Genomic DNA, 288,358 nt, shown 5'->3' on the forward strand with positions numbered 1-288,358 from the left:
AATGTCAGCTAAGCCCTTTCCATGAGTGTCTGAAAGTATGTAAAGATTTTCTTTGTTTTAAATGTCTTTTGAAGGCCTACAGTGTCGGGAATTTTTCCATGCCTAATCTTATTCTTATTATTTGGCAGAAATGGTCCGATAGACGAAGATCTTTTACAACTACATCACACTTTTCCCTGTCCATATTGTGTGTACACAGTCAATTACTGATGCAGTCATTGTAGTAACCCTTACAGCCCTACTGACAAATAGGGACATCCCAAAAAGTTTGAAGGATATTTATGAATTTATGGTATTTGTGTTTATGTTTATGTTGCCACACAAAGGTATGTAAACTTTTGTACTTGAGACACTACCTAGAACTTCCATTAATTTACTGGAAAGGTTGTCCGCACAATCATTGAGAAATCAATACACACACAAAATTGGTGATATCAAATTTATTTATAATTTCAAGCCCTGTTAATTCAATGGATGACATTTCAAATTGTTTGCTTTTACTTCCTGTACTAAGGTCATGTCTTGATGAGACTGCATGTGTAAGGGACTTTGTGTCCCATGTCCCATGGGAGAGGAAAAGGTAGGTCACTAATCAAAAGTGTTGTTTTGTGATGAAACTGCGTAAAAAGGGTCACATTCTACTGCTAGTGTGAATGCTAAAATGTCACACACATGCTACAGGACATGGAATGAATTAAGATAATAAACTTCTGCTGCTGGAGATATCAGAGGAGACAAATTTATTATAGATATATGAAAGGGATTTTGTATTGTTAATAAGATTTTTGTTGAAATATGTGTAGAAATAAGAGTGACTTACGATTATGAAAGGAAGATTTAAACTGTAAACAACAGAGACAATATAACAAAGTTTATTTAAAGGAGAAAAGGTATGTTGGAGTTTCATTTCAGTGATCACTAAGTATGAAGTTCCTGAACTGGCATGACTTGCATAAACAAAGTGTATTGGAAAACCATGGAAAACCTGCAGTTTAGATGATCAAATTCATCTTCAGAAGTAAATTTCAAAGAATAATAATAAGAACAATAGCTTCTATCCTTATCAAAGATAAAGTTGAGATCATATGTCTATCGAAAACTGTAATGCTATCAGAATGGTTCTACATGTAATTTCTTGATCTCCAAAATTCTATGGACATTTGAGCTTCGATACTGCTCATAAAAATATGCTGTGATGTTTACGTGAAGATTAATCACAATTTTTGAGTCCTAACTAAATCATCAGACAAGTCAATCAACCAACGACAAATGAGCTCAACTTGCACTGACTGGGACAATGTAGTCAAAATGGCAACTGTGACAGAACCATGAATAGAGAGACGTGTAGGCTGAAGTAATAGTGAAAACAGCATTTTAAGATACAAGAAAGAGAGAAATAAAAAAAATAACTTACATGTAATTGAAATGAAAGTTAATGTTTTTCAATTTATTCTATGAATGTAATGTGTATGTACTAATCCAGGTGTACTGTTTTTCTTGTAACCATCTGTTGGATACAAAAAACAAGTCACTGAACAGGCAAGTCTGTCACAAATGATTTTCAGTCACAGTGATCATCAGAAAGGCAGAGTCATGCACAGGAATTTTTCTTCTGGACGATTTGAATCACTTGAACACTTAAGCTTTCAGCATTGAGTAGGGATAGTACACTCTGACTCTGTAGTTTCCATATAATTATGTTATAAATTTCATACTGCTTTCTGTGGATTAGTTTAAGTATTAATGTTAGATATTCGTGTCTTATGTGTGAAAATTTTACAGGATTATCTAGATACTAGTTATAACAGTGATTGTTATCTAGAAGTGTATTTCTGGATAAGTAAACAGCTTTGTGAGGGATTCTTATGGGTCATGGGGCACTAACTAGGCTACAGTATAAAATGGAGAATGAAAGACAAGATAATGTACAACCAACAGAAGAGATAGTTGTGCTGCACAACCTCTGACAACTAGTCAAGGAGAGCACTGTGCATTGATTGTGGTTCCTTGGTTGAGAAACTCAATGAGCAGAGGGCCCATGCAGTCGAAAAAGAAAGTTATCATGACCTTACTGGACCCCTTGTGTGAACAGCTTTGCATTTATTTGGCAGTGGAGATGTAGGATGTTTCAACCGTTGGCTTTGCCATTTAACCTCGGGCTGTTGGAATGCTGTCAGACAGAATCATTCTGTTGCATAATGACGCCCTCTCTCACACTGACAATTGGATGAAGCTACACTTGGGAAACCTGCAACAATCTTTGTACAGCACAGATCTTTCATTATGTGACTTTCACATCTTTGATGACCTGAAGAAAGACATGCATCAACATTAGTTTCAGTCAGACGAGGAAATGCCAGAGTGGTGTGGTCACGGATCCATCACCGGCCAAATGTGATCTGTTAGGCAGGAATTGAATGCCTTGTCTCCCAGTGGGATAAATGTCTTAACATGTATGGTGATTGTTTTTGAATGGAACCATTCCATGGTCCCGTTGTTCTCGGTGTATAGTTTTCATTGGACTGCCCCTCATAGTCCAAGAACTATAAATAAAAACTGGGTCCCACATAAGGATTTGACTGCATGATCCTCGGATTTTTTTCTTTCCACTGTGTCAACTGCTTTCTGTTAACATAGATGGATCATGCTTCATCTGGCCACACCAAAAATACTAGGCCTATTTCTTTTTAAACACTGGCTCATCTGGAGCTCCCACTCCAGTCACTTTCATTTTTGGCTAAGTCTTCCATATATCATAAATTTAGAAGAAATCGGTGATGATGGGTAGGCACAGTCCACTTGTCGGTCATAGCTAAGACGGGTGGTAGACAGGATAATGTGAAAATGGAGTTAGTTTACAAAAGAGACTGCTTACAAATCACTAATGCGCCCCATCTTAAGAACATTGCTTGAATGTGTGGGACCCATACAAAACAGGATTAACAGATTTCAGTGAAGGTATACAAAGAAGGGCAGCTCAAATGGTCACAGGTTTGTAAGACTCATGGAAGAGTGTCATGGAGATGTTGCAAAACCTGAGTTGGCTAGAAGATAGAGACCAATGATCCCACCTAATTACAAAGTTTCAAGAAGTAGTATTAACTGAAGTCTAGAGACATTCTTCAGACCGCAATGGACTGTTTCCACAGGTATCACAAAGACAAAATTGGAGGCATGTAAGCAGTCATCTTCTGCTGGAACTGGAAGAAACACTAACAATGTCAAGTATCATCTCCACACTCTTAGCAGTGGTTTGCAACCTATTTACGTAGTGGTAACATGCAAACAAAGGGATCTTGCTCTAAGGTGGGACAGATCAGGGCTTAATTTCGTTTGGAACTATAATTTACTGCTACACTGGCACCAGTGAACATGACAGTGATTGACAAATGATAGTGACATTCATGTTCAGATGTGTTGCTTACTTGTAGTGATGAATACGAACTTAGATCAGTTCCATTGTAAAACTACTCAATGAATAGAAATTAAATGATATTTAAAGAATTTATGAAACATCTAACTACATGTTCCATATCACATCATGTGTAAGTGTTTTGCCCCCCCCCCCTCCCCCCTCCAACTCCTCAGAAAGTCAGAATTGTATGTGACCACGTTGGAATAGGAATATCTCCATCATCATTTATAACTAAATGCCTTAATAGTTAATATTAGACCATAGGCACCTGCAGAAATTTTTCCAGAGGGGGCAGGAGACAAGACTCTAAAATTGACAATTTTGATTCAAATTAGATGGTTGGTTTCTTGTCATAATAACTAAATTTTGTAGGTGATTCAAAAAAAATTAATAACTAATGGCTGTTCATGCAGTATTTGTATTTTTTATAGATAGATTACTTTGATACTTAAAAAGATAGGCATGACTATGATTACCTTCAAAGTAAAGCTTTTTGTGTTACTGACATGATTATGGACGTGACACATTTTTTTTTAAGTTGACAATCTAACATTTTATCCTTTTACATGTTTCCAACAAAATGATCAATAAGCTAGGAGATAACGCAGAAAAAGTTTTGTTGTTGTTGTGGTTTTCAGTCAAGAGACTGGTTTGATGCAGCTCTCCATGCTACTCTATCCTGTGCAAACTTCTTCATCTCTGAATAACTACTACAACCTACATCCTTCTGAATCTGCTTACAGTGTTCATCTCTTGGTCTCCCTCTATGATTTTTATCCTCCATGCTTCCCTACAATACTAAATTGATGATCCCTTGATGCCTCAGAACATGTCCTACTAACCAATCCGTTCTTCTAGTCAAGTTGTGCCACAAACTCCTCTTCTCCCCAATTCTTTTCAGTACCTCCTCATTAGTTATGTGATCTACCCATCTAATCCTCAGCATTCTTCTGTAGCACAACATCTTGAAAGCTTCTATTGTCTTCTTGCCTAAACTATTTACCATCCATGTTTCACTTCCATACACGGCTACACTCCAAACAAATACCTTCAGAAAGGGTTCCTGACACTTGAATCTATTCTCAATGTTAACAAATTTCTCTTCTTCAGAAACGCTTTCCTTGCCATAGCCAGTCTATATTTCATATCCTCACTACCTCAACCATCATCAGTTATTTTGCTCCCCCAATAGCACAACTCAGCTACTACTTTAAGTGTCTCATTTCCTAATCTAATTCCTCAGCATCACCAGATTTAATTAGACTATGTTACATTATCCTCGTTTTGCTTTTGTTGATGTTCATCATCCTTTCAAGACACTGTCCATTCCGTTCAGCTTCTCTTCCAAGTCTTTTGCTGTCTCTGATAGAATTACAATGTCATCATTGGCAAACTTCAAAGTTTTTATTTCTTCTTCATGGATATTAATTCCTAGTCCAAATTTTTCTTTTGTTTCCTTTACTGCTTGCTCAATATACAGAATAAAATTGGGGATAGGTTACAACCCTGTCTCACTCCCTTCTCAATCACTGCTTCCCTTTCATGCCCCTCGACTCTTATAACTGTCATCTGGTTTCTGTACAAATTGTAAATGGCCTTTCGATCCCTGTATTTTTCGCCTGCCATCGTTAGAATTTGAAAGAGAATATTCCAGTCAACATTGTCAAAAGCTTTCTCTATGTCTACAAATACTAGAAACGTAGGTTTGCCTTTCCTTATCCTATCTCCTAAGATAGGTCATAAGGTCAGTACTGCCTCATGTGTTCCAACATTTCCATTAATTTTTAAAGAACTTGTGTTAGTATTTTGCAGCTGTGACTTATTAAACTGATAGTTTGATAATTTTTCACACATGTCAACACCTGTTTCCTTTGGGATTTGGATTATTATATTCTTCTTGAAGTATGGAGGCACCTCACCTGTCTCATACATCTTGTTCACCAGATGTAAGAGTTTTGTCGTGGCTGGGGCTCCCAAGGCTATCAGTAGTTCTAATGGAATGTTTTCTACTCCTGGGGCCTTGTTTTGACCTAGGTCTTTCGGTACTCTGTCCAATTCTTCATGCACTATGATGTCTCCCATATCTTCATCTACATTCTCTTCCATTTTCATAATACAGCCCTCAAGTACATCACCCTCTATATACTCCTTCCACCTTTCTGCTTTCCCTTCCTTGCTTAGGACCTGTTTTCCATCTGAGCCCTCTTTTGTCCGAAAATCTCTTTAATTTTCCTGTAGGCAGTATCTACCATACCCTTAGTGATATACGCTTCCACACCCTTACATTAGCCATTTTGCACTTTGATCTCATTTTTGAGATGATCTTCCTTTTCACCTACTTTATTTACTGAATTTTAATATTTTCTTCTCTCATCAATTAATTTTAATATCTCTTCTGTTACCCAAGGATTTCTACTAGCCCTAGTCTTTTTACCTATTTGCCCGGCAGAGGTTCGAATCCTCCCTCGGGCATGTGTGTGTGTGTTTGTCTTTAGGATAATTTAGGTTAAGTAGTGTGTAAGCTTAGGGATTGATGACCTTAGCAGTTAAGTCCCATAAGATTTCACGCACATTTGAACATTTTTTAGCCACTTGATCCTCTGCTGCCTTCACTATTTCATCTCTCAAAGTTACCCATTCTTCTTCTACTGTATTTCTTTCCCCTGTTCTTGTTAACCATTCCCTAACACTGTCTCTGAAGACAACCTCTGGTTCTTTCAGTTTATCCAGGCCCAATCTCCTTAAATTGCAACCTTTTTGCAGTTTCTTCAGTTTTAATCCACAATTGTGATCAGAGTCCACATCTGCCCCTGGAAATGTCTTACAATTTAAAACCTGGTTCCTAAATTTCTGTCTTATCATCATTATGTAACTTACCTTCCAGTGTCTCCACGCCTCTTCCACGTGTACAACCTTCTTTCATGATTCTTAAACCAAGTGTTAGCTATGATTAAGTTACGCTCTGTGCAAAATTCTACCAGGCAGATTACGCTTTCCTTCCTTATCTCCAGTCCACATTCGCCTACTACTTTTCCTTCTCTTCCTTTTCCCCCAGTTGAATTCGAGTCCCCCATGACTCTTAAATTTTCGTCTCCCTTAACTATCTGAATAATTTGTTTTATCACATCATACATTTTTTCAGTCTCTTCATAATCTGTGGAGCTAATTGGGGTATAAACTTGTACTACTGTGGTAGGCATGGGCTTCATGTATATTTTGGCTACAATAATATGTTCACTATGCCATTCACAGTATAGCTTATGTGCGTTCCTATTTTTTTTTATTAATTCTTAAACCTACTCCTGATTATCCCTATTTGATTTTGTATTTATAACCCTTGTTCCTCCTGCCTCCAAACTTCACTAATTCCCATTATATCTAACTTTAACCTATCCATTTCCCTTTTTAATTTTTTTTAACCTACCTGTCCAACTAAGGGATCTGACACTCTATGCTCAAATCCGTAGAATGCCAGTTTTGTTTCTCCTGATAGCGACATTTTCCTGGGTAGTCCTCGCCTGAAGATCCAGATGGGGGACTATTTTACCTCAGGAATACTTTATCCATGAGGACGCCACCATCATTTAGCCATACAGTAAGGCTGCATGCCCTCAGGAAAAATTACGTCTGTACTTTTCCCTTGCTTTCAGCCATTCACTGTACCAGCACAGCAAGGTCGTTTTGGTTGATGTTACAAGGCCAGATGAGTCAGCCATCCAGAGTGCTGCATCTGCAACAACTGAAAAAAGGTGCTGCTCCTCTTCGGGAACCACACGTTTGTCTGGCCTCTCAACAGATACCATTCAGTTGTGGTTGCACCTACTGTACGGCTATTTGTATCGCTGAGGCACACAAGCCTCCCCACCCTCAGCATGGTCCTTGGTTCATTGGGGGTGGGGGGGGGAATACTTGGTAAACAATTTTTTTTCATATACCAATAACTGATACCGAATGTCAAAAGTCTGAAGTAGGAAATGATCAGAAGTGAGAATATTGTGGTTGAAAACAAAAATAACCAGTCATACACAGATTTTACGTGTCTTCGGCAAAGGTGATTATACAGAAGACAAATTTTAATCCATAGTGGGATGCACACAGTATCGCACATGGCATTCTGCAAACTCAAATAACGCTACAGGAACCGCTGCGTTTAGCTATTGCTGATTACGTTAACCCTTAGCTTTCCAGTCATCATTTATCCACTCTCTGTCTCAGGTGCATTCAGAGAGACTGCTTTATTTACATACCTATAAAACTGCATTGACCAATTTAAGTGAAACAACTCAGCTTTTTTAAGTAAAAGGTTACATTAATATCAGGCAAAACTTATATTCAAATAAATTTTAATATTTAATTTTAGGACAACAACGCATTTAAAAAGGAGACTGCACAAAATGAACATAATATTTCAAGATAATGTTCATAATATAAAAACTCCAATACCCTACATTCTAAATTTTACCTTTTTCTATATTTTCATCGTTTTTATAGATATAGTAATAAAAAACAGAAGAAATTCCTACAAAACATTTCAAAAATTAGAAATTCCGCAACTACTTGTTAGGTTCCTGGGTTCCTTCTCAAAAGTTTTTTTTGACTCGCTGAAAATATTTGTCCAGAATTCAAGGCAGACGGGCTTCTTGCTAAAAAGCAAACAAAGCGCGGCTTCATGTTCCTTTTTGGGTCACAGATGCAGCATGTTTTGTATTTTTCCAGTCATTCTACAACGACTTCTGCTCTTCGATTTGTCACACCCAAAGCAAAGCGAATGGATGCACGAAGTTCATAGGGCATGTGAGAGTTGTTCACTCGCTTTTCCATCTGTGGTGTCACCAACAGGTCTGGGAACTTTCAAAAAGTTACAACTGCTGCCTTTAGTACTGCCTCTGTAGGAGTTGTGAAGAACAAACTCGTAGCTGAATAAAATAGTAAATCGAAAAATCCTTTTAGTTAACATAAATCAGCATCATACCAAACACTTCGAACATTTTCAGGCTTTTCTTTATTTCTTCATTAGTCCGTTTCAATATAACACTCAAAATATAGTCAGTCATAAGAAAATTTCAAATAATACGAGGATATGGATTATTACCTACTTGAGCAGGTGGTCGCCTTGTTGGAAAACGAATGATGATGTGTTGTCGAACACGATATCGCTTTGGAAGAGGCCTCCACGACCAGCGAGATTTGTTTCGACAAACTATGTTTCTAGAAGAACCTTTAGCCAAAGATTAAGTCTTCACACTTCTGCGTTGGTCACTTTGATCACTTTTGTAACCAAGGAATTCACAGGTATCAAAACAAATTCGTCTTTACTTTCACACTGTACGTTTCTGAACTATGTTCACTTTCAACTTCGTTGCCACTATCTACTCCAGCATCGCTTTCTAAATTGTCCTCAAACCATTTTAAAACAGTATCCTCAAAATCGGATTCTGTAACACAAACAACAGACAAAGACCCGGCCACTAAATCCATAAAGCAAAGTCCCACGTGCCGGTCTCAGAGACCACTAGCACGTAAGTAACAGTAATAATTTTGGCCCACGTCGTGTCTAAGTGGCCACTGACGAAGAAAACCTTGGCGGGTTCGGGAAAGAACAACCAGACAATGCTGTAATCTCTTACTCCACCTCTATGCATTAGCAACAGAGTAACAAGAGACGCTAGCGGTCTGAGAGATAGCCCTGGGACGTCAAGGGTTAAGAAGACTGAGACAGGGAATTTGATTCCGCAACAGTTCGGAAACGCCTCGTAGCCAATTTGACAACAATACTTCGACAAAGGTATCAAGCAAGGCGGCACAGCACACAAGAGCGACTTTTTTTCCACCTTCATATTTTCTTCCGCAGAACAGCAGTGTGCTCATTATTATGTGAAGCAAAGCGAATTACAAACAAATGAAGTCAGTGCTCCATAATCGAATGTCTGGTGTTACATTTCCTCAAGAGAACTTCGAAATTCCCTTGGACCTATCTCACTGCAATTAGCGAAGTAGTGCTTCAATTGGCTAAACGACAGGTTTTGCAGAATCACTGAAATTACTCCTACAAATATATGAGAATTCTGTGATGAATGAAAACTCGTAGGCCTGCTCCAGATTCTGGTAGGATAGAATGTTTGGTATTACATTTCCTAAAGAGAACATCGAAATTCCCAAAGAACTATCTCACAGCAATTAGAGAAGTAATGCTTCAATTGGCTAAACGACAGGTTTTGCAGAATCTCTGAAATTACTCCTACAAATATATGAGAAATCTGTGATGAATAAAAACTCGTAGGCCTGCTCCAGATTCTGGTAGGCTGGAGAGTTCAAGCGTCACTTCTAGCACCCCCCCCCCCCTCCCCCCGCCACACACACACACACTTCCACACACTTCCAGACTCCTATTTGGTCATAATTTCCCACGAACATCTACACCACGGCAGGGCAACAGGCAGTCCGCATCCGGGCAGCGATTGATTTCAATCCGCCCTGTGGACGATATCCGCGGGAGAGGACAACGTGCTCACACTGTACTCCACAGAGGACGCATTTTCGGGTATTCCTGCGAAGGCTCGGCACAGGTTTGCAACTCATTGATGCAGACCGGTGAAAGACTTGCATAAAGACTTGTCCAGACAGAACGTAACCTGGTGACACGTCCCAGGCAGTGCTGGATGCCCGGTGTTTACAAGGCAAGGGACGACACACAGGCAAGCGCTGGCCCCAGCGACTGGCTGTTGCTGCGTCAGCTGTCTCTCTAGAAGCGGCCGATACCTCATTAGCACCTTGCATGCGTATCGCGGTACGGAACTGCCTCTCACAGCTGCTACAGCACAGCAGTCAAATGCGGACGCTATTTACGGCCTGTGTATGTGCTACAGATTGACAGGTGATGTTTGGTTTATGGGGCGCTCAACTGTGTGGTCATCAGCACCCATGCAAAGTCTCAATTTTTACACAGTCCATTTTCTTTTCACAATCCCATCTAGTCTCTCTCACAAACGATGTTGATGATGAAAGGATGAGGACAACACAAACACCCAGTCCCCGGGCAGAGAAAATCCCCAACCCGGCCGGGACATTGACACAGCACAAACGCTTGCAGCAGGCAACAATGCCGCTAAAATTACCGACAGCCTGCGAAATGTGCCGACTTTAACAACGACAGCAGGTGCCGCTGAACGAACTAGTTCTCCGTTGTCAGTTCGCGCCTGATTTTCTGCGCTAGTTGTTCCTTAATTTCGTTCAAGTGTCTCTGTGCATCGAGTTTATGGACAAAATGTCTGGCGTCAAAAGGAGGAAAGTAGATGCTGAATGTCGTCAATTCCAGAAGAAATGGACTGAAGATTACTTATTCACGATGTACAACAGTAAACCTGTTTGCTTGTAACATGAAAAGGCACTTTTCTACGAAACACAGTGTTCAACAACAGCTTACAGGGCAACAGTGGAAAGACAAAATAAAGTTATTGATTTCCAAGTTGGACAAGCAACAGCAAATGTTTGTCAAACCGAGGACACAGTGCTATAATTTGGTTAAAGCTAGTTTTATAGTGAACAGAACCATTGCTAAGTCATTAAAGCCTTTTTCCGAAGGCGAATACGCGAAGGAGTGCCTCTTGGACATTGCAAATGTACTATATTCTGATAAAAAAGAAGTGTTTGAACAAAGAAGTTTGTCGGGACGAACAGTGGTTCGACGAGCTGAGATGATGGCTGGTAGCATTAAAAAAAAGTCTGTGTGATCTGCCATATTCGAAGCATTTTCCATTACTTCGGACGAGAGCACTGATTTGTCAGACACAGCTCAATTAGCGATTTTTGTTCGTGGTGCGGGTGCAGACTTCAAAATAACGGAAGAGTTATTAGCATTACAGCCATTAAAAGGAACCACTGCTGGTGAAGACGTTTTTCACGAAGTTGAAAAAATCATCTAAACCTTCAACCTGCAGTGGAGTCAAGTCGCTAGAGTTTGTTCTGACGGAGTACCTGCTATGATCGGTTCACAAAAAGGATTTGTCTCCATACTAAATAAAAAATCTCGTGCACTATATATTGACAAATAAAGTTTAACAATTCTTCACTGCATTATCCACCAACAAAATTTGGGTTACATCAGTTAAAATGAAACATGTCATGAACGTCGTTACCATGAGCATCGTCCGCCTCGCTAGCTGAGTGGTCAGCGTGACAGACTGTCAATCCTAAGGGCCCGGGTTGGCTGGCTGCCCGCCTGTGAACACGTGTGCCGCTCGCTATTGTGCGTCCCAGGTAGCAGAGGATTCCCCGGCCGCCCCGCCGTCGCCGGCCGGCCACGAGACCGACCCCGCACCGCGCCCGCCGCTGAGGTGGACGCCGAGCTGCAGCTACTTCGCCTTGGCGGGTGTAAAACTTTGTACATTTAACGTTTAAAAATCGGAAAATCATGACGACGCTCAATCGTGAAGACACGATCCAGTGCACGTTTGATAGGATTTTGGAGAAGCCGACTGCTTTCGACATCCACAATTGGATAACTGATGACGTAAAAGTGCCGATAGAGGACATTCTTGGAATTCAGTTGGACTTTATTCTGTACGCTCTGTTTATAAAAATAGGAAATCCCGCAGAAATTGACAGACTGGTGAATACAAATGGGGGAACTTGGAAATTTAGACACAGAGATGGGTCACTAAGCAACGTTCAGAGGCAGCCTTCTGGCTACGGGATCCGTAACGTCAAAATCTACAATTTACCGTTTGAAGTAGCGGACGAGGAAATCATTAAGAGCTGTAGGCTTTATGGGAATGTTTTTGGACTAACAAGAGAAAAATGGGGGAGCGCTTACCGAATACAGGTGGACTCGGGCGTCCGAGCGGTAAAAATGGACCTCAGAAAACATATCCCGTCTTTCATTAACGTTTGCGGGCACAGGGGTTTCGTTTCGTATACCGGACAGCCGCAGACCTGCTCCATCTGTCAAGCTACAGGACATATGAGAAATGAATGCCCGCGAAAAAGACCACTACAGCTGCCCCGAGAAGATACGTACGCTGGGAGAGCACAGAATCTCGCTGCCGAAATACCCCCGATTAGGGACGCGGACGCACCACAGCAGAGGCAGCCGCAGGAGAACGCGGGCAGCGGCAGCCCAGCCGGTGCGGAGACAACGGCGGTGGCCGCGCAGCCCTCCCCCTCGGGCGAGGGTGAACCGGTCCCTGTCCCCGCTACGGGCCAGCCGGCAGGAAACGCAGATAAAAGGCAGATTAGCGACGCCAGCTCGGACGGGAGGATGCTAAGTTCACCGGACTTGGATACGATGTGACGTCATTATGACGTATACACGCTACATCGAAAACGATAGAAACCGTATATCGACTATTCGACTTTAGTGAACTTTCGAGAGGTTGTGACAGGGTAGCGCTGTGCTCTGCACCATTCGTTGACATGTGTTTTGCGTTCCTTGCGTTTAAATCGTGTATTGTACTGTGTTTATGTCCTGTGCGTTGTTTTTCGTTTGCTCGTCTCTAATTATGTGTTCAGCATTCGAGAGACTAACGAGAGAAAATCTGAAAGAGTTCAGCATCGATGACGACAGGCAATTGCGTGGTTATTGTGAATCTCAAGCAGAAATTGATGTACTTCTGACCCAGCTGAAGTGCGTCGGTTATTTGTACTCGGAGAGAAGAAGCACTCAGCAGCCAAAATCTTTAGATGCGTCAAGACACTAACCTTTCGTTAAGATTACATTGAGAAATCCACTTCCCCTCGTATTTCATCTCCGGTCGACAACTTTTCTTCAACAACGCCTCATATTTTTCTTTTTAAGTTCGAAATTCAATCATTCTACACACCAGTCATTACTGGACACTAAGGTACCTGTCTCTGCGGTCCGAGTGTAAAATTACTTGGAATTATGGTTGATAAAAGACTATCTTGGGATGGACATATAAATTACTTAGCTAACAAACTTGCACGAGTTCTCTTTCAGCTATATAAATTAAGAAAAAAAGTCAGCAAGAGTATGCTGCTACAATCTAATATGTACTGACAAGACCAATTGTATGAAACCATATTAAAATATTGATAATAAATAAATATTATTTTCGGCGTAAGCGTTCAATACAATAATCACACAATCTAATCTGGTCAGGACACAAGAAGACTTCACTTTTTTACGAAACGTGTTGTCCGTGGTGTTTTCAAGGCCACGGTCAGGAATATTTCTATTAATATCCAGCTCTTTTACTTTTATTTTTGCGAAATACATATACGCTGCCACACTGAGCTCTTATCAGAATCGCACGTGTCAAAACAAACCACTAGCTGACGACAGTTTAGAATCTCGAACGTTCGTAAAAGTCGATAGGTGTGTTAATCGACTAAAGCGTGTTACGTCATAATGACGTCACATCATATCCAGGTTGGGTGAACTTAGCATCCTCCGCTCGGACGAGGCGGAGCAGCAAGGTCAGCCGATGACCGAGCGCGCGCCGCAACAACAGGTGCAGGAGGAACTACGAGAGGAGCAGGCCACCGAAAATATGCAAATCGACGCGACGACGCCCGCGGGCGGCAGCGCCGTCCCGACCGTGGAGCAGACGCGCGAGCAGTGGATAAAGGAGAAGAGTAACCACCTGAGAAAAGTTTTAAAGCTCAACCAAAACGACGATGTCACCGCAAAGTCCTCCACCAGGGGAAGCAGTGACAAACCGAAAAAACAACAAAATACAGACGACGAACAGACACAAAAGACGAAAATGGTAAACAAACCCGCAAAGAAAAACAAGAAAAGACGCAGCTCCAACTCGTCACAGGACCGAAGAGAAAACAGCCAGAGAGATGTCCGCATGAACACAGACTACAGCACCGACTGATAAACTAAATGAGCAGGCAGGCAAATACAATCTATAAAGTTGTCACAGTTAACATAAATAAAATGAGCACATCTTTAAAAATTCGAGCCCTCGCGGACTTCCTACGCCATAGAAGAACAGACGTTGCACTATTGCAAGAAGTGGTTACGACTAAAATAAACCAGATACCAGGATATGCGGCAATCACAAATATAGACCCAGAATCCCAGTGCGGTACGGCAATAATGGTACGGAACGGGATCGACTTTGGCGGGACTAAAATGTTGTCAAGCGGCCGAGGGATAGCACTAAACATAGAAAAGACGCTCTTTATCAACATATACGCACCTTCTGGCACAGACAACAAGCGAGCAAGAAGCACCTTCTATAATGAAGAAGTAGCCGAACTGCTGATGCAGAACATAACAACATCATCATTGGAGGAGATTTTAACTGTGTCGCCGCAGCTGAAGACCAAATACCTGTAGCAAACATGTGCCCAGAACTGCAAGAACTGATCCGACGACTGAAAATAGAAGATTCGTGGCGCCTTCTCCATCCAACACACTGTATTTACATACCACCACAAAAATGGCAAAAGCAGACTGGACCGTATATATATCAGCAGAGCAACAACTAAAAATGTTGCGCACGTCGAAGTATATCCTGTCATCTTTTCGGACCACTGCAGCTACGAATGCAGCCTGCATCTGCAAAAAGGAAAGAATGTCAGCACAAGAAGCACGTGGAAGCTAAATACGGAACACCTGCAGGACGCGGAACTGCGCAAGCAAATAGTGGAAACGTGGCAAGAATGCCTGGCACAGCACGCACGCTACAGCAGCACGACCGAGTGGTGGCTGGCACGAGCGAAGCCGACAATGCGCAGCCTGTTGATAAGATACAGCGCGGAAAAGTCATTCTGGAGGCGAACCACGGCCGAGTTCTACCAGCAGTGCCTGAAAGACGCACTCGACGCACCAGCAGACGACCAGCAATACCTGCCGCGAGTGAGGAGAATCAAGGCAAAACTCCTTCAAATAAAGAAACAGCAAATAAGAGGCGTCCTCACCAGAAGTAAAACATATGGCGAGGTGGATGAAGAACCACTCACCATGCACCACCTAAATAGGGAAAGGGAGAGAGGCGCAGGAAAGTGCGTAAGTGAGCTTCGGGACAAGCAAGGAAAGACGCTCACGACGTAAACGGAGTTAACAAAACACATCGAGGACTATTTCCGAGACATGTTCCGTCGAGAAGCGACAGACGACGCAGCAACTGCTGAAATCCTCCAGCGGACGAGGAGCGTGCTCACAGACGCAGACAGGGCGTTGCTGACAGAAAATGTCGACGTGGATGACATCAAAGAAACGATGAGGACCAACGCAAGAGGAAGAGCACCTGGCGCCGACGGCATCCCGCTCGAGTTCTACCTCGCATATTGGGACGTGCTAGGAGGGCAATTCACGGAAATGGTGAGCGAGATACTCGATGGGGCGGAAATTCCACCTGGGCTGACCGAAGGGACCATAACACTCATCCCTAAGAAGAGAGCCGCCCGCCGCATTGAAGAGTTTCGTCCGATTACGCTCCTCAACGCCGACTATAAAATAATAGCGAAATGCATCGCAAACAACCTGAAATCGGCGATGAGGAAAGTCATCAGTCCGTGGCAAACATGTGCGGTACCAGGGAAAAATATATTTGACGCCACATGCACCTACAGGGACATAATAGCACAGGCAGCCACCACCAGAAGCGCAGGTGCCATAATTTCGGTGGACTTCAACAAAGTCTTCGACAGGATCGACCACAAATATCTCGTAGAGACACTAAACAGACTCGGGTTTGGGCAAAAATTCATCGCAATCATCCAGAAGATACTAAGTACTGCGAGATCGACAGTAATAATCAATAGTTGGGAAACAAAACTGATAAAACTGGACAGATCCGTGAGGCAAGGCTGTCCATTGTCAATGGCTCTATTCGCTATAGCACTGGACCCGCTGCTGCGGAAACTCACAAACGACATCAGAGGCTTCTCCGTAGGAGGCAAAGCAGTAGCATGTATAGCCTACGCTGACGACCTAGGCATCTTTATTGAAGACCAGGAAGATATTGGGAGAGTAGAAACCATCATGAATACATTCCAAAAAGCCTCAGGCGCCCAAACCAACCCCAGAAAAACAGTGCTACTGCCGATAGGGAATCAACGACTCAAACCAGACAGCCAGTGGTATAAAATAGCAGAAAGCCATAAAGTTCTTGGAATATATATACAGTCTTGTCCACTTAGAATGGCCGCATACAACTGGAGGGACGTGCTACACACCATAAGAGGTCTCTCCAGACAGCACGCGAAACGGAAGCTAACAATCCACCAGAAAACAGAACTGATAAACACGACGATCCTGTCGAAAGCTTGGTACATGGCGCAAATCTTAAGCATCCCGACAGAAATTGCGCAAGCACTAACGAGCGCAGTGCACTACCTGTTGTGGCGTCGAAATATATTCAAAGTGGCGCAAGCAACGTGCTCGCTGCCAACAAAAGAAGGGGGACTAGATCTAGTTGATATAAAGACCAAATGTGCAGCCCTTCTACTGAAACGAACGCTCGCCATCCAGGACAAAAACCCTGACAGCGTCACAGCCAAGATAATTGGAAGATACAAGCCCGCATCACAAGAAGCGCCGGTCGACGCGAGACATTCCCTTCAGAATGCGACACGTCAGGCTGCACTACGCCAACAAAAGTTACGTTCTGGACACCGTGGCGAACCCCAGCCACAGAACAGCCAAGAGAATATACTGGGCCCTCAGGGGGAAGTCGGCAAAAAACAAAATTGAACAAAAACTCCCGCAATACAATTGGAAACAAATATGGGGGAACGTCTCGGAAAACGTGTTGCCTAAACATGCGAAGGAGACATGGTACCAACCAACCAAAGACTGGCGGAGATAAAACTCGTCGCAAGTGACAAGTGTGACGTATGTGGCATGACCGACACCCTCGGGCACCGATTCACGTGCGGGAATGCCATCAACATCTGGGAAGCGTGCCAGCAGATGGTGGCCCACATCAACAGAACGGCGCCGGGAAGCATCACAGTGGAAGCAATCACCGCCCCAGACTGCAACCCATTTCCACGGCCCAAGCGACTGGCGACTCTCTGGATCCTCGCCATGATGGCACACGCCATCGTAGCGCGGAGGCAGACCGACCAGCTGGCCTTCCTGATGGACCTCTGGGAGGAGAACAAGACAGCCCAGCAGCACAGGCGATACCACGAGAACTTCAAAAACTTCCTGCAGATTCCACTGCAGACAGCAATCGCCAGAGTCCTTCCCAGCCTGTGACCCTCAGCACCGCCACCAGCCACCTCACCACACTCACCACAAGAAGAACGTGTGCAGTGATAGTGAACAAGTGCAACACAAAAGATAAAGAGCTTTCTCTTCTCGCATCAAATAGTGAAGTTTAGTAGTATAAAGTGTTTCTTCTTAGTGAAATCAGTGACACAAAGTGCTTCTTAGTGGAAAGTGCCAACTACTCATTATTATTATTAGATATTTTTGATTTCCTTTACTTTGTGCCTATAAAATTCTATTGATTACTCACACTATCCTTTCTGCTTCTCTTATGTAATATGACAAAATTTTCTCTCTTCTTCAATTTAGGTATATTCTGTAGTATATGTAAAAAAAGTTTCTTCCACTTCTGCTCCACCTATCATGGTGACGTTTCCCTCATACTGTCCCACTTAACAGTGTAACTAGAGAAAGAGATCAAACCAGAATACACAATGTGCCTGTGGCATCACAAGTGCATCACATACAGAAACATAAACTCAAAATCAATGCATCGATGCCAAATATAAACTGTTATGCCTGTCCTGCAATGTCTACCCCCCTCAAAAAAAAAAGACGACAAATGGCCATGTAAAAGGGTTTAAGGAACAAACAATAAGAGAAAAACGAAAAAGGAAAATATAAGAACGAAAACATATAAAATGACAGTAATATTAACCATCACTAGGAATATAATAGATTAATAGAATAAAATGTCTTTTTTTTAAATGTATCGTTGTTAATATATTTAAATAAATATATATGGTAACAAAAAAAAAAAGGTTCGATTCCCGGCTGCATCGACGCGCAGGTCGCCGAAGTGGCGTCAAATTGGAAGACCTGCACCAGGCGAACGGTCTACCCGACGGGAGGCTCTAGCCACACATTTCCATTTTTACCATGAGCATCAATTTCATTAAGTCCCACGCACTAAATCACCGCCAGTTCAAACAGTATTTGGACGACCTGTGCTCCTAACTTGAAGATTCAGCGAACTGAGATGGCTGAGTAGGGGCAAAATGCTGACACATATTTATGATCTTTGACAAGAAATAGCAGATTTTATCGTTATCAAAGGGAAACCGTTGGCTGAAATAAATGATCCCCAATGGATTTGTGATTTAGCATTTCTGGCTGACATCAAAGCTCATTTAAATGACTTAAATTACGAACTCCAGAAACAATGGCAGTTAATTCAAGAATTATACAGCCATGTGAAAGCTTTACAGATAATAAAGATGCGCCTATGGGAAATGCAGGTGAGAGCTGGAAACTGTTACCACTATCCTACAGTTTCAACTCATGAAAATGTTGATTATGTTACTTATGCTGCTGAGCTGTAATCATTATTAGTGCTTTTTGCCACAATGTTTTATGATTTCAGGAACGCAGACAGCATGTTTGCTATATTTGCTAACCTAATAACATGTGATGTAGAAAAGACCCCAGAAAACCTTCAAATGGAACTTATTGAACTTCAGGAAGATTGGTCTTTAAAATCTAAATTTGAAGAAGTAAACCCGGTTGAATTTTTTATAAGACTTATTTGACCATAGAGAAATATCCACAGCTGATATCATCCGCAATAAGGAAAATCTGTCTTTTTGGAAGCACATACACAGTGTGATCAAAAGTACCTACTGCAAGGTACTCCATATCAGCGACCTCAGTAGTCACTAGACATTGTGAGAGAGCAGAATGGGGAGCTCCGTGGAACCCACGAACTTCGAACGTGGTCAGGTGATTGGGTGTCACTTGTGTCATACGTCTGTATGCGAGATTTCCACACTCCTAAACATCCCTAGGACCATTGTTTCCGATGTGATAGTGAAGTGGAAACGTGAAGGGACACGTGCAGCACAAAAGCGTACATGCCGACCACGTCTGTTGACTGACAGAGACTGCCGACAGTTAAAGGGGGTCGTAATGTGTAGTAATTGGCAGACATCTATCAAGACCATCACACACCAATTCCAAACTATATCAGGATCCACTGCAAGTACTATGATTGTTAAGCGGGAAATGAGAAAACTTGGATTTCATGGTCAAGCGGCTGCTCATAAGCACACATCACGCCAGGAAATGCCAAACCACGCCTGGCTTAGTGTAAGGAGCGTAAACATTGGACGATTGAACAGTGGAAAAACGTTGAGTGGAGCAACGAGTCCCGGTGCACGATGTGGCGATCTGATGGCAGGGTGTGGGTATGGTGAATTTCCAGTGAACGTCGTCTGCCTGCGTATGTAGTGCCAACATAAAATTCGGAGGCGGTGGTGTTATGGTGTGGTCATGTTTTTCATGGAGGGGGCTTACACACCTTGTTGTTTTGCGTGGCACTATCACAGCACAGGCCTGCACTGATGATTTTAATACCTTCTTGCTCCCCACTGTTGAAGAGAAAGTCGGGGAAGGTGATTGCATCTTTCAACACGATCGAGCACCTGTTCATAATGCACGGCCTGTGGCGGAGTGGTTACGCGACAATAATATCCCTGTAATGGACTGGCCTGCACAGAGTCCTGACCTGAATCCAACAGAACACCTTTGGAATGTTTTGGAACGCCGACTTCGTGCCAGGCCTTACCGACCGTCATCGATACCTCTCGTCAGTGCAGCACTCCGTGAAGAATGGGCTGCCATTTCCCAAGAAAACTCCCAGCATCTGATTTAACGTATACCTGTGAGAGTGGGAGCTGTCATCAAGGCTAAGAGTGGGCCAACACCTTACTAAATTCCAGCATTACCAATGGGGGGCGCCACTAACTTGTAAGTCATTTTCAGCCATGTGAGCGGATACTTTTGATCAAATAGTGTTTTTTCTCTTATGTGAAACAAATAAATGTAACACACATACAAGATTAACAAACGACAACATCGAAAATACCTTAAGACTCAGTATCAGTGACATAAAACCAGATATCTTGTGTTACAAATTCAAACTGTTGAATATTATTTAAAACCAATAAACCATTGTAAATACATTTATTAAATCTAACTTTTCAGCTTTCCTAATGGTTGATGGCAAAATTTGTGGGTTCGGCATACAGGATTTACACAAAGTCTCCATGTTTCACATGGGTTTCTGTGCAATCACATGATCTTGAAAAGTATTATTTTTGGGTGTGAGTTATTATGATGAATTGTAAGGAGCCGAAATGCCGGGCCAAAGTATGGCACGAAAATAAATACACACATCTGAAGATAGGGTGTCATGTATTGTCAGTCACGCGCAGCAAAATTCCACCTTATTCGCTAGGCAAGCTGCTGGCAAACCAGGTCAGTTTCCTGTTGGGTGTATGGCCAAGTTTTTGTATTTCACTACGTATAATAATATCCATGTTCTCTTGAAAAGTTTCGGGGTGAGTCCAAACATATTATCTGCAAACTTGCATGTCACAGATGTCTTCGAATTTATGCATTACAGGCGCTGCTATCGCGTCGCATGAGTACTGTCTTCTTATTGTCTGTATAGTCTGTAAAATCTCTCCTGTCATTGGTGTGAGCAGTTTTGGCCTTTCTGTGCAGTGTAAACAACATACGATGTGAACATACTGTTAGCAATGATACAGATTTCACACGGATGTCATGAATCTCTCTCACGTCCAATACTATTGTCAATACAATGACCGTCTGAGAGTGAATATTATCTTACTGTTAATATCTGAAATATCGAGGAACAGTACTGATGCCATCCAAAATATTCTCAGTATAACGGACATGTACTGTGCGTATGAGGACAAGTATTATCGTCATTTTGTTCACATGTTTACAGTTCTTTCTCGTATAAACATTAGCAACTAATTCTTGTCTGTTGTGGACACTGCAGCTGTGGAAGTTGTCGGTAATATACAACGAATTAGCTGCAGCCAGTTACTTTATAAGAATTTATTTCTCCACGGTGACATTTGAAGATGCGTGGCATCCCATCTTCACGTAATTTCATTTATTTATATGTCATGAGCATAGTTTCTTAACTAACGATGTTGCAGAATCTTCCAATGGATTTTTAAGCCAGCTATTGCAAAAAGTCATAGATAAGACATGTTGTTTACGACGCGCAAATAAATGAAAACGTGAAGATTGGATGTAACCTACATTCAACAATGCTACTTTCATGTCATAATTTGTTGCCATAGGTTGTTGGGAAAGGGGTATCAATCGTATCGGTCTGTTACCTTGTAAACATTAACGTCACAGACTCGTTAGTTTTGACTTCATGTGTTAGGAGCACTGCTGTCACGTCATGTGACAATGGGGCCCATGAGCTGAAATAAGTATGTGAATCCGGCCCGCAGGTCACCAAAGGTTGTCCATGCCTGATCTGCACCAATACTCCGCAAGCGACCTGACTGACGGTGTGTGGCGCAGGGTAAAACTAACTCATCCACCCTTCCCTGTTCCGCTCGCGAATGGCGTGTGGGAAGAATGACTGTAGCTAAGCTGTCTTAGATCTAATTTCTCAAGTTTTCTCATCTCACAGAGTTACAAACAAAAAATTCAATATATATATATATATATATATATATATATATATATATATATATATATATATATAGTAATGGCTAAAGTAACAATACTTCCCGTTGGGCTAGCAGTGCTAAACCTACAGTTTAGTAGAGTCGCTGATAACCATTGCTAGAAAGTGAGATAATTCTGTAATGAGTATAAAGCGTCTTGCCAGATCCCAGGAGAGGCGCCTACATTCTAGACACAGATTCACCGAGCAGCTACAATGCTGCTATAGCGGCTGGCAGCAGTTGAAAACATGACGTCATAGTCAGGAAGGTCATCCATTTGCGTCGATATGTGTCGAGTAGAACCAGAGAACAAAGTGACACTGCTACGGAGACAGACGATACAGGTCACTCAGGATACGGTGGGCAAAGCGCAGTGACTATAATCCGTTCATCATAAGAATAAATCTGATTGCACGATGTATTTTTCGCATTTGATGGAACCTCATTGGATTTCCGTTTCACGTGGGATTGCAGCCAAGCTGCCTCGAGTAGTCAACTACGATAATGAGGGTACGTTTTGTGCTGCGTGTTACGCGCACGGCGACTGGGTGGTAATATGGGACAACATCTTTGCGGCGCATTTAACTTGGACATCACTGGCCCAACAGCTGGTACAGCTAGCCTGCAGTGACGTGTCCAGGCAGTTCACACGTAAAAAGGACAAGCAGAGGAGCTATAGAGCTTCGAATGTCATTTAATTTTCAAGCAGAATGAAATTATACACTGCAAATCTCCCGCAATACGCTCCTTAGGCGACTAGACGAAAACCGCAACACGTTATCGTTTTTAGCTAACGTACTATTGTACACTCCTGGAAATGGAAAAAAAGAACACATTGACACCGGTGTGTCAGACCCACCATACTTGCTCCGGACACTGCGAGAGGGCTGTACAAGCAATGATCACACGCACGGCACAGCGGACACACCAGGAACCGCGGTGTTGGCCGTCGAATGGCGCTAGCTGCGCAGCATTTGTGCACCGCCGCCGTCAGTGTCAGCCAGTTTGCCGTGGCATACGGAGCTCCATCGCAGTCTTTAACACTGGTAGCATGCCACGACAGTGTGGACGTGAACCGTATGTGCAGTTGACGGACTTTGAGCGAGGGCGTATAGTGGGCATGCGGGAGGCCGGGTGGACGTACCGCCGAATTGCTCAACACGTGGGGCGTGAGGTCTCCACAGTACATCGATGTTGTCGCCAGTGGTCGGCGGAAGGTGCACGTGCCCGTCGACCTGGGACCGGACCGCAGCGACGCACGGATGCACGCCAAGACCGTAGGATCCTACGCAGTGCCGTAGGGGACCGCACCGCCACTTCCCAGCAAATTAGGGACACTGTTGCTCCTGGGGTATCGGCGAGGACCATTCGCAACCGTCTCCATGAAGCTGGGCTACGGTCCCGCACACCGTTAGGCCGTCTTCAGCTCACGACCCAACATCGTGCAGCCCGCCTCCAGTGGTGTCGCGACAGGCGTGAATGGAGGGACGAATGGAGACGTGTCGTCTTCAGCGATGAGAGTCGCTTCTGCCTTGGTGCCAATGATGGTCGTATGCGTGTTTGGCGTTGTGCAGGTGAGCGCCACAATCAGGACTGCATACGACCGAGGCACACAGGGCCAACACCTGGCATCATGCTGTGGGGAGCGATCTCCTACACTGGCCGTACACCACTGGTGATCGTCGAGGGGACACTGAATAGTGCACGGTACATCCAAACCGTCATCGAACCCATCGTTCTACCATTCCTAGACCGGCAAGGGAACTTGCTGTTCCAACAGGACAATGCACGTCCGCATGTATCCCGTGCCACCCAACGTGCTCTAGAAGGTGTAAGTCAACTACCCTGGCCAGCAAGATCTCCGGATCTGTCCCCCATTGAGCATGTTTGGGACTGGATGAAGCGTCGTCTCACGCGGTCTGCACGTCCAGCACGAACGCTGGTCCAACTGAGGCGCCAGGTGGAAATGGCATGGCAAGCCGTTCCACAGGACTACATCCAGCATCTCTACGATCGTCTCCATGGGAGAATAGCAGCCTGCATTGCTGCGAAAGGTGGATATACACTGTACTAGTGCCGACATTGTGCATGCTCTGTTGCCTGTGTCTATGTGCCTGTATTTCTGTCAGTGTGATCATGTGATGTATCTGACCCCAGGAATGTGTCAATAAAGTTCCCCTTCCTGGGACAATGAATTCACGGTGTTCTTATTTCAATTTCCAGGAGTGTACTTAAAAACAAGAATGATGAAAATTCCTGACTTAACCACAGGTTAATTTTTCTGCATAACCTGTGTGTAACATAAGGAAGAATTTAAACGTATAGTTACATATTGACGCCACTGAAGGTATTACTTACAGTCAGTCGTCTGGTAATCTCTTAGCTCCTTCCTTATCCGAATCCGAGAAATACATTTCAATTCTGGAAGTGTCACCTGCTACGTTGATAACGAGTGTATCAACAACAGAATCCATGAAGCCAGCCAGGCGCAGCATTTTCTCTTTTTCTTTTATGATGAGCCGTTCTACATCCCGCCAGCGTTCGGCAAAGACGTGTGAAAAATCTGTATGCGTTACTTCCAGTACCTCTGGCAGCTTAACAGTCATGTTACTTCTCGGGTCAAATCCCGCAGCTTGTCTCCAGATCTGTTCCGTTGGGTTCATGTTGTAATGAAACAGTAGCAAATATAAAAATGCAGCATTTGTATAATGTGCTCGTTGCTGTGAAAATGATTGTTTTTCATGTTTCTACGATACTTATCTACCTCTGTGTTATAAAATGATGGACACAGTCCAAATAAAGAGGATCTGGTTTTTCGCTTTCCCCTTAAAAAATAAATTGTTATGTTTTCTTAATTTAAACAACTTTTATGAACACTCCTTCAAAAAACATCTATAATTAAGAATTTGTATTTGAAATGGAAACAGGAATTTCGTGTTAAAAACGTAATTAGAAACAAGAAGACGTGCACTATTCATAAAAAAAGGATGATGAGTTTTATATTTACGAATGTAGGTATTTCACATTGAACGAGAAAAAAATAATAACGGGGAGATTTGACCTAATGCACTATTAACTACATTTGATTCAGGTTCCAGTAGAACCATGTGTAAACTTCAAAGCCGATTAACTCCGTAAATTTATGAAAAAACTTAAGAACAGCCTATTTCTCGGCACTTTTTAACTATGTTCAATGCGCTTGGTTCATTACAGAACAGAAAGCAGTCTCAGCCATTTTCATACCGTGCATTAACAATGCGACAATCAGAGCACAATGCTACGGAGGCTGTGACTGTACACGATTTTTGAAATAAAAACTACATAGCTAAAGCGTGACTAAGAAAAACGTTAATACATTTGAATATCTTGAAGTATCGTTTAACATAACTTAGCAATAAGATATCTAACACATAAGTAGGACCTACTTACAAGAGCGTAACAACACCAGTGTACGTGTACTGCGGCTTCTGACCAATAATCGCGTTTGTGTTTGTTTACATCAGATTTCTTCTTAGGACGAAAGGACTATAGTTTTCGTCCAAACAGCTGTGCGACTTCATTCATTGGTTCAGAAGGGGAGGCCGACTAGCATGTGCCACCTTCCGGCAGATCGGCGATGACAGAATCGACGCGCACGCCCTGCAACCTTTCTCAAATTATTTACAGAAACTATTCGGTAAAACAATTTCATTTTTGCTTAGCTTGTAGCCTTATGCGTCAGGTTCATTATGATGTACTGTGTTAGTTCTGTTGGTCGATTTTGGAGTATCCGTGCCGGGAGGCAGTCCAACAACTAACACAAAGAGTGTGAATCGGCATGAAATTTATGTAATGAGAGATAATTAATGCTTGCAGTATTGGAATTAAAGCATGAATTCTTGTTGAAACTAAACTTGGTGCCATGAACAGTCTTCCTTGCAACATAAGAAAAATATGCAACATATCAACACTGAAGTCACACTAACTGTATTTTGCAGCAACTTGGAGATTAACAAAAAGTCAATTGTTCTTATTGTTACACACACACACACACAAACATATATATATATATATATACACATACACTCCTGGAAATGGAAAAAAGAACACATTGACACCGGTGTGTCAGACCCACCATACTTGCTCCGGACACTGCGAGAGGGCTGTACAAGCAATGATCACACGCACGGCACAGCGGACACACCAGGAACCGCGGTGTTGGCCGTCGAATGGCGCTAGCTGTGCAGCATTTGTGCACCGCCGCCGTCAGTGTCAGCCAGTTTGCCGTGGCATACGGAGCTCCATCGCAGTCTTTAACACTGGTAGCATGCCGCGACAGCGTGGACGTGAACCGTATGTGCAGTTGACGGACTTTGAGCGAGGGTGTATAGTGGGCATGCGGGAGGCCGGGTGGACGTACCGCCGAATTGCTCAACACGTGGGGCGTGAGGTCTCCACAGTACATCGATGTTGTCGAGAGTGGTCGGCGGAAGGTGCACGTGCCCGTCGACCTGGGACCGGACCGTAGCGACGCACGGATGCACGCCAAGACCGTAGGATCCTACGCAGTGCCATAGGGGACCGCACCGCCACTTCCCAGCAAATTAGGGACACTGTTGCTCCTGGGGTATCGGCGAGGACCATTCGCAACCGTCTTCATGAAGCTGGGCTACGGTCCCGTGCACCGTTAGGCCGTCTTCCGCTCACGCCCCAACATCGTGCAGCCCGCCTCCAGTGGTGTCGCGACAGGTGTGAATGGAGGGACGAATGGAGACGTGTCGTCTTCAGCGATGAGAGTCGCTTCTGCCTTGGTGCCAATGATGGTCGTATGCGTGTTTGGCGCCGTGCAGGTGAGCGCCACAATCAGGACTGCATACGACCAAGGCACACAGGGCCAACACCCGGCATCATGGTGTGGGGAGCGATCTCCTACACTGGCCGTACACCACTGGTGATCGTCGAGGGGACACTGAATAGTGCATGGTACATCCAAACCGTCATCGAACCCATCGTTCTACCATTCCTAGACCGGCAAGGGAACTTGCTGTTCCAACAGGACAATGCACGTCCGCATGTATCCCGTGCCACCCAACGTGCTCTAGAAGGTGTAAGTCAACTACCCTGGCCAGCAAGATCTCCGGATCTGTCCCCCATTGAGCATGTTTGGGACTGGATGAAGCGTCGTCTCACGCGGTCTGCACGTCCAGCACGAACGCTGGTCCAACTGAGGCGCCAGGTGGAAATGGCATGGCAAGCCGTTCCACAGGACTACATCCAGCATCTCTACGATCGTCTCCATGGGAGAATAGCAGCCTGCATTGCTGCAAAAGGTGGATATACACTGTACTAGTGCCGACATTGTGCATGCTCTGTTGCCTGTGTCTATGTGCCTGTGGTTCTGTCAGTATGATCATGTGATGTATCTGACCCCAGGAATGTGTCAATAAAGTTTCCCCTTCCTGGGACAATGAATTCACGGTGTTCTTATTTCAATTTCCAGGAGTGTATATATATGGAGGTCACTATTAAATTATGCTGGCTTTACCTCAAATTTTCTGTGGTTGCCGATCATACAGTCCACCCACTAAATCTTGATGATTAGCGTGTATATATATTTTAAGATGTCTTGTCAGATGAGAGAAATTACTGCTTCTTCTTATGATTGCACGTAAAAGTCATGTCATTTATTATACATATAGTTCATGCACAAGTAAAAATTACACATCCTTTTTGTATGAGATCTAAAACATAAGTATTCTCAAGTGGTACTGAAACAAAAGTTGTTAAAAAAATTGAATATTCTTCTGACATTGTTCTTTTGTTACAAAGACTATTTTAAAAACTGTCTTCTGCAGTGATGCACCAATTATTTATTACTGATGAGAAAAAAAGAAAACATTCATATAAATCAAGAAAATTACACAATTGGCCCCCACTGTATACTTACATGGTATGGAGTGTACAACGTTAGGCAGTATCATATGATTGATCGGTTTCTATCTATATATTACCGATGTGCGGCGGGGGTGGGGGGGGGGGAGGGGGGAGAGGGGTCAAAGACCTTTATTTCTCGGTCTTTTAGATAGACTTATGTCATGTTAAGTGGAGATTGTCAGCTTTACCTCTACGTATATTAGTTCAAACAACCAAAAAAAGGGGTACATATAACAAATACTGAGCCTATTCAACAACGCATGGTTTAGTGAAGTCTCTTTCACTGTTGTGCCCACGCCCATGGCAAGTAGTTGGCGGCCTGGCACAGGGACTTCAACAGTTGTGTCCTCGCTGAATATAAGTACTTTTAACTTGAGCACGTCAATTTCACGTGCAGTGAAACAGCGATGTCGTCATGTGTTGCACTGTGGATTCCTCCATAAATATTTGTTCATTTCAAGGAAACGGTTTGCTTGCTTGTGGTAATTTCGATGCTGTTACGGAAGACCTCCAATTTTACAGCCTGGGACCCATTGTCAACCCGTCGTAACATGTTTATTCAGTGGAGAGGAAATTCATCGATCAGCTGCCGACAATGAGATAAGTTCCTTATAAAACACTACTCCATTTGTTCAGAGTTGAGTGTAGTTTAGTAAAAAATTTTGTAGATTTGCACACGCATAGTAATCATCAACTCATTTCACTTTTGAAAAAAAAAGTCACTTATACACAGGTTCCTTTCTGAATTGCCGTCCACCTCTAATAATCACTCATTTTGCATGAAGTGTCTGCTTTCGTATGTTGTTACTCTTAAAAGAAATTGTTATTTACATAGTTACCATTTTAATACATTCATATATTACATATTATTGCTGACATTCCACTCACACTTACTTCATAAACAGTCACTTTGATTATTTTCGTAAACAGTCATATCACTTTAGTTTGTAAATAATAGGCTCATTTACATTCATATCATAGAATAAATATGCATAACCTCAGTTACATCGATCATCCTTATGTACATACATACATCTGTATGTTTGTGTATCACAAATCTTGACATAAGAAACATTATACACACATCGAAAAAAGTTTTGCATCACCTTGGTTCCGAGAGTTCCGGAACCTGTACAGAAAACTGGTATAGAGATCAACATAAACATCATTTCCGCCCTTTTTATTGCTCATGAAAACCAAACAGTGCATGTTGTACGACATACAGCGAAACCTTCAGAGGTGTGATCCAGATTGCTGTACACACCGGTACCTTTAGTACCTAATAGCACATCCTCTTGCATTGTTGTGTGCCTGTATTCATCATGGCATACTATCCACAAGTTCATCAAGGCACTGTTGGTCCAGATCGCCCCACTCCTCAATGGCGATTCAGCGTAGATCCCTCAGAGTGGTTGGCGGGTTACATCGGCCATAAACAGCCCTGACATAAACAGATTACAATCTGTCCCAGGCATGTTCGATAGGGTACGTGTCTGGAGAACTTGCTGGCCACTGTAGTCGAGCGATGTCGTTATCCTCAAGGAAGTCATTCACAAGATGCGCACGATGGGGGCGTGAATTGTCGTCCATGAAGATGAATGCCTCGCCAATATGCTGCCGATATGGTTGCACATATTTTGTCGGAGGATGGCATTCACATATCGCACAGCCGTTATGGCACCTTCCATGGCCAACAGCGACCTACGTCGGCTCCACATAATGCCACCCCAAAACAGCAGGGAACCTCCACCTTGCTGCACCCACTGGACAGTGTGTCGAAGGCGTTCACCATGACTGGGTTGCCTCTAAACATGTCTCCGACAATTGTCTGGTTGAAGACATATGCGACACTCATCTGTGAAGAGAACGTGATGCCAATACTGAGTGGTCCATTCAGCATATTGCTGGGTCCATCTGTGCCGCACTGCATGGTGTCATAGTTGCAAAGATGGACCTCGCCATGGACATCAGGAGTGAAGTTGCACATCATGCACCCTATTGTACACATTTTGAGTCGTAACACGACGTCCTGTGGCTGCACGAAAAGCATTATTCAACATGGTGGCGTTGCTGTCAGGGTTCCTCCAAGCCATAATCCGTAGGTAGTGGTCATCCACTGCAGTAGTAGCCCTTGGGAAGCCTCAGCGAGGCATGTCATCGACAGTTCGCGTCTCTCTGTGTCTCCTCCATGTCCAAACAACATTGCAGTGCCTGGACACTTCACTTGTTGAGAGGCCTTCCCAGCACAAAGTAACAATGGGGAAGTGATTGAACCCGGTATTGACCGTCTAGGCATAGTTAAACTACAGACAACATGAGCTGTGTACCTCCTTCCTGGTGGAATGACTGGAACTGATCAGCTGTCGGGTCCCCTCCGTCTAATAGGCACTGATCATGCATGGTTGTTTACATATTTGGGCAGGTTTAGTGAAATCTCTGAACAGTCAAAGGGACTGTGTCTGTTTTACAACATCCACAGTCAACGTCTATCTTTAGGAGTTCTGGGAACTGGGTTGATGCAAAAGTTTATTTGATGTGTGTACATAATTCCTTTCACATTATTCATGGGAGCTTGTTATTTATTTATGGAGCAGGCGGAAAAGCATCGGCAATTACTTCAAATACACTATGCGCTCTTTGTCTAACTATGCTTAGCATTGCCTCTAGGAATGAAGGAAGGAATCTATTTGACTACCGGCTCATCGGATTACTAAGGAAAGGACGTAAAACTCATATATTGTGTTACAAGAAGACTCTCAATCACCATTGTTCATGGTAGATTCTTGTTATGTTCCTACTATATGAAATATACATTGTTTACTTTAGACAATGTGTAACTTAAGTACTCATGACGTGTTTAATTGCCATAAATGATGTTGTCATTCAACATATAGAAATAGTAATCCTGTTTATAATGATCATGTACATATACATATATAAATATTGTAAACAGAAAATGGGCGTTGGGTGTTTCTGAAGCAGTGACTGTACCCTGTGTGTAGGTCGGCCCCTTACTTGTTTGGTAGCATCAAGCCTATATCATTATGACGTCACTTACTGGACTGCTACTGTGTACCAGTATATTTTGAATCATTCATTCATATCACTTATATGTATAATATTTCTTACAATCAAATTTTTTTCGCTTGAGATGCGGCCCATTAAATGTGTATGGTACCATGCTACTCTTGAAGCTTATAATATCTTCTTTGATGCTGTGTCGATGCACTGGTCGCTGAAAAGAAAAACTTAAAACTAAATCTGTAGTAGCTCAGTAGCCATTGATTCAGTCATTCTTTTACTATGCAGCCATTTTATTCGCCTGTTCCGACCAGTACATCAACAGCTTCACTTACCTTTACCCTGTAAAGAAATGTATCTACAAAATCCCATAAAATGTGAGATACTTGTGCTCCTCATCCCTGTATCCTGCTTTCATCTTAGCTGTCATAGTTCATATGTATGTCGTAGTTCACTTTTTGTAGACGCCTGTAGATATCTGTATGTAGTAGGTTAACATTGTCATTTTATGTAGATATTACTCATAGTCTTTTGTACATTCCCTTATTTCAACATTGCATATATTTGTTAGATTTAGCCCACCTTAAGTACCAAGGTACTTTTTCAGCTCAGTGTTATGTAAAAATCAACACCTATTTCTTTCAGGCACTGTTTATAATGTATATGTTTTACAGATTTTTGTTGATATCAGGTAATGCAGCACACTTTCTAAATAAATTTGAAGTATATTGAATATTTTTGAACCTGCTTAGGGTTATTAAAAAGTTACAAAGTAATTGATGCAATTTTTTTCCAAAATGCGTCCTTAAATTGAGGTACCATTTAATCCAATTTTATACATTTGAAGGAGACCATATTTTTACCAGATATGCATGACATGATAGCTGAGGTACTAGACTCATTTAATTCCAACTATTATGTATATTACAAGGATAAAAAACATCACATCTTACATTTTAATTTTTATAATTTTTTACCTATTAAAAATATTTTTTCTATAATTTAGTTGATTCTGCAACAAAGCTTAGGTCTACTACATGACTATGAACTATTGCAAGTCACAGAAAAATTAGAGCAATTCTTTATAAATTTTAGGAAATATTTAAATCTGAATTTAAAAAATACAATTTGCGGGAAATAGCAAATGAAGATGTGAGTCCAATTAAACTGTGCCTCAGAACATTACTGAAGCAAAGTCTTCATCCTGCAGCATTTCTTCATCTTCAAGCTTCCTCTTGGCATCTCTTTTGGCACTTCTTGCTTCTTTGGTGACTTGAAGAGCGAATCTTTCAGCTTCATGCACCCATTGTCCGTCACACGCAAGCAATTGATCTTCCATATTAGAACCACATTTTATGCTAAATTTCTCAGGACTTCCAACCTTTCTATCACTCCATCATTGAAACAGATCACTGCATCTAATGCACCAACTTCTGATGTATTTAGTCCTATAAAATCATTCTTGGGTAATATTTCCCATATGCAAGGATTGAAACTTTCATTTGTATTCTGAGTGCCCCCATGAAGACATTTACTAAGCCAAACAGGTCTACAAAAATTGGTTTTATTTCATTCATAACAGGCTCAGGAAGAGAATGCTTACGATCATGAATTTGACCACTTTCTTTTGCTTTTTGGTAACCACACCAAGAATCTTCTCCTATAGGGCAAAGTCCATGAACAGGACGGTCATCTGTGGACAAATTATGAACGTAGATGGCAAATACAGCTTTTCCATCAGATAGCAACTTTCCTTTCATTTCTCTTCGTAGCTTCCTCAATCTAGCACTCATCCTCTTTTGCACATGTCCACAACACTCCAGTTTTGTTACCAAGGTATCACCATAAACAATGAACTCATTAATTTTATTCAAAGCTTTAAAGTCCCCATCGCCTAGGTACTTCGTATATCTAACGTTATAAACGGGTACTGACCTCTGAAATATTTGTAGAACTCCATCACACTCCATACCTCCATTTAACCATCTTAATTCTTAGAGCACTGATGTTCAATATGTCCTTCAGTGTTACCATGGCAGGTCTGGCAGTACTTAGATAAGCACTCAACATCAACAACTTTTCCGTTCTCCAGAGAAGTAGCACTTACAACACCGTTCAAGGAAAGACAACCTAGACGTCGCCATGTCCCATCAAGGGCAACACCAATGTATTTGGTTCCACTAATATTTACAGTTTCTTCAACAGCAAATTTCATACATGTTTCAGAAACAACAGAAATTGGTTCAAATGGCTCTGAGCACTATGGGACTTAACTTCTGAGGTCATCAGTCCCCTAGAACTTAGAACTACTTAAACCTAACTAATCTAAGGACATCACACACATCCATGACCAAGGGAGGATTCGAACCTGCGACCGTAGCGGTCACGCGGTTCCAGACTGTAGCGCCTAGAACCGCACGGCCACCCCGGCCAGCTTTTAGACACAACAGTCAAGGCACCTAAAAGTATTTTTATGTACTTACTGAGCCTACCGGGAGGAGGAGGAAGGTCTATCAAACCGCAAAATGTTTGAGCAGCCTTTTTTCCTTTTCCTGTTGCACACATTGCATACACTAACTTCAAATTCACATCATATGAATTATGCACAATGTTCTAAGTCATTTTCGAGGTAGATTTATTGCAGGCTCTACACAGAACAAATAATTTTGACGCTAAACCCTTCCTGCTACTTTGTTGTTCTGTTAATTCCAGACAGCCTATACCATCAAATTGTTTACTTTTCGCCACTTCCTTTGTCAAAGAAGATAAGATGCCCACATCAACAACAACAAATCCACTACAAACAGCGTCATTGTTAACACAAAAATTAGAGTCACCAGGAGGCGTGCCATGTGGGAGTTTCTTCCCTGAAGAACTGATACTTAGGTTACTTTCAACAGTGTGGCTCGCTTTGCTTGTGAACTGGTTAACACGGAATTTACTTTTACTGAATTTCTTGATGCGTGGCATAGTTCGTATTTACTGCGCACAAAAGGATATGTACTTCCACAAACATATGTAGTACTTGTGCAACAAACATTCAGTAACATATGAACAAACTGCCTCCGCGAAGCAAAAGTAAATACTAGAAAAGATAATCATTTACAGACACTAGAAACCTGCACCATTGCCAACATATACAATGTATCATTCGTATCATAGCTGTAAGCAGAACGTTCACAAGCCTATAATGTATATATCAATGTAATCAGTAAAGACTACAGAATTTAATAAAGTCATAAAAAATTTCGATTTTTCCACCATTTATAAGTACCCTGTATCCTTAAGAAACTTACCTCGCTGTAGTTCTTAACGCAGCTTGATTGCAATACAATCTGCTATACAGGGAACGACTTTCACATTGACCACCTGCTCTACCACAAATGTTATACCTTGTAAATCTCATTAACGAATTTCAGAACTTTCTAATTCCGACCAAATCACTGTCCCAGTAGTGACACCAGATTTAGCATCTACACCATAGATGTCTGCCCTACGTAATACGTGCGATTTCATATACATTTTGAAAGTCATATACTGACAATGGTAACATACTCACCATTAGTATATCTATCTGTCCATAAATCCACTTCCAAATCAAATGCGTTGGTCACTAAACAACCTTTAGTTTCCTGATGGATATGTAGGCCTACTCCGATTTTTTCAGCGACCATCGAAATATTATGTGAAATGGTTTACGGATTAAGGAGCCAGATTTTGCTTGCTGTGCAGCTGTGGCTAAAATCTCCTGACAGAGGTTCCTGAAACGTCTATCTGTATCATTACCTTGGGAACATAGGACTTGGCGAAAGGCTGAACGCCACTACTGCGTTTTGTTGTTGACAAAATTAATGGAATGTCTCTTGAAGGAATAAACAGAATCATACAAGTTATGCTTCTCGAAAGCTATTTAATCGTTCGAGCGCGTAGAGTTACTTCTGTTTTTTTTCTTTTCCTTCTTCTTCTTGTCCCTTTCACAGAGTGAAGTATAAATTTGTTCTGGACTTAACGCCAACTTTTAGCTGTTCATCCTATGTTCCCCTTTCATTGGGGTTTGTATCAGAAGGTCGCCTTTGAATTTTTTCTTTCTTTCATTCGATCCCAAAGTTTCTTCGACTGCAGTTTGCAGCCAAAATCTACTTCCATGCTGCCAATAAATCATTCGTGTTTGAAAGTACAAAACAAGTTATTTTTAAACTAACTCTGCCTTCATTGTCTCCTTGGTAAAAACACCCTGTGGTGATGGTAACCTTGACACAGATGACGAAAATGCGGGTAGCAGCTGCGGTTTACCTCCCACATATGAAGTTTTCGAAAGCTCTATGTAACAAAGATATGTCATCACTTACTCTCACATAAAGTTTCACTCTTCCCTAACAACATATGAAGTAGCAGAGTCAGAACTAAACAGCACGGCATTTGTGCTAGGTTAAAATACTCACCATGCTAATTTTAGATTATTGGTTAAAATTATTCCGAGTACTTCTTCTGTTACTCGCTATCAAATTATGAAGTGCAAATAAATATTCAGCGAACTTCATCGCTTAGCTGATATCCATTTCTCTCACAAACATTAATATGCTGGTATGTTAAAAGTTATACCGGGATAAAATGTGCACTGATACAACAGAACTACTATGTTTCATATATTTCTTTATTTTACTTATTTGGTCGCACAGAGCAAAGCCGGCCCATTGCCTCAGTCCTCAGCGTCTTTGACTTCCCTCTTACGCTGGCCATGTACATCTAGGTTGCCATGGTCTCCAGGTCATTTTTGATCATCGTCCACCTTAATCTTGTTCTACTTTTAAAGTTCCCTTCACAGTCAGCCTTCATCAACGTTTTTCTTTTCCTCAATTCATGTCCCAACCATTAAATTTCTCTGCTGTTTATTACAGCAGTCACATTTGGTTCATTAAACAGCGTGTTCATTTATGTTCTCCTCTGTTCTTCTTCTTCTTCTTCACACAATTCCCCTTCCTCCTCCACTACAACCACAATATCATCCACCTATATTTAAACCTGTGGTGTGCGTACTGTAAGACCTTCAGTACACACACCATAAGATTATTTGACTTGTCACTCTAACGAAGTGGGCGAGTGTCAGCAATATGTCTCATGGTCTTAACGTGGCGTGTTTATCCTCTGCCGTTAGGTCAGACGATAGAAATGCCACTTGCACGCTTAGAGTAGCAGATTGACGGTGACCACCTTTAAACAGAACTTGATTAATTTTCACACACATTTATTAAAATAATAACAAGTATAAAAATTACTTAACTTGGTTCTGGATGCTATTTACAATTGACAATCTGAAGTTCCTTTGGTATTGGTACGTTAATCTTATTCTCACTTATATCTCTGATACTTGACAAAAGTATCTATACATCTATCTTCATGGCTATGTACAGGAATATGGTAATCTTATTGGGTGCAGACTGAAACTTGACTATAGACTGGTACAGACAAATGTAGAACTCGTACAGACTGGTACAGACTAATGCAGACTGGTGCAGACAAGTGCAGACAAATGCAGACAGGTGCAGACTGACTAATCGGAGGTCTGTACACTCGTTATAATATCTCGCACGTTCATGTATCACTGCGCGAGTGTGATCCGCGAGGAGAAAAGGTTCTATGTAAGCAGCAATCTGATTGGCTGCGTTACATATTAATACGCGGATCGGCGGAAGCAGAATTTGGTCCATCTCTATGGCAGTGCCATCTCGTAGTGCGGAGACGGACGAGGACTGTGCCTGCGCTGTTGTGCTTAGCGGGGGAAAGTTGTGTATGTGCTGACTACGCGGAACTATGTACACAACAACACCTCTAACAATCTACGACGGTCTTTTTTGGAACTTAATTATTTGTTACTTTAATGAATGTTAGACTCGCTTAATCTTAAAACATGAGCATATAAGTTGAACAATGGAATATAAAGTTTTCATATTAATTTCCTCGGCTAGTCAGTTCACTTTAAAGCAAAAAATCTTTAGTTATTAATTACAATTGCGGCCAACACACGCGCGAGAGTATTTTTTCTTACCTCCGTTAACCATTGCATTGTAGTCGGGGTCCTGGCTCTGGGCTGTTGTACTGAAAATAAGATCAAGCGGCATATTACTCCAGGCAGTTACATCCATATAGCCTTACAATCTGCAGAGGTGGGTCAAAATCTCCTCAGAACAAAGTAAAGGTTACGATCTATAACTGGCTCGAACATGAAAGCCCCAAAGGGTGCAATGAAATTGTTTCCGCTTTGCACTAGCAGCTGAACTACTGTAATCCACGGAAGGTTACAACTGTTGAACTGTATGCAGACGGATGCCCTGGCCAAAATAAGAAATCTGCAACGGTTGGAAGTACATCTAACGTTTGCTGTTGTTGGACATTGTTTCCTGCATCCAGACCATGTATTTCGAAGAATAGAGAAGAAGATGCGGAGAAGAAATGTCATTGTGGAACCTGCAGAATACGTTGAACTGTTTGAGGAAGAAGGTACTCTTCTAAAGCTCGGAAGTGATCTCCCCATACAAAACTGCAAACATGGTGTATCTCAAATAAATAAACCTCCAAGTGGATTGCATTTCCGACTTCACCCTGGGTAAAAGAATTATCTTCAAGAAAGGCAAGTCTGCAGTCTTGGTTAGAGGTGTGTCCATTTATAGATGTGAGATTGGGTTTTCCGTTCTCCCTTGAGGAAACATCAGAAAATTAACAATATTACCTTAAGTACTCTACCGAAAAGTGTGTTACTAAAACCGGAAAAACTAAAGGGTATCGATAAACTGCACCCGCAACGGTTTGGCAAAGCTTGGAAAAGTAATGAGAACCTCATCTCGTATTCCAGCCTGATGAAAGAGAAACATGCAGAGAATGAAAATTTCGCAGAACAGCTATATGAAGGGGAAAATGAATGTGGTAATGAAGAAGACACTGACTTCAGAAAATGAATGATTTTCTGTTAAATCAGCACTTAAATTGTTTTCTGGATACACATTATTACACTTTTAAAAATATGTAGGATAGTAATGTGTATCGTGCCACATTTACTTGTCATTTTTGGAAAATTTTGTTACATTATGATTGATATTGAGTTTAATTATTGGCATTTAATATTTTTATGTACTATGAAATATTTTGTGATTTCAAATTACATAAATGATAAAAGAAGGTCGATAATAATTCCAATTAATGACGAAAATTACCATTATTAAGTTTTAGCTACATTTGCAAAACCCGCCCTTATCTATGATGACAGTTCCAAACTCCTTATCCAATGCTGAGGCCGGCTGTTGTAGCTGAGCGGTTCTAGGTGCTACAGTCCGGAACCGCGCGACTGCTACGGTCGCAGGTTCGATTCCTGCCTCGGGCATGGATGTGTGTGATGTCCCTAGGTTAGTTAGATTTAAGTAGTTCTAAGTTCTAGGGGACTGATGACCTCGGATGTTAAGTCCTATAGCGCTCAGAGCCATTTGAACCAATGTTGAGTTCTAAAACAAGCCTTAACCAATCATAATTTGTAAATATCTTCCTTACATGTCACAAATTACATCCAGCACTCAGATATAACAACATATGTAAGTACCTCGATATAATAAACATGAATAAACACATTTGATTTACTGAAGGCGAGCAAGACACATTTTTTTCGTTTCCTGAAAAATTTGCAAAAATGGATAATGAGGATTTTTCAACTGTGCTCCTCAAATGTGGTTGCAGATGACAGACCTTCATACCACATAATGGACTAATGGTATAATGGAGTTAAACACACAAACTATTACACAATCCGTACTGCAGTCAGGGAAATAGATTCAGCATGATATTGGGACTGAAGTTGTATTACAACCACACAAGTTATATGGCAGTTGTGATGTCGGTGGCATTTGTTACGTCATATGCAAAAGAAATTACTTATATATTTTATATATTTTTATTTTTAATTTATCAGCATGATAATTTCTCTCAGGGATAATGTCTTTTCTTATCACTTTTACTTACGTGCATAAGTAAACATGAAACGGGTTCTGGAAGGGCCTCAGTTATTCATGTACCAACTTTAAATTTTGAGCATGATGACTAAAATATAGTTGCCGTTAACTGAATTGATGTAATTTTGTTAATTTCTATTTATTGATTGCAAAGCAAAGATTGACAGAATTTCCATTGTTGCCGTGGAGCGCCCAAGATAAAACTTACTGAACTCATGGAATCTGTATAACTTAAAAAACATGAACTTTAACGTAAATTAATTATCTTTTGCAATTCAAAAAGATTCTTATAACGAAATCTCTCATATTTACAGTTACTGTTAACACTTTGAAAAATAAATTAATACTTCGGCGCGTAATGGCCGACCAGAGGCTGCATCGGAAGATGAGCTTCTCACAGCCCAAATTACTGAAAAAATGCTTATTCAAAATAATTAGCCACTGCGAGCGTTTGAGGTGACAACTATTACAAAGAAATTCATTTTGTGATAATAATAACAATTTTATTTTAGCAATCAATACGAATAACTTATATAAAATATGTGTAGCTGCTCAATGGCTGCCTTCCATACCACGAAACAAAACAGTGTGAGTACCACAAAATACGTCCTTCCTCCTCGGCCGTACATACGAGTCTCTTTCGATCCTTTTTTTATTTTCATAGACATTAAATAAATATGCTACTCTTAAATTATGGCTGCATATCAGTTGTTTCAAGGACATTAACTATACTTTTTACACTAATTATATTCATAAAATACTTAAACTACCGTTTACAACCGATAAAAATGTCAATATTTATGTGACGAAAAGAACGTCGATAATAATTCCAATTAATGACGAAAATGACCATTATTAAGTTTTAGCTACATTTGCAAAACCCGCCCTTATCCATGATGACAGTTCCAAACTCCTTATCCAATGTTGAGTTCCAAAACAAGCCTTATCCAATCATAATTTGTAAATATCTTCCTTACATGTCACGAATTATATCCAGCACTCAGGTATAACAATATGTGTAAGTACCTCGATATAATAAACATGAATAAACTCATTTGCTTTACTGAAGGCGAGCAAGAAACGTTTTTTTCGTTTCCTGAAAAATCTGCAAAAATGGATAAGGAGGATTTTGGAACTGTGCGCCTCAAATGTGGTTGCAGATGACAGATCTTCACAACATATAATGGACTAATGGTATAATGGAGTTAAAGACACAAACTATTACACAATCCGTACTGCAGTCAGGGAAGTAGATTCAGCATGAGATTGGGACTGAAGTTGTATTATAACCACACAGGTTATACGGCAGTGATCTGGGTATAGTGAAATTCACACTAGTTTAAGATAGCACATGACTTTTCAGTAATCAAATAACGCAGAGGATTAGTTCACTCAACTTATGAGCGTGCAACAGTGTCACATCTTCAACAATCGCCGATATTTCGCAATTTGTGACTTTAAAATGGTTAGGTGATCACTATCGAAGTATTGGCGGTTGTCAAGGACTTTATCTGACTACAATTCTGTAATTTTTTGAACATTTTATGGGCTAGAAGAATCCCTGGCTATCTCAAGTTGCAAAGTATCAAAGCAAATGTTTTCCAAATGTTGTTCAGTTTTGTAGAGATTGCTTGAGAAATGTTTCTTCAGACCATTTACTCGAAAGAAAGATTACTTGCAAAGTACTTTCATTGTCATGCTTGTTGAAGTGTCGCTGAAGAGTTATATCTACTACACAATGATGGTTACAAGTGAATGATATAATTAATTTTTTGCAGTTTTTGTTTATAAATAACGGAAAGCTATGCAGTGAATATTATTCCTTTTCCCAACGTATGTTCTCAGGACTGTAAATGTTACGTCAGCATCTCTATCAGCTCCTGGTGATTGTTCTGCCTGGCCAGTTCCAGGGGGCTTTTCCCATCGCTATCCCTTGCACTCCTGTCAGCTCCTGCGTCCAACAGCGCAGCAGCCGCCTCTACACGACCGTGGAGTGCCGCCCTGTGCAGCGGCGTCTTCCCAAATGTGTTCCTGGCATTCAGGTCAGCGGAAGAGGTCAGCAGGACCCGCACCACAGCCACACGGCCTTTCCATGCAGCCAGGTGTAAAGGCGTGTTCTGCAAGTTGCTCCTGGTGTGTACCTGGGCGCCACCATCCAGCAGACATCTCACCGCCTGCACATGCCCCTCCCTTGCTGCACAGTGCAGTGAAGTCAGCATCTCATCATCGCCAGCCCCAACATCCACCCCTGCTGCGAGGAGTGCCCGCAGCTTCTCCACTGCCCCATCAGTAGCAGCCTCTCTCAACCTTCTGGCTCTCTCCTCTTCCGAAAGGCTCCTGTAAAAAACAAAGATTATTACATTTTGTGATAAACATACGCACAAAATGAAGAAAACTATCATACGAGCTAAACTGTGAGCCATTCTGAATATTCATCTGCCCAGTGACAATCTAGAAATCTCCTTTCTATGATAAAGAATAGTCCAAAAGTCAGCGTATAAGGTACAGATGTATAGTAGTATCCTATCATCAAAGTCTTCATACAGCTTTCATCAAAAATTCCCTTGTGTTGTGCACATAGTTCCATGTAGTCAGCGCCTACACAACTTTCCCACTAGAGCGCGCCCCGCTAAGCACAACAGCGCAGGCGCAGCGCTCGTCCGTCTCCACTCTACTAGATGGCGCTGCCATAAAGTCGGACCAAATTCTGCTTCCGCCGATCCGCGTATTAATATGTCACTCAGCCAATGAGATTGCTGCTAATGTAGAACCTTTTCTCCTCGCGGATCACACTCGCGCAGTGATACCTGAACGCAAGAGGAATTATAACGAGTGTACAGACCTCAGATTAGTCAGGCGATCATTGTAGGCAAAACCACCATCTATGGCCGTCCTATCGCCCTCACCCCCACACTTAAGTACCTTGGCGTCACCCTCTACCGTCGCCTCTCATGGACCCCCCTTCTCCAGACAATCCAAGCCAAGGCATGCTCCCGACTCCGTCTCCTCAAGCTCATTTCCAGCTGTACGTGGGGTCTGGACCCCTCCACCATACTCCACCCCTATAAATCCCTCATCCACCCTATCCTTTGTTACGCCCATCCAGCCTGGATCTCCGCCCCCCCCCCCTACCTTTTATATATCCCTTCAAATCCTTGAACGCCATGCTCTCCACCTCGCCTATCGCATCCGTCTCCCCTCCCCCACACAGATCCTGTACGATCTCATTCCATTCCCCCACCTCCTCTTTTTCCATGAAAGGATACGGATCCTGTACACCTCCCACAAACTCGATCTTCCTCACCCGCTTGTCTCGCCCATCCTCTCCCGCTCCCGCCCATTGCCGCGCCTGTATTCCCACGTCCCACCCAGTCTCCATCTCTCCACCCTCCTTACCCTCTCCCAAGGTGGCTTCCGCCAGCTCCCTCTCCCTGATGTTGGCCTCCTCCCCTCCCTCTACCCCTCCTACCAACTTTGATCCTCCATCCCTCTTCCTGTGTTTGCTCCCTTCTCTCCCTCCCTCCTCCATTTCTCCCCACTCCTCCCCCAAGCTTCCCTTCCCCTGTTCCTCTCCTCCTCCCCCATCTCCTCAGCCACTGGCATCCTTGTTCTCCCCTCTCGCCCACCTCACCCTACTTCCCCTCTTGGCAGGTCCCCGGACTCGCACACGCTACGTGGACATTCGCGCGCCGGAGATCATTGCCATCAGTGTCTCGTGTGTGCCGTCGTGTTTAGTGTGTTCACCGTCGCACTCCATCGTTCACCTGAGCCATCGCCATCTTCAGTGTTCTTGCGTCGTGTCAACAGTTTGTAGTGTGGTTTATCGTCGAGTGTGAACGGCTCTGTGTTTGTCTTTATGTGTCTACTATTTTATCACCCACCGCTACGTCACTTATGTGTATTCTTTCTGTTTTTTATTGATCTATTCTATGGCTGAAGAGCGGCGTAACATGCTGCTGACAGCCTGCCTGTTTGTACGGGTTTGAAAATAACAATAAAGAAAAAAAAAACTCCGATTAGTCAGTCTGCATTAGTCTGTACCAGTCTGCATTAGTCTGTAGTCAAGTTTCAGTCTGCGCCTAATAAGATTATCATATTCCCGTACATAGCCATGAAGAGAAATGTATAGACACTTTGTCAAGTATCAGAGATATGTGAGAATATGATTAAAGTACCAAGACCAAAGGAACTTCAGATTGTCAATTGTAAACAGCATCCAGAATCAAGTTACGTACTATCTATGCTTTTTATTATTGTAATAAATGTGTGTGAAAATTAATCAAGTTCTGTTTAAAGTTGGTCACCGTCAATCTGCTACTCTAAGCGTGCAAGTGGCATTTCTATCGTCTGACCTAACGGCAGAAGATAAACACGCCACGATAAGACCACGAGACATATTGCTGACACTCGCCTACTTCGATAGAGCGACAAGTCAAATAATCTGATGGTGTGTGTACCGAAGGTCTTACTGTACGCACACCACACCTTGTCACATTTTTCATAATCCATTTATCACAGTGACTTACTTTGAGCTCAGGATATTACTGTTAAGTTCTCATTGCCCTCCACTGACAGGAATTCACAACAGTGATTATACTAGTCATCTGTGTGCAGCTATCCCTTCTGACACTTGCTAATGTAACACGCAAATCAAATCATGTCTTGAGACATGTCCATGTCCATCTCCATCTCCATAATGTTATGTTGTCTCCTATGGTAGAAAGAACGCCATGTCCATAATATTATGGGCACAACATCTTTATCTAAACAGCCACACCTGTGATATTATGGGCAGCACTCTCCATTCAACTGTTAGCTCTTGTCATTAATATTAATGGTCCAGAAGACAAGAGAAGTCACGTAAATATGTCTAGTATAGCCAGTGTGGTTAACGACAATGTAGTTTGTCAGTCGAAACAGTCGAACTCGTCAGCTTAGTATAAGACCAGTGTGTCCCATTTACGGCTGCTCCCCTCAAACACTGCACCAAATGTCTGCTTGATTTTCGTGGAAATTTGCACGTTGTTTACTCTAAGCAATAAGTCTGGCAATAGTCCACTCCATGACACATATTTTTCGCATTATGAAATGGTTCAAATGGCTCTAAGCACTATGGGACTTAACATCTGAGGTCATCAGTCCCCTAGAACTTAGAACTACTTAAACCTAACTAACCTAAGGACATCACACACATCCATGCCCGAGGCAGGATTTGAACCTGCGACTGTAGCGGTCGCGCGGTTCCAGACTGAAGCGCCTAGAACCTCTCGGCCACAAAGGCCGACGCATTATCAAACAATCTGATTTTAGAGATCATTTTGTTGTTGATGACATTTTTCTAAAGTGGCAGCAAAAACTTTCGGTCTAGTCATTCGTAAATTTCATGAAACACTCTTTTTGAACATAGAAAATTAGTGTTTTCAAAGAAGCTATTTGGTCCAAATATTTCTGATGTAACTATGACCTAATTTTCCTCCTGTCCTCTATACATGAAGCACTTGTTGGCGGATGTAGACTTCACCGATCAATGTATCTGCGTGATAATGAGCACACGTCTCTCCCCCCTCCCCCACCACACACACACACACACACACACACACACACAGACAGACACCCTTTTTAGCTAAGTTCTTGTGATGGCCATGTGTCTCAAGGCCAGAGGAAAACTCGTAGACTGTGATATAAATTGGATTTTCAGGCACTTGTCTAGAATATCATTCGAAAGTAAATTTTCGATTCCTGGACGCATTGTATACCTCCAACTGCTTACACATGTACTAAGGAACAACACGTCGTCACTGGTACATGACAGCATTACTACGGTCCTAGTAGGCAATACCTTCATTCTCACACCTCAAACTGCAAGTTCAATGTTGTGTTGCCTAAAGTGGAGCAAATGCTTTATAGTCGAAAGGCAGTTAAGGGGGGAAACCACATTATAGAGGTTCCAAAAATCCGATTTTTTTTATTACATACACCTTTGGCTTAACTATTCAAGAACACGCTGTCGAAATTTCAAAGCGAAATTCGCATTCTTTTAGATTTTATGAGCATAGAACAGAGTGCACATTATTCCAATATATGAAGATTTATCAAGGGATGAATTACTGGAGAGATCTTTAGGTCCCCACACACAAAATACTAATGGAAGTTTTAATTCCACTATTTGGCGATTAACTCCTAATCACTTGCACTCCGGAATAAAAGTCGTTGAATTGGCATCGTATTTAGCAGCGGGCTTATTGAATGAAGGAAATTAGTCCCTTCTGATTGTCATAAACGAGGCAGCAATTGTAGTTGGCACGCAAAGCTTCAATTATGCCGAATAAATGGATAACCAGCACGTGAGCCGACAGAATCGACGTAGTTCATTGGAATCGAAAGAAGCTCGGAAAGCACTGCTGCAAGCGCAAAACGAAGCTTATGAGGAAGAAGAAGGATTACTATTCAGTGTTGGAATCGCAGATTAATCGGTAAGCAGTTTACATTATAGTTAACTTCCTAGAATTTCTAATTTCCGAGAATTTATTTTTCAAACGCGTTTATCTCGAAATGACTTTTCACATTTGCATGCAGTCTAATTCAAAAAATGTAGAACCGATCATTATGAAAATTAATAGTATGATTCCTTAAAAAATTACAAATTATATGAATTAACTTGCGAGATGATACCACGATTTTATTAATTTTCATTATTTTCACCTGCACTGAGGTTCATATTCTTAGATAATAAGTTATTAATGTAAAATCAATACTTTTTGATTTCAGGTGAAAATTGGGATAGCAAGCAATTGGAGAACTATACTCACAACCTTCAGCGAACATCACAGCGTAATTTTGTTATTTTTGGCTGAAATTATTCAAGAAGTTTACAAAAACTGTTCGAAATACGAATGAAACGATGTCAAAATTTGATTAAATTCTAATTAATTCTTCCTAACCAAAAAAAATCCCAAAAAAACAGTGTCAAACAGCCTCCTAATGTGGTTTCCCCCCTTAAGAACAAAGTCATTTCTTATTTTGCCAAGGGAGATATTACAGTTGATAAATCCAGTGTCCAGCTACATTTTCTACAAATATTTTATGCACATGACTCTGATTTGTACTGAAAATGATTCTGTACAAACAAACAAAATTACTAAGATCTCATACAGTTTGTGAATTAAAAATAGTTGTTACTCTTGTGACAATTATGCACGCAGCTTCATGATTTTTCCTATTGAATAGTGAGATAGAAAATTATAATTTCTAATGACTGTACAGTGGCCAACAGTCTGAAAATCATTTTGATCCCGATATTGCTTTTCTAGGTGTGCACATGGTGGAATTAGTGCACATTTGTAAGCCCCTGGTATATGCGACAGTTCACTTGGACTCACAGTTTAACATGGAATACTATCAATGGTGCTACATCCTTTTAAAGCTTAGAGCTCTGGTACAGGTGAAAGTCAGATGTGCAAATGAGGGTCAAATCCTGAAATGCAGGATCAGCCACTCTGGTATGGAGCAACCAAGGTGGTTCGTATACATGGTGTCTACCACCGGTGCTGTTGTAATAGTAATCAGCAGTAATCTTATTTGAATCACTAATGTTGTATGCCACTTAGCCTATCACACGCTCTCATTATTATTGTGCATTTTCTTAGATCAGTAGTAATTAGCAGCTGGTTGTCCCATGATCACTTCCATTGCAAAAAACCACCTGCTCCAGTCCTACATGTACTGGAAGGCTGAGTTACATATATTTGCAATCCATTTGGTTTGTGTACGGGAGACACGTCAAAAATCTACAGTACCTTAAAAGCATTTTTTACTCTAATAAATAACAATACACACATCAAAAAATGTTTTTCATCACCTAGTTCCGAGAGCTCCGGAACCTGTACAGAAAATTGGAATAAAGATCAAAATAAACATCATTTCCACCACTTTTATTGCTCATGAAAACCACACATTACATGTTGTACCACCATACAGCGAGACCTTCAGAACTGCTGGACCAGATTTCTGTACACACCGGTACCTCGAATACCCAGTAGCACGTCCTCTTGCATTGATGCATGCCTGTATTCGTCGTGGCACACCATCCATAAGTTCATCAAGGCACTGTTGGTCCAGATTGTCCCACTCCTCAACGGCGATTCGGAGTCGATCCCTCTGAGTCACGTCGTCCATAAACAGCCCATTTAAATCTATCCCAGGGATGTTCGATAGGGTTCATGTCTGCAGAACATGATGGCCACTCTAGTCGAGCGATGTCGTTATCCTGAAGGAAGTCATTCACAAGATGTGCACGATGGAGGTGCGAATTGTCGTACATGAAGACGAATGCCTCGCCAATGTGCTGCCGATATGGTTGCACTATCAGTCGGAGGATGGCATTCACTTATCGTACAGCCATTATGGTGCCTTCCATGACCACCAGCGGCGTACGTAGGACCCACATAATGCCACCCCAAAACAGCAGGGAATCTCCACCTCGCTGGACAATGCGTATAAGGCGTTCAGCCTGACCGGTTTGCCATCCAAAAACGTCTCCAACGATTGTCCGGCTGAAGGCATATGCGACACTCATCAGTGAAGAGAACGTGATGCCAATCCTGAGCGGTCCATTCGGCATGTTGTTGGGCCCATCTGTACCGCGCTGCATGGTGTCGTGGTTACAAAGGTGGACCTCGCCATGGACGTCGGGAATGAAGTTGCGCATCATGCAGCATATTGCGCACAGTTTGAGTCGTAACACGACGTCCTGTGGCTGCACGAAAAGCATTATTCAATATGGTGGCTTGATGTCACAGTTCCTCCGAGCCATAATCCGTAGGTAGAGGTCATCCACTGCAGTAGTAGCCCTTGAGCGGCCTGTGCGAGGCGTATCATCGACAGATCCTGTCTCTCCGTATCTCCTCCATCTCCGAACATCATCACTTTGGTTCACTCCGAGACGCCTGGATACTTCCCTTGCTGAGAGCCCTTCCTGACACAAGTAACAATGCAGACGCGATCAAATCGCGGTATTGACCGTCTAAGCATGGTTGAACCACAGACAACATGAGCCGTGTACCTCCTTCCAGGTGGAATGACTGGAACTGATAGCTGTCGGACCCCCTCCGTCTACCAGGCGCTGCTCGTGCGTGATTGTTTACATCTTTGGGCGGGTTTAGTGACACCACTGAATAGTCAAAGGGACTGTGTCTGTGATACAATATCAGCAGTCAACGTCTATCTTCAGGAGTTCTGGGAATCGGTGTGATCTAAAACTTTTTTGATGTGTGTATAACATTAAAATAATGTACAGTTGTTAGCACATTGGACTCATATTCACGAGGGCGATGGTTCAAATCTGCGTCCGGCCATCCTGATTTAACTTTTACGTGATTTCCCTTAAGCGCTTCAGGCAAATGCTGGGGTGGTTCCTCTGAAAGGGCACAACCGACTTTCTTCCACATCTTTCGCTAATCTTATGGGACGGATGACCTCACTGTTTGGTCCCCTCCCTCAAATCAACCAGCCAACCAACCAACTAAAATGATATGCTTGAGATATGGAACACATTGCACCCAGCTCAAATTTCCAGTTTGTCCTGCAGGAATTCATACGTACGTCCGAGTAATCACTGTCAGCCTCGTAACTTCCTGTTAAGTGAACCTACATTCACCACTATTAATTTGTTCCCTTGTAATTTATTATAAATTTATTGAGGTTCTTAAGTGTACAGCTTGAAACGGTGGGTGGGAAGTGTAAAATTTTCGTTGTTTCTTTCGTCATGCAAATGACCAAAATATTTTCCTTCGAATAATTCATGTGGCGCACAAAAAGACAATAATCTCATAAATATATAGGGATGGCAATGTCAATGTAAATAATATAAATAACTTATGACATGGTTGTTAATGATTTACAGTGACATATATTTCAAGCAGTTCTTTCTGTATTTTTAGTTTTTGCACTATGTTCGCCAAATTACCGAAAAAAGTAAACCATACCTAATAATGGATTTAAAGTAGCTTATATACTCTACTTCTCGTATTTCTGTGTAAGGTATTTTCCATATCAGTGCTGTTCACCTTGCAGATTTCGGTAGGCCCTTAACACAAAGTTTTTTTTTTTTTTCTTTGTTCGTCTCAATATGGTGTTCGGGATTTGCTTTAATTTGGTAATTACCTCCAGGTACGAAGGGTTGGGTCTCTGTTGTTTGTAGTGTCAAGTACAAGTTGTTCTTGCAACTATGTCAGCATGACGTGCCTACTTTAATGGTGATCAGTCCAGTTTGGTGGAAAGGTGTGCTGCAGTTCAATGTGCCTGTCGTTTACTATGCTGATTGATGTTATTTTCATTGTCATCCAGTTTCATATGGCATTCTGTAGACTACATGATGTTACAGGCATTGTGAACCTGCGCTTAATAGAATCCTGTATAGCTTCCCTCTGGCAGGGGAGTATTATCTCGTGCCTGCTGACTTTGATTAATGCAGTCTGTAAGGAAATATTAATTTTTTCTTGGAAGTAACTGGCTTCCATGTGTTGCTGATGAATAAACCTAGTTGTGGATTTATCTGTCCTCTGTTCATTGGGATATCTTTCTCAGGGGCCATGGTGTCATAAGATATTTGAATATACGGTAGTGTTTGTTTTGAATTGTTTCCTTGCTTCTTCTGATGTTCAGTGATATTGATTGAGTTCCACCCAGTAGTACATGAGCGTGCTGCAGTGTTCAGGCTGAGGAGATAGTGTTGAGGATGTTGGCACTCTCTATAGTCTAAAATACCTTTGACTGTCTCTTTTTTTAACAAATGTGATAGGTATTAGAAGAACTGCTTATAAATAATTTATTTTGATGATATATTTTGGAGTATACCGTAGTTTTCATGCAATACTCCTTTATTGGTGCACAAATTTCATTAAGTAGATGCTCTTAATTAAACAATGCATTTCGCGCCAGGTACGATATATATCCCAGTTACATCTCTCTTCAGTTATGTGAATATAAGTTATGTTAGGTTGTTAGTAGACACATCTAGTTCTGAGAGTTAGGAACTCCTACACCTCCTTTTCACTCCTGTCATTTGGACATATGTTGTTAATCTTTGTTTGACTCCCTCCAACTCAACCACCTTGTTTATCACCAGACTTACTGCATATTCCAGAAGCATCATCTTGCTGTTAATAACCTTGGGTCCTTGAAGCATTTCAATGAGTGGTTCCACGTCAGTTGCATATATTGTTGCTGCCTGCAAGCATTCCTGTCGAATCCCCATTTTATTGATAATGGTGCTGTAAGTCGGCCTGCTAAAATTTTATAACCTCTCTGAGTTATGTAATTGATTGGCAGGTTTCTTTAGTTATTTATACTTGACTCCATCAGCCCCTTAGTAGACTGTCTAAGACACATCAGTTTAGCTAAAAGTTCATGAGACAAACACGTGACGTAGGTGTTAGTTAATGACCATAGCTTCTCATAAAATTGCAAAGGCACTCTTTTTTCTTTTTTTTTTAAAAAAAAGAGCTCATTATCACTCAGCATTCTTGTTTAATTAAAGAGAGTACTCCGCTGTCAGCTTTCGCGGTTATTACGCCTGTAATGACAGCGTGCAACTGTTCCAGCCATCTATGGAAAGTGTGGTAAACCGCCTAAAAATGTGTTGGATAATTGCTTCCTGCGTCCTTCGCTGCATTCACCCGTTAACTGTCCCGTTGGTGAACGCTTTGTCCTTTTATTTTCTTGTGTAGTGTGGGAAGCCGAAGTTTACTCTTCACTGTAACAATTTCATGCTGATATCGGTCTCGATTAATCCTAAAAAAGCTACATAATCTGTTCACATTTTTTGTAGAGGAGGTCGATTCAGTTTAGATGAGCCAGAGGTCTGTATAGAATCTAGTTCATCCGAAGTGTTGTCAGGGGGATTTCCCCTAGTGATTCTGCAGTCCTTTTGCATTATGAAATTAGAGTTATCCAATACAAATACTGTTCACCACTTTTTTCGTGTTACCCCCAGTGCCGACAGGAAATGATTTTAAATGCAGAATTTTAGGTGCCCATTCGACACAGCTCTCACAGATGGTTTTGTGCGACACTCTTTTTATCGATACTTATGAACAGGGACAGTAAAACACGAAGCACAACCGGTACTGCAGCAGTGACAGAACGTCACTTGCCTGCGCTGGCTGCTGCTGCCGTGCAGCGGCGCTCCTCGGTTGCTGCTGGAGTACTCGTCACTCTTCGCGCTTTACTAACCATTCTAGCGAATCGGCATATGTAATTCCGATTTAAAAATAATTTTATTTTACAGGAAACACACTGATTGTTTCCGTCGACATGCGCGCCACATGAAAGGAGCGATGAGCCATGTTTGCTTGGTCTTATCTCAGTTACACAGCGCAAAAACTAAACTGCAGACATCTGCCGAAACACCAGATAATTTGTCTGACTCTTATATATATATATAGGGTGGTCCGTTAATGGTGACCAGGCCAAATATCTCACGAAATAAGCGTCAAACGAAAAAACTACAAAGATCGAAAGTTGTCTAGCTCGAAGGGGGAAACCATATGGCGCTATGGTTGCCCCGCTAGATGGCGCTGCCATAGGACAAACGGATACCAACTGCGTTTTTTTAAATACGAACCCCCATTTTTTATTACATATTCGTGTGGTACGTAAAGAAATATGAATGTTTTAGTTGGACCACTTTTTTCGCTTTGTGATAAATGGCGCTGTAATAGTCACAAACGTATAAGTACGTGGTATTACGTATCATTCTGCCAGTGTGGACGGTATTTGCTTCGTGATACATTACCCGTGTTAAAATGGACCGTTTACCAATTGGAGAAAAAGGTCGATATCGTGTTGATGTATGGCTATTGTGATCAAAATGCCCAACGGGCATGTGCTATGTATGCTGCTCGGTGTCCTGGACGACATCATCCAAGTGTCCGGACGGTCCGCCGGATAGTTACGTTATTTAGGGAAACAGGAAGTGTTCAGCCACATGTGAAACGCCAACCACGACCTGCAACAAAGATGATGTCCAAGTAGGTGTTTTAGCTGCTGTCGCGGCTAATCCGCACATCAGTAGCAGACAAATTGCGCGAGATTCGGGAATCTCAAAAACGTCGGTGTTGGGAATGCTACATCAACATCGATTGCACCCGTACCGTATTTCTAAGCACCAGGAATTGCATGGCGACGACTTTGAACGTCGTGTACAGTTCTGCCACTGAGCACAAGAGAAATTACGGGACGATGACAAATGTTTTGCACGCGTTCTATCTAGCGACGAAGCGTCATTCGCCAACAGCGGTAACGTAAACCGGCATAATATGCACTATTGGGCAACGGAAAATCCTCAATGGCTGCGACAAGTGGAACATCAGCGACCTTGGCGGGTTAATGTATGGTGCCGCATTACGAGAGGAAGGATAATTGGCCCCCATTTTATCGATGGCATCTAAATGGTGCAATTTATGCTGATTTCCTACATAATGTTCTACCGATGTTACTACAAGATTTTTCACGGCATGACAGAATGGCGATGTGCTTCCAGCATGATGGATGTCCGGCACATAGCTCGCGTGCGGTTGAAGCGGTATTGAATAGCATATTTCATGACAGGTGGATTGGTCGTCGAAGCATCATGCCATGGCCCGCACGTTCACCGGATCTGACGTCCCCGGATTTCTTTCTGTGGGGAAAGTTGAAGGATATTTGCTATCGTGATCCACCGACAACGCCTGACAACATGCGTCAGCGCATTGTCAATGCATGTGAGAATATTACGGAAGGCGAATTACTCGTTGTTGAGAGGAATGTCGTTACACGTATTGCCAAATGTATTGAGGTTGACGGACATCATTTTGAGCATTTATTGCATTAATGTGGTATTTACAGGTAATCACGCTGCAACAGCATGCGTTCTCAGAAATGATAAGTTCACAACGGTACATGTATCACATTGGAATAACAGTCCGTCCCTGGTAGCTGAATGGTTAGCGCGACGAAATGTCATACCTAACGGCCCGGGTTCGATTCCCGGCTGGGTCGGAGATTTTTCTCCACTTAGGGACTGGGTGTTGTGTTGTCCTTATCATCATCATTTCATCCCCATCGACACGCAAGTCGCCGCAGTGGCGTCAACTCGACAGACTTGCACCAGGCGAATGATCTACCCAACGGGAGGCCATAGCCACACGGGATTTATTTATTTTTATTGGAATAACCGAAATAAAATGTTCAAACGTACCTACGTCCTGGTTTTTAATTTAGAAGACCTGCCTGTTACCAACTGTTCGTCTAAAATTGTGAGCCGTATGTTTGTGACTATTACAGCGCCATCTATCACAAAACGAAAAAAGTGGTCCAACTAAAACATTCATATCTATTTACGTACTATAAGAATATGTAATAAAAAATGAGGGTTCCTATTTTAAAAAACGCAGTTGATATCCGTTTGACCTATGGCAGCGCCATCTAGCGGGCCAACCATATATATATATTGTAAGTATAATGAGTTGCAAGTACCTTGCACGTCCAATCCATCAATTACATTTTTTTTTCTCTATACAAAATTTTAACTTTGGTATTTCTCCCTCTCTGCCAATCACCTCAACAAGAGGACTGGAGCAGACAAATTAACGATATATTGTCTAAAGTAATGGTTCTCCCTTTGTCAGTTTTCTCTCCTGGAGGGTGCAAAAATATTCATTAATTACAGATCTTCCAAGCGTGCCATACTCCTTTTTCACATTTTGTAGCTGACATGTTTTACTGTTTACTCGATCTGTAAAACTGCTATTCCACCTGCATTACACACTGTGTATCACTGAGTATTTAGTTTCATTTATTTGTTTTTACTTCTTCTGAAAAAATTATATCCAATTCTGAAGCGAAATGACACTTTTTCATGATTCGTATGTTTTATCTATGATTGTATGCAATTCACGTCTATAGTACTTATTGTATAGTCTTCCATAGCTTCTAACATTTTACTTAACATGTCTTACTTGTCTACATTAATAACAACTGCTAAAATGAGAGGAAAGTCTTCACATATTTCCTCCTGCACATCCTTATTCTTGCCCCTTACTAACAACGTGTTTAATTATACTATCTCAACACAATGTCTGCTATTAAACTTCGTTTATTTTTTTCTCTTCACCAACAAACTTTTCGCTACCCTTTGTTAACAATTATCTAGGTTCGTTTTATTTTCTGATCTTTCTCTTATTTCCTCTTCTGACCATATCCATAAAGGTTTTTCCGCCTTTTGAGATCTGTCGACAAGTTTTCTTCGCTCTTTATTTTCTTATTTTCATACTGTGAAGTCCTTCCGTTTTTAAACCGGAATCTTTTCTCATTCCAGTCCGCTTGTTTCTTTCCCTGTCTTCTGTTATATTCTCTACTGAAGCTGTATTAATTTCGATTTTAGTATCTGCTACATAATTACAAGGCTTATGCTGGACAGTACATACACTCCCTTTAACACTAAAGTTTGTGTTTCGGTGTGTAAATGTCACTGTGTCATCTTACACTGAAAAGTTTCTCTTAATCACAGACTGATCTTTAGTGTGTTCTTGCGCTGTTCCTGATATTTTCTTCTCTTTGGTTGTTTTCTTGTACCTCTTGTTGTCTCACATGGCCCATGTTATTTGTATGCACCACATCTGGCAAATTTCTGTTGGGTTCCATTCCTGTCCTATGTCTCCTAGCGTTATTCCTCAAGGTGCTTGAGTTTGTGTTGGACACCTACGCTGCATCAGGGTTCTAAAAGTACAGTGGGTTCACAGGTCATAGACATCCGCAACATCCTAGGTAATATATGCGTCGTTCGAATGTGGTTTGAAATCTCAGCAAGGAACTTCTGAACAAGAAGCAGAAATTCGTGCTAGCTTCCGCGTGGTTCACTCGGTGGCAAAACGTGGAAAACCAGTTACTGAAAATGAATTGCTGCAGTTGAACAAATGCGTACAAAAAAGCTAATGTATTTAAAAATATCAATCTGTCAGTAAACACTGTGGCTCAAAGACTAAATGAAGTAAATGATATTGCTGAAATATAATAACTCAATTGTTTGAGAAAACTCAACACATAATAGTGGTTCTGTTCGGCTCCTGATGAGTCAACATATGTTTCAGATACTACAAAGTGGTTAATTTGTATTCGGCAGATCAATAAAAATTATGACGTGTATGAAGAGCTTCATAGCATTCATGGTGACGCCACTGGAGAAGAAATTTTTACAGGAGTAAAAAGTACTGTTCAGGAAAACAATCTTTAATGAAAAAACTTATGGTGTATCACAGCTGATGGTGGCAAAAAATACGTGTGAAAAAAATAAAGATGTCATTAGCCTCGTGTCAGAGGAGGTAGAAAACGGTGGGGGATAGACACCATCATTCATACATTACATCATTCATCAACAATGTTTGTGAGGAAAATACTTGGATACGTCAGAAGTTTTAAAACCCGTTAACTATTTACGATCACACACTCTCAACCGTCGTCAATTCCGCTAGTTTAAAGAAGAGAGTGAAGAAAATGACTTGAAATATTATATAGCAGTAGGGAGGCTTAGCTGTGGAAAAGGTGTGAAACGATGTTTTGAGCTACGAATAACAATCTAAATTTTGTTGAATGAAAAGAATCATTGTCTAGTTGAGTTACAAAGCAGTGAGTGGTCACGGAAGTTTTCATTTCATGCAGATTTAAACAAACATTTGAACAACTTTAATTTAAAATCAGAAGTAGAAGACTAGTTAATGGCTGATTTGTATGCTCATATTACGTCCTTTCGATAAAACAAGTTTTGTTTCAGTCTCAGTTGAAGAAAACATGTTTCACGCGTTTTAATAGATGCCAAACTTCCTGTCAGCAATCAGAGACCCTATTACTGGTAGATTTCGCAGCAGAAATATTGACTACTTTTAAGAATAAAATTTGTGTGGTTTTTCAGATTTTGATGCAATTGCAAACGATATCAAGATTTTTCAAGTCCTTTAACGCCGGTATAGAATGTCTTACCCCAGACTCCAAATGGAAATGTTTAATTTGCAACATAACGACTTTTATAAATAGCCATATTTAATTCATCATTGCTGGAATTTTATAAGTCCTGATCAGCTGTTCGTAGCTCTATTGCCACTTTCGGTACTACTTATATCCGTGAAAAAAATTCTCCACAGTGTACTATACAAAAAATAGTTACAGATCCAAACTAACTGATGATCATTTGAAGTCGCTGTTGATAGTTTCCACAATTAACTTGATCCACACCTGCAAACAACTGCAAGTGGAAATTGCAGCTATATAAATCTCAATTAAAAATTACAATGCTTCATTTCATTATGAAAATTGCCTATGAATGTCTCTTAGGTATGATAAATTTTCAGGAAATATGATTTGTATGTCATTAGTCATACATTAAAAACAACTGACAATCATATGTATTTTGTATAATTCATTTGCATTGTGAATTTTAATCTGTAGACTCTCATTTCGCTCAATGAACATGATTGGTTGCTCAATTTTACTCACAATTAATACTCGTTATGTGAAACACTTTTTACCACAGGAATCCGTGAAGAATAGTCAATACGTTCCATTTCGCACTCAAAGCGTGTTTGCAATGCAGTAGGCCCTATTGTAATTTTTTTATTTATAGTACAGTACATCCTGTTATACACGTAAGCTGTCTAAAGATGTTTTTTATGCCTATTGCACTATTAGTAATTTTCGCCTCACAAACATTAATATACGCTCAATAGTAAACGCCTGATGGCCTAAAGTTATCGAACAATTGTAAAGTAAAAGAAATGAACCATCGCATAGCAGCGACAGAATCTATTATTCTTTATCTTTGCCGTTCTTGCGCGGTGCCTGTAAATCTCTATGTACACGTATCGATTAATGGTATAAAAAAGAATTCTGTTGTTTCAAGACAAATGAGGCTTTTGGCGCCTCACCTTTTTACTGTTTGTATTCTATGAAAGGCGGACGCGGAGTTGCTGCGTTCCGCAACTGTATTTTATATTCTATGTGAAAATATTGAGTGAATATGCTAAATGCTATTTTTTTTAATCAGAAAAACATATAGTTTCTTGTAACTGATTACGAACAGACAGCATCAAGAAGACATTTTGACTGTTATGTATAAAGTATTTAACCACAATGGTCATCTATTGTAATTTAATATGAAAAGGTACGTAGCATTTAAAAAAACGTGTGTTAAAGATAAGTGTGCTTATTTTCGTAAATTAACCTTTTTGATTCCATCTCCTTATTTACCTGAATTATAATTATTTTGTGTTACTTCATCACCAGAAATTACGATCACGCTGATGGGCCGAACGCAGCATGAGGCAGAAGGAACATTATCGTTTTCCTATTGTTTCTGAACCAACTTTTTTGTGTAGTGTTGCATTTCTTTTAAAGTCTATAAATCTTCTGGTCGCTTAGTGTTGATACAGGTATGACTACATCGCGACTATAAAAATGCACAGAAATGATAATGTTTCTTCCGAACGATCTCAAATATATATATCAATATGCTGCTCTTATTCAGGTATTTAATGGTCAACGTATGTTATCATAATAGCGTAATCAATCCCTGATTCTGTTGCCAAGTGGCTCACCAACATATTCACTTTTTCGACATTAAAAAAAAGTAACAATTCTTTTTATTTTCGTCCCCCAAGAGCAACGCTACACTATGCTTCAAAGTTCGTCGAAAAAGAGGGCCATAGCATTATTATTAATGAAGTGTCACGCATAACTACTGCCTTATGGGCATTTTTCATCAGTTCGTGTTAGTTAACGACGACAGGTCAAAATTCGAATTCATACACGGATACTGTAAGGAAAAGGGTTACCATGCGCCGGCGGAGAAAAGATCTTGCAGTACCGTTGCAGAGAACTTGAATCGTCGCGGAAGCCCGAGCAGAAGTACGGGTGACAGAAATTACGGCGCGAGGCCCGGTGCGGCTGACTGAATAGATAGAGCTTTGCTTTACGGAGCGGTAGTGTATAGGAGGACGTGTTCACTTATAGTGGCCAAAGAGACTGATTCAGGCCAAATGATGGTTCTTGAAATGGTTATTGAGGACTGAAAAAATAACAATAAACAGACGCTTTATGAGAAACACCGTTGGTTGGTTGGTTAGTTTGTGGGTTTAAAGGGACCAGACTGCTACGGTCATCGGTCCCTTTTTCCAAATACTAAAAACACCCACAGGAAACACCGTTGGTTAGGTGAGTAAATTTCTTACATTTTTCTTCCATTCGTTATGCGAATTACTCGTAATGGGAGGAGCACGATAAGCAAGGATCGACTGTAACAGTAAAAAATTGCGGCGGACACGGGTCCTAGTATTTGTTGTGTTGCAGTCCCGCCTGCTGGGCGCACAGTGACTCCAAGCAGCGAGCAGCGCGAGCGTAAGTCCTTATCTCTACTGATAAGAACAGGATGTAATTCTCCGCTCTGCAGCAATCTCAGAGCGCTAATTCTCCATAAGAATAACATGTACTAATTCAGCTACTGAAGCATCTTTTTCTTCTATGGGTTGCAGGGGTCACGACCCCTGGGGAGGTGGGTGGGAGTTTTCAATGGCTGTGTGCGTTCACCGTATGCCGCCGTGTAAGGCGGGTGACCTTGAGCGGGACTTAGCCGCAGAACGAGGCGGTTGCGCAACGCGGTCCCTAGTTTTACTAGGACCGTGTTGCAGAAAAACTCAATTCCGGTTGCGCAACGGCGCTGATAACTGGCGCGGTGACGTCTTATCAGTAGCAGCATCCGGTACTGAGGCAGCTGCAGGCTTATTCGACTCGAGGCAGCCGCACGCTACGCATCGCCATGCCGTACAGGAGGAGAATGTATAGAAGAAGGAGCAGACTTCCAGTGTACAAGACAGTGGACACGCTTTCAATTACACCAAATGAGACTGGTCAACAGGAGTTACTACAAGGACCTATTACTTTTGTTGGTTGCAAAATTCAATTTTCTTGTACTACAACAGAAGTAGTTAGTGGCAATTCATGGTTAACAATTGCTATTTTGAGAGGTACTGACAAACCTCTTCAAGGATTGGAGGCCTACAGTGAGAGAGACATTATTTTTATCGCACTTTTGCAGTTGGAGTTGTACCCAACAGGGATTATGGAACATGTGTTGTTACAACAGACAAACCATTTTCACTCTACACAAGGAATCGCAGGAGGATTAATGCAGATGATAAGTTAAATGTTTGGTGCAAAATGTCTGGTGTGTTAACTAAATATCCCATATTGCTATCAGCAATAAACTGTGTAGTGGTGAATGGGGTAGAATTGAGAGACAATTGCACTATATTATTAGGAAGCGTATATTGGCAACGCCTAATAGACAGAAGGAGGAATTTGACAATTTGCAACCTACTCAGACAATCCACCACATAGACGCTTCCCACATGGTTATCAATTTTCCGAACGTTTGGTATCAGACGACGAGAGATCTGTGGTTACCAAGGGCGGACATTTTTCCAATAGTTCGTGAGTTGTGCCCACGGAGGAAATAACAGTGTAGGAGCACACATTCGTAGTGTGGACTCGGTTGCAGCTGAAAAATCCGTATAGAAGCTGTAAGAGTATTGTCTCGTGCAAAGCCACAAAAAAAAAATCACTTAACCGTGTGTGAGGAATGCTATAAAACGCCTTAATGAGGATGAGAGCATTATCATTCTTCACGCTGACAAGAGAAATGCGACGGTAGTTTTGAACGTGACCGACTATCATAGTAAGATTAGCGACTTATTAGATCCATACGCACACAGCAAACTGAGTAAAGACCCCACTGACGAAGTTCCTAGAACTGTTACTCGGATGATAAAAATGTCCTCTGCTGAACAGAGCGTTCAAAATTCTGTTCAGTTTAGTTGAACTACCACCAAGACTTTATGAGTTGCCGAAGGTTCATAAAGAACATGTTCCTCTAAGGCCTATATTTAGCCCTAGTGGTTCGCCCACTTATTCGATAGCCAAGTTCTTGACAACATTATTACGGCCTATGAGGGCTGATCAGACTTCTATATGAAGAATTCAGCATACATTATCAGTAAATTAAATGTCATAGTGGTCCATCCAGAGGACATTAGTTAGCTTTGATTTGGTACAGCTACCCGCTATGGTTCCGCTGAATGAAGTGTTGAAACAGCTGAATCAGATTTTTCCTCCTGATATTGCTGTTCACATATTGCCACACAACCATGTATTTCAAATGGAACGATGAGCTCTGTAAACAGAAGTATGGCGTGGCTATGGGGAGAAGTTATATCGAAAGTCTGTATGGGAAAATTCGAGGAGCAGGCCTTGGAAACTGCCAACAAAAGACTGAATACTTGGTTCGACTACGTAGACGATACGTTTCTTTTGTGGAGACTTCTCAGAGAGGAAATAGGTCGTTTTCCCAAGCATCTCAACGAGATTAATCCGAAGTCTCAAGTTTACAAAGGAGGTGGAGGCAATCAGGAGACCAAATTTTCTTGATGCGCTATGTTTCAAGAAAGAAGATGGTAGTTTAGGCCACACAGTTTATAGAAAAACAACACATACAGACCGTTTCCTACACCAGGATTCGAACCACCGTCCAGAAAAAAAGCGAGGCATCATAGAAACGCAGGCGGACAGAGCAAGGAATATCTGCGAACCAGAGCCGCTTGACGTGGAATTAAAACATCTCGTCAATGCGTTGCTGAAGAATGGTTATTCGTCCGATGTGGTAGGTTCGTTGGTTGGTTGTTTGGGGGAAGAGACCAAACTACAAGGTCATCGGTCTCATCGGATTAGGGAAGGATGGGGAAGGAAGTCGGCCGTGCCCTTTCAAAGGAACCATCCCGGCATTTGCCTGGAGCGATTTAGGGAAATCACGGAAAACCTAAATCAGGATGGCCGGACGCGGGATTGAACCGACGTCCTCCCGAATGCGAGTCCAGTGTACTAACCACTGCGCCACCTCGCTCGGTCACCGATGTGGTAGAAAGAGCATTATACCGACATGTAAAAATCATAGCAATGCACATGCCTCTGTGAAATCGAAAGTTTTCGTACCTTTCGTTCAGGAAGTTACTGACCCCATAGGAAAACTGAAAAAAAGTAACATCGCGGTAATCTACAAACCCACCTGGAAGATTGGATCACCTAAAATTGGCCAAGAGTGCTCGAAACCGCTGGAAACTGCAAGAATTGGTAGGGTTCCGTGTAGGGAGGTGTACGTGGGTATTACAAAAAGAACGATAAAAAAATACTACAAGACCACAGACTAGCTGTTGCGGAACATGCTTTGCAAATGGTTCAAATGGCTCTGAGCACTATGGGACTTCACTTCTGTGGTCATCAGTCTCCTAGAATTTAGAACTACTTAAATCTAACTAACCTAAGGACATCATACACATCCATGCCCGAGGCAGGATTCGAACCTGCGACCGTAGCAGTCGCGCAACATGCTTTGCAGCCAGGAGACCACGACACTCATTTTGATAGGAGTCAGGTGGCAGCCACAAGCACATAGAGTCTGTAAAACACGCCAGGAGTTTCAGTGGAAAGGAGGACGGCATGAAATTGAACGACATCTGCATCTTGATGATGAAGACAATGTGTACCAGTCTTTCACCATGGGGTGACAGCAACAGCGGACGACGGCAGTCGACAACGGCCAATTGCACCCCTGTATTCAAAGCATGTCACGTCATGCCATTGCGTGGAAGCATGCCAACCGGAATTTTGATGCAGTCGTTAGCCATCCGACCACAGCTTAATCGTCCGGAATATTTTATTGTTTGTGACCAACTACAGTGTCTCTTATTTTAACATGAACTGCATCGGAAATGAAAGCATGTTGTGAACTTATCAATCCACCGTCAGCTGACGAGATTATTCGCAAAGCCAAATATCGACGTCCACTCCAAACATTGATGTCCAAAAAACACAAATGGATTTAGGATTGATTTGTGATGAATCTGAAAGCTGTAATCAAGACACCAAGGAAACGCCGCGAGCTGCAACGAAGCACATGTCGTCACTCAGTCACGGCCACAACAGGACTGGCAGGGTTACCGGTTTACGGTGATTGGTTCAAATGGCTCTGAGCACTATGGGACTCAACTGCTGAGGTCATTAGTCCCCTAGAACTTAGAACTAGTTAAACCTAACTAACCTAAGGACATCACAAACATCCAAGCCCGAGGCAGGATTCGAACCTGCGACCGTAGAGGTCTTGCGGTTCCAGACTGCAGCGCCTTTAACCGCACGGCCACTTCGGCCGGCTGTTTACGGTGACCGGGTGCCTTAATCATTAGACCAGCTGAGCATGCCTATAGACCTCACACCATAATCCATTACTGCCGGTGATTCCAGGAATTCGCGACAGAAGGAAGCGCAGCACCGGTCGTAAATTTTAATCCGTTTATTGCAGGTCGATTTCAGCTACTGTGTACCTATCTCAGTGCACTATATCCAAGTCAGTTTAACTGATATTTTTTATCTGTAATGTCAAGTGGTATCATGTGTTATTATATTTATGATGAGTGGTCATGACTTTGATATAAAGCACTGAAGATAGCTCCACAGTAGCGGAAATCGATCTGCAATAACCACATTAAATTTTACGACCGACGCTGTTCTTCCTGTTATCGTAAATCTCATTAATACATTCGTGAAGACAGTGTTTCTGATGGGGAAAAACAACCTGACTGCAGGAATGTTTTCTGAACACAATCACCAAGCGTTTCTCATACAGGGTGTTACAAAAAGGTACGGCCAAACTTTCAGGAAACATTCCTTACACACACAAATAAAGAAAAGATGTTATGTGGACATGTGTCCGGAAAGGCTTAATTTCCATGTCAGAGCTCATTTTAGTTTCATCAGTATGTACTGTACTTCCTCGATTCACCGCCATGATTTCATACGGGATACTCTACCTGTGCTGCTAGAACATGTGCCTTTACAAGTACGACATAACATGTGGTTCATGCACGATGGAGCTCCTGCACATTTTAGTCGAAGTGTTCGGACGCTTTTCAACAACAGATTCGGTGACCGATGGATTGGTAGAGGCGGACCAATTCCATGGCCTCCACGCTCTCCTGACCTCAACCCTCTTGACTTTCATTTTTGGGGGCATTTGAAAGCTCTTGTTTACGCAACCCCCGTACCAAATGTAGAGACTCTTCATGCTCGCATTGTGGACGGCTGTGATACAATACGCCATTCTCCAGGGCTGCATCAGCGCATCAGGGATTCCATGCGACGGAGGGTGGATGCATGTATCCTCGCTAACGGAGGACATTTTGAACATTTCCTGTAACAAAGTGTTTGGAGTCACGCTGGTACGTTCTGTTGCTGAGTGTTTCCATTCCATGATTAATGTGATTTGAAGAGAAGTAATAAAATGAGCTCTAACATGGAAAGTAAGCGTTTCCGGACACATGTCCACATAACATATTTTCTTTCTTTGTGTGTTAGGAATGTTTCCTGAAAGTTTGGCCGTACCTTTTTGTAACACCCTGTATATGTCGCTCATAGCAGATAAGCAATATCTTACACCGACTGCTTCCGCAGTGATGTTGTTAAGACGTCTCCTGTGCCAGAACGTATGTTCCTATTGTTTAGAACGCAAAGGTGGAAATATCATCGACAATAGGAGTTTGAGATAGGTCTGGACATGTGATGCAGTAGCTTAATGTTCAGGCAACTGCATTTCATAAACAAGAAATCTGCATTCGAGTCACAGTTGGTCGCATATTTTCTATGGTTATTACACGTGGAAGTGTCCAAAAAAAGCCATTTAAAGAAAAATTTAGAAAATTCGCCATATTTACACACACACACACACACACACACACACACACACACACACACACATACATCAAGACGTGTCATATTCTTATTCGACTGCTGAGTATTATTTAGTTAGTCTTATCCTAATTATAATTCCTTCATTTCGCCATCATTTATTCTCACGACAAAGGCATTGTAGAGATGCAGTGGATCGCAGTAACTTTCCACGTCCGTTCGTTCCATGATCAATTTGCAAGATATAAAACCATCACTGAAAGCAGAAATCGCACACAGCAGACCAGTACATTTACTGTGCATAGAAAAGAATTTTGTTTTTAGCACCTTTGTGTTCTGAACAGAAAATAACATCGACTGAACGCAAGGAAGGCTGTAGAAAATCACTCTGATCCACGTCGGCTGTTACGTCAAAATTTGGCACACCAAAAATTTATGAAAGTAATTGCTTTTTTCTGGCAACTAAAACCGCTGCTTCATCATAACATATGATAGTGTGTTTCAATTTTTTGTATAAACTTTGTTAATGCCAATATAAGTGGTACTATAAATGTGGGAACCGAGCACGTCTGCTGACACAACTCACCGATAGTAGGAGACGGCAACGTCAAACAGTGGAGGAGTGTCGCAGGCAGCTGTGGGCGGCTGGCGGCGAGCGGCGTGGGTGGCTGGCGCGCTGCACACACAAACCCCAGGGGGCTGCTTACTGAACACTGCACTGCTGAAGCACTGTCTGCGATCAGGCAACACAACACACACTGACAACAAGAACAGTCCGTCAATTAACATGAATGACTTACCAGTGAACCTGTCAGATTTTACACTGCTTCTGCTTCATTCTTCATAGGCGTGTCTTAGCGTACCACTCGACAGACAGCACAAAACCAAGTATAACAATTGTAAGCATAAGGGATAAAAGACTTAATTGGACCACATTCCATTATCCTCGTTTTGCTTTTGTTGATGTTCATCTTATATCCTCCTTTCAAGACACTGTCCATTCCGTTCAACTGCTCTTCCAAGTCCTTTGCTGTCTCCGACAGAATTACAATATTACTGGCGAACCTAAAAGACTCACTGGAGAATTATTGGACATGACAGCTTAAATACATCGCTATAGCAATAACCGGACAGAAATGAGAAGTGCACTAATCAGACTGTCTCTGACCTTCAGTTATACTATTTCGATCAGATGGTTTTGAAAGTGTTTGCTGCTTGTGTCTGAGAACTTCGCTATAAGGTGCATAGCTGCATCTACATCTAAATACTCGCAAGCCAACCAACGATGTGTGGCGGAGGGCACTTTACGTGCCACTGTCATTACCTCCCTTTCCTGTTCCAGTCGCGTATGGTTCGCGGGAAGAGTGACTGCCGGAAAGCCTCCGTGCGCGCTCGAATCTCTCTAATTTTACATTCGTGATCGCCTCGGGAGGTAGAAGTAGGGGGAAGCAATATATTCGATACCTCATCCAGAAACGCACCCTCTCGAAACCTGGACAGCAAGCTACACCGCGATGCAGAGCGCCTCTCTTGCAGAGTCTGCCACTTGAGTTTGCTAAACGTCTCCGTAACGCTATCACGCTTACCAAATAACCCTGTGACGAAACGCGCCGCTCTTCTTTGGATCTTCTCTATCTCCTCCGTCAACCCGATCTGGTACGGATCCCACACTGATGAGCAACACTCAAGTATAGGTCGAAAGAGTGTTTTGTAAGCAACCTCCTTTGTTGATGGACTACATTTTCTAAGGACTCTCCCAATGAATCTCAACCTGGTACCCGCCTTACCAACAATTAATTTTATATGATCATTCCACTTCAAATCGTTCCCGCCCGCATACTCCCAGATATTTTAAAGAAGTAACTGCTACCAGTGTTTGTTCCGCTATCATATAATCATACAATAAAGGATCCTTCTTTCTATGTATTCGCAATACATTACATTTGTCTATGTTAAGGGTCAGTTGCCACTCTCTGCACCAAGTGCCTATCCGCTGCAGATCTTCCTACATTTCGCTACAATGTTCTAATGCTGCAACTTCTCTGTAAACTACAGCATCATCCGCGAAAAGCCGCATGGGACTTCCGACACTATCTACTAGGTCATTTATATATATTGTGAAAAGCAATGGTCCCATAACACTCCCCTGTGGCTTGCCAGAGGTTACTTTAACGTCTGTAGACGTCTCTCCATTGAGAACAACATGCTGTGTTCTGTTTGCTAAAAACTCTTCGAACCAGCCACACAGCTGGTCTGATGTTCCGTACGCTCTTACTTTGTTTATCAGGCGACAGTGCGGAACTGTATCGAACGCCTTCCGGATGTCAAGGAAAATAGCATCTACCTGGGAGCCTGTATCTAATATTTTCTGGGTCTCATGAACAAATAAAGAGAGTTGGGTCTCACACGATCGCTATTTCCGGAATCCATGTTGATTCCTACAGAGTAGATTCTGGGTTTCCAGAAACGACATGATACGCGAGCAAAAAACATGTTCTAAAATTCTACAACAGATCGACGTCAGAGATATAGGTCTATAGTTTTGCGCATCTGTTCGACGACCCTAATACGCGTGGTCGAAGGTTTCCAACTTAGCAGGGAAGGTAATTCAGGAAAGGTAGCAGTGCAGAAAGGCGATGATTCGTACAAGAACCGAGCTAAGACTGTGGGAAATTTAACTGTCCTTATAAATATTACTACACATATTTAAATCTTATCGACGAAGTAGCGCCGATACACATGCGCATACAACTACTCTCACTCAACAGGTGAACATCACACAACTTCTTGCTGTAACGTTGAATGAGTGTGTGCGGAATATCAGCGTAGAGAAACACCGTAAATATATTAAAACCTGACACATGCTGAGAGGTTGACACTCCAGCAAAATTAAAAATTTCATTTTATTAGTGTATTCAGTGTAATTATAATACCAGATTCGGAAATGGAATAGCAGCTGCGGAATGGAGCAGTGGTTGTTAATTATAATAATGACAAAGAGTGCATAGGGCATTGGGCAAAGAGCATTTGTATAAACACTCATGAAATTATTATTCCATAAAGGAAGTAATTAGAGTCAGCTGGCTGTGACTTTTGCCAGAAAAAAAAAAATGGTTCAAATGGCTCTGAGCACTATGGGACTTAACTTCTGAGGTCATCAGTCCCCTAGAACTTAGAACTACTTAAACCTAACTAACCTAAGGACATCACACACATCCATGCCCGAGGCAGGATTCGAACCTGCGACCGTAGCGGTCACGCGGTTCCAGACTGTGGCGCCTAGAACCACTCGGCCACCCCGGCCGGCGCCAGGCAAAAGATTTGGAATTTAATATTTAGCAGCCGAACGACATTCAGTGAGCTCTCTCTCTCTCTCTCTCTCTCTCTCTCTTTCTCTCTCTCTCTCTGTGTGTGTGTGTGTGTGTGTGTGTGTGTGTGTGTGTGTGTGTGTGTTTTGTAAGGGTAAAAATCCACATGGTGGTGAAAGGGTGTTGATGATATGCACCTTTACTGCTGAATTCAGATTGCGAGACAGTGTGCGTTTGTGTTTACAGAAATCTATACAAGGCTGACAACTGAGAACTGAACTGCAAGACTGTGTAAGTCCATCCTTACAGAGATGGTTACGGGACTCAGCTGTTCGGCACAGTATGTCCTATCAACCACCTTTCAGCCGTCTAGTTTCCAAGCTTATTTTATTTTGACTACCAGTTTCGGCGATATGGTATGCCATCTTCAGGCCCCTGACCGACGTGTAGGAAGATTCCACCTCGGTTCTGGTCAAAACAGCGATTAAGAGATCAATGTTGATGGTGTTAGGACAGCAACCAGCCACAAATTTACTTTCAGATCCTTTGTTCAAAGGGCACCGTTACCGGTTTCGAATCATTGTGATTCATCTTCAGACGTTTTACACGCTTTTTTTTATGACATGTTGTGTGTTTTTACGGATTAATTTTCCTAAAATATAAATAATACATAATCATAAACACGCCACACACAGATGGTTGCGTTACAGATTTTCGTTGCATGTGACTTACGTCAAGCGTCGGTTTGGAGTGATTGTTTCCATAAAATGCCCAAAATTCTACATTGGACAGACAGTCAGAAGTTTTGAAATTAGATACAAAGAATATATTGATGCTTTAAGACTTGGTGATTTGAACAAATCAGCATTTGCAGCCCATATTGCTGAAGAAAACCATTCAGTGGGAAACATTGAGGACAACTTAAAAACTTTACATCTAGCAGAAAAAGGAGCCACTATGAATATATTAGAAGAATTAGAAATACACACACACAAAAACAGCACCCCAGACTATATCCTTAACGAACAAACAGAGTTAGCTAACAGCCCTTTCCTGAAAAATTTCAAAAAATTACTTTCCAGCCTCAAAAGCAAATAACATTAGTACACCTATCTGCAGATCAAGTAGCAAATTTATATGTTACTATAATTCTCATGATGCTAGATGTAATTAAATAATATACTATTTTACCTATACAGTCCTATAAAAAAGCTTTATAATTAATTTAAAAATATCAAATCAAAAATTCAATGTCTCTTCACTAGTGTAAAAGGCATTACGGTTGCGTAAATGAATATATGATCATTTCCAAACATAGGACATCATCGTCAAATGTTACGACATATCATAGCATCTGTGATACTCATATGTTTGTAAGCTCTTCGTATGTATCAAAAATGTGGTGCGTGGCAGATATCCTCTCAGTGACAAATCTGAAGTGTTCAGTGAGAACAATTTACGTCTGCAACAGTAAGAATGCAGTGGGAATGCATTTACATGTGTTGGACGCATTTTATGGAAACAAATACTCCAAACCGACGTTTCACGTAAGTCACATGCAACGAAAATCTGTAACGCAACCATCTGTGTGTGGTGTGTTTATAATTATGTATTATTTATATTTTAGGAAAATTAATCTGTAAAAACACACAACATGTCATAAAAAAGCATGTAAACCGTCTGAAGACGAATCACAACGATTCGAAACCGGTAACGGTGTCCTTTGAATAAAGGATCTGAAAGTAAATTTGTGGCTGGTTGTTGTCCTAACACCATCAACATTTGTCTTCAAACAGCAGCCACGGTCTCCATCATGTCATCATATGACAAAATTGGATTAAGAGATCGCTATAGCAAGCAGAAATCTAATGATACGAGTATTTATGGCCCCTATTTTGACCAGAACCGAGGTGGAATCTTCCTACACGTCGGTCAGAGGCCTGAAGATGGCATAGTAAATCGTCGAAACTCGCAGCTAAATTAAATAAGTTTGGAAACTATACAACTGAAAGGTGGTTCATCTACATCTACATCTACATTTATACTCCGCAAGCAACCCAACGGTGTGTGGCGGAGGGCACTTTACGTGCCACTGTCATTACCTCCCTTTCCTGTAACAGTCGCGTATGGTTCGCGGGAAGAACGACTGTCTGAAAGCCTCCGTGCGCGCTCGAATCTCTCTAATTTTACATTCGTGATCTCCTCGGGAGGTATAAGTAGGGGGAAGCAATATATTCGATACCTCATCCAGAAACACACCCTCTCGAAACCTGGACAGCAAGCTACACCGCGATGCAGAGCGCCTCTCTTGCAGAGTCTGCCACTTGAGTTTATTAAACATCTCCGTAACGCTATCACGGTTACCAAATAACCCTGTGACGAAACGCGCCGCTCTTCTTTGGATCTTCTCTATCTCCTCCGTCAGACCGATCTGGTACGGATCCACACTGATGAGCAATACTCAAGTATAGGTCGAACGAGTGTTTTGTAAGCCACCTCCTTTGTTGATGGACTACATTTTCTAAGCACTCTCCCAATGAATCTCAACCTGGTACCCGCCTTACCAACAATTAATTTTATATGATCATTCCACTTCAAATCGTTCCGCACGCATACTCCCAGATATTTTACAGAAGTAACTGCTACCAGTGTTTGTTCCGCTATCATATAATCATACAATAAAGGATCCTTCTTTCTATGTATTCGCAATACATTACATTTGTCTATGTTAAGGGTCAGTTGCCACTCCCTGCACCAAGTGCCTATCCGTTGCAGATCTTCCTGCATTTCGCTACAATTTTCTAATGCTGCAACTTCTCTGTATGCTACAGCATCATCCGCGAAAAGCCGCATGGAACTTCCGACACTATCTACTAGGTCATTTATATATATATTGTGAAAAGCAATGGTCCCATAACACTCCCCTGTGGCACGCCAGAGGTTACTTTAACGTCTGTAGACCTCTCTCCATTGATAACAACATGCTGTGTTCTGTTTGCTAAAAACTCTTCAATCCAGCCACACAGCTGGTCTGATATTCCGTAGGCTCTTACTTTGTTTATCAGGCGACAGTGCGGAACTGTATCGAACGCCTTCCGGAAGTCAAGAAAAATAGCATCTACCTGGGAGCCTGTATCTAATATTTTCTGGGTCTCATGAACAAATAAAGCGAGTTGGGTCTCACACGATCGCTGCTTCCGGAATCCATGTTGATTCCTACATAGTAGATTCTGGGTTTCCAAAAACGACATGATACTCGAGCAAAAGACATGTTCTAAAATTCTACAACAGATCGACGTCAGAGATATAGGTCTATAGTTTTGCGCATCTGCTCGACGACCCTTCTTGAAGACTGGGACTATCTGTGCTCTTTTCCAATCATTTGGAACCCTCCGTTCCTCTAGAGATTTGCGGTACACGGCTGTTAGAAGGGGGGCAAGTTCTTTCGCGTACTCTGTGTAGAATCGAATTGGTATCCCGTCAGGTCCAGTGGACCTTAATTTGACATCCTGAATTGCAAGACACTAGGTTTAAGTAATACAAGTTATTAGTAAAAGTAGATTAGATTCTGCTCGGATTGGTGTGCTGCTCGATGGTGGAAATATTCTGGTACCGCCAGACGGCTGCTCGTGACGTCATACGTAGCAGGCGGGGCGCGGAGTCTTCACAACGGTGTGGCGTGCCACGGAGCTCCATCCACGGCGGAGTTCCGTGATGGTCGGACTTGGTAACTAGGGAGATCTAACTCACAACCGAATTTTGACACACAAGCATAATGACATGATTTGTGATTGGGAGATTACGAACCTACCAGCGCCTGTAACTACGTAATAGTAGTCATTTCACAAGAAAAGGATGGTGGAAGGCGGGCTCCCTCCGAAACGAGTGAAAGGATAGCGTCAAGAAGAAGAAACTCTCGCACGCGGCGGTCGTGGATTTGTGAACCTACGAACATTAACACAGACGAAATCTGACACAGGAAAAAAAAATACAAACACGTGGGCAACGTGCGACATTTCACACAAGTAAACAAGATGAAATAATTAGTCACACGATATCCGCTGACCCGTGTATGGAAAATTCAAGGAAAAAACCTGTGCATAAATACTTGGTGCTAATCCACAAACTTCAATTAAAATTGCAGTGATAAAAACGGTCATCCATAAGTAGATACAGTGAGTTCAGTTAGGATACAAGAAACAGTAAGAATCACACTAAAGTTTCAGCTGAATCCGTTGTTGTTGTTGTTGTGGTCTTCAGTCCTGAGACTGGTTTGATGCAGCTCTCCATGCTACTCTATCCTTCTTCATCTCCCAGTACTTACTGCAACCTACATCCTTCTGAATCCGTTTAGTGTATTCATCTCTTGGTCGCCCTCTACGATTTTTACCCTCCACGCTGTCCTCCAATGCTAAATTTGTGATCCCTTGATGCCTCACAACATGTCCTACCAACTGGACCCTTCTTCTTGTCAAGTTGTGCCACAAACTCCTCTTCTCCCCAATCCTATTCAATACCTCCTCATTAGTTATGTGATCTACCCATCTAACCTTCAGCATTCTTCTGTAGCACCACATTTCAAAAGCTTCTATTCTCTTCTTGTCCAAACTAGTTATCGTCCATGTTTCACTTCCATACATGGCTACATTCTATACAAATACTTTAAGAAACGACTTCCTGACACTTATATCAATACTCGATGTTAACCAATTTCTCTTCTTCAGAAACGCTTTCCTTTTCTTTGCCAGTCTACATTGTATATCCTCTCTACTTTGACCATCATCAGTTATTTTGCTCCCCAAATAGCAAAACTCCTTTACTACTTTAAGTGTCTCATTTCCTAATCTAATTCCCTAAGCATCACCCGACTTAATTGGACCACATTCCATTATCCTCGTTTATGTTCATCTTATATCCTCCTTTCAAGACACTGTCCATTCCGTTCAACTGCTCTTCCAAGTCCTTTGCTGTCTCTGACAGAATTACAACGTCATCGGCGAACCTCAAAGTTTTTATTTCTTCTCCAAGGATTTTAATACCTACTCTGAATTTTTCATTTGTTTCCTTTACTGCTTGCTCAATATACAGATTGAATAACATCGGGGGACAGGCTACAACCCTGTCTCACTCCCTTCCCAACCGCTGCTTCCCCTTCATGTCCCTCGACTCTTATAACTGCCATATGCTTTCTGTACAAATTGTAAATAGCCTTTCGCTCCCTGTATTTTATCCCTGCCATCTTTAGAATTTGAAAGAGAGTATTCCAGTCAACATTGTCAAAAGCTTTCTCTAAGTCTACAATTGCTAGAAACGTAGGTTTGCCTTTCCTTAATCTATTTTCTAAGATAAGTCGTAGGGTCAGTATTGCCTCACGTGTTCCAACATTTCTACGGAATCCAAACTGATCTTCCCCGAGGTCGGCTTCTACCAGTTTTTCCATTCGTGTGTAAAGAATTCGCGTTAGTATTTTGCAGCTGTGACTTATTAAACTGATAGTTTGGTAATTTTCACGTCTGTCAACAACTTCTTTCTTTGGGATTGGAATTATTATATTCTTCTTGAAGTCTGAGGGTATTTCACCTGTCCCATACATCTTGCTCAACAGATGATAGAGTTTTGTCAGGACTGCCTCTCCCAAGGCCGTCAGTAGTTCTAATGGAATGTTGTCTACTTAGTAACAAGAATCAGTGACGCGTTTCCCCCTATAAAAAGCAACCGGTAACGAGTAACCGGCTCGCATCAACGGATTTCTAAATATGAATCAAGCAATAGTTCACTACATTTTGAGCACGCCAATTTAAAGCTACGAAGAGTGGCTGAGTACGGGCACATCAGCTGTCCGCTTCAGCAAGCAGCATCGCGACCACGTGGCAGTGGGCACGCATTCCAGCCCTCCACGTCCACAACCCGCGGCAGCGCGGCGCGTCGTTTAAGGGTGTACATCTCCAGCTAGCAGTATCCGCCAGGTCCAAAACGAGATATGTTTATTTGTTTGTATAGTTATAAATGTTGCGCTGAACATATTCGGTGTATAACTGGCAATCAGTTACACTTCTGATCTCTAAAGTTCTTTTAAAGTCAAGGTCATACTTGTTTAATACGATAGTATAGTGCAGTCTCGATGTACAGAATAGTCAGGATACAAGTTTAAGAACCATGGCTTTCACACAGTCGAAGCATTACTGCATGCATTCATGTAACAGATCAACGAAAAGTTTTCACATATGGAATCGGGATTTGCACGGATGGAACCGCCATTTCCACCGGTGAAATCCCGTTGTCATCACGTTACAGAAACATTGGTAGATCCAATGAATAACAGTTTTACCAATTTCATTCAAGGTTAATCAGCTACCAGGGCGGACCAGGTTAAAGCAAACCGATACTAGATTGCAACGGATGGAGTTAAATGTCAATAATCTTACGATGCAGAACAATGGGAGGATCGGTACGCTGGAAACTAAATTCGACCTAATGTTCAGACACTTAGAAGAAATAGACATACAGTTGGAATTATTAAGCGACAAGGCACAGGGTCAGTAACAACACATACACTTCGTTCAGACAACCCAAGATACGATAATTAAACGGCACCAGACAGTGTAAGACAGTGGAAACCGGGTTACTAGAGACTACAACGAATGTGGAAAACTTGACGAATAGATACACAGAAACAGCATCCTTCTTAATTAATGAAAATGACGATCGTTTACAAAAGTTGTAACGCCGTAATGAGCACTAAGAGACTGCATTACATTCACATCCGAATAATATCTCAAAAACACAAGACGTTCCATATTCAGACATTGTAGTCAGACAAGCAGATATGAGGTCGATGACTTGTAACAATAAGAATAGATTCCTTCATTTATTGTCCAATACTAATGATATATCTGGTCAATACTGCCCACAACCAGAAACAATTATTAGGGATGATAGCAATCAACACAGTACTGTGTGTGATGATTTTACGTCAACACTTAGGGAAGGAATCAACTATAAATATAAATATAAATTTACACCAGGCGGAGATATACATTCTTCGTTATTGCTTAAGGCATGTTACCCAGTACGTGGTTGGGCACAACAAAAATAGATTTGTAATCACCCATTTACCAGGAAACGCAGTACAATGGGGTATGCGAAGAGTAGATGATTTCAAGTCTTTTATTGATTTTGAAAGAGAATTCAATGCTAAATACTAGAGTGCGGAAGCACAAAAGGAACGTCGCTTGAAATTACTAGGGTAGAAACCATATAATAGCAATGAATGGACGGGATGCGGAGATTTCGCTGAATGTCAGCTAATTCAAGCCAAATACGTCGAAAATCCAATTCCTGAGGAGCACTTGTTAGAAGTTATTATCAGCCGCCTATCATGGATAGCACGAGATAAATTTTCAGGGACAGACTGGAGAAAAGTTAATAGCGTTTCATCCTTTCAAAATATTTGGAACAGCTAGATACAATAGAAAGGCAATCACAGCGTTGCGACAATAATCGAACAAACACGATTAGGGACAGCAGACAAGTCCAAACTAACGGGACAAGCATAATAGAGAAATGAATATAATAACTAACAATAGAGCAAGATGCTGGTGCAGAGACGGTAATCGAGAATTTCAAAACAACACGCAGATGGAAAACTGATACGCTTCGGAAGAGAGGCTTGATCTTCTGAAGCTGTCTGCAAGCTAGCCAGTATCACAGGACTCCCATTTGATTAGATGTGATGAAGATAATATGATGATGAATGATTCATTAGCTGAGAATCCGTGTCTAATTAAAAATTACATCTGACCGAAGCTACGTGGCACAACAGATGAGGTACCAGTAGATATCATTATGGATTCAGGCAGTGAAATTTGTTTTGTGGACCAGGTGTTTTAATGATCTATACAGTGATGAGCCATAACATTATGACCACCTGCTTACTAGCTTGTTTGCCCGTCTTTGGAACGAAATACATCACTGATTCTGCGTATCAGAGATCCGACAGTAAGTTCGCAGGTTTATGGAGGTATGTGGCATTAGATGTCTACGTACAGGTCATATAATTCGTGTAAATAACGCGCCGCTGATTTTTGTACGCTGTGATGGCGACTCAGATGGGTTCCATAGAATTTACATCAGGCCAATTTGGTCGCCAAGGCTTCAACGTGAGCTCACTAAATGCTCCTCACATCACTGTAGCACGGATGTACCTCTGAGATGCGGACTCTTATACTCCTTAAAGATGACGTCACTGTCGAGAAAGACATCAAGCATGAAGGGATGCAGGTGGTTGACAGCTGTCAGTGTGTTTTCGATTACTGCCATAAATCCGAGGTAAGCGCAGGAGAATGTCTCCCATAGCATAATACTGTAATACTGCTCCCCCCAGCCTGTGTCCGTAGTGCGCTGCACGTTTTGAGCCGCCGTTCACCTCGATGATGCCCTTTTCGGATCCGACCATCGAACTAGTGTAGCAAAATTGTGATTCACCAAAAGAGCCGACACGTTTCCAATGATCGACGGTGGAATACCGACAGTCTCGTGCCCACTGCAATCGTAACTGACCATGTCATCGGGTCAATATGTGGACATGTAGGAGTGGCCTGCTGTGGAGCTCCATTTTCAACAACGTACGACGAACGCTGTGCTCTGAAAAATTTCTGCTTGCTCCAGCATTGCGCTCTTTGAACAGAGCTGCTACAGATCACCGTCTATCCTACTTTACAGAATAGACAAGCCCCTTAACCCCACCTTCCGTGAAGAGTGGTGAACGACCAACCATTTGGCGCCTAATCACTGTCCTTCTACCCGTTCCTGTAGGTGCTCACGACAGTAGTACGTGGACATTCGACCAGCTTCGCCATTTTCGAGATACTCATTTACAGGCTCAGTGTAATAACAATCTGCTCTTTGTCAAAGTCGCTTATCTCAATGAATTTCCCAATTTGTAGCTCATATCTTAAATACGGTGATCCCCCGTTTGTGTCTGCTCCGCTTACATACTTTTGTTATCGCGTCACGTTCGCAACGCCATCAGACACCATCCAGCGTCGCGGTGAGCAGTGGACATAATGTTTTGGCTTATCAGTATTATTTGGTACATGTATTCCCGAAGTTGCCGGTAACCAGACTGAGGTTAATGCGAATTAAAGGAAAATACAGAAAATCGTTAACGTCAGAAATATTAATTAATTTTCCTACTGGCACATGTGAGCTTAGTTACCCACTGATCCTTTATCTGATTTAAATCTCTGACCTTCTGAGAACAGACTGGCTATTAGATTCAAAAGATATTTTAGACTTTTATACAGGATCTGTAACTTTTCCATGGTCACAATCAGCAACTAGTATCGAAACTTCCTGGCAGATTAAAACTGTGTGCCGGGCCGAGACTCGAACTCGGGACCTGGTAGAGCACTTGCCCGCGAAAGGCAAAGGTCCCGAGTTCAAGTCTCGACCCGGCACACAGTTTTAATCTGCCAGGAAATTTCATATCAGCGCACACTCCGCTGCAGAGTGAAAATCTCATTCTAGCAACTAGTATCGTTACGTTTCGATTTCACACTAACTAGTCACACGAGTGTAATACTTACAATAGAAACTGCACTAGATCAAACGGAAATACATAGGGGCCCTACATATATGTCAAACAATAACAGTGGAAGATACTTACCAGTAATAAATAGATATTTTGGTTGAAACCGCGAACAATTAAAGATTTCAGGTGCACACTACAGATAGAACCTCATGATCTGTTCTTTGTGAGACCATACAAGATGCAACTAACATTAAAGGTCATGGTACGCCATGAAATTAATAGGATGATAAATTAGGATATAATAGAAATATTTAATTGTTGTTATCCACTGGTTGCTGTTAAGGAACAATATGGAACAGTCAATCTTGTGCTTAAGCAAGCACACTAAACAGGATGATAAAACCAGAAAGAGACAGACCGTTCATAACCAAAGAGCTGTTGACAGCATTTGCAGGGGTGAAGTACATTAGTACTATGGATTTAACATTGGGATGCTGGCAAATTAAACTACATGCGAGGTCACGCAAATATACAACATTTCTGTGAGAGTGTAGAGCTTATCAATTCTGGGTTCTGCCAATAGGATTGAACGTCTCAGCATTGGTCTTCATAATTGCTCTTGATAAGGTAATTGGAGATGAACTGAAATACAAGATCATGGTATACACAGACGATAAAGTAATAACATCACAAACCTGGGACTATCGCATATACACATTGGATAAACTAATATCTCAATTACATTTCCAGGGAATTACTTTGAAACTGCTTAAATCTCAGTTTAGTAGGACTGAAGTTAAATTTTTAGGACATGTGATTGGTATGGCCACATAAGTAGACACAATTAGAAATGTTTGCAACAATCAAACAAAAAAGAATATGAACATAATTAGGGATGGAAAGATCTTACAGAAAGATTTTGAAAAAAATCAGTCTTAAATGCATTGCATATGACAAAATTACTGAAACAACATTCAGTGTCGCGATGGACACAAGAATGCACAACCGAGATCGTAGTTATGAGCGACAGTTCAGTTTCAGCACCAGTATTGGTGCTTCCCGATTTCAGCCAACCATTTCATCTCATAACGGATGATTCAGACAGGTATTAGTAAAGAAGCATAACAGAAGCTAAAAGAGTGAAGAACTAACATCCAAGTTTCAAATCTGTATGGAGGACAATTTGTAATAACACACATACCTCATCGGAAAGCAACTGTGCTAACTGACCCAATCACAATGAAAGAAAAAGTGATGTTTAACATCCAGAATTTAAAACCCTTTGCAGTCAATGAGTGACAAATTCTGCAAGACATTATGTTCAAATATCAAGCAAAGTGGGATTCACCGAAAAATGACAATAATTTTTTAGGTTAGAGAGTGTGATGCCGAAGGTAAGGGAGTACTCAGTGATAGTCCATATGTAATCAGTGAAGAGATGCATTATGGAAATTAAATAATAATCAAGTGCTGAAGTCCGCAGCTCGTGGTCGTGCGGTAGCGTTCTCGCTTCCCGCGTCCGGGTTCGATTCCCGGCGGGGTCAGGGATTTTCTCTGCCTCGTGATGACTGGGTGTTGTGTGATGTCCTTAGGTTAGTTAGGTTTAAGTAGTTCTAAGTTCTAGGGGACTGATGACCATAGCTGTTAAGTCCCATAGTGCTCAGAGCCATTTTTTCAAGTGCTGAACTGTAATATGAGCTGAATGTGGTGGCAATTATGAAAGTCTTGGATCATATCAGTCTCTGAGGTACCTGGTAAAGGATAATTAAGTATTAACATTACAGGTACTAATAATAATACTTATTAAGTGTCCATTGGGTTGCTCTTCTAAGATCTCAAATTTCTGGTTTTTTTTTTTTTTTTTTTTTTTTTTTTTTTTTTTTTTTTTTTTTTTTTTTGCATGAAGAGACATATTATATAAGATTATATTGTCTATTCAGTCAATGTTTATTAAGCAGACATGGTATTGGTATCAAATGTTACACGTGAAGGAACGCTTAGTGGGTAAGAAGGCATAATCCAAGTCAGACAATCAGAAATGATATCTCGTGGTTTCTACCTGGAAGAGAATGTAGGCCTCTATGGCATGGTTAAAACTTGATGGACAGAAATTTTTTGATTAGAACAATAATGGTAATAAATGTTATTAACTTAAGGGACCCAATGATTGTGGACTGAGGACTGAATTGCGAAAGAACAGGTTTAAGTAATAATGAGTAGAAGTAAATTAGGTTCTGTTTGGATTGGTGTGGTGATTTATGCTGGAGATGTTCAAGGGGCGCATGGTGGCTGCTTGTGTCATCAGAGCAGGCAGGGGCTCGGAGTCTGCAGAACAGCGTGGCGTGCCGTGGAGTTCCATCCATTGCAGAGTTCTGTGATGTAGTACTTGCTAACTAGGGAGACATATGGATAACTCAGAACCGAATTTTGACTCAGAACGATAGTGGGAGTCTGTTCTAGTTATTGACTGAAAGAAGTTATTGTTGATCAGAAGTTAAACTGATTTGTAATTGTGGACCTACCAGCACCTGTTACTATGTAATAGTAGTCATTTCACAGGAAAAGTCTGGTGGAAGGAGGGGTCCCTCTGAAACTAGTAAGAAGATAGCACCAAGAAGGACAGAACCCTTGCAGTGTACACTCCTGGAAATGGAAAAAAGAACACATTGACACCGGTGTGTCAGACCCACCATACTTGCTCCGGACACTGCGAGAGGGCTGTACAAGCAATGATCACACGCACGGCACAGCGGACACACCAGGAACCGCGGTGTTGGCCGTCGAATGGCGCTAGCTGCGCAGCATTTGTGCACCGCCGCCGTCAGTGTCAGCCAGTTTGCCGTGGCATACGGAGCTCCATCGCAGTCTTTAACACTGGTAGCATGCCGCGACAGCGTGGACGTGAACCGTATGTGCAGTTGACGGACTTTGAGCGAGGGCGTATAGTGGGCATGCGGGAGGCCGGGTGGACGTACCGCCGAATTGCTCAACACGTGGGGCGTGAGGTCCCCACAGTACATCGATGTTGTCGCCAGTGGTCGGCGGAAGGTGCACGTGCCCGTCGACCTGGGACCGGACTGCAGCGACGCACGGATGCACGCCAAGACCGTAGGATCCTACGCAGTGCCGTAGGGGACCGCACCACCACTTCCCAGCAAATTAGGGACACTGTTGCTCCTGTGGTATCGGCGAGGACCATTCGCAACCGTCTCCATGAAGCTGGGCTACGGTCCCGCACACCGTTAGGCCGTCTTCCGCTCACGCCCCAACATTGTGCAGCCCGCCTCCAGTGGTGTCGCGACAGGCGTGAATGGAGGGACGAATGGAGACGTGTCGTCTTCAGCGATGAGAGTCGCTTCTGCCTTGGTGCCAATGATGGTCGTATGCGTGTTTGGCGCCGTGCAGGTGAGCGCCACAATCAGGACTGCATACGACCGAGGCACACAGGGCCAACACCCGGCATCATGGTGTGGGGAGCGATCTCCTACACTGGCCGTACACCACTGGTGATCGTCGAGGGGACACTGAATAGTGCACGGTACATTCAAACCGTCATCGAACCCATCGTTCTACCATTCCTAGACCGGCAAGGGAACTTGCTGTTCCAACAGGACAATGCACGTCCGCATGTGTCCCGTGCCACCCAACGTGCTCTAGAAGGTGTAAGTCAACTACCCTGGCCAGCAAGATCTCCGGATCTGTCCCCCATTGAGCATGTTTGGGACTGGATGAAGCGTCGTCTCACGCGGTCTGCACGTCCAGCACGAACGCTGGTCCAACTGAGGCGCCAGGTGGAAATGGCATGGCAAGCCGTTCCACAGGACTACATCCAGCATCTCTACGATCGTCTCCATGGGAGAATAGCAGCCTGCATTGCTGCGAAAGGTGGATATACACTGTACTAGTGCCGACATTGTGCATGCTCTGTTGCCTGTGTCTATGTGCCTGTGGTTCTGTCAGTGTGATCATGTGATGTATCTGACCCCAGGAATGTGTCAATAAAGTTTCCCCTTCCTGGGACAATGAATTCATGGTGTTCTTATTTCAATTTCCAGGAGTGTATGTGTACAGAGAGAGAAAGAGAGACAGCGAAAGCTTACCATACAGACAATCTAAAGCTTGTCGTGGTCATGCTGGAGACACGAACGACAAGTTTCACGATAGAATGATGCTATGATATGCTGATGGACAGCTACCACACAACAGTGTGGGAAGCCTGAGGGGATGAAGAAGATGATGTCGGGAACTACAATGACAGTAGTGGCGCCATGTTTCTTCTTCAAACATTTCTCAGGTTAATTTACACCAAACAAGAGGAACTGCGATTAAGGAGCTTACAATACAGGCTAGAACGAAAAGAAAAAATGTTCTAACAAGTGTAGGAAATATATTACATTGTTTATAATCTGTCATGTAACAGATGACATATTGTTTTTACATGTAATAATATTCCAGAAATAGAGCAACAGCTTCAGGAACTTTTTCATGATGCGTAACTGCCAAGCAACATATCTCGATTAAATGAGCGACTGGAAAAAAAGTGCTGGTGACTCATGTATAAAAGATTGGACCTGCAAAATTACAGAGCAAGATCCTTAACTTCAGTTCGCTGCAGAATTCTTGAACGAATTCTCAGTTCGAATATGATATATTTCCTTGAGACAGTTCGAATATGATATATTTCCTTGAGATGAAAAAGCTTCTGTCCACAAATGCACAATTTTGGAAAGCACCATTCACGTGAAACTCAGCTTGGCCTTTTCTCGCATATTACCCTCCGAAATGCGGATGAAGGGCAACAAGCAGAGTGCATATTCCTATATTTTCAAAAGGCATGTGACATGGTGCCCCTCGGCTGATTGTTAATTGTATGAACATACGGAGTAGGTTCCCACGTATGTGATTCGCTCGAAGACTTCTTAAGTAACAGAACCCAGCATCTTGTCCTCCATGACGACTGTTCATCAGGGACAAGCGTATCGTCAGGAGTGCCCCAGGAATGTGAGATAGATCTGTTGTAATTCTCTACATACTTAAATCATCCGCTAGACTGGGCATGGAAGGATTGCAGTGTGTGGGCGTTTGCTCCTGATACTGTGGTGTGTGGAAAGGTGTCATCGTTAACTGACTATAGTAGGATACAAGATGACTTAGATAGAATTTCTAGCTGGTGTGGTGAATAGCAACTTGCTCTAAATGTAGAAAAATGTTAAAACATACCTGTAATGTTTCAATATGGCATTAGTAGTGTCCTGCTTTATACATTCATGTAATTTAAATATCTGTGCGTGACGTTGCAAAGCGATATGAAATGGAACGTGCATGGAAGGATTGCAGTAAGAATGGCGAATGGTCGACTTCGGTTTATTGGGAGAATTTTAGGAAAGTGTGTTAAGGAGACCACAAACTGGACACTGGTGTGACCCATTGTTGAGAACTGTTGGAATGTTTTGGATCCACATCAGGTCGGATTAAAGGAAGACATCAAAGCAATTTAGAGGTGGGCTACTAGATTTTTTATCAGCATGTTCAAACAACATGCAAGCATTATGGAGATGCTCTGGAAATTGAAATGGGAATCCCTGAGGAAAGGCGACTTTCTTTCCAAGGAACACTACTGGGAAAATTTAGAGAGGCAGAATTTTAAGCTGACTGTTGAATGATTCTACTGCCGCCAACGTACAATTCGCATAAGGACCACAAAGATAAGAGAAATTAGGGTTCATACAGAGGCACATAAACAGTCGTTGTACCCCATACTCTATTCGCAAGTGGAGCAGGAAACGAAATGACTAATAGTGGTATAGGGCACCATCCACCATGCATTGTTCGGTTGCCTGCGGATTATGCATGTAGATGTAGACCAGAACTAGGACCATCCACAGAAGAACTTGTTACAGTGCACTAAACAAGGTGACAAAGAAAAATGCAATGAGGTGAATATGATTGATAGTTCTATTCAAAGAAAATAACCATATTGAAGTACCCATTCGATTTACAATGGCGCTCTACACTCTCCCTACGTGCGCCTCTTCAGGGGTGCACTGGCCATGACTCAATGTTTCTGGATGACATTGCATGACTGCATCGAATAGCACAAATCAAGGAGAACTTGTAATGTGGGGATATTTGGCAAATGGACTCCTCTGCCTGTCTCCTTACTTTTATCCCATCGATCGTGTGCGGGAAGTATCCAGAAGACATATTGCAGCACCTCCACGTGCAGCGACGAACATCCAGCAGATGTCAACTTTAGGAGCAATGTAAAGCCTTACCATAACAACTCTTTACCAGTTCTGAGGGCAGCATAGAAGCATGTTGCATAGCATGCATTGCTGTCCGTGGTGGTCAGATAGCCCATTAACAACCATGTTCCGGCCTTTGTAATGTCTACAGGACATTAAAATCACTGTAATTTCATTGTAATTATCGTCTTTGAATAAAAGTGTCATTACTGTTCGCCTCAATACATGCTTCTTTCAGTTACCTTTTGTACAACACTGTAGCAGTTCTCTCAATGAATCGTCACAATTTCACCAAGATATGTCACTTGTGAGTGACACATGCAAAACTTACTTTCATCCTTAAGTTCTGCACACTTGTGTACTTACCATATGTACGGTGAGACAGCATATAACACGATGTGGCATAATGAAAGGAATGCCAGTACTGGGGCACTGGGGCTTTTGAGGACACTTTTGATATGAAATTGATATTAAATTAATTATACAAATTGCTCAATTAATAACTCCCACCCCCTGATAAAGTCATGAGTTTCCCCAGCAGGAATGTGGATCCCATTGGTTCAAATGGCTCTGAGCACTATGGGACTCAACTGCTGTGGTCATAAGTCCCCTAGAACTTAGAACTACTTAAACCTAACTAACCTAAGGACATCACTCACATCCATGCCCGAGGCAGGATTCGAACCTGCGACCGTTGCGGTTGTGCGGTTCCAGACTGTAGCGCCTTTAACCGCTCGGCCACTCCGGCTGGCATGGATCCCATTACCCTCCCCTCCCCTCCACTTCCCACCTCCCTCCACATCCACACCTGGAAATGGTGATAAATTCAAGAAATGGAGGTAACTTCAAATTTATTGGCAGGAATATCAAATTTTGTGTGTTCACTTTGAGGTTTGAAGACCAACTGTCTAGTTCACAACACCACCACCACCAGAGGGTGTTCTTGGCCCTCCCCACTCTCCTTTCCAATCAGCTTTCTTCCCCACTCCATCCATCTGGTAATGGTCGGGGAAAGAACTCAGTCTGTGTTGGGCTGCTGTACAGGACAGATGCAAGTTTGAACACTGTGTGATATATTGTTTGTTTAAACGATATGAGTTGCCATTGATCCAGCACTACAGAACTGCTCCAGCCAGTCTAGCCAATAATCCTATATGGGAAGGATGGGAGGTAACAAGATGAGAGGTATCAATAACAGGACAGCTAGCTATCACTGAAGTACAAGGGAGTAGCAACCTGCCGATCTATAGCTGACTACTGATGCTGGGAGGGTAATAATAATACTGGAACAGTGACCCACTGTGCCATTGCTCCTGTAATATCCTCCTCCTGTATACAGAATTACTATAACAACATCAATGGGAATGAAACACAGTTATACCTATTTACAAGTTGCATCCTAGCTAACAGAAACACAGGAGATACAGAGTACACGTACGACATTTTTTATGTATGTAGTGCTCATTATCTTACCTGAACATGGCATCTCAAGACGGAACAGAAAAACGACCAGTCACCTCTAGTCTAGTCCTGCGCCATCTACTGAGTATATTGTGTACCTGAAAAGCTGGGAAGCTGCCGCACGTCACACGCCAAGATAATTTGCGAGCTGCTTTTGTCTGGCATCCTCATGACCACTTACAAAAGATCCAACCAGTTCCACCTCAATATAGACCCCACACTTTAAAAAATCCGAGACAGGGATGTTGTTGACTATACACCTCGAGGTTCTCGTTACTTTTTGTGAAAATCCTGTACAACACTATGACATAGGCTATATTTTCTCTAAGTATTCCTCATCATCATCATCATCATTTAAGACTGATTATGCCTTTCAGCATTCAGTCTGGAGCATAGTCCCCTTTATAAAATTCCTCCATGATCCCCTATTCCATTGGTGCCTCTTCTGATGTTAAGCTGAGAGGTGGCATGAGCCCCCTCTCATATTTCTATCTTACGATTTTCCTCTCTAATTGCATGCGGTGAAAAGTTGCTATTCCTTCACACGCGGACTTCCCGCGCAGCGTCTCTCGTCACCCGGGTGATCCGGTGACAGGCGGGCACTGCTGATCTTGAAAGGGTAAGCTGACGGGTGTGAGGGAGTCGAGTGAATGCTTTCCAGAGCCGACATTGTAGAATAGCGGCGGAGACACCCTCGCTGGGGCCCGAAGTAGCGGCTGGGATAGAGGTTCCGTTACTTCGCAGAAACTTAGCGAAAACACTTTCTGGCGGGCTACTAGCGAGGCGTGGGAATGACTTGTGTACCCAGGCAGTTGTGGCGGGCAAATTCCCGCGCTTTCTGCAAAATCGTAACTGTGATTGGCTTGCTCAGGGCATAGCTCCGCGACGTAGCAAAATCAGCGCAGAATTGGCGCCAAGAATCTCCATTGGTGGACTGGTAGTGCTCCGGCAATAGAGTGGAATTTTCCGCCGGTTTTCGAGTTGCTGATTGGAACGGTTAACCACGGCCACTGTCGTGGGGGCGGGAATGTTCTGTGTTCGGTTTGTATGGGTGCTCTTGTGGGGTAGTCGGCTCTCGGCTTTCGGTCGGGGTAGGTTACAAGACTGAGCTCTCGCTGCTCTGGACAGCCTGCCTTCCGTTGGCTGTCTAATATACTTTTATTTTATTGTAACTGTTTAACGAAGTTGCTGAAGTTTCGACTTCAACGTAACTTTCCGAGTACAGTTGGCAATTGAGCGTTCTGCGTACAAGCGGCCTATGTTGTCTGTCTTGAGCAGTTTTGGCTAAAGTTGACTGTATCGGAGTTACTGTGTGACTTCGCTTGTTAAAATCAATCACTGTACCGTCAGTGATGTGTGGCGAGCCTTCTTCGTCTCCCTCAGAGGTGCATTTGTATTGCTAGGAAGTCTTTAGTCTGGAACAACCAGACCAGGATAATTTGTTTCGGACTATACTCGCGACATTATCATCACCACGACGGGACGTCGAAGCATCCAGCCATCGCCTCCAGTACGACAGATCGTGTCCGTGCAGTTAAGAAGACAGCTTGGTAATGTACGTCTGCAGCACCGGCAAAGCAGGCAATTCTGATAATCAGAGCTCAGCAGGGCGCGCCTGTTTGTCTTTTCTAACTTTGTTCTGTCTTGGGTGTTCATTGTCTGAGTTCTCACTAATGTAGCAGCAATTAATGTTGGGTTAGCTGTGTGTCTCCCTTAAGATTTGAGTTGCAAGGAATTGGCTCCACATACCACTTCGTCATAAACGTCACAATCTAGTTTAGGGACAACTTCACCTTCACAGCATTTATTTGAGTATCCAATTTGAGCCAATTTGATGTATTGTAAATGTTTCATGTGTTTTTGTTTATTATTTTGTGTTTAGTCTTAATAAATCATATTGTTATTTTGGACAGAACTTTCATTCTGTTAATCAGCAGAGCAATCCTACCATTTCTCACTACGTTAATGAAACCTGCCTTTATTTAACTTATTTATCAAATTAAATTATTGCAGGTGCCAAACTCTTTTTCTACTCCACTTGCAGGGTTTGTTACAGTCAGTTCGCGATCTTTTTAATCCATGTGCAACTGCAAAAGTCGGAGCTATAATAGGGGCGGGGGGAGGGGGGGGGAGGCCTAGAGCATCATTTACACGTGTAGATTCTAGAAGAATTTAGTGTTAAATACACTGCTAGCCCCGGCACCTCGCAAAGCCTATTACTTCAAAATCATTCTTAACCGAATCCAGGTACCTTCTCCTTGGTCTGTCCAGACTCCTCCTACCCTCTACTGCTGAACCCATGAGTCTCTTGGGTCACCTTGCTTCTCCCATGCGTGTAACATGACCCCACCATCTAAGCCTGTTCGCCCTGACTGCTTCATCTATAGAGTTCATTCCCAGTTTTTCTTTGATTTCCTCATTGTGGACACCCTCCTGCCATTGTTCCCATCTACTAGTACCTGCAATCATCCTAGCTACTTTCATATCCGTAACCTCAACCTTGTTGATAAGGTAACCTGAATCCACCCAGCTTTCGCTCCCATACAACAAAGTTGGTCGAAAGATTGAACGGTGCACAGATAACTTAGTCTTGGTACTGACTTCCTTCTTGCAGAAGAGAGTAGATCGTAGCTGAGCACTTACTGCATTAGCTTTGCTACACCTCGCTTCCAGTTCTTTCACTATGTTGCCATCCTGTGAGAATATGCATCCTAAGTACTTGAAACTGTCCACCTGTTCTAACTTTGTTACTCCTATTCGGCACTCAATCCGTTTATATCTCTTTCCCACTGACATTACTTTCGTTTTGGAGATGCTAATCTTCATACCATAGTCCTTACATTTCTGATCTAGCTCTGAAATATTACTTTGCAACCTTTCAATCGAATCTGCCATCACAACTAAGTATTTCTCATCAGGTAGAAAAATCTGTTCTTATCTGTTACGCCATGCATCACAGGACTAGAATATTTCACTCATTTCTGGCTCATGACGGAGTGCTCAGATCTACTCTGTCATATGACGCCTTGTCACTTTTGAACCCTCTTAAAGCAACCAATTGCTTCGCCAGATACGAACTCTCTTAAGGTAACAGCACAGAGAAGTTGTAAATATCAGGTTTATACCACGCATCACTTTATAAATTCGGTAATACATCTGATTCTATTATGAGTGTCATCTCTTCCAGAGTAGGTGAGAGACCGAAATTTCGTTACAAGATCTCGCCGCAACGAAATAACTTCTGATTACTGCTCCACCTCTAGAATCATATCTGTGGTACTCTCACCCTGGCTTCCACACATCCGACAGCACGTCATTGATATGAAATTGATACACGAATTAATTAAATTGATCATGATAGTCCCTTTGCATGGTGAGTAATTTTTTCCCGCAGTAGGATTACACTCACCAGGTGACCTTTAAAGACACTTCTATGACACGTCCGTAGGCTTCCCACAGGCTAGGTAGTCACTTCCTCCGATACCAAAATGGGTCGTAATCATCGTCAGATACCTGAAGACAACCAACGCTAATTGTGTTCTGTCTCTCGGTTGTCTTGTCATGCTAGTGGAAGTAAGTTACTTAGACCTCTGATACATTGCTCCCGAACCAATCCTGCTGAGACCTGTCCATCTGTGGAGGCAGTAGGATGTTTCACTATCTTCTTTACCCTCGTGATACCTCTGCCACCCTATTGCATGTGAACAGCTAAAGTTGTCCTGTCTGTCTCAGAAGGACTGTGCGCTTAAATGTCGCTGCGGTAACTGCAAGGATGTTGAACAATATACATCCCGTCATCCCCCCTGCAAACAGAAATGATCTGAGATGTGTTTTCGAAATATCCTGGAAAGTCTAACACAGTGAGCAATAACAAAATACCTGTCTACTGACCGCCACGTCTCAAGCGTTTACACGTCTGCACACCTCAGTTTCTCTGAGCATACGTCAATACTGATACCCACCAAATTAGTAGACGAATGATTCGAGAACTCAGATGGGAATCCCTGGAGAATAGGCAATGTTCTTTTAGAGGGACACTATTCAGAACCGACATTTAAAGCTGACTGCCGACAATGTCCATTTTGCACAAGGGCCACGAAGATAAGATACGAGAAATTAGCGTTCATAGGAAGGCATATAGGTAATCTTTTTCACTCGCTCTATTTGCGAGCGCAATAGAAAAGGGAATGACTAGTAGCGGTACAGGATATCCTCCACCACACATCACACGAAGGCTTGCGAAGCAACCACATACACTGTTACGGCAGTGGCCGGTCTTTCTGAGAGGTTCGGACAAGCGCAGAGGGTGGGATTGCTTGTCATTGGGAGCTCCAACGTTAGGCTGGTGATGGAGCCCCTTAGGGATATAGCAGCTAACGACGCGAAGAAAGCCAATGTGCACTCTGTGTGCATGCCGGGGGCAGCCATCCAAGATATGGAAAGGGTCCTTCCGGATGCCATGAAGGGTACAGGGTGCAGCCAACAGCAGGTGGTGGCTCATGTCGGCACTAATGACGTGTGTCGCTATGGATCGGAAGAGATTCTCTCTGGTTTCCGGCGGCTGTCTGAGTTGGTGAAGACTCCCAGTCTTGCTAGCGAGATGAAGGCAGAGCTCACCATCTGCAGCATCGTCGACACGACTGATTGCGGGTCTTTGGTACAGAACCGAGTGGATGGTCTGAATCAGAGGCTCAGACGATTCTGCGACCGTGTAGGCTGCAGATTACTCGACTTGCGCCATAGGGTGTTGAGGTTTCGGGTTCCGCTAAATAGGTCAGGTGTCCACTACACACAAGAGGCGGCTACACGGGTAGCATGTGCTGTGTGGCATGGACTGGGCGGTTTTTTAGTTTAGACAGTCTCGGGAAAGATCAAAAAGGGCTCCAGTCTAAAAGGGTACAGGGCAAAGAAACGACGAGAATCGACCAAGCAACAGTCGGTATTGTAATTGTAAATTGTCGTAAAAGTACCAGAGCTTCAAGTGCTGATAGAAAGCACTGAAGCTGAAATCGTTATAGGAACAGAAAGCTTGCTAAAGCTGGAGATTCTGCCGAAATGTTTACAGAGGCGCAAACCGTGTTCAGAAAGGATAGATTAAATACAGTAGGTGGTGGTGTGTTTGTGTCTGTTGGTAGTAGTTTATCTTGTAGTGAAGTTGAAACAGATAGTTCCTGCGAATTACTATGGGTAGAGGTTATAAACAACAGCCGTACCAAAATAATAATTGGCTCCTTCTGCCGACCCCCCCGACTCAGATATATGATAGCTGAACAGTTCAAACAAAACTTGAATCTCATTACAAATAAGTACCCCACGCATACAGTTATAATTGGCGGAGACTTCAATCTACCCTCGATTTGTTGGCGAAAATACATGTTCAAAGCCGGTGGTAGACAGAAAACATCTTCCGAAATTGTACTATGTGCTTTCTCTGAGAATTACTTTCAACACTTAGTTTATGAGCCCAAACGAATTGTAAATGGTTCAGAAAACACACTTGACCTCTTAGCCACAAATAATCCTGATCTAATAGAGAGCGTCATGACGGATACAGGGATTAGTGAACACAAGGTCACTGTAGCGAGGCTCAAAACCATATCAACCAAAACCACTAAAAATAAACACAAAATATATCTATTTAAAACAGCAGATAAAAATTCGCTTGATGCCTTCCTAAGAGAGAGTCTCCATTCCTTCCAATCTAATTATGTAAGTGTAGACCAGATATGACTCGAATTCAAAGATACAGTATCGACAGCAATACATAGATTCATACCGCATAAGTTAATACGAGACGGAACTGATCCACCATGGTACATAAAACAAGTCAGAACACTGTTGCAGAAGCAACGAAAAAAGCATGTCAAATTCAGAAGAACGCAAAATCCTCAATACTGACTAAGTTTCACGAAAACTCGAAATTTAGTGTTAACGTCAATGCGAGATGCTTTTAGTAGTATCCACAATGAAACATTGTCTCAAAATATGGTAGAAAACCGAAAGAAATTCTGGTCATACGTAAAGTACACCAGTGGCAAAAAACAGTCAATACCGTCACTGCGCGATAGCGACGGAAATGTTACCGATGATGGTGCCACTAAAGCGGAGTTACTAAATACGGTTTTCCGTAATTCCTTCACGAAAGAAGACGAAGTAAATATTCCAGAATTCGAAACCAGAACAGCTGTTAGCATGAGTGACATAAAAGTAGATGTCTTTGGTGTTGCGAAACATCTCAAATCACTTAAGAAAGTCAAGTCTTCTGCAGACACAATAGCGCCTTTCTTAGCAATCATATACAACCGCTCCCTTGACAAAAGGTCTGTTCCTAAAGACTGGAAAGTAGCACAGGTCACACCAATATTCAAGAAAGGAAATAGGAGTAACCCATTGAATTACAGACTCATATCACTGACCTCAATTTGCAATGGGATTTTGGAGCATATACTGTACTCGAACATTATGAATCACTTTGATGAAAATGACTTATTGATACGTAACCAACACGGACTCAGAAAATATCGTTCTTGTGCAACGCAGCTAGGTCTTTATTCGCATGAAGTAATGAGTGCTGTCGACAAGGGATCTCAGATCGATTCCATATTCCAAGAGTTCCAGAAGGCTTTTGATACCGTCCCTCACAAGCGACTATTAATCAAATTGCGTGCATATGGAGTATCGTTGTGTGACTGGATTCGTGATTTCCTCTCAGAAAGGTCACAGTTCGTAGTGATAGACGGTAAATCATCGAGTAGAACAGAAGTGATATCTGTCGTTCCGCAAGGTAGTGTCATAGGCCCTCTGCTGTTCCTGATTTACATAAATGATCTAGGTGATAATCTGAGCAGCCCTCTTAGACTGTTTGCAGGTGACGCTGTAATTTACCGTCTAGTAAAATCATCAGACGATCAACTCCAATTACAAAATGATCTAGAGAGAATTTCTGTATGGTGCGAAAAGTGGCAATTGGCACTAAACAAAGAAAAGTGCGAGGTACTGGGTACTGAAAGAAATCCGATAAATTTTGAGTATACGATAAATCTCACAAATCTAAGAGCTGTCAATTCGACTAAATACCTAGAAATTACAATTACGAGCAACTTAAATTGGAAGGACCACATACATAATACTGTGGGAAAGGCGAGACAAAGACTGCGCTTTGTTGGCATAACACTTAGAAGATGCGACAAACGCACTAGACAGCCTACATTACACTTGTCCATCCTCTGCTGGAATATTGCTGCGCGGTATGGAGTCCTTACCAGGTAGGATTGAAGGAGGACATCGAAAAAGTGCAAAGAATGGCAACTCGTCTCGTATTATCGCGCAATAGGGGTGAGAGTGTCACTGATATGATACGCGAGTTGAGGTGGCAGTCACTGAAACAAAGGCGGTTTTCTTTGCGGCGAGATCTATTTACGAAATTTCAATCACCAACTTTCTCTTCCGAATGCGAAAATATTTTTTGACACCCATCTACGTAGGGAGAAATGATCATCATAAGAAAATAAGACAAAACAAAGCTCGAACGGAAAGATTCAGGTGTTCCTTTTTCCCACGAGCCATTCGAGAGTGGAATGATAGAGAAGTAGTATGAAAATAGTTCGATGAACCCTCTGCCAGGCACTTACGTGTGAATTGCAGAGTAACCATGTAGATGTAGATGTAGATGTAGGCGGCACTGAAACTGGTATAGGCATGCATATTCAAATAAGAGACACGTAAACATGCAGAATACGGCGCTGAGGTCGGCAACGCCTATATAAAGACAAGTGTCTGCCGCAGTTGTTAGATCGGTTATTGCTGCTACAATGGCAGGTTATCAAGAATTAAGAGAGTTTGAACGTGGCGTTATAGTCGGCCCACGAGCGATGGGACACAGCATCTCCGAGGTAGTAATGAAGTAGGGATTTTGCCATACGACCATTTCACGAGTGTATCATGAATACCAGGAATCTGGTAAAACATAAAATCTATGACATCGCCGTGGCGGGAAAAAGATCCTGCAAAACGGGACCAACGACGACTGAAGAAAATCGTTCAACGTGGCACAAGTGCAACCTTGCCACAAATTGCTGCAGATTTGAATGCAGGGCCATCAACAAGTGTCAGTGTGCAAACCATTCAACGAAACATCATCGACGCGAGCATTTGGAGCCGAAGGCACACTCGTGTACCCTCGATGACTCCACGACACCGCCAATGGACTGTTCATGACTGCAAACATGTTGCCTGGTCGGACGAGTCTCGTTTCAAATTGTATCGAGCGGATGGACGTCTACGGGTATGGAGACAACCTCATGAATCCATGGACCCTGCATGTCAGCACTGGACTGTTCAAGCTGGTGGAGGCTCTATAATGGTGTGGTGCGCGTACAGTTGGAGTGGTATGTGACCCCCGATACGTCTAGATACGAGTATGACAGGTGACACGTACGTAAGCTTCCTGTCTGATCAACTGCGTCGAATCATGTCTGTCGTGCGTTCCGACGGACGTGGGCAATTCCAGCAGGATAATTGGACACCCCACACGTCCAGAACTGCTACAGAGTGGCTCCAGGAACACTCTTCCGGTGGCCACCAGACTCCCCAGACATGAACATTATTGAGCATATCTGGGATGCCTTGCAACGTGGTGTTCTGAAGAGATCTGTATCCCCTCATACTGTTACGGATTTATGGACAGCCCTGCAGGATTCATGGTGTCAGTTCCCTCCAGCACTACTTCAGACATTTAGTCGAGTCCATGCCACTTCGTGTTGCGGCACTTCTGCGTGCTCGCAGGGGGCCCTACACGATATTAGGCAGGTGTACCAGTTTCTTTGGCTCTTCAGAGTAGATGTAAATGTAAATTTACTTTACCCATTAAGATTTCAAACCATCCATGTATAGGGACACAAAACTCATGGAACGGTGTTGTCTCTTATTTATCGAGAAAACAAAAGACGGAACTTCTGCTGCTGATTGTCTCTCTGTAGAAAACTTTCGCATTAGTCCCCAAGTTTCACACTGCAGTCACCGCACAAGACTTGTGTGAGAGGTTTTAACAGGTTTGTTCACAATGCTTAGAGGAAACCGTATAGAGCTCACATCTAAACTCTCCTTTCATCAGAGTATCGCTTATCTGCCGTATTCTCAGGAATCTTTGAGTCTTCGATGTAAAGCATTTGAATCCACCTCATTTTGACGAGTAAGAGATGTCTCATGCCAAGTTACAGACTTACGCTAATTTCCTCGAAATCCCAGAACGTTCCAACAGCACTATTCCATCAGTTAGAAGTCTGACAGGTAGAGAGCTTTCCTAACGAGAAAAATAGCACGTTAACGTACAGGAGGAAATTAACAACCATGAGAGTATACAGAGACTGCACGAAGAAATTCACAAGCATGACACCTACAATTCATTGATATCGAGTTACAGTTACAGATATCAGTCTGTACATCTCCTAATCTCCTTTATCGAATTCCTATGATTACGATGCTAGAAATACGATAGTGTAAGGGTGACCGAGTCTTCGCTGACAGCACAGTGTGTCTCTGTCTATCTCTCTATCTCTCTCTGTCTCTTATCGTTATTTTTTGAAACATCCAATGGAGTAAACTTCGCTAACATCACCTGGTAGAGAACTCAATTAGATTTTACCCCATCTCTCTCTTCTGATATGTCGGGGACAAACACTTTCTGTGCATTGACATCGACCATATGTGACAATCCCATTAAATATACATGTATTGGGGTACTGGAGGAGACGGCCAGTGATCGAAATCACTTTCACGGACCTGTATACAGTTATGCCGCCTTTACTGGAGGAAGACCATATCGACTATGAGTCACAAGGAGAGGGTTCTTGTGATGTTATTTCATATGCAGTTTGTTACATTATTTTTTGCTGTAACAGATCGAAGCAGTGTATGATGACAGCTGTGTACACAATCATACATTTCTTTCTTCTGCCATGATTTTGGGTGTGTGTCAGGTGCCAAACCGACCTTAACATGTTCCAATCCATTGGCTCTCACAAGGAGTTGGACATTGCATCATGCAACCTATGCTGCTCCCACAACACACAGGGTGGTTGAAATAAAAGACGTAGGCAGTGTTATTATTAACAGAACTGTGGAAGAGCAACATATGCAAATTGGAAAAGGTTGTGGAGTATTTCTGAACAGCTGCTCGAACCTGATGACCTCTACATTTAATCACACCTTCCACACTGACTGTGTAGCAGATGTCTCAGTGTTCTGTTTTGAAGGGACCAAGAGCATTGATTCCTCATATTGTAGCCATGCACTCCATCCCTCTTTCAGTGCTGGCCGTCCCCAAAACGTATTGCTCCCACCAAGACACCCTCCATCTCAAACATGTGGTATCAGTCGATCATTATGTGGTAATCAACAGTGCACCAGTGGGTGGATGGGATGGAAAAACAGTGTCGATATGGGTGGATGTGCTGTAATAAGCACCACAGTTGATAATGGAATCAATTTTAGCAATTTTGCCAGTTTTTCCGGAATTTCAACGCCAACCAGTGACACGGCTGAATTATTCCCAATTTCTGTATCATCGCTAAACCATCTGTCCACTACTTTGCGAGTACTGTATACTAGATTGAGAATGTAGATAGATGACTGCAGTATGTCCATTCATGGTTAATTCCCAGACATACACAACAAAGTATACCAGAGAGCGTTTTATACTGATGCAATTAGGTTGTCTACATATTTCAAGCATTTGGATCATAGTGCGGAATTCACGATTACGATTGACCATCTTATCCTACGTGGATGGGAGTCGCTGAGTGTTCCCGAATTCACAGGATAAACTTGGAGATTGAAAGATCTTCCTGGACTGTGTTTGACCAAGCCTCCCTGCAACACTGTTGTCGATTAAATTTACAACTGACTGGAAGTAGAAGGGTACTATAACCACTACACTCCAAGTCTCGTGAAGGTACAGAGCGATTTGAGCCCATAACTGCTGTTAACACCAATCCTACTCATGGCACCCATCCTATTGCACAGTATCTCTCCAGATCCTGCATGTTTTGGAGTTTAACACCTCTTTCGGTATACAATGTATATGAGACTGTTATGGTGTTATAACAGAGGGTTAAGAAGAAATGTATGGTTTATTTGTGATGGAGCTCCAGATGGATGGAGTTTGAAGTATTTTATGTAAGTCGACTGTATGATCAATTCTAAGGTATTGTTATAGTTTCTGGGATCAGTACTAAGAATGTATTGGCAAGAGAGATATAATCTTAAAACATAAAAATATGCTCCCTTAAGGCCACATGCCTTTGCACTAACACGCTATAATGCTTAAGCCATGTGGTTTCCGAAATAATAATCATGCAGGTGGAATCGTCTTTGGACATAGAACACATATCTGGATGTAAGGCACGTTGGACCACCTTCGAACCCAATCCCACACGTAAAGCGTTGTTGGTCCACTGTTCGAGATACAACGTGTGTTGGATGTAGCACATTGTGGATCTGGCTCTGAAGATCGCCCCAGATATAACACGTGGTGGATCCACACTTGACGCTAACTTGGGTCTACTCTGGGTCGTTTGAGCCATCTGCGATACAGACATACAGAAAACAGAGCAAATTTACTGCAGCTGTAGAATATGAGATCGAAGTGACTGGATGCATTCGAGTGTAGTGCCATACTATACCGTGTGACTAATGTGCTGTTCTATATCGTACATAAGGATGATACACCGACTAACTCCCTCCGTCTACTGGACATCAAGCACACAAAATAGCGTCATTGAGGATCTGTAGAGTAAGGAAGGGCGTGTGATAGGTGCAGTGGGATGTCTTGGATGGTTGTTATTACTGGATGATCTAGACAATTTTGTTACAAATATTAGTAATATAAATTATATCGAAGATACACTCCTGGAAATTGAAATAAGAACACCGTGAATTCATTGTCCCAGGAAGGGGAAACTTTATTGACACATTCCTGGGGTCAGATACATCACATGATCACACTGACAGAACCACACACACATAGACACAGGCAACAGAGCATGCACAATGTCGGCACTAGTACAGTGTATATCACCCTTTCGCAGCAATGCAGGCTGCTATTCTCCCATGGAGACGATCGTAGAGATGCTGGATGTAGTCCTGTGGAACGGCTTGCCGTGCCATTTCCACCTGGCGCCTCAGCTGGACCAGCGTTCGTGCTGGACGTGCAGACTGCGTGAGACGACGCTTCATCCAGTCCCAAACATGCTCAATGGGGGACAGATCCGGAGATCTTGCTGGCCAGGGTAGTTGACTTACACCTTCCAGAGCACGTTGGGTGGCACGGGATACATGCGGACGTGCATTGTCCTGTTGGAACAGCAAGTTCCCTTGCCGGTCTAGGAATGGTAGAACGATGGGTTCGATGACGGTTTGGATGTACCATGCACTATTCAGTGTCCCCTCGACGATCACCAGTGGTGTACGGCAGTGTAGGAGATCGCTCCCCACACCATGATGCCGGGTGTTGGCCCTGTGTGCCTCGGTCGTATGCAGTCCTGATTGTGGCGCTCACCTGCACGGCGCCAAACACGCATACGACCATCATTGGCACCAAGGCAGAAGCGACTCTCATCGCTGAAGACGACACGTCTCCATTCGTCCCTCCATTCACGCCTGTCGCGACACCACTGGAGGCGGGCTGCACGATGTTGGGGCGTGAGCGGAAGACGGCCTAACGGTGTGCGGGACCGTAGCCCAGCTTCATGGAGACGGTTGCGAATGGTCCTCGCCGATACCCCAGGAGCAACAGTGTCCCTAATTTGCTGGGAAGTGGCGGTGCGGTCCCCTACGGCACTGCGTAGGATCCTACGGTCTTGGCGTGCATCCGTGCGTCGCTGCAGTCCGGTCCCAGGTCGACGGGCACGTGCACCTTCCGCCGACCACTGGCGACAACATCGATGTACTGTGGAGACCTCACGCCTCACGTGTTGAGCAATTCGGCGGTACGTCCACCCGGCCTCCCGCATGCCCACTATACGCCCTCGCTCAAAGTCCGTCAACTGCACATACGGTTCATGTCCACGCTGTCGCGGCATGCTACCAGTGTTAAAGACTGCGATGGAGCTCCGTATGCCACGGCAAACTGGCTGACACTGACGGCGGCGGTGCACAAATGCTGCGCAGCTAGCGCCATTCGACGGCCAACACCGCGGTTCCTGGTGTGTCCGCTGTGTCGTGCGTGTGATCATTGCTTGTACAGCCCTCTCGCAGTGTCCGGAGCAAGTATGGTGGGTCTGACACACCGGTGTCAATGTGTTCTTTTTTCCATTTCCAGGAGTGTATTATGCTCTGTAGCATAATGAATTTAAATGTGCTTTCACCCACTGGAGAACCATTTTGCAAAGAGTATTTCGCTATTTGCAGAGCTTTAGCGCTGTTGAAAATAACGTACCAATGGTTGAAATCGGGACTTCGCGATTTGTAATATGCATGCAGAGTCTCTCTATGTGTATGTGTGTAAAGTTGTCAGTGGTGGATGGTTGCTGTTCGGACTAATAACTGGCTAACTGTTCATCTATAAATGACGCCGCTCGGGAGATGCACTCTGTAGTTACAGAGAGAGGAGGGAAACTCCTATGGCCCAGGATGCAAGCTGCAGTCGACTCACTGTCAACTACCGAATAACCTATTACTGGGGTAATAAAATTAAATACCCAAAAGATATAGTCTGTAGATGCACTGACAGTGAGTTGGAAGGTATAAACAGAAATAACCAAGCATGTCAGATAAGTAATAAAGACATACACTTACTGAAAAAAAATCTGAGCATCACAAGAAATCAACTCTGTACACATATCAACTCACTGTTGCAGACCCCTACACGATGGAGTGGAAGTCGAACGAACATGTAAAACTGTTTCCAGACTTTGAGTTTCCATCAGGTGCAGCACTACGTGACTATTCAGATAGGCTCTCTGATGTGTCAGAGTATTACACGACATTGTTTCTGGATTTCGAGTTACCAACACGTCCATCATCTGCACCACTTGTTGAGACTCATATAGGTAAGAAGCAACTGTTACTATACATTTTATGACCGTCCTATCCAAAATGCATGCATGTGGATCATCAGGGAGAGGGAATTCCGGATTTTTTAGTAGGTTGGTGTGTAAGACGCGCAAATATTCCCATAAGCATCAAATCACACATAGGTATGTCAGCAATATGACCACATACATATGGAAAACTGTCGAAGGAATATGAAAAATGTCATAAAATCAGTAAAATTCATGGAAAAACTGGTATAATCACGAAAAATTGACGTGAAATATGCAAAAATTGAAGGAAATATGATGAAATATATAAATCCGCCAAAACCTAGTAAAATTACTGAAACTCGCTGAGATTATATGAAATCAGAGAAAAAATACCATGAAATGAGTACTGATGGAAATCAATAGAATTGTGTGTTCTGGAGAAGAATGGATTGATGCTACATACACACCTTAATATTGCGAAGAGGAGGCACTCTGGAGGTGTGGTGTCAAGGCGAAACAGGCATATTATCTGCACGTGAGGACTGCAACCTAACATCGGACCATGGCTTTTGTGTACAAGAGGAAGATTACTTGGCTAGGTGGTAAACTGTGGTAAGACTGTTTCATCTCCTCTGGCTATTGATTGTGGCGTTTATTTCCTCGTAAGATGTCGCAGATTCTTTGTATGCATTTTCAGCTTCTGACGATCATATTATAGGATGGTTGTGAACATATCATAATTTCCGAACCGTAATCCAGCTTGAATTTCTTGGTGTGGCCACTGACAGAGGTTTATGAGGTACAGCAAACGCTTTGTGTGTAAATTTTATTGACAGTTCCGTGTTTACAGAGCTAGTGCACCATGGTGGGATATTTTACATGTCAAACACTGCTGCTATGGATTTGTCTGTTTCTTCATAAGTTATATTTTCCGTTGCTGGCGGTCATTTTGTAGGAATGATGCGAGTATAGCATAATTTCTGAACCGTAATCGGATGTAATCACTGGGCGCTTTACGCCTTCAGAAAGTATATTGTGCATGTATCACAACGAACCTATACAGGGTGTTACAAAAAGGTACGGCCAAACTTTCAGGAAACATTCCTCACACACAAAGAAAGAAAATATGTTATGTGGACATGTGTCCGGAAACGCTTACTTTCCATGTTAGAGCTCATTTTATAACTTCTCTTCAAATCACATTAATCATGGTTTGGAAACACACAGCAACAGAACGTACCAGCGTGACTTCAAATACTTTGTTACAGGAAATGTTCAAAATATCCTCCGTTAGCGAGGATACATGCATCCACCCTCCGTCGCATGGAATCCCTGATGCGCTGATGAACCCCTTGAGAATGGCGTATTGTATCACAGCCGTCCACAGTACGAGCACGAAGAGCCTCTACATTTGGTACCGGGGTTGCGTAGACAAGAGCTTTCAAATGCCCCCATAAATGAAAGTCAAGAGTGTTGAGGTCAGGAGAGCGTGGAGGCCATGGAATTGGTCCGCCTCTACTAATCCATCGGTCACCGAATCTGTTGTTGAGAAGCGTACCGACACTTCGACTGAAATGTGCAGGAGCTCCATCGTGCAGGAACCACATGTTGTGTCGTACTTGTAAAGGCACATGTTCTAGCAGCACAGGTAGAGTATACCGTATGAAATCATGGCGGTGAACCGAGGAAGTGCAGTACATACTGGCGAAACTAAAATGAGCTCTAACATGGAAATTAAGCGCTTCCGGACACATGTCCACATAACATCTTTTCTTTATTTGTGAGTGAGGAATGTTTCCTGAAAGTTTGGCCGTACCTTTTTGTAACACCCTGTATATTTCTTGGTGTAGAAGGGAGTAGTTTTATCATCTTAAAGTTTGTCACCGTAGTGAGTGGGATAGAAACATATACGTCCTGCATTAGAGTATTAAGAGCGTTGCATTCCGCATGACTAATATTTTGGAAACCACATGGCTTTAAAATTCTAGCGTGTTTAAGAACAGAACTGAGTAGCCTCAGAAGTGCATGTGTCTATGTTCTATCATCATTTCTCTCTTGCGAATACGTTCTTGGTACCGATCCCAGAAACTAAAACAATACTTTAGACTTCATAGCACAGTTTATTTACATAAAATTCTTCAAACTCCATCCGTCTGGAGCTCCGTCATAAATAAACCACACATTTCTTCCTAAAAGTCTGTTATATCGCCATAACAATCTCGTATATAATCTCGATAAGGGGTGCTACCCTCGTCAACATGCACGGTCTGGAGAGGCCTTGTACGCTTGGATGGGTGCCATGAGTAGGACTGGTGTGGAGCAGTCTTTGCTGAACTGCAGTTATGGGCTCAAATCAGCCTTCACGATGCCTCGAATCTATTGGTTATAGTACCCTGCTGCTTCTGGTCAGTTCCAAATTAAATTGGCAACAGTGTTGCAGGGAGGACTGGCCAAAGACAGTGCGGGACGATCCTTCAGTCTCCAACTTAAGACTAAGAATGCATGAATACTCTGTGACGTCCATCCACACTGCAAAGGATGACCATTTGTAATCGTAAATTCCACATTGTGATCGAAGTGCTAGAAATGTATAGATAACCTAACTGCATCAGTGTAGGATCCTGTCTGGTATACTTTGGTGTATATGTCCAAGAATTAACCTTGAATTAACGTACTGCTCACTCATCTATCTCCATTCGCGATCTAGCAAACGGTATTCGCAAGGTAGTGGACGGTTGCTTTAGTGATGATACAGGAATTGGGAATCATGCTTCCATGTCACTAACAGGTTTTGAAATTACGGAAAAACTGGTAAAATTGCTAAAACTGATCCCACTATCATATTTGGTTCTTATTACAGTCTCCACCCATATCTAAACTGTCTTTCCACGCCAACCGCCCAGTGGATCGCTGTTGGTTAGCACATAATAATTGACTGACATCACTTCTTTGAGATGGAGACAGTCTTGGTGGGACCGACATTTTCCGAGGATGCCAGCACTGAAACAGTGATTGTGTATATGGCTGAAAATGAGAAATCAATACTCTTCGTCTCTTTGAAACGGAATACCGAGACATCTGCTACCTTGCCACTGTGGAGAATGAGATTGAATGTCGAGGTCATCACCTTTGGACAGCTGTTTGGAAACGCTCCATACTGCTGCAAACTCTTCATTTCCTTATGTGGCGACGTTTTCCACATTTTTCTCAATAAGGAACACCGCCTGTATCTTTTATTTCAAACAGTATTTATGTTGTGGGAGCAGCATAGTTAACACTATGTGATGTCCAGCTTTCTGTGAGAGAGAATGGATCAAAACATGTTGTAAGACATCGTGGTCTCCTGACCTTCATTGCTTACATATTCCGCCCTCACAATCATATTCTGCACATCAAGACGTTCATTCGAACCCAAACTCGATAAGATAAAGTCAATGTTGTATGAATTCATGTAAATGATAGGCAAATAACAAGTGCACACCGGGGTTGAGATACTCGAGGCTGGCATACACACACACATTCAAGACATGAAGGTCACAAGAGCTTTTAGCTTGGGAGAGGCGGACCGCACACCAAGAGGCTGGTCCCTTCAGAGGACGGTTAAGTCCCATAGTGCTCAGAGCCAGCCTTCAGAGGACGATTCAGCCTATCTACGTCGGACGGCGACCGCCCATGGAGCAGACAGCGTTTGCCCGAGTAAAAGGAAGAATGACCCCGTGTTTGGCTTAAAAGCAAATTCCGCTACATTCTGTGGGAGCGCCCAGCCTACGCATTCTTTACAAACATAGCACGCAGTTTCAGAGGTTTCCACAGGAAGACAGCAAACGCCAAACGCCGATGCTACAGATTTCCAGATTGATCGCCTTAAACGAAACGCCATTCTCCCGTTTTAGAAGAGCAATGCTGATTGGCAGACGATATTCCTGACGCCTTGAGCTGAAGGAGTAATGGAAGAGACTGAAAGATATACCCCTTCACGTCTGGCATGGAGAGAGGCCATTTCGTTGTCGCTCTTGGAGCGAGAACACGTAACGAGAGCGTGTGCGCTTCTACCTGTACTCAAAGAGCGAGGAACAAGTCTCTCCTCAGTACTTCACTGGGAGAGCACCTCTGCCGAGAGCAAATCGGAGTGCAACTCTATATTGAGTCCTTGTGATTAAGTGTTGTTCACTGTGTTGGCCGCCACACTTATTGTGCGGTGTGAACGGACAGAGTTATAGTTAAAAGCCTGCGAGCGAATTTTTAGTGGCATCGCTGTGGACTGGTTATCTGACCAGTGTACCACGCCAATAGTTGACTTCATCAAGGCGTAGGGAGAGCTTGATTGGCCAAGGTCAATCCAGACTGAATCAGAGTTATCTTACTTGTCAGCAGCGAGCGGCGCAGACAGCAGTCATCGCAGCTTACGGTATTGTGCGCTACAGCTCTTGCGAGCCCCATATTTCCTCCACAACAATACACTTCATTGCATTTCACACGCGACAGCCTCGACCGTACCTAGCAACATTCTAATGGATAATTATTCAAGTTGTGTAGGCGCGGCTCTCAGCCATTCTGCCAAGTCAATAACAATCTTAATCTTTGTACAGAAATTTCACTAGCGAATCCTATCCTTAAGACGTAAGTACACATTCCGAAAAGAACCCAGAAATAACTTGTTCAGTTCATAACTAAAAGTGCCATTGTGATTTCTCAGAATTTTTGCAAAATAATTAACAATTTTCGTTTGTTTCATGTTTTTCTTACACTAACTAGCACTACTCCAGTACCCAAGTATCCCACTAGTTACGTAAGAAATTTTGTGAATTTTTGTGTCATTTCTTTACAGCAGACGACTTCAGAAGATATTTATTTCTGAAAGTTTTTCAGGCATTTCTCTTTAGAACGTTAGGAGCGTCTGTAGTAGTGTGGGGGTGGAAATTGCATCTTGCAGGAGCCACAGGGTAAAGGGTACATCTCAGATTAATCCGTTGCGCAGGATGACAGAATAGTACCCACACGACAGAAAATGGCGACTCTGCCAGGATAGGTAAAATAGGTAAGCTACCAGGATAGGAAAGTGTCAGGATAGTTAGGTATGGCAGGTCGCAGCAGTAGCACTTTGAAGAACTTTCTTTCATGTATTAAATAGCTATTTGCAAAGATTGGGATCAGAATACACTCCTGGAAATTGAAATAAGAACACCGTGAATTCATTGTCCCAGGAAGGGGAAACTTTATTGATACATTCCTGGGGTCAGATACATCACATGATCACACTGACGGAACCATAGGCACATAGACACAGGCAACAGAGCATGCACAATGTCGGCACTAGTACAGTGTATATCCACCTTTCGCAGCAATGCAGGCTGCTATTCTCCCATGGAGACGATCGTAGAGATGCTGGATGTAGTCCTGTGGAACGGCTTGCCATGCCATTTCCACCTGGCGCCTCAGTTGGACCAGCGTTCGTGCTGGACGTGCAGACCGCGTGAGACGACGCTTCATCCAGTCCCAAACATGCTCAATGGGGGACAGATCCGGAGATCTTGCAGGCCAGGGTAGTTGACTTACACCTTCTAGAGCACGTTGGGCGGCACGGGATACATGCGGACGTGCATTGTCCTGTTGGAACAGCAAGTTCCCTTGCTGGTCTAGGAATGGTAGAACGATGGGTTCGATGACGGTTTGGATGTACCGTGCACTATTCAGTGTCCCCTCGACGATCACCAGTGGTGTACGGCCAGTGTAGGAGATCGCTCCCCACACCATGATGCCGGGTGTTGGCCCTGTGTGCCTCGGTCGTATGCAGTCCTGATTGTGGCGCTCACCTGCACAGCGCCAAACACGCATACGACCATCATTGGCACCAAGGCAGAAGTCTAGGATTGGTAGAACGATGGAATCGATGACGGTTTGGATGTACCGTACACTATTCAGTGTCCCCTCGACGATCACCAGTGGTGTACGGCCAGTGTAGGAGATCGCTCCCCACACCATGATGCCGGGTGTTGGCCCTGTGTGCCTCGGTCGTATGCAGTCCTGATTGTGGCGCTCACCTGCACGGCGCCAAACACGCATACGACCATCATTGGCACCAAGGCAGAAGCGACTCTCATCGCTGAAGACGACACGTCTCCATTCGTCCCTCCATTCACGCCTGTCGCGACACCACTGGAGGCGGGCTGCACGATGTTGGGGCGTGAGCGGAAGACGGCCTAACGGTGTGCGGGACCGTAGCCCAGCTTCATGCAGACGGTTGCGAATGGTCCTCGCCGATACCCCAGGAGCAACAGTGTCCCTAATTTGCTGGGAAGTGGCGGTGCGGTCCCCTACGGCACTGCGTAGGATCCTACGGTCTTGGCGTGCATCCGTGCGTCGCTGCGGTCCGGTCCCAGGTCGACGGGCACGTGCACCTTCCGCCGACCACTGGCGACAACATCGATGTACTGTGGAGACCTCACGCCTCACGTGTTGAGCAATTCGGCGGTACGTCCACCCGGCCTCCCGCATGCCCACTATACGCCCTCGCTCAAAGTCCGTCAACTGCACATACGGTTCACGTCCACGCTGTCGCGGCATGCTAGCAGTGTTAAAGACTGCGATGGAGCTCCGTATGCCACGGCAAACTGGCTGACACTGACGGCGGCGGTGCACAAATGCTGCGCAGCTAGCGCCATTCGACCGCCAACACCGCGGTTCCTGGTGTGTCCTGTACCGTGCGTGTGATCATTGCTTGTACAGCCCTCTCGCAGTGTCCGGAGCAAGTATGGTGGGTCTGACACACCGGTGTCAATGTGTTCTTTTTTCCATTTCCAGGAGTGTAGATACAGGTAGTGAAGAAAGCAGAATTGTAGGGAAAAGAGCGTGTGTTATTGTGTCGGAAAATTTTGCATTTTTATACGATTTTTGTGTAGCTGTTACGGCATACGATGTTCAGGTGATAGGCACAGACGCAGAGTGACGCAGAGACGCAGCATCATATAAGTTAGAATTAAGAAATAACATTTTTCTCCCTTTGCAAGCGCACAGGTGGAGATTGGAGACTGTAGCAGAGCAGACAGAACATTAGCCGAGTAGTCACGACGTTATTGTTGTTGTTGGTTCAACCAACTGGTAAGTGGTCATACAGTTGTGTAGATAGGGTTGTGGTGTGTTGAAAGAATTTCCATGTTAACGAGAGCACAAGCCGAAAGGTTACGTGAGAGACAGCAAGTAGACGAGATGGGGGAGAATCAACCAGATAGACAGCAAGTAAACGAGCTTATTGAGAATAGGTCAGAAGGTGAACCTGAGAGTAGGACAGACGGTGAATCAGAGAATAGGACAGTCGGGGAGCTGCAGAATCAGCAGGCTCAGTTAGACTGGGATAAAATTGACACAGATCAGACAGATGGGAATCGAAGGGACGAGAACATCGAATTTCCAAAATATGAAACTCCAGCTAGGGCACATTCTGAGCCAGAAATAGACAGCCGACGTAGGAAATGGCAAAGATTAGAAGCGAAACGAGCACAGGAAACGTGTTTGTTTGCCGCATATTCAGGGACAGAATACGCGTCAATACAGTCAATGAGCCGGCAGTTAGCTAACGTTCAAAGAGAAGTAGACAGTAAGGAAGAGGGGGAACATTTAGAATACGTCTAACCTATCGTACACATTCTAAATATGCCCCAACAGCAGACACAGAATTTTGCGGAGTTACGAGCGCCACGAAAAGGTTCCGCAACAGACGCAACTGTACCTGCAAACACAAGACATAAACATCAGAGAGGGCAGAATGCGGAGTTGTTTGCGCCATGTAATGGCTCAATGACAAACGCAACTAGTCCTCAACACAGACAGCACGGGTTACTGCAGTTATCAAACTTAGAAACGCCACAGCATAGCCCAGTAAACGACGTAACTGACCGAATGGATAACAATAGATCGAGAATACATAGTTCAGCAGAAGCTAGTGTTACAGGACAGGACGCGATCATGGAGATGTTACAAAAAATGAATGCTAGTATGACGAAACAGAATCAGGATATTAATAATATTAATACACAGATGGCAAAACAGTATCAAGAATTGAAACAGGATAATCAGGAATTGAAACAGGATAATCAGGAATTGAAACAGGATAATCAGGCTGTTAAGACACAGATCGAACAGGATAATCAGAACTTGAGACAAGAGATTAAGACACAGATCCAACAGGTTAAAATCCAAATGGATCGCCAGAATTGATAGTCAGATCACACAGATAAACAAAGACGCGAAAGAATCTAGAGAAAGAATTCAGGTACTAACACAAGGTCAGCAGCAATTAGCCATTGACGTGGACAAAGTCCAATTGGACATCGTAAACGTTGACAAAAAGGTGGAACGTTTTACGAAAAAAGCCACTCGAACAGCAATACAAATTTTGGAAGAACAAGCAATTCAAAGCAAGGTCGCAAAGGTTGCACTAAAAAAATATGATCAGCGGATCAATAAAATAGAACTTAAAAACAAAGATCAGTTTGAAAAGCTTCGAACAGAGTTGATACAAACTACCGAAGAAAAGATCGAGACTGATTACACCCGTAGTGAAACAACTGACGCATCAAGCATTAATTCAGTACACGAACACGCGCCGTCTAAGAAAGTTCAAGTAGAACCAAGGGTAGACGTAACACTCGCGCAGAAATCGACACACAAAACCCCGATTAAAGAAATACATGACATGCCATAGGACCAGGCACAGTACCTAGAAAAACGTAACACATACATTCAGCAGATACCAATCGAAAGACGGGCAACTGAACCAATAAATCCAATGACACAACATAATAGCAGCACAGGTACTACATCATGAACGACGAGAGTAGAAACACACGAACAACACTTTTGTTTACCAATGATACGATATGACGCGGATATGAGTCAGGAAATTGAGAATAGGCAGACAGGCAGTAGATTACCAGAGAATAAACACGACGACACAAGCAGTGGCAGATTATTTGAGTCCATGAATCAGCCACAAACCGGAGTAGATATGATACAGACCACTTCCTTACAGTTAGAAAATTTCAACATTTCACGGAAGAAAGCGGTAGCTTGCATGCACGCACATTCATCGATCAGTTTCAAGTAGGCTTACCAAACCACTGGAGCGTAGCTCACAAACTTGACTTCATTTGTGCACACATGTCAGGGACAATAGCACAGGTGATGCAAAAGATTGCGGCTACCTGTACGTCTTACCTACAGTTCAGAACAGCGTTTCTCCAAAGATATTGGACCAAGGACGCGCAAAACAAAATTAAATACGAGTTACTTCAGATGACACCATATGAGAACCCAGAAGAGAAAAGCGTGGTAAAATTCTTTGATACCACGGACAAAAAGAGTCAATGCCTAGACAAACCATACAGTAACGGAGAGCTGATACGTCTGTGTAGAATGAAATTACCGGTAAAGTATCAACAGGCGACAGTAGGAAAAAATGAAAATACCGAAGAATTCAAAGAGGTTTTAAGGGAACTTGAATTTATGTTTAAAGAAGACGAGGTGAAAGAAAAAAGAAAGGAAAGGGAACAGCAAAAGGAGAGTACTAGGAACGAATATTCCAATAATAATAATCGTAACCCTAACACCAATAATTTCAGCCAATTTAACAGACAAGGACAGTGGCACAATGGAGACAATTGGCATAAAAACGATAACCAGAATTAATGGTACCAAAATAGGAACGGTAATGGAAACTCACACAGTGGCGGATATGGATTTAGGTATCAAAATGCCAACGGTCAAGGGTACTTTGAAAGAGGTCACGATGTTAGAAACAGCAACTGGCGAGACTAGGGCGCGAATAATTACCGAGGAAATTATGGTCCACAGAGACAAGAACAACACAGTAAATGGAAACCAGAAGTAAAAATTAGGCCACCAAATCCTGAAAAACGTAAAGATTGACGGGAAAATCCGGAAGAGGTTAGGCAAACTGACGTCCATTCATTAAAACAATCAAAAAGGACATTCATGTTTGAAAGTAGCTAGATCAAAATTAGAAAAAACTGAAAAAAGCCAAAATTCAGACAAACAGGGACTTAGGAAAATTTCTGATAAAGTCAGCACCAGATACACTTGAATTACGCTACATAGCCTGGGAAAGCAGCATAGAATGGGAAAACTCTGAAAGCGAGGATGAACTACCACCACTTCCGTGTATTAAAGAATTAAGCGATGAAGAATTGTTAACCGGGCTTAGCAATATATTTGATGAGAAGCAAATATATGAACGCGATAAAACAGGGCAGAGTATCCTAGATAGAAACAAAACACAGACGCCACGAACACAAAAGACGTATAATGTATACAACATGGGTGACTATGAGGAGATAGAGTACATTCGGAATGTTTGGAAATGAAGGAAAAGGAGAGACAGGAGCTGGAAAACAGACGAAAAGAGGTAGATAGGTCGCAAACGGTTTTGCTCACGGAGTTAACACCAAAGCAAACACAAACACAAAGGGAAGGTACAATTATCCACAGGTTAAGCTATGAATCTATAGCAGAGGATTTGATGCAAGAAAAGGAAATCGTAACATCCACAATTATACAACCCATATAAAAGACAAACATTGGTGAAATCACGACACAAGCAATCATAGATAGTGGGAGTCAAGTGACGGCTATATTAGAAAGCCTATTTGAAACGTGCAATAGAGAGAAATAATTACCGATTTTAAGGACAAAAAGAATAAGAGTTTTTGAAGGCGTAGGAAAAAATGCAACAGAGGTGAAATACGAAACACATCTTTCATTCAATTGCCAAGGGTACGAATTTGAAAACAATTTTATAATCGTACCAAAACTTACGGCTGATGTGATAATCGGTGTAGATTTCATTAATGAGCGCAAGGTTCACATTGGCATACCACAAGGCTTCGTAACAGTAGATGATGTAATACTATATTTTATTCAAACTTTGAACGATGAAAAAGAACTGGGAAAAGTAAAGCAATTACATTTAAGTGAAGAAGGGAATGAAATAGAGGAGGAGAGACACCCTAGATATAAGTTCGAGGAAAACCTTGACCCACTCCCACCAGAAATAATAGAAGAAATTCATCAAGAAATTAGTAAGAAGATAGAGGAAATAGATGATATTTCGCTCCACGATAAAAAAAAATTAGAAGGCATATTGAGATCACATGCAGAGGTATTTGCACCAAAGACAGGTAGCATTAAAGATTGTCAATACAAATTTGAAGTCAAAGATCATAAACCCTTTTGTGTTCCACCTTATTCCATACCATATAGTTATCGAGAGCAAGTATTTCTTGAAATCAGAAAAATGTTGAATGATGACATAATTGAACCCGCCAAGTCAACATATAATTCACCCTTACACGTTGTAAGTAAGAAGGATGGGAGCAGACGTTTGGTACTCGATTCAAGATATATAAATACAATTATAATTTCGGAAACAGATAGACCAGAGAAATTGGATGAGTTGATTCAGAAGTTTCATGGAGTACAGATTTTTTCATCCATTGATTTGCGTTCAAGTTTTTGGCAAATAGAATTGGAGCCTTCATGTCGAAAATACACAGTCTTTATTGTCTTTGGCGTTGCTACGAATTCAAACGTTTACCGTTTGGCCTCAAAATTTCGTCAGCTGCCTTTATTCTATACTAAATCTCGACATACTTCAGAAAATTACTTGCTATGTGGACGAAGTTCTTGTGGCCGAGGCAACTTGGGCAGAACATAATTATATACTGGATAATTTCCTACAAATTATGAAAAAACATGGGGTCACCGTCAACATCACTAAATCGCATTTTGGAAAATCAGAAATTATAATTTTAGGACATAACAAAGGGTACAACGCCAGACGAGAGGAAGATAGACGCTATTCGTAATCCGCGCGACCGCTACGGTCGCAGGTTCGAATCCTGCCTCGGGCATGGATGTGTGTGATATCCTTAGGTTAGTTAGGTTTAAGTAGTTCTACGTTCTAGGGGACTTATGACCACAGATGTTGAGTCCCATAGTGCTCAGAGCCATTTGAACCATTTTTTTTTTTTTTTTTTTTTTTTTTTTTTTTGCTATTCGTAATATTCCTACTCCCTACAACAAGAAAAGTCTGAGGGGATTCTTGGGATTGATAAATTTTTATAAAAAATTTATATGGATAGACACACTTGAAGCACCGAGACTGTGTGCACTGACAGGAAAAAAACACACCCTGGATATGGGATAAACAAGCAGATGAAGAATTTCATAAGTTGAAGGAGGGATTGAATAATGCTCCAATTTTATCACACCCAGATTTAAGCCAGGAGTTCTGTCTAGTAACTGATAGTGCAAAGACCGGGCTAGGGGCGGTACTATTTCAACAAATTGAGGAAAATGGTAAGAAAATACATAAAACAATAGCCTTTGCAAGTAGAGTACTATCGAAAGCAGAAAAGAATTATTCCATAACAGAATTAGAAGCTCTAGCCATAGTATGGGCATTTCAAAAATTTCGACATTTTCTGTTTGGCAGAAAAACACAAGTATATACAGACCGTAAAGCATTAGAGTCTTTAATCTCCTCCAAATTAACCCACGGACGTTTGGCAAGATGGATGCAAATACTGCAGGAGTATTACTTTTCAATCACATACATACCAGAACCTGAAAATATTCTGGCCGATGCATTGTCTCGTTCACCAGAGAGAATGGCAGAGGACCAGAAAATCGACATTGAAGATGAAGAACGGACTATCTATTATCTAAAAAACGTACCATTCGAAAATTTTATCACAAATTCTTCAAAAAATTTATCTGATGAACAAAACAAAGATCAGATCCTCCTCAAGATCAAACACCAATTTACCGATAAAACCAACACAGAAATTAGAAAAAATTACATAGTAAAAGATAATATCCTATTTTTCAAACGTAATAATGATACTGCACAATGGTTAGCATGCATCCCGGACGAACTTATTCATAAATACATTTGGTACACCCACTTTAGCAGTGGACATTTTGGACCCAAGAAATGGTATCTAAAAATGAAACAAACAGTACACTTCCCAAATATGGAGCGACCTATGCGACGCGTTCTTGAAAGTTGTAAACAATGCATACAGTCAAAACATGTGACATATCAGACCAGACCCCCAATGTTTCCTATTATTCCTGATAAATTAAGACAGATTGATGCAACCGATATTTATGGTCCAATTCCACGAACAAGGAAAGGCTTCACCTACATATTAGTTGTAATTGAACTAGCATCAAAATACACTACACTTACACCCTTAAAAAAAGCCACTGAATTTACGATTACTAAAGCACTTCAAAAGGACTTTATACAACAAGTTGGGAGAGTGAAAAGAATCATCTGAGATAATGGACCCCAATACAGATCAGTGCATTGGAAAAACACAATATACAAATTAAAAATCAAACCCACCTTTATTTCCAAATATAAACCAAGAGGAAATCCGGCAGTACGTACCATGAAAGTTTTGGGAACACTTTGTAGACTGTTTTGTAGAAAGAACCATTGTACTTGGTACCTATATCTACGAGACTCCCAAGAGGTAATTAATGAGACACCACTACGACTTATTCACCAATTACAGTATTAAAGAACATAGTTCCACCAGAAAAAATAAAAGAAATCATTAAATTTCCAGTTATTCCCCGAAAGCAACATAGACGAATCGTCGCTTCTGCCCTACAAAACATTCGCTCAGCAGCAATGAGACGTAAAATCACTCAAGACAAATCTACCACAAAGAAACGCTTCACACTGGGCCAAGGGTTTTCGTAAAAAATTATTACCTTTCACATAAGAGTCAAAATAAATGCAGGAAAATTTTTTGCAATCTATAAAGGGCCAATGATAATTTCCAGGCTCACTCACGAAAATCCCGTAGAGCTAACGAATCCAAAAACAGGTAAAAGTATTGGCATCTACCACGTGAGCCACCTAAAAGAATGTGAATTAAAGAAATGGTAAAAGAGAAGAATGGGAAACAGACAGAGGGGCAATCGCAAATCGTGTACTAACCACTAAATCAAAAAAATTAATTAAGAATCAACAAAATAACACATTAATTAAAAGAAAAAGAGACACAATACACACTAACAATTTCTTGTAGTATCAAGTACACTACAACATGCACACAAACAATAAATGGTACACAACAATTAAAAGAATTAAGAAGTGGTAGGACATAATTAGAATAAAAAAAGAAATCATATATATACAATAATTTTTGCCACTATCAGAAAATTTTTGCATTATATAAAATTAGAGTTTTTTTGTAAATAACAAATATATGTAAAACAAAAATTGTAAATATTTCAATGCATCAGAGGGACATCGGCATCAACACCAATCACCAGCTCCCTTAACAACAGATGCTTCGAGATAGCGACGGAGAGGGTACAGACATGTTGAGAAAGCACTTAGGCGAATAAAAACAACATGAAGACCAACGCCACACTGGAAGTGCAGGTTCAAGCAGGTTGGACTTCAGGAGGACAACGCGCAGCACGGACATTTCATATGTCACGACACGGCTATACAACAGAAGAGCGTGGGGAGAATCATAATATGACGAGACGGCAATGAAGGTACAAAAAATTACTAAGATCTACAAACTCATCAAGTAACAGTTGGAAAGGCAGTCAGATCCTACAAATCCTATATCACTCCTACACTAAAATTCACATATTCCTAGCCCAAGAACAACAGAAGAATGCAAGAAAGAAGAGAAGAACAGAAGATGCAAGATGAAGAAGGGCAGAAGACAGCAAGGTACCTTTCTCTCCTATCCTACAAAGCAAATTGCTACAAACGTCTTTCCATGAACTTTGAGGCACGGCAACTACTACAACCACCTCTCCAAAAATAAACCTTGAATCGTCAAACAAATACACTCCTGGAAATTGAAATAAGAACACCGTGAATTCATTGTCCCAGGAAGGGGAAACTTTATTGACACATTCCTGGGGTCAGATACATCACATGATCACACTAACAGAAACACAGGCACATAGACACAGGCAACAGAGCATGCACAATGTCGGCACTAGTACAGTGTATATCCACCTTTCGCAGCAATGCAGGCTGCTATTCTCCCATGGAGACGATCGTAGAGATGCTGGATGTAGTCCTGTGGAACGGCTTGCCATGCCATTTCCATCTGGCGCCTCAGTTGGACCAGCGTTCGTGCTGGACGTGCAGACCGCGTGAGACGACGCTTCATCCAGTCCCAAACATGCTCAATGGGGGACAGATCCGGAGATCTTGCTGGCCAGGGTAGTTGACTTACACCTTCTAGAGCACGTTGGGTGGCACGGGATACATGCGGACGTGCATTGTCCTGTTGGAACAGCAAGTTCCCTTGCCGGTCTAGGAATGGTAGAACGATGGGTTCGATGACGGTTTGGATGTACCGTGCACTGTTCAGTGTCCCCTCGACGATCACCAGTGGTGTACGGCCAGTGTAGGAGATCGCTCCCCACACCATGATGCCGGGTGTTGGCCCTGTGTGCCTCGGTCGTATGCAGTCCTGACTGTGGCGCTCACCTGCACGGCGCCAAACACGCATACGACCATCATTGGCACCAAGGCAGAAGCGACTCTCATCGCTGAAGACGACACGTCTCCATTCGTCCCTCCATTCACGCCTGTCGCGACACCACTGGAGGCGGGCTGCTCGATGTTGGGGCGTGAGCGGAAGACGGCCTAACGGTGTGCGGGACCGTAGCCCAGCTTCATGGAGACGGTTGCGAATGGTCCTCGCCGATACCCCAGGAGCAACAGTGTCTCTAATTTGCTGGGAAGTGGCGGTGCGGTCCCCTACGGCACTGCGTAGGATCCTACGGTCTTGGCGTGCATCCGTGCGTCGCTGCGGTCCGGTCCCAGGTCGACGGGCACGTGCACCTTCCGCCGACCACTGGCGACAACATCGATGTACTGTGGAGACCTCACGCCCCACGTGTTGAGCAATTCGGCGGTACGTCCACCCGGCCTCCCGCATGCCCACTATACGCCCTCGCTCAAAGTCCGTCAACTGCACATACGGTTCACGTCCACGCTGTCGCGGCATGCTACCAGTGTTAAAGACTGCGATGGAGCTCCGTATGCCACGGAAAACTGGCTGACACTGACGGCGGCGGTGCACAAATGCTGCGCAGCTAGCGCCATTCGACGGCCAACACCGCGGTTCCTGGTGTGTCCGCTGTGCCGTGCGTGTGATCATTGCTTGTACAGCCCTCTCGCAGTGTCCGGAGCAAGTATGGTGGGTCTGACACACCGGTGTCAATGTGTTCTTTTCTCCATTTCCAGGAGTGTACAAGCGAATGGCAAAGAGAATATTAAGTAGTATCAACCAACATTATCTAGAATCTAGATTCAGCAAAATGAACAGCATTCTCCCTACCACATCATCAAATTGCTATACCGAACTAGGTGTGAAGTACCAAGACGTCACAACACCATATTGGGTGACGATCATCGGTAGTCAGCTACAATCATCGAACTGCCGTACCGTCCCAGGTGTGACAGCAAAGGAGTACCAAGACATCACTGTTTATGCAGTAAACCACAGTCATCATCATCGGTTAAAAGTACCACTCCATGATGACAATGTCAACAAGTGAGACCCGGCATCGCATGCTAGGGTGCTTCTCTCATGATTAGTGACACCAATATAAATGAGTCGACGCCTTCCAGTATTTCAGTGGGGATCGTCGAGCACAGAAACTGACGCAGCAAAAAAAAAAAAGAAAAAAAAAAGGACTGATATAACACAAATGTAGAGTTAAGGAAATGACATATTTGTAAAAGTACCTTTTTCCTTTCTTGTAACAGTAATTATTTTTATTATGTATGTAAAGTCCACAATTTATAGATACCTTAAACCTTTTGTAAAGAACCTTAGTTAGTATAGTTATATAATCTCACAAACTCATGGAAAGTCTATTTATTTCTTTTATATGTAAAATTAGAAAAGGATTTGTGCAGGATTTTTCTTCTTTAAGTAACATTCAAAAACACATTTTTGGGGTAATAATATCAATACTGAGGATAGAATTAAAAGGAAACGCTTCTTCATTCTTACAAAAAAAAAGCAGTGACGCATAAAGAAAAAGATAATGCCTAAATAAATAAAACAAAGTAACACAACAAAGCTTTTGCGAACATTTACACAAGCTTAACTAAAGAAAATACATAAGCACACTAAAACATGATACACTGTACACTTACGAGTTTAGAAAAATTAATATTGTAAAAACAAATTTTTGGAAATGAAAAAGAAAGTCAGTGTTGTATGAATTCATGTAAACGATATCAAATAACAAGTAAGCGCACCGTGGTTGAAATACTCGAAGCTGGCGTACACACATACATTCCGGACACGACAGTCACAGGAGCTTTTAGTTGGAGAGAGGTAGACCACACACCGGAAGGCCGGTCCCTTCAGAGGACGACCCAGCCTTTGTCGGCCAGTGGCCGCCCGTGGAGCGGATGGAGCGGACAGCGTGGGCCCGAGTGAAAAGGGGGAACGACCCCGTGTTTGGCTTAAAAGCAAATTCCGCTACATTGTGTCGGAGCGGCCAGCCTATTCATTCTTTACACATAGCACGTAGTTTCAGAGATTTTCACAGGGAGGCAGCAAACGCCAAACGCCAATGCTACAGGTTTCCGGAATGGTCGCCCTAAACGAAACTTCATTCTCCCGTTTTAGAAGAGCAATGCCGATTGGCAGACGATATTTCTGACACCTTGAGCTGAAGGAGTAATGGAAGAGACCGAAAGATATACGCTGTTAGGATAAACGGCTGTTCCCCAATTTGGGTCTCAGATACTCAGCGTAAGTGTCTCAATGCAGGGTCGTACGCTGCTTGAAAAACTCTTTTACAAGAACAGTGACTGTGCACCAGTAGTTCTGCAGAAGTTCTGGGCATTCGAGGGTACGAAAAAGGCTGTTGGTCCGATGGTCTGCCAAGGGTCTAGAGTAAATGATAAGATATTCGTGAAGAAATTTTCTGCATTGCTTGGGGACTCGAGTACTGGTGTGCAAACATCGAGTGCACGGGGAATTACCCGAAAATTGCACATATCTGTGAGACCAATGCATAAAATTCTACGAAACATCCTGCATTCCTATCCACATAAAGTTACCCATGTTCAAGAGTTGCTTCATGCTGGCCTGGAGTTAGACTATCGTTTGCTCTAGAATTCCTCACTCGCATGGCAGTGTACAATGAGCGACCATGGAACAGTCTGTAGACGAAGCTCATTTCCATTTCCAAGTATCTGTCAACCGGTGGTACAAAGCTCCTATAGGAGTACAAAAAATTCAAATATGTTCCTGTTTATTTAAGGGACTCTAACTGAAAAGCAGGATACCAACTGTCTCATTTTACTTTCCTCAGTACCTTTAAAAGTTTTCCTAAAAATTGTGTCATGCGAACATACGCCGGCTTTTACTAACATGCAGCTTACTTCAGACTGCCACAAGCTCCCCTAACTGTTACTCACTCACACACACCAGACCATCGCTGTAAGTCGCTCATACCCATCCATTCCCAGTTGCCCTTTCTCACTCGCTCATTCAGCCCAACTCACTATCAGTATATCTTTGTGTCCCTCTGTCATTGTCTCCTGTGTCACAGCCACAGTCCCCTCACTGTCTCTCCCCTACTCTCGATTACTGCTAATATCGCGTTCCTTCCTTCCCACTGCTGTTCTATCTTCTCACTGTCATTATCTCTCTCTTCCTCGATGTGAATGTGATATAATCTGGCTTGCACCCAATTCCACATTCTCTTTCCCTTTATTCCTCCCCCATGGCATTGTCTCCTTCACTCTTTTTCTTACGCAGTTCTGTCACTGTCAACTATGTTCCACTGCCATTTTGTCTCTCTCTATTTTCCTCACACTGTTATTCCCTCCTTCCCTGTCTCTGTAACACAACTACTGTCTACTATCTTCCATTACTTATTAAATTTTCGTCTCTTTGCTTCTACCACTTTCTTCTTCTCTTTCAGCATAAATACAGGGCGGGTCAAAAGTCCTTTGACACCTTAATAAGTTGGAAAATTAAAGGGAAAATTGAAATGTGATGATGGGAACATAGGTTTGATGTGGGGCCGCAACTTTTGGAGTGAATGTCATTCATGGCCGCCATCTTCAAATCCGCCATTTTGGATTCAAGTCATTGTTTTTAAATAGAAAGGGGGGTGTATGGCACATCAAATAACACTCGCTTGAGCTCTGGAATTTAGTGGTGTAATTTATTTTTGTTGATCTTGTACAGTTTAGAAATTATTAATGTTCAAAGTTGGGAAATTACCTTCATACCGACTGCTACAACACATGGTCTACGTGTTGTCCATCCCAAGACAAGAGTCGGTATCAAGGTAACTTTGAACATTATTAACTTCTAAACTGTACAAGATAGAGTAAAACAGATAACACCACTCAATTCCAGAGCTCAAGCGAGTGTTATTTGATGTGTCATACATCCCCCTTCCCATTAAAAAAAAAAACAAAAAAAACCTTGAATCCAAAATGGCGGATTTCAAGATGGCAGCCATGAATGACATTCACTCGAAAAGTTGCAGCCCCACGTCAAACCTACATTCCCAACATCACATTTCAATTTTCCTTTTAATCTTCCAATTTATGAAAGTGTTCAAGGACTTTTGACTCGCCTTATATTGCAACTACGTTCGCGTATTTCTCCTTGCTACGTCCATTTATAAGCTACGTTTTCGCCTCACACGTGATATTAGATGAGTATTTTACGTGTAAAAGTATGGTAACTTTGAACGTCCGAAACTTCGAATCAGATAAAGATATGAGGAAAATTTTCAATGGTGTTCGAGATCGGCATCGTAGGAATACATCGTATAAGTTATAGTCATTGACGTACACACCTGTCTCTGAGTCCTCGATTGAGTTTTGGTCCTCTGGTGTCGGCGAAAACATAGCAAAAAGCTATTTTCGTGGGGTTCTCGCAGGAACCGCCCCTGAACTAATGGTGCCTCCATGAGTCCCTTCAGGCTCACAGCAGACCACATTAAATGCAAAAAGAATCAACCGATTTGCTCCATTTGTCCAAGCAGGAAGAAATATGTAACATTCACACTGTGACGCTGTACTGTAAGATAGTGACACGGAGACGCTAATCCTGTTGGATATTCAAATGGTCCGTAGCGCAACGGCTATCCAAAGCACTTGACCCTACCTTTTTACACTAATGGCCATTAAAATTGCTACACCAAAAAGAAACGCAGATGATAAACGGGTATTCATTGGACAAATATATTATACTAAAACTGACATTTGATTACATTTTCAAGCAATTTGGGTGCACAGATCCTGAGAAAAAAATGTTCAAATGTGTGTGAAATCTTATGGGACTTAACTGCTATGGTCATCAGTCCCTAAGCTTACCCACTACTTAACCTAAATTATCCTAAGGACAAACACACACACCATTTCCCGAGGGAGGACTCGAACCTCCGCCAGGGCAGCCGCACAGTCTATGACTGCATCGCCTTAGACCGCTCGGCTAATCACGCGCGGAGATGCTTAGAAATCAGTACCCAGAATAACCACCTCTGGCAATAATAACGGCCTTGATACGCCAGGGCATTGAGTCAAACAGAGCTTGGATGGCGTGTACAGATACAGCTGCCCATGCAGCTTCAACACGATACCACAGTTCATCAAGAGTAGTGACTGGCGTATTGTGACGAGCCAGTTGCTCGACCACCATTGACGAGACGTTTTCAATTGGTGAGAGATCTAGAGAATGTGCTGGCCAGGGCAGCAGTCGAACATTTTCTGTATCCAGAAAGGCCCGTACAGGACTTGCAACATGCGTTCTGCATTATCCTACTGAAATGTAGGGTTTCGCAGGGATCGAATGAAGGATGGGGCTACGGATCGTAACACATCTGAAATGTAACGTCCACTGTTCAAAGTGCCGTCAATGCGAACAAGAGGTGACCGAGACGTGTAACCAATGGCGCCCCATACCATCACGCTGGGTTATACGCCAGTATGGCGATGACGAATACACGCTTCCAATGTGTGTTCACCGCGATGTCGCCAAACACGGATGCGCCCATCATGATGCTGTAAACAGAACCTTGATTCATCCGAAAAAACGACGTTTTGCCATTCGTGCACACAGTTTCGTCGTTGAGTACACCATCGCAGGCGCTCCTGTCTGTGATGCAGCGTCAAGGGTAACTGCAGTCACGGTCTCCGAGCTGATAGTCCATGGTGCTGCAAACGTCGTCGAACTGTCCGTGCAGATGGTTGTTGTCTTGCAAACGTCCCCATCTGTTGACTCAGGGATCGAGACGTGGCTGCACGATCCGTTACGGCCATGCGGATAAGATGCCTGTCATCTCGACTGCTAGTGGTACAAGGCCGTTGGGATCCAGCACAGCATTCCGTATTACCCTTCTGAACCCACCGATTCCATATTCTGCTAACAGTCTGTGGATCTCGACGAATGCGAGCAGCAATGTAGCGATACGATAAACCGCAATCGCGATAGGCTACAATCTGACCTTTATCCAAGTCGGGAACTTGATGGTACGCATTTCTCCTCCTTACACGAGGCATCACAACAACGTTTGACCTGGCAACGCCGGTGAACTGCTGTTTGTGTATGAGAAATCGGTTGGAAACTTTTCTCATGTCAGCACGTTGTAGGTGTCGCCACCGCCGCCTACCTTGTGTGAATGCCTGAAAAGCTGATCATTTGCATATCACAGCGTATTCTTCCTGTCGGTTAAATTTCGCTTCTGTAGCACGTCATCTTCGTGGTGTAGCAATTTTAATGGCCAGTAGTGTATGACCAATAGACCTCGATGTATGAGTACCGGAAAATCCCGATTTCATGCGTAGCGTTTTAGAACATTTTAGGTACGCATGCTTTCTCATGCATACTGATACAAAAAACTGCAGAATATGGGCAACGGAAAAAAGAAGGTCCTTAGCCGTGTGGTTTAGCTGACAGTATTGAAATACACCCATTGCAATAACATCTGTTTGATTCTTAACACAATATTAACGAAGTATTGCTTCTGAGGACGAATGTTCGTCGAACTGGCAAGGAGAAATGAGCATAAGGAACGACACGGTCCCACGAGGCTGCGAGGTCGTGAGCAGTCACTGTTGAGCAGCATGGATCTGTGACGACACGGTCCCGCTACGACTGAGCGGTGTGGTCGTGGGCAGCCACATGTAGATCATGCGATGCAGTGCCCTCGGGAGTGGCTGACGGAAGTCATACGTCGAGCGGAGCTCACGGCGACGGTGAGCAGTCACAGTGCGATGCGTCGCAGCTGCGGCCCGTTTCGGATAAAAAACGATGACTCGTGTTGGCTGAAGCCAGGAGCGTAACCAACCCTATGAGGACGGACGCGCGGCCTATCATGCGCGACGTATCGTGCGGGACGCATCTGCGGAAGGCTACATGCGCGGTGTCACGTGGACACGTGACCACCCAGATATGAATAGATACCTGCGACTGCAGCGCCTGTACTACGAGTATACAGCGATCTGCACGCCCTCTGACGATGTGGAGGTTGCAGGAGGCTTCTACATCTACATCCATAATCCGCAAGCCACATGACGGTGTGTGGCGGAGGCTACTTTGAGTACCTCTATCGGTTCTCCCTTCTATTCCAGTCTCGTATTGTTCGTGAAAAGAAAGATTGTCGGTATGCCTCTGTGTGGGCTCTAATCTCTCTGATTTTATCCTCATGATCTCTTCGCGAGATATACGTAGGAGGGAGCAATATACTGCTTGACTCCTCGCTGAAGGTATTTTCTCGAAATTTCAACAAAAGCCCGTACCGAGCTACTGAGCGTCTCTCTTGCAAAGTCTTCCACTGGAGTTTATCTATCATCTCCGTGATGCTTTCGTGATTACTAAATGATCCTGCAACGAAACGCGCTGCTCTCCGTTGGATCTTCTCTATCTCTTCTATCAACCGTATCTGGTTCGGATCCCACAGTGCTGAGCAGTATTCAAGCAGTGGGCGAACAAGTGTGCTGTAACCTACTTCCTTTGTTTTCGGACTGCATTTCCTTAGGATTCTTCCAATGAATCTCAGTCTGGTACCTGCTTTACCGACGATTAATTTTATATGGTCATTCCATTTCCCCCCCCCCCCCCCCCATGAACCATGGACCTTGCCGTTGGTGGAGAGGCTTGCGTGCCTCAGCGATACAAATGGCCGTACCGTAGGTGCAACCACAACGGAGGGGTATCTGTTGAGAGGCCAGACAAACATGTGGTTCCTGAAGAGGGGCAGCAGCCTTTTCAGTAGTTGCAGGGGCAACAGTCTGGATGATTGACTGATCTGGCCTTGTAACATTAACCAAAACGGCCTTGCTGTGCTGGTACTGCGAACGGCTGAAAGCAAGGGGAAACTACAGCCGTAATTTTTCCCGAGGACATGCAGCTTTACTGTATGATTAAATGATGATGGCGTCCTCTTGGGTAAAATATTCCGGAGGTAAAATAGTCCCCCATTCGGATCTCCGGGTGGGGACTACTCAAGAGGACGTCGTTATCAGGAGAAAGAAAACTGGCGTTCTACGGATCGGAGCGTGGAATGTCAGATCCCTTAATCGGGCAGGTAGGTTAGAAAATTTAAAAAGGGAAATGGATAGGTTAAAGTTAGATATAGTGGGAATTAGTGAAGTTCGGTGGCAGGAGGAACAAGACTTTTGGTCAGGTGATTACAGGGTTATAAATACAAAATCAAATAGGGGTAATGCAGGAGTAGGTTTAATAACGAATAAAAAAAAATAGGAGTGCGGGTTAGCTACTACAAACAGCATAGTGAACGCATTATTGTGGCCAAGATAGACACAAAGCCCATGCCTACTACAGTAGTACAAGTTTATATGCCAACTAGCTCTGCAGATGATGAAGAAATTGATGAAATGTATGACGAGATAAAAGAAATTATTCAGGTAGTGAAGGGAGATGAAAATTTAATAGTCATGGGTGACTGGAATTCGTCAGTAGAAAAAGGGAGAGAAGGAAACATAGTAGGTGAATATGGATTGGGGGGAAGAAATGAAAGAGGAAGCCGCCTTGTAGAATTTTGCACAGAGCATAACTTAATCATAGCTAACACCTGGTTCAAGAATCATAAAAGAAGGTTGTATACCTGGAAGAATCCTGGAGATAGTAAAAGGTATCAGATAGATTATATAATGGTAAGACAGAGATTTAGGAACCAGGTTTTAAACTGTAAGACATTTCCAGGGGCAGATGTGGATTCTGACCACAATCTATTGGTTATGAACTGCAGATTGAAACTGAAGAAACTGCAAAAAGGTGGGAATTTAAGGAGATGGGACCTGGATAAACTGAAAGAACCAGAGGTTGTACAGAGTTTCAGGGAGAGCATAAGGGAACAATTGACAGGAATGGGGGAAAGAAACACAGTAGAAGAGGAATGGGTATGTCTGAGGGATGAAGTAGTGAAGGCAGCAGAGGATCAAGTAGGTAAAAAGACGAGGGCTAATAGAAATCCTTGGGTAACAGAAGAAATATTGAATTTAATTGATGAAAGGAGAAAATATAAAAATGCAGTAAATGAAACAGGCAAAAAGGAATACAAACGTCTCAAAAATGAGATCGACATGAAGTGCAAAATGGCTAAGCAGGGATGGCTAGAGGACGAATGTAAGGATGTAGAGGCTTGTCTCACTAGAGGTAAGATAGATACTGCCTACAGGAAAATTAAAGAGACCTTTGGAGAGAAGAGAACCACTTGTATGAATATCAAGAGCTCAGATGGAAACCCAGTTCTAAGCAAAGAAGGGAAGGCAGAAAGGTGGATGGAGTATATCGAGGGTTTTGTACAGGGGCGATGTACTTGAGGACAATATTATGGAAATGGAAGAGGATGTAGATGAAGATGAAATGGGAGATAAGATACTGCGTGAAGAGTTTGACAGAGCACTGAATGACCTGAGTCGAAACAAGGCCCCGGGAGTAGACAACATTCCATTAGAACTACTGATGGCCTTGGGAGAGCCAGTCATGACAAAACTCTACCATCTGGTGAGCAAGATGTATGAGACAGGCGAAATACCCACAGACTTCAAGAAGAATATAATAATTCCAATCCCAAAGAAAGCAGGTGTTGACAGATGTGAAAATTACCGAACTACCAGTTTAATAAGTCACAGCTGCAAAATACTAACGCGAATTCTTTACAGACGAATGGAAAAACTAGTAGAAGCGGACCTCGGGGAAGATCAGTTTGGATTCCGTAGAAATGTTGGAACACGTGAGGCAATACTAACCTTACGACTTATCTTAGAAGAAAGATTAAGAAAAGGCAAACCTACGTTTCTAGCATTTGTAGACTTAGAGAAAGCTTTTGACAACGTTAACTGGAATACTCTCTTTCAAATTCTGAAGGTGGCAGGGGTAAAATACAGGGAGCGAAAGGCTATTTACAATTTGTACAGAAACCAGATGGCAGTTATAAGAGTCGAGGGGCATGAAAGGGAAGCAGTGGTTGGGAAAGGAGTGAGACAGGGTTGTAGCCTCTCCCCGATGTTATTCAATCTGTATATTGAGCAAGCAGTAAAGGAAACAAAAGAAAAATTCGGAGTAGGTATTAAAATTCATGGAGAAGAAGTAAAAACTTTGAGGTTCGCCGATGACATTGTAATTCTGTCAGAGACAGCAGAGGACTTGGAAGAGCAGTTGAACGGAATGGACAGTGTCTTGAAAGGAGGATATAAGATGAACATCAACAAAAGCAAAACGAGGATAATGGAATGTAGTCAAATTAAATCGGGTGATGCTGAGGGGATTAGATTAGGTGATGAGACACTTAAAGTAGTAAAGGAGTTTTGCTATTTAGGGAGTAAAATAACTGATGATGGTCGATGTAGAGAGGATAGAAAATGTAGACTAGCAATGGCAAGGAAATCGTTTCTGAAGAAGAGAAGTTTGTTAACATCGAGTACAGATTTAATTGTCAGGAAGTCGTTTCTGAAAGTATTTGTATGGAGTGTAGCCATGTATGGAAGTGAAACATGGACGATAACCAGTTTGGACAAGAAGAGAATAGAAGCTTTCGAAATGTGGTGCTACAGAAGAATGCTGAAGATAAGGTGGGTAGATCACGTAACTAATGAGGAGGTATTGAATAGGATTGGGGAGAAGAGAAGTTTGTGGCACAACTTGACTAGAAGAAGGGATCGGTTGGTAGGACATGTTTTGAGGCATCAAGGGATCACAAATTTAGCATTGGAGGGCAGCGTGGAGGGTAAAAATCGTAGAGGGAGACCAAGAGATCAATACACTAAGCAGATTCAGAAGGATGTAGGTTGCAGTAGGTACTGGGAGATGAAGAAGCTTGCACAGGATAGAGTAGCATGGAGAGCTGCATCAAACCAGTCTCAGGACTGAAGACCACAACAACAACAACATTCCATTTTAAATCACTCCTAATGCCTACTCCCAAGTAATTTATTGAATTAACAGCTTCCAGTTGCTGACCTGCTATATTGTAGCTAAATAATACAGTATCTTTCTTTCTTTGAATGCGCAGCACATTACACTTGTCTACATTGAGATTCAATTGCCATTCCCTGCACCATACGTCAATTCGCTGCAGATCCTCCTGCATTTCAGTACAATTTTCCATTGTAACAACCTCTCGATATACCACAGCATCATTCACAAAAGCCTCAGTGAACTTCCGATGTCATCCACAAGGTCATTTATGTATATTGTGAATAGCAACGGTCCTGCGACACTCCCTTGCGGTACACTTGAAATCACTCTTACTTCGGAAGACGTCTGTCCGTAGAGAATGACATGCTGCATTCTGTTATCTAGGAATTCTCAATCCAATCACACAATTGGTCTGATAGTCCATATGCTCTTACTTTGTTCATTAAACGACTGTGGGGAACTGTATCAAGAAACACGGCATCTACCTGGGAAACCGCGTCTATGGCCCTCTGAGTCTCGTGGACGAATAGCGTGAGCTGTGTTTCACACGATCGTCTTTTTCGAAACCCATGCTGATTCCTACAGAGTAGATTTCTAGTCTCCAGAAAAGTCATTATGCTCGAACATAATACGTGTTCCAAAATTCTACAACTGATCGACGTTAGAGATATAGATCTATAGTTCTGCACATCTGTTCGACGGTAAACAGCTCAATGACCATTCAACTGACAGACAACCTCCGAGGTGAGGCAGGGGCTGTAACTGGACCGCGAAGCTTATATGTAAGTGTGGCCGAATATACAGGTGTGCAGCCCTGAATACACGGCAGAAAATCCGCTCGCGCTTCAACCGATACCGCTTCATAATGCTAAGATAACTGTCTGCTGTGGGCTGTCGGCATCGCTTACAGTAGGGCCTTATGTTTTCGAGGATTTGGGTCCACTTACAACCAATGTCCTCAGTTATTTGCTGAACGTATTCCAATCTCAGTCTTTCTCTACTAGGTGCGCAGGATTCCTTAACTTCATCGTGATCCCATAATTCTGGTGTTAAATTTCTCACGGTTCTCCTTTCTGCCACTTCTCATTACTTTCATCTTTCTTCGATTAATACTCAATCCTTATTCTGTACTCATTAGACATTTCATTCATTCAACACACCCTGCAATTCTTCTTCAATTTCACTGATGGTAGCAATGTCATCAGTCAATCTTATCACTGACAGTTTTTCAACTTGAATTTTAACCTCACTCTTCAAACTTTCTTTTATTTCCGTCGTTGCTTCTTCGATGTATAGATTAAATATTAGGGGCGAAAGACAGTATCTCTGTCTTACACCATTTACTTCTTCATCTTCCAGTCTTATTGGTCCCTCTTTGTTCTTGTACATATTATATATTATCCGTCTTTTCCTACTCCTGTTGCTGTTTCCATAACGTCATCAGAGAAGTCCTCCCTCTTACAGAGGCCTTCGATGTAATCTTTCCACCTATCTGTTCTCACCTTTTCACTTAACAGTCGGATTTCCATTGCGCTCTTAATGTTAACGCCCTTGCTTTTAATTTCATCGAAGGCTGTTTTTACTTTTCTATATTCTGAGTCAGGCCGTTCGATAATAATTCATTTTCCGATTTTTCTTGAAGTCATTTCACCTTTGCTTTCCCGCTTTTACTATTTATTTTGTTCCTAAATCGTTTGTATTTCTGTACTCCTGAATTTGCCTGAACATTTTTGTCCTTCCTACTGCCGCCCATCAGCTAATGTATTTCTTTTGTTACCCATGGTTTCTTCGCAGCTACCTTTCTTGTACCTAAGTTTCTCTTTGCAGTGTCTATGACTGCCATTTTTAGAGACTGCCATTCTGCTTCAGCTGAACTGCCTACTAGGCGATTCATGATAGTAGTATCTTTAGCCTCAGAAAACTTCAAGTCTATATCTTCATTCGTTAGTACTTTCGTATCCCACTATCTTGCGCACTGATTCTTCCTGTATAGCCTTTTAAATATTAGCCAACTCTGCATCATTACTAAATTTCAATTGTCCTGAGCCCAAGAATCGCATAAAAAGCAACAAAGAAATTGGTTTTTAACTGTAGAGCGACTGGCGCCAAGACATGTTCAAAATGCTGCCCACCGTTTTCTGCACAAGTTGAGTCTGAGAGACAGCATGTTCCACAACAGACCGGAGTATCACAGGGGTCACGTTCAGAAAGTGTTGCGCAATTTGTGCCTTCAGTTCAGATAATTTCGTAATGGGAGCACTGAACACAACATCTTTCAGATACCTCCGCAACCAGATGTCCACCAAGAAAACTAGTTTTGGTTCTCTTGTGTTTATATTGTTTATTTTTGGCGACTGCACTTTAAACGTGACTTAACTCAGAATCATCAAGTCTTTACATGCATGGCGTCAAAAAACTACTTGCGCATTATCACTTTCGTTTTCAATAACGAGGTAAAATATATTGTTGACAATTTCTCTTATATTTGTGTCAATTTTGTTCAATAACCTAATAGGAAACATTGTTAATATTCACTACGCTAATACAACTGGTATCTCATCATAGTACCATCCAATCAGTGTCTATCTTAATTCGGTGTGAAGTCTTTTGTCATACGTAGCTTTATCGGACTAGGGCGTAAATACAAAAATGGCTGTGAGAGTAGTTGCTGAATGAAACATAGTTAACAGAGTATTCAGTGATACGATTTCGTTAAGAGATTTTATATTTTCCAGTATTTTACGTTTCTTGCCCATAGCTCGACTGGTCACTGAACGTAGTGAGACTTCTTATGATGACAAAAGTTCTAAAGTTGTCGTTCTGAATTTGATATAGCTGTTCATATCTCAGTCACAGAGGAGATAAAATGTTTCTCTCGTTCCAGTTTGGAACTGAGACCTACTGCCTCTTACTCTGTACAGTGCGTCGACATTTTTATGGAGCAGGCGACTAACTGAAGCGTAGACAACGAAATTAATTTCAGTTGGTGCATGAAAGTAATCTCTCCTGTCTGTAAATATTTATTTGATAAGTCGATGAGACACTAAAGTGGATTCATTCAGAATGTTTGATTGGTATACCACAAATACACTACTGGTCATTAAAATTGCTACACCACGAAGGTGTGCTACAGACGCGAAATTTAACCGACAGGAAGAAGATGCTGTGATACGCAAATTATTAGCTTTTCAGAGCATTCACACAAGGTTGGCGCTGGTGACGACACCTACAACATGCTGACATAGGAAAGTTTCCAACCGATTTCTCATACACAAACAGCAGTTGACCGGCGTTGAGTGGTGAAACGTTGTTGTGATGCCTCGTGTAAGGAGGAGAAATGCGTACCATCACGTTTCCGACTTTGATAAAGGTCGGATTGTAGCCTATCGCGACTGCGGTTTATCGTATCGCGCTCGACATTGCTGCTCGCGTTGGTCGAGATCCAATGACTGTTAGCAGAATATGGTATCGGTGGGTTCAGGAGGGTAATACGGAAAGCCGTGGTGGATCCCAACGGCCTCTTATCACTAGCAGTCAAGATAACAGGCATCTTACCCGTATGGCTGTAACGGATCGTGCAGCCACGTCTCGATCCCTGAGTCAACAGACGGGGACGTTTGCAACACAACAACCATCTGCACGAACAGTTCTACGACGTTTACAGCAGCATGGACTATCAGCTCAGAGACCATGGCTGCGGTTACCCTTGACGCTGCATCACAGACAGGAGCGCCTGCGACGGTGTACTCAACCACGAACCTGGGTGCACGAATGGCAAAACGTCATTTTTTCGGATGAATCCAGGTTCTGTTTACAGCATCATGATGGGCGCATCCGTGTTTGGCGACATCGCGGTGAACGCACATTGGAAGCGTGTATTCGTCATCGCCATACTGGCGTATAACCCGGCGTGATGGTATGGGGCGCCATTGGTTACACGTCTCGGTCACCTCTTGTTCGCATTAACGGCACTTTGAACAGTGGACGTTACATTTCAGATGTGTTACGACCCGTGGCTGTACCCTTCATTCGATCCCTGCGAAACCCTACATTTCAGCAGGATGATGCAGACCGCATGTTCCAAGTCCTGTACGGGCCTTTCTGGATACAGAAAATGTTCGACTGCTGCCCTGGCCAGCACATTCTCCAGACCTCTCACCAACTGAAAACGTCTGGTCAATGGTGGTCGAGCAACTGGCTCGTCACAATACGCCAGTCACTACTCTTGATGAACTGTGGTATCCTGTTGAAGCTCCATGGGCAGCTGTACCTGTACACGCCATCCAAGCTCTGTTTGACTTGTAAGTAGGCTGTTTAGGTTTTTTTTTTTTTTTTGGTAACGCCACCTCTGTATGAAAATCACTGGCTGTGCTGTGTGCAGTCTGTGGCTGCTTTGTATTGTTGTAATACTCGCCATTGTAGTGTTAGGCAGCTGGCTGTGAACAGCGCGTAGCGTTGCGCAATTGGAGGTGAGCCGCCAGCAGTGGTGGATGTGGGGAGAGAGATGGCGGAGTTTTGAAATTTGTCATGAACTGCTATATTTATATATGATGATATCAAGGTAAATACATTGTTTGTTCTCTACTAATATCTTTCATTTGCTAACTATCCCTATCAGTAGTTAGTACCTTCCATAGTTTGAATCTTTTATTTAGCTGGCAGTAGTGGCGCTCGCTGTATTGCAGTAGCTTGAGCAGCGAAGATTTTTGTGAGGTAAGTGATTTGTGAAAGGTATAGTTTAATGTTAGTCAGGGCCATTCTTTTGTAGGGAATTTTGAAAGTCAAATTGCGTTGCGCTAACAAAATATTGAGTGTCAGGTTAAGCACAGTCCTGTATAAATTTTTCTAAGGGGACGATACAGACTCAATGCCCAGGCGTATGAAGGCCGTTATTACGGCCAGAGGTGGTTGTTCTGGGTACTGATTTCTCAGGATCTATGCACCCAAATTGCGTGAAAATGTAATCACATGTCAGTTGTAGTATAATATATTTGTCCATTGAATACCCGTTTACCATCTGCGTTTCTTCTTGGTGTAGCAATTTTAATGGCCAGTAGTGTGTGTATATCAAGCGAAACTTGCAAGATAACACTATCATTCCAGGAAGTAACAAAACCATTACAGTATCACCAGATATGGTGCACTGTGTTGTCCTGTGTCTATCATAGCTGTACCAGGATGGATATGTTTCTACAGGCAAGAGGTCAAGTCTGTTTTCGTAACCATTTACAATTTGAATGGCCTCGTCAACTAATTGTTTAAAATAATTTTTAAAAAAGCATTTAGAACAATTACGGAAGTTGTTTTCTGTTTACAATAGCGCCTGAAAATGTATTTTTGTCAACATATGGAAGATAGATTGAAGGCACTGCCCACTATAATTCTATGAGTAGTGTACCTATTTGTGATGAGACTCAAGTTTTCTTTGAACTGTTCAGCAACTGTTTCATCTGAGACAGGGGGTCGGTAAAAGGAGCCAATTATTAATTTATTCCGGTTCTCGAATATAACCTCTGCTCATACTAAGTCACAGGAACTATCTGCTTCAAAGTCGCTTGAGGGCTGGAACACACGTTACATTATTTTTCCTTAAGTTGTGCTTCTTGTTTCTGTTGTAGTGCATATCATTACAATTACGGCTTTTCCTTCCAAAACCCAGGATGTTCTCTCTGTGACCCAGTAAATACCAGAGCTAAACAATGAAGAACAACAACGTACGTTACAAGCATAGCATTCTGTATTACTTCATTTCCTTATTTCTAACATTTTAAAATTGTACGTCGACTTTAGATGACATGTCAAGTATAGATGTTCTTATCTCTATTTAGTGAACGTATTTTCAGTCATGTTTTGAACATTGTCCTGCTACACTTTAGTTAATAATGTTTCACCACAAGGGCTATCTGATTTTAGAGAGTAAATTAATATGGAGTATGTCGTTCTTCTTTTCAAACATTCACATACCCATTTCTTCTTTCCTTATTGTCTTTTGGGCATGCAGTTGTAGTAATTAAAGTAGGCACAAGTGCAGTGATCAAAAAGAAATGATTAGCGTACATTCTCATTCTCTTCACATCGTTCCTTTCTTGTTGCTCCCACGGCAATGGACTGTTTCTATCGCAATCAGTAAGCGTGAAAGGAAGCTACCGTACAGACAGAGAGACCTATATTTATACTTGGCAGAACTAATTACATACTGACATAATCGTCGGTATTGCTTTCGTTTCCCAAAAGTTATAAGTATTTCGATTTCGGAAAAGAAGCTCTGTATTTCGCCAAGATGTCGAAAAAGAAGGTCCCATACGTACTGGTATCGAGTAAGATGTGGAGACGGCGGTTTGAAAGCGGAGAGAAGAAGTGCGAGGAAGGGCGTCCCTTACCTGAGGGATCCCTACCTGGTGAAGGGGCAAGTGTGGCAAATGTCCGGCGTGGCAAATGTCCGGCGTGGCAAATGTCAGGCATTCATCATCAAATATCCCATTCCTTGGACGAGAAAAGAGTCATTGCTGAATGCAAATATGCACAGTCACACAAAAAGTCTCATGTGGGCAAACATCCATCTTGTATTGCTAATCCTTCATAATTCCGGTTTGTTTTCCAAATACATGTGCATACTTAAATAACAGATCTGGAAGTTCCTGTTGTTCCTGTTCATTTAGGGTGCTGGACTCACTTACCTTTTGCTCTACCATTTCATAGCCTACATCTGATTCTGGCACTTGTTCAGTGTAGTGAGTGTTTACAAATAATACAGTAGGAAATACAAATTGATTTGTCACATCAGACTCCTTCTGCCTGACGTTCTTGTCTGACGTTTTTATTAAATCGACAGAAAATACCTGTTCGTTTACACTGATGTAGCAATTACCACTTCCTATGTCAATTTGCGTATTTTAAGCTCTAAATGTGCCTATCCCAATCAAAAATTTTACTATTAATTTGCCAATGATGAGGAAATTACATTTGACAGTAAAGTGTCCTATTTTCTATGGAATAAGTGCTTGTAACCTAACTACTTTTGATTTGCTTCCAGTGTCCGTCTGTATTCTACAATTCTGCCCTGGAGACTTGGCAATTTTACCTCTTTTTCTTTAACTCTTGGAAAAATTCAGTTGACATTAAGTTAGTCGTTGCACCTGTATCTAGAACTAAGTGTACTTCCATGTCAAATATGGTTGTTTTTATAACTGCTTGTACCTGCTCTTCGTACAAGTTTTCTTGGACTTCCTCCTCATGCCGGTATAAATTTTCTTTCATGTCACCTTATTCATCGTATCTCATAAAACTTGTGTTTATAAGTATATTGCCCCCACTCCCTATCTGGTCAGCAGTGTGAGGCCTGTGACCGGTTGGAGTTTTCCCCCGGTGCAGGAACATTGAACTCAGTGACCTGAATAATTGCAGCGTGCTGTACAGCGTGTGCTATGTTACGCCAATTCGTGTCATTGGCTGCGCTTGAATTATAGTTCGCGCTATTGTGTTGTCCAAAGATTGGCTGCAACATAGCACGCGGCATTCGATTGTTGCCAACCGCTTGCCACTGCACCAACTGGCTGTTACCACTTACGGGAGGCGGATAGCTTTGTACTGGCGGACAGTAGTTCGCTTGCCCGCTGTAATTGTTCCTGTTGTTTTGAAAACCTCTCTTAAATCGTTTGTTTGTCCCATTTCCATTCCCTTTTTGTATGTACTGTGTCGGATGTGGTTGCCATACTTGTTGCGTAGTAACATTATCATTTAAGGTTAGTTTCCGAAGACGGGTTGAGGTGTTTGCTTATCTGCTGCTTTATGTCGCCGTGGTGCCTCTTTATACATCAGGTCTATGGAATTCAAAACTGACAAAAAGTACTCATTGTCGTGTTCTGGTGTGGTTATTGATTTTTCCTTTGTGTGGCGGAAGACGGCTCTTTAATATCTTCAGTACATCTATCTGTGATACAGGATTGGTCGATTATCTGGTCTTATTTATATACTTTTCGAAATAACTCCGCAAACTGCCATGCTTGCTATTTAATGGATGTGGGTTAAAGATTCACGTCTTTTCTCTCTTGAACAGCTTCCGACCAGTATTGTCTAAGAGAGCACGTTCAAATTACTCGTAACTGTGACAACGTTCTGCCATTACAGTGGCCCACGAAAGAACGTCACCTTGGGTGTAACCAACAACGAATCTTATCTTTCGAGCCTCTGACTAGTTACGCGGAAATACGTTGTGGAACGCACTGATAAAAACTGTCGGGTTCATCCACTTCCCATCTGTCGAATACGTGGGAAACTGCCTATGTCTAACCAACCCTTCATCAGCGAATATGAATGATAAACGAGCGGCGTTTTCTGACATCGGTTTATTGTTTCGAAGTGTGCTTAGCACTGTGTGACAATTGCGCATGTGTTGTAGGTACTGCTGCAGGTAAATTACGAATTTTACAACCTTCCCTTGCGCTCCCATCGGACTTGTGACAAGATGTGGATAACTACTACACGCATCCATCTCGGGCACAGGTAGTTGAATATTAGCAAACTGACTTAATTCATTTGATGATTCGGTTTCCCTTTTCTTCGTGGCCTCTTCTACCGCGTCTACATACACTACGTGATCATTTTTATTTTATTTATTCGTTCGGCATATACAAGGCAAATATTACAGTGTCATTACAATCCACCAGGAAATTACAACACTACACAATGCTACTTATAGTTTTGAGCCAATCTATGGCTAGGTCAGGCAGGTAATGTATGTCCTTCAGTTCACCACTATATCCTACCACTTCACACACCAATAGGTGGTCCATTGTCTGGATTTCACCACATTCACACACGGGACTCTCCGCAAGTCCCCACTTATTCATTAGATGTTTGCATCTTCCCACGTTTGTTCTAAGGCGATTTAAGGCAACCCAGAGCTTCCGAGGGAGATCAAAACCATTTATCTTCTTGATGGGGTCATCGATAAGCTTTTGGTTCTTGTGTGTCCCTTTGCGCCATGATTCCCCCCCAGGATAGCTTTGGGTCGAAGTCCTGTAATTCCCTGCCAATCTTCCAAAAGGGGGACCTAGATTTTAGCGTGTTGGTGGGTGATAAGTCCTGGTGTATAGAGAGTTCTGTATTGTGTACGATCTTCCTATATATTCTTGAGGTCGCCATGGAGCGCCTTATATCAGGGGTTCTATGTTGGCAAGGACTGGGAGCTCTTCCTATATATTCTTGAGGTCGCCATGGGGCGCCTTATATCAGGGGGTTCTATGTTGGCAAGGGCTGGGTCACATGGGGTAGACCTAAGTGTGCCTGAGATAATTCTCATCGTCTCTTTCAATTGGGTGTCTACTTTGTTTACATGCGCACTTTTCGCCCAGACTGGTGAACAATATTCAGCCACGCTGTACACGAGGGCTAATGCTGACGTCCTTAGTGTATTAGCTCCGCACCCCCATGATGATCCGGCCAGTTTAGACATAATGGCATTTCGAGATTTTAATTTCTGTTGGTGTCTTCCAGATGGGAGCTAAACATTAGTGTGCGGTCTAATTTTACTCCCAGATATTTGGGCTTATCTTCATGTCTGATATGCCGGTCATTCAGGGAAAGCTGTAGTTTCCTGCTTGAAGCTCTGTTATTAAGGTGTTTTATGGTACTGGTCATTTTATTGGGGTTGGGATGCAAATGCCACTTAAGGTAGTAGGTGTTCAGCGCTTCAAGGTCCGCATTCAATGTTTTTTCAAGATCTTCGAAATTTTTGCTTTGGTATGCGATGGCCAGATCATCCGCATACGCAAATTTACGCGACCTGGTGCTCGGCATATCAGATATGTATAAATTAAAAAGGGCCGGCGCCAGGGCTGATCCTTGCGGCAGGCCATTGTTTATGACCATGCTTTTGTTGCTCTTTCCATGGAGATAGACCTTGATCTTCCTGCCTGTCAGCATATTTTTTAGTAATGTGTACGTCTGATTGCATTTGATAATTCGAGTAAGCTTGAGCAGTAGTCCTTCGGTCCAGACAGTGTCATAGGCTGATGTAAGATCTATTAATACCAGGCCCGTTTTCAGCTTGTTCTGATAGCCTTTCTCTATATATGTTGTAAGGGACAAAATTTGTTCACAGCAGTTCCTTCCCACACGGAACCCTGCTTGATAGTCCGGGAGGTTCGCCTCAATGTATGGTGCTAGTCTGGCCAGTAATATTCTCTCAAATAGTTTGTAAGAGGTACAAAGCAGTGAGATCGGTCTATAGTTCTTTGGATTATCTCCATCCTTCCCTGGTTTCAGTACCGCTATTACCTTAGCTTCTTTCCATAACTTCGGGAGTGCACCCGATTTAATGCATTCCGTGAAGAGCTTGGCCATCCATTTCCTCCCAGTGGGTCCCAGCTCCCCCAGAAATTCTGGGAGGATTTCGTCGGGTCCGGCTGCTTTCCCTGTTTTCATTAGTGTTAGGTCTGGGTAATCTCCTCCACGTCTACTGCTTTGACAATATCTAGATTAGTTGGATTATTGGCTAATTCCTTGGATAGGTTCCTGGAGATTCTTTTCTTCTCCTCAGTCTTCAGGCGTATTTTGGAGGTCTGTTTCATGGCAGTCGCTATTTCGGATGGGCCCACACCCGCGGCCGATCTTCGTGGTGTTGTGGCACCACCCAGTTTCTGTAGTAGACCCCAGCTCTTCCTGCTAGAATGGGTAAAGTCTAGATTCTCCATTGCCATCTTCCACCTGTTCCTACGTTCCTCGTTCATAGTGTTGATCAGTCGTTCTGCAGTCTCGTCCTCCCCACTCCTCTCATACTCCTCGCACTCCTCTAACCAGCAAGGAATGTATTCCCTCCGGGCCCCTCGGGGGATAGCCTTTAGGGCCCCTTTATATATCAGGTTTACAAACCTTTGGTAGTTCTCTGGACTTGGTGGTATTCGATTTATTGTCTTGTCAATAAAAGATTTATATTTCCCCCAGTCTGATTTTCTCAGATTCCACCGTGGAATCGGGGGGCTCTTTATGATCGGGATGGAAAGGCCGATCTCCACAATAATCGGGAGGTGTTGGCTCCGTGGGAAAGCTTCGAGGACTCTTCTTGTAGCTTGCATTGGTACGCCCGTTGCGCCGCGTGTGACAAAGGTCAGGTCAGGTGTCGTCTTTGTGCCCCATACTTTTGAATTGAAGGACGCTCTGTCCTTGGGATCAAACAGGAGGGGTAGGTCCCGGTTGTCAGCCCAGTCACTTAGTCCAATGCCTTCCGGAATGGATCTCTGATATCCCCATCTGGTGTGCTGGGAATTAAAGTCGCCGGCATAGATTGCTGGATGATTAGCCTGCGGTAAGATTACTATAGACCATTGCTGCGAAGGTGGTTTGTAGACATTGTAGATTGTCATCTCTCCCAGTTTAATGCCTATTGCGTGTGGAACCGATTCCACATTGTTCTCGAGGTTTCCTAGAAGCTCATTTTTCACCAGGGTCGCCGTACCATGTTTGTCGTGTCCTGAGTATCCCACATTGGTGAATCCTGGTATGCATAATCGTTCGACGTTTTCATCCGTCAGGTGTGTCTCCTGCAAGAGTACGATACTTACTCTTTCTCTTATTACAATTTTTTCAAGGATTTCCCCTTTCGTCCTTGTGTAGCCTTCTATATTGAAGTGGCACACTCTCACCATCTTCGTGGAGTAATTCCGCTTCTGAATCGTTTGCCTTCTTGTGGGCCGGGAGGCATTTGAGCGTCCGGTCGCCAGAATTGTGTAGACTTTTTGCCGTTGCATTTTACTGCAGCGTTGCCCGGGGAGCACCATCTTGGAGGTTGTCTACACGTCGCTCCCCCACGTGATCAAAAGCATTAGAACACCTGGCTGAAAATGACTCACAAGTTCGTGGCGCCCTCCATCGGTAATGCTGGAATTCAATACGGTGTTGGCCCACCCTCAGCCTTTATGACAGCTTCCACTCTCGCAGACATACGTTCAGTCAGGTGCTGGAAGGTCTCTTGGGGAACGACAGCCCATTCTTCACGGAGCGCTACACTGAGGAGAGGTATTGATGTCGGTCGGTGAGGCCTGGCACGAAGTCTGCGTTCCAAAAAATCCAAAAGTGTTCTATAGGACTCAGGCCAGGACTCTGTGCAGGCCAGTCCATTACAAGGATGTTACTGTCGTGCAACCACTTCGCCACAGGCCGTGCATTATGAACAGGTGCTCGATCGCGATCCCCGAAATGCTCTTCAACAGTGTGAAGCAAGAAGGTGCTTAAAACATCAATGTAGGCCTGTGCTGTGATAGTGCCACGCAAAGCAACAAGAGGTGCGAGCCCCCTCCATGAAAAATACGACCACACCATAACACCACCGCCTCCGAATTTTGCTGTTTGCACTACTCACGCTGGCAGATGACGTTCACTGGGCATTCGCCATACCCACATCCTGCCATCGGATCGCCAAATTGTGTCCCGTGATTCGTCGCTCCACACAACGTTTTTCCACTGTTCGATCGCTCAATGTTTACGCTCCTTACACCAAGCGAGGCGGCGTTTGGCATTTACCGGCGTAATTTGTAGCTTATGAGCAGCCGTTCGACGATGAAATCCAAGTTTTCTCACCTCCTGCCTAACAGTCATAGTACTTGCAGTGGATCCTGATGCAGTTTGGAATTCCTTTGTGATGGTCTGGATAGATGTCTGCCTATTACACAATATGACCCTCTTCAACCGTCGTGCCAGACAACAGACGAGGTCGGCCTCTATGCTTTTGTTCTGTACGTGTCATTTCAGGTTTCCACTTCACTATCACATCGGAAACAGTGGACCTAGTGACGTTTAGGAGCGTGGAAATCTCGCGTACAAACGTGTGCCACAAGTGACAATCAATCATCTGACCACATTCGAAGTCCGTGGGTTCCGCGAAGCGCCCCATTCTGCTCTCTCGCGATGTCTAATGACTACTGATGTCACTGATATGGAGTACCTGGCAGTAGGTGGCAGCGCAATGCACCTAATATGTCAAACGTATGTTTTTGGGGATGTCCAGATACTTTTGATCGCATAGCTTATACTTTGCGTTCAGATACTATCTTCTGCGCTAATGTACTACTTTGATCTAAGGTGCCTGCTTCTGCTCTTTTGGTTATGTCGTCTAAATTTTACCCTATCTCAGTTCGCCTGCTTAGCTCGGTGGTAACATGCTTGCCTCCTACGCACTGGGTCCTGGTTCGATTTTCGACCGGGTTGGACAGGGTGTTGTGTTGTTCTCATCATCATTTCATCCTCATCATCGGCCACAAGTCGCCCAATGTGGCGTCGACTGAAATAAGACTTGCACTTGGGACATCCCAGCCAATAATATCATACGATCATTTCATTTCCCTATCTTTCTCCTTTGGCACATTCAGACTCTTAATTCCAAGCTTTCTGCTCATAATGTTAGCTCCTATACTGCCAATGGTAAACCTTCATAGTCCTTGTGTAGCCTGTTAACAGTAGTGGTTACTTTCTTTATAGTACTACCCATTTGGTTTTGATTTGCTCTTATACTATTATTTGTGTCAGTGATTTTCTTTAATTCACCTTCTACGTGTTCTTGATTTTCACTAACTGAACCTACTTTTCGTTCAAAACATCAATACTTTCTCTAAAATCAGAAATAACCTCCCATTTTAATTGCTTTTTCATTTCTTTTAAATTTTCAGATATCTCCGTGTGTAAATTTTTTGTCAGGTCATTGAATTTTTGTGTGACACTGTTTTGAAAATCTTCCAATTCCTGTTTTTGTTCTGTTTTGAAATCTGAAAACCCTTGTGACAAATCGTAACGTTTTGTATTCGAGTTACTAAGCTGTAGTGTAACTGTATTGAAATTCGTGTTCATATCGTGGAATTTAGTGTTCATATCGTTCACAGTTGTCAGTAGTTGCTGTAACAGCGCGTTGGTGGTACTGTTATCATTGCTATTAGCTGTACTTCGCATGTTAATATTCGGATTACCGATAATCGGTGTACGTCCCATGTTGTCAAAATACACTGCTGTTTTGCATTCCCCTGTTCCGTTTAGCAGCGATACATCGCTTCGGGAGATGTGTGAAACAGTCTCATCGATAGTCATCATGGTATCATCGTAGTTTTTTTGTGTATCTGTGCTTTCGTTTGTTACATCTGTGATACCTATCTCTGATGTATTTCGGCTTTCTTCTAGCTGCGCGGTTGGCGCTTCGTTTTCATTTATCTGTCCGTGCTGATCACCACCATCTTGTTTACTATTAAAAACAGTCTTGATCACGATTTATTTATCAAGGTGACCGGTTTCGACCACTACTGTGGTCATCTTCAGACCATTGAGTAGGAACCTCTTTCTGTTGGAGAATCACTACAGAAAGAGGTTCCTACTCAATGGTCTGAAGATGACCACAGTAGTGGTCGAAACCGGTTACCTTGATAAATAAATCGTGATCAAGACTGTTTTTAATAGTAAATATTTATAAGACATTAATCACTGCTGTTCCCGTAATGCATTCAAAAGTAAACCACCATCTTGGCCTATTGCACCTTCTGTATTACGATCAACAATGGATAATTTTTGGTCAGCCATTTCTATCGTGCCAGCAATTACCAAAAAAAATTAATAAAAATCAGTAGAAAAGATTTTTATGCAAATAAATCTTACACCTGAAACCTGCAATTTCCTAGGAAATCGCGTTTCGATAAAATTCCTGTCAATTTGTCGAAAAGTGTTACGACACAAATAATTTAAATTTTCGTAATAATTTACACCAGGGGTCTCCAAACTACGGCCCGCGGGCCGAACCCGGCCCGCGAGGGCCGGCAAACCGGCCCGGGCCGGACAACCCCGATATCCGGACAGCCAAATATTTGAGGAGGTACCTATACTGCGGAGGAATGGGTGTCCCTATAGACGACGAGATCTTGTTCACTCTATTTTTTGCTGACGACCAAGTGTTAGTAGCTGGAGATGAGGAAGATGTAAATTACATGCTCCGCAATTTAAAAGAAGAATATGAAAAATGGAGTCTTGTCATAAACGTATCTAAAACAGAATATCTGAGTTTTGCGGTTTCATCTTTCCTTTAGCCTTACATTACGGTGATCATGGAGTGCTAGGGTGCTTTAATCCCACTAGGTAGATCTTGGCCCTTATGACTTCGTGGAGGATTCAATGTGGCCCGCGGACTAAAAAGTTTGGAGACCCCTGATTTACACCATACTGATGAGCCAAAGTTTGGTATAATTTTTGAGTCCTTTCGATTAATAAATTTCCTACTAGGGAAACGGTGAGAAAAAATGAAAGAAAGCTAACTACGACTAGACTACGCGTAATCGTGCAAGCTATTGCGCAAAATTCCTCCTACCTTCTCTGCGTAGTCAAGCAGCTCACTTACGTCTCCTACCGTTGGATACGCTGGTATTCTTTATTCTCTGCTCCTCGTTTTGTGTATTATGCTCCTCGTTTTCATATAATATGGCTTTGTTGCACTCGTATCCATCCAATAAGAAAATAGACAGAGTTAGATTTTCTTTTACATAATAATGACAAAATTTTTGCGTATGTTCATTTAACATTCGTTAGAAAAAGTCTGTTCATGTTTAGCTATGACTTTGTCCTGGAAAATCAGTCGCCAGTTGCGTTAGTTCTGTTCGTCGATTTTGGAATAACTGTGCTGGGAGGCAGCCCAACAGCTAGCACAAAGAGAATGAATGGGCATGAAATTTACGTAATAAGAGATGCAATGCAACGTACCAATACTGAAACAATTTGGTGCCTGACAAAAAGTCGCCGGCCGCAGTGGCCTTGCGGTTCTAGGCGCTACAGTCTGGAACCACGCGACCGCTACGGTCGCAGGTTCGAACCCTGCCTCGGGCATGGATGTGTGTGATGTCCTTAGGTTAGTTAGGTTTAAGTAGTTCTAAGTTCTAGGGGACTGATGACCAAAGAAGTGAAGTCCCATAGTGCTCAGAGCCACTTGAACCATTTTTTGGCAAAAGTCAATTGTTCTGATTATTACACACACACACACACACACACACACACACAGAGAGAGAGAGAGAGAGAGAGAGAGAGAGAGAGAGAGAGAGAGAGGGAGAGGGAGAGGGGTCACTATTAGGTTATGGTGGCTTTACCTCTAATTTTCTGTGGTTGCCAATCATTCAGTCCATCCACTCAATCTTGATGATTAGCGCATATACATGTATTTTAAGACGTCTTGCCGAATGGCAGAAATCACTGCCTCTTCTTATGACTGCATGCAAAAGTCATGATTTTTTTATCACACACATCATTGATTATACATATTGTCGACGCACAAGTAAAAATTACACATGATTTTTCTATAAAATCTAAAACGTAAGTACTCTCAAGCGAGACTGAAACAAAAGTTGTTATAAAAATGAATATTCTTCTGACATTATTCTTTTGTTACAAAGATTATTTTAAAAGCTTATCTTTGCCGTCTTCTGTGGTGATGTACCAATTTCTTATTACTAATGAGAAAATGAGAAAACATTCATATAAACTGATATTGCAAGAAAAAATTAAAAGGTAGTAAACAGTGCCCATCATTTCGTTAATGGTCATACTTATTGGGATATTTACAAGGAACTAAGACATTGCGCGAAATTCAAAAAATTTTGCATTAAAAAACAGGGGTAGCTAGGATTTTGCGTCTGGTGCATATTACATAATATGATGCTCCACGTGGAATGTAGCTCACATACTGAATTTTTCTTAGACTTCGTTACAGATCTCTACCTATCACCAATCTCGAGAAAGTTGATTTGACATGGCTCACTCATTTGCGATCGCACCGCGCCAGCTATAAAGCCAGAGCAAAATATTCACTACATTTCTCATATTTTATAAGCAGTTTGAGATATCGAAAAGAGATTTTGGCAAATAATAGCACACAAAGAGGAGAGTATTTTGCAGTATGGTTATTATGCAAAACTTAATTATCTACCATGTTATTCCACTACCTACAGAAAATGGTTGAAATGGCTCTGAGCACTATGGGGCTCAACTTCTGAGGTCATCAGTCCCCTAGAACTTAGAACTACTTAAACCTAACTAACCTAAGGTCATCACACACATCCATGCCCGAGGCAGGATTCGAACCTGCGACCGTAGCGGTCGCGCAGTTCCAGACTGAAGCGCCTACCTACAGACGTTTCTGATGAAAGAATATAATCTTTTAAGTGTCATCGATAGCCGGTGAAATGAGAAATGCTATGAGTTTTGGAACAACACAAGTGAAGTCATTACACGTTCATTTTGTACCGGGGATGTGCTTTTTCATAAGATGCTGACTTTAATTTTCCTCAGTCCCTCACTTAATAAATCGCTGTTCCAGAATTCTCTCACAATTGCGCCTGCACAACATGTTAGTGAGGTGAGATGTGTAAACTCCGCTGTGTTTCGGCGAAGGAAGCAAATAATACCATGGTAACAAGAGAAGTGTGTAGGTGCTACTCAAAATTCCCCGCTCATGACTCTTCTCTGGAAGTTACAAATGGTGAACAAACAAGGCGAAAATAAATCACTGCATTTCTGGCGGAATTCTTTTTAGATACTAACCAAAGAAGACGCGCTAGATCTTTTAAAATGGTCTCCATTCAGTTTTGGGCGTGGAGGGGCTCCACTTAATATTTACCAAAAATGTAGGTATAGGCTTGAGTTTAGAACGACACTTCTCCTCTAGCACGTCCGCAGCTCGTGGTCTAGTGGCTAGCATTGCTACCTCTGGATCATGGGGTCTCGGCTTCGATTCCCGGCCGGATTAGGGGTTTTCTCTGCCCGGGGACTGGGTGTTTGTCTTCTCCTCATCATTTCTTCATCATCATTCGTGACAGTGAGTGGATTGGACTATGAAAAGAAAATTGGACTATGTAAAAATTGGGACTTTGTACGGGTGATGATCGCGCAGTTGAGCGCCGTACAAACCAAACATCACCATCATCATCATCATCATCATCATCATCCCCTCCAGCGCTCGGCATTTCCGTATGGCGCTCTGAGTGACCCCCCCCATCATTGCCGCTCTCCCCTCGCTTCCCCAGCCGACTGCTCATCTAGCGGTCATGGCGTTTTGCACGCACTCTAGCCCCTGCTGTTTATATTAAATCTTGTATTTTTATTGTTTTGATTACAAAAAATAATGCTGCACAAACCTCAATTTCAAACAGTATTTGTTAAAAAAAAAGATTTTGCAATTTAAATTTTATCACAAGTTTACTAAAATCGCAACTTGTGATTTTTATGGCTGGTGGGATGGGGGAGAGAAACGAGGCTTGTATGGTTAAAGATGCTACATAAGAATGCTGAAGATTAGATGGGTAGATTACATAACTAATGAGGAGGTATTGAATGGAATTGGGGAGAAGAGGAGTTTGTGGCACAACTTGACGAGAAGAAGGGACCGGTTGGTAGGACATGTTCTTCGGCATCAAGGGATCACAAATTTAGCATTGGAGGGCAGCGTGGAGGGTAAAAATCGTAGAGGGAGACCAAGAGATGAATACACTAAGCAGATTCAGAAGGATGTAGGTTGCAGTAGGTATTGGGAGATGAAGAAACTTGCACAGGATAGGGTAGCATGGAGAGCTGCATCAAGCCAGTCTCAGGACTGAAGACCACAACAACAACATGTTAAAGAGGTGCATTCTATCACCTAAAAGTGTATATATTAAGTACTGAGACAGATGCTGAGAATAAATGGAGACTGAAGAGTAATACATTATATTTTTGTTTACTTAAAGATATGGTTAACATTACAATATTTTTTAGCTTTCTTTGGGAGGAGGGCACACGGTTTTTGCTGTGCACAGGTCCGTGACAGACCTAAATTTTTCAACTGTCTTCTATAAAACGTTGTCGTTCATCAACAACGGCCACGCGTTTCTCTTCGTTTGCTTTAACCTCCAAGCATTAATAGTGCAGCACTATGTATCATATCGTATATCGTCCTCACTACTAGATATAATGTAGCAATTGATGCGATTACCCTACAACAAAAATTTTCAGTTCGAAACTCTCAGTACATGATGCTGTTCTCTCTTTGGCTCATTTTTTCTTCTTCGCTCCGTCGTTACTGTTTAGTGTTAAGTATATTATGTGGCCCAAAACTTCTCATCGTCTTCCAATGTGGCACAGCTAAGCTAAAAGGTTGGAAACTCTATTGCAGACGATGCAGATTGCTAAGAGAAATATCTGCCACCAGTGGGAGCAGAGGCTAAAATCATAGTCCAAACCTTGTATCTGTTCAGGGACAGCCCCGCAACGAAGAGTCGCGTCCACACTACGAGGGGCTGTCCCGCTGGAAACGTCTCGGGAACTAAGTCTGTGTCATATAGGAAGGTGGCTCAATTTTCAGCCGTTCTGCGCATCCCCCTCTATTAATCACTGGCAACCAATAAGATTCGTTCTCTTTCCGAGCGGATAGCACCGAGTTACAGCTAAAGCCCGCGTCACCTATGACGGTGCTTCCACGTAGAGACGCGGAGCGGAAAGGAAGCGTAGGGGGGATGAGAACTGCACATGCGCGGCAGCAGAGAGCGGGCAAGTCCACATTGCCGAACTGCATTGCTGCAAATAACTGCCAGGCTCGTTTGCATACAGTACATTGTATTACCCGTTCAAATCAATGACGGGAATAATAAATACTGAAACCAATTTCGATCGATTGTCATGAGAGAAATATTAATTCACTTCATTAATTTACGACCACTGCTCCACAGGTTTACTCTGCATGACGCTGGGAGGCGAGAATAACTGACACAACTTTCTGAAGAAATGAAGCACAATTTTTCTCAAAACGACGTTGAAACTGCTTGCAATAATTACCATTTATTGTGATCTGAACTGTATTATAAGTAAAAATTTGATACACTAAAAAATTAATTTCAATCACAAACCAAAATCATTATATTTGCTTGACAATTGCTTCTGCTCAATAGAATTTTTAAATATGTGTAAGGTGTGTGTGTGTGTGTGTGTGTGTGTGTGTGTGTGTGTGTGTGTGTGTGTTTGACGATAGTTAAGTGTAATCATTGGATGTAAAAAAGAATTTGTGGTTCAAAAGACTAATGTAAAAGACTATCATAAAAATGATCAGTAAATTGTCATATTTTTCGTTGTTAAAGGCCATTATGAGTGTAAACTAACATGTTCGATATTACAGTGAGAGGCCGCATTTATAATCCATTGAACAAGCAAACAATTAACCGTTATCTGTGAATAACTCCAGAGAATCTGACAGATAACATCGAAAACCACCGATATCTCGACAAGTAACAGTTACTGTCATTTTAGGGCCTTATCCAGTTCATGCCTTAAAAATGACAGAGGTTTACAACATGGTGGGAGAAGCTTAACTTCTCTTTGGGCAATATGTTGAACATTATAGAAATTCTTCCAATCCGTACGTGGCATACAGCAAACCAGTGCTTAACAGTATTGGTTAAAAACAGTCATGGTTGCAATTTTTTATTTTTTTTTATATTTTTCAACGGCGCACTTCGCCTTATTTAGGCATTTTCAGGTTATCTTTTCTGGATGGACGCGAGAGGCACCAAGATCTGAATAACGCGTTCCCGTTCACAGGAGCGAGTTACAGTAAGATGGGATGCTCAGGTAATAACCATAATGCGCCACAGCGTCGTTAAACACGTTATGCAGATCTTGATGCCTCTCGCGTCCATCTAGAAAAGATAACCTGAAGATGCCTAAATAACGTGAAACACGTCGTTGAAAAATAAAGAAACTAAAATTTCAACTAAGACTGTTTTTAACCAAATTGAACATTATAGTCTGCATAATTAAAAGGATCAAAAAGGCTAGGAAGTTCTCATCATTATGTATGCAACTGATAAGTTGAGAAAAACATCTTTAAACCACGAGTCTTTAAAACTAAGAAATATTATTACTTTGTTACTAAGACTACATCGTAATACCATCGTCACTTCTGTTTGAGTCTGTTTCCGAACAATCTGAATTTAAATTTAAGATGATAGGTTCAAGGCTTATATCCGTCATCACTTCCCTGTCATTCTTCTTTCTGAAGCTTTTCAGCATGCCACACAGTCTGTGCCCACGCTACAGGTGGGATGTTGTCTGTTGCCTCATTGTCTATTGCCTCATACACAAGGGATTCACTGAACATTATCTTGAATGGTCTTTTTTTCCTCCCACGTAGCCTTAAAACCCTTTGCCCAAATTAATTCCATGGGGCTACACTGACAGTGACACGTGGGTAAATGCAAAATTGTGTGATCCCATTCATGTGCGAGGAAGTCAAGTTTGTACGTTCTGTCACGTGACTTGTACAGTATAAATAAACGAGCTGCAAGAGATCGGCACGAATCTGGTTTATACAGTGTTTAAAACTATTATTTTTGAGCCGGGGAAAAATATCCGCTTACCTGGTGTTAGTACTTGATTTTTTATCTATAAGAGTTGAATTATAACTGGCAATGACCAAATTCGAAGCAACGTATGACAAGAATCGTGAATTACGTCACGAAACTGAGAGCGTTCATTGCCAAATGGTAATCACTGCTGTTTTTCTTGCATGTAAATACAAATCTATTCTCAGAAATCAAACCAGACGAAGTCAGCATGCAGAATAATTATCCAAGAACCTATCCCTTTGAGAACTTTAAAACCGCCAGTACCATCACTCATTTTCCAGCAGATCTTCTTGGAATGATTCTAATTGACCCATGTTCATCAAGTTAATACACTTTTGAACTACCTCCTTCTCTTCTATCGTTAATCTTTATATGGGATGTAGTTCATGCTGCGCCTAGGTCACTTCTTTGAACTAAAAACTCTCTTCGTAACGTATCTGTAACCAACGTCTTTTAAAATTCTTTACCTTGGCGAAGCGCTTACCGTTGAAGCCTGCATAACTGTAATACGTTTTTGTTATGTCAGGCATTCATCATTCACATGGAATACTTTAAAATACCCCTGTTAAAACTATACATTTGTGTTACAGGTTCCTTGCGATTTCGACGCTTCCCAGGTGCCACGAAACCAACTGTTTCTACGGTTCCTACAGCTCTGACACTTTAGAAAATAAACAATTTTTTTTCAGCCTTCAGTTGCAAGGTAATTTTTACTCGTTTACCTAGGTTTCGATTCCAGTAATGGAATCTTCTTCAGAACAAAAAATTAAATTATTTTGAGAGCCAAACACTGGCCATGTCACAGATTAAAAATTAAAACAATAAAGACGCATAATCATAAGATTATGTCTGTCAAGATTAAAACCGTTAAGGCGAACGTAATCAAAATAATTTAATTTTTTGTTCTGAAGAAGATTCCATTACTGGAATCGAAACCTAGGTAAACGAGTAAAAATTACCTTGCAACTGAAGGCTGAAAAAAATTGTTTATTTTCCATACATATAGGGTTGCTGACGCGCTGCATGATGTTAAAGATTTGTAAACTCTGACATTTTCCTTTACAATTCTCTTTACAGTTGTCTTGGCCGACACCACATGGTTCTGGAGTCCGTTCTTGTGCTTTACAATGTCAACAGTAGTAGACCTGTTTTTAAATTCATGTTTGAAAAAAGTTATAAATGAGGTCAATAATCCGCCTCACCTGCTTGTGAAGTACTTCACATTTATTGCCATCACCTGACTTTTTTTTAAATCGCACTTAAACATTTACAAGATACACATTCACAGCTATACTGCTGCAAGAAAAAAAAGGAAACAAAAAAATTAATAGCAGCAGAAATTAATGCAACAGAGTGGTGGTCAGAGGAAATAGAGGTCCTCGTTAGAGAAAAATGAAATGCCTTCCTTCAGTGGTTGAATGATAAATCAGAAGAAACAAGATTAATATACAAGGAAAAGAAGAATGAAGTGATGAAAAAAATAAGGATGGCAAAAAATGAAGCATGGGAAAGAACATGTACCAAGGTGAATAGCAAATTAGGATTTGGGAGAGCAAAAGAAGCACGGTCAGTATTAAAAGGGCTTCGACAGGATACGAAAAGCAAACCCAATATCCAACTGATAACACAAAAGGAATGGGAAGAGTATTTCCAAAAATTATTAAATGAGGACAGAGCAGAATATCGAGAAGAAGGAACAGTGGAAGAAAAAGGACATGAAGATGATGAGATCCAGGTTTTGGAAAGTGAAGTACTTCAGGCTTGAGAACAGGACGAATGGTAAATCACCTGGACCAGGCAATATCAATCTGGAGTGTCTGAAATTTGGTGGTGACAAAATTGTGAAACTGATAACACAACTCTTCAACAAAATGACACAGGGAGATTCAATACCCAACGAGGTGAAGCTAGGTTACATTAATACGATATTCAAGAAAGGGTATCGCAAAATTTGTTCAAACTATAGAGGAATTTGTGTTACAAACACATTAATGACAATTTTTGCGAAGGTAATTAAAAACAAACTGGAAAAAAATTTTAGAACTCAAGAAGAACAATGTGGATTCACGGCTGGGAGATCGCATGTAGACCATATTTTCACATTACGACAGATTTTGGAGAAACATAGGGAAAAATCAAAAAATATACGATTAATTTCCATAAATCTAGAAAAAGCGTATGATACTGTTCCAAGGAAATTACTTCGGAGAGCACTACATATGGCAAACATAAACCCTTCCTTGATTAAAATAATACAACAGATGTATAAAGATAACATTTGCCAAGTGAAAGTAGGTAATAAACTTCCACAGAAATTTAGAACAACCAAAGGCCTTTTACAGGGCTGCTCATGTCACCATCATTATTTAAAACCTATTCAGATATTAGCCTTAGAACATGGTCTCGTAAATGTAATAGTATGAGATTAGAAATTAGAAATGGAGTTTACCTACATCATTTATTGTTTGCTGATGATCAAATAGTCGTAGCACAAGATGGAGAGGATGCTAACTATATGTGCAATCAACTAGCAGTAGCATAGAAACTTGGCGTTTGAAGATTAATTGCCAAAAAACCAAATACTTGACTAATGATTCAGATGAGCTGTACATTGAAGGAAAGAAAATCAAAAAGATAAACACTTTCTGTTATTTGGGATCCATTTTAGAAATCGAGGGAAAATCAGAGTCAGAAATCAATAAAAGAATTAATAGCGGATGGAAGGTCATTGGGATGCTTAACTCAGTCTTATGGAGTAGGAATGTAATGAGCAGAACTAAAAAATTAATATACAAATCCATATTAGAGAGTGTGATCTGTATAGAACGGAGACCTGGACAATTAACCTAAAGCACATTAAAAAATTACAAGCTCCAGAGATGGACTTCTGGAGAAGATCAGTAAGAATCTCCAGGAAAGAAAAGATAAGGAACACCGAAATAATAAGGAGAATGGAAATAAAAGAAAGAATATATGACGTAATGGATAGGAAGAAATTAACAGTGGTATGGGCATGTAAAACGAATGAAGAAAGCCAGAACACCAAAATTGATACTGGAGTGGGAACCGGAGAGGAGAAGAAGAAGGGGACGACCTATGACCACGTGGCTCCAAAATGTACAGCACACAATGAGCAGAATGGGCGCAGAGGAAGAGGATACACAAGATCGAAACACCTGGAGGAATATTTTGAAAATATAGTTTAAGAGCGTTTATTCTTTGTATCGTAATTTCCGAGTAAATTATTATGTTGTAGATAAACCACTTGGTTTAAATCTTCATGGAGTCCATCCCTCCAACGCTTCTCGGGTCTCCCTGGCGGTCTCTTTCCTGTAGGTGTGAAGTCCAGGAGCTTCCGAGGCCATCTGTGATCCTCCATCCGGACCACATGGCCGGCCCACTGCATTCGTTTGGCTTTGACAGTTCCTGCTATGTTGGACTGCTGGTATAGTTCCTCAAGTTCTTGGTTGTATCTGATCCTCCATTCCCCTGTATCTGCATCCAGAACCGGACCGAAGATCTTCCGAAGCACTTTTCTCTCAAAAACAAGGAGCTTATGGAAGTCCTGTTTCCGGATACTCCATGTCTCACAGCCATACAGAACAACAGGCTGGATCAGGGTTTTGTACGGTCGAATCTTGAACTGTCTGGAGAGATATTTGGACCGAAGCAGTTGTGCTAGGCTGTGGTAAGATCTGTTTCCTGCTTGAATTCTGGCATTGATCTCTGCTTCACATGACGAGTTCTCAGTGAAAAGTGCCCATTGGTATTTGAATTCTTGCACTCTCTTGTAGGAATGGTCCCCAACCTGCAGTGATTGTAGATGATCAGCAGTCTGACAATGACCACGTGTCATAACGAGGTACTCTGTTTTGGCTTCGTTTATGGTTAGCCCAAATTTGCTGGCTGCCTCTTTTAGTGCTTTGGTCATTTGCTCCAACTCCTCTTCCGACCTAGGGAGTTAACAGATGTCGTCTGCATAGGCTAAGTATGCCAGTCTCTTTCCTTCGATTTCAATCCCTTCGTTCTCTTGGAAGGCCTCGCTTACGATCTTCTCGAGGGCAAAGTTGAACAGGATAGGGGACAACCCATCTCCTTGCCTGAGTCCTGTCTCAATTTCAAACTCCTCAGTTACGCGATTTCCCATCTTAACCTTTGCACGTGTTTCGTTCAGACAGATCTTTATCAGATTGATGAGTTTCTCTGCTATGCCAAACTCCCTTAAACAGTTGAGCAGGCTCTTGTGATGTATGCAATCATAGGCCTTCTTAAAATCAACGAATAAAATATGCAAATCTTTACCATATTCACCCAGTTTCTCAGTGAGCTGCCGGAGACTGAAGATGTGATCTACTGTTGACTGTCCTGGCCGGAAACCTCCCTCGTACTCCCCAATCACCGATTCTGCCACTGGCTGAATTCTATGTATGAGGCAACTGGACAGGATCTTATAGCAGACGTTAAGCAGGGCGATTCCTCGATAGTTGTCACATTTCAGTTTGTCGCCCTTCTTATGTATTGGACAAATCAGAGCTGTTTTCCATTCTCCTGGTAGTTCTTCTTTGGTCCATATTGCCTGTATCAGTCGGTGTATTTTTTCTGCAAGTCTCTCTCCTCCTGCAAGGATCATCTCAGCCTGTATTCCATCTTCACCTGGACTCTTATTCTGTTTAAGGTGTCTGATTCTGGTTTTTATCTCATCCAGGGTAGGTGGGGGATAGTCTGCATCGGCTGTAATTGGGTACTGGAAATCAAACTGCAGTTCAGGTTCATCACAATTTAGCAGCTGTCGAAAGTACTCTTTTCATCTCTCAGCTATGTCCCTATCGTTCGTCAGGATCTTATCATGGGAATCTTTGACAAATTTCTGCTTGGCCTGGTGACCTTTGCAGAGGTACTTCACCCTCAGAAACACTTCCCTAGTCTTTTGTCCTCTGAAGTCTGTTTCTGCTTCAGTGATGATATTCCTTATGTATTTCCTCTTTGCTCTTCTCAGAATTGCTTGTGTAGTCTTTCGGACCTCCTCAAATTGTGCTTTGGCCTGTGCCAGATTTGTCCCCTTCTGCCATTTGTTCCTGGCTTCCTTCGCCTTTCCAGGGCATCTGCACATTCCTTTCCAAACCAGATCTTCTTGCCCACTGGGTTTCCCATGAGTGTTTCCTTTGCTGTATCCCTAACTGAGCTCTGGAATTTTCTCCACATTAGTTCGAGGTCCTGATTCGCGTCCATTTCACTGAGTGCTTCAAAGCGGTTACTAAGTTGCAACTGGTATATCTGGTCTTCGTTGCCTCATCTTACAGTTTCTCCACATGGTACCTTTCCACTCTTTGTAACTTAGGCCCCGTTCTTCCTTTACACTGTATGTTTAAACGGCCTCTGACCAAGAAATGATCACTCCCACCTTCGGCACCCCGCACTGTCTTAACGTCTAACACCCATCTCTTGGCTCTGAGATCAATGGCAACATGGTCTATTTGATTTACAGTTCTCCCATCTGGTGATACCCAGATCCTTTACGTATGTTTTTCCGCTGGAAGTTTGTGCTGGAGATGAACAACCCTAGTGACGTAGCGAAGCTGATGAACCTAACTCCATTGTCATTGCTTAGGTTATGTAGACTGTGCCTACCTGTTGTGTCTTGGAATGTTTGTTCTTTCCCAACCTTGGCATTCATATCACCAAGGAGGATCCTCAGGTGTCCATTTGGTATAGCGTCCATCACTGCCTCTAGCTGTGCATAGAACTCGTCTTTCACTTCACATTCGCTCTCCTCCGTGGGAGCATGACAGTTCACAAAAGTCGCCTTAATATGCTTTACGTCCAGTGTTAGAACAGATATTCTTGGGTTGACTGAAACGGATTCTGAAACATTACTGGCCAACGTCTTACTGACGCAGAAACCAGTGCCTAACGCAAAACCTCTTAATTTATTTGTAATATGCCAAAACAACTATGCGTACAATTTCAGAACCTTTGGATGTTGGCAACCTGTGCCAACTTGCATTGAAACATTTCAGGTTGGTTGTACTTGGTAAGAAAGGCGAAAGCGCGCGCCTTCGTGTCGGAGTGTCTCTAACGTTGTTAGTCTAAATTGTTATCAGTAAGTGAAAATGTCAGTGGAATTACTTAGTAGTTCTAAAACGCGTATATTTTTAATAGGTGTGGTAAAACATCAGATAAAAGGTTCAAAACTGCCATCTAATGGACAAGTTCTAGCAGTTTTATTTTGTAATATCCGGGAAGTGAATTTAACTGTCAGTGAAACTGCAAAAAAATGGTTCAAATGCCTCTGAGAACTATGGGACTTAATTTCTGTGGTCATCAGTCCCCTAGAACTTAGAACTACTTAAACCTAACCAACCTAAGGACATCACACACACCCATGCCCGAGTCCGGATTCGAACCTGCGACCGTAGTGGTCGCGCGGTTCCGGACTGTAGCGCCTAGAACCGCTCGGCCAGCCAGGCCGGCAGTGAAACCGCAGATCTCACTGTTCGAGAATGTATGATATTTTGGGAAAAGGCGCGTATACCTACCAAATCTGTACCTAATTGTGTGAAGAAATAATGAACCTATATCAAGCTGCAAAACAAATGCACAAAAACCCAAAAGGTATTTGAGCAGCGCCGACAAGAGTTGTCAACAAGTTGGATGATTTGTTCGACATTGCATACGCCGATGCACTTCAGTTAATGAAAATAAATGAAGATAAAATCTTTTTACAGCGACAGAGAGCCAGATCGGCCTGGTCACTTAGCTGGAGTGGACAAGAAACTGGCTAATAAAGAGGAAAGGTCGCGCATCAGAACTATTGAGGAAGAAAACCGACGTGCTAAATACTTTTCCACGTCAGCTCCTTCGACAGAATCTTATGAAGCATTACGAAAGACTCAATTTCAGATTGTAATGAAAATGAGATGTGTTTGCAAGAAAATTTCCCAACTGTGATTGAGAACATAAAATCTGGAACCAGTAAAACAACTATGCGGATAAATTTCATTACTCCAAAATTAGTAGCAGCGCTAGATAGGTGGTCAGTTGAATGTGAGAGATTCAGTGTATATTCTTGAAGCTACTATTGAGGCACCTGGATATAATACTGACGAATTTCCTATGATTAAGTCCTCGATTCAAAGAATTCGTACAGAGAAACGGAAAGAGCGTGCGGAAGCTATAAAAGTTAATTTTCAAAACGAGGTACCAGATGTTGTGACTGTTCATTGGGATGGCAAACTGTTGCCTGCTACACATGATCGGGAATCAAAAGAAGAACACCTTCCGTTAGATATTTCATATAGAAATAAAGAGCAACTTATTGCTGTGCCAAGGTTGGAAAACTCTTCAGTATGTGAACAGGCGAAAGCCGTTTAGAACGCGATTGTGGACTGGAATCTCGAAGACAAAGTGCAGTTTCTTTGTTGTGATACTACGGCTTCAAATACAGTTTCATATCAGTGGTGCCTCTGTGCTACTTGAGCAAAAACTTAACAGAAGTGTCATTCTCTTTCCTTGCCGCCACCACGTGTATGAACTAGTGTTGAAAAACGTGTTCCAGGAAAAAATCAGTTCAGTGACAACAAGTCCTGATATTCCACTCTTCAGAAAGTTCCGAGATAACTGGAAAAGTGTAGATCCTGATAACATACAGTGCTATAAAGAAAATGTGCAATGCACCTGACTGTTTCAGAAATGGACAATCTGCTTGAATTTTACCGCTGTGAACTGACAAAAGAAATAATCAGAGATGATTTCCGAGAGTTGATAGAGCTTTCTGTTATATTTTTAGGTGGAGATACAGACAGAAAATTCAAGATACGGCCTCCAGGTGCCATACACCAAGCTCGGTGGATGGCGAGAGCTATATATTCCCTAAAAATATCATTACTTTGTGCTCAGTTAAAAATATCGAGCAAGGAGAAGGTAGCGCTGTTTGACGTTTGCCCGTTCATCGTGACATCCTACGTCAAGCCATAGCTCCAGTGTATTTTGACAGTAAAGGCAAGACTTGTGCTTTTTAAAGTCGATACCGGCCGGTGTGGCCGAGCCGTTCTAGGCGCTTCAGTCTGGAACCGAGCGACCGCTACGGTCGCAGGTTCGAATTCTGTCTCGGGCATGGATGTGTGTGATGTCCTTAGGTTAGTTAGGTTTAAGTAGTTCTAAGCTCTAGGGGACGGATGACCTCAGAAGTTAAGTTCCATAGTGCTCAGAGCCATTTGAACCATTTAAAGTCAATGAAGACGTACGAAAAAATAGATAAAGACGTCTCAAAAACAGCTCTACAGAAGATAAGCCAGCATTTATGGTACTTGACTGATGAAGTTTCTGTCTTGTCACTGTTTGACGATGATGTGGATCTAGAAACAAAAGTAAAAACGGTTGAAAATTTGCTGTTTGAGGCTTTCCCGGCGCTGCATCTGCATTTTTACAATATTATCCGGCGTAATTCCTGGGAATCTATCAAAAAGGGAAGTAGGAGTAATCCGCTGAATTACAGGCCTATATCACTAACGTCGATTTGCATAAGGGTTTTAGAACATATACTGTATTCGAACATTATGAAGTACCTCGAAGAAAACGATTTATTGACATATAGTCAGCACGGATTCAGAAAATATCGTTCTTGTGAAACACAACTAGCTCTTTATACTCATGAAGTAATAAGTGCTATCGACAGGGGATGTCAAATTGATTCCATATTTTTAGATTTCCAGAAGGCTTTCGACACCGTTCCTCACAAGCGTCTCCTAATCAAACTGCGTGCCTACGGATTATCGCCTCATTTGTGCGACTGGATTCGTGATTTCCTGTCAGAAAGGTTACAGTTCGTAGTAATAGACGGAAAGTCATCGAGTAAAACAGAAGAAATATCCGGCTTTCCCCAAGGAAGTGTTATAGGCCCTCTATTGTTCCTGATCTATATTAACGACATAGGAGACAATCTGAGTAGCCGTCTTAGATTGTTTGCAGATGATGCTGTCATTTACTGTCTTGTAAAGTCATCAGGTGATCAAAACGACTAGCAAAATGATTTAGATAAGATATCTGTATGGTGCGAAAAGTGGCAATTGACTGTGAATGAAGAAAAGTGCGAAGTTATTTGCATGAGCACTAAAAGAAATCAGCTAAATTTCGATTACGCGATAAGTCACTGCTGTATATTCAACTAAATAAGGTACTTAGGGATTAAAATTACAAATAACCTAAACTGGAACGATCACATAGATAATATTGTGGGTAGAGCAAACCAAAAACTGCGATTCATTTGCAAACACTTTGAAAGTGCAACAGGTCTACCAAAGAGACTGCTTATACTACGCTTGTCCGCCCTATTCTGGAGTACTGCTGTGCGGTGTGGGATCCGCATCAGGTGGGACTGACGGATGACATCGAAAAAGTACAAAGAAGGGCAGCTCGTTTTGTATTATCGCGAAATGCATGAGCACCAAAAGAAATCAGCTAAATTTCGATTACGCGATAAGTCACTGCTGTAAATTCAACTAAATAAGGTACTTAGGGATTAAAATTACAAATAACCTAAATTGGAACGATCACATAGATAATATTGTGGGTAGAGCAAACCAAAAACTTCGATTCATTGGCAAACACTTAGAAAGTGCAACAGGTCTACCAAAGAGACTGCTTATACTACGCTTGTCCACCCTATTCTGGAGTACTGCTGTGCGGTGTGGGATCCGCATCAGGTGGGACTGACGGATGACATCGAAAAAGTACATAGAAGGGCAGCTCGTTTTGTATTATCGCGAAATAGGGGAGATAGTGTCACGGACATGATACATGAATTGAAGTGGCAATCATTAAAACAAAGGCGTTTTTCGTTGCGACGGGATCTTCTCATGAAATTTCAATCCACCCACCTACATAGGGAGAAATGATCATGACGATAAAATATGAGAAATCAGGGCTCGCACCGAAAAATTTAAGTGCTTATTTTTCCCGCGTGCCGTTCGAGAGTGGAACGGTAGAGAGACAGCATGAAGGTGGTTCATTGAACCCTCTGCCAGGCACTTTATTGTGAATAGCAGAGTAATCACGTAGATGTAGATGTAGAAGCGGTTGAAAATTTAACCAAAGATAATTTATCAGCTCATGCTAACCGTTACATCCCTTCGAAGGAAGACCTTCGCAGTCCATTGTATGGTGACTTACATAAATGAATAGAGACGTTGTTTCTTTAGTTTTCTGTTTACATCACAACTTTGTTAACTGGTTTTCACTCTCTTAATTACAGAGAAAAACATCTACTTCATTTCAGTCAGAAGCAAGTCGTTGTTCCAACGTCTTAAAACTAATTTTGCTCCACCACGAATGTCCTGCCATGTGGTCAAACAATGCTTCCTTTCAAGAACCCAGAAAGAAGGTTTCAGCACAGAGCAGTGAGTGATACAGCTGAAAGAGCGGTCAAGTTGATGCAAGTCTTTCATGGTTTAATCTCGGTTGGGGAGGAACAAAAACAATTTTTGTTACATTGCGTACAAGAACACCGAAAGATTTACCCTGACTGCAGAGAACAAACTTTGAAACGAAAATTTAGAGACTAATGTTTTTACATGTTAAATAGTGAATAAACACGATTTGGGCAATTTGGTGTTTTCTTTACCAAACAATCATTAAGTTCCAGAATCCCTCCATTCCCACATAGTAAAAATTATCAAGTCTCATGTATAGCGTCAAGTCGGTACGTGTTATAGTAATTTAATTGTAATAATATTTAGTATGTGAGTTATTAAGGCCAAATAGAAAAAAATAGAGGGTATGCGTTTTCGATTTCACGAAAAAATATCCCCATTATATCTTGGGACACCCTAATCTGTATATGTTTTAGTGCGATTAAGGAAAAAATCAGGTAATAACAAAAAGCATGAATTGTTTCACAAGCAGGTGGGGGGATTATTTATCGCATTTATAACTTTTTCAAACGTGTATTGGAAAGCAGGACTCATACTGCTGACATTTGAAGACTCAAGAATGGACTGCAAAAGCATGCGGTGCCAACAAGGGGACTGTAGAGAGAACTGTAAACGAAAGTGTCAAAGCTGTAGAAACTTTAGGAAAAGCTGGTTTTGTGTCACTTGGAAAACATCGAAATCGCAAGAAACCAGTACCGCAAATGGATGGTTTGAACAACGATTTTTTTTAAAGTGCCCTTTGTAAACGGTGAATCCCTGACATCACAAAAACTTATTACAATTATGCATGAGAATATTGGCTTCGGAGTTAGCGCTTCGTCAGTGTAAGAATTTTAAAATATATTGGTTTCAAACTTGTTAAATAGAGAAGTTTTAGTTGAAAGAAGTGATATAGGTGCGGAAGAACCACATCCCTTATAAAGACGCACGATACAAAAGAAGGAAGTAGTACAACATTGTATTTACTTGATGAAACATGGGGTGAATCAGTATCATTCCAGCAAGACCTGCTGGAAAATGATTGTGCTACTGGCGGTTTTAAAATTCCAGTAGGAAAAGGTTCTTGGATAATTGTTCTGCGTTCTGGTTCTCCTTCTAGTTTTGTTCCTGTGAGTAATCATATATTTAGGTGTAACAAAAACGGCAGTGACTACCATTTGGAAATGAACACCGTCAGTTTTGAAACGTCCCCTTATAACAATTATACACGACTGTGCTTAAACTGACACACAATATTTTGTTAGCGCAACGCAATCTGACTTTCAAAATTCCCTAGAAAAGAATGGCCCTGACTAACATTAAACTATACCTTTCACAAATCACTTACCTCACAAAAATCTTCGCTGCTCAAGCTACTGCAATACAGCGAGCGCCACTACTGCCAGCTAAATAAAAGATTCAAACTATGGAAGGCACTAACTACTGATAGGGATAGTTAGCAAATGAAAGATATTAGTAGAGAACAAACAATGTATTTACCTTGATATCATCATATATAAATATAGCAGTTCATGACAAATTACAAATCTCCGCCATCTCTCTCCCCACATCCACCACTGCTGGCGGCTCACCTCCAACTGCGCAACGTTACGCGCTGTTCACAGCCAGCTGCCTAACACTACAATGGCGAGTATTACAACAATGCAAAGCAGCCACAGACTGCACACAGCACAGCCAGTGATTTCATTTTCATACAGAGAGCGCTACGTGGCGGTGGCGTTACCAATATAAGAACCTAAACAGCCTACTTACATAAAGAAAACATAAACAGCCTACTTACATAGCCCCCATGCTCCCCACAAAAAATTTTTACAAATGGTGTTGGGCACTGGCCAATACAGATTTGACAAAAATTTTTCACAATTACAGTAACAAAGATATAAAATGCACACACTTATTGATACAATGTTGGTCAAAAGCTAAAATTTTCTCACAGTCCATAAAGATAGTCCTGATCATTCATCATAGTAAAATTGCAGTGTTTTTCTCAAAGTCTGAGCAGTAAAGGAAAATGCACACAGAAGTAGTGGATTTCCATGCAATCTTGAAGAAGTAGTGTTGTCCTTCCAACGGAACGACAGTGCTGACTCTTGACATGCATACGGGTAATGGGCCACATCAAAGCAAACCCACAGCAGAGTCAGTCGAAATTTTGAAGAGTATTGGTAGGTAGGTCATCACAGAGCAGACCCACGGTAGTCCTGGTAGAGACTACGGTATTGGTGAGTCACCAGAGGTGTAGACCCACTGCAGTCCTTGTAGAGATTATGGTATTGGTGAGTCAGCAAAGGTGTAGACCCACTGTAGTCCTTGTAGAGATGGCCAGCAGCCATCTGTTGTGACTGTGCGGGTGCACAATCACCATTGAAGAGTCTTGCAGTTAATATAGCAAGTCCATAACCACCACCTGTGCACTCACAAACTTTTTGGAATTGTCCTTAGAACCAGCAATGCTGTTATCCAGTCCCTTGCTGAATTATTAACACACGTGCAAACACTAACAGTCCCGACTTCTCACATATTGTCCATATACTATGACCAACAGAAATGTGTGCAGTGAAATGAATGCTTACAAGTTACTTAATTTGATTAACTGGCGTCAATTACAATTATATAACATAAGAATACAATTACAAAGATACAAAATACATCATTAAACACATAACAATACAGATAACATTTGTAGTACAGGCTTTACAAAAGAATCTAAATAACATATACATCAGGGTTACAGGAATTATGACATGAGTACAAAAATAAAAGATCAGAATCACTTTCGAAACATCAACTTCACACATGAGCATTAAAACAAAACAGAATAAATAATGTGTAAGCATATTTATAAGGTAAATAACATATTATTAATGCCAATTATATTTGAGGATAACAGTATTCCTCATCATAGTGAATGTAGCTTAATATTAAAAGAAGAAAAAATTCTATGAAACTACACAGAGACAGGAAGAAAACAAATACACAAGGGTACACAAACACATAGTGGGATAACACAAAAGGAAAGGACAGGGTTTGTTTTCAGTGTAACATTTTGTACTGCAGTCCACCCCACAACTTCATTCGATAGATCTTTCGTATTATTTCAACATTTGTTTCCACCAAAACAATCCTATCCAAGCATGCTTTCTGTATTCTGTTCACATCCTCTTTCAAAAATAGTTTTTCTCCACTGTGCTCTACTTTTTTTTTGGCCAAACTATTTTCTTATAGCTTCTTAATGCATTTCTTCCAATTCATCATAGTTAGTTTCTTATATAGTCTACCCCACTTAAGTTAACTTAAATCTACTGAGCTCAGATATATACACCAAGGGACGAGGCAATGCAGCATCACATAAAACAGTTAATATAAACAGCAATGAAAAAAAAACGCAGATTTGCGAAGCAAGCAGCATTAAGAAATTAGCAAAAGTCAAATTCAATAACACTATGCCTGGCAAACAGCAGCAACTTATACCTAAACATTACATAGCGCAAGCAGAAAAAATATTACACTAAAGACGATAATGCAGACAAGGGAAATGTATATTCACATCTTAGTGTCTATTTAATTAAAGTGGTGCACCATAACAACTTATTGTACAAAAAATATTACCATGTACTTGAAAAGAAAATTATGTGTTACTGTTACTAGTTCCTTCTTATTGTTCTTTCCTTTCCAAGTGCTCCTTTTTTAAAGAATGTGGATAATAAAATAATTATTTAATAGATCTGTTGACAGAAAGTGTTCACATTAGCAAATGCATTTCATTTTATAAAAGCAATGCTGCAACACAGCTGGAAACCAGACATCAAATGAAATAAGCAACTATGAAAAGCAAAGCATAAAAATATCATTCAATAGTCATGTGGCATTTCCTAAGTCAGTAGCACTCAACTCTCAGAGAAAGACATTTGTCATAATCAGGTGTGCAGATGTACGAATATTTCCCATCAATTCATAAGCATTTCAGTAATTAGCACAAAGTGCGAGTAATCATATGTTTTCAAGTAACGAGGGTGTCGCATTAGCGATGAAAGGCACACCCTAATGGCTTGTTCTCCAGGTGTTTGACACAGCTGTGTGCCGACGACGCACGTGCAGGTGGTCACTTAACTTTCTTACGGAAATATTTACGACAGCAGTTTCCGCTTCAGTGACAGTCTCATATAAAAATTTCACAGGTCGAGAATTTACGTTGCAAATGTGTAGAAACAAAATCCTATGAATATAACATTGTCCAAAAAAATTTTCGCCGCCATTGTGATACATTCACGCATTTACACGCACATTTCATAACTCTTAAAGTACGATTCTCGGTTTCCAACATCCTTTTTCACAAGTCAAGAGTCCTTAACTTCTTTCATTATTCATATACATATAAACACGTAATCACATTCCTCATATATGGTAGCATCATCTTATTGACATAAACATACCTCAACAGCATAATACACATCGTCGTCGTAAAAATAACATCATAACACCTCAGTCAAATCTCAAAATCGTCGTAGCTTTCTGCAATAATTTCAAAACCTAAAGAAAATTCTCTGCTCATGTCAAAAGTGTCATCTGCCTCAAACGCACTTTAAAAATCATAATCCCATACCAAATACATCATTCAAAGCTCTCATAGTATCACAATGGTACCAAAAAAATATGAACAGTTCACACAGTACAGACAAAATACAGTTTCGTAAGTGTGAAGTTATCCAAGTCTGTAATTGCGTAAACATGTGTCACTGACGTAATAAAAAAGTTTGTTTCTCTGTTAAATGATCAGATAGCTGTGTAATTTATGTGTTAGAGAAATATGGTACCGATGTGTTAAATTGTATAAGCAAATACCATATTAGCTAGGACTCCTTGTGCTTGCCAAACACATGGTACACAAAGTAGGCGTGTACCCCCCTGAGATTTATTGTAATTATACCCTCAGGTGTTACAGATTACAAGAATGGAATGAAATATATTACGGAAAACCTTTGTATCATTGTATTTCAAATATCTTTGAAAATAAATGTTTTTAGAACAAAATTGATCACTCAAATACGTGCCCTGTAGCGCTAAACATGCGTCTTGCTGTAAGATAATCTCTGTGGAAGTGTCGTAGTTATCGTCCCCCAAAGCTAAGTTCTGCAGAAGTCAATGTACTGACCTCATGATAAACAAAGTGAAATGCTTTGCGTATAGATATCATACTTATTACGCTTATTGCCGTGATGAAGAAAGTACTGTGCTGTAACGTATTGTTGTGTTACAGAAAAGGCTGTCTCCTTGTAGCTGTACCATAAAAGTTACTACTAAAACATGTTTTACTTTCCAGAATAATACAGAAAAACTGTGCAGATATAAAACAGAAACACCGCAAAATCAACATTGTAAATTGTCACTCATTAGTAGCGTCGTGATAAAATCGTGTAGCTGTCACATAAACTAACTATTGTCACATCTGGTATCTCACAGAAAGTACTTTAAATCCGGAATGTATTTTCAAGTAAACCAAAATGTTGCATTAAAATCTCATTAGCAGTACTGGTAAATGTTCTAATCGTGCAACTAACAAGCAAGAATGTACACACACAATTACACTGTGTCGTCTGTTCGCAATAACAATGCATTCGTAATTTCTGTTTAAATAATTTCTCTTGGTTCTTGGCTGGATATTTAACTTCAAACATTGTTCCATGGTAACAGTTTCTAAAGCATACCAGTAACGTGAAGTGAAACGTTTTATGGCAAAGACAAAGTTAAAAGGCAGATTATCTGTCTATAAATGGTTTTACATGAGAAATGTGGTGTAAACCTTTACTCTTCCTAGTACGCAGAGTTTCAACTTCAACGCAATTATCATGTGGTATACGTCGGATTCTGTAAGGTCCATTGTAAACTAGAAAGAATTTGTGACTCAAGTGTTTCTTCTTATGTGAAAATGAATGAGCTTTAATGAGAACTTTCTAACCAATACATAATTTCTTTGCATTTGCTTTACCGTTTAGTTTTCTCCGTTTGTCTGCTGCAGATTTTATATTTTTAAGAGCCAAATCAATTATGTCTTTGTGTCGAAGTTTACGTGTATTCGGGAAAGGTACAAGCTCTCTGATTCTGTTCGGAGGTTCCACATTCTTCAGTACAAGAGTAGGTGGTAAAGCAGTGGAATCATGAGGCATTTCATTCAGCACATTTTGAAATAAGTGTAAATATCTGTCCCAATGCTGATGCTTTCTGTGACAATAAAGTCTGCAAAGCTTATTGATTTCTTTCATAATCCGTTCAGACGGGTTACAATGTGGTGAATACAATGAAATAAAAACAGGTTTGATTTTATGATTCCGAAGCATGCGTGACCAAACAGCAGATCTGAATTGCGGTCCGTTATCTGAAATGACTTTACTAACGTGTCCAACTTCACGTAAGAAATTTTTAACAAAGGCGTTGGATACAGACCGTCCAGTGGCTTTACGTAACGGAGTGAAAGAAACAAATTTTGAAGTGAGTTCAACAGCGACTAGAGCGTACGAAAATCCATTCGATGTTCTGACAAGGGGTCCCAAAAGATCAACAGCAGCAAATTCTTTTAATTTAGAAGGAATAATTGGAAACAACGGAGCACGATGTGAGATAGTAGACGGTTTCGCCTTTTGACAAAGTTTACAAATAGACAAGACTCTTCGAATTCGCTTTTCCATATTGTTAAAATAACAAGTCGTTCGAAGAATATGATAACATTTTCGTGGGCCAAAATGTGCGTAGCTGAAATGAATGTACCAAATGAGCTTATTAACAAAATCGTCTGGAATGCAAAGTACCCATAGCTTGTCATCAACAGTGCAGCGTTTGAAGAGTATGTTGTTTCTAACCAGGTAATAATGCCGAATCTGAGTGTGTGTCTTTTCATGCCATTTACTTTTGACGTCTTTCCAAATCGGATCTTTATCTTGTTCATGAGCAATGTCCTTTAAAGATGTGGAGATGAAGTTTTCAAAGGCGACTTTCTGAATGTAAAGAATACTGAAATTTTTCTCGAGGTTGCCTTCTGTGTCACTTTTCTCAAGCCCAGCCGGCGCGCGTGACAGTGCGTCCGCAACAATGTTCTCCTTGCCGGGAATGTAGACTATTGTGAAGCGGAATTCTTGCAGAAACAATGCCCAACGTTTTAACCTATCATGATTTAATTTTGAAGACATAAGAAATTGTAATGCACGATGATCACTGTATACTTTTACGTGCTTACCAGAAAGAAAGAAACGGAATTTGTTAAATGCCCAAACGATAGCTAAAGCTTCTAATTCAGTAACGGAATAATTTTTTTCAGATTTTGTTAGCACTCGGCTAGCAAAAGCAATGGTTTTCTGAACAGTAGTGTCATTTTCTGTGGCTTCTTGAAATAAATGAGCACCAAGACCGACTTTAGAAGAATCCGTGCTAAGGCAGAAATCTTGTGACAGATCAGGATGAGCTAGTATTGGCGCGTGAAGTAACGCTTCTTTCAAAGAATTGAATTCCAACTGTGCTTGTTCGTCCCAGTTCCAAATAGTATTTTTTCCAGTGAGAGAACAAAGCTTTGGTGTAACTAGAATTTGCATATTCAGAAAACGACGGTAAAAATTTACGAGACCTAGAAAACTGCGGACTTGTCTTTTTGTGGATGGAACTGGAATGGCTCTGATTGCTTCTAACTTTTCAGGATCCGGCTGAATGCCTTCAGAAGAAATAATATGTCCCAAAAACTTCACCTTTGACCCACCGAATTCAGACTTTTCCAAGTTAACTGTAATTCCAGATTCTGCAAAAATACGTAACAAACTGTTGAGGATGCGGTTGTGTTGTTCCCATGAAGCTTCTGCTATTAGAATATCGTCCACATATAAGGTGATGTGACTCAGGTAATATGGAATTTAACCCACGAATGAATGCTGCCGAAGAAATGTTCAAACCAAAAGGAAGTTTCCGAAACTGATAACAAACGCCGAAACAAAGGAAAGCTGTGTATTTTCTGCATTCTGGATGAAGTTCGATCTGATAAAAGCTGGATCTGAGATCAATGGAAGACAACACTTTTACACCATTAAAATTTTGAAGAAGTTCTTCCATCGTCTGCGGCCTGTCTGTTTCAGGAATAATGATAGTATTGATTTGTCTCGAATCTAAGACAAGTCTGATAGATCCATTTTTCTTCTCAACAACATGTAACGGATTTTTGTATGAGCTTACTGCAGGCTCAATAATGCCCTCGTCAAGCATAGATTGTATTTCTGTTCTAACACGGTCCCTATAATGTGCTGGAATTACGTATGGTCTAACACAAAATTTTGTATGCTCACGAACACGAAATTGGTATTGAAATCCCTTGATTGTTCCTGTTTTGTGAGTAAAAACTGTGGAATGTGCTTGTAAAATCTCAAAAAGGTCCTGCCTATCAGTGTCATTACAATTCTCAATTGTTTGAATTTTATTCTGAATTAACTCATTAATTTCAAATATGCCGTCGATGTCATCCCTGTCAGTACTTGCAGAGTGATTGTTAGTGTCTAGTTCCGTAGAAAATTCCGAACTGTTATCTAACAGAAGGTAAAGCCGATTAATTTCCTCATCATGGTTTGAGAGCCAGTCTTCAAATTTCAAAGCTATTGACTTACCTTCTTTCTCTAAACTTATTTCAGCATCGTGAAAGCTTAAGACTGCTTTGTATTCATTCAAAAAGTCTACTCCCAGTATAATTTCCGTCGACAATAGTGGAACAATAAGAAAGTTCATAGAGAAGCTGTGGCTTTGACAAAAGAATTCTAAGTTGGTTTGTTGGCGTACATCTACACTTTTTCCAAAGATTGCACCTTGTAATTTAATCTTACGTAACGGAAGTGTGGGGCAATCGTTCGATTTGTTGCACTTGCTAAAAGCTGTTTCACTAATTACTGAAATGGGACTGCCAGAGTCAAGTACTGCCGTAAATTTTACGTCATTTACAGTAATGTGAATCACAGGATATGCAATGTTGTTATGTTTTACGTCGTGTTCCTGGAGTAAGATGTCCCTAATGTCTTCCATTTTTACGTAATTACTAGCTACGGCAGCTGCGTCGTCAGTTTGATAAGTACGTATTGTGGCTGCCAGCTGAGTGAGTCATTGCCTATTGTCTCTTTGTTGGCGCGCGTCATTATTGGCATTTGGAGACCTAACTTCTACAAATTCACCGTGACGAGAGGGCCCTGCCCTGTTTAAATCCCGCCAGTTCTGATGCAGTTCAGGTCTGTCGTTACGATCATACTGTCTGTCGTCATGTCGGTAGATTCCATAGTTTCTTTCTTGTCGGTCAGGTGGTGGAGAATTTCTCCCTGAGTCGTAACTGCGCGCTGGACCGTTGCGTCTAAAGTTTTTCTGTCTCCCTTGATAATAATTATTTTGGTTCCCATATTGTCTGTTTCTCTGATTGTCTCTGTGATAGTCATTACTGCGGAGAGGTGATCTTTCCCTGTAATTATTACTACTCTGCCAACGGTTGTCATACGGGTGGTGTCTATTTTGGTCACGATTTGTGTGGTGAGAATAGCCTTGTCGCGTCCAGTTATCGTTTCTGTCGTCACGGAATTGTGACGGATGTGACCTGTAGTGATTGTTTTCCTGTTTTCGCATCCCGCGACTGTCTGTGTCAATTTCTAATTCTTGTAACAGTCCCTGAAAAGCTTCAATGTCGTCTTTGCAATGTCCTGCTAAAATAATATGTCGTAAATGTTTAGGCAGTTTGATTAAGCAAATGCGGATGAGTTCTGAGGGGCTGTATGGGTTTGACAGGTATTGATTCTTGTGCAACATGTCTTCAAAATATTTCACAAGACTGGAAAATTCAGATTGTTCGAAGTGTTTCATCATTATGATGTTATGTTTTACACGGTCTTGTGTAGCTTGAGACCAATACGCTGAGAGGAAGGCATGATAAAAATCTCCTTCACTGTGACAATCGTGAATGACCGATCGCATTCTTACACCTGGTTCATTCTCTAAGTAGCCACACATAAATTCTAACCTGTGCTCCAATGACCAGTTGGGAGGGAAACAATGAGAGAATTGATGGAGCCACGCTTGTGGATGAATGTCGTTGGCAGTATTCTTAAACGTTTTGAATTTACGTGTAGTAATGAACAGCTTATAGTCAAAATCATCGTGTCGGCGAGTAGCATCTCGGTCATTGTTACGCCGTGTCGGCGGTTCCATCTCAAAATTCGGTGTACCTTGCCAATTTCTTTCATAATTACCGAAATGCCCTGTGTTATTATTTTGTGGCTTTTGCGTATTTCTAAGTTCCTCTTCCCGTGTTGGAGCGCGAGTGTCTTCTGAAATACGTAATTCTTGTATTACCTGTGCCAGCTGATCTTGTACTTCCCGGATTTCTCTTTGGTGTTGCGTATCAATTTGATTCAGATTTTGTTTCAGTTTCCTAATTTGTTCGCTCTGTTCTGTGTCATTAAAGACTACCGGTTTTGCGTCATTCAGATTATCATCTACCTTCGTAGATAAATTATTTAGCTGATCCGAAAGTTCAACTACTTTCTCTGATAATGAACACATTTCCTCAGTGTGTTTTTCTGAACCAAGCTTCAGAGTGTCCATTTGTGTTGAAATCGAATCTACTGTGTCCTTTAAGTTTTCCTGAGTTTTTGCAAGTTGCGTAACCGAATCGGTAGATGCAACTGAGTCAATTTTAGCCCACAAGGTCTCATGATTTTCATGAACAATGGTTTGCAGTTCTTTTATGGCTGCTTCGTGATTCTGTAATGCATTTTCATGCCGCGAAAAAATAGGTTGAAAATGCTCACAAATTTGTGTTTTTACGTCATTACACACTTTCTGACATTTCGATTCAATGTTATGTAACTCAGCAGTTAAATCCTCACGTGTTTGTTCGAGAGTTTGTTCCAATGAGTCTAACTTTTGAAGCTTTTGCTGTGTTTGTCTCTGATTTTGTTCCATTGTGTGTAACTGTTGCTGTGTTTGTTTCTGATTTTGTTCAAGCGTTGTTTCTAACTTTTGTAGCCTTTGTCCCATTTGTTGCATTAACTGTAATAACAATGCACTGGTGTCTGAAACATGTTCCTCAGTGCTTTTCGACAGTGAATTTGCACCGGCAACATTCACATTTTGACAAGCGGAAAACGTGTCTTGACTCATTTGAGAAAACGATGAGGACGCAAAACCTGAATCTACAGTGTTTGCAAAATTGTGTCCTATCATTTCGGATTCCTGAGGCGAGCTGTTGCCGACCGATCGATCGATAATGCTTCCCTGTTCACTACCTGTTTCACTGCCTACGCCATTGTTTGACGCCCGCTCCATTTCCCTATGCACAGTTACCAAATTACTACTTTGAATATTAGTTAATTCATTACATGGTGGGGCCAACGCACTGCTTTCGTCTTCACTGTCATTTCTCAGTTTGCTTTGGAGCCGAGTGTTACGTTTTTCACACGCCATTATTGTCACAATATTTCACACGATAACACAGAAAAGCACAATTTGAAGAGCAAAGATAGGGGAATACATTAACATAGCACTGAAAATAATATCTAGTTAATTACCAGCGCAGCTGCGAAATACTTGGTGCAAATCTACATGCATGCCACAACTGTTTTACAGTACAACAATGAAAGACTGCAACTACAAAGGAGATTCTCTCTACAATTACGCGCTAGCAATAAACAAAAGCTACACTAAATACACAAACTACAAGAAAAAATCAGAAGATTCCAGTGAGGTATCCAAGGCTAAGGGTCGACATATGAAACGTCCCCTTATAACAATTATACACGACTGTGCTTAAACTGACACACAATATTTTGTTAGCGCAACGCAATCTGACTTTCAAAATTCCCTAGAAAAGAATGGCCCTGACTAACATTAAACTATACCTTTCACAAATCACTTACCTATACACGACTGTGCTTAAACTGACACACAATATTTTGTTAGCGCAACGCAATCTGACTTTCAAAATTCCCTAGAAAAGAATGGCCCTGACTAACATTAAACTATACCTTTCACAAATCACTTACCTCACAAAAATCTTCGCTGCTCAAGCTACTGCAATACAGCGAGCGCCACTACTGCCAGCTAAATAAAAGATTCAAACTATGGAAGGCACTAACTACTGATAGGGATAGTTCGCAAATGAAAGATATTAGTAGAGAACAAACAATGTATTTACCTTGATATCATCATATATAAATATAGCAGTTCATGACAAATTACAAATCTCCGCCATCTCTCTCCCCACATCCACCACTGCTGGCGGCTCACCTCCAACTGCGCAACGTTACGCGCTGTTCACAGCCAGCTGCCTAACACTACAATGGCGAGTATTACAACAATGCAAAGCAGCCACAGACTGCACACAGCACAGCCAGTGATTTCATTTTCATACAGAGAGCGCTACGTGGCGGCGGCGTTACCAATATAAGAACCTAAACAGCCTACTTACATAAAGAAAACATAAACAGCCTACTTGCAGTTTCATGAAGTGGTTCACTGAATAATCTTGCCATATCACGCTAGTTATCACACAACTGTTACCGATAAAACACCAGGAAACCGGATATTTTGTCCTGGCTTAAAAATCAAAGTACTTCATACAGTATGGACCAGACTCGTGTCAACGCCTGCAGTTTGTTAATTTATATAAGTTACACAACAGAACGTACAGACCTGATTTTCTTGCACATGGATGTGGTCATACAGCTTTGCGTTTACCCACATATCACGGTCAATATATGGGCGCTGATGACCACGCAGTTGAGCGCCCCATAAACCAAACATCATCATCATCAATGTCAGTATAATTCCGTGGAATTCATTTCGGCGAAGGTTAAAAGCTATGGTGGGGGAAATCCACAAATCATTCATGATAATAGACAATGAATCGCTTGTGCATGAAGCAATAGACGACATCCCCCTTCAGCGTGGGCACAGTCTGTACGGTATGCCGAAAAGCTTCAGGAAGAAGGCTTTGCTAGTGAGGTGAAGATGGATAATAAGCCCTTAACCTATCATCGTAAATTTACAGTCAGCTGGTTTAGATATAGACTTAGCAGACAGCAGTGACTGTGATATTATGACGTACTCTATGGAACAAAGTAAAATAATAATATTTCGTGGTTTTAAAGACTCATGGTTTAAAAATGTGTTTGTCAACATATCAGTTGCAAACGTAGTGTATGAGAACTTCCTAGCCTTTATTGATTACGAGTCTGTATCCTATGTAATATGCAGACTATGTGTCCAACATATTGTCCAAGGAGAAGTTAAGGTTTTCGAAGCGTGTTATACGCTCTAATAACTTGCAAGAATGTGGTCGGATAAATTCGTCATTTTCAAAGCATGAATTGGAAAACGCCTTAAAATGACAGGGACGGTTAGCTGTTGAGAAATCGGTGGTTTTCAATGTTATTGGTCAGTATTCCCTCGAATTATTAGCAGAAGATGGTTAATTGTTCGCTTTTTCAGTGTATTATAAATGCAATCTCTCACTGAAACATCGAACGAGTTAGTTTACACTCAGAACGCTATTGGCAGTGAAAAATATTACAGCACATTGACAATTTTTACAATAGTTTTTTATATTAGTCTTTTCTAATAGTAATTCTTTTTTACACACAGTGATTACTCTTAATTACAGTCAAACACATTCACAATCACGCCTTATACACATTTTTAAAAATTCTGTGGACTAGAAGCAGGGGATTTTTGCTTGAAGTTTATTTTGTCGTGTATTACATTTTTACTTACAACACAGTCCAAATCGCAATAAATGACTATTATTGCAACCAGTTTCAATGACCTTGTGTTTAGACAGTTGTACTTTCGAGAAAAATTGTATTTGACGTCTTCACAAAGCAGGGTCAGCTGTTATTGCCTTCCGACACTATGTGGACCAAAGCTGTGGAGCTGTGGACGCAAGACGTGAAGTAAGATTTCTCTAAAGACGATTGATTGAAATCGGTTTGAAAATTTATTATTCTGGTTATAGACTTGAACGTGTAATACTATGTACTGTAGGCGAATGGACCTGATTTTTGTGTGCAACAACACAGTCCGGCAACGTGGGCTTTTGTCTGTCCATTCTCTGCTACCGCGCACACTCAGATTTCATTCCCTCCACGCTTTCCTAGCACACTGCCTCTATGCGCAGAAGTGCCATCCTACCTGACGCGAGCTGTAGCTTATGCAGGTGTCTCTGTTTCACGTTTATTTCTGATTGAAAATCGAAATAAACAAAAACGGAAAAGATGGTGGATACGGAAGCTATTCAGTTCTACCAGTGAACCATGCCATGATCTCCTGCATACATTAAGACTGGAAGATGTCAATAGATTGATCAGTTTTTAAGGATGATACCAAGTGATTTTGAACACCTTCTATAGATGGCTAGATATCAGTTCAGTAATCAAACTGTCATCTGAAGGTTCCGTGCCTTGGCAGGATGAAAAGATTTGAAAAAAATATACACGCACTACCTTTTCCTAATTCCTGTTCTGCATTTCTAAAAATAAGATATGTCGTCTTAAGTTCATAACAGGTATTAATTTTGGAAACCCTATATTCTTTTACGTCAATGTTAACGACTTCCTCTTGATTGATTGGCAGGTAGGAGAAACTTGAGAGGTTTGAACTACGAATATGTTTTTTAGAACAGGTCCCTCTGTGGTGTCACCGCCAGACACCACACTTGCTAGGTGGTAGCCTTTAAATCGGCCGCGGTCCGTTAGTATACGTCGGATCCGCGTGTCGCCACTATCAGTGATTGCAGACCGAGCGCCGCCACACGGCAGGTCTAGAACACCTCCTAGCACTCGCCGCAGTTGTACAGCCGACTTTGCTAGCGATGGTTCACTGACAAATTACGCTCTCATTTGCCGAGACGATAGTTAGCATAGCCTTCAGCTACGTCATTTGCTACGACCTAGCAAGGCGCCATTATCCTTTGCTATTTATCTTGTGATGCATGTACCGTCAGACCGATGTTCACCAATTATGGATTAAAGTTAAGTATTCCAACAGCTACGTACTTTATTTGCTAGACTCAAATCCTTTAACTGTTCCAGACCTCAAGCCAGCCTGCGTGAGCTTAAACGCGTGCCTTTCGGCTTCACCTCCTAGTGGCTTGGCTGTCTTGCCAAGTCACAGCACCCTCTACTCCTGCTTTCTTCTAATTTCTTGTGCTCCCATCGGAACTGCATGTTCAAAGTGTGATTCTCTTTTTTTTCTGCTGCTGAAACGCCGAAAAATTTAGTGCCTGTCCTCGTTTGTCGCGGTTCCTGTACTCGAATATATGTGATATCCCACTTCATTTGAAGATGTTTATTTAGTTTCAAAATAGCTTCAGTCAACCACATATTTGAAAACATTTAATACAGCCACGTCAGACGAAGGCAGTAACACTGACGACTATATACCACATTTAGCCAAATTTCCTCTGAACACGTCTACACTTTCAGTGTTGAACAATATTTTTTCAGAGAATCCCATTACGTTGAGATTCAATTCTTGTATCACTTTAGACCCCCAGTACTCTTCGGGAACATGAGAGTACGTTTGTAGTCGGAATCAGGCTCGATTCAGCCGCGCATCAAACACGCGCAGTGGCTTCACCCTGAAGTGGTATCATGGCGTGCGTCAGACTCCAGAAGTTTACTATTCATTTATGCAATACTGTCCTAACTTATTAATTGTTTATTGGCCTCAGCTAGTTACAACATGTCTCTCCAAACATATGAAAGCGAAATATCACAAGAAAATTAACAATCAAGAAGAAAATGCAGAAAAAAGGCAAGAGATGTTCCGAAAAAGTGGACTTCCCTGAGTTTCTCAAAAATCAAGAAATAAAACCTTTGCTAGTAATCCAGTGCTATGCCAGTTTTTCTTACACGGCCAAGAATCATAAACAGAAACAAAACTGCTGGAAATTTTGAAGAATAAATTTACGTTACGATGTTAACTTTAAAATTTTTTAGAGGACACCGTGCAAGCGCTGTATAAGTACTGGGTCCTGGTGTCTGTTATACATACAATCTTTAGCGTATATTTCGCCAGTTTTCCAGACAGGTACATCCGAAATCTACACCGAACACCGAAAGGCAACAGCATTTCATCAGTACACATAACACAGCCTGGGGAGCAACACTGCAGACAGTTCACAACAAATCCGTTAAAAATGATTGACACTGCACCACTCACATCTTCTTCTTTCCTTTCTGTCCTGTCATTTGGATTCTCAAATAGAAGAGCTATCGATATGAACAAACGCTTTTTCTTACAGTGCTATGAAAAATAATACGTCCGGTTCCACCCACTGAGATAAAATTATCTACGGATTCATTGCCAGATTTAGAGACTGCTGTGAATACAAGTAGGCCAAAAGCTTTCAGTTCAGTAACATCAGTATCGTGTTGCAAAGATATGTTCTTTTGAGAATACCTTTGATTCACCGATTTTATTCTTCGATCACTATAAAATCTCATCTAAAATATTATATGTTGAAAGTACACCGCATAATTGTTCAGCATCTGGATTCCTACCCGAGGCATTAACTTTAAGTCTCAGAATAAGAATCTGCAACACTGTTATGTTGTCTTGTTCCGGTATTGGTGGGGAGTTGTGTTTTCTGTATTTGAAGCAGTTTCCCCTACCGTAAAAGTAGAAATCACAGCGATATTTGTGTTTTTTAATCAGATGACATTCACCTGTTTGTACGTTCCCTGTTCCATAATCATCACCATCCTCATCCACTTCCTGTTTTGAACTCGTATCGTCATCATTTTCTATCTCGTAATCTGGATCAATATTACTGTCTTCCAAAACTTCATTAATCATTTCTTCCATATGCATTTCGATGGACCTGATACAGGCTCCATACCATGTTCATTAATTACAAGACACAGTGAGTAATAACCATAACATGTTACACCAGATTTGTCACAATGAATGCGGAACGTTGTTAAACACGTCTGGCGAATAATAATCACGCAGTTGGTATCATTCGTCTGTGAGACGTCACGGCAACTTTACTTTGAATCAAGTGAAGCTCAAATAGCGCGATCGGCACCCCACCTTCACAGGAAGAAGCCAGTACTGAAACTGAGAGGTACACGGAGGGAAAAGGCGAAGCGACCCAAAAAGTGGAAGGAACGTCCACCAGAAAGTCCGACAAGCGTCTCACAGACGTACAGCATCAGCTCAGGATCAAATATGTTGCAAATACAGAGAGAGTTATGTCTCGCGGTAAATGGAAATTAGCGTACGGCATTGTGGGCCGGGAGTCCCCCATTCGGGGACGTTCGCCGAGAGCAAGTACTTATTGCATTCGACGCCACATTGGGCGACTTGCGCGTCGGAGATGGGAATGAAATGATGATGAGGGCAACACAACACTCAGTCCCAGAGCGGAGAAAAATCTCCTGCCTCAGCAGGGAATCGAACCCGAGCCCCTTGGCGTGGCATTCCGCCACGTTGACCACTCAGTTAACGGGGGCGGACTATGTCTGGCGGTGTCGGTGCTGTTCAAAGTAGGGTTACCAGACGTCCGCATTTACGCGGATATGTCATTTTCGACGTGAAATGTAGCGTCCGCATACATTTTTGCGATTTCTGTTAAGGTCCGCATTTTTCGATATACACTGTCCGTGTAGAGTCACTAAAGAATTTTTGTCATTTTGTCGAAATAGAGTACCAACAACTTCTCAGCCATAGCAAGACTCGATGGCTGTCACTATTTCCAGCCATTCAGAGGCTTACAGAGATGTTTCCCGCTCTGAAATCCTTCTTTCTGTCACAAAACAAACCTCCAACAGTCCTAAAGATTTTTTTATGGACGCTATCAATGAGCTATATCTGTGGAATATCCAATCTTTAGTTGGCTTTTTTCATACGAGGACTGTCCAGAAAGTAAGTTACGATCGGTCGCGAAATGGAAACGACTGTGAAAATCCAATAAAGCTTTGCAAAGATGTGTTGGGCAGTGTCTCTACTATGACTCTAGGTAGAATTATGTCGCTCTTTTCATTCCTGAGCTCTTAGTGAGCGCGTAAAGATGTTATAGAAAATAGTGTCTCCCGCCAAGTACGAGGGCCTGGTGAGAATTTTCCCCTGAAGCTATGCAACCAACATTACATAACTGTCGTGCGGTTTCTTCTTCAAGACCATTCTCAGCCTCATTCTGCAGGGGCAATGAAGATGTTTCAATTGCAAATGTTTGGTTACCCACAATACAGCCCGTAATTGTCTCCCACTGAGTTTCATCTCTGCTCAAACGAACCGCTGGCTATGAAGACAACATTTTGGCACAGACAACGAGCTTTAGGCCAGCGTAGAGAATTGGCAGAAAGCACTGGCGGCTGCCTTCTATGATGAGGGTATTGGAAAGTTGGTACAACTCTACGACGAATGTCTGAGTCAGAACGGCGACTACGTAGAAAAGTAGCTGAAAGGTCTAGCTAACTGTTACAAATGAAACATTTCTGATTTTCACTGTGATTTTCATTTCGCGACCAATCGTAACTTACCTCGTAATTATGTTAGTATCTTAGAAAAGGAAGAAAACTCCCTTATCGATGTCATGAATGTACTGTATTCCCTTCGTGGTGTTCTTCAGCACAGAAAAGATGAAAATTTTATATGTTTGAGTGTGAAAGAAAGATTGTTTCAAATGGAAAATGATGGCTATGCTTTGAAAGTGAAGGATTTTGGTGCCATGTTTGGAGTACCTGAATATGTCGATCGAACCATTTTGTGAATTTTCTTGTTTTAAGTGGCTCGATTTTTCAGATATATCGTGGTCTTACGTGGAAGAATCAATCAAATTTTTGTTGAATAAATATGTTAAAATTGACGATGAAAAGTGCTTTGATCAGTTTTCGAATTTACAAAAATTCATTGCTACATATGATGGAAAATCAGAACCGGCGCATAAGAAGTGGTGCAAGTATGTTCAGTCGTGTAGCAGTGAGGAACAGTTTAGCGAGTTAATTAAAATTGCACAATTCTTCTTCGCGTTGCCAGCCCATAATGCTTGTGTGGAGAGGTTGTTCTCCTTAATAGAGGTACAGTGGACAAAGGAGAGAAATAGACTCACTATTGACACTGTAAAGGGGATTGCAATGGTGAAATTTAATTTTAGAAATTTGAATTGCAAGAACTTTTTTAAATATTTGTGCCAAGAAAAGGAACTTTTAAAAAAGATTCAGTCAAATGAAAAATACGTAGGTGTGTGAGATGTGTGTAATGTTTTATTTTTTTCTTATGTAATAAATTTAAGAAATAGAAAGTGTCCTCTTTTTTTCATCCTAAAATATGGAAAATGTCCTCTTTTTGGCATTCCGAAATTTGGTAACCCAAAGTTCAAAGTAAACAATGTTTCTGACCAGCTACCACATATCGTCGCTACCCGCTCGGCACTATACTGGGTGATCATTAATAAAACCTACAAACTGCGGGGATTCCTGACTGGATATGGAAAACAAAAGATCCTATCAACGGGTGTCCGGAAATGCACCGTTGCCACTGTAAATGGCGCTGACAAATGGATGTTCGTCTGTTCACATGTCGTGCGTTCCTTGCGTGCTGCCGGCCGCAGTGCCCGAGCGGTTGTAGGCGCTTCAGCTCGGAACCGCGTGACTGCTACGGTCGCAGGTTCGAATCCTGCCTCGGGCATGGATGCGTGTGATGTCCTTAGGTTAGTTAGGTTTAAGTAGTTCTAAGTTCTAGGGGACTGATGACCTCAGATGTTAAGTCCAATAGTGTTCAGAGCCATTTGAGCATTGTGTGTTGCAGACCGTGTGATCGACGCAGCGTACTGTAAGCCACTGGACCAGTATTTACGTCGGAAACAAGCCGAGATGGTGTTTGTGTATGGCCAAGCAGTTGGAAACGGTCGAAAGGCAGCACTCCTTTACCACAACAACAGACCCTAACAACATCATACAACATTTCAAGCCCTACTTGGGCGTTTGATCATGGGTCCTTTGAGACAGGCGAACGTGTGGGGGGGGGGGGGGGAGGAGGGGGGGGGGCTTGCTTATACCAGATTTGGAGGACCAGGTTCTACAGGGTATTGAGACGAACTCTAGTAGCAGCTACTCTCCCTATCACTTGCAATCCAATGGAGGCCACTTTGAACATCTGTAATGTCATGGATGCGATGCAGCTCTGTATGTGTTTCGGGACGATTTGTTTCGTTTCACGCACTGTCCATTTCCGGTCACAAGTTCATAGGACCTTTTTACTCCATTTCCAGTCAGGTATCTGACCCTGCCGTTTGTCAGTTTTATCCATGTTCAGTCTGTGTAAGTCACGCAAAGGCATACCCACCTGCAAGGGGGGGAAGGGGGGCGGAAGGGGGGGGGGGGTACAAAGAACGTAGAGATCAGCCTAAAGTGCCCCTACGATTGTCTGTAGGGGGAGGGGGTGTAGACGTGGGGGTACAGAGTATTTTTAATATTTTGGAAGACGAATGGCGTCTTTTAAGTATAGCTGTAAAAGAGTTCCAGTCCCGACCCTGTTAAAAATCTGCGTAATACCGACTTTTAAATCATTTTATTGAAAGAAAAACACCTGACTACACTCTATTTTTTCCTTTCCCTGAGATCTAGGATGAGCGCCCTTGGACCAGGCCCCCTTTTCCTCAGGAAAAAAATAATCTTCACGAAATGAGCTCGCATTACTTACAGAGGGACAGGTCAGTTGAATATCAATTTGAAGAAAGACGGAACATATAATGGACACTGGACTAGCAAGTGTGCACAAGGCATTTGTGGTGGTACCTCGAAGGGTACTTCTCCATGCATCGCGAGTCTAATACGAGTTGCTCTGTAGGTAGAATCTAGGGTGACCAGATGCAATTGTTTAAAAAAGGAGGACAAAATGCTTCAAAAAGGACAAAGGAAGAAAAAAGAGGACACATCAGACAGGTCAACTGCAGATGAGGATACCACCCGTCAGCTTTGGACAAGTCACGTGACTGCCGGGAATTACCGGTAAAACTAGTAGTTAATTGTTAGTGGTGGTCAGCTGGTGATTACCAGAACAATATTTTTTACGAAAATTTTAAATAATTGATATTTGTATTCGCTTATAGGTTGATCAACGATAACATTGACGATCCTGGTGCCACCTAGTAACACCACATTCGTGCGTGTTTATCACGAAGGCTGTGCCAATACTATTTAAGAAAAGAGCAATAGAACGGGGCGAATTGTGAATTTAACTGTATTACGCTCAACTTTGCGAAAAAGCTGGATACTGTAAAAATCCGCCCGGACCCCGGACAAGGAGCTAAAAAGGAAGACATGTCCGGATTAATCCGGACGTCTGGTCACCCTGGGTAGAATCCAAAATGTTATAGTAAATGGAATTACTTGTGAGATGCAAGATGCGTTGCGCATATTGTACACAAGCCATTTACATTTCTATTAGGTTTGTTATGTTTCTTCTTATACAGATTTAACAGTGACTACAAAGTGAAGATGCAAGGGAGACAAACTCGGGAAGAAAGCAGTTATAACACTGAAGAGCAGACCACAGCGTCTGGAGGCTTTGTGAATTTTGCAGAACAGCACAGGGAAGTGAAACAATCCCAGGAAGGATGAAGTGTGTTATCAATAGTCACATTACTGTCGCAATCGTAACGGGAAGGGAAAAGATGAGTTCCTGCCCACACGCATGTTAGGAGCAGGGCATGAGGCAATCAAGACTCATACTGTCGTCGTTTTCATCCAACTTCCGCTTACCCAATGGTTAGGCATAAATACGGGCTTTCAACTGCCACCCAAAACAGTCGGTCGTCAGGAAGATGGGGTTAAGCGGTGCCTTACTTGTACTAGCTGTGTTCGGTGCCCTAACCCTGGCTTTGCCACTAGATCATGTTAATAACAATGACCATAACGACAATGATGAATCGAACCAGACACACGGGTACGTACAGTTTTCTTTCGTTCTTTTTTCCTTTTTTTGCACATAAAATAAGTTGTCTAGATGAAAGCCTGCCCAAGTCAACCAAAATATGCGTTTACCAAAAGAAGGGAATTTAACAGTCACGAGTTGCGGAATCGTCTGGAAAACATATTTTAATGCAAAGTTCTTATGGATGATGGCACAGACGAACAAGTTTCTGTCGCTTAATTTTGTTTGTATTACTTCTTTCATATCGTTAACCTTCCAGTTTAGCAGATAATAAGAACGTGATGTATGCATTTTCTGCACAGATCAACTGGTCAGAAATTGTCAGCAGCACAGATCCCGTATGAAACAATAGAGGTCAGTTGGTCTCTACGGAAGGTAATGGCTCGGCCATTTCCTATTGATTGCTACCAACCACAACAAATTGGCCACTGTAAGCCTGGTTATCAGGCAATAGGCGACAAGTGCTGCCACTTTGACGAACTATGAAGTACGGAGCCAATGATTTTGAGGAGTGCTGTATTGTTTTTGGCCCTTGGATTTGACCTTGGATTTGACTTACTGAAACAGAGGATTTACTTAAGAAAACTGTGTGAAAGCAGGTTTTACGGACTAGTATCATATTTCGCAAAATATTGATAACTTGTTGAAGGTAATTAGATTTCAAGATCTCTTATTGTAAAAACAGGACTGTAAAATCTTTTGCAACTATTTTTGTAAAGTTTAATAAAGAATGAATCGAAGTGCACCAAATAACTAAAAATTGCACTTTCGTTCAAGATAATTTACCTGCAGTGAAGAATTAACAGAAAGGTTCGTGCATGACATACTATTTACTGAGTCAATTACAGCACAGTACCATGAATGTTGCCTCCACATATGATGTTCTTATTACTGCTTAGAGAATACTATTAATTTCTTTATAATACTGTGTGAAACAAGAAATAATGGTAGACACTTTGAAATAAGATCTTTAAGCAGCCAAATTAATGCCTGATAATTTCATACCCATAATATTTAATAGTAACAGGAAATACTGCACTTTGACTCAGAAATTGATACAATATGTCGATCCTATAATATTTAGTAGTAACAGGAAATATTGTACTTTGACTCAGGAATTGATACAATATGTCGACTGTACCACAGTCGTAACAGCAAACAACATAGCAACCCACGCTGAATGTATAATGCATTCCCCAACCTTCAGCATTCACAATTTGTGTGTGTCACATAGCTTACACAAATGAAAGGTAAGGGCAAACAGAACTGTATGTAAGATCACAACTCCACTATATGGTCCCAACAGTTATATTTACTTAAGAAAATTAAGCAGCATGTAGTGTGGACTTGCATGTGCATGTTGTAGAGTGAAAATAACTGCAGAAAACTGAAAATATATACTTTTGATGCATTACAAAATGCAAAAAATTAAAGCCATAGTAATGCTAGTGACACATTTCCCCACTTCCTTTACAAGTATTATTATCATTGTTGTTGTTGTTTGTTATTCGCCTAAGTTGTTGATGAAATATAAAAAAAAATATGTAACACAGTTCCTCATTTTATCGCTTCACAAAAATAGCCCTAATTTGTTCTTGTATCCATTCTGGTTCAGTGGGCAAGTGTCACTGTACGATCTGATCACTAGTTAGTCCTGTGACTTTCTACAACAATTAACTTGATTTTCACCTCTGGCTGTTTTATCACTACCCTGTCGAAGTATGTGCAAAATTAATAATTTTAGATATAATTAACACAGCATGGTGATTCACAGCACAGAATCTATAAATGATGAAGATAGAAATGCTAGAGATAAAATTAAATTGAAATATTTATTTTTTGTAGCAAGATGTAATGGTCTGGGATCTTTTGCAAAATAAAGTGACGAGAAATGTTTTCATTTTCTGTTTATGGCACAGGCAAAAATATACAATCAGTCATCACCATTTCAGCCCTAAGTCACAAAAAAGTCTTTTAGAACGTGCTGGTGTTCACGATGGGGTCGATAAATAACAATTACGTCGTCCATACTACATCTGTTCACACAATAGCATTATGACATACACGCAGGATTACAAGAGAACAACAACAAAGATAACCCACTGCCTTGTAGACAGTTTCAGCAAATATGACGTAAGGTGCCAGATTACCAACATACTAACACTATCACTCATTCTGTCAACAGTTTCAGCTTATGGGTAAGATATATGTGTTGCTTTCTAGCAAGTGGTTTAGTTAATACAAAAGCAGGCATTTCCTTTGACTGCAAGTACTTAACAACAGTCTCACTTCTTGTAACACACTGTGTAATAAAATGTCTTTTAGCACAAGTATGTTTAAATCTAAAATGCAGCACAGGATTTTGTGACAATCTAACAGAATTTGTTGTGAGGAATTATAATAGGAATTTGATGCATATTATTTAACAATTCTCCTGTCAGCCTCCTTGGTTGCAGAATTTAAACGTGCATATTCAGCTTTAGTAATTGATGTGGCAACATCCGTCAGTCTTTTGCTTTCACAGGAATTATATTTTCCCCCTTCATAAGTTTAATACACCCAGTAGTTAAATCATATACAAATATTGAGTTAACAAAACCAGTTACATACATTTATTTAAAATCCCCTTTGTAAAACAGAATGCCATGGTTCATAGTACACTTGAGATACTGAAGGACTCTTTGTGCTGTCCTACGCACAGCTGTAAACTTACAGTTATACTGACTTAAAATACTTGCTTTTTAAGATACGTTAGATCTTCTATTAGTACTGATTTACAACTAACTTCTCACACTTCCATGTGTTGTAATTATCCCTGTCTTTCAGTTTCTCTACCACTAGAGTGGTGGATTTCATCAAACTTAAATTTGAGTTTTTTTTAAAATGTTAATTCTCAGGAATCACGTAACTGATTTCTTCAAGGGAAAAAAAATCAAATCAAAAGCTGATGAGTCTGATGATCCAATAAACCATTACAAGTGTCACAAGCAAGTTGCTTGTTCAGTTATTTACATTTCTTAATTAATAACCAAAAGTTCCCATTGCCTACCAAAAATCATATAACAATGCCAAAAACCCAAAAATACAATCCACAGATCGAGAAATTCACATGTATTGGATCCTTTATTACATCCTAGTATCGAGTGTGTCATTGTGGCTTGACTGAGATGATTACATTTCAGAGTGTACTAATGTGATGAATGCTGAACTGAACAGTTGTTTTGATTCTGATTTAGAGCTCTTAGTCAGAGACATTCTAGTAGCATTTGAGGACCATGCGCACACACAGGTAACCTTATGTGATCTGAGCAAAGCTTTTGACTGTGTTGACCACTCACTTCTGCTCTCTAAACTTGAGTACTATGGAATATGTGATAAAAGTTTAAAACTCATCAAATCATACCTCAATAAAAGGAAACAGGTGGTGAGTTCAGGAAGTCATCTGTCAAACATACTCGAGGTTCAACACGGAGTGCCCCAGGGATCTAAATTGGGACCACTTCTTTTCCTTGTACACATAAATGACTTACCAGGAAATATAGATGTAAAGACATATATGTATGCAGATGACACAACTTTTCTATCTGTAAACCATGTACTTGATAACCTTGTAAATGATATGAAATTGGCAAAAGAAAATGCAACATCATGGTTTAATGCCAATGGTCTGCTATTAAATGAGGAAAAGACCTAGAATATGTGGTTCAGTCTATCAAAGACTACAAAAATAGAAAAACAAAAGGCAAAGTTTTTAGGTATTGTACTAGACGACAGTCTAACATGGAACTCTCATGTTGATCACATAGTGGTTAGGCTGTCAAGAGTTATATATTTGTTGAAGAGACTGATGTGTTGTGTGACATTTGAGTACGTAAGGACAGCGTACTTTGCCTTTTTTCAATCTGTTTTAAGGTATGGGATAATACTCTGGGGAAACAGCAGAAAAATAAATGAAATTATGGTGATCCAGAAGAAAGCAATCAGAGTAATGGCTAAGGTAGATAATAGAACACATTGTAAACCATTGTTCATTAAATACAGAATTTTAACAGTAATTAATTTATATATTCTTGACAATGTTAACTACATATTTGCTGAACTACCTAATTTAAGTGTAACAAATGAAAGGCATGGCTACTATACAAGATCATGTACTTCTCTGCTGTTGCCACAAAATAGATTAGCTAAAACTAACAATAGTCATAAGTATATTGCAATTAAAATATGTAACAAATTGTCTAAAAATGGGTTAATCAAGCCTGACAAATTATTTAAAGACAATGTTCATAACTCCTTGTTAACTAATCCATTCCATTCATTAGAAGAATTTTTAGAAATGCCCAATATCAACTTAAATATGTAAAAATTTATTTTGTAAAATTAATAGGTTAAGTGAACTGACGAAGTCTATTGTATGTAATAATGCTGAATGACTAATAAAGAATCTGAATTATTTGTTTACCTTTGCCATGAGGTAGGTGAGCTGGTTCTGGAGCTGTAGGAAGGCAACAGCACACTATTTCCAATGTCAATGAAAGCAATGTGGTGTTCAAACTTACTTTTAGGTTGATGCAGCATTACCTTTTTTGATATTTTCTGATACCCTATGCAGTACTTCACATCAATGTTATGCAACATAAACTGATATTGGCTTTCAATGAGCAAAAACCCTTTAGCAAATAGTGTGAAATATAAATAAAGGAGTGAGAAATGTGCGCATTATAATTACACATAAATAAATGATAACCCATTAAAAGCAAAGATAACTGTTAATAAAATGATCAGATTTAATACTAAGTACCGACTTTAATATTTCAGGAACTATTTGTTACATCTACATACATACTCTGCAAACAGCTGTTTTTTGTGTGACAGAGAGTACTTAGCATTGTACAACATGTTTGGGTTTCGTCTCATTCCTAATACAAATGGAGTACAGCATGAATGGCATGTTGCAATTAGTTTAATCTTGTCTACTCAGTCCTTATGAGAGCAGTATGTAGGGGGATGAAGAATATCTGTAGATACTTTGTAACTAGGCTTTTGCTAGTTAATTGGTGCCTATCATCAAGCATCTGCCTGTTAAGGTTTTCCAAAATTTTTGTACTTTCAACATTGCAGCCCAGTGAGCAATCATGATAATCTAATATATAAGAAACTGTCAGCCTCGATTGCAGTAATGAAACCAACCCTTACCTAGGTTTCTCCCCAAATAATTGAGCCTTCTTCAGAATTATGCCTGAATCTATAATTTGTCTAAGAGGGCATGGTCTAGAAATAAAACTAAAACAGCCTGAATAGGCGTAGTCACATTTTAAAAATGCGGTACGTAAGTACTAAGTCAACACCAAGCTGTAACTTAAGCTCTGGCGTGCGCCTTGTCTCCATGGACGCCGTGCTGTGGGCCTCGAGAGTTCACATGAAACTAAGTAGGACTAGATAACACACTGCAAAACAACATGGCGGGGAACATTGTGCATGTCTAACTGAGACCATGTCTGTCAAAGATAATTTCCCTGAGACTCTCTTAAGAACCAAACAAATCTGGCACCATGTGTGCCAGCCCCCTTTGTATATTTTCAGTATCCCATGTTAGTCCTTTAAGGTAAGCATTCAGTATACTTCAGAAATATTCAAAGATTGGATGCACAAGTGATTTGTAAGTAGTCTCCTTCTTAGACTGATTGCTATATCCTTCCAATGGATCAAAATTTGTCACTTGCCTTACCTAGGTATTCAATTTCATATTCCCAAAAATTGTTACACCTAGATATCTGCACAAGTTGACTGATTGAAAAGTGGTAGTCATCGGGTACCATTTTTCCGCATTTTGTGAAGTGCACATTTTTCCATTTCTCAACATTTATAGTAAGTTGTCAATCTTTGCAGCACTTTGAAATCTTACCAATATCTGACTGGATATTTCTGCAGTTTGTTTTAGATAGTATTTCATTACAGATGAGTGTCACATCAGCAAAATGTCTGTAGTTTGTATTAATATTATTTTCAAGGGTCTCTACACACTTCCCTGGACATGGCAGATGTTACTTTTTCTTCTGTTGATGATTCTGTTGCTACTGGAAGTTGAAATCGGGGGGCGGGGGGGGGGGGGGGGGGGGGAATGTCTGGGACAAGTTATTGGGTCACAGTGCAGCAAATGAGTCGCCAGTTTAATGCATGGCAACCACAGAGAGCACCACACTATCTAATGCGGAACAGTCTCCTTACTAATGGTACAGAAGCCTCAGCCCCAGATGAGATCATTGTCTTTGGATATTGGAAGCATGAAAAAAGGTTACCTGGAGTGATGAGTTGAGTTACACATTGGTACACACAAACAGCAGAGTACAAGAACATCAGAGACCACTTGGGCAACACATTCTGTATGGTAGCAGTGTACTGTTCAGGTAGGTGGTAGCTGTGTTCTTTTGTGCAGCATGGGTGTCCACTGAAATTTATCTATGATAGGGAAAGTATCTAAAATTGCTATTTCCGATATAGCTTATTAGGTGAATTTGAAGACATCATTTCCTAAGATCTAAATTTTACCAGAGATACACTTAACATATCATATCTCAGAAAAGTGATGGCACACTCACATTACTACTGTACCTAAAAGGTAAGTGTATTTCATTAGGGTAAGCTATTTTAATTTTAACAATATTGTTATAGATGCACTCTTTTTGTTGAGTTAATGATCCTAAATTACATCTGCACATGCTTAAATTCAATGTAATCAGTGATATAGGAAATAAAGCTAGAAAATATTTGCAAAAGGTTTGTAATGCACATACCAATAATGTTAAGTCAATTCTGAAAATTAAAAATCAGAAATAGGAATGTAAATAGAACTACTAAAATACTGTTAGGTATGAACAAAAATAAATAATGACTAACACTATTCATTAATATTCTTCAAACTGGAGATAAAGGAAATGAATTGGAAAAATCCCTTAGAACTGTAAACTGTATGGTGTTCTCAGACAATGGACGAGTTAGTTGCAGTTTGTAAGCAGCTGGATATCACCCTGACTATTGTCAAGTGATTGGAAACTGCTAAGGATGGGTGCATTGGGAAGAATAACAAGAGTCATGTACCAGAGATACCAAGTTACTTTGAGTGCTGTTGTCTCCTGCGAATACAGGACATAAAAGATCTATTACTACTCCCCCTCTTGATTGTAAGTAGCATGTCAGTGGTAGGTCTAGGTGCTTTGTATTGGGGAGACATGAATCAGGGAGAATTCAGGATGCTACATCCATTGTCCTGAAAAACAAGTTTGAGGTGCTATCTTCCACTGAAACAGAAACAGTGAGACTCACTTTACCTGTTGGAACATGGGCAGTGTCCCATGTCAACTGGAGGCAAATGCAGCATAGTAGAAGCCTATTAATTGTAGCAATTCAAACAAATGGCAAATAATGGGATCACATAGGGAAATGGTGGAACGGAACAGGAAGGAACATTAGGTGCACTCTGTGTGTATGCCTGTAAGCCTCTTCAGCATGTTGAAGAGGTTACTCTGGCTCGCATTGAGGGAAGAGCATGCAACCAACTGCAGTTTGTAGTGGGTGCTCATTGGGAAAAGTGATGCCTGTCATCTGGGCTTTGAGGTTGTACTTGAATCACTGGTCGATAATAGCAGCATTACTCATGGAGCTTCAACAAAGTTCATTATCTGCAACATTGTCCCCAGAATAGATCATGGCCCCCTGGTTCTGACTTGAGTGAAAGGCTTGAAGCAGACTTCAAGAGTTCTGCTATAAGCTAGGTTGCAACTTCCTAGACTTGTGCCATAGGGTTTTGAATTGAGCTAGATGTGCAGTACTCATCAAAAGCTGCTACCCATGTAATGACTGTGTGTAGAGTGCACACTCTCCATCCAGTCCAGATAACGATAGCTATAGGAGACCTGGAAGTATCAGTGTAAATTGAAAGAATGCCACCCCCAGGTGAGAGTATTAAAATCCTGGTGGTTATCTACTGAAGCATTCGAGCAAAGTGTCATAGTTTGAAGCACCCCTAAAAAGTAGTGAAGCTCACATGATACTAGGTAAGCTGGTTAAAACCCACATTTGACAACAATGAAATTTTTGGATAAAATGTAAGCGCATATAAAGAATAGGTTAATGGAAAATGGAGTTGGTGTATTTGTTGCAGTAAACAAGAAACTTGCATCTGCCAATAGAAACTGAAGCTGTGTGAGAGATTGTTTGGGCTAGACTATGAGGGGTGGGCATAATTCATAATTGGGTCCTTCTATCAACCATCAGATTCACCTCCCGATGTGACCACAAACTGGGGAGTAAACTTCATTCCCCAGCCATACCGTAATCATCTGAGGAGACTTTAATTATTGAGCAGTCAATTAGGATAATTATAGTTTTGTTAGTGATGGGTGTGACACAACATCCTGTAAAACATTAATAAATGCCTTCACTGAAAGCTATTTATAACTGACAGTCCAAAACTCCATTCGTGATGGACATATATAATGGCAACAAATAGACCGACATATTAAAGGATGTTCACATGGAAGCTGGTACCAGTGACAATTAAGCAGTTGCAATCACAATTATTACCGAAATACAGAGGGCAACTAAAACAAGTAGAAAGATTTATAAACTGGATAAAGAAGCAGCAAGGAAATTGAAACTTTTAGTTATATGGAACAGATTATGAAGGGTAGGACAAATGGTCACAGGTTTGTTTGACCCATGGGAGACGCTGAAGAAACTGAACTTGCAGACACTTGAAGATAGACGCAAACTATTTTGTGAAAGTCTTCTTACAAAATTTCAAGAACCAGCTTTAAATGGTGATTCTAGGAATATACTATGACCCCTTACATTTTGCTACCATAGGGATTACAAAGACAAGATTAGACTAATTATAGTGCACACAGAGGTGTTTAAGGAATCACTCACTGTGCACTCCTTAAGTAAATGGAGTGAGAAAAAGCCCTAATAACTCGTACAATGGTATGTACCTTTTTGCCATGCACTTCACAGTGGTTTTCAGGCTATAGATATACAGGGCATTCAGAAATTCCCATTACAAACTTGTAGAGGACTTGAAATAGGAACCCATGCCTGGAAATGTTATCCAATGATGCTACAGAGCATCAAAGTTATAGACATTGGCACTTGTAAATGTTTGTATATACAGGACAATTCTGTGATGATGTTACAAACTTTCAAGGCTGATGGAGACAAGAAATGTATCAATTTGAGATAAGGCTCTCTAGTTTGGAAATGAATGAGTCAAAAGTTACAAGTGAATTTTCTTTATGTTACCTCTTGACAGTGGAATACATGTACCAGTACTGCTAAGATTGTAGGTTATGCAACTTTCAGAGATATAATATGGACCAAAACAAGAAAAAGTATATAATAAACAGGGACTCTAAAAGGCGTACCCAAGGATCTATGAGCACTTGTTTATCTTCACTAGTGTTTATCTTCACTAGTGTGAAACACACCTCCTCTATTGAAGAAATGCTCACAGTTTTTAAGGTATACATTTTAGAGCCTATGTTTACTAGACATTTTGTCTTCTTTGGTTCACACTACCACATCTGAAAGTTTCCTACCCTACAATCTTAACAACAACAGTACTGATACATGTATTCCACTGCCAAAGGTATCAGAATGTTTTTTTAAAAAGGCTGTTCTCATCTTATAAAATTTGGTTCTTGAATTGTTTACTGTCCTGTTTCTTGGCACTGGACTTTGAATATTTAGACAGCATTGGTGTAAATTTTCTAACCATGTGCCTAAGTGACACATGCCCAATCAAACCCCTATTCTTGTCACTTCTCAATTACCCATAAAAGGGAATAAAGAAGACTGTCTACTTTTATTAAAAAGCAGGTTGTAATTCATGCTGAATTTATCATGCTTTCACTTCAGAGAAACTCTTGCTATTATGTCTTAATTTCATTTTCACAGTTACAGTTGATTTCGCCACTGCATTCAGATTTAAGGAGGTCGCCATAGGGAGTAGACTGTTCTTTCTACAAAATTTGAAACTAATGTTAATCCACAATTATTACACTTTTGTCTGGTGATTGCATACATTGCGTTCGCCACCCAACCCACTTGGTAAGCTCACCCAGACACAATTCTAGCAGCTGCCCACTATAGACGGACTGAATTTTTAATTTTGTTTGAACTAATATAGAACAGATATTAATCCACAAATATTAATTTCCTCACAAAATGTTGCTCACTTCAATGCATGATTACACGCACCCGTGATCGACGCTGCAGGCTCACTCGTAGTAGAATGACTCATTTGCGTCTGCCTAATCATACATTAAACTGGGATAATAGAGCATCCCCACACCATCTCTGCTGCTCTGGTTTGGCACAGATAAGTAAGGGCCAGAATTGAAATATAGGACAGTACCAGTTTTTCAACCTTTACATGGTTCAAAAAATAATACATTTTTGCTGTTAATATACAGCTACTCATTTACTTAAGTAGCTTGCATTTTGGCTGAATCTACATTTTTTTGTTAACTCAAGCATATATCTACAGAAATATATTACCTAGAGCAATACATCAACAAAAATAATCAGTTTTTGAAAATATAGCTTAATTGGACACACAAAAAATCTACTTCCCAAGTGGCAGCAGGAGAACACACATACAAAGGTGTTAAAGTTTGCAAGCTTTTGGAATCATTGGCTCCTTATAGCAGAAGGGTTGAAGGGGAAGGAAAAGGACTGGTGAGGTTTGGGAAAAGTGTAGAGTTTAGAGAAGTCACCCAGAACCCTGGATCAGAGGAGACTTACCAGATAGGATGAGAAGGAAAGACTGATTCAAAGCAAGTTATATGTGATGGGACAGTCTGGAATGTTAAAGATGGTGGGAGTGGCGAAAAGGAAAAGCAGAGGGTGGTAAAAGATAGAAAAAAAACAGAAGAAAAGCAAGGAAAAAGACGGGAAAATTGGAAAACTTCCTAAAAAAATAAAGAGAACAGTCAAAGGGTTAACAAAAGGTAATGAGTGGATGAGAATTTCTCACAAGAAAAGTTGCCTTTGTGACACAAAAAGTTATGATCGGGAAAAAAATTCAATCGGGAAGGCGTGAAAATGGACAAAATTTTAAAAACTGGGCAGACAGAAAGATGAAGTAATTTGGAGAAAATGTAATCTACTGTGTTTAGCAAATAAAGTAATGTAGCAAATGGCAGTGAAAGTTGATCGGGGTGGTTTGGTGAAAAACAAATGCTCAAAAAGAGAAAGAATCACATTTAAGCAAAGTAAGTGGAGGATGGGAAAGAAAATGGCTGTCAAATATGCAAATAAATTGGCAAACGACGATCTGCAGAATGCCCTCCATTGTAGTGAACCATAAACAGATTGTTAGGTGCAAATTCGTAAATAACAACAGATCCATCTACATGCACAGAAATCAGTACTAGAAAAGATGTAGGAGTAAGATGTTACTTAATATAGGTGGTACAGATAGATAAACAAGTGAACTAGCACACTTGGTAGAAAACATATGACAGTTTGAAAAAGATAGACAACAAAGACTGACAAAAGGGTTACACAAGAAGGATGCATCCGGTAATACATCTATGAGAATAATCAATTTTTTTAAAATATAATGTAATTGGATGGACAAAAAATCTATTCACCACGTGGTGGCAGGAGAACAAACATACAAAGGTATTAAAGTTTGCAAGCTTTTGGAGCCAGTGGCTCTTTCTTCTAGCAAATGGGTTGAAGGAAAAGGACTGGTGAGGTTTAGGAAAAGGGGTAGAGCTCAGAAAAGTCTCCCAGAACGCAGAGTCAGGGGAGAGTTATGAATGGGATGAGAAGGAAGGATTGAAAAGTAAATTCCTTTCTAATGGCCACATTTAAGTCATCAACACATCAATATCTGCAGTGCAAAGATGTGTGGATCCGAGATTGATTGCCATTATCTGTACTTGTATCTGAAGATAGAACTAGTTGTGGCTTTTGGCTGGAGGCAACACATGTACAGCTATGGGTTGATTAACCAGGCACAAGACAAATTTTCCTTCAGAGTATCTACCAGTGAGTTCTCCTCCATCAAGAAACAACACCTAGTACACAGTCAGCTACGAGGCTGTCAACAGTAAAGAAGATGTTTCACAGCATGTTCCTTAAATTTTCTAAAAGCCTGCAGCTTAACAGCCTTGCTTTATGCACCTAAAATTCTACATGCATTAACAGGCGATGTACCTTTTTGTGTTTAGAAGTCCTTCTGACCAAAGAAGTCAAAATTAAAGCCATTTCAGTTTCACAGTCAGGTCATCCTTTGTCTGTCTTTAATTCAGGACAGTCTTCAGGATTCCACTGCAGATTGTCAAATGTATATGCCATCATTATACTGCTGCATATTTACATCAAAATCTATGCACCCACTGGAGCAAACCTGTGTGGTCGCAGTTAGTTTTCCTGTGTATTCAGTTCACTGGCCTCATTGGACTGATGATCCTTGATTCCTGATTGTGTGCCCTACTTTGGTAACCTGGTGGTAGTGCCTGTTTATGGAGTTCTTCCAACACCCAGTATTATTGTGAAGCAAATTGCTTTCATTGTTGTTAGACTTGCCGAACTTTCTCACTCGGCACATTTTCACAAGAAGGCAGCATTTGGCAATCACAAGAGCTTTTCTCGCAAACTTTGCCTGTTCTGCTTCGTCTTTCTACAGTAGCTTTTTTTGTTGTAGTTATTCTGGGTTTGAGAATTATTTTTGGCAGAATGCCCAACTTTAGGAAACCTATTGTGTCAGTTGCAGATAAAGTTCATCTACATCACTATCAAGAACAGTTTTTAACTTTTCCTGTATACTGATTGGATGTTTTACTTTCAGTACATTTTGTATGTCGGTGGGAGACATTTCCTGTTCCTAGTATTTGGTGTTATTGAGGTATTTCTCAAAGTAAGGATGCAAACTGCCTTGCTTACTGTTATATGTAGCTTGATTGAACAGTTCTTTGTGTATGCATTTGTGAAAAGGTGGAATCACATTTCCAGCTGTATGGCTTGGTAACAAAGCACCCACTACCATACTTCCTGCCCTTACCCTGCCTAAGGCATCAGCTTCATTCTTACTGCAGGTGTGATTTGACTTTTTTCTGCATGATGACAAGGAAGTAGTTCTGAAATGATGATAGATTAAGGGTAGGAGGGGGTAGCACAGCTCTATTGAAATAAGTCAACTACAGATTATATGAAACAGGTGTAATTTGAAAAAGGAAAGACAGCAATTACATCAGCAATGGAATTCATACTAGAAAAATATACACTGAAATCTGTGGCAAAGGTGCCATGATGCAAGACAGAATACAGGATTGAGAAATAATGCTAGATCAGTCAAAACAAGCTGTACACATAAATTATTAAAGAACACTTAACAAAAGGTAGAAATAGAAGACATAATTGAGGGCAAGCAATAGAGAGTGAGACTAATGATGGCACATGGCAGCAGCACAATGTTGTATATCTTTTTGACGGCATGGAGGCATTGATGATCCACTGGCAGTTACCAGTAACCATTGTAATTCCAGATAGCCAGTTTGTCACAACTAGTAATTAACTAGCCTATGGATTGATTATCAGAATAGTTGGTAACATCACAATGACCCCTGGTGCCACTAGCATTCAGTTATCTATGGCCACATGGCACCTAAATAGGAGCGTGTGGTTTGGAGATTGATTGTGCCAGCCATAGAACACATCTAGACTGCAGAAGAAATTGGCTCCAAATAAGGCTGAGCTCTTACTTAACACCTTGGTTTCAGTGAAAAATCGTTGACTATGCCAAGATTCTACTTTTTATAGCCAACATAACAGTGCTCATTTTCACAGGACGGCACAGGCTACAAAGTTAAGTTAGATTCACTAGCAATGACTTCCTCATGCTTCTCTGGCACCATCAATGCATCCATGGGCAAAGGGCCATTCAGACTACACACAATGAAAAACACCATCTTGGTGAACATTAAAGGGTTCCCTTGGAACAGAAAACACTATCATGGCGAAAATTATCAACTCTTTAATTTATAGGAAACACAAGCCGTAAAACTTGACAATACTACTGTAAGGTGGTATCATCCATGTCTGTTTAGTATCACTCATCCAAACCCAGCAAAACGCACACACACAAGCTAGATTTGGCAATAGTTTGCCACTACAGAGAGGGGGCAGGGAGATTGTTAAGAAAGCAATCTCAGAGTCATCGCATGGGGTACATTTTTCTTATGTTCTAGCGACCAAAAGTGTAAAATCGCCTTGTATATCTCCTTCTGCAATCTTGACATTTCACATGTCATTCCAACTACTGCAAATGAAGTCACTAAATGGCTTTCTGAAGACAACAGGTTGGATATGCAGTCATCCTGGTGTGAATGTAAAAAAATTTCCTTTGCCTAAGCGTGTTTACTTCCATTGTGTGGGCAGGGAAAGAAGGATCTGTCCAATGGGATAATACATTTTATGTATTTCACTATTTCTCAGCATATTAGCACTGCTTGGACTATGATTTATTGTATTGCAGTTTTGTCTACTTACGATAGACGCACTGTCCTCATTGAAGACAGATGTGCCTGCATCTAATAACTAAGTTGTTCCTTACTTCTGTTTTTTCTTGATACATAGTACTAATTTCTTTTTGGAAAAAGTCAGCACATTCATTGTGATTAACTCAAATTTTATTCATTTGTTTATCCATTACTTCAGACACATACAATGAGTACTTACTTACATGTCTGTTCAGGAGGAGGTGGTCCATCTAACCTTAACAATAAAGAATGCTTTCCCCACACATGAGGAGTTGTTGAGTTCTCAGTTTGTGTGTGTTATTTATAGTTTTGTTTACATGCCTTACACTATTGTGTGGTCTACTCTAGCTGTAATTTTTTATTTCATTTCATTATCAACCAACAGACCATAAATAGAAGAAAATTTAACTAAAACATGACTGGAAATGACCATTACAGTAAAGGCATGGTTGTATATTGCCTCTGTAAATACAATTCACAAGAAAATGGGGAAAAAAATTGAAACTTTGATTTTCTGGGGTACATTTTACAACCCTGCATTGGAAATACTGAACATTTAAAAAAATTGTTTCATTTAATAGTAAGGGCATGACAGTTTAGAGAAACTTGTGCTGGAACGCTGTATCCAAATGGCCCATGTAGTGAAGCAGTTGTTAAAGTCATCAGTATTGTGGTGCACATTATTTTTGGTAACTGGACGGTAAAGTTTGCAGTTTCTCACAGTTTGGCAATGGCTACTCATGCAAGGCAGCAGTTGGTGTTCTATAACATGTTTCTGTATGCCACATGCCAACCCCTCTACAGATAATTGGTTGCCTTTCCTTTATTTTACCCATTTTTCCATCCAGGAATTTCCATTATTGTTATACGTTGCTGATTTGGCTGCCTTCCAACCCATTCGCCTTTACCTTTTTTTTTTACTGTATTTCTTTACTTTCCTATAACCCAGTTGTCCATTCTTCATCCCTTACTATGTCTATACTTTCCTTTTCCTCTACCACCCTCCGTTTTATAACCTGAATGCCCACTGATGTGATGGCTCCCCAGGTTAATAAGTGCTACAATTACTCATTCTCACAACTACTGCCGCTTCTTGAAATTTAATTCCAGGGCTTTCTCCACTACCACTTCAGGCTGCCCACCTTGACTGTTAGCTGATCATGCACGATTTGTTACTGTTGCACTTGTCAATTTTCCATCGAGCATATCTATTTATGAATGCCGCTGTTACTTCCTGCTTCTTCAAAACATTTTCTGACCTTACACTTCCTACATAGCTTTATATACTGTGCCTATTATTTATTTCTGTTATAACACTTCAGCCATACGTTTTCAGTCATATTTCAGCTTTTCCCAAGTCACACTTAGCCCCCAACTATGGTACCATGAACCCCTTCTTATTCTACCAATGCCAATTCCTAAAACTCTCCTTTTCCCTAGTGAAACTGAGCACACACCCCCTTTTTGAAATCTGGTCTGGCACATGTTATCACACACAATGGGCTTAAATTGGCATCTCTGGCTGTCACTTATCCTACTGCAGGAATACATTTCTCCAATTCCATCAGTCTGTCACCCTCATCAATCTGGTCCTTCATAATCATACACTTGAAGCTTAAACTGTGCTTGACAGTCTTACTCATTTCACAAAATCATTTTACTCTGTGACTATAACTTCATAATTTTTATTACTGCAACAGACTCTTGCCCTTCTACATTTGGAACAGTATTCTCATCATCATCTGAGGAAGCTGTCCCAGCTACTCTTGTCCTGTGCCCTCATGGGATTATCTACAGCCAAGAAATAGCCTACCCCTCTGATGCAACCTCCATCAATCCCTTACTGAACCGACCATGCCTGCTGACTTTAATCTGCCTTCCATATTCCCAAAACTTCCTTCCACCCTCCATGAAACACACTGCTCCTACACATACAACCTGTATCACTGTTGTCAGCCTTTCTGCCACACCTCTGACCCCTTCAGACGTCTCGGTATATTCTCAAGACCTCATCTTCAGTATAAAACAATTCAATTATGTTGGGTTAATAAATGACGTTTCCTTTATTTGTTCCTCACAATGGAAACACACATTCGCCACACATCACACTAACAGCAGCCAACCGAAACCTCACATAGAACCTTGTTTAAAGCACTTTTATCGTACCCCCAACTATGATCCTCCTCCTGTTCAACCCAGCCATCCCTTGGTTATCTTTCAGGAGTTCCTCTCTTCTAACCTGGCCTCATCTTTCTTTCCTAAATCTCTCCCCAGTGAGTTCAACAGCACTCCTAATGAAACATACAGCCATCCATAACTCTAAAACCAATCCAGACATTGTCATCCTTCCTGCACACAAAGACTCCAACACAGTGGTCATGAATCATACAGACTAGTGGCTGAGAGTCTCCACCAACTTTCAGACACCTCTGCATACATACCTTACCACCATAATCCCTTCTCAGAAGTCTTGACAGTGTTGTGCAACACTTCAAGGCCCCAGGTCGATTTCAAAATCTGACACCTAAACCCATCTCCTTCCTTGCACCAGCAACCCCCTCACACCACCACCTTTTCCCTACTCCCCAAACCCAACCCTACAGGTCTCCGCACTGCTTGTACCATTGTGACTAGGTACAATGCTGCCACTTTGTTGACAAAGGCCTCCAAACCATTGTCCCTAACATCTGATCCTACATTCTGGACTCTGCTCACTTCCTTCAATGCCCTTCCACACTTCTTGTCGCATTACCACGAGACTCCTTGTTGGTCACTGTGGATGTGATATGCTTATACACCAACATTCCCCATGCCACTATCTTATCCAATATCATCCCAATACCAAACCTACCACCTCTTTCGTAATCCTCCTAGCCAACCATATCCTGACCTCCAATTATTTCACTTCTGAGGCCAATTTTATATACAAATTATTGTACTGCCATGGGTACTCCCAAGGCACCACCCTATGTCAACTTATTTATGGGCCATACAGACGAATCCTTCCGATCCAGTCAACACCAAAACCTCTTGCCTGGTTCAGATTCTTTTATAACATTTTCATGATCCAGTTTCAGGCAGACACAACCTTTGCTCTTTCCTCCATAACCTGAACACCTACTCACAAATCTGCTTCAATGGCTCCACAAATGTGTGTATTCATATCAAGCATACCTACCACCAACAGTAACTCTACTCTTGACAGCTGTCACCCATTCCATGTCAAAAAGTCTCTTCCAAGCAGCCTCACCAACAGTGGATACCGCATGTGCAGTGGAGAGCAGGAGATGTCAAAATATAACGATAACTTTACCAGAGCTTTCACCGACAGGCAATATCCTATCCAGCTCATCCATAAATATATCTTCCATGCCACCACCTCCTGCCACTAGTAAGACTATTAAACAGCCACTGACCAACACTCCTCTAACCATACTGTCCAACGTTGGCCTTCAACAACGTTCTTCAACAGGGCTTTGACTACCACTTGTCTTGGCCTGAGGTGGGAGATATCATACCCACATCACCCAAAATAGTGTTCCCAATGCCCACCCAACCTACAGAATATCCTCGTCCATTCCTACTCCAACACTGCACCCCATGGGCCACCCCTGTGGTCAATCCAGGTGAAAGACCTATCCCATATCCAAACAGGACCTCCTACCACAGTCCAGTCGTGTATCTCCTACACAATAAAAGGCTGGTTCACATGTGACAAGAGCCATGTTGTAAATCAGCTGTGCTGCAATTACTACACAGCATACCATACAAGCTTGACAAGTAACCAACGTCCACTTGAATGAATGGCCACCAGCAGATTGTGGCACAACTGCAAACTTGACCATCTGGTTGAACATGCTGTGGACCACAACATTAACGACAAACTGCTATCACACAAGTCATTTTTACACTCCCTTACAACCAAGTATCTCTGAACTACACAGGGGGGGAATGGTCTTTCCAGCATATCCTACACTCTCACAATGCTCCTGGACTAAAGCACTGCTAACTTGTTTGCTCCTTACCTTTCCTGTACCACCTCCTGTCACACCACTCCTTCCCCATCTACATTGTATACTGCCTACTGTCCCCACTCTCGCGATGTCGCCGCCCCTCCCCCCTTTTTCTTCCACTACTCTCCCCACATTCTGAATTTTCGTCTTGTTGTGTAACTGCCAAGTCATCTGGCAAAAGACCTGCCTCATATGACCCTGCAACCCCCTCCCCATCTTCAGACGCTCAGAAAACTGCTTTCAATAATTGATATTCAACAATCAATCTCACCGTCACTGCAAGCATGTACATTTGGTCATTTGATTGTGTGTACTCCTACTAGAAAAAGAGCAAAAGCTAGAGTTAATTGTTTTTTATTACGTGTGTGTGCACCACACACCAGTCCTATATAGGTAAGTATTTGCCTTTCCCTTATTTTATGTACTATTTTTATTTTATTTATTACAGTAATTTGGTTGTTCTGCCTTGTTACACTTCCAGTACACATGCATAATATTTTAACAAATTGTAGTTATTAGATCCTGGTCTAGGGGTATCGTCTTTGATTCATAATAAAAACGTCTTCGGTCCCGGGTTCGATCCCCGCCACTGCCTAAATTTTGATAAATAATCAGCATTGGCGGCCGAAGACTTCCGGCATAAGAAGTCAGCCTCATTCTGCCAACGGCCTTGTCAAAGAGGGCGGAGGAGCGGATAGAGGTTCTTGTCCTAGGGGTGGGAAATTGAGCCTAAAGGTGGAAGAATCAGCAATGATCAACGACGTGAGGATGCAGAAGGCAATGGAAACCACTGCATTAAAGATACATAACGTGTATCCACAGGACATGTGGCCTGCAATTGAAGTGTCATTATGATCTCTCCATTGGCAAAAGATTCCGGAATAGTCCCCCATTCGGATCTCCGGGAGGGGACTGCCAAGGGGGAGGTTACCATGAGAAAAAGATTGAATAATCAACGAAAGGATAACGTTCTACGAGTCGGGGCGTGGAATGTCAGAAGCTTGAACGTGGTATGGAAACTAGAAATCTGAAAAGGGAAATGCAAAGGCTCAATCTAGATACAGTAGGGGTCAGTGAAGTGAAGTGGAAGGAAGACAAGGATTTCAGGTCAGATGAGTATCGGGTAATATCAACAGCAGCAGAAAATGGTATAACAGGTGTAGGATTCGTTATGAATAGGAAGGTAGGGCAGAGGGTGTGTTTCTGTGAACAGTTCAGTGACCGGGTTGTTCTAATCAGAATCGACAGCAGACCAACACCGACAACGATAGTTCAGGTATACATGCCAACGTCGCAAGCTGAAGATGAACAGATAGAGAAAGTGTATGAGGATATTGAAAGGGTAATGCAGTATGTAAAGGGGGACGAAAATCTAATAGTCATGGGCGACTGGAATGCAGTTGTAGGGGAAGGAGTAGAGGAAAATGTTACAGGAGAATATGGGCTTGGGACAAGGAATGAAAGAGGAGAAAGACTAATTGAGTTCTGTAACAAGTTTCAGCTAGTAATAGCGAATACCCTGTTCAAGAATTACAAGAGGAGGAGTTATACTTGGAAAAGGCCGGGAGATACGGGAAGATTTCAATTAGATTACATCATGGTCAGACAGAGATTCCGAAATCAGATACTGGATTGTAAGGCGTACCCAGGAGCAGATATAGACTCAGATCACAATATAGTAGTGATGATGAGTAGGCTGAAGTTCAAGACATTAGTCAGGTAGAATCAATACGCAAAGAAGTGGGATACGGAAGTACTAAGGAATGACGAGATACGTTTGAAGTTCTCTAACGCTATAGATACAGCAATAAGGAATAGCGCAGTAGGCAGTACAGTTGAAGGAGGAGGATATTGGTGTTTAACGTCCCGTCGACAACGAGGTCATTAGAGACGGAGCGCAAGCACGGGCGAGGGAAGGATGGGGAAGGAAATCGGCTGTGCCCTTTCAAAGGAACCATCCCGGCATTTGCCTGTAGCGATTTAGGGAAATCACGGAAAACCTAAATCAGGATGGCCGGAGACGGGATTGAACCGTCGTCCTCCCTAATGCGAGTCCAGTGTGCTAACCACTGCGCCACCTCGCTCGGTAGTACAGTTGAAGAGGAATGGACATCTCTAAAAAGAGCCATCACAGAAGTTGGGAAAGAAAACATAGGTACAAAGAAGGTAGCTGCGAAGAAACCATGGGTATCAGAAGAAATACTTCAGTTGATTGATGAAAGGAGGAAGTACAAACATGTTCCGGGAAAATCAGGAATACAGAAATACAAGTCACTGAGGAATGAAATAAATAGGAAGTGCAGGGAAGCTAAGATGAAATGGCTGCAGGAAAAATGTGAAGACATCGAAAAAGATATGATTGTCGGAAGGACAGACTGAGCATACAGGAAAGTCAAAACAACCTTTAGTGACATTAAAAGCAACGGTGGTAACATTAAGAGTGCAACGGGAATTCCACTGTTAAATGCAGAGGAGAGAGCAGATAGGTGGAAAGGTCTGATGTGATAGAAGAAGAAACAAGAGTCGATTTAGAAGAGATAGGGGATCCAGTATTAGAATCGGAATTTAAAAGAGCTTTGGAGGACTTATGGTCAAATAAGGCAGAAGGGATAGATAACATTCCATCGTAATTTCTAAAATCATTGGGGGAAGTGGCAACAAAACGACTATTCACGTTGGTGTGTAGAATATATGAGTCTGGCGACATACCATCTGACTTTCGGAAAAGCATCATCCACACAATTCCGAAGACGGCAAGAGCTGACAAGTGCGAGGAATATCGCACAATCAGCTTAACAGCTCATGCATCGAAGCTGCTTACAAGAATAACATACAGAAGAATGGAAAAGAAAATTGATCATGCGCTAGGTGACGATCAGTTTGGCTTTAGGAAAAGTAAAGGGACGAGAGAGGCAATTCTGACGTTACGGCTAATAATGGAAGGCAGGCTAAAGAAAAATCAAGACACGTTCATAGGATTTGTCAACCTGGAAAAAGCGTTCGACAATATAAAATGGTGCAAGCTGTTCGAGATTCTGTAGGAGTAAGCTATAGGGAGAGACGGGTCATATACAATATGTACAACAACCAAGAGGGAATAATAAGAGTGGACGATCAAGAATGAAGTGCTCGTATTAAGAAGGGTGTAAGACAAGGCTGTAGCCTTTCGCCCCTACTCTTCAATCTGTACATCGAGGAAGCAATGATGGAAATAAAAAAAGTTCAGGAGTGGAATTAAAATACACAAGGTGAAAGGATATCAATGATACGATTCGCTGATGACATTGCTATCCTGAGTGAAAGTGAAGAAGAATTAAATGATCTGCTGAACGGAATGAACAGTCTAATGAGTACACAGTATGGTTTGAGAGTAAATCGGAGAAAGACGAAGGTAATGAGAAGTAGTAGAAATGAGAACAGCGAGAAACTTAACATCAGGATTGATGGTCACAAAGTCAATGAAGTTAAGGAATTCTGCTACCTAGGCAGTAAAATAACCGATGACGGACAGAGCAAGGAGGACATCAAAAGCAGACTCACTATGGCAAAAAAGCCATTTCTGGCCAAGAGAAGTCTACTAATATCAAATACCGGCCTTAATTTGAGGAAGAAATTTCTGAGGATGTACGTCTGGAGTACAGCATTGTAGTGAAACATGGACTGTGGGAAAACCGGAACAGAAGAGAATCGAAGCATTTGAGATGTGATGCTATAGACGAATGTTGAAAATTAGCTGGACTGATAAGGTAAGGAATGAGGAGGTTCTACGCAGAATCGGAGAGGAAAGGAATATGTGGAAAACACTGATAAGGAGAAGGGACAGGATGATAGGACATCTGCTAAGACATGAGGGAATGACTTCCATGGTACTAGAGGGGGCTGTAGAGGGCAAAAACTGTAGAGGAAGACGGAGATTGGAATACGTCAAGCAAATAATTGAGGACATAGGTTGCAAGTGCTACTCTGAGATGAAGAGGTTAGCACAGGAAAGGAATTCGTGGCGGGCCGCATCAAACCAGTCAGTAGACTGATGACACAAAAAAAAGTTATTAGGATTGAAATACTTTGAGCAATATTTTATCACTGACAGTGAAGAAGTATAATTATATGATTGCAATTTTATACGATTTTTTTATGATTTTTGTGGATCTGTGTGTCGGCATTTGACATTCCATCAACATTAAGGAAATTCTCTTGAAAATTAAAGTCAGTCTGGGCAGCCCACAATTTATTGAAAATAGCTGGTTACTAGATTCATGTTCAGGGAATGAAGGCACTTAACTCAATAGCACATTCGGTATATTCTTGGGAATCTGAAGTTTGGAGAGTAATTATTGTTGTTGTTGTTGTCTTCAGTCCTGAGACTGGTTTGACGCAGCTCTCCATGCTACTCTATCCTGTGCAAGCTTCTTTATCTCCCAGTACTTACTGCAACCTACATCCTTCTGAATCTGCTTAGTGTATTCATCTCTTGGTCTCCCTCTACAATTTTTGGAGAGTAATAAGTAATCAAAATACAATATACTACCGCTGATGATTTCTTGGAGGGAGGCAGAGAGAGGGAGCGAGAGACCCCCCCCCCCCCCCCCACACACACACACACACACACACACACACACAAACAAACAAACAAACAAACAAACAAACAAATGTGCTCTGCAATTTTAAGTCAGTAGGCACAAAAACAATGCCAGAATTTTGAACAATTGAGCAAAAATGCTCATAATGATTTCTCTTGGAAATGCTCATAATGATTTCTCTTTTACCAGGAAGAAAATTCACAACTTTACATTCAGAGTCATTAACATATATTTACAGCACTTTACTTCTCATTGGTATAACTTTTTCAGTTTGGTCAATAATCTATTTACAGCACTTTCAATATGCACATAGGTACATTACATATATTTTGCAAAAAAAAAAAAAGCATCTGAGGAAATTCAATTTATTTCCTTACAGTTATTGACTGAGTTGAGTGGATGCAATGAACAAAAAGTGAGAAGATACAAATATTTTGTTCACTAACTTAATGTTAAGTTGGGAGTATCTGCAACATTATTACCAATAACCTGGAGTGTAAAATGAGGATAGTAAGTCTGAAGATAATTTATACACTGTCACTTTTAGAAGTTTTAGTAAATGGTAACAGATGTAAATTGTCCATATTTCACTATCAGTCTTGATTTATTTGAAATTATGATCTAATAATTTACGAAGGATACATGGTATGTCAACTACAGTGGCTCCACTTTAAGGGAGATGAGATAGCCACACTTCAAATACATTACTTGTTACTTAAATGGAACACACAACAAGTTTCAATATGTGAATACTGAGAAACAAACAGCACTTAATGCAAAAAAGGAATGCTCTCTGAAAAGTCTACATACTAGTGGATATGACAGAAGCTAAAATTTAAACTCATTCCAAGAATACAGTCAAACATTGTTCTGGTCCCATTCCAAGTTATCTTTGTAGAATATTATTAGGAAAAATGATGAACAAGAACTATTTGGTAACTTCAGTGAAACTATGACTTCTTATAACACACTGTAAAATGAGAATGAGAAGTGCTGTTATTGTTTAAATGGTGAATAATACAAACAAATGCTCCACTGGTCAACAACCTACTAGAATAATTAAATTTGTACATGTCTTCTTCAGTAACTGAGATAAATACTTAATATGTTCTGCCTACAATAATACTGCAAAATATTACTAAATTAATGTTATCACTTTACACATTAATCAATAAAGGGAATCACACTTTCATGTAACGATTGACGCATTTGACAATTGCACATGAGTAACATTTTATAATACACTATATACATAATGGCTTATTTTATATAAAGAGCTTGTCATATTAAGGCACCAACAATTTTAGATGAAATGACATACTAGGTGGATTCCAGTACTGTTCCACAAACAAATATTTACTTCTTATTTGCAACTTGCATATATATATATTGACAATCTCAAGCAATTTTCTCACAAGTTTGTTTTAGAAGAATGCTTTGCTCCACATGGTACAGTCTGATAAATTACTAAACTGTCAATCCAAAAATAAATATATGAACAGTATTCCATCCTCTTTACAAAAATTATTGATGAAATTATTTATACACTGATGAGTTACATGTATCCATTACTTCCCTTGTATGGGCAAATGTAATAACTCCCATCAATAAACACTTAGTATTAAAATAAAGTATCAAATTCACATTGTTTCTGACTATATGATTACTTTGGCTAATGTTACACATCATTCTGACTTTGCATCACTGTTTCACCCAGTGATCCACAGAGTAACTTTCTCGTATCTTTAAAGTGATTCATACCATCGACATGACAAGCACAGTTCACGCCTTTCAGGCACTGCTGATCCTAAACAGTAAATTAATGCACATTAGATATTTTGTGCGTATATTGTAACAAGGAGATTAATGAATGTAAACAGTCTTTTCCTACCTTTCTTGAACTCTGCATAATTTGGTTCATTTTATGTGGAAATAATTTAAATATCATTAAACAGTACAACAATACATATAAGGATAGATTTTTTGTGGATAAAAAGCTGCTTAAAATTACTAAAAAAAAAAGGCAAAACTTCAAGGTAACTACTTACAATGAGATACAACAATGTCTGTACTGTAAAACCTGTCAGATGTTTTTAAACAATTGTGATGTTACTGCATCCTTTTCTGATAGACCTTCATTCCTGCACAAACAGTGAACAATCTACACATATCACAATATATAAGGCATATATCAGTGTGCCAGTTGTTCCAAATGATGACACCAGCAGTCGCCTAAGTCAGCTTATCTTATGATTTTAGGTATTTTGACATGAACACCTTATTTCATAGAGGGCTGCCAACAAAGTAATATAATTAAAATCTAGTGCAGTGTGTCATTCAGTGAAAGACCTATCATTCTAATTATTAAATTACAATAAAATGTATGCAAAACATTTCAATGTTACTCTATATTTCTAATTTTCAGTAAGAGATCTCAATAGGAAAATACAGAAATAAGATGCAAATTTATAGGCAGTTCTATAGCTGGAAGATCTGAGTACTGAAAGTACAACTGACACAATACCTATGCTTTCTGCTGATATATTTGTGTTGAAAAAATTCAATTGAAATTTGTAACTAAATGAGGTGAAAATGCACAAGATGTTTAAATATATCATACTTCTGAAATAACACGACAGGCATTAAAAGTCACTGCATGGCCCACATTTATGTTTTAGTGTGTAAACTGAATTTGAAAATGGCCATTCAATTGCTGTATAGCATGTTCAACTGCTTGGTACCCATCAGTAACCAAACTGTTATATTCTTATACTCCTCATGAAAAATACAGTTTCTGCTGTAACTCTGCCATACAAACAACAAAAATAGCTGCCACTTCACTTCACACTTTACATCTGATTTGGCTAAAGAAAATTTCCAACATGAAGCTACTGTCTTTCTAGTGTGTGGAAAAACCACTCTGTGAAGCGACGTAGCTGTTGTGCAGCTGCATGTGACTCCTCTTGTAACCGCCTATTTTCATCCCGCAGTCTCCGATTTTCATCACGAAGTCTACGTACTTCATCTTCCAATGATAGTCTACGTCTGTGATCCTGCTGAACTGATCTTCCCTGACGACCAGCACTTCCAGTTCTGCGTAAAGGACACAATAAATTCATCTTTATGTCAAATGTATTTGATAAAGGAATAAAAGGAAAATTTTAATATGACATCAAATAATGGAAAATTCAGGATGGAATAACAACAATATGGGAAGGGTGGACTGCTACTCACCATAGAGGATTGAGTCACAGACAGGCACAATGAAAAATAATGCTAGAAATATTCAGCTTTCAGACAAACTAGTCCTGATGAGGGATTTAATCCAGCAGCTGAATATTTTTAGCATTCTTTTTCATTATGCCTGTCTATGGCTTAATGCCACCTTTTGTAGTGAGTTTGTCTGTTCTTACCATACTGTTCTTAAAATCTTACTGTATGAAGATTTGTAAATATTACTTGCCCTAAACACAGGATATATTAATAAAAGTATCTATATTAAAAGAACACACTTTCACAACAATGAGACTACTCCTACAAACAATGTGTACTAGCTATGAAAAACCAGTACAACTTAAATATTGCATTAATTACCTATGCATTTTCTGGTTTTAAATGGCAAAATGTAATAGGTTGAACAGAAAAACCCATTTTAGGTCATCATCTAAAAGAGCCCCCAGTAAGGAATGGTGCACAGAGCTCTTACAGCTCTGTCAAAGAATACAGATGAAAATAGAAGAGGCAAAAAAATTTATAGCACAAATGAAATAATTAAAACTTTAATACAAATACTAGCTAGTACACATTGTGGCAGTAAAACAGGTAGTACTGTTAATATACATAAAACACAAGAGCATAAATTTCAAGTGTAGGGGATGATAAAAAAAGAAGACTCTTCCAACTTCTTAGGTGTACATGTAGACAGCAAATTAAATTAGTCTTGCCATATTATGGCTCTGGCAAAAAGATCTAGTTCAGCATTGTTCTTACATGTATAGTTTGTGCAATTACATAGTCACAGTTGCTTTCTTTGGAACTCCCATGCATTGTCGTCTTATGGCGACATCTTTTGGAGTAGCCAGCCCCTAACAAGAACTGCACAGAAGACAGTCCACATTATGGTGTCAATCCAAGACACAATTGAAGGTATCAGTGCCCCAAACTACAGATTTTCACAGTGATGTGATATGTCATATCTTCTCCCTTGTATATCACATCAGTAGGACAACAATACAAGGTAAAAGCAGTACTTACACAGCAACAAAATTAACGTCATCTTTGTGCAGAAATGACTAGCTTACTCCAGTATGAGAAACCAAAATACAAAAGAAAATTGAACAAATACCTCTCGCAGAGATCACGTTATTCCACTGATAATTTTATACTGAGATGTCTCATTGTGTATGCATGAATATGATCTCTTATTTTTTGTTGTAAAATATACGTCTATTTCCTTGTTTCACAGTATTACTTCAGTCACTGAGTACCAACACTAATGTCTCAGACTATCCATCAACATAAATTCTTGTTTTCAAGCACAAAATACAATATTTTTATCAGTATTTACATGTCCACTGATCTAAGTGATAACATGAATCTATCATTCTGCTATTATGTATTCACTATTTTGAGTTTTGTAAATATTCATTATGGTAAATTTTGCAAAAACAGTCTCTTTCCATACTCTAGCAACTCTACTGTTACTGACAAATGGCATTTGTATACACATAAGCAAGGCTACTGGTTTCAGTGTAGTTAGTTTTTATTTTGGCTGGACCAGTATCAGGCGACATGCCCACCTTCAGAGGTCTTGCATAAGATACACAATACATTGTTGTTGTTGTTGTTGTTGTTGTTGTTGTCGTCTTCAGTCCTGAGACCGGTTTGATGCAGCTCTCCATGCTACTCTATCCTGTGCAAGATTCCTTCATCTCCCAGTACTTACTGCAACCTACATCCTTACTGCAACCTACATCCCTCTGAATCTGCTTAGTGTATTCATCTCTTGGTCTCCCTCTAAGATTTTAACCCTCCACACTGTCCTCCAATGCTAAATTTGTGATCCCTTGATGCCTAAGAGCATGTCCTACCAACCAGTTCCTTCTTCTTGCCAAGTTGTGCCACAAATCTTCTTCTCCCCAATGCTATTCAATACCTCCTAATTAGTTATGTGATCTGCCCATCTAATCTTCAGCATTCTTCTGTAGCACCACATTTCCAAAGCTTCTATTCTCTTCTTGTCTAAACTATTTATCGTCCATGTTTCACTCCCATACATGGCTACACTCCATACAAATGCTTTCAGAAACAACTTCCTGACACTTAAATCTATACTCGATGTTAACAAATTTCTCTTCTTCAGAAACGCTCTCCTTGCCATTGCCAGTCTACATTTTATATCCTCTCTACTTCGACCATCCTCAGTTATTTTGCTCCCCAAATAGCAAAACTCCTTTACTACTTTAAGTGTCTCATTTCCTAGTCTAATTCCCTCAGCAACATCCGACTTAATTCGACTACATTCTATTATCCTCATTTTGCTTTTCTTGATGTTCATCTTATATCCTCCTTTCAAGACACTGTCCATTCTGTTCAACTGCTCTTCCAAGTCCTTTGCTGTCTCTGACAGAATTACAAGGTCATCGGCGAACCTCAAAGTTTTTATTTCTTCTCCATGTATTTTAATTCCAACTCCAAATTTTTCTTTTGTTTCCTTTATTCCTAGCTCAATATACAGATTGAATAACATTGGGGAGAGGCTACAACCCTGTCTCACTCCCTTCCCAACCACTGCTTCCCTTTCATGTCCCTCAACTCTTGTAATTGCCATCTGGTTTCTGTACAAATTGTAAATAGCCTTTCGCTCCCTGTATTTTACCCCTGCCACCTTTAGAATTTCAAAGAGATTATTCCAGTCAACATTGTCAAAAGCTTTCTCTAAGTCTACAAATGCTAGAAATGTAGGTTTGCCTTTCCTTAATCTATTTTCTAAGATAAGTCGTAGGGTCAATATTGCCTCACGTGTTCCAACATTTCTACGGAATCCAAACTGATCTTCCCCGAGGCCGGCTTCTACCAGTTTTTCCATTCGGCTGTAAAGAATTCACATTTGTGACTTATTAAACTGATAGTTCGGTAATTTTCACATCTGTCAACACCTGCTTTCTTCGGGACTGGAATTATTATATTCTTCTTTAAGTCTGAGGGTATTTCGCCTGTCTCATACATTTTGCTCACTAGATGGTAGAGTTTTGTCAGAACTCACTCTCCCAAGGCTGTCAGTAGTTCTAATGGAATGTTGTCTACTCCCGGGGCCTGTCTTTCAGTGCTCTGTCAAACTCTTCATGCAGTATCATATATCCCATTTCATCTTCATCTACATCCTCTTCCACTTCCGTAATATTGTCCTCAAATATATCACCCTTGTATAGATCCTCTATATACTCCTTCCACCTTTCTGCTTTCCCTTCTTTGCTTAGAGCTGGGTTTCCATCTGAGCTCTTGATATTCATATTCATACAATACATTAATACATAATAATATATGGTGTGTGTGTGTGTGTGTGTGTGTGTGTGTGTGTGTGTGTGTGTGTGCGCGCGCGCGCGCTCTCAAGCCACATTTCCTTATAAACCTCTGGATCTATTTCAATCAAACTTGGTGCACATATCATTTACTATCTGGAAAGAAACCCAGCGTGATTAAGAAGTACGTACCTTCCATAAGGCTGGGCGTGGGAGCATAAACAGAAGCATAACGTAGTAATGTCAATGAATTTCAACCACATTTTACATATACATAGGGCTCATTATTTGTATAAATATACTGTATGAGTAATACAGTCTTACTTGCCACCCATATACTCGTGGGTGGGGATAAGAAGCCCAGATGTGTAAAAATATTTAATAAAACTCACAACCTGGGAAAAAAATTGATGTTATGCTAAACCACCCATCGCACCACTTTGGCGGGAAGGTGAGGGTGGGGGATGTTTGTGAAAAAGGGTGACAAAAGCATACAGTAACTCAGGGATGCTTGAAGCATTTTCAACATAATTTGTATACAACGAGATTCATTTTTGCATAGAAGTACTGAGAGAATGAGATATCCCTACCACCACTATGGATGGGGATGAGAAGGGGGCGATATGTAAAAATGTTCTTAAATGACCTTGTAGTGTTTCAAGAATTTCCGCATAACCACTTGGCCTTATACCATCTCGAACACACAGCATTTTAAATATAAGTGTGAGAGAGCCTATTTACTGTGCATCACGTGTGTGTGTGTGTGTGTGTGTGTGTGTGTGTGTGCAGGTTTGAAGTTTATCATGAGACAATTTTAGACACAGTGGTCGGACGGCACCGACAAGTGTTTGGCGGTCACGCCATGGAAGCTGTTGTGAAAGAACAAGGAACGTTTATGTATTCAGTGCTGTTCTGTAAATTTGATGATTATAGTGAAAAAAGAACAATGGAGTTGGAAAGAGACTTACTTAATGTTCGTTTAGGGCATGGAGAGGATAAGATGTGTTCAAATGCAGAATGAGAATGGACTTGGGTTTTAAGCCAACCCTTTCTTATTTGTAAATAAACTCTGTTTTTAACCTTTGAACACAAGAAGTGACTTACTTGATAGTGTGTTTATGTGGAGAATGAGTTTTGTAAAAGTTTGATAATCAAATATACGTTGTGAAATGAAGTGAAACTGCTTATGTCTGCTTATTTTTATAAGTAGAAAGAGTCTCGAGAAATTTCTGTTCCTAGCATATATACTTTGGAGAGGAGAAAAGGAGGTTGCAGCAGCAAGCTAACCAGCAAGGAAAGTTGGCTGATGATCTCAAGTAAGTCGTATCGTTAAAGAAGTAGGATTTTGTACTTAAGTTGTCCAAAGCGCTAGAAAATGTTGGTTTTTGTTTCATATATTTAATTCCTTGGAACACGTTTAAAATATGAAATGCAATTTGCCTCTTATTGTGCTGCTCAGTGTGTCAACCAGGTCACGAGAATGTGCACTACAGTGAGTCAACAATTTTGGCGTGTTTCACGACCAGAGGTCAAGCCATACAGTTGAGTACCACAGATAAATTTAACATCCTCTCTGAAGTCTTTTACTGTGTGAAACAGAAAATCAGACAAGTAAATGCAATGTAAATAAAAAATGTGTAAATATGCAAAGCTGCAGGTAAAAGCCTAGTAGACAACAAAACAAGCAGCCTTTTTTTATCTACATAAAAACAATGTGCGAATACATAGAAAGAAGGATCCTTTATTGTATGATTATATGATAGCAGAACAAACACTGGTAGCAGTTACTTCTGTAAAATATGTGGCAGTATGCGTGCGGAACGATTTGAAGTGGAATGATCACATAAAATTAATTGTTGATAAGCTGGGTACCAAGTTGAGATTCATTGGGAGAGTCCTTAGAAAATGTAGTCCATCAACAAAGGAGGTTGCTTACAAAAACTCGTTCGACCTATACTTAAGTATTGCTCATCAGTGTGAGATCCGTACCAGATCACGTTGACTGAGGAGGTAGAGAAGATCCAAAGAAGAGTGGCGTGTTTCGTCACAGGGTTATTTGGTAACCGTGATAGTGTTACGGAGATGTTTAGCAAACTCAAGTGGCAGACTCTGCAAGAGAGGCGCTCTGCATTGCGGTGTAGCTTGCTCGCCAGGTTTCGAGAGGGTGCGTTTCTGGATGAGGTATCGAATATATTGCTTCCCCCTACTTATACCTCCAGAGGAGATCACGAATGTAAAATTAGAGAGATTCGTGCGCGCTCGGAGGCTTTCCGGCAGTCTTTCTTCCCGCAAACCATTCGCGACTGGAACAGGAAAGGGAGGTAATGACAGTGGCACGTAAAGTGCCCTCCGGCAAACACCGTTGGGTGGCTTGCAGAGTATAAATGTAGATGTAGATGTAGAATGTTATTAATCAACTTCATACAGGCTTCAGCACACCATGAATACAAAATGTCTACTGCTATTGTGATCAATGGAACTCATAGAATAAATACTGTAATTTCTCCAAGACGATCCTGTAAGTAAGGCTTATTTTAAACTTAAGCGTCATTTAACTGTGCCGGTCTGCAACTTAATGTTTCTGTTGTTTAATTTTAAACTTAGGTCATTTATCGACAGTCCACATTTTGATAATACAAGGAGAAATCAAATAAACAAAAAGATATGGTTCACATTGATTTTTATCTTCACTAACTTTTTTTGGGTTCTAAGTTTGTCAACTCTGGTATCGCCATCTTTAATTACCACCACCCTCCTCCTAATAGCACAGCTGTGAAATGTTTATCTTTGTTGCCACAAATATTTCACAGTTTCTTCAGAGTATGTTGCAGTTCCTGAGGCTGTGGTTACAGTAGAACCTGAGAATACAACTGGTTTTTTTGCTGAGAACATATCAGATTTCACTTCTATACTGATTTGAGAATGTTAAATTGTTCCAAACATATCATCTGCCTGCCACTCTCTCTTTGGCTGTGTAGAACCAGCAGCTGATACACACACTTTCGTTCCCACTCATACCTTGTGGTGAGCATCGACAACACTGCTGCAGGAAACATGGAAGTATGCCACTGGCCCCTGTCTAGACTTACTGCTTCCTCTAGAAATATGTATCGCTGTTGTGTATTTGTCCAAATTTAAAATTAATTCAAATTGATTCAGCCAAACTGCTGTTTAAACGAGGTAGACGTTCATAAAAAGCCAGAGTACGCAGTATTGATCCCACAGCCGTCAACACAATGTAACTTGCTGCCTGCTCACAACTCCCCTTCCCGCACTCAACCTAGTTCTCAGCCAAGCTGGTGTTCTCGTTGCCCCTCTAACTCTTCCTTCCCAGAGTTTTGTGTTTTAACAGTTGTGAAACATAGACTGCAATATCTTCTAGGGTACATGTCATATGTAGCATCACCAACTAATAAACAAATAAAAGATCACAACTGTAATTCAGTAAAAAGTCTCACTTTCACTCATCCCTTGATCTAGTGACATCTGTTAATACTACCTCTATTATGGGTCTTGCTACTGTAATTTATTTTTGAGATAGCAATTACAGTCAGACCAATATAACTTATTTCATTTTTTAGACATTTCATTCTGGATCAATTTTCTTTCTTGGTTCATGTGTATTCACCATCTCATTCTGAAGCTGATTAAAAGCGTGAACATTTTTAATCATTTTTCTAATAAGTGAACACCAACCAAATTTCTCATTTGCAACCCACTTGTTAAATAATTATGGTATCTCATAACCAAATAAAATATTTACTTGCATTCAGAATCAAACAATGCTTTTTGAAGGACAACACTGTCATCTTACCTTTACTTAAAAAGCACCATAAATGTTTGCATACAGTATCCATACAAATAAGACAACTTTTATTGCAAACCTGTTCAAATACAATTAGAGTCTGTAATATGATAGAATTTAATGCCATGTCCTCCGGTGTTTTACAGTCAGATTTTAAACAGAGCAAGACTGTTGTGGTGAATATTTCATAGTTTCTAACATATCACTTGCACCAGCACCGCACAAGTCAAAGGTCCTGTGACTGACTGAGCAAAGTCAACACTGTATTGAACACTTCAGTGTATCATGAAATCTTGAATCTGTCTAAGAACAAATATCACTTGCCCTACCCACCCTTCTGGATTCTTCAAAATAAATCTGCACTTGATTTCAATAGCCAGTAAGACGACACTATTTACCAATGTAAAAATGTTGCCTCAGCAGCAATAGTTTAATACTTGAATATAAGAGGACACTGTAGTTTTCGAATGATGAATCTGGGAAAAAGTCGCATTTTATAATTGAATAAATACAGGATAAGTTTGTAATATGTAGAAGATCAAATTAGAAGTTCCTCCTCCAGCAAACAAAGATGAAAAAGTGGAAAGGATAAGTAGAACAGAGCAATACACAGGAAGTAAGTCAGCATGAAGTAAACTTACTGTTTACATTGAGAGACAGAACACAGACACTAATGAGCAGCTATGTGAAAAAGAAAGTGCCATACATGAACTGAAAGAAATATACCATCAATCACTAACTGATGTAGAAAAACTATGTAAAGAATGCCATAACAAGAATCTGAATTGCACCACTCCTGTAAATTAAGACAGAATAATCACAGTTTTAAACAGGACTCAAAAGTTTTACATTGTATAATTTAATTATAATAATGTACTACATGCTTCAGTGAGTTAAAATGGCAGCCAGCAACCATCAGTCACAGCTATTTTTCGAGCTTCATGTGTGTCATATGGAAGGAAAGTTAGAGTGAAATACTGAGGGATTTGGTAATATATGATGTGACTGAGCAAATGAAAAAAAAAAATAGTTTCTTGGTAAGCATTTTACTTTCAGTAAAACAATTAAGAACCAACATTTTAAGTTTTGAAAGTTTCCTTTGCCACATAGCCTATCAAATGATTTCTAGGTAATTATCTGCTAGAAAAGGATTCCTTTGAGTCTCATAATGGCTTGGTAATGAATTTTTCACCTTTATGTAGGAAGTCATTGCTAATCTGACATTCAAAATTTGGTAAACTATAGTGCTTGGAGAATGTCTCATCAAGAAAGTGTGACAGCTGGTTGCTTTCTCCAAACTGGAGCACAAACATATTTCATATAGACAAGGTTAATAACAGAAGGTTGAACCCAAAGGTGTTTTATGGTTCACATTTCTCTTTTATGCATGATCATGAAGTTTGGATTTCATTAATAGTTTCAACTTTGTTTATGAATTTAATACAGACCACAACAAATACACCAACATATCCACCTATTAGTCAGTCATCCCACCGACTCCAGTCAACAGGATTTAAACCCTAATAGTCTACTCTTGCTTATCTGCAGAGTAAAACTTTTGTCCTCGAAGCATTCAGTAACTGTCAGTGTTGGTATTCACAATCTGAGTGCTATTTATTCATTAATGGCGTAGCTTTTGTTCACATTTCTCAATGTTTTTAAGTTCGTTTGACAGAGTTAATTTATTGATTTAATATTTATTGTTACATTTTCATATCTTGTCAGTCATTTTTAAACATGTAATTACAATATTCACATGTACACCCCAATCACATTCCCTGTTGGCACCATATCTATACCTTCTCAGTCACTCACAAAGATGAGCACGCACACTTGCATGTTTTTTTTTTTGAGTGACACTAGCAACAGCTAAGTCTACTTTTAGATGTACTAAAATGTGCCTGTCTGCCACATCCCAACATCCCCTCTATGTGGTGAGTAGTCGGGGATTGTCATGGTTACGGGAGTGTGTGTTTGCGTGTTGCGTTGCTAGTGAAAGAACTAGTGCTCAAAAGCTATTGTGAATGCTGTTTTCTGTTATGTGTTTCTGTGATCCACGTATCAATCCACTATAGCTGAGTGGTTGCTTTTCCTTTATTTTACCTATATCACTGTCATTATTCTATCCCTACAGGGGCAATATAAAGGCGTATGAAGAATATCTCTAGATTTGAAAGCTGTAACTTCCTAAAATCATGCCCTGAAATGACATCAATTCTGTGTGAGAATCTGCCCATCCCCCGATCTCCACAATATCCTTGTCAGACCCTATTCTCCTTGTGCACCTATCTCCCTACCCTATGGCTCCTACCACTGTGACCATCCCTGCTGCAAGACTCATCCTATACATCCTCCGACCATCACCTATACCAGCCCTGTAACTGGCAAAAAAACATACACCACTATCAAAGGGAGATGATGATGATGATGATGATGATGATGATGGAGGATGCTCAACTGCGAGGTTAACTGCACCCGTAAAAATCCCCAACCTTTGCTCAACCCAATCTCACCACCTTCATGAATGATGAGGAAACAGTGAGGACAACACAAACACCCAGTCACCTCCAGCCAGGTGAAAATCCCTTACCCCACCGGGAATCGAACCTGGGACCCAGTACTCGGGAAGCGAGAATGCATCCGCGAGACCACGAGCTGTGGACTCAAAGGGAGAGCCACCTCTGAAACGACACATCGTATAACAGCTGTTATGTAAACACTATTAGGCCTTTTACATCAGCATGACTACCACACAGAGGCTGAACGGGCATAGGCAAAGGGTGTATATAGGCAACACACAATATCCCGCTGCAGAGCATGCTCTACAACATGACCCTCATGGCCTTGGTGCCTGTTTCACAACATGCGCTATCTTGATTTTTTCCGCAGACACTAGTTTCTCAGAACTCCACATGTGGGAAGTAGCACTATAACATGTCCTTGGTTCTCGCCACCCACCTGGCCTTAATTTACATTAATTCCTTCTGCCTCATCATTTCATCACAGTAACTACTCCTTTCTTCACTCCATTTTACTTTTGTACCTCTGTCATTTCCTGACCTGTCTATTTTTCGCTGTACCCCCTCCCGTGTGTGTGTGTGTGTGTGTGTGTGTGTGTGTGTGTGTGTGTGTGTGCGCGCGTGCGCCAACATCGGCAAGAAATCTGAAGTAGTTAATGTCTACTACATCACTAATATGCAACACACACAACAAAGGTCCCAACATAATTCCCTGGGGCCATGCTAAAAACTTGTTATTGCTCTTGGCACACAGCATTTTGTGCCACTTGGGACAACTGCCCCACCAGCACTGGCATTTGTCTATCACAAACTTATTTAATCAATCTATATCAATTAGTTGTTTATTTGTCAATACATTAATTGTCTATTGTTTATTTACAATACTAAGAAGCTGTAATATATTTTTGAATACAAACCTCACACTGTCTAGGCCAAGTCTTTCAGCTACATCATCCACCCAATGCCCAAGGCTCTCACCATTGCGGGCTGCTTGTAGTTCTGCACCGGCACCAACCCCTACTCCTGCACCACCTTCTGAAGGTGGCAAATGCAGCATGGCCCTTGTTGCTGTATCTACTAGACTCGGCCAGTCCATCTGACGGGCATCTGGCAGTGGTAGCGACAGGGGCTCCGTTTTTGATCCACTACCAGTGCTGACTGTTCCTCCGACAGTTATCTGTCGTCGATACGCTGGAATGCTACAATGATAACAGCTATTAAGGCATACACAGTAGCATGAGAAAAATCAACATACATTTTAATTACATTAAAAAGTAATTTCACCTTCTCACTTTCATTAATGTGCCAAAGCACTATTTACAACATTTTGTCTAATTTGTGGCTTCAAAGAGGAACAAAGTAAAAAATGCATCAGAGACATCATTCGTCAGTTTCTCACATATTGTTGTCACCTAATGTGCAGCTTAGAAAAACAATGAACACTGCATGAAAATTTTGAGTTTTTCACATGCTTCTCATGTCCTCTAAAGCACCCATGGAACCCCCAGTTTCCAGCAGTACAGCATCCGTCCAATGGTAAAACTGCTTCAGCTACCTTCAGGACAACATCTAACTACGTAAGATGTCAGTAGTTCATTCAATGAACAAACTGAAGACATGAGTGGAAATAGATAGCAACATAAGGATATTGTGCAGCCTGAAGCAGAAGTTCTGGTGCGTGGAGAGAGAGAGAGAGAGAGAGAGAGAGAGAGAGAGAGAGAGAGAGAGAGAGAGAGAGAGGCGGGGGTGGGGGGGGGGGGTAGAATGGGGCTGACTTTATTTGATGTCTCTGATCTCTGATGTTTTTCAGATAATTCACAGACAAATGTTTCACCATCTTCAACATTCACTAAAGAAAACTATGGAAGAAATATACACTAACCAAAGGTGCCATATTTCAAGATTGTTGTTGGTTCCTACAACATTCAATCACTGTCCACCAACAGTGTGTGGCAAACCAGCACTAGTTTTTGTTTCACTAGCTACAAATCTAGATTTCACATGTCATATGTCAAAAACATGTAAGAGATTGCACTACTAGCTCTCCAATGAGAGAAACTCATGGAGAACCATATATTTATCATCTAACTGCAAAATATTATTATTATTATTATTATTATTATTATTGTGTTAGAGACTCGTCTAACAAACTAACTTTTTTATTACTATTCTTTTTGTCTTTGTCTCGGGGCATACCTGTCATCTCTATCGCGGGGAATGATCTTGTTGTCAGTCGGTGCTGGACTTGACGCCGTACTAGCATTCGAGATAACTGTAGCTGGTCTTGCCGTGGTAAGTATTACTTCACGTTCACGTTCTCGATCACGACTGTGGTCACGATCTCTCTCTCGTTCCCGTTCACATTCTGGCTCAGCTTTGTTTACACAAAGCTTCTCCTGGTCATCAACAAGCAGTATGAATGCACAGGAAACACAAAATACAAACCACAGTATGAAATAAAAAGTATTTTTGAATGGAGTGTCTAATTACTTGGGGGCCAAAAAAGGAACAATTTGAGACTTGTTGAGAGACAAAACTTCAAAATTATATTCAAATCTCTCACTTTTATAATTTTAAAAATACAATTACCTAAGGAACAAAAAACTACTGGTGAAAAGCTAACACTAGCCTACTTTTCCACGTATTGTGCTATAGGAATTTTTATACATTTCAAAGACTTCAGTGTGTTTTCAAATTTGCCTGCTTTCAAATTTGCATTTCTGTCAAATTTGACCTTAAAGTTACTCCTCTAGGGAGCCAGAAAATAGATATCAATCTTGTACCAGTGATATTTTTTGCAGTCATTTTCAACAAGTGATACAAAATAAGTATTCATTGCGATATGCAGTGGCTAATTTAAAAACAAAAATATTATTTCTCGAAATGCCATATGTTTACTTTTCGCAAGAAAACACCTGTTATACTACTTGATGTGGAAATTTTAGGACGGGAAGCAATACGCAGCAAAGACAAATTATACTGAAAAACCATAAACAGTATAATAAGTCAGTGTTTGTAAATTTAAACACTGATGTTTATCATTAACAATTCCGTTTACCTTCCTCATATATAGTACAGGCCAATCTGAAACGAATACAGCAATTACCAACAAACGTCTGTACCAATTTAATGCATTGCAATATACCGATATGAGTTACAGAGAATGTAAAAGAAAATTCAAAATTTTGATTGCTGTGCAAGACTGAGCACTGCCAAATTGGGGTATGGAGGGTTGTACATTTTTAAATCATCATCTTTCAACCCACTGAATTTGGCCATCATCTGTGGAGCTAACAGCCATGGATCATCATCATCATCATCATCATCATCAGCTGCTACTACTACTACTACTACTACTACTACTACTGCTACTAAACAATAAAACATGGTGGCTATAGTAATAGTACAAAGTTGCTTCAGCATATTATTATACAATGTCAATTGCACACTTGAGGTAGATAAACTGATTATACCTTTTCAGGATTATCTTCATAGTCTGGATTAATTAGCCTCATTAGTTCTTCTTGCAAAGAACTTGAGGTAAGACCAGAACTAGCACGGTGCTCTCTGTCTGTCCGAGACCTTGGTGTTACTCCAGGCCTGAGCCGTGCCTCTCCAGGGCCTGGGTGGTTCCCAGTTGCATTTGCTGGACGAGGGCTGAGGTTTCGACTGCTTCCACTGCTGGCATTGGTTTGCTGAGACTGCTGCTGGCGCCGAGGAGTGCGACGAAGACGAGGTGAAACTCCATCGCTGCCACCACCGGACAGGTCATCTGCCACAATTCATAACCAATCGGAATCATAAACCAGTAGTGAAAACAAAGATGGAGACTTTACATGACAATGTATGATACATCAATTCATTTAATGTTAATAATCACTCCACTAGTGATATTTTTGAAATGATCCACAGAAAAATCATTTATACAGCTCCAACACGAAGTCCACCTTGTGATAAAAATAAATGGAAACATATGAGGCATTCATCACTGAAGCATAAATTATCTTGTGTGTATCTGACAGGACTCATTTGCATAAAATAATTTTAGTCAACATACAACACAAAACAAGAAAAAATGCACCCCCTCACACCGTCTCAAACAGTACGCCTAGGCTCTACAATATAGGATAATGAAAATTAATTATAAATTAAGAAGGAGGTTAATGCTGAAAAGTATACACTGAGAAGAAAGCTATAGAAGGCACTGGCAGTGAAATACTGCTACAAATTGGATGAATGGATACAGGATTAATTGATAACTTAAGTTGAACAAAACTTGTTAGGTATCCCACTAATCATATACAGCTGTACATATAAGTACCATTTTTCTGTTATATTTTATTGGTGTAAAAATTATTGTAAGTACAGCACTATCTGACAAATCTTCTGTACACAAACCAGACTCATTGTAAATATGTATCTTGAGATGAATAAATCACAATTCACTCTCAAAGAACTGTAGAAGAAAATGTTAAACAGTTTAAACATAGATTTTGATTTCTAGAACCTAGAGTTTATCAAGACACTTCAGTGTCCATATATTGGTGAATAAACAATTCTGCTGACAAAGTAAGGAAAACTAAATTTCACAATAATTGTCCCCAATTTATTTTCATTTTCCCTCCCGTTAGAATAGTTTTCTATGGCTTGTTGGTCTTATGAGGAAATTATCTTTCATAATTCATACAATGATTTGATCAAATCCTTCAGTTTTATAGTTTCAACAGTGTCGTGTACCTATGCATTCCCCATTTTTTATGACTTTGAATTTTTATGAAAACACTTATAGAAGTAGCAACAATGGGAAACAATTGGTGGTGATCACACGAATAAGAAGAGCAAGAGAAATCACTAATGAAAGAATTTCTGACAATGAAAAACTTTTGTCAAAACTGTGACTGAAAGCTGTTCTTCTACAATGTGGGGGCACTCACAGTGTGTAGAGAATATCACACAGATTTCTGCTCTCACAATATAAAAAAAAATTCCACATAATAAAACTTCAGACTTTACAGACAGAGCTGAAAATATAGAAGGGCAAACATGAAACAATCATTCGGCATTACTGCCCGGGGGAAACTGTGTGAAGTTGTTCAGCCACCTGATGCAAGTCTTTCTATTCGATGCCACTTTGGGGGCTTAGGGCAAAACAAGCACCTAGTCCCCAAGGAAAGAAAATTTCCAACCCAATCAGGATCTGAACCTGGGACCCCATGATCTACAGATTAGCAACACTAACCACTAAACCATGAGATTCTGATTAAATGAAAGACTGACAGATTTTCCATCATCCAAATTCTGTGCACACACTCTGAGAAAGCTTGTTTCTGAATATCAAAGCTGTTGCACAATACACTGGTGATTGGTGGAGCGTGGACAGATGAACATTTAACTTTTGAGACACTAATACAATTTCCAGTTTTCAAATCTTCCTCCTTTAATCCAAGTAGTTACATGCATCCAGATCAATCGGCATCAAATGTCACTAATGCCAGAATATATGTTCATAAGCAATTACCCATATCACATAAGAATCAAGGTGATTGACACCACTTGCTCTGGTAGGCAACCCTCATCAGGGGACTGCCACTAGATGCCTCAGAGGCAGTGTAACGATTAGTAAAGCTAAAATTCATAACCAGTTCTATGAAAACATATCCAGTGTTAATTGTAAATTACATTATGTTCATTTTAAATAATGTGCAACGTGACCTTTGGAACTTCTATAAACAGTAATGGTGGAAGCTAAATTGAGTTAGAATGGCTTCAGTTTTGGGACCAGTCTTATGGGATATGGTTAGGTGAATATAGGGTTATAATAAGACTGAGGCGCCAAAGAAACTAGAATATGCGTGCGTATTCAAATACAGCGATATGAGAACAGACAGACTACAGCGCTGCAGTCAGCAACATCTATATAAGATGACAAGTGTGTGGAGCAGTTGTTAGATTGGTTACCACTGCTACAATGGCAGGTTATCAATATTTAAGCGAATTTGAACATGGTGTTGTAGTTGGTGCATGAGCAATGGGACACAGCATCTCCGAGGTAGTGATGAATTGGGGATTTTCCCTGTATGACTCTTTCACAAGTGTACCGTGAATATCAGGAATCCAGTAAGACATCAAATCTCCAACATCGCTGCGGCTGGAAAATAGTCCTGCAAGAATGGCACCAATGACAACTGAAGAGAATTTTTCAACATGACAGAAGTGACCCTTCCACAAATTGCTGCAGATTTCAATGCTCGGCCATCAACAAGTGTCAGTGTGCAAACCATTCAATAAAACATGATCGATATGGGCTTTCGGAGCCAAAGGCCTACTCGTTTACCCTTGATGACTGCATGACACAAAGCTTTATGCCTCGCTGGGCCTATCAACACTGACACTGTACTTGTGATGACTGGAAACACGTTGCCTGGTCGGACAAGTCTTCTTTCAAATTGTATCGCGTAGATGGATATGTACGGGTATGGGGACAGCCTCATGTATCAATGGACCCTGCATGTCAGCAGGGGACTGTTGAAGCTTGTGGAGGCTCTGTAATGGTGTGGGACTTGTGCAGTTTTAGTGATATGGGACACCTGATACGTCTAGATATGAATCGGACAGGTATGTAAGCATCCTGTCTGATCACCTGCATCCAGTCATGTCCACTGTGCAGTCCAATGGACTTGGGTAATTCCAGCAGGACAGTGTGACACCCCATAAAGCCAGAATTGCTAACAAGTGGCTCCCAGGAATGCTCTTCTGAATTTAAGCACTTCCATTGGCCACCAAACTCCCCAGACATGAAAATTATTGAGCATATCTGGGATGCCTTGCAACGTGCAGTTCAGAAGAGATCTCCACCCCCTTGTAGTATTATGGATTTATGGACAGTCCTGCAGGATTCATGGTGTCAGTTACCTCCAGCACTACTTGAGACACTACTCGAGTCCATGCCATGTCATGTTGTGGCACTTCTGTGTGCTCAGCTACATGATATTAGGCAGGTGTAACAGTTTTTCTGGCTCTTCAGAGTACAAAGTCAAACAGGGGTAGTGGAGGAGCGGATTTAATAATGAATAAGGAAATGCAAAGTGTTTAAACTACTATGAACGGCATGTCGTCGTCAGTCCGAAGACTGGTTTGGCGCAGCTCTCCACGCCACTCTATCCTGTGCGAGCCTCTTCATCTCGTGGGGAAATACTGCCACTTACATCTTTCTGAATCTGCTTACTGAATTCATCTCTTGGACTACTACTATGATTTTTACCCCCCCCCCCCCCCTCCAATACTAAATTGGTGATTCTCTGATGTCTCAGAATGGCTCCTATCAACGGATCCCTTCTTTTGGTCAAGTCTGCCACAAATTTTTCATCTCCCCAACTCTATTCAACACTTCATTAGTTATACAATCAACTCATCTAATTTTCAGCATTCTTCTGTTAGCACAACATCTCAAAAGCTTCTATTCTCTTCTTGTCCAAACTATTTTTCATCTATGTTTCACTTCCATACATGGCTTCACTCCAGACAAATACTTTCAGAAGAAACTTCCTAACATTTAAATCTATATTTGAGGTTAACAGATTTCTCTTCTACAGAAATGGTTTTCTTGCCATTCCCAGTCTACATTTTATATCCCCTCTACTTCAACCATCACCAGTCATTTAGCTGCCCAAGTAGCAAAAGACATCTACTACCTAAAGTGTCTCATTTCCTAATCTAATTTCCTCAGCACCATCTGATTTAATTCAACTACATTTCATTATCCTTGTTTTACTGTTATTTATGTTCATCTTATATCCTTGTTTCAACATACTGTCCATTCCGTTCAACTGCTTGTCCAAGTACTTTGCAGTCTCTGACAGAATTACAATGTCATCGGCAAACTGCCACGTTATTTATTTCTTCTTCCTGAACTTTAATTCCCATTTCAAATTTTTCTTTGGTTTCCTTTACTGCTTGTTCAATGTACATATTGAATAGTATCAGGGGTAGGCAACAACCCTGTCTCACTTCCTTTCCAACCACTGCCTCTCTTTCATGCCCCTCAACTCTTATAACTGCTGTCTAGTTTATGTAGAAGATATAAATAGTGCTTCACTCCCTATATTTTACCTCTGTTACCTTCAGAATTTCAAACAGAGTATTCCAGTCAACACTGTCAGAAGGTTTCTCCAAGTCTACAAATGCTATGAATGTATGTTTGACTTTTCTTAAACAATCTTCTAAGATAAGTCATAGAGTCAGTATCGACTCGCGTGTTCCTACATTTCTCCAGAATCCAAACTGATCTTCCCCTGAGATCAACTTCTACCAGTTTTTCCATTCTTCTGTAATGAATTCATGTCAGTATTTTGCAACTATGACTTATTAAACTCATAGTTGAGCCCTAAGAACAGCATAATGAATGCATCATCATAGCCAAAGAGACACACAAAGCTGACACCTACCACTATAGCACAAGTTTATACATCACATTGGTCTGTAGATGAAGAAGCGATTGAGAAAATGTATGACGACATAAAAGAAATTATTCATGTAGTTAAGGGAGACAAAAATTTAACTGTGATGGGATACTGGAATTCAATAGTAGGAAAAGGGAAGGCAAGGAAAAATAGTAGGTGAATATGGACGGAGAGAAAGTAATGAAAGAGGAAACTGCCTGGTAGAATTTTGCACAGAGCGTAACTTAATCACTGCTAACACTTAGTTTAAGAATCGTAAAAGAAGATTGTATACAGTGGAGAGTCCTGGAGACATTGCAAGGTTTCAGAATGATTAGACAATGGTAAGATATTTCAGAACCAGATTTTAAACTGTAAGATATTTCCAGAGGCAGATGTGGACTCTGACCATAATTTGTTGATTATGAACTGTAGATTAAAACTGGAGAAACTGCAAAAACGTAGGAAATTAAGGAGGTGGGACCTGGATAGGTTGTAAAGACCAGAGATTGTTGAGAGTTTCAGGGGGATCATTAGCTAATGTTCGACTAGAACATAGGAAAGGTATACAGTGAAAGACAAATGGGTAGCTTAAGAGTTGAAATAGTGAAGGCTAGAACATTCGAATAGGTAAAAAGACAACTCCTGGTGGAAACCCTTGGATAACACAGGGGATATTGAATTTGTTGTTGTTGTTGTTGTTGTTGTTGTGGTCTTCAGTCATGAGACTGGTTTGATGCAGCTCTCCATGCTACTCTATCCTGTGCAAGCTGCTTCATCTCCCAGTACTTACTGCAACCTACATTCTTCTGAATTTGCTTAGTGTATTCATCTCTTGGTCTCCCTCTACGATTTTTACCCCCCACACTGCCCTCCAATACTAAATTGGTGATCCCTTGATGCCTCAGAACATGTCCTACCAACCGATCCCTTCTTCTAATCAAGTTGTGCCACAAACTTCTCTTCTCCCCAATCCTATTCAATACTTCCTCATTAGTTATGAGATCTACCCATCTGATCTTCAGCATTCTTCTGTAGCACCACATTTCAAAAGCTTCTATTCTCTTCTTGTCCAAACTATTTATCGTCCATGTTTCACTTCCATACATGGCTACACTACATACAAATACTTTCAGAAACGACTTCCTGACACTTAAATCTATATTAGATGTTAACAAATTTCTCTTCTTCAGAAACGCTTTCCTTGCCATTGCCAGTCTACATTTTATATCCTCTCTACTTCGACCATCATCAGTTATTTTGTTCCCCAAATAGCAAAACTCCTTTACTACTTTAAGTGTCTCTCTTCCTAATCTAATTCCCTCAGCATCATCTGGCTTAATTCGACTACATTCCATTATCCTCGTTTTGCTTTTGTTGATGTTCATCTTATACCCTCCTTTCAAGACACTATCCATTCCATTCAACTGCTCTTCCAAGTCCTTTGCTGTCTCTGACAGAATTACAATGTCATCGAACCTCAAAGTTTTTATTTCTTCTCCATGGATTTTAATACCTACTCCAAATTTTTCTTTAGTTTCCTTCACTGCTTGCTCAATATACAGATTGAATAACATCGGGGATAGGCTACAACCCTGTCTCACTCCCTTCCCAACCACTGCTTCCCTTTCATGCCCCTCGACTCTTATAACTGCCATCTGGTTTCTGTACAAATTGTAAATAGCCTTTCGCTCCCTGTATTTTACCCCTGCCACCTTCAGAAATTGAAGGAGCGTATTCCAGTCAACATTGTCAAAAGCTTTCTCCAAGTCTACAAATGCTAGAAACGTAGGTTTGCCTTTTCTTAATCTAGCTTCTAAGATAAGTCATAGGGTCAGTATTACCTCACGTGTTCCAACATTTCTACGGAATCCAAACAGATCTTCCCCGAGGTCGGCTTCTACTAGTTTTTCCATTCGCCTGTAAAGAATCCGCATTAGTAGTTTGCAGCCGTGACTTATTAAACTGATAGTTCGGTAATTTTCACATTTGTCAACACCTGCTTTCTTTGGGATTGGAATTATTATATTCTTCTTGAAGTCTGAGGGTATTTCGCCTGTCTCATACATCTTGCTCACCAGATGGTAGAGTTTCGTCAGGACTGGCTCTCCCAAGGCTGTCAGTAGTTCTAATGGAATGTTGTCTACTCCCGGGGCCTTGTTTCGACTCAGGTCTTTCAGTGCTCTGTCAAACTCTTCAAGCAGTATTATATCTCCCATTTCATCTTCATCTACATCCTCTTCCATTTCCATAATATTGTCCTTAAGTACATCGCCCTTGTATAGACCCTCTATATACTCCTTCCACCTTTCTGCTTTCCCTTCTTTGCTTAGAACTTTTGATATTCATACAAGTGGCTCTCTTTTCTCCAAAGGTCTCTTAACTGACAAAAAAAGAAAATCCAAACATGCAGCAAAAGAAGCACGTGAATACCGATGTCTAAAAACTGAGACTCATAGGAAGTACAAAACTGCTATGCAGGAACTTCTAAATGACAAATGTACAGATTTACAGGCATATTTCAGTATCGGATAGATAGTTGCCATATACAGGGAAATTAAAGAAGCCTTTGGAGAAGAGAGAAGCAGCTGTATGAACATCAAAGACCTTTCAGATGGGAAACAAGTCCTAAGCAAAGAAGGCAAACAAAGGCTGAAGGGGTATATAGAGATTCTGCACAAGGGAGATGAATTTTAAGGTAATATCATTGAAATTGAAAAGGACATAGATGAAGATGAGATGGGAGATATGACACTTTGAGAAGAATTTGACAGAGTACTGAAAGACCTAAGTCGAAACAAGGCTCCAGGAACAGACGACATACCATCAGAAATGCTGACAGCCTTAGGACAGCCAGCCGTGACAAAACTATTCCATCTGGTGTGCAAAACAACAGACATTCAACACCTTGTGGATTTCTTGATTATTACCTTTGAATACTGTTGAACGTAACATATGACAGATATGGCACATAATCTACCACACTACTGCTCCTCTAGACTTTGTGAAACTTGGCAAGTGGGTCATGAGCATACCTTCAGTTGTACATGTTTTATGATGTTTTGTTCATGCCCAACTCACCTGACGTAATTGTCTTACAGGCCAAATACACACGGATTTGATAAAAATGTGTACGGTTCATGATGTGCACAGGTAGCCCTTACTATTCAGCTAAAAGTTTACATCAGTGCCACCAGATGGTAGCACACTGTGGCAGAATTTTATCCCCATTTGCTTGGCAGAAATGCTGTTAGATAGCACACTCCTCAGGTACACTAATTCACTCACTATATAATAAAAGTGTGTGGAATGTCAGATCCGTTAATCAGGCAGGTAGGTCAGAAAATTTAAAAAGGGAAATGGATAGATTAAAGTTAGATGTAGTGGGAAATAGTGAAGTTCGGTGGCAGGAGGAACAAGACTTTTGGTCAGGTGAATACAGGGTTATACATACAAAATCAAATAAGGGTAATGTAGGAGTAGGTTTAATAATGAATAAAAAATTGGAATGCGGGTAAGCTACTACAAACAGCATAGTGAACACATTATTGTGGCCAAAATAGTTACGAAGCCCACACCTACCACAGTAGTACGAGTTTATATGCCAACTAGCTCTGCAGATGATGAAGAAATTGATGAAATGTATGACGAGATAAAAGAAATTATTCAGGTAGTGAAGGGAGACGAAAATGTAATAGTCATGGGTGACTGGAATTCGTCAGTAGGAAAAGGGAGAGAAGGAAACATAGTAGGTGAATATGGATTGGGGGGAAGAAATGAAAGAGGAAGCCACCTTGTAGAATTTTGCACAGAGCATAACTTAATCATAGCTAACACTTGGTTCAAGAATCATAAAAGAAGGTTGTATACCTGGAAGAATCCTGGCGATACTAAAAGGTATCAGATAGATTATATAAGGGTTAGACAGAGATTCAGGAACCAGGTTTTAAATTGCAAGACATTTCCAGGGGCAGATGTGGACTCTGACCACAATCTATTGGTTATGAACTGTAGACTAAAACTGAAGAAACTACAAAAATGTGGTAAATTGAGGAGATGGGACCTCGATAAACTGAAAGAACCAGAGGTTGTAGAGCGCTTCAGGGAGAGCATAAGGGAACAATTGACAGGAATGGGGGAAAGAAATACAGTAGAAGAAGTGAAGCTGTGAGAATGGGTCGTGAGTCATGCTTAGTAGGTAGGGCACTTGCCCGCGAAAGGCAAGGGTCCCAGGTTCGAGTCTCAGTCTGGCACACAGCTTTTATATGCCAGGAAGTTTCTTATCAGCACACACTTCGCTGCAGAGTGAAAATCTCATACTGGAAACAGAAAAGAAAATTACCAGGAAAAGTTAGCTGCAGACCAACTAGGTCTTCCAAGAGCAGATTTAGAGAGTGACAAAATCAAATAAGTGTGACTACAAGCAAACATTTAACAAGAAAGCGTACATTTAGCACAGGTTATTGTGTGGGTGCAGCCTAAGAATATTTGATTTTCAGCCTGGAACTAATACTTCTGTTAAGGATATTTTACATTTGTCTGAAAAAATGGAAAACCACAAAAACTCCTGCTTGCACAAAAATACTAAACAGGGAGCTGCAAAACCTGACATTATTTTGTTATTGCCCTAAACTGTACTTAATTATGTACAAAACAACAAAATTCCACAAAGACAATTCTTTCTTTCATCAGATAAGTTATGCATCTATTATTATTATTATTATTATTATTATTATTATTATTATTATTGACAGTGGCTGTAATCATATAAACTTGTTGATATGCACAACTGTTACACAGCAGATGCTATTAATTTCAGACACTCAGATTTATCTGAATCTGAATATTTGTTAACACCCAAAATGTATACTCAAGAGCCGCCACTGCTTTCAATGCTATTAAGGTTATTTGTTCATGTAACGCCTATTCTAAATAACTGCTAAGTGAGCTTCCTTGCATTTCCAGTGGTATAGCAAATGCTTTTTGTTGACACTTTATTATTAACAGGGTAGGAAGCACAAACATCATCTTTAAAGTTCTGACACCCTCAAAAAACTGGCAGTGCGTAATTAAAATCAAGGCCCACTGAAAATTACGGTTAATTTTTTTTGTCTTTATGTTACAAAATTGTCAGACAGCCCTTGGAAGTGATTTCTTGTGATGAATACAAATAATCAGAACAGACAAAACAAACCTTCACTTGGAGCCCCAAACAATCGTTCGCTGGCAGCCGAGCTAGTATCCGTGGAATGTCCGTCACTAGGAACTCCCGTGAGAAGAGGCAGGGCAGGTGGAAGACTACAAGTCATTACTTCTACCTGTCACAATAAAGCCAAAACTTGATTTTAAGTTAACAGGAGTATTCAAAAGCGAGACATCAACAAAGCTAGAAATTTTATATTTTATGACTATGTTCAATGTAAAAGCAATCTGTATGGAAGAGAATTATTATTTGTTCAGCAGATTTGTACTTTTTGTTCTGTAAACACTTCATAATGTGCCTATGGCACAAATTCTGTCAATTTTTGTTTGACTATTATTAAGAGACAATAGACAAAATGACAGTATGTATGAAATTGACACCATAAAGTCACGAAAAACATATGAAGGGAATAACAGTTAGTTTAAAACACAACCTAATTAGTTTATCCAGCTTACTACTTTTAGAATTCACCTCTGATAACTGCAGGACTGAGTTACATTACAGCTCACCTTAAACTCATTCATTCATTCAACAAATAACTGTCAGAGAAATATTCCACAACCACAATAGGGGTTTAATGATGTCTACTGTTTGAACCTTAAAGCCTGGCCCATCATGGTGCACTCCAATAAAATTTAATGTAATTCATACCCATTAAAAATAGTCAGCACCTGTTGAGGTTCTCAATTCAGTTTTACCATCGAATAATTATATTGTGCAAACCATGATGCAATGGAATAATTAGGAGGGGTGTGTGTGTGTGTGTGTGTGTGTGTGTGTGTGTGTGTGTGGGGGGGGGGGGGGGGGGGGCACTTAGGTTTTGATGCAGTTGTGTATCTCAAAGAAAAATTATTATGAGGTCATATTTAACTTTTCCCCCCCACACTAAATATTCTGAATTTACTCAGGGATACATTGCTAATTAGTATATAACAATTTTACTTTGATACCTCAAAAGGACCTAATAGTATTCCTTATCCCACATGCACAGGCACACTCATATTTTAAGAGCAATACATGTTAATTCATACACACTCGATGAAAGTATTTTTTCTATCATTTATCATTTTTTACACTTCTGAAAATGATCTGTTAAATGTGAAAATGCCATGATGGAACATGATGTGGAGTCTACTTGAAACTCCAGGTCTCTTCACAGCTGGCTGGGTAGACAGTTCAAAGGTCAGAGGAAGGCAAGACAGAGGATGGAGGGATTCGTCAAAAGCTTGGAATTTTATTCTAATTTGATGCAACAAGGAAACCAAGAACTTTTTACGCAAATCACTATGGTGTTCAAACTGAACTTCAGATTTATGACTGCTTTATTTTCTACACTACAATGACAGAAAAAAATCTAAACTCCTTGCATAATTAAGGAAGTACTAATTGTCATACATTAGTACAAACACTCTCTCTCTCTCTCTCTCTCTCTCTCTCTCTCTCTCTCTCTCTAATTTCCAGCTGTGTCCTTATGCTATGACGACTTCATCAAAACTGACCACATTGGTGGCAGTGGATGAGCAGCTTGCCACAGCCATATTCTTGGACTCTGACAGAACATAAGGAGGATGCACGCTCCTGTGCAGTCCCATAGCAAATGGCACACAAAACCATTTTGAGGAACAGAGAGCATAAATGCAGATGTTTGTGGACTTAAATGAATCCTCTAATTGCAACTAAATGTGTTTGGCAAGAAAACAAATTTGCAGCATCAACCTCAATGCTTTTCTATCAGACCTCTTGTACAAAATTTACTGATGGAGCACAAGAACACACTTGGGTAAACTATTCATATACTGCTACTAAGGTGAATGAGCAAGTTGAAACTTTTTACTGTATATCGTTCAGATTCCAAAACTGGTTATATATTATGAACAATATCATGAATAGGATAGATCCTAAAGATGATACACTTGAGACACAGACAAGCACAACGAAAAGTCTGCTACAATTGGGCTTTCAGCCAAAGCCTTCTTCTGAAAGGAGAAACACACACACACACACACACACACACACACACACACAAAAGCAGCCATTACATGACTGCTAACCTATTATTCTGGCAGGGTATAGAGTGAGTGAGTGTGTGTGTGTGTGTGTGTGTGTGTGTGTGTGTGTGTGTGTGTGTGTGTGTGTGTGCGCGTGTGTGTGTGCGCGTGTGTGTGAGGAGGGGGCAGACACACTTCTGCCTTTCTTCAGGTCAAAAGCTCAATGTGAAACAATCTTTTTGTTGTGCCTGCCTGCAATTCAATGTCATCTTTATGGTGAATAGCAATTGATCCTGATAACATTGTTGATATTCCAACTTGGACTTTTCATTGTTAAAGTACAGTGAGAGAGTTCTTAGTAATATAAGCTACTTCTTTTGAGTAGCATCAGTAATTTAAGTTGTTTTTTTTATGTAGCACCAGATTACCAACATAGTTTCTGTTAAAATGTCTTATAATGGAAATGCTATTGCTCCTTTTGAAGTACACCATAGATGGTGGGAGAATAATCTGAGGAAAGAAGTAAATTTCCTTCACCAATAATTAATTACATTTGAAACAAGACTTGAGGCTTTTCCTGTCATTACCTTTAATTCGAGTACAGGTATGAAGCCTTGTAAAAGGATGATACCAGTATTAATCATTCTTAAGAATCATAACTGGCCAACAAAACTACACAATGCAAATATGAACTCACGGAATTTTATGATTGAACTTCATAGAAATATACAAACAAGGAAATTTTTTTTATACGTGTTACAGCAACAACACTAGTCTTTCATTAATTGTTTCAAAAGTGCTTCTCATTCTTTTATCAAAAAATTTGCCAGTGTTACCTGTGAAGTATTATTTAATTTACATTTTAAATACCTTACAGTTTCGTTTTTGTATTTACTTACCTTCTGTGGTGAACGCACAGTCAAGCAGTCCAAAGTGTGTGGTAGAGAAAAGGGTGCATGGGAGTGTGAATGGGAATGAGAATGCGAATGATTCCCTCGCTGCTTAACTTGCTGGAAGGCACTGTTACCACCCGATCCCAATCGTGCTGGCAGTGGAGGTGGTGGGGGAGAGTTACCCCCATTTGGCACTTGTGCATCTAACAAAGGTGTGCCAACATTTTCTGGCTCCGGAACTTCGTACCATCTGTCATCACCCGAGTGTCCTGATGATGAACTTGTCAAAGTACCCTGTGGAAAGGATATAACTGTACTCACAAATGAACCACCTTCGAAAGCTGATTCTTTCACATTCTTCAATTTCTCATTTAGAAATTTCAAGGCAGGTTCCAAGTTACAAAATGCATATTCTTACCTCCAAAACTTTCAAATTACACATAGTCCTACCACAAACAACATGCACAAGTCAAAAGAGGGCACAAATATTCAACAAGAACAGCATAAACACAAAGGCAAGCCTTTTTTGCAAGGATCTGGTGTGCCATCTACAGAACTATGTTTCCACCTTCATGTATGATCGCTCGTCAAATATAACATCATTTAAAACAATTGTCCACAGACAATAGTTCTGAGAGACTTAACTAACCTCTAATGTTTAACTCAAGTTTTGTTTTTAAAAATGATGTTAGGTTTCTGCATGTTAGTTTCCCCTCCTCCTGTTCAGACTGTTGTACAAATTGCCTAATAGCACTTTTATGCATGTGATTTTGTTATATTACTGTCACATACAGTAGGCCCATATAAACTACTTTGGTAGGTACAGCTGTATCATATGATGACATAATAAATGCAATAAGGGCGAAGGCATTTATAAATGTCAAACTATTGATAACCTTGCACAGAGGCTTGTGGCAATCCAATGCTAAACACTAGAATGATGAAAGAAGTCAAGACACTTTTCACCTTTTATTTCCACAACAACAAATTGAGTTTTTAACGTCTTTCCACCAAACTTTGTGAGTTTACCCATTTCTCCTATTTTTGACAACAGTGCACTGTGATTGCTGAATTTTCAATATTTCATGGAGTATACCTAGAACTGCCATAGCGATCAATAGACTCAAGACAACTTTTTTTTAGAATATTGCTGTTCTCATAATTACAAAGGTACCTGCATTAAATTTTGGTTTGGTTAACACTGCTGCCTCGATGACATAGGCATTGTCAGAAAGCTTTCCACATTGGAGATTGTCACTTAACTTTTCATTTGTATGTCATGTGTTGCTACTGTTACTTGCAATCATTAGTGCTTTTTCTTCTTTCCCTGTAGCAGGTATTTTCAATTGTGCAGCATCAGCATAGTCTTATTAATGAAGATGTTTTGCATATTCTGGAGAACTCTATATCGAATCAGAAAGCGATTTATTGGACTCAGATGGCAATTTTGCTTGAGAGATAACTGATGAAGACAGAGACTGAAGTAAATATTCTATCTCAGTTCTCTCCACAAGTGTCTCATGAGCCAACTTGCACAACAATGAAGGCGGTAGCTAGAGACGGTACAGAACGGAAAGTCGTTAACATGCTGTCATCTGGAAGAAATGTCCTGAAAGAGACAGGAGTGTCCACTGCCCAAACAAACAAGAATTTAAGCCAATGATTGGTATGATTTATGCTAGAGATCCTTTTTCTGCTAAAAGTGTTGCCTTGGATGATTTCTTCTTCTTCTTCTTCTTCTTCTTCTTGGGGGCCTAATTTTATCATGGATAAAATAACAAGATATAGGTTCTGTGAACTTATCAGACACCTCCACTTCAAAGAGTAGTCATCACCAGGTTAATGCATCCCTGCTGATAAGATTACCTCTCATTTCTTAAATTTGGAAAAGTTAAGCAAAACTGTTTGTGCTCTTACTGCCCTGGTGAAAATATTAGAAATGATGGGTAATTATTCCAGAACAAAGCAAAGGGCAGGTTTACCCAGTTTAAACCAAACAAAACTGATAAAAACAGTCAAGATTTATATAGCTGCAAAGAGACTTGGCATACAAGTACCTATGCAATTTCTTCCCACACCGTGGCACATAGGAAGACCAATCAACGTGCTGTTGGGTGAGAGTGTTTTTTGTCTCATGAAGCCACAAAGCAAGGAAGAAATGCAACAGACAACTTCTTCACATTCCTTGAGCTCACCAAACAACTTCAATAGAATAAATCTTTTGTTAGTGGGAAGATATCCCCAACTGCATGAAGAAGAACAATTCTGACTTATATTCCATTACCACCTTGAAACAGATTGATAATTTGTAGTGGACCCAGACAACATACAGAGAAAGAATAAGAATGTGTGTGTTCTCAGCACACTACATCCTGAAGAAGCTATGAGCAAAGAATTAAAGAAAAAACCATAAACTTATCTTCTATGATGCCAGAAAGTATGATGATTATCAAGTGATACATGAATATTCAATTGATGTTTCTTGCAGGAGAGATCTGATTGCATGTTTTTACAATGTCCTAGACAAGACAGCAATAAATGTTTAGATTGTCTACAATCAAATAATCAAAAAGAATCTTAAGAAATAGTAGGCATCCATTCTTCAGCTGATAAATGAATTCATGAACAGGAACCAACAAATATGGGACAGGAGCAAGGAAGCCAATCCTATGAAGAAAAGGCTGGAGGATTAGGCAACTCAAAAAGCAAAGAAGCAAGACCAACAGCATCTAAGACAAATACAAGAAAGCTGTCTGGAGAACATGTGTATGAAAAGTAACAACTTAAGCGAAGTGTGATTACAATGTTTAGAAAAATACAATTGAAACAAATAAAGCAATGTTGGGAACTCTAGAAATAGGTCACATTTCTGTGTAGACATGTAACACTTTGTACCCAAAACAGTAATCTACAAGAGTTAGAACTTTTGAGGTAAAACTTTGATTAAAGTGTGTATGGAAAACATGAACAGAGAAAATATAAACCTTATTTTAACTATATTGTGGAATTTTAATGCAAATCACATTAAGGATCAAATGACACCTACAAGCTGTTCCAGGGGTATTGTATTTTCAGTTGTTCTATTGTTGAAGATTAAACTAGCACTTCATCTGCATCATTAACGTTTTTCTCTGATTTCACCTACTTAAGTAATACTTTGTTACATCCCTACTCTTCCATGTAAACCATAACAGTCTGATTTCCTTATGAGAATTCTGTAATCTACCTAAGTCTTTCAGTAGACTGCATACGATTCCAACTAGACTTCCATCGTTTCCAAAATATGGTCAGTAAAGCAAAGTATGGCACAATTTGCTGGCATGTCTTTCCAAGAACAAATGAGATGTCTATTCAGAATGATGTGGCTATTAAAGTATTCTACAATTATCATTAGCAGCACATTCTTTCTGACCTGAGAGCAACTATTTAGCAGGTATCTGAGAAAGTCTCCAATCTTTAATACTTTTTTTAAAAACAGTTTGTTGTAATCATTAGCTGAATGGATTTAGCAGTATAGTCTGATAACTGAAGTTCGTGTCTGTCTTTTACGGTCTCCCAAAGCATGTTTTATCCCTGTCCATTCCATAAGCTGTCAACGCTCAGAATTTATGAACAAGAGTGAAGTTATGAAACTTTAATTCTGGCACCTATGTTCTAGAGTAAACTGCTGAATAGAAGTTGTGGCTGATTTGGTACAATTTTCAAATACAGCACTGACCTACAAATTTCCACAAAAATAGCTATATAGATAAGCCATAACACTAAAACAGAATTAAGACAAATGTTTTAACACATAAAAAGCACTTTTTCCCTTCCATTTCCTTCCACACATGAGTATTGACAAAATACAGAGAAAATGGAAACTGTTTTAATCATGTTCACATTCTCACTAAATCAGATTGTTGGTCATCTCCTTTATACTTGGTATATGATGCACATACTAGTAAATGGTTCAAAATATTGTTGGAAAGAAATGACTTCTGCCAAGAACCACACTGTGATGAACACTGGCAGAAAACTCTAACTATGCCCAGGAACACTGTCTGCTATCTTTCTGCTCTGCTCAAACACAAACTTCTCATTTTCCAGACTCTCAGAGTAGAATAAAATGTTTATATCAAACATATTAATGTTTATTGAGAGAGAAAAATTTCACACACTATCAAAGCAGAGAAAATTAAACATCATTTACTGGAACAAACTTTGTCTTTTTGAATGGTGTCAAAGACAATTCAGTCACATCACAAAAACTGAATAAATAAAGTAGCTCCTGTCAACTTCTTCAGCTTTTAACATACTCCCTTATTTCTGAATACATTTATTGATCTGCTGTCTTGAGAGCATTTCGTATTTATAGAATATAAACAACCTTTCTGTTAAGTTTCACTGACCAGTCTTCCATATTCATAGTAGATCTTGCAACCTTCTTCACCAAAACTAATATTTCTATCATTTTCAGTGAGATGCCTCATAGACAGGATTTCAGGTCAATCTAAGGCAATGCAAGTGTATTTTTAGTGACAAATTCTTTAGCCAAACCTTCATTTTTAATTATCTTACACCTCACTGTACATTTCCCCATGGCCTCTGTTTTCTGCTACCAGCTAAGGTTATGATTTCAGCTAAGGTTATGATTTCAGCTAAGGTTATGATTTCAGCTAAGGTTATGATTTCAGCTAAGGTTATGATTTCAGCTAAGGTTATGATTTCAGCTAAGGTTATGATTTCAGCTAAGGTTATGATTTCAGCTAAGGTTATGATTTCAGCTAAGGTTATGATTTCAGCTAAATTATTTTAATCAGCAGCTGAAAAGTATTGACATCTTCAACTTCTGTAATCCTGCCTTCCTCAGTTGTGTGTAATATTATGGTATATTGATAATTTTTCTTATGGACTGTCTGACAGCAACTGAATAAAACACTATTTTAGTGCCATACGCGTTTCGCCTTTATTTCCTGCAAGGCATCATCAGTGGAAGGCTGTGTGGACAATTTCTTACATATTACGCTCCTGTTGCATTTTTGGTGTTTTTGTTCTTTTTAGGAATGCCAATTTGTGGTTTTTCCCCCAATTCCACAGCACTATGAACTGAACGATTGTTTCAATGCAATGAAAATGAAGGCGAAACGCGTATGGCACTAAAACTGTTTTATTCAGTTGCTGTCAGACGGTCCATAAGTAAAAATTTTCAATATACCGTAAGCTGAAAAGTAGTTTTCATTTGGAATCCAGTATCTCATTATCACTATTCACTGTAACTATGCCACAGGAAGAATTCATACTAACACCACCTTGTTCCTTTTGATTTTTTTTTTTTTATTTCCCCCTTTCAGGGCAACTTTTGGGTGACTGTGTCAACTGTAACAAATAAAAGTTTCTTTTCATGTTGCTCCTTTCTTTGCTTTTCCCTGACCTTTGCCACATCGTTCCACAAGTGACATTTTTCAGTATCTTTCATTGCTGGTATTCGCTTTCTCTATCTTCATTACATTCGTGACATCTAGCATCTGTGCCTTTTTTCATTTGTTCCTGACCTTTGTCACAGTGTTCCACAAGTCACATTTTATGGTTCATTTCATAACCAGTGTTAGCTTTCTTTGTCTTCACTATATTCATGACATCTAGCTCTTTCCAGAAATTGACATCTTTTAACTGTAGCACACTTAATATCACAATCTGGCAAATTGCACAAATCTGTAACAACTGCAACCCACTCATCTAGAAGTCCACAAAGAATTATCATCTTCAATTTTCTCACCAATATTCACTGGATCTGCAACAGTTTTGTTCATCGAGCCTAGATAACTTTCCACATCTCTGCACAATTCTCAATTTTTAGCAAATATAATTTCCGTCTGAGTTGCACACTGTGTGAAATTTACTATTCTTTGGGTGTGTAATTTTCTTAATTTCTTCCCTAACTGTTTTTGGATTTGTAAAATTTTGTGTACCCATTTGCTGCTCATCGAATATGGGAAATACAATTCTTACACTGCCTTAACTTTATGAAAGCGAGACACCATCACCAGGTTATATCTCTCCAGGCTCAATTAGCCCTCAGATCCATGTATTAGAATCATTTTCATTTAGTACAACCAGGAGGTGTAATTCACTCTATTTAGTTTCTCAATGCTGTGTCTGTTCTCCATCATCTCTGTATATTTCACTAATCATCTTATGACATTATTATGAAAAGGGTAGGTTGCTATTCACCATACAGAGGAGATGTTGAGTTGCAGACAGACAAAAAGATTGCTACACATTTGAGCTTTCGACCAAAGGCCTCCTCCTAAAGTAGAAAACACACACAGTCATGTGTGCGAGTTGCACTTACATGGATACACTCTACTTTAGAATAAATGTATAGCAATCTCTTTGTTGCGCCTGTGTCTATGACATCTGAAGCCAAACTATGAGCAGCAGCAGCAGCAGCATCAGCAGTGCATGATGGGAGTGACAACTGGGTGGGGGTAAGGAGAAGGCTCAGGCATGGAGGGTGAGGGATAACAGGGTAGGGGGTGGGCAATGGTGATGTGCTGCTGCAGAGCATGCAGGGACAAGATGAGGACACGGTAGGGCCGCTAGGTGCAGTTGGGAGGTTAGATGGAGGGTGGGAGAGAGATGGGGAGGGGGTGGGGGAGTTGCAGAAAAGGAGAGAAGTAAAATGACTGGGTGCCTTGGTGGAATAGAGGGCTGTGTAGTGCTGGAATGGGAACAGGGAAAGGGCCAGACAGGTGAGGATAATGGTTAACGAAGTTTGATGTCAGGAGGGTTACGGGAATATAGGATATATTGCAGCGACAGTTCCTGCCTGTACAATTCAGAGAAGCTGGTGTTGGTGGGAAGGATCCATATGGCACAGGCTGAGAAGCAGTCTTTGAAACAAAGGTGGTCATGTTGGGTGGTGTGCTCAGCAACAGGGTGATAAAGTCGTTTCTTGGCCACAGTTTTTTGTGGCCATTCATGCGGACAGCCAGCTTGTTGGCTGTCATGCCCACATTGAATGCAGCACAATGGTTGCAGTTTAGCTTTTAGATCACAGGACTGATTTCACAGGTAGCCCTGCCTTTGATGGGATAGGTGACGTTAGTGAATAGACTGGAGTAGGAGGTGGAAGAATCTATGGGACAGGTCTTGCATCTAGGTCTATTACAGGGATATGAGCCATGAGGTGTTTGGGAGCATGGGTTGTGTAGATTTGGAGAAGTATACTGTGTAGGTTCAGTGGATGGTGGAATACCACTGTGGGAGGGATGGGAAGGATAGTGGGAAGGACATTTCTGATTTCAGGGCATGACAAGAGGTAGTCTAAATCCTGGCAGAGAATGTAATTCAGTTGCTCCAGTCCTGGGTCATACTGAGTTATGAGGGTTATGCTCCTCTGTGGCCAGAAGGTGAGACTTTGTGAGGTGGTGGGAGACTGGAAAGATAAGACAGGAGAGATGTGTCTTCATACACTGTTGGGAGGATAATTACAGTCTGTAAAGGGCTCATTGAGACCCTTATTATATTTCAAGAGGGACCACTCAACAGTGCTGATGTGATGGCAGGGTGTATACACAGACAAGGAAAAAATTCCTGGAATTTTTCCCCCCATTTCCCAGTTGAAAATACACTTTCTCGTGGGTGAAAAAACACTTTCTCGTGGGTGAAAATACACTTTTTCCGTGTAAAGAGACCGTATACTTTTCCTCGGCACTGTAAAACTTATCAATCCTTTGAATGTTTATGGTTTTATATACTGATGTAGAATTTCCCGGCATTTTAGAAAACTAAACTCAGGGGGAAAAAAACACAATTTGGAAAGATCTTTGATGTGCAGCCAACAAGTACGCTACATATTTTCGTGTTACAAAGGTATAAATTCGAATTCCATTAAACATTGCATGTTGCTTTCCGAAGCATTGAAATCGAGATTGCTATGCACTTTTGTAAGCCAATCATAACTCATGTCACTTGATCTCGCTGATGACACCCACCCAACACTTTACAGAAGAAAAATCAAGCATATGTATATCATCATATTCTCCATAACTCAGAAAATATTAAAGCAGATAGAATGATTTCAGGAAAATGAAAAGTGAGCAACACCATTACCTATAAGAGGTCCAAGAGGTCTGAAGCCAAAGAACAAATCAATTTTTCTCTTGCAATTTCTACTGTCCTTAAACATACAAACTATTTCTCATCTGTTGTATAGTTTTAAAGTTTGCTGTTTCAATAGAATAAAATAGAATAAATTTAAAGAAGGTTCAAATTGAAGTCAGGGTTTAATGACCGCTTAGCAGCAACTCATTAGTAAGAGAACACATGCTCAGAATGGACAAGGAGGGACAGTGAAATTGGCAGTCTTCTTTTTCCGAGCAAACCATTACGAAATTTGTCTTGTGGAATTTAGGGAAACCATTGGAAACTTAAATCTGAATGATCAGATGGGTGTTTCAAGCACTGTTCAAACTGAACTGAGTCCAGGGCCTAAACCATGAAGTCACACCTCACTTAGGAAAATATTTAATAATTGAAGCACACACTTCATTTCAGAATGACAATGAAAATGATATACCGTAATGGCCCAAATAGACCCACATTTTTCCCCCAAAATTTCTTCTCGAAAAATTAATGAGTATATCTTCTGCACAATCCTACAAATCCTGGTATATTTTTATATAATCGAAAATTGTGCTGCTGATTCCTCTGTTCAGTGGTGCAACAATATCACTAGAATTTGCAAATTAATAAATGAGGAAACAATATAGCTGCCTTTGATTGTTGACATTTCATTTAAAGAAACGACTACTGCAATATTCACGATTTTATTATTTTATACAAAAGGAAAGGCATAATTCTGTTCTAATTGAACAGCAAAATATAATTTCATCAATGAGTGGTAACATCAAAAGAAAGTCACTAACAAAACTCTGACATTATTCCTTATTATACATTGTACGTGAAATGGAGAAGCTGGAAAAAGGTTTGGATGAATCTGCACTGGAGAATAAGCTGAAAATTGATGTTTAATCATGAAAATTCAACATAGGGCAAACGGCTGGGTATTATTCTGAACATGATGCTGGGGTTCTTTTCTTTAAACAAGAAAGAAACAAAGGCAAATGGATACCTCTTCTTGACAAGGATCCAATTAAAAGGACTTGGAAACTGAGAATAGAAACATACTACACACAGAATTCCATAGGAGTATTGGTTGCTGCCTCAGGTTTATGCATAAAAGTGGCCTTTCTATCCAATGAACTCTTTCACTAGCACAGACACTGCAGGAAGAGTTTTACAGAAAAATTCCAATTCCAGAGCAGCATAACCCCAAAGTGGCAGCAGCACTCTTGTCCTCTACATCATGTCAACAATGCCTACACAGCATGTGTCCTTTGGGATACACCAAGCAATACAACAATGGACCGTAAACAGGAAAATAGAATTTCATTAAGGACAACTGAAAAAAGAAAAGCAAATTATTTCCATGATGTTATCAGTTACTGCAGAGGAAGAAAACTTGCCACTCTCCCCCCACACCATGTTATTTTTAAGTACAAAGCTTTAGCCAAAGTAAATTGCCCTAAAGAGAGAGTATTTCATCGCCAAGAAAAAAGCTGGATGACAGATTTAATGATGGACTGGCTAGCTACTGTTTGGAATAGCATACCTGGCACACTGTTCAGTAAGACAACTATACAACTGTTGGACGCCTTTAAAGGTCTCCTCACCTTCACGTAAATAGTTAAGCTGTTGCAGCGAAGACAGATCTAGTCATTACACCCTTTTAATTGAAAACTTCAGTTACTTGTCACTGGAAACAAGCAATTTGAAGACTACCTCCCAGAACACTATTCAGGTCATCTTTTCGGAGGAGCTCAAGCATTCACTACATACAGGAAAATTGAAACATTCATATGCCTTACTTGAGAGAGCATTCTGTCTCCATGGTGCAATACCACCAGGTTCTGTCATCAAATGGTTCAAGAAGTGCTACGTATCCAAAGTCCTGGATCAATATGACAATGTACTTTGGGTGGAGAGTGGCAAACATATTACAGTGAAAGGACAGATACCAGTACAGAAGTTAACAGTGGCATCAATGAAGACTTATTAGAAGTCAGGCATTTGTGTGTAATTTTTCTATATTACGAGACTAAAAGTGACACATACTGTGAACAGTTTTTGCGAATGGGTAATGTGATATAAATTTCTCCCCCCCTCTGCCTCTCCTCCTCTGCCCCCCCCCCCCCCCCCCAAAAAAAAAAAAGAAAAAAATTATAAAATAAAAGAAACAGCAAAGCTTATATTTGAGTGCAGCTTATACTCATGACAATACAGTGAAAGATCAATAGCAACAAATATTTGAAAGCAAAAATCAGATAAATAAAAGAAATGCATCTTGCAAACCTCTGGATTTGAAGGAAAGCGTGAAGGATCACCAAAAGAACGTCCACTGCTGCCCGTGCCGTAGCCCGAACTGGCTGACGACCTGGGAGGCGAGAAGCTGCGTTCCGGTTCCTGCTGATCATAGCGCCGCCGGTGGTTGCCAGGTACTGCTGGTTTACCTGTCCCTGGGCAAGGGACATTCTCATAATCTCCTTCAGCCCCTCCACTTCCCGCTGCACCATTACCTCCAGCAGAGGCGCGGCAGTTGGGCAATGAGCACCCTCTGGAACAATTGATTGTTTCTGTTGGTTAGCATTAACTGCAGTAGTATCTCCCCATGACACTGGGCAATCTATACTGCACAATACAGTAATGATGCACACGATTCCTAGCACTGAATTCACTCAAACTATAGCAACAATGCTTTTCTCTTGATGAAAAGATAAGAAAAATTTCCCAAAAATAATGTGATGTGTACTATTAACAAAATATTGATGAAAACCCAATCCAGTTACTGAAAATGAATGGCAACTAACAAAGGTTCCACAATCCCTATTAATAATGGATTTTGGTGACCCTTAGGTATGTTGTAGAGAGACCAGTCCCGATTACCTGGCTAGGGACTATGCAAGCAATGACCCCAAGTTTCCGAGAAAATCCAAGTTGAAATTTTATGGGTATCTCCTAAATCTATACATTTAAATAGGTTTTGACCAAGTGAGCACAGCACAGCGGCTAAGACACATGGCTGCCACACTGTCAGTATAGATTTAAACACTGCCCGTGTACACTTCTTTCTGCCCCCCCTCTCCTTCCCACAATCTATTTCATCATGCAGAACATCTGTTAGCAGTGTACCTCAAGCAAACTTATTAAAAACAGTCATTTTTGAGGCAGTAATTTGTTTACTAAATCAATCTTACAGAACACTTTCTTCAAATGTTTATTTTGTTTGTGGTCAAAATTCCAGAATATTTGGACTGCTCCAGTATGAAGTGTTAGCAGCTGTGGACCAATTCCAGATGTTGACAAAAGTACTCACCCCATATTTTGACTTCAATTATGCAACTAATCCGACAAAACTGGCTGCTGGTACCAATCTATGTACAATAGATACCATGTGAAACACAGCGCAAAAACTGATTTGAACAAGATTATTAGTTATTACTTCACAGCACACTATACTCTAACTGCACCAGGCAAGATATTTTCTTATGTTTTCTTATGTATGTAAGATCTGTCTGGGGAATTTGGTCGGACTGTTCTAAAGAGAGTTGACAAGCTCACTCATTAACTAAAAAATGGAATCATGTCCTGCACAAAAACAGGGAATTTTCCAAAGTACTGTGTGCAAAGTTTTCAAATTATGTCATTCTTCAGTATGAGAGACAAAAAAATTTCTTTACATAACTGATTTGTGGGAAGGGATGACTAATGAGACACTTTACGGTCAAATCTTTGTAGATCAAAGAAAAACATGTACCTGCACTATAAAAATCATCCCACCCAAATGTATTCCACTATGCCAAATCTGTGATGTTTATTTTTACAAGCAGTTTAAAATTTATCCAAAAGAAATTCAAAATGTTCCTGACTTGCTACAGACTGAAAGAAATTATTTCAGAGGAAGATGTCATAAAAATACTTGAATTCCCCATTAGTTTAGTGCATCTGATGTCTAACGAATGAAGAAGTATGCATAGTTCACACTGAAGTTGATCTAAGTAAGAACAATCTTTTTTAATCCTAATGAAATGTTTTTTCTGGTATTGTTTCTGAAAACTCTGTGTGCCTTCATTCTGTTCCAGTACAGTACGTGATAGCGAGCAAGACGATTCTGTAATCTATTCTGTAACCAATCGAAACCACATTTGAAGAAAGTTTGCTGTAATAATTTGCTTATTAATGAAATTACTATGACAAAAATAACTATTTTTGAATATTTTGCATGACTTACCATTTAAATATATTTTATACAATGAAATCAAAAACATTAAATAAAATATAAAAAAGAAAGATGTACATGGGCAATATATCTAACATACTGCCAGCAAGGCGGCCATATAAACTTTGGCCAATGCGCTAGACTCACTCATGTGAAGGGAAACTAAAGTAACATGTATGCCTTAAACTTGAGCATTGATTTTCCCTGAAACTAGAAGCTATCACATGAAAATCTGCTATCCAGGTACTCAATAAGCGGTCTCTCTACAACATACTTTTGTTAGAATCAGTTATTAACAGGTCTGATGGTCCCCTTGTAAGAATCTTTACAGAAACACGCAGCACCTTTTAAAACAAATATTAGTTGGCTATATGGACCAAGTATCATAAAGCAAAAACCCCTTTTGTACCTTTACTTACATTCAAAACAAAAATTTAGAAAAATATTTTCAACTAAATTTAAAAAGTTGGTCTAGACTTTAGTTCTGTCAAATCTTTCCCACTGTGTTGCAATTCAACACAGCACAAATCATGGAAACACTAGACTAGAGCTGGCGATGAACACTTGTGTAAGATGTGCCTGCAACATTCATTTCTTCGATTGTATTGGTCCGTCCTATACTCCATTAGCTTGGATGTGACCAGATGTGTGACTTTTGCACACACTGTTTACCTGATAGGTTTCTTAGTTCCTAGTGTCCTCAATACATCCCCTCACATACCAAATACCTACCACCACTCCGTAGTTGCAAAACCAGATCGGATATATCTAGTATCTTGGCTGTACCTACTAAACTTTCTCCATCTCCTCCTTCAGTTCAGCCATGAGACTGTGGAACAAATTACACTGTAACCTGTGTCTTATTCAAAACCAGTCTGCATTCAAGAGGACATTATCTTTTCTTATCAGCGTGGTTTCCCTCTCAGCATACACAGACACACTAATGCGACCACCTGTCGAAAGACTATGTAATCACCTACTGCACTGCAAACTGCTGCAAGACATGCACGAAGAGTCAGTGAAGTTCTGGAACGTACCAACAGGGAGGTGGAGCCTCGCTGACTCCAGTGCCGTAGCCAGCTGCACCAGGTTTCTCGGTTGAGGATTCGAGAATGATGAGATCACCTAGCAAGTGCCACAAAAATATTCCCCAGACCATAATGCTACCTCCTCCAGCCTGGATCCTCCCAATAATTGTTGCAGAGAGTTTGCTTTCAGACATTTCATGCCAATGGAGCACAAAACATGACTGGTCTGAACAGGCAGCCTGTCACCACTCAGCAGAGAGATCCTGGAGGACCTTTTGTTAGTAGGTGAATAAACATGCGTAAATAAATAAGTCAGGTAGTTAGTTTCGTTACGCAGTTAATTTCTTTGTCAGTGACAGATGGTTTGTTGATTTATTAGATGACTGCATATTCTACTGATCACGTGCACCACAAATTTTTTTTTGATGATGTGTGTGGAGTTAATCAGTTCATAAAATACATTTTTCCTGCATTTTTATAGCTGCATGCTAAACAATTGGATAAACACCAGTAAACTTCAGCTTCCTTAAAGAATCTAACTCTCATGTATAAAATAGCTTCCAGCTTATATTACTTTACACACGAGTTTCTGCTTATGCAGGTCATTCACAGAGCATTTTCCAAGATTCTCTTCCTTCCACAGCCTGTCATCAGCATTTACCCCCATTGCAGTCCTCTTCCACAGACATAATCCTTCACCTGGTCTCCATCTTGTTCATAGTCCTCCAATTGTTGTTCTTGCACAATCTTCAGACTCTAGAGCTCCTCTTGAAAGTATTTCCTGTCCCATTCTTTCAGTGTTGCCAAAACATTTAAGCCGATTTCCCTCCACAGCTTTATTTATAGGATGGATTTGAGGGGTGTTTTGTACTTTTTCATTTCTTATCCTGTCCTCTCTTATCTTACCCAGGCTACCTCGTAGAAAGTGCATCTCTGTCATTTGTATTCTGCTCATGTCTTTCTTTGTCCAGGTCCAACATCCTGATCCATAGATCAGATAATATGACTTGTATATCATCACCTTTGCTTTGGCACCTATTTTCCAATTTCTGTCTGGTATACAATAATAAAAATTTTGAAAAATTTTCTATTCTCTCCAAAATTATATACTTAATGTTTCCTCTCTTGGTTACCTAACTTCCTGGATATTTGAAAGCATCTAATTCTTTAATAATTTTTCCATTACAAATTACATCCTTCATTTTTCATATTTTCTGCCAATTTTCATTACTTTTTGACTGCTTCTTCAATTACTCTCTGCCATGTATTTAGTGGTACTTCCAGTTTCTGTTAATTTTCTTCACAAATCATCATACCATTTCCATATGCTACGATTTTCATATCATCTGCTGTTGAGCCTTGGTGAACTTTCCTTATTATGTTTTCCCTAACTATATTAAAATGTACTGGAGAGCACAGTTCTTTGCCAGATTCCTCCATTCTGATTTCTTGTCATCTACTATAACACAATTCAGGTATTTGTTATACATGTTTCTGATTCTGAGTTGCATTCCTCTTGAAAATTCTAGTGTATTCAAACACTGCCATCTCTATTCCCTTTTAACAGTGTCTACACCTTATTTATACCTATGAACGCAACTATGATATCTTTCCTGAATTCCCATTTTTTTCTATCTATCTGTGTAGCTGGAGAAGTGGCATCTATAGTTGATCTTCCAGATCAAAATTCTTGTTGTTTTCCTAATTGTGGTTCTATCTTGTTCCTGATTTTTTTGTAAAATTATCTTTCCATAAATCTTCAGGCAGTGGCACATAATGGTATACCTCTGTAATTCTCACACAGCACCTTATTACCTGTCCTAAACGTAAGTATGATAACTGCCTTTGTTCAATCATCAGAAATCTTTTCACAAGTCCATACTATTTTCATTATTTTCTACAGCCACTGAATTTTGGTAGGTCCTGCAACTTTGATCCTTTCCACTGTGATATCTGCTCCAGGAGCATCACCATTTTTCATTTCTAATACAGCTCTCTCATTCAACATCTGCAAATCATCTTTTTCTATTTCCTCCGAGTTGACGGGTTAAATGTTTGACATTAAGCAAGTAAGTGAGAAAAGTTTAATAAAGGTTTGAAGTTATTACAGGTATGTGTAGAGCTAGTTTGAAGTTGCTAAGTACTTTCAATCTCAAATACTGGATGAAAATTGTGAGTATTTGCGTGCCAACAGTTGTGTTGCCTCAAGACACACACAGTTCCTGCCTTTAATACTCGCCTTCCTGTGTTAAACCCATAATTATACCTCTTAAAGAGTAGATTATGACAGCATTTTAAATTTGGTAATTAATTATGTAAATCATTGAAAGTCAGATTTTTGCTGCTCCTAGAAGTTGTTAGACTGACAACCTCCAAACTGGACTGGGTTACATGCCCTAGGTTACTTGTTTGGCAATACAGATATGTTCAATGTAACTCCAAACATATGATTCAAATTAACGGTATGTTATATATTGATGTCCTAAGAATCGTATTACTTCTGTGTGAGCAATCATTTAACATCACAACATGAGGTGGTCAATAGTAGAATGTGACTAATTTACAACTGCGGTTACCAAGTTACCAAAGATTGTGTAAATCATTAAACAGGTGGTTGTTCTCAGACACAAAAACCATCTACATCAAGAACAATCTAAATAAGGCAGAAACTGTCCTCCTAGGAGAAAAGCACTGCATTAGAGAGAAAATAAATACAAAGTTATCATGAAAGAAAAACAATTAACACAACACAAACTAATTGCAGGTCCCAGATTAAACATTCCTCAAAACAAGAATAAATATTTAAAACAGCAGACACAATAACCCAAATAAATACAGATTTACCTGCGTGGAGTTCCATCTGGTAATGGAGGTATAACAGTGACAGTAACAGTGACTGAGGTCTTTAACAGGTCCACCATTTGGTCATGTGACAGTGTTGACACCGCTACCTTGCATATCTGAAATTATCAGAATATTAACTGCAGTATCAATTAATTCCAAATCATAAGACATTACAGCTTGAAAATAGAAATAAAATCACTAGCATTTCACCATTATATTTATAATACTGAGTTACTTATTTTCTGTTTACTACCATCCCCATTCATCCAATATTTTAGAAATGAATACATAGTATGATTGTGAATACATGCATTACATAACAATCCAGGTGGAAAATGTAATTTCTGAATGAGATATATGGTGGTTTAATTTCTATAACACATTTTCTAATTGAAAATCTGTTATAAGAATCACTTTGACCATTTTGTGACTCAAGTGGTGCTTCTGAGTGATTGGCTAATCACTCTCCCCTTCAGTTCAGTTTATTCTGAGCTCTTCCGAAAGTCATTTATAGAACTGAATTTTTTGTGATTATTATATGTGATGTAGGTTGCATGTGCCTTTCAGAGGCCAAATTGCCTGATATGTTCACTTTATTTCTAATCAATCATATAATCTAATTATATCTAAAAACAAAGATGATGTGACTTACCAAACGAAAGCGCTGACATATTGGTAGAGACGCAAACAAACACAAACATACACACAAAATTCTAGCTTTCGCAACCAACGGTTGCTTCATCAGGAAAGAGGGAAGGAGAGGGAAAGACGAAAGGATGTGGGTTTTAAGGGAGAGGGTAAGGAGTCATTCCAATCCCAGGAGCGGAAAGACTTACCTTAGGGGGAAAGAAGGACGGGTACACACACACACACACACACACACACACACACACACACACACACACACACACACACACACAGACAAGCATCCATTTGTAAAGGCAAATAGTTTGGGCAGAGATGTCAGTCGAGGCGGAAGTACAGAGGCAAAGATGATGTTGAATGACAGGTGAGGTATGAGCGGCAGCAACTTGAAATTAGCAGAGGTTGAGACCTGGTGGGTAATGAGAAGAGAGGATATACAGAAGGGCAAGTTCCCATCTCCGGAGTTCTGACAGGTTGGTGTTAGTGGGAAGTATCCAGATAACCCAGACGGTGTAACACTGTGCCAAGATGTGCTGGCCATGCACCAAGGCATGTTTAGCCACAGGGTGATCCTCATTACCAACAAACACTGTCTGCCTGTGTCCATTCATGTGAATGGACAGTTTGTTGCTGGTCATTCCCACATAGAAAGCTTCACAGTGTAGGCAGGTCACTTGGTAAATCACGTGGGTGCTTTCACACGTGGCTCTGCCTTTGATCATGTAGACCTTCCAGGTTACAGGACTGGAGTGGGTGGTGGTGGGAGGGTGCATGGGACAGGTTTTACATCGGGGGCGGTTACAATGGTAGGAGCCAGAGGGTAGGGAAGGTGGTTTTGGGGATTTTATAGGGATGAACCAAAAGGTTACGAAGGTTAGGTGGACGGCGGAAAGACACTCTTGGTGTAACCTCTTGGTAACCTTCGTAACCTCTTGGTTCATCCCTATGAAATCCCCAAACCACCTTCCCCACCCACTGGCTCCTACCGTTGTAACCGCCCCCGGTGTAAAACTTGTCCCATGCACCCTCCCACCACCACTTACTCCAGCCCTGTAACCCGGAAGGTGCATACAATCAAAGGCAGAGCCACGTGTGAAAGCACCCACGTGATTTACCGACTGACCTGCATACACTGTGAAGCTTTCTATGTGGGAATGACCAGCAACAAACTGTCCATTCGCATGAATGGACGTAGGCAGACAGTTTTGTTGGTAGTGAGGATCACCCTGTGGCTAAACATGCCTTGGTGCACGGCCAGCACATCTTGGCACAGTGTTACACCGTCCGGGTTATCTGGATACTTCCCACTAACACCAACCTGTCAGAACTCCGGAGATGGGAACTTGCCCTTCAGTATATCCTCTCTTCTCATTACCCACCAAGCCTCAACCTCCACTAATTTCAAGTTGCTGCCGCTCATACTTCACCTATCAATCAACATCATCTTTCCCTCTGTACTTCCACCTCGACTGACATCGCTGCCCAAACTCTTTGCCTTTACAAATGGATGCTTGTGTGTGTGTGTGTGTGTGTGTGTGTGTGTGTGTGTGTATGTGTGTGTGTGTGTGTGTACCTGTCCTCCTTTCCCCCTAAGGTAAGTCTTTCCGCTCCTGGGATTGGAATGACTCCTTACCCTCTCCCTTAAAACCCACATCCTTTCGTCTTTCCCTCTCCTTCCCTCTTTACTGATGAAGCTTGAATTTTGTGTGTCTATCAACATGCCAGTGCTTTCGTTTGGTAAGTCACATCATCTTTGTTTTTAGATATATTTTTCCCACGTGGAATGTTTCCCTCTATTATATTCATATAATCTAATTACACATGTTAATTCTCATTTCCGGTTTTCTAATTTATATTCGAGTACATAATAGCATGTTCTTTGTCTACTCCCACTCTGTGATTACATGTTCATAACAAAATTGTATTCTGAAATTTCTTCTCATATGCCTTTCAACCAACCTACCACTGGGAGACCCCACAGTGCCCACAAGCCTATGAGAACAGATCAGCAACAAACCATATTTACAGTGCTATGTCAAATAAACAAGTATCACACCACCACTGTGCTGAATGAACCAACAACATGGGTCTACAGATAGCTAATAGAAGGAGTGCAAAAGTAGTCGTGTGGACAGTCAACACTCTCTGTTTCCCGCTTCAGACTGAGTGGATGGCTTCTTGCCATCTGCCTCCGTTTCACTTGTTTTCCATCTTTTCTATGGCGTAAGATAGCTTCAACTATCTGCCCCTGCCTCTGGTTGTAAGGACCAGCCACCAGCTAACTCCCCACTGAACCATCTAATCTCATACCTCCTATTTCCTTAATTTTATTCGAACAGCTAGACTGGCAGTTGTCCTCTAACTTTCATAGTTTTAATAAGATATTATTAGTGATTTTAAAGTTCATTGATATTCTGTTATACATAGTATACCTGCTATTTATTAAGTTTAAGGATTTAGGGAAGCATGGGATCTCATTTAACTTTGTTTCATTACCATGGTTAGGTGGCATTCATTAATTTATTACTGGGCCATAAACGTGTTTATTACAAGGAATAGTTTAACAAATCCAGGGCTCAATGGTTCTGCTTACACAAGTAGTCACATACACGTGCAATCGATAAATCCCCGGAATGGATTGTACTGCTACCCAACTTGTGCAAAATCACAGCAACCACAGACAAATTGATTCACAAGATTTTCCTAATTTCATGCAGAATTTGAGTATGCACCAAACAGAAAAACATAAAATATTGTGTATCCTAAAGCACACATGCACACAAAGATTGTCATTAGCATCATTTCCATTTCCACGTAAGTAACTGAAGAAAATTTAACCTTATAAAAATAACACACCTCCACGAGCCTGGCTCCTTGCCGGAGGCCAGCCTGCCAAGCCAGTCCGGCTGCCTCCACCTGTGTCACAACCCCGTCAGGTTGTACGTGGAATCCTAATTGTCCCAACGCATTTCGATGCAGAGTCAACTCCCTCGCTTCTGCCCCAGGTGTCACTGCCCGAAGTCGTGCAGACAAGTCCGTCACATCTTCTGTCTCACCACGCATTTGTAGTGACACACATTCACCCGTATGATGGTACAGTCGCACACTGTTCAAAATGCAGAAAAATGTATATAAAGTGAACACTTAAAGTTTGCATTCTCTGGTAAAAAGTGAAATTCTCAGCTTAACAGAAACCTCTTAAGTATCTTTCTTTGGTCATAGTAGAAATGAATCAGTGACTAATTTTGTGGGAATGGGAAATGAATAGTCTAAGAAATAAACACTAAAGTTCAATTCACACCACCCAAGATACATACAAGGACTGCACTAATTATGTTGCAGCTTTGATAAATTTCTAACCATAGCAAGCTTGGAACTGGGACAGAAAGAGGGGGCGATGACACAGGGCTCATGAGGGCCCCTTTCTTAATGTTCCTGAAGCATCTGTATTTTAACAAAAATCAGTTTCCAAATTTCTCTTATAATTTCTGGAGAATTAGTAGTATGAAAACCAAGGGTGTGAATACTGACAAGGAACACACACACACACACACACACACACACACACACACACACACACACACACCACTGTCTCTGGCTGCTGAGGCAGTAGTAGAGTAGTAGAGGGGTTTTTGGGCACACGACAGCAAGGTCTTCAGCACCCGTTCAGTAACATAGTGAGACGGGTGACAAAAAAAATCCCAGAACAGGAATATAAAATGGAACATAAAACACGGGTAACAATCGTTGAAAAATATGTGCTCACCCACACCAAAGCGTGGGATGAAGCAGGGTGTCAGCAGTAAAACATGGACAACACAGGAAGAAAATGATAGAGGGATCTAAAACAATGTAGCAGATGGAAGTGGCTGGCTGACCGCAAGGAAAAAAGGGGAGGAGTCAGCCACTCTGCAATACACTAAAACCTCCAGCCTAAAAGTTTAGGCCAGAGTCCAGACACATCACAAAACTTAAAAACCCTAGACACACACGTCTCATCATTAGCTAAAACAGAAGGCAGGTCCCCATCAACTTGTGCTTCTGCCCTTGCATCACAGCATAAAATGCAGTCTGTTAAAATGTGCCAGACAGAGATGTGCACACCACAAGCATCTCAAAACGGAGGATCATCCCGCTGTAATAAAAAGCTATGTGTGAGAGGACAGTGCCCGATCCGAAGACGTGTAAGGGCCACCTCTTCCCGCTGCTGAGGCAATTCAGAGGAAAGGAGAGAGAGAGAGAGAGAGAGAGAGAGAGAGAGAGAGAGAGAGAGAGAGAGAGAGAGAGAGAGAGAGAGAGAGAGAGGGGGGGGGGGGGTCTATTTCTGATGAAGGCCTTGTTGACCAAAAGCTTACTTTCTCAGATTCTTTTTGTTGTGCCTATCTGTGACTCAGCATCTCTGCTATATGGTGAGCAGCAATAATCCTTTTTGTAATATTGTCATATTCCATCCTAGATTTTCCAGTGTTAAACTATAAATTACTTTTCACACATGATACTTTTCAGGTTCTTGTCAGAGGACTTGCCCACATTGATGGGCTTGCAGCTGGACTGGATGCAGTTATTCTTCCAGCAAGGTAAAGGCACCCATTCAAAAGTTGCCCATACCAGCAGCCAACAACAAATGTGACAGGGTTTGCGAGTTCACAGGTAGAACCTGCAAACCACAGGACATTGAGTAAGGCAAGAAAAGAAATGAAGGAAGGAAGGAAGGAAGAACAGAAATACTAATTAAGCCGAAAAAACTGAAAGAAACAACGTTTCCCAGTTGTATGCTCTAATAACCATATCCTGCAGAGCTGCGTTGTTGATCATAATGCTAAGTGAAATACTGATAATAGTGAGTGCACACTTCAATGTTGTATTTTATTATTATTTTCTCTAGGCTGACAATTTGGGCATCACAGTGCAAAGAAGAACCTTTGAGGAAGTATAGATAAAGTTAGAAAAAACATTAGAAACTATGAACCTTTGAGGAAGTAAAGTTAGAGAATATACTAGAAGCTATGCCAACATACAGTATTACGATAACTATCTCAGACCAAATCCCATTAAAACAAAGGTTTGTGCTTTTCACCTGCACACATGCCTAGCAAACAGGAAGCTGCACGTTAACTGTAATGGGTCTAGCCTTGAGCACACAGACCAGCCAACACAGCTCAGTGACAGTTGACAGGTCCCTCACATACAAACATTACTTTAAAAAAATCAAAATAACATAGCTGCAAAGAACAATATACTTAGAATGCTGAATGGAAGTAAGTGGGGCATCAAACCTACTGTTCATAGAACCACCGCTTTAGCATTTTGCTTTTCTGCAGCTGAGTAAGCATGCCATGTCTGGTCTACATCGGTGCATGCAAAGAATATCAACATAAACTTTAACGAAACCTGTGGGCTAGTCACAGGACGCATGAAGCCCACTCCATCGAAAAAAGACAAACCAAGCTTCAGGTTACAACAGTCCCAAATCTCATAGGGTAGCTAATTAACATAATGAGCAGTTCAAAGAGACATCCACTGTACAGTAGCCTTTGTGGTCATGAAGACCAAAATCAAGATATTTTGGATGAACCCCCTGTCAGCTACCCTATTTCAGAACATTCATTCACCAATAGTGTTGACGAACAGCAGGTCACTAAAAATGCTAAACCATTTCAGAACTGATGAAGCCCGTCAAAATCCAAATGATAAAATCGAGTCTATTAGAATCTGAAGATGACAAGTGCAACTGTGGAGAAATACAAAACATAGAACATCTTCCAACATGCCATAACTGTCTCTCATATTGTTCTCTAGACAACCTCTGGCTAAGCAAGCCCAAGGCTTTCCACTTAGCCCAGTACTAGGCCAAAAATCTGACAGCTCCAGACATGAAGAAGTAAAGTAATTGTTTAAATTATAACTGACACAGGAATGAGAATTCTACTATTTTAGTTCTCAAACTAGTTCCTTGACACCCGTAAATCTCAAATTTTCGGCTGAATGTGTTTATCCAAACTGCTATTTTCAGATGTCAAAGCAATGTACTAAGCACTGATGTAAAAAGTTACATTATGTTACTATATAAAATCACCACCACCAAACTCACAGGCATCTGTGGCATGTTAAAAGAGAAGATGGGTCATGTTTCAACAGGTTATTTTTTGGGGAGGGGGTTGGTGTGAGTGGTAGAGTACCAAGTAATAAAGAGACCCCCCTCCCATCCCCAGGACATAGCCCTGGATCCGTGCCGGACGCAACCACATGAAAAAGGTAACACTTGCATCTGCATATCTCCAATGACAAATAACCAAATTGGCGTAATGTAATAAAATGTGTGTCTTAAACATATTATAATAATACCCATTGTTCAAACAGTTAGCTTGGAAATGCTGCACAAACATCTTCAGTGTACACACTACTGTGCCAGGGCCATATGCAGAGCTTTGACGTCTCACAGCTGCTTGTTATTCCAAGCAATTAGAACCAATTAGCTACATATTGCATGCAAAGGAACACACAATTAGTAACTGCCAGTCACTGAGCACACTGACTGACTGTAACACACACACACACACACACACACACACACACACACACACACACACACACACACACACACCTTTAAACCTACTCTTTCTCTGTCGGGCCCGCCCCTCCCTTCCTAGTGACACAGCTATTGTATACCGTGGCCATTGTTATTCCTGCAAACACTAGTGTCAGCCTCCAATATTAGCAGCATCTTGTCTTACATACTGTAGTAACAAACCAGCACATTTCAGTGCTTCCATGTGTACAATAATGGGTTCCTCGATATCTTGTCTTCGTTATCTTACTCTGCTGAACATACATTGTTACCGAGGCACTCAAATCACAGTCACAAACATCACTGTTTAACCACCGGTTGATGTTTTTGTCACCTACATCTTCACAACTAGGAGACTGTATTCTAGACAAAAATATTTGCTATAATAACAGATCACATCAGGTACAGATTTCTGCACTCATATAATTGGGAGTTTGCTATAATTACATAGAGGCAGTACTTGTTTTTCAGGAGGTTAAATTCAAATGCTACTGATAAATACATTTAGAAGTGAACTACTAGATTCCTTTCATAAAGGAAAGAGGAAATAAGTTGGAAAAGGTTAGAAAGAAGTAGTAGTTCATTAACTCATCCAGTATAACAACACACCTGTTGTAAAGACAAGGGTGACTTTTTCCTGCAATACAATGAAATTATACAGATTGTTATAGTCATGCAGAGAAGATAGTGGTCATTCTATGACAAGTTCATACAGTGTTGTCCCATAACCCCTCACTGTTGCAGAGAACCTCTTCTACTGACTGGCACCATACACCCACCACTGTGGATGCAGTGATCTCTGTATCAGCCGAAACTCAGGGTACAATAAACCCATTTTCCAGATGGCAATTGTTTGTCCTCTTATGAACCAACTCACATGCCAGAATTGGACACTTTGTTGTTGATGAGAGATACTGGTGTTTGCTTTTATGTCTTCACTTTATTTGACTACTCTACACCGTGAGCTCACTAACACCAATCACACATTGTCCGTGTAGCTAAAGGCGCTGCTGGGGCTATGTGACAAAATAAGAAAAGCCCTGAAATGATTAAGGAATGACAACGCAGTCTGAACCAGAGATACTGGAACAGAGCAGTCAAAAACTGAAACAGCTCCTCTTAAGAACTGTGAAAATCTGAGAAGAGGAGGGAATGTCACTACAGTGTAAAGACTAAATTATACATACTCTCTACATGAAAGGAAATCAAATGGAATGTGAAAATTATGGAGGAATACTATTCCTAAACTTTGGGAATTAGATGTACCCTAACCTCCTGTTTGACTGTCACCTTCTAATCATCCAACAAGAAACAGGTCCATGCCAATGTAGATTTCTCCCAAGGAAATCAGAAGTACACTAAATTTTCACCCTACGACAAATCTTAGATAGAAAAAAACTGAATTTGAAACTGATATACAACACACATTCATCCATTCTAGATCTGTATATTATGACGTGCATAGAGAGAAATTACATGCTGCCATCAGAGGAAAGGGCATGCCCAGGAGGCTAGTGAGGAAAACCGTGAGCAAGATGAGAAGCAGCCAGTGTCAGAGGAGCATTATAGCGCTGGAACATATAATGTGAGAAACTAATGAACTGGCCCAAACAACAATCTTTGACAAATCTATAGAAATATAAGCCTGCACTGATAATACATACAGTTCTTCCAGGGCAATGGGCAGAGTTTTTTTATTGCATTAGAACAAGTTGCTAAGGGCATGGGACTGACAATTAGTCTAAAAGTAAAAGAGCATCCATAAGACACAGTCAAAGTCAGTGACTATCTGATAATGAATTGAAGAATGCTGAGTACCTGAAATACCTGGAGGTGACCGTGACCTACAATGATACCTTGTGCAAAATTAAACAAGAGCTAGCGGTAGCCGATAAAGCTTATTTTGTCCTAACTAAACTACTTTCTTCACAGCTCTAACAAAACTACTTTCTTCAAGGCACTAACCTCGCATTACTAATTTAATTGTCTTAGAAACATTTACAAGACCAGTGCTCACACAGTCCTTAGAAACCTGCCACAAATAATAATGGGTACCAACATTCTGAATGCCTTTGAGAGAAATAATAAGGTGGCATTGTGAAGGAGTGAGGTGTAGGAGACAGTATAACAATGAGCTGTATACCAGTTAAAAAAGCCACCTATGAGAAAAACAGTATTCAGCAAGACTGAGGTGAGATGGGCTAGGTATGTAGCACTGAGGTGTGATACGGAGGTACCAAAGAAGATACTAACTGGAAATCTTGCCCAGTAAAGGGGACATGGCTGATTAAAAATCACATTGATAGATGGTGTCCAAGATCTATAGAAAATGAGATACAGAAATTGGAAAGCACTCCTGGCAGAAAATTGTTGAAGAGGTGATGGTACACAATAGAATCTTGGGCCACAGAAGAAGAGCAAACTAAGAAGGAGAAGAAAGAAGATGCTAAATTACTCTCTCTGTAGTTTTAAAAACTTATTGCAGGTACAATGTTCTGCATACATTAGCTTGGATTCATAAACATCACTCTTTCTGGAAGCTACAGTTTTCATAAATTTTAGTGTATATAATAGAAGTGCTTTTATCATTGTTTAATGCATACTTATTAGAACTTAGCTGCCAGCCAAGTATTGCTTTGCATGGGGTGACAAAGACGACATCCCGGGACTGCTCGTCGACCAGCAGTAATGTATCAGCCGAAACACCAAGTGAACACGGAATGACGGTAACACCTGCAGAAACTTGCTGTCCACCGCCATCCTCCAACAGCACTGGCCAAGCAACAGCTCCTCGCTGCCAAGCTGAGAGAGATGCCATAGGACAACCACCAGCATTATTGCCACTGGCTCGTTCTTTCTTCTTACTGCCAAATGACAGCATTGCTGAAAAAAACACATTTCATCGATAATACATTGATTTTCTTCTTCACTAAAGCCAATATTCTTAGATGTAAAGAGCAGTGTCCACATGCAGCAAAGACACTAAGTTTTTAAAAGTGTAGCCAACAGTGATCAACATTGGTTACAACTGTAATATTACAATACATGATTAATCATTTGAGATGAATTTGTCATGACAGTACTTAAACAAAATTATTTCTCATATAGTCATAACTAAATTCCAAGTGATTGAAAAGAAAGTATTTGATGAAACAACTAAACTCTTTCTTGATTCTGTTACAAAAATTTCATTCTCTTAAAGCATGAATTTTGAGAAGCAAGCTTATTTTCCAGTGTAATACACACAATTTTATACCAGCAGTAGCTCAAAGCTGTTTAATTAGTTGCATCACATGCTGAAGTCATTTCACTACTAAACATTCACAGGCTCTCCACGTACCAATGACCCTTAACATAGATGTTTCAGTTTAAACAGTTTTATTTCCCCCCAGGGTATACAATACATTTGATAAAAAACTGCTATATTAAAAAATGACACAGTAAGTTATTTACTATGCATTAATATCAAGTACTTTTTCTCTATCTTAAACAGAACCATATGATGATTTAATATAGTTCTTCTATACTAGTATATAACAGTCATTGCAAAGTTAATGCCCAGAATGTCTTCTAACTCAGACAGATTGAATTCATAAACCAAGGATGAATATAGTTGTAGTATGTATACTTCACCACAAACTGACTTTCACCTGAATTGTGAATTGTTTGCTTGTAGAAGATACAAATATATAATGTTTAAGCAAGCTTATATGTTATTCTTTTAGTAAGCAATGAGTAAAAAATAAAAATAAATTGAATGGAATTACTAACAGAATTTTTGACCAGATTCCACAACAGTAGTAGTAGTGTAATTTGATGCCAAATCCTTCAAGTACTCTTGTCGTGTGCGAGTTGCCATGGTTGCAAATTTCTCTGAACGATGGGCTGCGTTTTCTGCGTTGATTACTGTAATGAAAAGTGAACATATTCATTTACTACACACTACTAAATATAAAAATATTACAATATTTTTAACTGCAACTGAGGATATATTCCAGAATGGCTGAAACAAGTAACTAAAGTAGGGCTGTGATATTTCATCCAAGGGGAGGGAAAGATAGTAAAAAGTAAGGGAAACCCAAACACACTAACACACTAAGAAATTTCTACTTCATTTATTTGACCATTCAGATCTTCTCCTATTAGAAACCGTTTCCCAATGCCAAAGAGATTGGATCTGGTCATCTTACAAATACTTAGTTCCTCACCATCGTCTTTATCACAAAGAAGGATTTTTCAACATGCTACTTTGAGTCAATATGAAATGCAAATGCAATTTTATTAATCTTATTGTTTTTCTGTCAAACCGTTCTTGAAATTCATACAGTAGTATGTTAAATAAAAACTTTTTCTTACTAAAATTTCTTAACTTGTATGCTCCAGAGTGAAATATCTTTACTTAAATACCACAATGTATTCATAGGGTAGCAAAATTTTACTCAATAATGCTATGTACCTTTGGCTAATAAAAAATCCCCAAAAGCTTTGGACTTAGGAAATGTAGCTCCATCTTGGATTGGTGGTCCAAATGGAGGTACTTCTTTGGATCGGCTCACAGCAACACTGCAAAAGGAAGCATAAATTAAATATATATGGAAATTTATGAGTCATGATAAGTTTATTATAGGATTCTATCTGTCTACTGTATAAGACACTTACCGGTACTGTGTGTTCTCTGTACAAGGATTCACAACTCTCACAACAATAAAGACATGTTGGAACTGAGAACGAATATTCTTTGGTGTGAATGGCTGAGCACCAGGCTCTTGGAAGACTATAGTTACAATGTCATTCCCAATATGCCTCTTCCTTAACAGCTGTTTCAAGGGAAAAAAACATGAGTCAGGATTACATATATCATAGTATTTTCAATGTCCTAAAAAAAAAAGCAGCACCAAAGGGTACATTACGCCAAACTATTCTAAGAAATGCACCATTCTCCAAGTAGTACTGCTATATGCTATGAGTTGCACATTTTCTAAAGTATTGCCACTTTCCATTACTGATGACAAATGTAAAATCATGAAGGATGAGAAGAACATTTGAACAGGCCTGCCATGTGTGCTGATAAACTTTGGAATCAAACTTAACAATCACCACCCAAAGATCCTTAAATGCACACCAGTCAGAGGTCCAATTTTGTCACCAAAGCCTCAGTGATTTTCAAACTGCAACATGCAAGGTGGAAAGAGGTTTAACACATTAAGATTTTTTTATATTGTACCATCAGGTTTTCCACAATGTGAACCTTCCCTCCTCTCAAATGTAGGTCAGTGTGTGCTCCATCTTACCCAATTCTCCCCCCCCCCCCTCCCCCCTCTCTCTCATTTTAGGGTGCAAAAACGTCTAGTGTCATACATGCCCATGTTAGAACTGTAGAACACGAAGACAAAGAAAGGAGTTAAAGAAAATGACTGTACGTTAATCCCAAATGACATAAAAGAAGACAGCTAAAGCTGGGACATAGAGAAAGTCTATAAAAATATGCCACAGAGAAATGGAACTCCTGAACTAAAAATTACATGGCTTTCGCCATATTGCTATAATAGATAAAAAGTAAAATGCAGTCGACAGCTCACGTGTCGTTAATTAAAACAGTAAGTAACTCAGATGGCAAACACAAATGAGAATGTAAAGGGTTAAGAAAAGAGCATTCTGTCAGGAAATGGCTGACAAAGGTTGAGTGGAGTGAGTGCAAAGTGGTGGGGAAGCACCACTTAACAAATGTTATGGCTAAAAAGACAAGTGTCCGATGCACAACCTAGCCAAGATGGTCGTCTAAGCTGCTGGGAGAGGCTTAATGACCAGGAGCTTGTTCCTGTGAAGGAAATCTTACCCAATGATTGCAGTCTTATCATAATACAGAATAAAACTGACATATCAATGCTATTAACTGCAAAATGCTACGTCCAACATTCTAACAGATCCATGCAATGATCAGTACTGAGCTGCATAAAACATTTTCATTTTTGCAGCTGAATAGATTCCTGCTGTGTCTGATCTGTTGACGTTCCTATTTGGTTGGTTGGTTGGTTTGTTTGTTTGTTTAAAGGAAAGAGGAGGGGAAAGAGACCAAACTGCTTGGTCATCAGTCCCTTGCTCCTATTAAAAGAATTCCACCAGGAAAAGAATAAAACAAACAAGACTGCAGCACAAAACTGTGGGAAAGGAAAAAAATCACAAGAAGGACAGAAGGGCAACAAACACTACAATGGACCAAATAGGACAAGAAAACCACAGACAGATGAAAGAAACCGATAGAAGGTATTGAAACAAGAGTGCGGATCACTGTGGCTGGCTGATCACCAGAATAAAAAGGGTAAGGCAGCCACTCTGCAACACATTAAAATCACCAGCCTAAAACCACAGACTGACAAAGGACATGCACTAAAACTTTGATAGAGTGATGAACCCCCCCCCCCCCCCCCAAATCCCCACATACAAAACGTCAGCCAGTGAGGCGTTGTCAGCTAAAATTAATGGTAACGAATCCGTTAACTGAAGATTATGTTGCAGGGCATCAAAAGTATGACAGCGCAACAGAATATTGGCCAATCAACCAGGCACCACACTGACACTAAGCTGGGTCTTCACGATGCAGAAGATAGCCATGTCTCACCCAAGCATGGCCAATGCGGCACCAGCAGAGAACCACAGAGTCCCTGTGAGAGGTGTGCATGGACGACTTCCACACATTTATAGTCTCCTTAATGGACAGTTTGTTGTTCATACTGAGATTATGCCAGTCCATCTCCCAAAGCCAAAAAACTTGCGGCGTAATAATGAATGCAGGTCATTTCCAGAGGTGCCGATCTCCAGAGGTAGTTTCCGTGTAGCCTGTTTGGCCAGCCTTTTAGCAAGTTCAATGCCAGGGATTCCAACGTGTGGTGGGTCCAGACAAACACTACTGAATGACTGGACTGTTCCAGGGTATAGACGGACTCCTGGATGGTCACTATCGAAGGATGGCGAGGGTAACACTGGTCAATAACTTTTAAGCTGGTCAAGGAGTCACTACAGATAAACGACTCACCAGAGCACAAACATATGCTCAAGAGCACAGGATATGGCCACCAGCTCTGCAGTGAAACACTGCAGACATCCGAGAAGGAGCGCTGCTCAGTATGTATTCTGTGAGCATAGACAAAGCCAACATGACCATTAGCCATGGAGGTATCGGCGTAAACTACTTCGAAGCCCCAAGACGCATCAAGAATCGAGAGGAAGTGACAGTGGAGAGCCTCGGGAGGAACTGAGTCCTTATGGTCATGCGAAAGGTCCAGGTGCAGCTGCTGCCTAGGTATACATCATCACGGTAGCGTATGCGAATGGACCCTATTCACACAGAAGGGATCGGGCACAAACCACATTCGTAAGCCCTGACCTGGGCCGCCGACTTGGTAGATGAACCACTGTGGTTGGGAAAAGGAGATGGTAATTTGGATGCTCAGGAGAGTTATGAATGTATGTGACGTAACTCATGAGCAGTTGTGCGTGCATGATCTGCAATGGAGGGACTCCACGCCGATTGCTGGACTCATCCGAAAAGCTCCTGTCATTAGTCGAACTACACAGTGGTGCACTCTGTCTAGTAATTGCAATGCTGAGGGTGCCACTGAACTATAAATCATACTTCCATGGTCAAGATGAGGTTGAATAAGGAATCTGCACCCCAGGTGGCGTTGTTCAGACAGCAGAGGGCATTAAGGTACTGTCAGCACTTCCGATTAAGCTGAGAAAGATGAGGGAGCCAAGTCAATCAGGCATCAAAAACCTGTCCAAAGAATCGACATGTGTCCACTACAATGAGTAGATCGTCATCAAGATAAAGTTCTGGTTCCTGGTGAATGGTGTGGTGCTGACAGAAGTGCATGACATACAACTTCACAGCTGAAAACTAGAAGCCATGGGCTAGAGCCCATGACTGTGCCTTGTGGATGGCGCCCTAAAGGCGCCACTCAGCAGCACCAGTACTGGAGGAGCAGTAGGAAATGCGAAAGTTGTCTGCATACAGAGAAAGTGAGGCAGATGGCCCCATAGCTGCTGCAATACCATTAATGGGTACTAAAAATAGAGACACGCTCAATACGGAGCTGTGCGGAACCCCATTCTCCTGAATATGGGGAGAACTATGGGAGGCACCAACTTGGACAGGGAAAGCATGGAGCGAAAGGAAGTCTTGGATAAAAATTGGGAGCGGGCCCCGGACAACCCACTCATGAGGACATGTCGCCAGTTTGTGTTGCAAGCATTTCTTAAATCAAAAGAGACTGCAATCAGCCGTTGGCATCTGGAAAAGGCTGTTTGGATAGCAGACTCAAGGGACATTAGATTATCAGCAGTAGAGTGACCTTGGCAGAAACCACTCTGGCATGGAGGCAGTAGGCCACGTGACTCCAGGAGCAAACACAAGCGCTGACTCACCATATGTTCTAGCAGCTTAAAAAGAATGTTGGTGAGGCTGATGGGCCAATTGCTATCCACATCAAGTGGGATTTTACTAGATTTAAGCACTGGAACAATGGTGTTCTCCCACCATTATGACAGAAATATGCCGTCGCACCAGATGTGGTTGAAGATGACAAGGACATGTCACTGGTAGGCCAACGACAGATGTTTCATCATCTGACTGTGGATTCGATCTGGTGGCCCAGGAGCTGTTTTGGGGCAATGTGCAAGGGCACTGAGGGGTTCCCACACAGTAAACAGAGCGTTATAGGGTTCACTACGGCGTGCAGTGAACGAGAGAAGTTTTCCTTCCATCCACTGTTTTAGGGTACAAAACGTTGGGGGGGGGGGCTAATTCTCCGATGCAGGGAGACGAACATAGTGCTCAGAAAAGTGCTTGGCAGTTGTGTTTGCATTAGCAGATAACACTTCAGTGACATTAATGCTAGGGACACCTGTCGGGGTCTGATACCCAAAGACATGTCTGATCTTTGTCCAGACTTGTGAAGGCGACATATGGTACCCAATGGTTGAGACATGCCTTGCCCAACACTCCTGTTTCCATCTTTTTGTGAGCTGGTAAACACAGGCACAGAGCTGTTTAAAGGCTATTAGGTGCCCCATGGCTTATGTTGCTGTAAAGCTCGTCTACGCTCTTCAATGACCACAGCGATTTCTGGTGACCACCAAGGCACTTCCTTCCGCTGAGGCACCCTACGGAACAAGTGATTGCATTTTCCGCTGTAGAAATGATCATTCTAATCACTCATTCAACCACCACATCAGTGTTACCATGTGGGGGGAGACTCAATGGTGATGGCAGAGGTGAAAGCTTCCCAGTCTGCCTTATTTAAAGCCATCTAGTAGGCGACTGGGGAATGATGCTGGGTGAGTGACGGAAGCTGGGGACGTGGTCACTACCACACAAGTCATTGTGGGCCCTCCAGTGGGCAGATGGAAGAATTCCTGAGATACAAAGTAATAAATCAATGGTAGAGAAAGTACCATGAGCCACACTGCAATATGTGTGTGTGTGTGTGTGTGTGTGTGTGTGTGTGTGTGTGTGTGTGTGTGGTGGGGAGGGGGGGCGGCAGTATTTAAGAGGCAGAGGTCGAGTTGAGACAGCAAATTTTCGACATCTCGGCCACTAAGCATGGTGCACCCTACAAGGGGTTATGGGTGTTAAAATCTCTCAGAAGTAGATAAGGTTTAGGGAGTTGATTAATCAGTGCACCCAATATGTTCAAGGGTACTCCACCATCTGGAGGGAAATATACGTTGCAGGCGGTTATTTCCTGCATTGTCCTTTTCCTGACAGCCACAGCTTTGAGAAGAGTTTGAAGGGGCATTGGTACACTACATACCGAGTTCAGGACAGACGCATACTCCACACAACACACTATGATACTCGCCATGATTTTTGTAATATCCTCTATAGTGTGAAGAGCTGGGGTCCGCATTGCTGCGAACCACGTTTCCTGGAGGACAATGCAGAAAGAAGGTGTAAAGCCTAACAGCTGTCATAGCTCAGTCAGGTGGTGGAAGAAACTGCAGAAATTCCACTGGAGGATGATGTTACCATGAGGCTGGGAAGGCATGAAACTATCAAGGAGGCAGTTTACACCTCAAGGTCACCTGCTGCCACCAGACTGAGTACCTGTGTAATCAACATCCATTGTGTCAGAGGATCCATTGAGATCTCAGGGGGCACCAGAAACTCCATCTCATCCTCAGGCGGAGGCGGAGGCACAGAGCTTGTAGGGAGTGGTGGTGTAGGTGCCACCGCAATGTCTTGGTTCTTGGGTGCCATTTTCTTTTTAGGTTTCTCTCACTGCTCCTTAGGTTTCTTCAGCTGGGAGGGCTTCACTGATTTAGTCTCAGACTGAGGAGGGTCATGAAGCCCTACAACCAGCTAGCTGCCTGTGGGCACTTCAGCCCCTGACAGGTTTCCTCTTTCCCACTGGTAGGAACATGGGACAGGAGTGACCCAAGGGGACCCTTCCTGAAGACTGACACTTCTCCGACTGAGAAGTGGGGACTGATGGTTGGGGGAGCATTGCTCCCAAAGTAGGCAATCCGGGAGCAACAGGGATAGAAGTGCCCCCCACCATCAAGGGCACAGGTGTAGTCATACAGCTTTGAGAGCCAACTATAAATGGCGGAACTGATGGGGCTCAAATCGTTGTGGGGCATAAGATGGTGTCATACGCACAGTATGGAGCCTTCCTCTTTAGCCTCAGTGTAGGTCAGCCGGTCCAGGATCTTTTATTTCATGATTTTCCTTTCTTTCTGGAGAGTCCTGCAGTCCAGCAAGGGGAAGAGTGCTCTCTGCAGTTGACACAGATGGGAGGCGAGGCTCATGGAGTATTAGAATGTGAAGGTCGTCCACAATCAGGACGTGTGTCATTGGAAGTACAGCGGGAAGACATAAGCCCGAACCTCCAGCATTTAAAGTGCCGCATCAAAAGAGGGATATACAGCGTTACATCATGGCAGTATACCATCACCTTGACCTCCTCTGGTAATGTGTCACCATCAAAGGTCAAGATGAAGGCAGCTTTGGACCCCTATGGACGCGCCAGACGAAATGAACACCTTGTCGCTCTAAGTTGGTGCGCAACTCGTCATCAGACAGCAAAAAGGAGGTCCCTGTGGAATAGGATATTCTAGACCAAATTTAAGCTCTTATGGGCTGCGATGGAAACAGAAATATCCCCCAGCTTCTCACAAGCGAGTAGTGCCTATGACCGGGCAGACAATGCTGTTTTTATCAGAATTGACCCTGATTTCATTTTGGACAATCCCTTCACCTCCCCAAACTTATCCTCTAAATGCTCCACAAAAAACTGAGGCTTCATTGACACAAAAGATTCCCCATCAGCTCTCTTGCATACAAGGCATTGGAGCGAATAAGGTTTGCTGCCATCCTTAGCCTGGCATACCTCCAATGGTGTGGCCAGGGAGAGGAACAGTTTGAGGTCATATTTCCTTGTATTAAAGTGAGATCTTGAACGTTTAGACACTGCTATTGTTTGACCACCAGCAAGTGGTGGTGATGTATGCTCCATGGCATGTCATCTGCCCCGATGCCACCCACTCCGACCAGTGGCCCTCCCCACAGGGGCAACCCAGCCTCAGGAAAGGCCACATGGCAGGATGACCATTGCCAGGAGTCTCAATGCCCCAGTGAGATGGGCATCTACTCCTTGGCATACATGGAGAGTTAACAGTGCAGGCATCAGCAGAGTGATACCTGTGTAGTCAGGGGGGCTACAACCCCCAAGAGGTTACATGGCAACCCCACCACAATGGACTGGCTACCAAGCTGGAAGGCAGGAGCAAATATGCAAACAGGTCCATTATCATCATCTGCGCAAAAAAAGAAATAAAAAAACTGCACAGTGGATGGAGAATAATACATCCAGGAGGGTGACCTCACCCAACAGCTGGAGAATGAGCGGAACTGCAGAGCCACGACGACGAAAGACACTTAAGGTCTCAGTGCACGATAGAAATGATGCACCATGTAAGGCGACCTTCCGCAATTGGCTCACTCTTCGGAAAAATTTTGGAGACTAGAGGTCAAACCCTACAGGGGACCCTCACAGAAAAAAACAGGTGCGAATATGAAGAACTAATTCTGAATTTTAATCTGAATCCAAATGAACTATCATGTTTCCTGGCAATAAAGTACACGATGGAAAAATTTGCTGTTTGTCAGTGTGAATATTTCTAATTTTCAGGAGAGATTTCTGCTTGTTCTTTCTGAATAACTTGGATGGACAACTATTAAAATTCACATCACTTTCTTATTAGAACTGAAAATTGGTGCACTGCTTACCTTAAAGTTGAACCGTAAGACAGCAATGAATAAAAGAATGCCTGCAAGCAGCTTTGTTAGTATCTTTATCAAATAATGGAACTAGATATAAGGCAAAGGTTGCTCAGCTGTGTAAAATACTTTGTGTATTTGTTGAATTCTACATTTTAATGGTGTTTTCTCTTGTTCCTTATAAAGCACACTGTATTAATGGATCATGAATGCAACTCTACTTACTATATCTTTTGCTTCCTGAATTTTAATATTAAATTGTGTGAAGTTCTTTCCTTCTCATCCCGTATGGTAGGTCTCCCCTGACCTGCAGTTCTGGGTGACTTTCTCAAAATCTGCCCCTTTTCCTTGACCTCTCCAGTCCTTTTCCTTCCCCTTCAACCCTTCTTCCTGAAGAAGGAGCCACTGGTTGCACAAACTTGCCAATTACAACAGTCTTATGTGTGTGTTCTGCCACCACTTGGTGAGTAGATTTCTTTCCCCATCCAATTAAATAACTGTGTGAGTATTCTTGTTATTTTTAAAATAAACTACTTATCCATCAGACTGACATTAGTTTACATAATCTACAAACACAGCAGGTGACACGTCAGCCATTTCCTACCAGTCCCAAAAAAGAAATTACCAAAAGAGAGGATAATTTCATTCATGGCAATTTAAATGAGGTTGATGTCATTTATGGACATATAAAACAGACGACTTAGCATGGACTTGCAGTAATTCAATGCTTAATATGTCCCACCCCAGCAAAACTGGCATAGTATTTGCATCAAACGTGATTTTCTCCAACTTCTATTACTTAGATGCAAATTAGTCGACACATCTGTTCTACTGTGTAAACAATGGTCTGCTTTTGTTAGGAGAGTGTCATGATCTAAACATTTCAAGTCATTTGAGTAGGAGTTTCCAGAACATGAACACTAAAGAACTACAGTACAATTCGCTGGCATGTCTGTCTGGGAACCAAATGAATGTCTATTTAAAATGGTGTGGACTTTTTAGGTTCTCTATGTTCCCCATATCCATCAATTTCTCTCTGACCTGTGAGGAGCTACCTTGCAGAAAGCTTGTGCATTAGTCTGAAAAATTTGTTTTATCTCTGTTCTTAAATAATTGTTTCACAACAGTATATTTTAGTATTTATGGGACATTTGCTGCAACGATTTACAAACGGACAATAAGGGACTTTACAAAAAAAAATCTTCAAGTATATTCGAAGAAATATCCTCAGTTGTTGGAACAGGGGCAAAAATTCGGACCTGAACTGTAACAACGAACGTTTTCTCCTTCACATCCACCACATTGCCAACACTATCACATCCACCACATTGCCAACACTACACATATTTGTTGTCTTCTAAAGTATTATTGTCCAATATGACCAGATAAAACTGACAGAAGAAAGTAGTATGGTTAATTGTGTGTTTTCATAAAATAGGGGGTAATGTGTCATGGCTATGGTAAGGGACTTGGGTTGAGTATGATTAAAAGAAAAGTGGTTTCCACCATAGCAATATCCCTTCAAAAAGTTTCACACCAATTTTTTCTCAGAATGCCAAAATATTCTGTTGCCTTCCAATCACAGAGTGAGAAATTACGATCACAATAAAATAAGAAATCAGAGCCACAGATTTAGCTGCTCATTTTTCACCACGCACTTTCGAGAGTGAAATCTGAAAATGATTTCTTGCACCATCTGCCAAACTTAAGTGTGAACTACAGATAATCATGTCAATATTTGTGCCACTAATGGTAAGCAGTTAGCCACCATGGCAGAATGGATGATTTATGCTACTACATGTTAAACAGTGCATAGTTTTACCACTGTCTCATCTCCCAAAAAGTACTGATCCATTGGCGCCTGTGTAGTGACAAACTCAAAAACATTTGAAGACCTTGTACAGTGGTGTGTTTGTGTTATTTTATTGTTATCAATGGAATTAATCACTCTTAAGCAAAAACTGAATGAATGTCTACTTTTACAACAATTAAACAAGTGGCATAGTTCATCAAAAACTGATAAAACACAAAGCATTATCAAGATCAATTAAAACTTTTGACTATCTGAATAATCATTTATCTTACCTGCTGCCTATTGTTTGGTGTGAAGGGCAGTAATGTGGATACGTGGAACATTATTTCACAGTCTTGATACTGAGCATATACGGAGTAGAGACCGGTCGAGTCCGCTAGAAAAAAATAAACATTTATGTAAAATATGACATGGAACATTGTTTCCTCTTAAATATTATAGTCCTGAAGGAATTATCCGATTTATAGGTTAGTAACATGTCATATTGCTAGCAACACATCAGGAGATATCATAGCAAATTTTAAAATGGAAACTCATGAGGAAGTGTCACCACATATACATGGAGGACAGCTTGTATTGCAGTTTGATAGTTCATTGTCAGTTACTCTAAAAAGTTTACATAATATACATGGCACTTATTAATGATGTGAAATTACATACATCAATACACCAAGCACATTTAAGTCACTAGAACAAATTGCGTTTTAGGTCTCGAGAGTTTTTTCCTTAAACAAAATGAGTAACAAGGGCCTTTCATCAAAAGTTGATGACAACACATCATTTCACAGAGTACTTACTCTTGTTGTCAAGTCCAGCTCGATATTTGTCGAAACCACGCAGTCTTACTCGCTGACCTACAGTGTCGAGGAACTCTACCAGCGCAGGACCTGCATCCTCATTATTGTACATGTCTTCTTCAGAAGACTGCCCTGCTCGGCAATAAAGCACACCAACTTTGTAGTGTCTTATTAATGCCTGTTCATCGAGTTTCAATAGCTGCGCTTCTGTCTGAGGTGATGCAATCCCAAGACGCAGGCTGTAACCGTAGCAAAATAATAAAATTCAACTTGTTTCAATAAAGTAATTTTCCAATATTTTTGTACATTAAAATGAACTATGTTCATTCATTAAATTCACACTGAATTACATTTGCGTTGTTTTAGAAACCACAAGCACAGTTTTGAATGTCACAATCTATATCTCAACTGTAAAGCAAAGGGAAAAAGAGATAAAATTTTAACTTTGAACACAAATGACTGAACAGCAAAGAAAAATTAAAAGACTATAAACTATTTATACACTACAAATGAGAATGTAATGTTTAACTTAACAAGAATCCACACAACAAGCCATTTACACGCCCATGTCTCTGACTGTAAAATACTTGCTTTCTCCCCATCAAGTGTTGCTGTTCTTTCTTATCAACAACAAATTAACAGAAACTTGCATATTAACTAAAGTTTTTTGCACCAATATGGTTGTACAACTACCATCTTGTCTTTCTGTGGATAGCATTTTAAATAGAAACAACAGTTACCAATACCTACTGGCAAGCCTAAGTGTTTCCTTCTAATTCACCTGCTGCAGTCAACGTTACAGTAATTCAATTTTGATATGTTTCATGCCATAAGTACAGGGCATTTCAAGATGAATATTTATTACAAAGTATTATGTTGTCAAAACTATCCATCACTGTGCCACACCTCTGTTATTGGAGGGATGAATACATCATCTAGTTTATTTTCACTCAATGTCCGTTGTCTTATGGTTGTTTGGTTACCATCACACACTGCAAAACTGCTACACCACAGCAAAAATACTCTGTTGTTTGTGAAGTGTAATTCTATGACTACAGTGCAAACACATTTCAGGCTGAGGTACCAAATTGATCCTCCAAATGGATGGCACATATGCACTTGGTATCAACAATGTGGACACGAAATGCTTATGTGAAGGAAAGAATCCTGGCTGCCCTCCTGTCTGACAAAAATGAGATGTATATTCAAATTTCTTTCCAACATAGTCTTACCAAAAAATCAACTCCTCATGCGAGGCAGGAAATACAACTGCCTACAACAATTTGGCATGTTTTGAGACATCGATTGGCTATCAAGCCGTACAAGTTAGGGTTGTTACAGGCTCTACATCATGATACCAAATGCAAAAATGTAGCATTTTCTGGCAAGTTTCAGAATGCTATTGACAATAACACTTTCATGCAACTTATAATTTTCAGTGATGAAGTGACTTACCACCTTAGGGGAAAGTAAACAAACACAATGTTCGAATCTGGGACCTATAGAACCCATATGCACATATATGAGATTCACCCAAAGTCCATTTCTTTTTTTGTGCAATATTCCACTCTTCTGTTTATACCCCATTCTTCTTTGATGGAAATAGTTAACTGCCGGCATTATCTTGTTTTGTTACAAGTTGTTTCCAAGGCTGAGTGAGGACAACATTTTTCAACAAGCACCGGCTCCCTGAAGTCACCAAGTGTATGAATATTTGACAAACTCCGCCAATCTGTTGGATTGGTTGTCAAACAGCCAGCGACTTAGCACTTCTCAGCTGGCCTCCACAGTCACTGAATTTAACACCTTGCAATTTCTTCCTACAGAATTTCATTAAGGACAATGTTTATGCACCAACACCACCACAGAACCAAGAAATATAGATGTGAGAGTTTCGTAAATGTGTGTCCCAAGTTTCCTAGTCATAGGTATTCAAAAAACACACACATTCTCTGAAACACCCTATAGGTTTGTAACTTATGTTTATGCATGGGAGTGTGGAATGTCAGGAGCTTAAATATTATAGGGAAACTAGAAAATCTGAAAAGGGAAATGGAAAGAAGACAAGCATTTCTGGTCAGATGAGTATAGTGTGTTATCAACAGCAGCAGAAAATGGTATAACAGGGATAGGATTTGTTATGAATAGGAAGATAGGGCAGAGAGTGTGCTACTGTGAACAGTTCAGTAACAGGGTTGCTCTTATTAGAGTCGAAAGCAAACCAACACCGACAATGATAGTTCAGGCACACGTGCCGACATCGCACGCTGAAGATGTGGATGTAGAGATGGTTAATACAGTATGTAAAGGGAGATGAAAGTCTAATAGCAATGGGAGACTGGTATGCAGTTGTAGGGGAAGGAGGAGAAGAAAAGGTTACAGGAGAACACGAGCTTGGGACGAGGAGGTAGGAGAAAGACTAATTGAGTTGTGTAATAAATTTCAGTTAGTAACAGAACACTGTTCAAGAATCAAAAGTGCAGGAAGTATACTTGGGAAAGGCCAGGTGATATGGAAAGATTTCAATTAAATTACATCATGGTCAGACAGAGATTCCAAGATCAGATACTGTATTGTAAGGCGTACCCAGGAGCTGATACAGACTCAGATCACAATGTAATAGTGATGAAGAGTAGGCTGAAGTTTAAGAGATTAATCAGAAAGAGTCAATATGCACGGAAGTGGAGCGCGGAAGTGCTAAGGAATGATGAGATAGGCTTGAAGTTCTCTAAGGGTGTACATACAGCAATAGGGAATCACTCAGTTGGCAGTACAGTTTAAGAAAAATGGACGCCTCTAAAAAGAGCAATCACAGAAGTTGAAATGAAAAACACAGGTACAAAGAAGGTAACTGCAAAGAGACCATTCTGTCGATCGATGAAAGAAGGAAGTACACAAATGTTCAGGGAAATTCAGGAATACAGAAATACAGGTCACTGAGGAATGAAATAAACAGGAAGTGCAGGGAAGCTATGATCAAACAGCTGCATGAAAAATGTTAAGAAATAAAATAATAAAATAAAAATAAAAAAAGAGATTGTTGGAAGGACTGACCAAGGGTGGTAACATTAACCCTAGCATGACCAACGTATTTTTTGTTACATGTTATACCAACGGAGGGAGGGGGGGGGGGGGGGGCCTCAAAGGCCCATAAAGAATACCACAATTTATTTTATCATAAATCAAGTTTATTTACTTCTGATACCTCTGTATACTGGATACTGGATAATAAAAGATGTTATTATAATAGGAATAAAATGAACAAATAACGAGATTCAGTTTATATATTTTTTGGAATAATGTTTCAAAATAGTGTTTTCTTATAAAAACGACTTTTTTAACTCGATACACTACATGAAGCAAACAAAATTTACTGTCTCATTGTGCAACGCATTTTTCACACAACACTGTCTTCCTGCAGTGTTTCCCACAGACGTGTTTGTGGCACTGAGAGCAGGTAACAGTTGACTTTCCCAGCTTGTTGTACTTGATCTTCTTAGATGCAGCTTCTTGGCAGCATAGGTGGCACCGTCCACGTGTTCCTGGTTCTGCTGTTGAGGATGATGGTTCTACAGAGCAGCTGAGCTTCCGTTGTGTGATGCTTTCCATTGCCATTATTACTGGCTTCTGAAGTCCATACAAATTTTGTGCCCGTTTATCTACTTGAGATCTTATTAGTTCGAGACCTAAGTTAGTGATAAAAACTCTTCTGCAGTTTAGCAAATTCTTTTTCCAATTCGGAAAGTTGAGGAGGAAGAGTGAATATGCATTTATTGCTGCTATGTCAATGAGTGTGTAGAAGAGGGACAAAGGCCATCTTCTTTTTCCTCTCTTTGTGCTGTAGTGTCTTGCCATCTGGTCTATGGTGTCCACGCCTCCCTTTGTAGAATTATAAAAAAGATTTATGTTAGTCTTTTTTGAGTCTTCATTCAACACCCCTTCTGGGTGATAAGTTGAAAGCATCAACAGCAGTCGTTTTGGCTTCTCGCGGACTAGCGTTGATGCAAGAGTAACTGGTGGCCTCTGTGTCTGAGGGTCAGTATAAGCAAAGATGGAAGAGTGTAAACTGCGGCCAGTTGTAGTCTTCAGCTCTTCAGGTATGTGTCGTCTGTTAGACTGTAGGGTGCCAACAAGTGTGAGGTGAAAATCATTCCATAGAGTCTCAGCAAGCTCCACTGAAGTATAGTACCGATCTGTGGTAACATTACGGCCTGATTTTTCAATAGGTTTTATTAGTCTCTTTACAATTTCCATCGGTCCATTTGAATGCTGTGTATTTCCTGACTTGCCTGTATAGATGTCCATGCTGATCACATATCTAGTCTCAGAATCAGACAGCATTCGAATTAGAATGCCGTATTTTCCAGGTTTTTCTTTTAGAAACACCTTGAATGGACAGCGACCACGGAACAAAGACAACATCTCATCCACTGTTGTATGTAGACCAGGAATGAAATACAATGGAAGTGAAGAATTGAAGCTTTCAAAAATTTCCCTCATTGGAGCAAACTTGTCAGTCTGGCGACGAATTTCTCTTGTGTTCTTATCATCAAACCTCAATATTTTAGTCAATTCGAAAAATCGGGTCCGACTCATTGATCCATAGTACACTTGTCGGCCCTGAAGCAAAGACCATAAATCTTGGACAGGTATCTTATTGTCATGATTTGAACCCATGATTAGCAAGAGTCCTATATAACAAAATAACTCATCTTCATCTGTGTGCTGAATACCTACTCGAGAAGCCTCTTCATTTGAGTGTAGTTTTATTAGATTCATAATTTGAGGTGTAAAAAAGAGCTCTATAGCCTCTTTCGGAGACGCAATTCTTCCTTGTTGTCCTAGCCCCATTCTTTCTCGCACTATATTTTGTACAGAACGCCGATATTGTCGAGATGGCTTCGTAATATACTCTCGTCCACTTTTTGCAATGGATTTATCACATTCCGTATCATTATCATCTGGTGGATTGGCTTCAACCTCATCTTCATTCTCAGACGATGAATCAGTTCTAATTTCTTCCACATCATCATCCACTTCACTTTCCTCTAAATCTGATTCGTTCAAAACTTCTTCTAGCACTCTTTCAATGGAACTGTCACGTAAACGATGTCTACTCATGTTGCTGGTTCAACAGCAGCAGAAACACTGAAAATAACAATGGTCCGCTTCATAATAATATGTCTGAAGGCAACAATGCCAAAATTCGTTTCATGGTAAGAATTTGAAACGAGAGACTCAACCTCGTAAATCTTTCCTTGCTATTACCAACGGGTGGGCTTCTAAGGCCCACAGAGAATTAAATCAAGTAAATGAATTTTAATTACATTTTTATTCTGAAATTCTGTAATGACTCAATAGTACATTCAATAACGAACAATTACCTTTGCTTTCAAGTTCATATATCAAAGGGTGCGGATACAACATAGAAAAACTGAGTCAGTGGGCCTACGAGGCCCCCCCGTTGGTAATGCTAGGGTTAAGAGTGCAATTGGAATTACACTGTTAAATGCAGAGGATAGAGCGAATAGGTGGAAAGAGTACACCGAAAGCCTCTATGAGGGGTAATATTTGTCTGATGTGATTGAAGAAGAAACAGGAGTCAATCTAGAAGAGATGGGGGATCCAGTATTAGAATCAGAATTTAAGAGAGCTTTGGAGTATTTAAGATAAAAAAAGGCAGAAGGGATGGATAACATTCCATCAGAATTGCTATCATTGGGGAAGTTGCAACAAACTGACTATTCAAGTTGGTGTGCAGAATGTATGAGTCTAGTGACCGACTGACCTGAAAAAATTTCATCCACACAATTTCTAAGGCTGCAGGAGCTGAGAAGTGTGAGAATTATCACACAGTGAGCTTAACAGCTCAAACATCCAAGCTGCTGACAAGAATAATAAACGGAAGACTAGAAAAGAAAATTGACGGTGTGTTAGATGACGATCGGTTTGGCTTCAGGAATGGTAAAGGCACCAGAGAGCCAATTCTGACCTTACGGTTGATAATGGAAGCAGGACTAAAGAAAAAAAATCAAGATACATTCACAGGTTTTGTCAACTGGGAAAAAACTTTTGACAATGTAAAATGGTGCACCATGTTCGAAATTCTGTGAAAAATATGGGTAAGCTACAGGGTAATATACAATATGTACAAGATCCAAAAGGGAATAATAAGAGTAAGAGTAGATGACCAAGAACAAAGTGCTCGGATTAAGAAGGGTGTAAGACTGGGATATAGTCTTTCACCCCTACTGTTCACAATCTGTTCATCGACGAAGCAATGACCAAAAAAACACACCAGAGTGGAATTAAAACTCAAGGTGAAAGGATATCAATGATACAATCTGTTGATGACGTGGGCTATCTGGATTGAAAGTGAAGGAGACTTACATGAACCGCTGAATGGAATGAACAGTCTAATGAGTACAGAATATGGATTGAGAGTAAACTGAAGAGAGACAAAAGTAATGAGAAGTAGCAGAAATGAAAACAGTGAGAAACTTATCAGGATTGATGGTTACGAAGTAGATGAAGTTAATGAATTCTGCTACCTATGCAGTAAAATAATCAATGACGGACAGAGCAAGGAAGACATCAAAATCAGACGAGCACTGGCAAAAACAGCATTCCTGAACAAGAGAAGTCTACACTAGTATCAAACATAGGCCTTAATTTGTGGAAGAAATTTCTGAGAATGTACATTTTATGGCAGTGAAATTTAGACAGTGGGAAATTTGAGATGTGATGCTACAGATGAGTGTTGAAAATTACGTGGACTGATAAGATAAAGAATGAGGTGGTCCTGCATGGAATCAGAGAGAAAAAGAATATGTGGAAAACACTGACAAGGAGAAGGAGGCAGAAGATAGGACATCAGTTAAGACATCATGGAATGACTTCCATGGTACTAGAGGAAGCTGTAGAGAGCAAAAACTGTAGAGGAAGACAGAGATTGGAATACATCCAGCAAATAATTGAGAACGTAGGTTTGCAAGTGCTACTCTGAAATAAAGAAGTTGGCAAAGGAGAGGAATTCATGGTGGGCTGCATCAAACTAGTCAGATGACTGATGACTCAATAAAACCTCTATCCTTACCATACAGCTAAGATCCATGAATGCCTATTGCAGCAAATTACAAGATTACAATATAGCTGTCTACGTATTATTGTAGCAATCACTAGATGTGTATTTTCTTACACAATGTCAGAAAAGAAAACTCAGTGAGTATAAAATTGGTTCTTACCATGACAATTGTATTTCAGGTGCTATGTATTCCAGTACTTCCTTTGTACACATTCCCTTGTTACTATTTGAAGGTTTAATGTTTGGTATTGCATCCTCTAGAACAGATCCTCTCAGTGTTAGGAGCTGCAAAGAAAGAAAAATATAACTTACATGAAACATTTGTATTACTAACAATTGTGTGCCCTCCTATGTGTATGAATTAATGAAACTATATATGAATCATACACTGAAGACAAACTTAACAGAAAAAAAATATTGATTATAACTGGTGAAAGGATTATTTCCCTGTAAATAACTAACATTATTTTTGCTTACCTCAGTTGTCCTGATAAGCAGCCTATAAAGATACGAAGGTGATGCTTCTCCCCTCTCTAATCGTTCTCTCCTCAGACTTACAGCAATTGGTCCAAGGTTTTCATCCACACCAAACCAGTTTTGATGCTCTGAGAAAAATAAGAAAATTAGATCACTTATGGTGATTACTCTGTTATTGGTGGGGAAGGGGTGGGGAGGGGGGAGAGACAGAGAGAGAGAGACAGAGAGAGAGACAGACAGACAGACAGACAGACAGACAGACAGACAGAGAGAGAGAGAGAGAGAGAGAGAGAGAGAGAGAGAGAGAGAGAACGAACTATTTTGAAGATTAAGAGCAAATTTGTCCAAGTGACATGCTGTAATTCATTTTCAGTTGTTGTGATTAGTGAAAGTGAAACAAAGAGTTCCTAAAACACACAAAGCTAACTGAATTCAGCTGAACATCATGAGGATAGCTCAAGCTGGATCCATCTCTCAACCCTGCCATTCACCAGATCACACACTTAGCCAACGGCCAGTGACTACCAGAAGATAGGACTGGCATTGCAGTGGTAATGAATCACTGCAAACCAACTGCATTGTGGTCTAAGAAAAAGGTCAGAACTCATCTGTCAATCAAAAGATACAGATTACTGTATAAAGCCAGTGAAAGTGATTTTTAGTAGGTGGTTGTTGTTGTCGTCGTCGTCATCGTCGTCGTCGTGGTCTTCAGTCCAGAGACTTTACGTAGTGCTTGTTGTTCACTCTCAGAATCTGAAATATTAACAAAGGATGAGTTTGTCCGACTCTTGCAAGACTGCGATAGTCTCAGCCACATAGATTGAGTGGTTTTCGTCTGCAGTCTGTATCATGGCCGGTTCAGAAATATTTTCCCCACACAAGCGATTTATTTGATGCGACCCCTGCCTCCCCAATTCCCCCATACACATTCCGCCATGTCAGTTTTAGCTACTTGTTATACGCACTAATATACAAATCTTGTGCTTGGGAACCCTAAACGGCCATTACCAATTTTGATACATGTTAAAAACTGCATTATTGAATTCACAGCTGTAACGGTATATTTTAATAGAGAGAATTGATTTCGGTCTACGATCAGATCATCAAGGGTCCAAAAACCGTTTCAGCTGCGCGTCGCTTTGTTCAGAGAATAATTAAACCCCACAAACACACGTATGAGGTTAAATGGACAGAACAATGTATTTACAGCCAGTATAAAAGATGGGACAACATACATCTGATAATCATTATGCCAATTACGCAAATGCGTAACTGCGATGGTTTCTGTACCCGATGGTGGTCTGATCCTAGAATGAAATTGATCGTCCCTAATGAGATTTACTGTTACAGCTGTGAATCACATAAATCAGTTCGTAACATTTACTAAAGCTATCTAACACCATTTCCATAAAACGGTTTTGTGTTACATCCTGTATATTAGAAATCTTTAAGTTGTGTCAACTCTGGCAGCCCAAACGGCGGCTTGTGTTTGTTGGGCCATAAACCAGCCATTGTGTTTATCCTCCATTTGCTTTCACAATTCTTTGTTTATCCCCCCCCCCCCCAAAAAAAAAACAACCTAAGAGAACATAAATATAATCAATTTATCGGAGAAACTAGTGGCAACTGTTTTGACTTAAATTAGCTACGAAACATTTTACTGCAAAATATACACACTGTCTGGCACGAAAAATGCGAAATGTCATTTAATTACCTCTTTAATTGAGGGATGGCACTTTATATTTCTAAAGGAGGTACACTACTGCGTGACAATTTTTTGTAGGAGCTAGTGGATGAAGCTTGGTCTGGTTTGAAGCCCCAATTCGAATCCTATAGAGGATGTTTGGGGAGACGGGCTTGTCAGTGCTATTCAGAGACCCAATAGCACATTTTAGCATCCATCAGGAGTGTACCTGTAAGGTTAGACACACTAATTGGTGTAGAACGAGGACGAGAAGATACACTTTTGAAGATGTGAAGACAGGGCTGTGATTGTTCAAAACTCAAAACAGATGCATTACATCTATGAGCTTCCTCAAAATTAGCTTGAAGTGTGAATCCATTTGTGTTATTTCCGTACTCCCGTCAATGTTTTTAATAATCTTTTTCATTATTACACCACACCTAGATGGGACCGTACCATAATATTTTAACGTAAAATACTAGATTAGTGTCGTAAAAAAGGTAAACTTTAAAAATTAAGAAATTGAAATGTTGCGTTTTTCGTGACAGCGTATGGAATGTTTCCATGAGTTAACATAAACAAACTTATTCAAAACAAATTATACCATGGAAGTCATTTCAAATGCCCATTCAATCACATACAGTACAATGGATTGTTAACTACCCTCTGCCATGTACTTCACATTGATATACAGGGTACTTTTGTACCAAGCAGTTATAATTAAAGTGCAGCTACTCACGGAGCTCCAGTGTGGGCTGTGATTAGTTTATGGTAGTGAAACTTTGAAGATATGCTAATGCATTAATGTGAAACCGATTTATCCTGGAAAAAAGTTCCAATTTCGGTCAGCAGTTGCAAATCTGGTGCTGTACACTTTATGGTAAGATGACCATACTGCCATTTGACAATCCATAATGTGAGTTAACAATATGGCTATCCAGAAGACAGACAGTGAGCTGTTAAGTGAAACATTATACGAACAGCAGCATTTACAATGCTGCCTTCAGAAAGTATAGCCGACTGATAGGCCTGATGAGAAGCCCGATGTCATTAAATGGTTTAATGAAAACGATAATGGAATTAAAAAATGCGGGTCAACTTTTGTGGCACCTGGAACACCTATCCCGGTGGAAACTATGTTGCTGTAACTGGCCATACAGCGTGTGCCCCGAATAGTGCTTATACACAGGCAGTGTCACGAGAAAGGTCCATCCCATGGTCAACTGTATGGAAAGTTTTGTGGTCTATTTTACACTAATACTCGAACAAGAACCAGATGGTGCAGCAAGTCGAATCTCATGAACTGCAGCAACATTCAGAATTTGCTCTTCGATCCCTGGCACAGACAGAAGTTTATGAGATTTGGCCAGGCAATATGGAGTGACGAGGCACATTTTACACTACCGGGTGCTTTGAATGCACAGAACTGCCGAATTTTGGGTAGGTAATGTTAAACCCCCCCATGAACCATGGACCTTGCCGTTGGTGGGGAGGCTTGCGTGCCTCAGCGATACAGATGGCCGTACCGTAGGTGCAACCACAACGGAGGGGTATCTGCTGAGAGGCCAGACAAACATGTGGTTCCTGAAGAGGGGCAGCAGCCTTTTCAGTAGTTGCAGGGGCAACAGTCTGGATGATTGACTGATCTGGCCTTGTAACATAAACCAAAATGGCCTTGCTGTGCTGGTACTGCGAACGGCTGAAAGCAAGGGGAAACTACAGCCATAATTTTTCCTGAGGACATGCAGCTTTACTGTATGATTAAATGATGATGGCGTCCTCTTGGGTAAAATATTCCGGAGGTAAAATAGTCCCCCATTCGGATCTCCGGGCGGGGACTACTGAAGAGGACGCCGTTATCAGGGGAAAGAAAACTGGTGTTCCACGGATCGGAGCGTGGAATGTCAGATCCCTTAATCGGGCAGGTAGGTTAGAAAATTTAAAAAGGGAAATGGATAGGTTAAAGTTAGATATAGTGGGAATTAGTGAAGTTCGGTGGCAGGAGGAACAAGACTTCTGGTCAGGTGAATACAGAGTTATAAATACAAAATCAAATAGGGGTAATGCAGGAGTAGGTTTAATAATGAATAAAAAAATAGGAGTGCGGGTTAGCTACTACAAACAGCATAGTGAACGCATTATTGTGGCCAAGATAGACACAAAGCCCGTGCCTACTACAGTAGTACAAGTTTATATGCCAACTAGCTCTGCAGATGATGAAGAAATTGATGAAATGTATGACGAGATAAAAGAAATTATTCAGGTAGTGAAGGGAGACGAAAATTTAATAGTCATGGGTGACTGGAATTCGTCAGTAGGAAAAGGGAGAGAAGGAAACATAGTAGGTGAATATGGATTGGGGGGAAGAAATGAAAGAGGAAGCCGCCTTGTAGAATTTTGCACAGAGCATAACTTAATCATAGCTAACACTTGGTTCAAGAATCATAAAAGAAGGTTGTATACCTGGAAGAATCCTGGCGATACTAAAAGGTATCAGATAGATTATATAATGGTTAGACAGAGATTTAGGAACCAGGTTTTAAACTGTAAGACATTTCCAGGGGCAGATGTGGACTCTGACCACAATCTATTGGTTATGAACTGCAGATTGAAACTGAAGAAACTGCAAAAAGGTGGGAATCTAAGGAGATGGGACCTGGATAAACTGAAAGAACCAGAGGTTGTAGAGAGTTTCAGGGAGAGCATAAGGGAACAATTGACAGGAATGGGGGAAAGAAATACAGTAGAAGAAGAATGGGTAGCTGTGAGGGATGAAGTAGTAAAGGCAGCAGAGGATCAAATAGGTAAAAAGACGAGGACTAGTAGAAATCCTTGGGTAACAGAAGAAATATTGAATTTAATTGATGAAAGGAGAAAATATAAAAATGCAGTAAATGAAGCAGGCAAAAAGGAATACAAACGTCTCAAAAATGAGATCGACAGGAAGTGCAAAATGGCTAAGCAGGGATGGCTGGAGGACAAATGTAAGGATGTAGAGGCTTGTCTCACTAGGGGTAAGATAGATACTGCCTACAGGAAAATTAAAGAGACCTTTGGAGAAAAGAGAACCACTTGTATGAATATCAAGAGCTCAGATGGCAACCCAGTTCTAAGCAAAGAAGGGAAGGCAGAAAGGTGGAAGGAGTATACAGAGGGTTTATACAAGGGCGATGTACTTGAGGACAATATTATGGAAATGGAAGAGGATGTAGATGAAGACGAAATGGGAGATAAGATACTGCGTGAAGAGTTTGACAGAGCACTGAAAGACCTCAGTCGAAACAAGGCCCCGGGAGTAGACAACATTCCATTAGAACTACTGATGGCCTTGGGAGAGCCAGTCCTAAGAAAACTCTACCATCTGGTGAGCAAGATGTACGAGACATGCAAAGTACCCTTAGGCTTCAAGAAGAATATAATAATTCCAATCCCAAAGAAAGCAGGTGTTGACAGATGTGAAAATTACCGAGCTATCAGTTTAATAAGTCACAGCTGCAAAATACTAACACGAATTCTTTATAGACGAATGGAAAAACTGGTAGAAGCGGACCTCGGGGACGATCAGTTTGGATTCCGTAGAAATGTTGAACACGTGAGGCAATACTAACCTTACGACTTATCTTAGAAGAAAGATTAAGAAAAGGCAAACCTACGTTTCTAGCATTTGTAGACTTAGAGAAAGCTTTTGACAATGTTCACTGGAATACTCTCTTTCACATTCTGAAGGTGGCAGGTATAAAATACAGGGAGCGAAAGGCTATTTACAATTTGTACAGAAACCAGATGGCAGTTATAAGAGTCGAGGGGCATGAAAGGGAAGCAGTGGTTGGGAAGGGAGTGAGACAGGGTTGTAGCCTCTCCCCGATGTTATTCAATCTGTATATTGAGCAAGCAGTAAAGGAAACAAAAGAAAAATTCGGAGTAGGTGTTAAAATTCATGGAGAAGAAGTAAAAACTTCGAGGTTCGCCGATGACATTGTAATTTTGTCAGAGACAGCAAAGGACTTGGAAGAGCAGTTGAACGGAATGGACAGTGTCTTGAAAGGAGGATATAAGATGAACATCAACAAAAGCAAAACGAGGATAATGGAATGTAGTCAAATTAAATCGGGTGATGCTGAGGGAATTAGATTAGGAAATGAGACACTTAAAGTAGTAATGGAGTTTTGCTATTTGAGGAGCAAAAGAACTGATGATGGTCGAAGTAGAGAGGATGTAAGATGTAGACTGGCAATGGCAAGGAAAGCGTTTCTGAAGAAGAGAAATTTGTTAACATCGAGTATAGATTTAAGTGTCAGGAAGTCGTCTCTGAAAGTATTTGTATGGAATGTAGCCATGTATGGAAGTGAAACATGGACGATAACTAGATTGGACAAGAAGAGAATAGAAGCTTTCGAAATGTGGTGCTACAGAAGAATGCTGAAGATAAGGTGGGTAGATCAAATGAGGAGGTATTGAATAGGATTGGGGAGAAGAGAAGTTTGTGGCACAACTTGACTAGAAGAAGGGATCGGTTGGTAGGGCATGTTTTGAGGCATCAAGGGATCACAAATTTAGCATTGGAGGGCAGCATGGAGGGTAAAAATCGTAGAGGGAGACCAAGAGATGAATACACTAAGCAGATTCAGAAGGATGTAGGTTGCAGTAGGTACTGGGAGATGAAGCTTGCACAGGATAGAGTTGCATGGAGAGCTGCATCAAACCAATCTCAGGACTGAAGACCACCACCACCACAACAACAACAACAACAACAACAACAACAAACAATGTTAAACCACTTTTTGTGCATGAAGAGCCATTATACTTGTTATGTGACTGTGTCGTGAACTCACAAGCATCTTTTCCTCTGTCTGCTCATCTTCGAAGATAATACACCTACAGGGCCTGTCAGGCGTAACGTGACGTCGGCACGTAGTCGAGACTACCTTGTACAACACGATTCCTGCTTTGGAAGATTGCAACTGTGAGGAAACCACTGTTTCGGTGGAAGAAGGGGTAACACGTCATGTCGCCTGCACAGTGAAAGATCTGCTTAATGGAAACTTCCACAAAATTTAATCTTCATAGGTTTTCCTGGTGCATGGCCTGCAAGATTACCTGATCTGAATCCTTGTGACTTCTGGCTCTGATGACATCTAAAAGAAAGTGTTTACCACAGGGACAGACGAGGTCTGTACCTGGTCTGAAGGCCAGTATACAGTAACACATTGTTCAGATTCCACTGTGAGCAACTGCTGATCATGTCATTTTATGAATGCAGTATCTTGTCGACATTTCCACCGCCCGTATTGAACAAATTACGTAAGTGGCAGTTAATAAAATAATGAACACTAAGCCTCTCATTTGTTTGACCTCTTCTGCCCACATCCTGTTCCTAATCCACTACATATGGAAATATTTCTACACTCCTCCGTTGCATTCACAGCGACAAATTTGCACCTGGTGGACAAAATTGGAACTAATTTTTTTCGAGCGTACACGCATTAACACATTAGAATAACAACCTAGTTTTGCTGACATATACTAATTACAGCCCACAATGGACTCCTGTGAGTAGCTGCACTTTTATTATAATCACTCAGTAGTTTAAATTGGAATTAAGCCTGGTGTTTACGTAAATATGAATATTTGTACGTACGTACACTAAAATGCCAAATGCATTTTTATTAAACATGCATTTTAAATCGTCTGGCAACTTTAACAGTTTATTCCCTTTTAGCATTTACTTTTTTGACTCTCTTATTGGTCGAATTTACATGTTCTCTTTTAATTTTATTTTGTGTTAGTAATATGAGAATACACGTGCCATTTTATATGTGCATGTTAATAGCCCTTGCAGTGTTTAAAACAATGGCTCATACGTCTGGCTGACCTCTGCAGACGCGCACCAAAGATAGCGCAAACAGCCGGAAGCAGCCTCTAGAAGGAAATCTCGAGTCGGAAGCTGTGCTATCTCTTTCAAGCGACAGAGGAAATAAAGAGTGACAGCGGAATAAAGTCAAATGGTGGTCTGATTGCGTTCCGCACTAGTAGTTGGGAGGAAGCTGGCTCATCAGCCGCTGCCTGTGCCGATTGGCGGTTTAATGGCGCGCTACAGGGTCTCTCGGAAGTCGCGTCGCGAGATCAGCATGACTCAGAGCTCGTATAACGTGACTGCTGCTGCTGCTGTTACTACTACTCGAACCCGACCTGCTCTCTCGCCGTCCCACGCAGGATCAACCTTGAGCACTTGTAAATCAGGCTCCGCTGCCCGCCCTGCAACAGATCGGCTGGTCCACTCTACCTGAGAAACACGGTGTTCCGGTGTTCTACACTAACGCTGCAATGGTGACATTCAGCCGCAATTTACGTTTTTTAATAGTCGATCCACGAGGGCTACCCGGAAAGTAATTTCTTTAAGGCCAAAAATAATGGAACAATTAGAACAAATTTATAAGCAAACACTTAAAACGACACATTTGTATCATTTTTCTTATTACGGTCACTGCAAACGAACAAACGATTTGTCAGACTACACGTCCTTGACAAATCATTTGGCAGTGTTCTGTTTACTCTAACGTGTTTGTCAAATACGGCGGTGTGTGAGAAATTTCGTTGCCATACAGACACCGTAACGGAAGATAACACAAAAGGCCTAAATACTGAATTCGGTCTTCCGAAACTGTTGCACAGCGAAGGATCGTAATACGGCTCCTTTCAACCACGGTACGAACGTCGAAGTGGCAGATGATGTGATAACCAAAGTAGTGGAAAGGCATCAGTATAACACGAGCGTTTCGTCCCAGGATCTTGTGGTTGGCGGGAAAGCGTTACAGAGAAGCAGCTCTAGAAACTTCAGTGGCAGACGCTACAAGAAAGGCGTTGTGCATTACGCGCAGATTGAAATTTCGACACAGCACTTCCCGGGAGGAGTCGGAGAATATATTACTTCCTCCCATATAAATCACTCGAAATGACCACGACAAGAAAATTTGAGTAATTAGAGTTAATACAGAAGCCGCTACCGACAATCACTTTTCTGACGCGACATTCGTGAGTGGTACGGGGAAGAGGGATCTGAAGTACCCTCTGCCACACGCCGTCAGGTGGCTCGCGGATTGCAGATGTAGATGTGAAAGGCCGATCTGGCATACAAACACCACCGTTTATGCTTGCTTTTGTCAAACAATAGCCAGTTGCTTGCCAGACTACTAGTTAGAACTCTGAGATATCACGCAACTGGAGGAGATTTCGAAGATTATGAATTTCGATCTTGCATGGCATCACGTACCATTACCTACTAGCGTCGAAAGTACTTCGCGATGCGATACGCATGGTTGCGTCGAAAATGAGGTTAAATTTGACATCCTGGCGGGTATGTCCGCGAGCTCATTTGACAAACACGTGGATAGTAAAGAGCGAATTTGACAAACAAGTTTGTTCGTTTCAGGTACCTTTACATACTAGCTGAAAAAGACGTGCTTCATTTGTTTTCTGAGACCATTCCAGATCAAATGAGCACTGTAAACATGAACATTAAAAAAATTGTCAAAATGTTAGTATTTCACGCTCGAAAACATTCTCGGATGCTCAAAAATACTCAAGTCCACGTAAGTATTAAGTAATACCCTAATTTGAAACAAAATGCTCTGTCATTCATTCTGGTGGAGACATTTCCAATGCTGCTACGATACTCGAGTTTTTCCACTCAGAACACTGAACTACTTAGCGCCGCAGAACTGACACACACGAACCAGTGACATGTTTGTGTTACTTGTATTCTTTAGTGGGATCATAACGAAATGCTTCACTTGGCAGAATGTAATCTCTACTACGTCTGCTTTGGACTTCTCGTACACTGTTTTGCTCATGCTCTTGCGATCATTGTCCTGTACGAACTTAACTAATTGTAACCCTAGTTAGTTCATTTAGTAATCTTGTTTGTGCAGCAGTTTCTCCGTTTCTGCTTGCCGAGTGTCTCACTCGTTCCTGTCATCTAATTTCATCCTGTTGTTCCTCTATTCCCTTTTTCCGTTGCGAAGCTGAACGTGGTTCTCGCTCTTATTTCAGTTTCCTTTTCATTGCATTACTAGCAAGCTCTCTTATTTTACGTTTCGGTTACGTGTGACGTAGAGTAATATTAACACACTAAAATTCCACTGAATACATTATTCACTACCGTATGCAATTCATTTTCACTTGAATTCATGTCACTATCATTGTCACTTTTGTATTCAGTTACCTAACGTTGTTCTCCGAATTTTAATCGTAGCTTTACGCAGTGTATTGTAAACAAAATCACAGCTACGTCAAATACCTGTGCTTGGCGTTACCCCTGCAAAGCCGGAGCAGTTCGCTAGTTCTGTTATAATTAGAACGAATATTCACACTCAGAATACACTGTTACGCATGTGGCTCACTTTTTATCGCCAGAAGACAATTTCCTACTTCAGAAAATATGTGGGGGCTCCACCCTTGTAGCATGTGCAAGCACTATCATCTATCAACATGATTGGCTCTCCCTTTCCGTACAAGATTAAGGTCAATAATTTCCAACTCACAACATCAATGGCCAATTAAAATGATTCAAGTTTTCTTCCCAGAAGGCTTCCTCCACAATTATTTGCTCTGTGTCTGTACAAAATGAAAGCACTCTGCTAAACATTGCCTCAAGGAATGCACTGCTGATGGCACATTAATAGCTTCTGGTACATTTCAGTAATAATGCAGCTTATAAGAATTCTTTCGTAGCCAGAGGATTAGCGTCGATCCCTTTGGTGTGGAAGGATCCAGGTTCTATTTTTTCTCCTATAAGTCCCACAGTCACAAATCACTCCTCACTTCCTCACAGGCAGCAGTCGGCCATTCAAAACAGGCCGAGACCTAATCTGTGAGGAAGTTTCTAAAATAAGGTAAGGGGGTGGGGGGAAGGGGGGCGGGGGAAAGGGGGCAGGGGAAGGGGAAGAGGAAGGGAAGCGGGGAAGGGGGCAGGGGAAAGGGGAAGAGGAAGGGGGCGGGGGAAAGGGGAAGAGGAAGGGGGCGGGGGAAAGGGGAAGAGGAAGGGGGCGGGGGAAAGGGGAAGAGGAAGGGGGCGGGGGAAAGGGGAAGAGGAAGGGGGCGGGGGAAAGGGGAAGAGGAAGGGGGTGGGAGAAAGGGGAAGAGGAAGGGGAAGGGGGCAGGGGAAAGGGGAAGGGGGGCGGGGGAAGGGGGAAAGGGGGCAGGGGAAGAGGAAGGGGAAGGGGAAAGGGAAGGGGAAGAGGAGCGGGAAAAGGGAAGGGGGGCGGGAAAAGGGAAGGGGGGCGGGAAAAGGGAAGGGGGGCGGGAAAAGGGAAGGGGGGCGGGAAAAGGGAAGGGGGGCGGGAAAAGGGAAGGGGGGCGGGAAAAGGGAAGGGGGGCGGGAAAAGGGAAGGGGGCGGGAAAAGGGAAGGGGGCGGGAAAAGGGAAGGGGGCGGGAAAAGGGAAGGGGGCGGGAAAAGGGAAGGGGGCGGGAAAAGGGAAGGGGGCGGGAAAAGGGAAGGGGGGCGGGAAAAGGGAAGGGGGGCGGGAAAAGGGAAGGGGGGCGGGAAAAGGGAAGGGGGGCGGGAAAAGGGAAGGGGGGCGGGAAAAGGGAAGGGGGCGGGAAAAGGGAAGGGGGGCGGGAAAAGGGAAGGGGGGCGGGAAAAGGGAAGGGG

The 288,358-nt window shown here is 41.1% G+C and overlaps 2 protein-coding genes and 1 long non-coding RNA gene across 3 annotated transcripts in view; 1 reads left to right on the forward strand and 2 right to left on the reverse strand.

Moving 5' to 3' along the window:
* Positions 1–39,720: 39,720 nt before the first annotated feature.
* Positions 39,721–173,593, reverse strand: LOC124803327 (ankyrin-3-like). The gene is made up of 3 exons (XM_047264510.1): positions 173,449–173,593; positions 64,430–64,601; positions 39,721–41,367 (listed from the first exon to the last, which is right to left on the reverse strand). Exons 1-3 carry the CDS (start codon positions 173,591–173,593, stop codon positions 40,887–40,889), a joined length of 798 nt encoding a protein of 265 aa, XP_047120466.1. The 3' UTR covers positions 39,721–40,886.
* A 4,846-nt stretch (positions 173,594–178,439) lies between these two features.
* Positions 178,440–179,405, forward strand: LOC124802811. The gene is made up of 2 exons (XR_007017157.1): positions 178,440–178,672; positions 178,963–179,405. It is a non-coding gene; the product is annotated as an uncharacterized LOC124802811 (long non-coding RNA).
* A 22,745-nt stretch (positions 179,406–202,150) lies between these two features.
* LOC124803328 (signal-induced proliferation-associated 1-like protein 2) overlaps positions 202,151–288,358 on the reverse strand; it is a gene marked incomplete at its 5' end in the record, with an annotated part of 104,540 nt that continues 18,332 nt past the window's right edge. The window contains 17 exons of the mRNA XM_047264511.1: positions 202,151–204,892; positions 215,562–215,843; positions 216,841–217,040; positions 218,118–218,416; positions 228,277–228,400; positions 231,173–231,460; positions 241,565–241,826; positions 247,361–247,476; positions 250,862–251,111; positions 257,177–257,456; positions 258,345–258,479; positions 259,030–259,136; positions 259,233–259,390; positions 268,939–269,042; positions 269,464–269,702; positions 276,708–276,832; positions 277,025–277,152. Coding sequence (XP_047120467.1) covers positions 204,688–204,892; positions 215,562–215,843; positions 216,841–217,040; positions 218,118–218,416; positions 228,277–228,400; positions 231,173–231,460; positions 241,565–241,826; positions 247,361–247,476; positions 250,862–251,111; positions 257,177–257,456; positions 258,345–258,479; positions 259,030–259,136; positions 259,233–259,390; positions 268,939–269,042; positions 269,464–269,702; positions 276,708–276,832; positions 277,025–277,152 — 3,302 coding nt within the window. The remainder of the gene's footprint in view (positions 204,893–215,561; positions 215,844–216,840; positions 217,041–218,117; positions 218,417–228,276; positions 228,401–231,172; positions 231,461–241,564; positions 241,827–247,360; positions 247,477–250,861; positions 251,112–257,176; positions 257,457–258,344; positions 258,480–259,029; positions 259,137–259,232; positions 259,391–268,938; positions 269,043–269,463; positions 269,703–276,707; positions 276,833–277,024; positions 277,153–288,358) is intronic.

This window comes from Schistocerca piceifrons, chromosome 6, assembly GCF_021461385.2.
Source record: "Schistocerca piceifrons isolate TAMUIC-IGC-003096 chromosome 6, iqSchPice1.1, whole genome shotgun sequence".
Classification (NCBI taxonomy): domain Eukaryota; kingdom Metazoa; phylum Arthropoda; class Insecta; order Orthoptera; family Acrididae; genus Schistocerca; species Schistocerca piceifrons.

Coding starts and splice junctions, on each gene's coding strand:
- LOC124803327 (XM_047264510.1), bottom strand. CDS start 173,593: ATGCATATGGAAGAAATGATTAATGAAGTTTTGGAAGACAGTAATATT. Junction 64,602..173,448: donor AACAGGGAACGTACAAACAG/GTGAATGTCATC, acceptor TCTTGTTGTCAG/TGTGTGTTGTGTTGCCTGAT. Junction 41,368..64,429: donor GTTGCCGTCTCCTACTATCG/GTGAGTTGTGTC, acceptor TGTTTTTTACAG/GAGCCTTTCGGAAGAGGAGA.